The 250000-nt window shown below is 42.1% G+C and overlaps 1 protein-coding gene and 1 long non-coding RNA gene across 3 annotated transcripts; one reads left to right on the plus strand and one right to left on the minus strand.

The window, feature by feature from the left end:
• Positions 1-14660: 14660 nt before the first annotated feature.
• FIGN (fidgetin, microtubule severing factor) lies at positions 14661-178842 on the minus strand. Of its 2 annotated transcripts, XM_084829681.1 has the most exons (4): positions 178198-178842; positions 177158-177346; positions 116639-116692; positions 14661-17591 (listed from the first exon to the last, which is right to left on the minus strand). In XM_084829681.1, the coding sequence occupies exons 2-4, from the start codon at positions 177180-177182 to the stop codon at positions 15343-15345; spliced, it is 2328 nt and encodes a 775-aa protein (XP_084685807.1). In that variant the 5' UTR covers positions 177183-177346; positions 178198-178842; the 3' UTR covers positions 14661-15342. The 2 variants fall into 2 exon arrangements, with proteins under 2 accessions (XP_084685807.1, XP_084685812.1); XM_084829686.1 differs by lacking the exon at positions 116639-116692 and having other exon boundaries at positions 178198-178797.
• On the plus strand, positions 178488-197623 carry LOC146358466 (uncharacterized). Its single transcript, XR_014787099.1, has 3 exons — positions 178488-178606; positions 190762-190948; positions 194193-197623. It is a non-coding gene; the product is annotated as an uncharacterized LOC146358466 (long non-coding RNA).
• The last annotated feature ends 52377 nt before the right edge of the window (positions 197624-250000 follow it).

The following is a 250000-nucleotide window of genomic DNA, read 5'->3' on the forward strand; positions in this document are numbered from 1 at the left end:
TATCTATTAGTCTGATGGCACACAGAAATGGATGTTTCAGTCACTAAGGGAAGGATATAATACTGCAATTTGCTACTTTGTGTTTTTGGAAAAAGTGTGTGTGGGGGGTGGGCAGTGAGAATCTTATGGTACAGAACATTACAAAGCAAAAAAGCTGTAAATAGTCAGATGATAGTACACATTTGGTTAATTATGAAGCTAATTAAAAAGCTAGTCTAATGAAAAATTTGATCAAAAGTTGCACAGATTATCATTACATTTAATTAAGTGGTTGGGAAAAAATGTTCCCCATGGTACCTTTTTTTACCATATGATATTTTTCACATCTTACCAAATCTGGTAAAGTTGACAGAAAATGAAAGCCACACTTTTGTTTCTGGCAGCCTAGTGTCTTGAAGCATGTCAACAGGAGAATTTTATTAGATCGGCATCATTTGTGCTAAATTACAAACCATTATGTCCTGCCTTTGGGTGTTGTACCTTCAAGGGCAGCTTCAAAACACTGAAATGTGTCAGCATCTTAGTTTGCATATGATGCCACAAATGTAGCGCAGCAGCCATGTCTTTACTATGAAAATGCATAATCCATCAGTTCACATAAAAAGGAATTCTAAGACCTGTTAGCCATCAAGGTAGGTGGAGCTCTACTCTGTCCTCCACATATGATATTTAAATCTATTTGTCATGGTATGCTTTTAACATACACTGCTTACATTCGTAGTATGTGCCCAGTCAGCCTTCTGTATCTCTTTCTCTTTCCCTCCACAATTTGTATCCCAATGTCTTTGTTGGTTATCTCATTCTGGTTATCTTTGTTGGTTATACCTGGGCCTGAGAGATCTTGCATACATACACAGTGCCCGAGGCCCTGACTTTATGTTTTCAGGAAGGAAGTCTGAGGAACTGAGGCAAATAGTGGTGACAAAAGATGAAGTTCTCAAACTTATTGACAAGTTGAAAGGAAATAAGTCACTGGGCCCAGATGGTATCCAGTCTATCTTAGAGTTCTTAAAGAACTCAAATATGAAATTGCTGATCTTCTAACCAAAATATGCAACCTGTCCCTAATCAGCCTCTGTACCAGGGGACTGGAAGATGGCCAGCATAATACCAATTTTCAAAAAGGGATCCAGGGGGGATCTGGGAAATTACAGGCCAGTTAGCTTAACATTTGTTTCAGGCAAATTAGTTGAAAGCATTGTTAAAGATAAAATTAGTAAGCATACAGAAGAATAAGCCCTGCAGAAAAAGAATCAACATGGCTTTCGCAAAGGTAGGTCCTGTCTCACTAACCTTTTAGAGTTCTCGTGGAGACAGGGGTGATCCAGTAGACATTGTTTACTTGGATTTCCAAAAGGCTTTTAACAAAGTCCCTCACCAAAGACTCCTGAGCAAACTTGGCAGTCATGGAATAAGAGGACAGGCCCTCTTATGGATAAGTAACTGGTTAAATAACAGAAAGCAGAGAGTAGGAATGAATGGTAAATTTTCCCAATGGAGGGAAGTAAACAGTGGGTCCCACAGGGATCTGTATTAGGACCAATGCTTTTCAACCTGTTCATAAATGATCTGGAATTAGGAGTGAGCAGTGACCCCAAATTATTTTGGGTGGTTAAAGCAAGAAGGGGTCGTGCGGAGCTCCAAAAGTATTTCTCCAAACTGGGAGGATGAGCATCCAAATGGTAAATGAGGTTCAATGTAAGCAGGTGTAAAGTGATGCACGTTGGGGCAAAAAATCCCAACTTCAAGTATAAACTGATGGGATTTGAGCTAGCGGTGACTGACCAAGAAAGAGATATTGGGGTTGTGGTGGACAGCTTGATAAAAATGTCAACGCAGTGTGCAGTTGTTGTAAGAAAAAAAAAAAAAGGCAAATTCCACGTGAGGCATAATTAGAAAAGGAATTGAGAATAAAACTTCCTTTATATAAATCTATGGTGTGACCACACTTGGAATATTGTGTAGAGTTCTGGTCACCACACCTAAAAAAAGATATTGTAGAGCTGGAAAAAGAGCCAAAAAGGGCAACTAAAATGATCAAGGGGCTGGGGCATCTCCCCTATGAGGGAAGGTTACAACAGCTGGGATTGTTTAGCTTGAGAAAAAGGAGAGTAAGGTGAGACATGATAGAGGTGTACAAAATTATGCATGACATGGAGATTGTGGATAGGGATACTTTTCTCTCCCTCTCATAATACTAGAATTTGGGGTTATCCCATGAAGCCGATTGCTGGGAGATTCAGGGCAGATAAAAGGAAGTACTTCTTCACACAGCACATAGTTAAACTATAGAATTTGCTACCTCAAGATGTAGTGATGGCAACCAATCTGGATGGCTTTAAAAGGGGGCTAGACATATTCATAGAAGTCTATCAGTGGCTACTAGTCCTGATGGCTATGTGCTACCCCCGGTACCAGAGGCAGCATACCTAGGTACACCAGTTGCTGGGGAACATGGGCGGGAAGGGGTTGTTGTACTTGTGTCCTGCTTGTGGGTTCCCGGTTGACAGCTGGTTGGCCACTGTGTGAACAGAATGCTAGACTAGATGGACCCTTGGTCTGCACCAGCAGGGCTTTTCTTATGTTCTTATGTTTATAATGGAAAAGGGAGCACAAATCACTCATGTTTCTTCTTTCTCACTCACACAGCAATGTGGGAAATGCCACTTGCAGATATAATTCACACTAACATTTAAGAGCTCCCACTTCTCACTTTACAGCAGGAACTCAGAAATAAGCACAAGTTATTTGAACTTCTTTGTCCACTTCTAGGTAACATCTGATTTATGTTCCACTTGTACGTTACATATGAATCAGCTCGTAGAGGGGCACCACATTCTTCCTATTTTCTATGGAGCTTGCCCTCTACAATAGTTTGTCTTTTTTCATAATTTACCATTGCATATATCTAGGACATTGCAGTACATCCTTTGCAGCACTGAACGTAACAATGTACTACAAATAAGAGACTGGGGTAGAGGCGGGAAGACGAGACAGCTTCAGTCCTGACTAAATCTCCTAAATAAATCCCTGTGAAATTGCCTCCTGTGAATTGCTGTCCTACTGAGGCAGGAAGGGTAGTAAGTTCTAAGGCAGTCAAGTTCATCCTATAATTTTTCATCTATTTGGTGAGGCGAGGCCAAGGACATGAGATTTCCCAGACATCTTCAGTCTGGATTTTTGTCACTGTGCTGACAGCACTTCTTAGGCTGTGGATGAACAATTTGGCCTGGCACATTCAGATCCAGACAGTTACCACAATTGCACTTACCAACCAGAATATTTTATCTGTTGGAAATCTAATTAGAGCTCCTGCATTGGACTTTCCTTCCCCTTTTACATTCTCGTTCCTCGCAATCTCATTCAGTCTTCATTTATGGTAAATGCAAATGGATTAGTTATTTAAGTGTAGAAACAATAGTAGGGTATCCAGTGAAAACTCTAATTAGCCTGCTCTATAGGAGGGAGAAAAAAGCAGGAATAATGATGCAATGGCAGCTTCAGTTAAAGACAATAGAAGTGAACTCATGTGTTCAAGTGAAGTCATATATTAACTTTGGTTGCACCATTCATTCTTCCCCAATCTAACTAGGCTTCAGTATATGAGACAATATATAACTACTATGCTTGTGACAGCTCCTTTCTCCCTCTCTGCCCCTGGTAGTACCCCATTTGTGTCAACCAGGGTATCTAACTTGTTTGCTAAACAAAGTTGCCATTTTGTTCCCTTCCACAAGATTTCTAAATGATGGTTGAGTGGAGGCAAGCAAAACTGAAACTTGTGGTCAGCTTTAGCTTGTACAGTGAAACAACAAAGGTCTGTTCCAATGTTACCTTTAGTGGCACCGGAGCTGCTGCAGTATGTAGGATTCCATAATCTATGTCCTTCCCATGCCAATCTTGCTCCAGTGCTCAGGAATGGTGATGCTGACATGAGCCCCATCCATGTGGATCAGCCTTTAGTCATTATTGAGCAGCATGGGAAGAAGCCATGCTGCTGCATCTAAAATGTAATTTGGAAGGGGCCTTGCATCAGACAGTCCATTCACAACAAGCAGGGAGTTGCTATGGGCATAGCAATGGAAAGTAACTTTTACTTAACCCATAACTATGTAAACCTTTTTAATATAATCGGCCAATATGAACACCATGGTATTTGTCATTATAAATAGTCCATTGCTCAAATTATGAATGAATGTTGGCTTATTACTACTAATACAGTTTCATTTGAATTCGAACCAGGGAAAGCATATGATTAAACACACCAGCAAATCCAGTTCTCTACCACAATAAGACAAACTGTTATTTTTAGAAGTGTATCTCAAAAATATTGCTAGCAAAACCACAAAATCTATTTCAGAAACATCAGTGATGCGCAAAGACAAAGATTACTTGGAAGTGAGCAGGGGTGATCCATAACAATACTGTACAGTTGGTCCTTAACAACTGACTCAGTAGGTAACCAGTATTAACACCCATGGTTTATAATGGAAAATACAGACAAAAAGGGTGAAGGACTTGTGTAAGGACAGAGATGGTCACTTATAGAGGCAGTAACTTAAATCAGCTGTTCTTGGCTCTCATCCTGGCTCATCCAATGGCTAGTGTAAAACCTCTCCAAAAAGAAAAAGCCATCATTTAGGGACACACCTCCCACCATAATGGACTTGGCCTTCAGAGAGAGAATTGGTAAGGTCCTGAAGACAACTGATCCAAATTAAGAAAGGTTATTGGGCAGAGGCTTTCAAGGAACCCTGTGTATTAAAAAGAAAGGTCCTTCCTGATTTCAACTGCAAACTTGACATTGACCATTCCCACATTATTTTAATCAGTTACATACTCAGCAGGACAATAAGGGTGCCATTTCTAAATATTTATCATGGATAAAATCATTTTAGGCCATTTTGGAAGTATTCTTTGTTTGTATTCAGGGCTTTTAGCTTGATTTGAATTTAATTCCTGAGGTATGTGAAGTAATATGATCTACTTTGCAAGCTACTGTACAAAATGTACTTGAGTTAAAATGGTAAAAGTATACATTTAGCATTATAAAATCTGAATCCCAGATGTGTGTTTATACGGCCACATTTTTCCACAATAAATTTGGAAGTGTCCTGCACTTCTGGGATTTGAGTATGCTCTCCAGGCAGATTTTTGTACCTTCACCTCTTTTCAGAAATTAATCCACTGGTTTTATTTTATCTTCTACAGTGACAGGGCAGGGGCCTCTATGTTTGTGAGAAAGGAACTATTTGAGTTTGCCTTACATTTGGCCTCCTATTGATTAACTTCACAAGAAATACCACAACAGCTTATTTCTTGACACAATGCAAGCCAGATTCCAGGTTCTCAGCAAGCAAGCCTCTCAGCAATAGCAGTTATTAATAGAATTTAACAATCTGTTTCAGCAGACAGTATGCGACAGGAGGGGTGGTAGCTTTTTACTTTGTGCTATATGGTATCAGTCTCACTATAGTTTTTAAAAGCTTTTCTATAAAATCAAATCTAAGACAACATATAAGGAAACAGTTAAACCCCAGCTCCTTTCCTTGTAAATATTTGAAAGCAATATTGCTGTGCAACTAATTTTATATGTTATGAATATCTGCTCTTATATGCAAAATATACAGAGAACAAAACCACCTTAACTTCCGCACTTTATGTGAATTCCTCAGGCATGAACAGACAGACTACATGGCCTCTGGGCACTAGGAATTCCAATATAAGGCAACTTCTGAGATCTAACTTTCCAAACACAATAGAAGGAATAAGGGGCATTAATAATCAAATGGGCTTTTTTAAAAAAACAACCACCCGGTCTCTATTGTGTTTCATTTTTATTGGGATTGTAAAAATAAGATTCAGCCTTCCACTTGAACTGCAAATTAAGGTTATGTTACTGGTGGTTTCTGTTTGCATTAACATATATGCTGCCCTGTATATCTAAAATAAAAAAGTTACTCCCTCACTTCCCTGCAATAGACAGCAGGCATCTCTTGCCACAGACATAGATCTGGACTGCAGATTTGAAAGGGGGTGGGGAGAATCCCTCATTGATAGGTGCTAGTCTGTAAATAGTTTTCATGTCGGCAGGGCAACTGTGACTCATGCTGTCAGACAAGTGAAAAGAAAACCACAGTCAGCAGCTATTCAGCAGCAAATCATTAATTAATTACATTTTAATGAACCTTAAGCAGCTACTGCGGGAGCCTTCAGAAGTTTATCAAAAATGAAGAATTGCCTTGTGTAAATCTTAAGTTGACTGTAAAAAAATTGAGAAGACCTGAGGGTAAGAGCATGTCTTGTGTAATTTCCATACATTCACTAAAACTTTATAGCTTTAGCTATGTTATTATATTAGTTCCATTCCATAACCTATTAAGGTTCCAACTTTTAACACCTGTTATTCTCAGAAAGAATGGCTTTTTCAGGAATCCTTTTTTTAAAAAAAAAATTCTAATGAGAAGCATTAGTAGTTAAGTAATGGAGAAAAATTACAGAGATATTCCTTCATTAAATCTTAATAAAGAGATCAGACAGGAATATTTCAACACAATGACTACTAAAGGAATGCTTGGCACAGATGGACTGTGAAAAGCTAATAAGCTTATTTTGCTAATCTGTTAAACATTTATATTGCTGTTTTGGGGTGAATCCTTGGGGGAGGTAGGGGGAAAAACCCCAGTTATTCCATTGAATCTAAGCTGTGCAGTTATTCACACAGTAAAAATAATGGCAGCCATAAAAGCCGTATTATTATCCTTAGTACATCAGGTTTTAGCTTTAAAAAATCACTAGCAAATTTTTCAGAATATACTTTGCCCCGTGAGATACCAAGAAAAGTGAGCTCCAGACTAGACCCTATCTGCAACTTCTTTGAACACAATGGGCATGATCTGGCTATGTATGGAGGGACTACTGTTTCTTCTTCCCCCCTGTATGTCACATAAGCAAGCAGGGTACAAACACAGCCAGGGGAATGGGAGGCTTCTGTGTGCTTCCCTTATCCACTCCCCCCACCCCACACACATAGAAGTAGGAAAGAGGAGAAGATGGGATTTATTGAACCTTGTGAGGACTCCTTTGTGCATGGGTGCTGCACCTTTGCGCGGAGAAGGATCATGACCCTAAATAATTGGTACCAGAGTGCTTATTAAAATACGTTTACTGTGTAGTTCAAAATATTTAATTTAGTATATATTTAGCATTATTGATAATGACTTTAACTGTAGAATGTTTTTAATTTGTAAGCAAAAATGTGAGGAAAATGAATAAAGATTCAAGCATGAGAACGCAAGACTAAAAATCAATCATTTTTAACTCAGAATTCTTTTATTTGAGGTATGCTTGTTCTTTTCATATTCCATGATAGTAGCATAGCCATATACAACAAATTTTACAATAGAGAAAACTTTTCATAAAAATATCTGCCTTGAACCACAACTTTTATTTTTAATTCTTCAATGATTACTACTGAAACTAGTTATTCTATATGAAAACTTAATTTCCCTGTGGTAGCAAGTATTTATGAAAAGGAATATTCAGTAGGGACAGTTAGTTACAATACTGAGCACTGGTTTTTTTTTAATATTACAGTGCTAACACCCAAGAAAATGAGATGCATGGATTACAATTGAAACTGTAACAATGAGGACAAAAAAGCATTTTCAGATCTCCAGGTTAATTGTACAGCAGCTTCCTACACACATATGATCAACCATATAATGATCCCATCAAAATAAAAAAAAATTCTAAGCAGAAATGTCTCATTTACATTAATAATGTTCACAAATTATATGAATTCATTTTGCAAGTGATGGATAATTTAAGCTTTCATCATCTAAAGCTTGTCATTTTTTTCCAAGAGAAATGGATTATTTCATTTTTAAAAAATGAGTGCAATAATATCACATTTAGTTTTAGCAGATGCAAAATAATGCACAACAAAAATGATTTTGAATTTACTGAATAAATAAGAAAAATAGTACCAGAGGAATCCAAAGAAACATGTACTATAGAAGCTTTTCCCTCCTTGTGAGAGGTCAAAATCTGGTCAAACCCAACACATTGTTTCAATTTAAGCAAATAAAATCAATATGGCCAGGAAAGCAAAGTGCACTGAAATTTTAATTTAGTTGGGCTTTAACAAAAAAAATAATTTCTGTCCCCAGACAATTACTATTAGTTGACGAGAACTATGGCATCCCTCACCTAATACAGTAAAAAAAATTAATAATAATCCCCCCCCCACCTCTTAGTCATTACATTAGACATCCTCAAGACAATGGTACTCCTTCAAGAAACTGCAGTAGAAAGGATCTGATGCTACTTTGTTAATGGAACTTAAAGAACAGATTGTCAGGCATACCGAGAATTTTCAGATGCATTTCTGCATTCACATCTGTGAGAGTTGTGGATTGTCACAGTTCATTTGCTTTTGTTAAAGGATCCACAGTTTGCTGACAAGCAACTACAAAAGTCCATGCATTGATTGGGGTGGTTTACCCATTTCAGTATTTAATTTTTTAAAAGAGAGGGAGACGGGGGGGGGGGGAGTGCGCAAGTTGTATCCTTCTCCTATAGTAATGCAAAGGTGGTGGAGACAAAAAGGAAGGGGAAAATGATGCAAAAATAAATAATAAAATATAAAATACTTCATATAAAGTACGTCAAATGTGCCATCCGTGTACAATTACTTCCAAAAACAAACATGTGTATAAAGCAGAATCAGCAATAAAACTATTTGATTACAGAACACATGAGCACCTTGACTCCATGACTGCAATCCTGTGAACATTTACGCATGTGTAAGTAAATTTTAATGGAATTTAGACATGTGTAATAGCATGCAGGATTGAAGCCAATTTCTAAAAGTCCTTTGGGAAGTGCCTCTTTTTTTGGTTTATGTTAAAACCTTACAAATGCAGTTTGTTTCTTTTTAGTACACAGGAAGTGAGAAACTTGCAGTCTTACAGTGTGTGACACATTTTTACATCACTGAAGATAAAAATAATCCTTAAGTACTATCATTTGTTTTTAGTTTTAAGAGCCAAGTTGTACTGTATGTCAGTTAACAGGATACAGTAATAGAATGTAGCCAGATTGCCAATGCAAAGAATGCTTGAGAAAATTGACAATTATTTTCCCCCAAAATCAGGGTTCATCATAATAAACCTGCATTTTCCTATAGCATGCCAAAAAGTGGGACCTTGATAAAGATCTGCACAGTGCATAATTTCCTTTAAGTTCCTTTAAGCAATCTTGTGTTAAAAGAGAACAATTAAAAGTCCATCAGTATCCCAAGTCCTCATGCATTATCTACCCTGCCACACTTTGCTAATGCGTCTTATCATTTCGGTTGTTAATACTGTTCAGTGTAGAGACAGTCTTTCTGAGGTAGACTGTTCAAGTTCAAGGACAAGTCTTTCTTACGAAATGCATGACATTCAAAAAAAGACAACAAATAAATACTACATGTACAATATGTAGCAATGAGGTAGAAATGGTTTTAAAGAACAATGTCTGAATACACACCCAATGTGGCGGTGGGGAAAATCTATCTATCTATATATGGATATATATAGATGGATATAATATATATAGATATAATAAAAAAGCAAAAAAAATTGCTAGCAACTGCATATAAAACCACAAGAACAACAGGCGGGAAAGGGATAGAAACATACACATGCAAAGTTTAGGTGTGAAAATAAACTTTTGCCTCTTTGTATATTGTAAGACAACAAGAAGGAATGACTGTATTCCCAACCTTGGTGTAGAACAGAGCCATTTTATAAATATTTAACATTCTATAGGACTGATTCATATATTCTCACACAACTCTGTAGCAAGGCTGACCCACACTGCCGACATTCTACATATCACTGAGACAGGGAGGTGAAATTTTCCTGCTTTCAGTCTAATTGTCTTTGACAATTGCAGTGCCTAGTGCTACACTTCTTGTGTTGTATTTAAAATCAGGGGAAAGAGTAGAGACTTGTTCATTAAAGATGCAGTATCCCTGGATCACAAAAATGTATCTGGCAGGTTCAAAATCGAATGTCAACCAAAGGTCTTTGCAGTGTGGGAGATTCAGTTCATGTATTGACTAGTCCCCAGTACAGCTGTTTCTTTGAGTATAGGAATATTATTAGCTCCGTGTTTACTAATGTGCTTCATATATTAATCTGCAAATGATTAAGGTACAGAAAGCTTTCATCTTTCCTTAGAAGAAGAAAGCAAAAAATACTTCAGGATATGTATGTAATGTATGTATGGATAAACACATACACACATACAAAGTGAAAGGGAGTTAGTGCTGCAAAGGGAACACACGTTGATCTTAATGTCTGTCATGTGCACACACTACCAGGGGTTTTGTCCACATCAGTGCCATTGACATGAATGGGAGATGCACAAGAGCACTTTTGGTAACTCACATATATGTCAATGGAACTCGTGCAGGAGACGATCCCAGTAGGCCATGGCTTGTCTAATGAAGAAAGCCAATATATACAACACATACGTTAAAGAGCAGGGATGGGCAACTTGCGGCCCTCCAGATTTTTAGCCTACAATTCCCATCAGCCTTAGCCAGCCAATGGTGAAGTATGATGGGAGCTGTAGGCCAAAACATTTGGAGGACCACAAGTTGCCCACCGCTGCCTTAGAGTTTAGGATAATATAGCCATTTCTTAAATGGGTATGTCAGGAATAATTCCATTGAAATTGATGGGCATGCACTACTATGAAGTTGGTATAAGCAAAATTTAAAGTAAACTGTAATGTGTTATTTTTGAGATCTCACTTTTTAAAGGAAAATCTCTCATTTTCATAGAACGAGTTCTGCATTGATACTTATAACTGTTTATCTCCTCAAAGTTATACACATTTTCTGGCAGTAGAAACCTTTGTTTGCAGCTTTTGACATGTAAACACATTACCATCCACCAACATCTGTTGGAATTAATTGGGGTTTTTACACTAGATTATCACTTTTTGAAAATTGCCTAGCAAAGTATTGCTGGCCCATATAAAATGACCTTGTACTATTTTACAGAGCATAGCCCCTGGACAGATGAGCTAGCTTTCCCAGATGGTGCTTTGCCTATGTGTTTTACTGGGAGGTTTTATTTTCTCCTTGATGGGTTTGAAATGCACAAGAAAAACCATTTTACCCATCTATCTGCATTTGAATAGAATACAAATTGACTAATAGAGAAATATTTTGTGGAAAAGTAAATAGCCTCAAACTGCCTTCACATTCCATTGATCAGCTCAGTCAGCAAACTTTTCACTACTATCCCTAATGGTCTAAATATTTTGGGGAGAGAAGAATGCCAGAAATGTAGAGTATTTCTGTATAAACTCATATGAAGGTCATCATGCTGCATTTTGATTTGGCATTGATAATTTGGCTGGCAGAGAATAGTTCCCTGGTTTTACTGTTGTTAGAATTGTTCCTGTAGTTGGAAAAAAGGAGCCTCACCTAAGGCAAAATTGTCACAGCCCATGCAAGTATAAGCGCTATTTTGTAGGTCACTGCAACGTGTGTGTGTGTGTGTGTGTGTGTGTATATATATATATAATACCTAGCTATCTCAAACTATTCAAAGATTTTTTTTTCAATTAGCCATGAAGCAGGCCTTTGATGCCTTTAATTAGTTGCTAGTTGCACAGAAGGGAGAGTTTGGCAGGTGGACCTTCAACCATCATAGAGATATGATGGGAGACACTGCAACTATTAATATTCTCCCTTCTATTAAAGGCACAGGAGATCTGCTAAATATGAATCTGGCAATCCTAGCTGATACTTTTATTTATGCATTGTGTAGATACAGAACCCACAGTTCTAACGAACTGAAAAAGATAGTGGAACCTTCTTACAGGAGCCATTTTAAATACTCAGAACATTGTTATATGTTGGCCATATCGACTCCCTCACAAAAGGCAGTCTTCTCATTCATGGCACACCCAAGTATCTTGGAAGCTTACGTCCTAGGATCGGTTTCTTTTGTAATAAGACATATAGGGGAGCAATTCCACATGGAAGAGAAAGTAGCAGTGTATGAAAAGAATGGTCTTATTCACATAAGAAGTGTGAAAGCAGTTGCTTCCCACCTAGCATAGGGATAGTTCGTTTAAGATGAGCAAATGGGGTCTGAGCACACTGGACAAAGGCTGAATGATTCCATTAACCAGGGAACTTCCATCTGCAGATTGCTGATAGAATGCTATAGCTTGCTTCCTGTTGTAGAAAGACGATAGGGTAAACAGAACTATTCTTCCCATGTTAGTTAAAGCATTAAGCCCTGACTAGCTGCAGCTAGCTACTACTTGGTATGAAAACATAATCTCCTGGTGCTTTCTGCAATGGATCAGCAACATTCAAGGGTTTATTTGTTTTTTAGATATCAGCACTTTGAATTCTTTCAGCCTCGTCATTTTGCTTTTTATATTTAAAGTCCATTGGAACAATAATTTTCTTTCCCAACACACATGAAGTAAATTGGGAGCCCAAATGAGCAACTCTTGGTTTTAATTAAATGGGGCTAGAAAATATATTGTATACAACTGTATATTTGGTCTTATGTTAAGTTAAAATTACCTAACAATGTTGATTTAGAGAGATTTATAGATTTTGTGATGTAAGTAGGAAGTTTATTTTTCAAAACATGTTTGAATCTTTTAAATGAACACAGCATGATAGCATACTCGAAATGCTTAGTCTAAAATATAGAAGCTTGGTCAGAAATCTGCATCAGTAAACCCGTCTGCAAGATCAATACAAATTTACAGCAAAGGGGATATTTGGGCTTCCCAAACAGAAAGGAAGATAGAATGGAAGAGATATAAGTGAATAGAAGGAAGAAAGGAAGATATTCACTAATTGGAAAAGCAATGATTCTATTAAGACATACTTGATTATATCCTCAGTGAAAGGCACTGTTGTTGTTTTTAATGGACCTTCTGCCTTTTAAAAGAATTAAGTTTAGAGTGAAGAAAAAGGAATCACTAGAATGTACATTTTGGTGTATTTGCTTGGGTCTTAGCAATGGAGGTTTTTTAAAAGTTTTAAGAAATTAAAAGGAAAGGAATAATCAGAAATAAAATGCCAATTATATACTCATTGTTACCTTTCTTATCCCTAATGTTTTAGCTGGCTAAATGTCAAGTGTGACAACTGGACAGTAGCTTTAAAGACACAAAATAACGAGGTAACTGATTGGTCTTTTTCTCCTTAGGGCTTTTCAGTGCATTTATTCATATATTTGAAGATAAATTACTTAAAAGTAACATTAAATGCCAGTGCTTTGCAAGTGTTCTGCTACTGTCCCTTTAAAGTAAATTAAAAAAATAAAATAAAAAGGCTGTTCTGCTTATGTGGCTGCGAAGGCTCAGTTTGCTACAGTGTTCAGAGACATTACCAGCATCAGACAGCTGTCATTAAAAGAATTGCTCATAAAAGCATTAAAGAATAAAAAGAAAGACAGACAATGTGGAGCAGGGGAACAAATGGAACAAAATGCCACACATGCTAGCCAGCCTGCCTTCCCAGAAGGAAGACTCAACAACATTTGCCCTGGCTGGGCAAGGAGGGAAGAAGCCAAAGGTTTCACTCAAGGAAGGAACCTTCCCTCCTTTCCCCTTCTAGTTCTCTTGGACTGCAATCATAAACACATTTACTTGGGAGTAAGCCTCCATGAACACATTGGAACTTAGGTCTGAATAAACATGCATAGGATTGCACTGTTAAACTCATTAAACAGATTGGCATCCTCGATGTAATCTGATTTGCCCTATTCTTTGCTTTCTGAGAAAAATGTAACAAAAACTGAGGTAGAAATAAAATGGTGGGCACATTCCACCCTGGAAAATTTCTAATGAACATTAAATGATTACATTTAAAAAACAGAAGAGGCAATGCACACATAAGACAAACAACCTTTCATTTGTGTGTCAAAAATGGGAGGTGAGGAAGAGAAATACAATTTGTGGGTTCAATTTTGTCTTGCTTTTTGTTTGGTCACTATCTACTGCATTGCTGTAAACAGCTCTGCAACCCATAAGCTTTCTCAAGTGACCTAGAATGATTCTGTTCTATTGCCTCAATGAAATAATCAAGACACTGCAACTCTAACCAAGATATAAAAACAGTTGTAGTCTAAGGTAATTTTCCTCTCAAGAGTCCTAACTAGATGTTACCTTTGACTGTCCCAGATGATTACATAATTCGACAGGGTGGCTTTCTTATTGTCTGTGCGCTGTCTACCAACTTGTCACAAAATTGTCAAGGACTAAGGGCATTCACACTATACTGCCATGAAAATTTTCTTGCTCTGATTTGATCCCCAATATTGTTGTTGTTGCTGTTGTTGTTTTTAAGAACCATTTTTTAAACACTGGGATACCCCTCTGTTTCTATTTTTAAAGGTTTAAAGATTAATTTATAGCATACTTCAGCTTGCTCCTGGATACATTCAAAGTATTTCTCCTTGTCATTTTTCCAACTGTTGAGGTAAACATACATATTTAATATAAAGTAACATTGAAGCCTAGCCTATTAACTCTCAGCATTACATAGTGCTTTCAACACATTCCTTTGAGGTACTGTACAAATCACAATCACTTTCCTGAGTTTTTTTTCTTTTCTTTTTTTTGCAGACAGAACATTAAAAGAAATGAACTGCAGAAATTAAGGTCCAGATTACCATTACCCTGTTTTACCTGTTCTTAGTTTAATACTGCAGAACAGACAGGATTGAGGAATACTGTTGCTCTTAGACCAGCCAAATCCCTCCCCCCCACAGCACAATTTTTTTTAAAAAAAACTGGTTCTCTGTCGCAACACAACCATTCATTTCTTTAGTCCCATAACATTTTGAAGTTAAAGCTCTTTATATTAGCACATGCCACCAATGTAATTGTGAGGCAAACCAAAAATAAAGAAAAAATAAAGCACCACTTCAGGCACTTGACAGCAACTAAATCTCAAGAACAGCAGAATGGAATCAACACACAGGGTTCATGTCCTTCTAAAAATCAACCCACTTGGCTCCTTGCTCCACGGTGAGAGAGTGTTGTCTAGCCTGAACGGAACGGAGCATCAACAGATGCTTTCTGTCATCTGTGGCTTTTCAGATCAACAGCTCTTGTCTGATGCACTATTCCTTCAAGCCTACACCTGGCTCTTGAGATGCAAGGTAATCATTGTTTCCCCCCCAGTGCCCTTTCACAATTTTAACACTACTGAAAAGGGGTTCCATGCCCTATGTAACAGGTTTGTGTGTATGTATGTGTGTGTGCGCACCAACATTCATTACATTAAAAAAAAAAGACTTGTCACTGACTGCAACCAAACATTTTGTTCCATTCAACATACGTATCAAGCTCCTTTTGAGATATGCTAGGCTGTATCTTGCAGAAAGCATTTTCAAAGTCTTGATATGTAACGGGCCTCAACTGGCTGGGCATAATGGCTGAAAGGTCTGTGGCTGGCATGGCATGAAGTGGGCCTACTACTGCTTCCTGACACAAATGAGCAACATCTAGTCCAGAAAAGCCTTCCGTACGCTGGACAAGCAGTGCAACCTCCTTGTCATTGAGACAGTAATTGTGCTGTGAGAGCAGTTGTACTATTATCTGGTGCCTTGCTGTGCTGTCAGGAAGTGGGATTAAAAGTCGTTTCATGAAGTATCTTCGAAGAGATTCATCTATTTCTTCCGGTTTACTGGTGGCACAAATTACTACTATTTGGTCCTCAGCAGAAGTTAGCACAGTGTCCAGCTGCATAAGGAACTCGGTTCTCATCCGACATACTGGACTGTGTTCTTCATTCACTTGGGATGAAAGTAGCACGTCAATGTCACTAACAAAAATCACTGAAGGCTGGCGACACCTTGCCACAAGGAAGGAGGCATGGACAATTTTTTCGCCCTCCCCTAACCACTTTGTGACAAGACCAGAGCCAGTGATTTTGAAAAATGTGGCTCCCAGCTGGCTAGCTATACATCTGCCCATTAATGTTTTGCCTGTTCCTCGAGGTCCAAACAAAAGGATGCTCCGAGGTAGAGCAGTCAGCCCACTGAATGCATCTGACCTCAATACTGGCCATAAAACCTCCTCTTTAATGACAGCCTTTACCAAATCTAGGCCAGCAATGTCATTCCAGTCCACAGGAGGTCCTTGGTTGATAATCTCATTGGTTACAAGGTCAATGAGGTGTGCGTCAGTATTCTTCAGTTGCTCGTCCATAGAGTGGTTGGATGAGGTAGCTGCACGAAGTCCCGGGCCTTGCATTGGGTGAGGAAGAAGCTGCCTATGTTCATCACTGTGATCATTCATTACTGGAGAGCTATACTTCCCAAATGGTTCACTTGCTCTCGACCCAAGTGAATTCTTAGTAGTACTGTAGGAAGGGGGTGTCAGCGCCCTACTGGACTGACTGAATTTCCTTTGTTGTTCAGAAGCCATAATTTGTTTTGTTGGCTTAAATGCTAAGGACGATGGTTCAGCACTTCTGTCAAAGCCATTCCCTCTGTTGGCATTTGAAATGCTGTTGTCGGGCATCCGGTACATGGGACTTTGTGTAGATCTCTGTTGGCCATAGCTGTAATTTCCATAACTGGAGTCCATTTCTCCTTGTCCTGCCATATAGAAAGCTTTTCTTTTGAGAGAACTTGCCGAACTGTTTGTCAGGGCAGAGGGTGCAATGGGTGTTAAACCATGGCTCTGGTATGTGTAACCAGGTACCGTGGTAGGGGGGAGAGGAGTTGGAGCAGGGATTCCTGAAGGCAGATATGCTGAAGGAGGAGGTGCACCACCAGGGCTATAGCCAGGCCCAACAGCACTTTGAGGGGCATAACTTGCAGATGGATAACTATAACTGGAAAGGTTAGATGTCCCATTGTAGCCTGGTACTAGGGCTGGTGGAGGTGGCGGAGGTGGGGGTGGTTGTAAAAGCCCAGAGCTATGCAAAGGGGATGGATGAGGTGAAGGAAGTGCAGGTGCTGGCTGGCCACTGTAACTTGTATGCAAGTAAGATCCATTGTATCCAGTGGCATATTCCTGAGATGGGAGCCCTGAATGCAGACTAGGTACTGTATGACTTCCACATGTACTACTAGAATAACTAGGTTCTGTCAGGTTACTGGCCACCCCAGGTGAACTCCCTATACTGGCAGAAACATCTGCTGGAGGGAGGGCAGTACTTACTCCAGCTTTGCTGGCAGTAATAACATCTGGGACACAGTTCATAGGATAAACACTCTCAGAGTTCAAAGAAGGCTGCCAGGGTTCACTCTCACTCTTGCGACCATTCACCAGCCCCGACGGAGGCTCTGAATAGTTACTCAGGATGGGCCGTTCGGCTGGCCCTTCCAAAATACCAGAATACTTTTCTGCATATTTTTTTAGCAGATTCGAGGCAGTTAGAGCAGAGATGTCATCATTAGCCCAAGCGTACTGATAGGTGCGCTGCAGGTGTCCGCGGTAAGCTTCTACCTTGTGGGCAGGAGACCGGGTGGTTGAAGTGATGTCAAAGTGCTGCTCTGGCCACTGGGCATGCTCTGGCGTCCACTGCATCTTCAAGCCTGAGGATTTGGAGGGGAAAAAACAAAATGAGCAATTATACTGGATACTGCATTTGCAAAGTACATCTACTTGATTTCCTCATTTATAGGTAAAACTGCTGTGCGTGAGACAACAGATTATTTAAAGCCCTATTCATTCAAACTGTCTGTAAAAGAGGATCACTAGTGACACATTTGCTTTAAGTAAGTGTAGACACACACACGCTCATCTACATGCCTGCCTGACATATTTTGTTAATCTAGAGGGAGGAGAGTGGAAAAAATTATTTAACCCAGCTGGATTTTTTTTTTTTTTTAAGGATGGCCATGTACATTTTTAATATCCCGAGCATGGATTCACTGTTCAGTAACATGTTGTTATATATCCTGACCATTCTGTCTTTCCTCATCACAGTTTCAGTTTTAAATTTTAACAGATTAAAAAAAAGAAAGAAAACACAAGACACAGCTGACAGATCACATCTAGGATACCTTTCTTATTTGGTACTGAATACCTAGTTAGCACAGTATAATGCACCCTGTGCAGAACAATATGACACAGACATAGCAGGTCATTCCATAATCCAACTCTCATCTAAAGTGGTCGACGACAGTTTCAAATCTGCTTCGTGGAGTGCAGCAAAGCAATCTCCCAGGCAGCGCTCCGTTGCTTTCATCACACAAAGCCTACAACTCGGTATGAATTACAACTGGCTGCTCTCTGCCTCACAGTTCTGTTGTTGAGGCTCTGGGAGGAAGGGGGGTGTATGAGAAGCAAAGCCCAAGCATCACTTGTCTATCGGCCTTCTCGCTTGCTCTCCTTTCCACTCCCTCCCTGTTCCAATTCCCCCCCCCCCCACGCCTCAAGGATACAAACGGTGGGGGCACTAGAAACTAAAGAATTAAATCCTGCCTAGTCACTACAAGTTCAATGGAAAGAAACTCTGACTGTCAGAGCAGACTAAGTAGCCCAGTGTGACCACGGCTTTAGTACAATTAATCATGCCGAAGAAAGAGGTGATATTTATTTAGTTGTATTTTGGTCACCTACTACACAAGGCAAGTGGAGTTCACCAGCATTAAACCTCCTTCAACTCTTACTTGAGCATGGTAGGCAGGCCTCAATAATCTCTTGCTTATTTTACAAAAAGTTAGACTTCTTTTTTTTTGGCAACCTGTTTTCTGCCCTCTGGCACAAGATTCTCAGATAAGAAGGCTTAGTCTAAATGAAACATTTGTGGTATGGGTTCTCTTATGAATTACTGCAGTCTATTTTTGACAGCCTGTACCCTCCACATCTTGCTTTTCTTCCCAAACCTCTTCAACTCTCCTTTGCCTGACTCAAGCAACTTGACATGACCAGCTTAGCCTTGCTGAGCTAGACCTAACACAGCATACAGTTTGGTAACAGAATGGCATGTTTATTCCCTTCTGATTCCCTCTTCCTTGTTTGCACATCCGCTGTACCAGACACAGGAAGTTAATTAGCAGCATGATGCTGTGCTAATTGTGTTAATTTACAAGGTTTTAGTCAAAGAGAATCATGCCAGGGCTGGCACTGCTGTCAGGCTTCCAGCTTAATGATTAAGAAATACTGAAAACAAGGTGGGAAGAATTGCAGTAATTACACAATAAATTAATAGAGCAACAGGATTAATTTGTAAATATATTTTATTGCAGTTGTGCTCATTTGAATTGGGATTATTTAGTGTGGGGTTTGTTGACAAGATTCACATAGGTATTCTTTTGCTAATCCATGCTGTCATTTAGCCTAAGAATTTAAAAAATGTCACTTGAGGTTTGTCTGTTAGTATCAATAGTAAAAGTTTTACTTTGCATGAAACTGTGCAGCATATATCCTAATGCAAAATCTTGGCAAAGATGTGGCTAACTGCTATACCTAGCATTGCATAACTCAAATATCATTTCAAAAATCCAGTTTGATATTTTTCCATTTTAATAAAAATAAGTTAAAATATAGAAGGATTTAGCTTTACTAAGAAATTGCCAGCAGACTCACATTTCTCAAATTAAGCTACTTGATTCACAGCTTAGTCTCTAGCCATTATGCTTGACCAGATGCAGCATGAGTAGAAAAAGCAGTGTGTGTGCGTGTGTGTGTGTGTGTGTAGGTAGGGGGGCAGGGCAGAATCCACATCCCCAGCTGATTTGTGTGGACAATGTTCTTGCACCAGTGAAGAGACATTGTCTGCATGCCCCTCCTAACACAACATAGATGGTATCACACTGGCTTCATCTTGAAGCCTCTGATAACTCTGTTTACCTGTTAGGCAGCACAGGAGAGGTAGTCCAAACCACCCCCACCCCCACTGCTTAGGCTCTGAGAACCTGGCAAATTTACCGCCCTCTTGCTGATGCATTCACTAGACTGGGGCAATTCATTTCAGTAGGACTTCATAGAATAGTGGGGTTGGAAGGTGCCTACAAGACCATCGAGTCCAACCCCTGCTCAATGCAGGAATCCAAGGCTGACAGATGGCTGTCCAGCCTCATCCTGAATGCCTCCAGTGTGGGAGAGCCCACCACCTCCCTAGGTCATTGGTTCCATTGTTGTATTGCTCTAACATCAGGAAGTTTTTCCTGATGTTCAGCCGGAATCTGGCTTCCTGTAACTTGAGCCCATTATTCTGTGTCCTGCACTCTAGGATGATCGAGAAGCGATCCTGGCTTTCCTCTCTGTGACAACCTTTCAAGTACTTGAACAGCGCTATCATATCTCCCCTCAGTCTTCTCTTCTCAAGGCTAAACATGCCCAGTTCTTTCAGTCTCTCTTCATAGGGCTTTGTTTCCAGTCCCCTGATCATCTTCGTTGCCCTCCTCTGAACCCTCTCCAGCTTGTCTGCATCCTTCTTAAAGTGCGGTGCCCAGAACTGGACACAGTACTCCAGATGAGGCCTAACCAGTGCTGAGTAGTGCATAGAATTACAGGCAATGACTGGGCATAATCCACACTCAATAGTAGTCAATGGTAAAAAAAAAACAAAACCATTGATTTTAATAGAGCTAGACTGTGCCCAATATTCTTTATCACATAGGGATATACACAGTAAAAGGAAAGGGAAAGATAGGAGGATGTAAATGGGCGAAGAAACAAACAGTAGCATGGAAATATTAATTTCAAGACCAAAGTTATGTTTAATATGAAAACATTCTAACAAAGTGAGCACACACACCATTTATTAAGTTAAAACATTTAGTATAAAATATAAACTTTTCTTAAAACTGATTCTGAAAAGGAATTAAGGTTTTTCAGTGTATTCATCCCTCTAGTATAAATGATCACATGCAACAAAACTATTTATTTGGCATAATTATTAGTTAGCCCATTGGTTTCAGATTGCTATCCTAGCTGTGGATCTGCTCACTGCACAATAATTGAAAGTTTATTTATTGATACATATTAAGTACCAGTGCATTTAGCAAAGGCTGTAAAAGGCAGCGTTTCAGAATTATGATATGAACTTAAAGGAACGGAGCCATCCTCATAACCTAAAATGTAAGCATTTATTCTACCCCATTGCAGTAATCAGTGTTATTTGGAAGTTATGTAAAGCTATCCTCCTTATTAATACACAGTGCACTAGGGCTAGCAGATCAAAGATTCAAAAATACAGAACATTACAAGGTATGATGTGTGTTTTATGGGGCTCTATGGGGCTGTAATGGTCTGAAATATTTTTGCAAGCTGCAATATTCCTTTAAAATAAGAGATGTCTAGCAATCCTGTTATGCACTCAAGTAACGTGTCCTGAAACTGAGATCAATGTCACTAAAATCCTTAATGCCAGTCCTACTGCCATTTTATATAGCACGACTTAAGTTTTATGTAGATCCGTTTTATTAGTATGATAGTTCTGTTTGGGATAGAAAAGAAAAAGTAAATGCATCATATTAAGAAAAATATTAAGGAAATGTTCTTTCTTATCAACAACAAAATTGTGCAATAGTCCAGTTTTGAACACAGAAAACAGTAAACAGCTTTTCAAATGCTGTCATTAGCATATGTAAAAGGTCCTACGGAATGCTTTCCTGTACAGACAAGACTGCTGCACTTTTGACGACATTGTTGTTTTATAATTTGGAGCATTCAGAATTGTTGTATAAATCACATTTAGAACAATCGTTGTTGTTGGTTGCTTACATTCCATTATGTTCTTCTGTTTAACTGGGAAAAAGGTAATGTTTCAAAATACTTCATGGATTTCGCATACTGAATGCATGTGCAGAAGTATTCAAGGAACTGAAATTTGCATCCCCACCCTTCCTATGACAAAATTAACTGAAAGTAAAGAGAAAATTACAGTTAAGGCTTAACAAGATTTGTTTCAGAATCACATTACATGTGGGGCCTAATCCTCCAAACTGTCATTTCATAGCTCCAGAATGACCAATCTATCCAGAACTTAATGGAAGTCTAGGGAGAAAAACTTATTGGAGATTGATCCCTTTAACATGAGGTAGCACAAGGTAATCCTTTTTGGTTTTCAGTTTGTTAAAAACTTGTATAATACTATGCCAACAACCTGTGTTATTTCTTCGTGTTTCTCTCCAGCTTACATGATTGAAGTCATTAATTAGATTTGATATAACTGTTAACATCACTTAAAATATAGTATGATTGGCCAGTTTGGCAGCAAAAGAAAACGCAGCTAGTCAGTCATGTTTCAGTGTAGATTGAAAGACAGAAAGAAAATGGGGGACTGAGAAAAATTACCACAGAGAAGGATGGAAAAATCTTGAAAATTTCACATGGAGGGTGTGCAAACTTGTTTAAACCATGCCAAGTATCATTGCTGCGTTTTGTTTTTAACAGATCTTCAGTGCAAATCAAAGCAAAATGAATATTGCCATCTCTCTGTTAATTCTATGTCCTCATCATTGTATTGTCCAAGGATTCAACTCAGTGGTACATAAAATTCCGTTCATTTTAAGCATGTAAATAAATGCTGGTTTGAGTAGGGCTGGTCTATGGAATTAAAGGACAAGGTGGTAAAGAAGTAAATGAGATATAAATCCTGTTATCCATTAGAAGCAGATTGGTGGCAGGTTTGCATGTGCACATACCTCACCAAAGACAGTGGCCCTTGGTACGGTCCTTGCTCCCCACCATGCATGTAAGTGCTCATTTCCAGTAATGTTCTTAAACAAAAAGCACTAGTTCTTCACATGTGCTCTCTTATGCTCGGTGTGGAACACCAAACATACCAAAATCTACAGACTGCAGTTATGGATATGCACTGCAGGAAATCTGTCTTGTTTCTTTTCCTTTTTGTTTTTTAAATTTCAAATTATTTTCATAATGTCTTTCTTTTCCAAACTTTTATTTCATATTTTGTTAATTTAGATATATTTGAGTTGCTTTTGGGATTTAAGTAATGAAAATGGCTGGTGGGGGGGAAGCCCCCGCAGTAAGGCGCTTGTTATCCCAAGGATCTTTGCTGGGGATGGGCTCCCTGCAGCCATTTCTGAGGATGTAGCCTTTCTTCCTCCCCATCAAGTCAATAGAGACAGAAATGCCAGAATGCAAATAATTAGATTCAAACAAAAAAATTCCAAATGAAAAGAAAGAGAAAGCCACTGAAATACATTTTAAATTTAGATTTAGTGAATTCAGATTAATTTTAATTTGTACGTATTAAATCCAAACTAAATATGTATGGATCTCTTTCATATTTATTTTTCTTTCAGATTAAATGAATGCACAACTCTGATTTCAGTATGGTAAGACAATGTGCAAAGATAGTGCAAAATGCAGATATATATCTAATTGTAACATAAACTTCTGTATCCGGATTTAAAGCCTTTCAGAAACGTACAACCTCAGTTCTGTATTTACCAAAATATCACATTGCATTGATTATTCCAGTAGCATATGTTCTATTAGGTGGTTATATTCTCTCGGTTCTTCAAGTGTTAGGAACTATCCAAACAACAGAACATTTAGAATATGGACTACAATAATTACCCTGAAGTGATTGAATACGGACACCTGATTCTGTATTAAAGGCAAAACATCTATCAACTCAGATGAGGTTCCAGTGCTCAAAGATGTCAAGGGCTCTCAAGTGTTTGGCTTCAATGAGTTGAAGATGCTCAATACCTTTAAGAATCAGGTCCTTAACAGAGAGAATTTTGATTCATAATTCTGTGCTTTTAGAAAGTTGAGACCAGGTCTTAGACATGACATTTCTGCATACAAAGTAAATACATTGAAGAGAAAATAGGAAGACACACATTCCCATATATTTGGGAATTTAATTATTACAAATAAGAATGCATTCAAGTTTAGCCTTTCAAACAGCAGTAATTTACATCCACACTAACTACAAGTGTAGCATAGTGTAAGGAAACAGCAGTGAAGTAGAAAGTCTGCTGGTCTAAATCACAGGTCAGCCATGAACTCACTTGATGGTTTTAGGCCGATCTGTAACAAGGGGAATAATCATACTGGCCTACTTTACGGGGTTGTTGAAAACTAATATGAAGCATTTGAACACTTAGGAAAAATAGGTATAAATAAGTAATGTTTCAGCAGCAGCAGCAGTAATGCAGTTATGAATACTGTGATGTGCAATGTTCATGCAGCCACTGCTGTTGTACTCTTTCCTTTGCCTAAAGAAAATGAAATGAAAACAGCCCTCTACCAAGCCGTTTTTTCTGTCAAAGGCAGACCCATTGCTGCTGGATCTTCCAGCACCGGTTTAATGCTAGAATACTGCATGATATGTGCAAAACATACAGAGCTGTTGGAGGGGAGGCATCGAACAGTAATTTTAGTGGTAAACTGCTAGTCTGAATGTTAAATTCTGATGGACTGGCATTAGTGAAAGTGAAGTTGTTAAGTATTACATCTCAACCCTAAATATAGTATCTGATTTCAACGGTGCTTACTTTCATGAAAGTGTGTGTAGGATTGCAGCCTTCACATGTTGTTCTTCTCTCCACTTCTATATATTTCTTTTTTTTCTCTTTCTTTTAATGTTAAGTTCACAGCATAGTAAAACTAACTGTAGTTCTGTCATTTATTTCAGTGATGTGTGTAATCCTAAAGGAATGGTGTAACTTCAGTGAAATGCACAGGACTACTTTTGTGTAAATTGCATCCCCCCTTCCATCTCACTTTTACTTTACAAGCTTTTTCCTATTAAAACTGCCCCAGTCTCTTTAAAAGTTCATAATTGCAGAACAGAACTTTTAGATTGTAGTTAACACTGAAATAGTTAAAAAAAATTGGCTAAGTACCAAACATTATAACCCAATAGTCACTACAGGGAACCCGCATAGTATAACATAGTGAGCCAATTGGGAGTTTGTTACTAGTTACAGAACAATTTTCAAAGCTGTAGACTCAACTACATCCCAATTATCTAATTTAAATACTGTCAAATGATTATTCCTTTAAAATCACACTTTCACACCTCACGACTGCCAATTACAATACAATTGCAGCAAATTACTCTCACCCCATCCCCCAGTCCCTTTCTCTTCATTTACATGGCTGAACTTCTAACAATCATGAAGGCATTTCTGCCTTGAATGTGCTTAGCAAGTATTGTTGGAGTCTTATACACCTAAAAAATCTCTAACAAACAAAGGGAGAGATTGACATATGAACAAAGTAACTAATGAAACAAACCAACTAATAAAAAAATATGTACCAGAGGCATTATTGTTTTGTCTTATTATAGGACAAAACTATCTAACAGCTGGGATATATAATTACTAAAATTACACCTTTTCTGTTCAAAGTAACTATAGAAGGACAACTCAGAAATGTTCTCAGTAGTGATATCTCAAGTATTAAATACTCAGTCCTCACCCAAATGATTTCCATTCTAAATTATATAATGGTTCATTACCAATGTTTTCTGCATATAAAATTTTGCATGCATTAGAACTTTTTCCTGTGTTTTTCAAAATGTTTTATTCTCTTGGTCGTGCAATCTTCATTGTCTCATGCTTTGTCCTTTCCCTTCCCATCCATTTATCTGGTATCATAGATATACTGCTGTGACACAGAAACAAAAAGCACAGCCCATAGTTGACCACTTTTGTCCCAGAGGCTTTAGTTGTAAGATTAAGCATGTATTTAACAATCTTCCACTGAAATCAATGGGATTTATAAGGGCTTAACTTTGGCTGATCGTGCTCCAAACACAAATATAGGGTATGGGGAAATAATTAGAATGAAGAACAGGATTGTGGTGATAAGGATAGAACAAAGACAATTAAAACTTTTAACAGATTAAAACCTTTTATATAATATGGGGGAAGTGTTACTTCCAAAGTGAGATTCAGCACAGAGGATGTGGGGTCTTGATCCACTATTGCATCTATTCATCATCTAGCTAGCCTTTACATCCAGGTTAGTAATATCTATAGAACTGTGGAACAGTTACATCATGCTGATCATTCACAGTATTCTTTCACTGTCTTTTTTCAAATTTTGCATGTTTGGAGGTTTCTAGAAAATACTATATACAACGATATGTATGAAGTCTCTAAAACACTGCTTTACTGTAGGTATTTTATCAGTAATCTGAAGTGCATATTAAACGAAAGCATTTGTCTGCAAACATCTGACATAAATCAATCAAATTAATAACCAGATACTAAGTATGCTTACTTGGAATTAAGTCCAGTGAGCTCAACTGGACTTATTTCCAAGTAAAAGAGTGCAAAGAATTGCAACCCAATATTTAATCTGTGCAGTGATGGGAAAATCTTAATTTCTATGTACAGCTAAAATTACGGGCATATGTAGGATTTGACTGTTCTCTCTTGGATGGAGTTATTGCTCTTGCAACCAAGCATTCACAAGTAAAGCATATCTAAATCACACACCTTTAGCTGAAACACAAAAAATTGAGACTGTGACTTAACAGCTAATCAGGGAGATGAGTGGAGGGATGTAATACATTTTTCTCCAAAAAATATAGTAGATGTGCAAATTTCAGCTTCAGACCCACAACAGCAGGTCTGGAACAGGATTCTGTGACCCATAAAGGCCATAGATCACATATTACAAAGGCGCTTGTTTGTCACCATCAACATCCTCATATGTATGCAAATAATTGGGACATTTCAACAGGGAAATAAATGGGGTTAAATACAGCTAGGAATGGCCATGGTTGATTCAGATCAACAGCGTGCTCAGCTTTAAGTGATTGTGAACCTTAATACTTTCTAATAGAAGGAGGTGCATGTGTGGATGCCCTCCATAAATGCAAGAAGCTGCTATGAGCAGAGCAGATTGTTACCATTCAGCCTCCTCCCTGATCCTATGCCTGATCCAGCATTCTGTTTAGCGGGAAGCTATTCTGTTCCAATAGCCCTGGTGCCTTCCTTCTAATGGGGGAGAGAGAGGCAAACCAGAAGCACCCCTTCTTCTGATCATCGGAAAGGAGCAAGGAGATCTGCTTGTTCAAAGATCTCTGGATAAGGCTACATTTTCTCTCTCATGTGTATATATGAAGACAGTAATCATTAACACTAGTTTAAGGTTAATCAGTAACATTTTCATCTATCAGATTGTGTTGCTGCAAAAAACAGCTTCCCTTCTTTAAAATATCACAACAAAATTATGAATGCCAACTGCCTGCTTTTAATCCCTAACATTCATCCTTTATACACTCAAAAAGTATGTGTTACTAGATTCAGCGGGGTTAATTCTAGAGACCTGTCTGCATGGGCCTGTTCTCTTTAAGCATATGAATGCAAAGATAAATTTCGGAAACTCTGAAATAAATGGTGATCAATCTTAAACTAATACAGGTCATCATGCAGATTTAGAGAGGCCAATATACCACCCTCATCTAAAATAAGTACTATATTCCTTTGAATCTTCCATTCCTAATGCTACTGAATATCCCAGACCTGCTTATCCAATGAAGTATTCAGTTACTTTATTGAGATTAGAGCACCTCTTCCTAATAAGCTAAAGGAGCGTAAATACTGATTCCATGTATGTATGTATGTATGTATGTATGTAATCTAATACTCTGAAGTGGTGGTGGGAATCCTTCTTGAGCTGACTGCAGAACACAGAAAACCTTTGCAAAAAAATGGTTAGTTTATTTATGCTTTTTAAAATTTATTTTGGTAATCCACACATTAATTTTTAATGCGATTGTACAAAGCTGTTGCATTTCATTCTTGGAGAAAAATATTCTATAGCCATGACTGGGTGACATGGTGCATTAATTCAGTGTCCTTCACTCCCAGGACCTGCGTATAATTTAGTTCAGCCTGAAGAAAATAACTTTGATCTGAAAGCTGTGGGGGGAAAGAAAGCTACATATGAAATGAGTTTTGCTGGGTTTAGTGTTGTTTCTTATATACAACACGACATATGAAGATAAACTGCTTTAGCATGCTACTGACGTGGCCCAGGATTAAGAGCAGAGTGCTCTTAGCAGCAGCAACAGTCATTCATATATATTTATATATATATATATATATATATATACACATACACACACACACACACACGCGCGCGCGCGCACACACACACACACACACACACACCTTATTCCCTGGCCACTGTCTCTTTCCCATTACCACACACAAATTGTAGATAGCACAACACTTAAAAATACAGCCAAAAAAAGAGGCTGCTTCTGATATATGACTCTCCCAAGAATGATTTTTTTCTCATGAATTTTATTTATTGTTCTGTACGGAAATTAAACACAATTTCCTTGATCATGAAATAGGTTTGTCAGAGTAAGAAATAAGTAAAGCTTATCACAGAGAAACTAGATTTCCTTCAAAAGGCAGTGACTCATCAGAAAATGTGATGATATAACACAAACCTCATTTTGTTAGAGCAAAAAAAAAAGGCGAAAAATGAACTGATTTCCTGGATTTGGCTGTTTGCAGAGCCAGCCTTCTTTTCTTCTTGCGAAGTATCCCTCTCTACTGCAGAGAAACAAGATTAGTGGCAAAAGGATGACTAAACAAATTGACACACTGGAATATCAGGGTAAGATTAACATTCCCTCTGCTTACACCTCTCAATTATGTAGTCCATCAACATGCTTCCTTGCTTGTTCATCCAATTAAAGGACTTGAAACAAAATATTTCAAAATGAAGAACAGCTCATTATCTGAATGTTTATCCATCAAGGCAAGTATTGCAGCATTTTCCTTATATTTGTTGGAATTTAGTTATTTTGAAAAAAGTGTTTTGAAATCTACATAATGGGTGCATTTGGGCATCATGATAAACCATGATTTATTGTGACAGTAATGAACTGCAGCAAGCCTTGGGCTTGTGCATCTCTCCCCTCCAAAGGAGGCATTTGGAAGCTTTTGCTTCTGTTTTTGATTAACTGCTTTGTACCAATCTGACAATCTATGGTTAATCTTAACTATGATTTGTTTGAAATAAGCCAACTTCAGTCTGTGGGTTATGAAGCTGACTTATTTAAAATAAACCATAATTGAGATTAACCACAGTTTAGGGTTCAGGCATAACATTAAACTGCGGTTAATCAAAAACAGAAGGGAAAGCTTCCAATCTTGTTATGGTCATGCAGGAATGCATGAGTATGGGCTCACTGAGGCTTGTTCCCATCATGATAAACCATGGTTTACTGTAACATCCAAGCACAGCCATTATGGTGGTGCATTGAAAATATGTGAAAATGACAATTTAGCTGAAAGATCTAACTCCAGTCAACTGCTCCTCCCACCATTCTATTCTAAAAGAGGAACCAAAAGGCACTTACAAAGTAACTCATGTGTGTTCCCAGTGCCCTGAAGTTCATTTTACAAAAGAGAAATTGGAGCTTTTTCTGGAGGAAGGCACAGAGAAGGTGACTGACTGAAAGCATGCATGTGCATTTTGACGGAGTGGAGAACTGAGATACTGGACAGTTACCATGGGCAACCCAGCGTTGCTTTAGAGAGAACTATAATTGTTTTCCAAACTTTTTTTTCATTTTATCTTCCTCCCATTATGCTTGTCCAAAAGCTTCCCATATTTTCCAACCAACCAACCAGCCAACCAACCAACCAGCCAACCAACCAAGAAACCTAATCAATGAATAATCATATGAAGAACAATTGTGGATAAACTATGTACCATACAGATTGCTTGAAATAAAAGTTACTAATGTACTTTTGCTGATACAAATGATAAATAATGATGAAGCTGTTTAAATTTTTCCCAGATTATAGAATTCAGGGCCAGCCAATTAATCTTTTGGAACTAGCAAATTTTTAAAAATTGTTATAATTGATCTATATTTCTGTCTATGAATGCCTTTAAAACAAGGTGAGCAAACACCCCTAACACTGCACTATCTTAACATGCAGATGTCCTGATCAAGACATATACATATGACTGCAAGTCATCTGCAAGATCTAACTAACTGATCTAACCTATTGTTGCATTAACGATGTTCTTTTAAATGTTATGAATGTTGATTTTCAATATCATTAATACACCAAGGGTTGCTTTGCTTGGTACCAACGTAGTGCTATGGGCATTATTTCCCCATTATTCTCCTCTTACTATAGGTAAGCGTTATTTAAGCAAGGTTAGCTAACCAACGTTGCTTTAAGCATGTGTCAAAAATGACATTGTGATGTTTGTTGCATTGTACTATATGGCCTTTCAAGCCTTGAGTTGTAACATTCAATGCACTAGTAGTTGGTCTTTCATGCACTTGCTATCTATATTGGAGCAAATTCAATGCATTAAACTCTCATTACTGTTTGCAGTAGCCCTCTAATCTTTTATCATGCCTTTCTCCATAGTCAAGGTTTCCATATTTCATCAGTTTTACACAAAACAGCAGTATAAAAAGCATCCACAGACCTCAGACAGTATAAAAACAAGGACTTCTATTCACTTCACATAGATTCATTAAAATCTTGCCAGAGCAACCAAACAGCAGTAGTGACAGCTAATCACTTAAGGACTTATACATTAACCACATTTCTCTTGCCCCCCCTTTTTTCAGTAATAATGTTCAAGTCATGATTTAATAGAGAGACAGTCATTAAATACAGTTAACACATTTTACACCCAAGTTAAGCTTAGAAGTGAATGAATGTTCACTTAAACATCCTAACATTATAATCAGCTTGGGCATTTTAAAATAATTTGCAAGAATGATGGTTTTAAAAGTTGAATGCCTCCAATTGCCTTGATAATCAGATAACCTCAATTGCTGGATAAAAGATTTACAGACACAACAACTGAGATGAGAAGTATGTTAATTAGTGGAATGCCACATTTTAAAAGTCATTTTAAGAGTAAATAACCTTCTTTCATTTACATTAGAGCTTTATTTTGAACAAAAGACACAGAGGAATGCTTATAATGAAATTACATAGTATAAAACCATGCATGTGCACGTGCACATATTATATATATGTGTACACACACACACACACACACACACACCCCTTTGCAGGTTTAAAACACCCAGAATTATGTACATGCTTCTGTTCCTCTTGTTTCTAGTGTCAGTTGGGCAGCTTCTTAGACAATTTTCTATTCATTACTGAACTGTGGAAAGGAAACACAGAGGTAGCATTTTCCTTTTAAACCATGTAATGTCTTCTAGCCAGATTCCAAAGCCTCAAGGAAAAGAGGGGTTGTTGTTTTTTTCGCCTGCTAGACAAGCTGTCGTAATTGAAATGAAGTCTAATCAGACTCATTACTGTTTTCAGCAATTTGCACCACCAAAGATGCTTATTAGGTAACAGTGTTTAATAAACCGCTCTTTAGAAAACTACCAGTAATGAGCTCTTAACAGCCAATCTTTAGCGGGAATGTAATGTGAAAAGTGTTCCTAGCACTGAATAGATTTTCACATTTAGTAGTGTCATAATTAAGCTCGAGGAAGTGGTGGCTGCTGTTAGATTTACTGCAATATAATCTACAGTCCTTCCGCCCCCCACAGTATATTTGAGAACACAATCTTTATATTTAAGCAAAATTAGTTAATATTTGTACAGTAATTTTTAGAAGTATGTCAAGCTTTCATAGAGCATGATAGTATTAACTCAAAGATTATTTAGTGTGTGGCAGGGTAGGAATTAGAGGAGACATTAAGAAGGCAGGTTTCAGACGTCAGGCACACGTTTATTTCTTTATTTCATTTACAGTTAACCAGGTCTGCTTAGCCTTGTTTGCCTGTGTGCTATGTGCTCAAAGAAAACCCAGTAATGTAGATAATTAATAAATAGACTTGTCATTGGTTGAAGGAGCAAAACTTTAAATTTACTTAAAATTTTAATTAACTGTATTTTTCCTGAACAATACCTCAAGTGCCATCAACCCCTAGTAGTTATTAAGCACCTAATAGCCACACTTGTAATACTTCAAAAGTAACATGCCAGCATATATTATTCATAAAAATATAGCTATTAGTGAGACAGAGGGTTTTTTAATCACCAGAAACACCATGAAGACTCAACACTAAGCACACAGAAAAAAATCAGCTTTAAAAAGAGAGCGAGAGAATGCATCTGACTAATTAAAAAAAAGTGAGCGCAATTCTCAAGGAATAGCCCATGCTTTCACTCTCATTACACTGATTTATTCTTGGCATAATAGGTGTTCCTAGATTATAAACTGGAAGCACAGAGTGGACAGGTGATTATATTTTTGAGTTCTCAGTTTGGAAAGATACTCTGCATTTTAGGATACAGGTTTGTTTTGCTTCTTAAAATTACATCAAATAGATAGGATATGCTTAAAAAGCATTGAAGCTGGATTCGGTTGTGAAATCAGCACAATTTACAAATAGTGGAACCACAGACAAAAAAAGGAAGCATACAGCAGACTATAAATGTAGTTGAAACAAAACTTCATGATAAGTTGTTAAGGAGAATTCCATTACTACGCGATTCCCCTCAGAACACCTTTGTAAATTAATTTTAGCCCCCAAACTTCAGTAATCCTAACTGGAGCTAATTAGCTTCCCTATCTGTTTGCAGGTTTCCAAATCAATAAGGCTATGAGAACTGAGAATGCCAAATTAATACCAGTTCCAACTGATTTTTGTGGTGTGTACTTTTCACACCTAAAAAGCAGCAAAAATCAGAGAATTTACTCCTGTGTGTGTTCTTATAACTATCAGATCAAACTATCCACCAGTTTCTTAGATCTGAACTGAATTTGTACACAGATCCAAAAAAGCTTCCTCATCCAACTGTTGCATAATCCCAAATTCTGCAAGAGTCATTTGTTAAAGACTGCTTATACACAGCAGGAGTTCACAGAGGCTCTGCAGTGGCTTTGGAGTGCTTTGCCTTACACTTTTTAATATATTGAACTTTTGTACAAGTGACAACCTAAATTTCTAAGTTGCAGAACGTATGTTTTATATTGTGGACTTGCCTAAAATACAATAGATGCTCTCTAGTGTCAATTGCTTATCAATAACTATGTCACTTTATTTGAAGCTCATTTGGTCTATAACAGGTCTTTAACATTGGCTTGGATCTTAACTAGAGCCTCGTGTGACGCAGTGGTAGGCAGCAGTAATGCAACTGAAACTCTCCCCATAACCTGAGTTCGGTCCCAGCGGAAGCTGGTTTTCAGGTAGGTGGCTCAGGTCGACTCAGCCCTCCATCCTTCCGAGGTCGGTAAAATGAGTACCCAGCTTGCTGGGGGAAAGGTAGTTAGGACTGGGGAAGGCAATGGCAAACCAACCCACTATACAGTCTGCCAGGAAAACGCCGAGGAAAAACGACATCCCTCTAGGGGTCAGTAATGACTCGGTGCTTGCACAAGAGGAACCTTTCCTTTCCTGGATCTTAACTAGGCTACCATGTAGGGATGGCGGAGAATTTCTCCACGAATCTCCGGGAGGCCGAATGCCAACGCATTCGGCCCCCCGAAATTGGTGGTGAAATTCTCCGCCGGCCCCCCGCCCCCCCCGGGATGGGACTTACCTCGTGCGAATGTCCCTCTCGGCGGCGGGTCCTGGCGGCGTTTCGGCGGGGGTGGGGACGGCGGCCGGTCTTCTGACCAGCTGCCGCCGCCGCCATTGCAAAATAAAAAAGGAAAGTAAAAAAAAACACACCCATGATAGGCTACGTAACAATTTACGTAGCCTATCATGACTAGATTTCCAAAGTCAGCCGTGATAGGCTACGTAAATCGTCACGTAGCCTATCATGGGTGACTTTGAAAAAAAAAAAGTGCGTACGCAAATGCGTTGCCCTTATTTTCGCCGTAGTCTACATAAATCTTTACGTAGACTAGACGTGCCAAACTAAGGAACGCAAATGGCGGCGCCCCATGGGCGCCGCCATTTGCATACGCGCTTTTTTTTCCAAAGTCACCCGTGATAGGCTACGTGACGATTTACATAGCCTATCACGGCTGACTTTGGAAATCTAGCCGTGATAGGCTATGTAAATCGTTACGTAGCCTATCACGGGTTTTTTTTTTTTTTTTTTTTACTTTACTTTTTTTTCCCGCGGCCGGGTAGACGGGGCGCTCCTCCCCGGCCTGAATTTCGGCGGTGAGGGATGGGTCGCCTCCCCCCCGGCCTGAATTTCAGCCGGGCGAGGTGGGGTGCCTCCCCCCCCTCGCCTGAACTTCGGGGGGAGAACCGAAGCACCTCCCCCCCACCGCGAAGCAAGCTGCGGGACCAGGTAAGTCCCTTTCGTCCATCCCTACTACTATGAGGGCTCCTTCTGTTCATAGATGGGAGAATCCTGCTGGTGGAAGGGGGAGGGAGAAGCAATTTTCATTGACTGCCCTCTCCCCCAGCAGCTCTCCCACATTGTCCCCCAAATCTTTGGAGCATTTTCAGGTAGCTAAAGGGTTTGCAGGGGAAAGGGGTAACTGGTGAAGATCACCTCTCATATTTTGTACTTTAACTGATACAAAATATGGCAGCCAGGTTGGTCTCTGGGACATCCCGTGGATACCATATTACACCGGTTTTAAAATCTTTACACCAGCTGCCACTTTGTTTCCGAGCAAAATATAAAGTGCTGGTTCTTACCTTTAGAGCCTTACATGGTCTAGGTCCAAAGTACCTTAGGGAGTGCCTTCTCCTCTGTGTCCCAGTCCGCCACCTAAGGTCCTCTGAGGACTATCTGCTGCCTAATGTAAGATTGGCAGCCACACGCAAGAGGACCTTTTCCTTTGCTGCCCTTCAGTTGTGGAATGACCTCCCAGTTGAAATGCACATGCTGACCTCTTTGAAGGTTTTTAAGCAGGCATTAAAGACTCCATTATTCTGGCAGGCTTTCCCTTTTGAGAACTCTTGTTCCTTTTGCTGACCTTTGTATACTGTTTTTAAGCTGTTGTTTTAAGCTGTGTTGTTTTATCATTGGATTTTTATTATTTATTTTTAGTGTTTGTAAATTATTTTAAGTTCAAAGTTGTTTTTAGTTATATGTTGTTTGTATATATTGTCCGTATGCTTTTACGTAAATGGCTTTTAAACTTTGTATATTGTATTTTAATGTTTTAACTTTTGTAAACCTCTCAGAGAGCTTTGGCTATGGGGAGGTATAGAAATGTTAATGATGATGATGATGATGGAGGATTTGCATCAAGTGTGGGAATAGGGAGGGAATGCATGAATCCATAGTGTGGTCCCAATCACTTAACATGGTTTTAGAGATCCGAAATATCTGCACTGAGCCCCTTTCTAGATGACTGACATTATACAAGTTTATATGATTATATAAGTTTATATGATTATACAAGTTCCAGGACAACGTTTCCCACCTGGTGGAGTTATAGTTTTCCTTACACATATTCCATATTTTTGTGATGTCTGTGTTAACTTCTCCAGTATCTCAGTACGCCTTTCCAGCATGCATACAGGTTCACCAAGAAGAATATTGATTCATATGAGGCATGAAGTCATGTTCCACAAAGAACAGCCTTCCCCAACCTGCCCCCCCTAGATGTTTTGAACAAAACCTCCCACCATTCCTTACCATTGGCCATGCTGGCTGGGGCTGATGGGAGTCAAAATCCAAAACATCTGGAGGGCACTAGGTCGGGGAAGGGTGGCATAGATCCTTAGAATTACAGCATCAATAATAGGGAGGAGAAAAGCAAGTCATTTAGGGTGCAATCCTATCAAGATAGACATCAGCCTCTGAACTTGGAAGCTGATGCCTATCCAATACAGGGCAGACAGCGCACGGAGGAGATCCTCTCCTTTATGCTCCAGCCACCCTGCATTTGAGGCTAAGCGCACATTTTCAGAGAGGGGAAGGGACCAAGAGACCCAATAAGAAGCTGTCTGCAGCAGCTTCCGTGGTCTCCTCCCCACCCCACCCCCGGGGCTGCCTCCTTTTGGTCCTCTCCATGCTCTGTTTATGAGCACGGAGATGGTGGTGGTGCAGAAAGTACTGTGCCAGCTACGAGGGGGCAGGGGAGGGGGTGGGGAGCGTGGTTCCTGGAAACAGGTCTGACGACTTCAGTTTCCAGAAACCAAGGAATCCTATGGCAGTCTAGACAGTGTCTAGTAGCCATAGGATTGCTCTATTAAGTGCTCTCCATGAAGCTATCTTATTTTTTTGTGAAATCTGCATAGATTCAGCAGTAACACAGGCTGGCCTGATACAGACATAAGATTTTCCAGTCTCTTAACAATGGCTGGGAGATCAGAAACACCCTCCAGGTTTGCATGCTCCTTCTCTCATCTCATATTTGACTTCGTCATTCCTTTTCCTCTGCTAAATATTGTTAGTCTTACATCTGGACCGATAGGAATGCTAACTATAGTTTAGAACCATAATATGAAAACTATTTCTAACCTTAGTTTCAAACCAGTCTAAAGCAATCTATAGTTGGTGATATGTAAGACCTTTACTCAGATGCTCAAATTAATGTGCACAGGTCAGGTGCTGGTGTGCATGCGTATGTGTATAGATGATGGATGAATAGTGGGTGTGGGAGAGAGAGAGAGAGAGAGAAAGCAAGCAACCAGGGGAGTGTCAGGATCTGCTCAGGCTGGGAAGCTCTGCAGCTCCACCTGGGGGCCAGACATTGAAGACAGCCTGGCTCACAGTATTTGCAGGATTAGGCCCTAGCCCTGTAGGTGCTCCTAGGTGTTGCAATGCAGACCAGCTGGGAGCCTCAGGGAGCCCTATACAGAGTTTCCTCTCCTTTCAAACTTTGCTACAACAACATGAGTGACATAGTGGCATTCCAGTTGCTCATTCCTGATCTTTGCTACACCTTGCTAGTTCTTGACCCCTGCCTGTTTTGGCTCTGCTGCAAACCTGCTGGTAACTGACTCCTGCCTGTTTGGACTCTGCTTTTGCCTCTGGTCCTGCCGTGCCTTGTTTGGGTCTGACCCTTGCCCAGGGAACCTCTGCTCTCCACCCACCTCCATTTCTTCTGGTCCTGGTGTTCTCGCCAAAGGTGCCTGCTGCCCTTGCCCCAGACCTGACAGGGAGAAAGAATGAAAGCAAGGAAAGCGGTATGGTTGCTTTGGTGGGAAAGTATGTATAAACCCATAGGATATTCTGCAATTTATTGCAAATATTTATGTATTGCTCTGTCTCAGTTTTTCTGGTGGGGTGTGTGTGTGTATCTTTAGGCCATGGTGGCTTGTTTTGCTTGTGCAAATAGGGTCATTCTGTTTTTCCTGGAAGCTAATGAGAACACGCTGATCATAGCAAACACTCTTTTCCAACAGCACAAGAGGCGATTCTACACATGGACATCACCAGATGGTCAATATCGAAATCAGATTGATTATGCTCTTTGCAGTCAAAGATGGAGAAGCTCTATACAGTCAGTAAAAACAAGACCTGGAGCTGACTGTGGCTCAGATCATGAGCTTCTTGTTGCAAAATTTCAGCTTAAATTGAAGAACGTAGGGAAAACCACTAAACCATTCAGGTATGACCTCAATCATATCCCTGATGAATATACAGTGGAGGTGAGGAATAGATTTCAGGGATTAGACCTGATAGACAGAGTGCCTGAGGAACTATGGACGGAGGTCCGTAACATTGTTCAGGAGGCAGCAACTCAATCCATCCCAAAGAAAAAGAAATGCAAGAAAGCCAAGTGGCTGTCTGATGAGGCTTTACAAGTAGCTGAAGAAAGAAGGGAAGCAAAAAGCAAGGGAGAAAGGAGAAGATATATCCAACTGAATGCAGAGTTCCAGAGAATAGCAAGGACAGACAAGAAGGCCTTCTTAAATGAACAATGCAAAGAAATTGAGGAAAACAACAGAATGGGAAAGACTAGAGATCTCTTCAAGAAAATTGGAGATCTCAAGGGCACGTTTGGTGCAAAGACGGGCATGATAAAGGACAAAGAAGGCAGGGACCTCACAGAAGCAGATGAGATTAAGAAGAGGTGGCAAGAATACACAGAAGAACTATACAGGAAAGATCTTAATGTCCCTGATAGCCATGATAGTGCGGCCACTGAACTTGAGCCAGACATCCTAGAGAGTGAAGTCAAGTGGGCCTTAGGAAGCATTAGTAACAACAAAACTAGTGGAGATGACAGTATTCCAGCTGAGCTATTTAAAATCCTAAAAGATGATGCTGTTAAAGTGCTGCATTCAATATGCCAACAAATTTGGAACACTCAACAATGGCCGCAAGACTGGAAAAGGTCAGTTTACATTCCAGTTCCAAAGAAGGGCAACGCCAAAGAGTGTTCAAACTACCACACAATTGCGCTCATTTCACATGCCAGCAAGGTGATGCTCAAAATCCTACAAGCTAGGCTTCAGCAGTATGCGAACTGAGAACTACCGGAAGTACAAGCTGGGTTTCGAAGAGGCAGAGGAACTAGAGATCAAATCGCCAACGTTCGCTGGATCATGGAGAAAGCAAGAGAATTCCAGAAAAATGTCTATTTCTGCTTCATTGACTACGCTAAAGCCTTTGATTGTGTGGATCACAACAAACTGTGGCAAATTCTTAAAGTGATGGGAGTACCAGACCACCTTACCTGTCTCCTGAGAAACCTGTACGAGGGTCAAGAAGCAACAGTCAGAACCAGACATGGAACAACCGAGTGGTTCAAAATTGGGAAAGGAGTACGACAAGGCTGCATATTGTCACCCCGCTTATTTAACTTATGTGCAGAGTACATCATGAGAAACGCCGGGTTGGATGAATCACAGGTCGGAATTAAGATTGCCGGGAGAATTATCAACAACCTCCGATATGCAGACGATACCACCCTAATGGCAGAAAGCGAAGAGGATCTAAAGAGACTCTTGTTGAGGGTGAAAGAGGAGAGTGCAAAAGCTGGTTTGAAACTCAACATTAAAAAAATGAAGATCATGGCATCTGACCCCATCACTTCCTGGCATATGGAAGGGGAAGAAATGGAAGCAGTGACAGATTTTACTTTCTTGGGCTCCAAGATCACCGCAGACGGTGACTGTAGCCATGAAATTAAAAGACACTTGCTCCTTGGGAGGAAAGCTATGGCAAACCTAGACAGCATAGTAAGAAGCAGAGACATCACCTTGCCTACAAAGGGCCATCTAATCAAAGCTATGGTTTTCCCAGTAGTAATGTATGGCTGTGAGAGCTGGACTATAAGGAAGGCTGAGTGCCGAAGAATTGATGCTTTCAAACTGTGGTGCTGGAGAAGACTCTTACGAGTCCCCTGGACTGCAAGGAGGTCAAATCAGTCAATCCTAAAGGAAATCAACCCTGAGTGCTCATTGGAAGGACAGATACTGAAGCTGAAGCTGAAATATTTTGGCCACCTAATGCGAAGAGAAAACTCTCTGGAAAAGACCCTGATGCTGGGAAAGACTAAAGGCAAAAGGAGAAGGGGACGACAGAGGATTGGATGGCTAGATAGCATCACCGATGTAATGAATATGAACTTGAGCACACTCCGGGAGAGAGCGCAGGACAGGAAGGCCTGGCGTGCTATGGTCCATGGGGTCACGAAGAGTCGGACACGGCTGAACGACTGAACAACAACAACAACAACAATGAGCATGCCTGGTCCTCGGGCTGATTTGCGTGGGGTGGGTGGGGAGGAATCTTTTTTCCCCTTAAAAATTAAATTTTTCCCCCTAGCATACCTAGAGTAATTCCCTGAGTATGTAAAAACCTCATCTGTGGGCCCCATTTTTCTCCCTCATTCATAGACACCTGAGTTTGGTATTAGAAGTAACAAGTAGAGCCTTGGGAAAAGATGTTGCTAGCTCTCCTCTTAAGGGATGGTAATATACTGCAACAATAACCTTATAGTGATGCTTGAGACTTCCACACAAAGAAGTGTGTTATTGTCCTTTCATCCCTTCTGAAACCTGTCCTTGCTGTGCTAAAGGGCTCATGTATCACGCTGGATTCCAGCACAAACTGATAAATTTATTGCTGTATAGTGGACGGAGGAGGTTTCTGGGGATTGGGAAAGGGTACCTGTTCATACCTTTGAAGCCTTCACATGTAGGAGACTTCTAATGCTCCCTGCCCTACAGCCTTAATTGTTCCTCCAGCTTACTATACTATAAACAAGGAGTGGAATCTGCCACATGTACCTGGTGCTGCCACCACCCCCTATCCCCCCCCCTTGGGAATAACTGGAAAAGAGGGTGTGTGAAGAAAATCATCCCTGCCCATCCCTTTTCCCAGCATGAACAGGCTTTCCAGCCACAGAGTTGAAAGACATTATAGGAAGAGTACACAGGGATGCCTTTCCCAGCAGGATTGGGCTCCCAACATCCTGACTGTGCTGGGAGGAGGGCGAAGTGAAAGTCTCTCCTTCTTCCCAGCAATCTGGATCAGGGTGTGGGGGCAGGGAGGAAAGAGAGTCTGTCTGTCTGTATGTATATATATATGTACATGCACACACAGGCATACGTGCATGTGTGGCCCCTGTCTATACTGCCAAAACACATGTGGCCCTTTTGGTTGAAGAGGGGGCCGTCTCTACTATAAATTATTTGGGGCTCAAGCAGCCAAATTAATCCCTCCATTTTTCTTTTCTCTTCTTTCAGTTAAGATCCTGGACTGAAAGAGGTTTCATAGTCATCCGCTGTATATCATTGAAATTATTTCAATAAAAAGATAAAGGTATATGCTTGATACTAAATACTTAGTATACTTAGCATACTTTTATAATATATAAATATAACACTAATAATTAATATGGACAAATGCAATTTATTCAATTTCTTGCATTAACTTAAGCGAATTAAAATTCACTATAACCATAAATAGGCCTTCTCCAGAGAAGCTGTAAATGTATACATTACTACAGTAGATACAGGTTGAAAGAACTTTATTTTGAATACATTTCTTTGCTAAGAGAAGATGAAACCACAGAAAGGTACAGGGCTGGGCTCTCCATGATATGTGATCCCTTACCATCCAATTCGCTGAAGGAATTGGACTAGGCTATGGGATTCCCTCAAACAGCATCACATAATCTACCAGATGCAGCTGTGCTCTATATCTGTATTATAGGATCTTTTTTCCTTTCTTTCTATTTGTATCACCTTGATTGCCCTCTATCTCAAAGTTGCACCAAAGCAGAGAAAGCGAGATTGGAGAGAAAAGAAAAAAAGGAACTACTACAAAATTGAATGGGAAAGAAGCTGAAAGAGAAAGAGAGCACACAAGCAAGAATAAATTTCTATTTTATATATAATATAGAAAATACACAGGGATTACAGTATCTGACTCGTAATACACATTCATACACACAGACTTACACACACACACACACACACACACACATATATATATATATATATATATATATATATATATATATTCAGAGTCAGACTATGCTGTATTTACCTTGGAGTTCTGTCCTACAAGCAAAAGTTGTATAAATGGACTTGGAAAGGGTATGTGTGTGTGTTTAGAGTGATGGCTGCAGGACTTGTGAAACTGAAAACCAAGAAAGGCTTATATTTAATATATTGTATTCAATTCCATTGCTTTTGCAGATTTACCTCAAGATGGGAATACCAGATTTCTTGATCTGACACCAGATTTCAGTCACTGCTACAAATACCTCTTGACATCAAATATGTTAAAATTTTATTGTTAAGTAGGTTGCTTTGCATACCTTGCTGGTTATCCTGCTATGAAACGATCCATACATAGAACATAATCAAAGAGCAATATGTTTCACCCGAGAAGTACTGTAGGTGTATCAGAAGTCACTAGGCCCCAAACCTGATAATCTCTTGCCCATGGAATTTTATGGGGAGTAAAGGGTAGTAAAGCTGAACCTGTGTGGATCAAACACCGTCTTTGGCAAATTTAGATGTTTCATAGTTAATTGTAACTCTGCTGATCATCCTAGCTTTGGAATTGAAAGGGTAGTAGGGTTTTTTTTAAGCAACAGAATTTCTCCACCTCATTTTATCTGAGTATATATGAGTTTTCCTTAGAATATTTTATGTCAACAAGAGTGACTGCTGTCAAGTTAACTATCTGCCATTGTTATATTTTGGAAAAGCTGCTTCTTTGACTTAGAAAGGCTAATTATAGTCGCATTGGGAAATAGCTTCCATAGGTGATCGAAACTGTTGTGACAACGTGGGAATGATGTTAAAAAAACGTATGTTTGGGGGAAGAATTCTCTAATTCAAAATTTGCATTATGCTAATTGTAGGAGTTAATCTTTATTTGTTCATTGATTTATTTATTGAATTTACTGTATTTTTATCCAAATTTTCAGACAATTATTGTCTCCCAAAGCAACTCATATCAATAAAAAGAGAAATGGGCTCTGCCATGAGGCTTACAAACTAAAATGACAAGGCACACAAGGGAAGGGGAGTAGAGGAAAAAGGAAGAGGGGGGAGATACATTTTTCAAGGCCAGAGCAAAGTGGTGAGCTATAAGAAGGCATTTAAATCCACTTCGGGCCAGGCTTAACTTCCCTTGCTGGTGTTCTAGCTTGAACTGAGGCTCTTGTTTTATTGGCTGATGGATGGGCAGAGTGTTCTTTTCCCTTCCTTCTGCAGTCCCAGGGCTACAGGAAGTTGGAGCTGAGTGTTCTTTCCGGCAGGGAGGGGGAAGCGAGCCCCCCCCCACTGCTCCTTTTCTGGCCAATGGGCAGGCTGGGCTGATTTCTCTATTGGTGATGTCATTCCTGGGAAACAGGGGCTGCGGCTTCCCAGTGGACCCCAATTCCCTTGGGTGATGGCAGAAGCCAGAGTGTTCCTCCCTCCTTCTGACAGCTTCTAATTATCCCAGTTTTTTTAAAAAAAATATTATTTACACAAAAACAAAAAAAGATGCTAAGGAGCAGCCATTTGCAGATGGATTAAAAGAGAATGCTTGCCTTGACTGAACAGAAAGGTATGTCATAACAAATAGCTGGAGGGCATGGGTTGATATTTAAAGAGGTAAGGTTGCACCAAGGTAGCTTTGATGGGCTACTTTATGTTGAGGATAACCAGCTATGTCATTTCTTTAAAAAGGTCTGGATTACTAAAGAGAGGGAGTACCGTAAATGCATGGATGAGAACTGCTGCTGAGCATGACTACGTTTTTAATATTTTGACTATTTCTGAGGGAAAGATGGTTACGCTAGAAATGTTTTTCCAATAAATCTCTAGGAAGCACTAACCATTTCTAAGATCAGTTACAAAGCATACTTTAAAAATGATTTAACTCTCACCATGCTATACTGTCCAGCAAGGTTATAGTGTCCCACAAACTAAGAATTCAAAACTGCAGCGAATAGAACAGAATCAGCTCTGGATTGTTGCAAACTCTAACTGCGCCTTCATTACAAGGCTGGCTTTTATTGGGAACCATCTTCCAACGGTTATGCATTCCCTCTGAAAGTCATTTCCAAAACACTATTAAGTTGAGTGCAGAGTAAACTATACAACAGTTTCCTATCATTTTATTTTACAAAGACAGACACAGTTGGGCTCATATTTTATCAGAGTGTTCAAATTAAGAAAGCTCTCTCTTCCAAGCTGTGTGGGGCGGGGTGGGGCGGGGGGGTGGGAAAAGAGCTGGCCATTGTTTGTTTGCATATATGCTCATTCTTTTACGTACACACACATTTAATATAAGCCATAGAATGGGAATGAGGCTTCCTAGTGTTCCGGAATGGAATGAGGGTGGAACTGCTACTATCCTGATTCCACCACACAATATTACAGCTTTCACCCTGTCCTGTGTTTGCAGGAGCAAGGATGAAGTCAGCCTGGAGCCACGTGTCAGCCAGAGGACTAGGACCCTGCTGACTCTCACAGCTACTATCCATCACAACATTACAGCTGCCACCTGGGCAGGGTTCAGTATTTGTGGAATGCTTCTTGACTTCTTTTAGAATTACAAGTTGTAAATATGGGTATAAACCAGCCCTCCTCCACCTTGCTGCCCTTCAGATGTTTTGGACTCCCATCCTTGCTGCCTATTGGCCATGCTAGATAGGGCTGATGGAATTTGTAGTCCAAAACTGGAGGATGCCAGGGTGGAGGAAGGCTGGTGTAAGCAGAATAGGATTGCCCACACACGATCCAATATGCAACTACTGGATCAAAGCTCCGATGAAATCGAAAGGGCCCTTTTTCAATGGAGTCCTAGTTATTCTTCTACCTAAATAGACTTGCACCTCAATCCTAAATATTTATTTGGATGCAAAGTTTTAGGTGTCAGGCAGGCTGCGCTCCAAAGCCTCATTCTGCAATAAATTCAATCAAAATTAATGTAATTAACATCCCAGGTGAATGTGTTGTTAGGGTCAGGTGGTATCTTTATTTTAGGCAAACATAATTCAGTGCTATCGTAAAGGTTTGGGCTGAAGGTATTTGGACTGAACTTTGGAATAAGAGTACCACCTTTGTGCCTACAAAATAATGTTTTCTTGTACAGATTTGTAAAGTCTCTCTTACAAAAGGCTCTACTAACAATTTTCAAACTTCCCAAAACAGATTTGCTTAGATCGTCTCCTGTAACAAAGGAAATCAAAATGAAATAAAGAATAATTCTCAGTGTTGACTGCAGACATTTAGGATTTAATGGCAGCCCACGTCTTCTCAGTGCCTCTCATAGAGAAGAGATAATGCATGTGAAGAGAGACAAAATTGTAGGTTTAGTCATGTCAAAACTTGATATATGCCAAAATAGAGATCTGAGGTGTCAGCAATAGCAAAATAAGTGACAAGTGTTAAACTACCCAACAGAAGTAAATTCTGTAATTATTTACCTCTCTAGCTATATCAGTGTGTGCTAATCTGCTGCACACACCCATAGTTAAAAGCATGCAAGCCACCAAAATAAAATGTCTTCATTCTGTATATACTCAGGCATATGCTAATAGTGACTTGTCATTTATTGAGATACGACTTTTGGCTGGGGGAAAAATGAATAATAAAACTGAAGTGCTACATACTACAATGCAAGTAAACAAAGCACCAGCCGTGAGGGCATTGGCTCAATATGCTGGGAGCTCCAATATACCATCATCTGCAAATGGACAACTTTAATTTGATTCCTGGCACTGTTGGCCATGCTGAGAATTCTCTCTCTTCCCAATAGGGGTTTGTTCTTTTAAGCATTGCTCCCTGAGGGGAAGGAAAAACCAGAGAAAGGATTTCCAATGACCCAGCACAGATGAATGGATGTGTCAATGGTGAATATTGGTTAAGCTTTGAAATAGGGAATCCTGCAGTGGTCTCTCAGATTCATCCCCCCAATAGTGACTGCCACTGTGGACTTCAAATGTTGTAGGAGCCTTTAGGGGACAGGCTATAAATGAAAAACATCAATAAAATGGTTTCATTAAAAAAAGAGAAAGAAATAATAATAAGGGCATTATTCTGACTCCATACTTTTGAACATTTCCCTGGATAATTTTATAAGAGATGTTCATTTTAAGAGTAGTCTAGGTATTCTTATAATTTACATGAGACTCAATGGCTCTTACCTAGTCTGTCTACACTAATTGCTAATGAAGCAATTTAATGCATCTCCCCCACCCCCCTTTTTTGTAGCCTTGCTGTAATTCATGCAGTTGCTTGGCCACATTCTCTCCAAGTGTCTTACTCATTTCTGTTCTTATTAGCTTAAAGAAATACAAAAAATAAAGCAAGCGGTGGCAATTTTCATTTATTCCAGACTAGATCATCTTGCAATTGAGTTAAACACACAAAATATGCTTCCTTTTCAGCATGCTTCATGGTTAGCTTTCCTCCAGTTATCAATCAATCACTCGCTGGCATGATATAATTTCCTAATCATACTAATATTCATGCTTTTATCACTATTAAACCCAGAGCACACACAATTCAATAAGACAGAAGTCTAATTATTTAAATATGGTGTAGTACAGCACTTCTCTAAGGCCATTTATTTTATGAGTTTTTCTCCCTTTTAAAAAAATTATTCTGCAAAGCTAAAAAAAATAATAAACATTATCGTAACCCTCCAAGTAAATAGTGCTTGCTCTTTCCATTTTCAGTAATGATAGCATTTTGCCTGTTTTCATACCAAATTAGAGTTCTCCCAATTTCCAGTCAGAATAGTTCCATTACATGGGCAGTCAGAACCTAAACAGGCATTTTAGCTGCAGCTAAACTAAAACAAAATCCTTTGCTTGCTGAAGCTCTTATGTGATTGATAACTAAGAAGTGGTTCATTTGTTACAAAGAAGGAAGATTTTTTGTATTTCTTCTTGCCACACTTCTACTGTCTGTAAAGTGTATAGTGGGAACCGTGGATGATGAGATCAATGCATTAGAGGTCATCTCATACTTTTTCTCTCTGCAGCTATGCAATATGTGCCCCAGTACTAAAGTGTAGGAATTCCATCTCTGGTGGAAGGGCAGAGTTGCTCATGTGAGATTCTGAGGCTCTGTAAATCCTTTCTGATATATAATTATACAATCAGGGACAAAGGATGGTGAGGTATACTATGTCTGCTCTGAGCCTGGGGTTCAGTCCCCAAACGGGCAAAATGGTGTTACAGAGGAGCCACAGATGTGCCAGCTCTCTGTTCAGGTGCATTATATTCTATGGATTTATTGGACATTCGCCTGATACTTTGGAGTCCACTTTGTTCCAGAAGGCACTGCTTGCAAGGTTGTCAGGTATGTAAAGACTCTGGAATGCTGCAAGAATTGTAGGAGCCATTCAGTGTATGCAACTCTTGTTGTTGTTGTTGTTCCGTTGTTCAGTCGTGTCCGACTCTTCGTGACCCCATGGACCATAGCACGCCAGGCCTTCCTGTCCTGCGCTCTCTCCCGGAGCGTGCTCAAGTTCATATTCATTGCATCCGTGATGCTATCTAGCCATCTCATCCTCTGCCGTCCCCTTCTCCTTTTGCCTTCAGTCTTTCCCAGCATCAGGGTCTTTTCCAGGGAGTTTTCTCTTCGCATTAGGTGGCCAAAATATTGGAGCTTCAGCTTCATTATCTGTCCTTCCAATGAGCACTCAGGGTTGATTTCCTTTAGGATGGACTGATTTGACCTCCTTGCAGTCCAGGGGACTCGTAAGAGTCTTCTCCAGCACCACAGTTCGAAAGCATCAATTCTTCAGCGCTCAGCCGTCCTTATAGTCCAGCTCTCACAGCCATACATTACTACTGGGAAAACCATAGCTTTGATTAGACGGACCTTTGTCGGCAAGGTGATGTCTCTGCTTCTTACTATGCTGTCTAGGTTGGCCATAGCTTTCCTCCCAAGGAGCAAGCGTCTTTTAATTTCATGGCTACAGTCATCGTCTGCGGTGATCTTGGAGCCCAAGAAAGTAAAATCTGTCACTGCTTCCATTTCTTCCCCTTCTATATGCCAGGACATGATGGGGCCAGATGCCATGATCTTCGTTTTTTTAATGTTGAGTTTCAAACCAGCTTTTGCACTCTCCTCTTTCACCCTCAACAACAGGCTCTTGAGATCCTCTTCGCTTTCTGCCATTAGGGTGGTATCGTCTGCATATCGGAGGTTGTTGATAATTCTCCCAGCAATCTTAATTCCGACCTGTGATTCATCCAACCCGGCATTTCTCATGATGTACTTAGCATATAAGTTAAATAAGCAGGGTGACAATATGCAGCCTTGTCGTACTCCTTTCCCAATTTTGAACCAATCGGTTGTTCCATGTCTGGTTCTGACTGTTGCTTCTTGACCCTCATACAGGTTTCTCAGGAGACAGGTAAGGTGGTCTGGTACTCCCATCACTTTAAGAATTTGCCACAGTTTGTTGTGATCCACACAATCAAAGGCTTTAGCGTAGTCAATGAAGCAGAAATAGACATTTTTCTGGAATTCTCTTGCTTTCTCCATGATCCAGCGAACGTTGGCGATTTGATCTCTAGTTCCTCTGCCTCTTCGAAACCCAGCTTGTACTTCCGGTAGTTCTCGGTTCACATACTGCTGAAGCCTAGCTTGTAGGATTTTGAGCATCACCTTGCTGGCATGTGAAATGAGCGCAATTGTGCGGTAGTTTGAACACTCTTTGGCATTGCCCTTCTTTGGAATTGGAATGTAAACTGACCTTTTCCAGTCTTGTGGCCACTGTTGAGTGTTCCAGATTTGTTGGCATATTGAATGCAGCACTTTAACAGCATCATCTTTTAGGATTTTAAATAGCTCGGCTGGAATACTGTCATCTCCGCTAGCTTTGTTGTTACTAATGCTTCCTAAGGCCCACTTGACTTCACCCTCTAGGATGTCCGGCTCAAGTTCAGTGACCGCACTATCATGGCTATCAGGGACATTCAGATCTTTCCTGTATAGTTCTTCTGTGTATTCTTGCCACCTCTTCTTAATCTCATCTGCTTCTGTTAGGTCCCTGCCTTCTTTGTCCTTTATCATGCCCGTCTTTGCACAAAACGTTCCCTTGAGATCTCCAATTTTCTTGAAGAGATCTCTAGTCTTTCCCATTCTGTTGTTTTCCTCGATTACTTTGCATTGTTCATTTAAGAAGGCCTTCTTGTCTGTCCTTGCTATTCTCTGGAACTCTGCATTCAGTTGGGTATATCTTCCCCTTTCTCCCTTGCTTTTCGCTTCCCTTCTTTCGTGAGCTACTTGTAAAGCCTCATCAGACAGCCACTTGGCTTTCTTGCATTTCTTTTTCTTTGGAATGGATTTCGTTGCTGCCTCCTGAACAATGTTACGGACCTCCGTCCATTGTTCCTCAGGCACTCTGTCTATCAGGTCTAATCCCTGAAATCTATTCCTCACCTCCACTGTATATTCATCAGGGATATGATTTAGGTCATACCTGAACGGTTTAGTGGTTTTCCCGACGTTCTTCAATTTAAGCCGAAATTTTGCAAGAAGCAGCTCATGATCTGAGCCACAGTCAGCTCCAGGTCTTGTTTTTACTGACTGTATGGAGCTTCTCCATCTTTGGCTGCAAAGGACATAATCAATCTGATTTCGATATTGACCATCTGGTGACGTCCATGTGTAGAGTCGCCTCTTGTGCTGTTGGAAAAGAGTGTTTGCTATGATCAGCGTGTTCTCTTGGCAAAACTCTATTAGCTTTTGTCCTGCTTCATTTTGTACACCAAGGCCATGCCTGCCTGTTATCCCGGTGATTTCTTGACTTCCTACTTTAGCATTCCAATCCCCTATGATGAAGAGGACATCTTTTTTTGGTGTGAGTTCTAGAAGGTGTTGTAGGTCTTCATAGAACCGATCAACCTCAGCTTCTTCGGCATCAGTGGTTGGGGCATAGACTTGAATTACTGTGATGTTGAATGGTTTGCCTTGGATTCGTACTGAGATCATTCTATCATTTTTAAGATTGTACCCCAATACTGCTTTTCCCACCCTTTTGTTGACTATGAGTGCTACTCCATTTCTTCTAAGGGATTCTTGCCCACAATAGTAGATATGATGGTCACCTGAATTAAATTCGCCCAGGCCTGTCCATTTTAGTTCGCTGATTCCCAAGATGTCGATGTTCAATCTTGCCATCTCATGTTTGACCACCTCCAGCTTACCTTGATTCATTGATCTGACATTCCAGGTTCCTAAACAATATTGTTCTTTACAGCATCGGATTTTCTTTTCACCACCAGACACATCCACAGCTGAGTGTCCTTTCGGGTTTGGCCCAGCCGCTTCACTCTTTCTGGCGCTACTTGGAAATCCCCTCTGCTCTTCCCCAGTAGTATATTGGACACCTTCCGACCTGAGGGGCTCATCTTCCGGCATCATATCTTTTAGCCTTGTGATACGTTCCATGGGGTTTTCTTGGCAAGAATACTGGAGTGGGTTGCCATTTCCTTCTCCAGTGGACCACATTTTGTCAGAACTCTCTGCCATGACCTGTCCGTCTTGGGTGGCCCTGCACGGCATAGCTTATGGCTTCACTGAGTTACGCAAGCCCCTTCGCCACAACAAGGCAGTGATCCATGAAGGGGGTATGCAACTCTGCCTTGATTTAACTAAAGGGAGTGTTTCCCTGCAATCTGGGGATACATGCAAATGCCTACTTGATTGACTAGATGTCACCACCTAGTTGTCTAACCCATGAAGGTACCTTTGAATTGGCCAATCAAACACCCTGGTGTGAAAAACAATCCAATCTTGAAGTGTCCTCATCTCCATAACAATTCAGCAATGTCAAAACACTAAACCCAAGTAATCTAAGCATCCTTATGGTCACCCTTTGTTCTGAATACTGGGCTATGCCACCATGAATAGCTAGCTGGATATAAAACTAAACAAGAGGTAAAAACTTCCTGCATCTTTAATTCAGGAGTTGAAACCAAACTTCTGTTCCCTTTGCTTTGAATGAACTTGGGTCCAGCCTTGGAGCAATCAAACCCTTTGTCATCTTTGTGTGAGACTCTATAACTGCTTGGGAATTCAAGCAGTCAATATTCATTCTTTCTGCCTGAGCATCTTTCACACTAGTGTGTCTCAGCTCTTAAAAAAAATCTGGTTCAACTGGTTTCCATCATCACTCCTCATGACTCTTTACTAGCACTACTTTTTATTCTACTCTGGCATCAAACCTATGTTTCCTGGGTCAGAGTTGCCCCCAAGGTGGGGCCAACGACAAAGAAAGGAAATGGGCAGGGCCAGATGTAATTATTACCAATTTGGACATTTTTGTACCAAGCATACAAAACACAGTTCAACTTTAAGCGAGTCTACTCAGGAGTAAGTCCCAGTACAACATCTCACATGCCTGCAAAATGGAAAGCTCAATTCTTTGCAGGGTATCAGAGAAAATAGCAAAATAAGCTTGCTGTCTGATGGGGGAACCCACAGTGCCAGAGGTTCCCCATCCCTATGACAGGAAGTGAGCATACTAGCCAGGGCATTTTTCTCCTCTATAATGAATGCACATGCCTGCATTTTTTTAGTACAAACATCTCTAAAGAAAATAAAGTGAGTGTGTTTGAACTAATTTCCCCAGCTTAGAAGTAGCTATTTACCATTTGAGTAAGAACATAGTAGATAAGTCTGTGTGCATGCCACAACTCTGGTTAAAGACCCCCATAGACCGGTACTGCTTGTTACATGTGTACACACTGCACGTGTGTGTGTGTGTGTGTGTGTGTGTGTGAGAGAGAGAGAGAGAGAGAGAGAGAATGAATGAGAACATGCGGGAGCAATGGAACAAGTTGTGGCACTGCTAGGATGCTACCACCTAATCCTATATGAACTGCTGTGGCATATATACATTTCTCAGTGTGAATTATTAGTATACTGGTAATTTTCCAGGAAAAACAAAAAATTACTATGGTTTTTGAAAAAGAATAGTTATGCATCTGTGAATTTTTAACTATTTTAACAGAAGACTAAAAGTTGGTTCACTTCACTACTTAAGATTTGTCACAGCTGTACTATCTTGGCAAATATAGTTCTAATTTGTGCCTTATGCGTATGCACAATTATTTGAATGCTGTGTTATAGTATAAACACAGATTTCTAAATGAGTGAGAAGATTAAGGAGACGTACATCTGAAGCATCATGTTAGCACAGTTCACATAATTTTGAAGTTAGGCTGAAAAGTTACGTTGATTTTCAGCACAGAAAGCAAGTTGGAAGGTAGGTACCAGGATTAGGTATTCCAACCCTATCAAAGGTAGCTGTGTAGGCCTCTTGGTACCTTAAATACTATTTTGTTATCAAGTTGTTTTTTATTATTACATTATTTAGTCTTTAAAATCCCACTGGTACGCTGTTTTTTTACTTTTACCAAAATATCCTTGACATATACCTAGAAAGTATTGGTGGAGATTCTACAATTTCCCTGAAATTTGTTCAGTGTATGCCACATGAGGACTCTGGTCAAACTTCTGATTTTAATGCCTAGGCTCCATTCTGGAACATAAAGAACAAACAGATAAACATGCCCGTGAGGAAGTGCACAGTTTGTTTCCTTTACCAAGTAATTACAGAAAGTCTGTACACATCAGGGATTAGGAGTTCCAAATCAAAAGGAGGTGCTTCTAGACAGACTCAAGCCCTAGCTTCTCTTTACCAAAGTTTTTCAACTGCCAAACTGCTCAACACTCTTTTCCCCCTTAGCCTAAGCTTGCACCACTTTATTGCTCAGGCTGTACTAAATTCTGGCGCAGCAAAACTTTAGAGTGCTCTCTAGATCTTCTTTTGATGATATTACACAGATTCCTTCATTCTTGGGAGGACAGGTATTGCAAGAATTACAGCACTAAATAGAAGCCACTGCCCCAGCAGATCTTCCCTGCTGACTCAAGGCTCCCTAAGGACAAGAAAAGGAACAAAGAGGCACACGGAAGGGGTAGGGGTATGTGCCAATATGCACAGTCAATCTCCTTAGAGAAGAGGTCAGACACAGAGGTTGATCAACCTTCCTAAAAACACACATGGCTCAGGTGCGCTAGGGCGGGGACACCTTGGGTGCTTCCAGATGGATGGGTCCTAGCACTACCCATCAAATGGCACTGTGAAGCTACTCTGTCTTTTTCTCCTTAACAGAGCGTTTGTAGAAAGAAAGAGAATACAGAACAAGCGGTGGGAAAACAGCAGGATTACAAGTGGAAGACGTCTTCTTCTGGACCCCAATTAACATTCAGTGAATGAGGCAGGATAATTGCATGATAAAAGCCTCATCTGGAAGCAGCCCTTATCTAAGAAATAGTAGACAATCAGGCCAAGATCTATACAGGTACTCTAGGCGTGTCCAAATGATTTGGCGTGCCCTGTGGGATTTAAAAAACAACATTGAACAGCAGACTCCTTTTCCAGATCACAACCTACTTTGGAAATTCACATTTCAAAAAGTGACTTTGCATGTGGTAGGGTTCTAGCCAGCTTTTGACCGGGTTCGCAAGCGTGCCAGGGGGATTTGCCTGATTCATGCAAACCCAGCAAGGGTGGCTTGTTGTCGTGGTTAACAAGCCACCCAGAACCCATGGGCTGTTGTAGAGTTCTGGGGTGGCTTGCTAACCACAACAGTAAGCCGTTCTCACCAGGTTTGCACGACACAGCAAGCTGCACTAGTGAGGGTAATTATGTAAATCACCCTGGCACATGTGGCTTATTTCCTCCTCCATAATCGAGCGAACAGGCCCTCTACTGGCCCTCACCAACAACTCTCTCCCATCTTCCCAAGTGTCTCCCTAAGCTACATGCAGAGAACTGGGGTGACTGAATATGTTAAGAAAATAGCAAGTCTCTCCTGCTGTTTTTCTTCTGAGATCTCAGCACAAGCGAGGCCTCTCTCCCAAGCCCTCTGCAATCACAGAGTGCTTGAGAGAGAAAGGTAGAGTCTCACATGTGCTGGTATTTGGAGAAGGTAAGAAACACCTGCTGTTTCTTTCTGTCTTTTCCCCAAATTACAGGGCAACGGTGAAGCTGCTGGGCATCTTTTTTGTCAGAATGTCAGGGTACTTGTCCCTGGTAAGTGGATATATGGCTGCCAAAATTCCCAGGGAAAGATTCTAGTTGTGCAGTTCTTCTCATTCAAGCCTACATGATTTTGTTTTCCTTCCCCTTTGAACATCATGCAACAGACATAGAGTAGAGCCAATAAAATCAATGGGACTCAAGTTAGCCATGGATTTCCCATTGATTTCAATGGCTCTACTCCAAGTATGACTAAGTCTGGATCCAACCCACTATATTTAGTTTAACTAGTAACTTAAAATTTATAACTTGCTAAAAGCATTAACTTTTAACTGATTCCTACTGAAACAGGAACTTTCACTTCTGTTTTAGATTCGCCTCAATTTAGTGTATCCTACAAACCCTAAACTGTGGTTAATTTTAATTATGTTTTGCTGATAAGCTACAATTGAGATTAAACACACTTAGTTGGGTTCAGACGGCATGTCACACAACAGTTAATAAAAAACATTAAAGTTTCCGAACTCCTTGCAGACTCACCAGAAGTAGAGAGGGAAGGGTGGAGCATGCAAACCTACGGGAAAGACTAGGCTAGTTCCCATCACTATAAGACATGGTTTATTGTAATGTCTGAATGGAGACCAAAAATGTCATAGCAAGTTAGCCATATGAAACCTGTACCATGTCATTTAAAAATAAATAATACAAGTGGAACCTGCAACTAAACTTTGGAGTATGGAGTGAGCCTGTTTGGGGTTCCAACCAGTCAATCATTTTTCTTTGTCTGCAAACTTTGGGTTCTCCAAAGCCTGCTGATACCCCCATTTTGTGCTTGGGTAGTGCAGTTTTGGCTACATAAGGATTCCCACTCAGAAAATGAGTCTGCAGTTAGTATGTGGGATATCCTAGAAAAACATTGCCATCTCAAGCATCTTTCTGGAATCAGAATCAGTTTATGAAAGATTTGTAGCTCCTCTGGGTTACAGAGAACTGAAGGTTTACACAGATTGAAATAGGTTTCTCTAGTCTTTCATATGCTATTATTCAGTTTGGCATTAGCGTAATACTTTGTTGTTTATTTTTTCATGCATACATCAGGTTCTTTCACATGCTGTGAAAGACAGGGGAATCTGAAGTAGGCAAAATGATTGGCGAGTTGTACGTGTCTACAGTATACCTAAATGAACAGTAATTACCTAATACGGCAGAGTGCCTTAGGTAGTTGCTAGAAATTATGTTTTCATTTATTATTTTGGCATTTATATCCCATCTTTCTATTAAACATCCAAGGTAGCTTATAACAAAACAATATACAGTAATAAAAATATCAATAAAACCAACAAATAGCCAATCTAAAGACTAAAAGGCAGTAGCAGCATAAAAAACTCACAAAATTTTAGTGAAAAAGAACAGTCCACTGCTCATCTAAAAGTGAGCAGTAAAGGGGTGAGGCAGACCTTGTTTAGTAAGCTGTTCCAAATCTTGGTCATCACAACTGAAAATGCCCTGTCTTGGGTATCCAAACACCATGTCTTTGATGGCGGGAGTGACCCAGAGCAGAATCTCAGAAAATGAACAATGTTGTTGGGCAGACTCATAAGGAGGAAGGCAATCCTTGATATATTCTGACCTCAGGCTCAGAATAGGCAAAAACAGGCAAAACCAGCACCTTGAATTAATCCCCAAAACAAATTTTGCAGCTAGTGAAGCCAGAGCAAGATCGGTGTAATACATTCTAATTAACTGGCTTCAATTAAGACTGACAGCCACATTTTGAATCAACTGAAGCTTTTGTGCTATCTTAAAAGGCAGCCCCTCATAAAATATTTTACTATTGTCTATTCTAGAGGTGACAAGAGCATAAACGACCAAAAAGGGGAGAAGCTGGCATGTAAAATGAAGCTGGTAAAGTGCACTCCTGGCAACCCCTACCACTTGTCCACAACAAAGAGAGAATGTAACTCAAGATGCTGGAAAAATGTGTGCTTTATTCAAAGATAGGTCCAATGTGTTTCGGCCCTGTTTTAGTTGGGCCTTCTTCAGGGGTAGTATTAAAACAGCCTGCAGATAATCTAATAAATTCAGTAACAGGGAATAAAGCACTCATTTTTCCAGCATCTTTGAGTTTGTAGTGGATGCTCTCCAATTTTTTACATTTATCATTCCTTCAACTCCTACCACCTGGCCATCTAGAAGCAGAGCCTGCAGATGAGCAGCAGCTGTCCGTCTTACTGGATTGGGCTGTTGCTGTCTGCTGTCCTCAGACCTGCAGAGAATGCAGCAAGCCCTGGCAGATCCTCATAAAAGGCTTCAGAACAAAACAGGAGCAGGAAAAATCTCCACCCTCTCCGGGCCTTCACATCGCTACTCAGCCATCAAGCTCGGTGGATAACCTTAGGCCATTCACACTCTCTTCACGTAACTGGGGAAAATCAAGCACCTCATAAAAATATAGGATATAAATGTGATAAATGAATTAAATAAAAATATCCTACTTTGAAGTAAGTTCCATAAAAATCAAATCAATGGGATTACTTTTAAATAGATTTTGAACTCTTAATCAGCGGACAGCAATAGTTACTGCATTGGTTCCTCATGCTGAATATGGTTCATCGTACATCAGGAACTGTCTCACACAGACTCTACATGTGGAGTTTGATTAAAAATAAAGAAAAAATAAGCCTCACACTCGCATACCTCCTCCCCTCCCCTTCATTGCAACACCCCAACATACCATTGCCAAATCAGGAACTCCTGCATTTACTTGAATGCAACGGGATCTTCCTGACAGGGACATATGACATTCAAATAAAATTTGAAATTCCCAGGTTGGGTGTTATGTTGTATGTATTGTGAGGGAGTGGAGAACACACACACAAACTCAGGACTTGTTCTCAATCTCAAAGTGTGTACAGGTTCCATGCGGGAACAGGTCCTTTGTGTCATTCCTTTGCTATGTAATGCTTTTTAAAAGGCATGCAGTCACATGGCAGGAAAAATATGTCCCCACACTTTGGACAAAAATGGGGACTGAGAGGTTCTTCTCCCATAGTCTTCCTCTGTCTGCATGGTGAATTATTCAGAGAATTCAAATGAGATGGCTTCCATTTGTCTCTTACTTCCTCTTCAGACTGCTTGACAGCCACTGCTTAAGTGTCACAAACCCTCAGTCATTAGCTGTAACAGTGCACAGATGGAACAATATTTGCTCTGTCATTGGCATTCAATTAGGGTGATGCCAGCTCTAAACATGAAGCCAGTTAAACTACACTTTAGGCAAAGCATAGCCCATAATTTGAGCTTGTAAATTATTACTTGGAATCCTGATTTATCTGGGGTATAATGTAAGGTACGTATTATATTTGTATATGTAATTATATATAGAAAAGGGACAGCAGGCAGGACTTCACTTTTTCCAGTGACAAAAGTGGTGGAAGAAGCTCCAAAATGGGCATGCAGAATGAAACTGGGCTGTCTTCATCAGGATGTCTATGTAGCTTGAATTCAAACGCTGAGGAAAATGACGAGGTAGAAACTCCATTATCAACAAGTTCTATTTACAAAAGTGAACAAAGCAGACTGGGCTGGGGGAGGCGCTCCTTAAGTGGCAATGCATGCCTTTATTTGCATGGTTATAATTCTCTACCACGAACAGTGTCCACATGCAAAGCCTGAATTCCCTTTTCCCCCAAAGCCCCCTGCTTCCTCTCAGTGTTTCCCTGAAGCTTGCAGAGAGTACACTGCAGTTTTGCCACAGGCATTCTACCACCATTTGGGGAAGTGGGCTGAATTTTCTATATCCACAGGCGCAGATGTTTCTATCTAAAGCTAATTTCTGGGTTATAACCAAGCCTGCCGATTCCACTTCATTTGTTTAAAGCATTGATGTTTGAACATGTATTAATACTAAAACATGGTGGTGGTATCAAGAAATTATATGTTATAAGCATTTAGGACTTGAGTCACAGATGAGCACTAATATACTCCTGAAACTTGCTTAGTGGACCAAAACTGGAGCAAGTCACAGAAGCTTTATCACTTTATAGGACTAACCCACAGTCAGAAAGCTGCTGCTGTCCAATACACTTCTCCAAATTCCCAAAATCTACTCTGCCTGCACATACGAGCATGACACTTAAGATAAGGTTGTGGCTTGGGGAATTTCCTTTCACCTCTCATTTGATTCCAGGTGACCACTGCTGCCAGAGAAGCAGCAAATGCTGATTTTTTAATAATCGGCAGCACTTCTATTAAAACACACTGTTACTAATGTCCAATCATGCATGTAACTAATTCATATGGCAATTATGATCTACCTTCAGTAAGTTGTAGGCTTGAGCAAGCCCTCAGTATAGGGCTGCTGCCCGACCACCCAACCCAGCGGTGGGCTTCCTATGGGAACAAAGTGGCTGCTTGGCTCTGGTGCCAGGCGATTGCCATTAAAACATTTCCTACAATGCAGTCCAGAGTATCTGGTGTACCATTCGTTCTCAGGTAGCACTGGTTTGCAAGACTCAAATGACAGAGAGAGAGAGAGAGCGCAAACATGTTCTTCCTTCAGTTACTTCTCTACACAATCACCACACTTGTGCTTAGCCAGGGCTGGTGCCAGGCTCGAAAGGGCTCTTAGCAAAATGCCACCACCGCTGCCTGCACACCCTGCAACAGCATCACCACCGATCACCTAGTGCCAATTAGAACCCCTCCCCCGATGGGCTTACCTGGTGGTGGCAACCACCATTTTAAATGTCCCACAATGCTATGTCATGTAGCATCACCACATTCAACGTGGTGATGCTACATGATCTGCACACATCACTTCTTTCCACTTTGAAATGCCCACAGCCAGGTCCAAACCATTTCTGGTTACCCAGTTTGCCACACAGTCAGCTCCCTTGTGGAAACCCCAGTTCACACAAATGGTACCTCCGTGTTAGTATGAGTCAAGCTATGACCCCATGAGCTCTCAAAGCATGTATGTAGTTGCTGGCAAGTGCTCATAACCCCACATGTTATTTACTACCCCATCACATAGGGTATGGGACTGTTGTAGAGGTGTCTGGGAATGACTGCTCAATATTTGAATAGTAAAAGATTTCTCTGGAAATTTACTATTAGAATATTTAAGTGTATTTTATATTAAACATTGCCTATTTAAGTAATTTTAATATATAGTGAAGGCAGATGGGTATGCGTCTCTCCTTAAAGGATTTATTCATTCATTCATTCATTCATTCATTCATTTCATTTCTATACCGTCCAATAGCCGAAGCTCTCTGGGCGGTTCACAAAAATTAAAACCAAACAACACACAATAAAACAATTTAAAATATATAGAACATTAAAACCACAATATAACAATACAACCACAATAAAACCTAGCAGCAGTGCAGGAGTTTAAAATAAAGATTTTTAAAACAGCAAAGCTAAAAGTTTAGAAAGCTAAAATGCTAAAATGCCTGGGAAAATAAAAAGGTCTTCACCTGGCGCCGAAAGGAATACAATGTAGGTGCCAGGCGAACCTCACTAGGGAGCTCATTCCCGAGCCGGGGTGCCACAGCAGAAAACGCCCTCCTCCTAGCAGCCACCCGCCTCACTTCCTTTGGCAGGGGCTCACGGAGAAGGGCCGCTGATGATGATCTTAAGGTCCGGGCAGGCACATATGGGAAGAGCTTCAATCGGGCTTCAGGCCTGGTTTTGGAACGGAAACTGCCTTGGTCGCCCTGTGGGATGACCTTTGCCGGGAGAGGGACAGGGGGAGTGTGACCCCGTTGATTCTCCTGGACCTCTCGGCGGCTTTCGATACCATCGACCATGGTATCCTTCTGGATAGGTTGTCTGGGTTGGGAGTAGGAGGCACTGCACTACAGTGGTTCCGCTCCTACTTGGATGGCCGATTCCAGAAGGTGGTGCTGGGGGATTATTGCTCTGTGCCATGGCAATTGTGCCATGGGGTTCTACAGGGCTCTATTTTATCCCCCATGCTGTTTAACATCTACATGAAACCGCTGGGGGAGGTTATCCGGAGGTGTGGGCTGAGGTGCCATCAATATGCAGATGACACCCAGCTCTACCTCTCTTTTACATCAAAACCAGGTGAGGCAGTGGCTGTTCTGAATCAGTGCCTGGGCACGGTAATGGACTGGATGAGGGCTAATAAACTGAAACTCAATCCAGACAAGACGGAGGTACTGTTAGTGGGTGGTTCGTCTGCCCGGCTAGGTGATATTCAACCTGTTCTGGAGGAGGTTGCACTCCCCCTAAAGGATCAGGTTCGTAGTTTGGGGGTGCTCTTGGATCCAGAACTGTCACTTGAGGCACAGGTGAACTCAGTGGCACAGAGCACTTTTTATCAGCTTAGGCTGGTATACCAACTATGCCCTTATCTGGACAGAGATAGCCTTGCTACAGTTATCCATGCTCTGATAACTTCTCGTCTGGATTACTGCAATGCGTTATACGTGGGGCTGCCTTTGAAAACGGTCCGGAAACTTCAGCTGGTCCAAAATAGGGCAGCAAGATTGTTAACAGGGACTGGCCTGCGAGCTCATATTATGCCAGTACTTTTCCAGCTGCACTGGCTGCCAGTCCACTTCCGGGCCCGATTCAAAGTGCTGGTGTTAACATTCAAAGCCCTTAACGGCTTGGGGCCAGGTTACCTGAAGGATCGCCTCCTCCCATTTGTGCCTGCCCGTACCTTAAGATCATCATCAGCGGCCCTTCTCCGTGAGCCCCTGCCAAAGGAAGTGAGGTGGGTGGCTACTAGGAGGAGGGCTTTTTCTGCTGTGACACCCCGGCTCTGGAATGAGCTCCCTAGTGAGGTTCGCCTGGCGCCTACATTGTATTCCTTTCGGCGCCAGGTGAAGACCTTTTTATTTTCCCAGGTGTTTTAGCATTTTAGCTTTCTAAATTTTTCTTTGCTGTTTTAAATCTGTATTTTAAACTCCTGCACTGCTGCTAGGTTTTATTGTGGTTGTATTGTTATATTGTGGTTTTAATGTTCTGTATATTTTAAATTGTTTTATTGTGTGTTGCTTGGATTTAATTTTTGTGAACCGCCCAGAGAGCTTCGGCTATTGGGCGGTATAGAAATAAATAAATAAATAAATAAATAAATAAATAAATGGCGATCCTTCAGATAATCTGGCCCCAAGCCGTTAAGGGCTTTGAATGTTAACACCAGCACTTTGAATCGGGCCCGGAAATGGACTGGCAGCCAGTGCAGCTGAAAAAGAACTGGCGTAATATGAGCTCGCAGGCCAGTCCCTGTTAACAATCTTGCTGCCCTATTTTGGACCAGCTGAAGTTTCCGGACCATTTTCAAAGGCAGCCCCACGTATAATGCATTGCAGTAATCCAGACGAGAAGTTATCAGAGCATGGATAACTGTAGCTAGGCTATCTCTGTCCAGATAAGGGCACAGTTGGTACACCAGCCTAAGCTGATAAAAAGTGCTCCGTACCACTGAGTTCACCTGTGCCTCAAGTGACAGTTCTGGGTCCAAGAACACCCCAAACTACGAATGTGATCCTTTAGGGGGAGTGCAACTCCCTCCAGAACAGGTTGAGTATCACCTAGCCGGGCAGACAAACCACCCACTAACAGTACCTCCGTCTTGTCTGGATTGAGTTTCAGTTTATTGGCCCTCATCCAGTCCATTTAAGACCTCATGTGGCGCAGAATGGTAGGTGGCAGTATTGCAACTGAAACTCTCCCCACGACCTGAGTTCGATCCCAGCAGAAGCTGGGTCCCAGGTAGCCGGCTCAGGTTGACTCAGCCTTCCATCCTTCCGAGGTCAGTAAAATGAGTACCCAGCTTGCTGGGGGAAAGGTAGTCACGACTGGGGAAGGCAATGGCAAACCACCCCGCTACAGTCTGGCATGAAAACACCAGCGAAAGTGGCGTCCCTCTAAGAGTCAGCAATGACTTAGTGCTTGCACAGAAGGAACCTTTCCTTTCCTTCCAGTCCATTACCATGCCCAGGCACTGATTCAGAACAGCTACTGCCTCACCTGGGTTTGATGAGAAAGAGAGGTATAGCTGGTGTCATCTGCATATTGATGGCACCTCAGCCCACACCTCCGGATAACCTCCCCCAGCGGTTTCATGTAGATGTTAAACAGCATGGGGGATAAAATAGAGCCCTGTGGAACCCCATGGCACAATTGCCATGGCACAGAGCAATAATCCCCCAGCACCACCTTCTGGAATCGGCCATCCAAGTAGGAGCGGAACCACTGTAGTGCAGTGCCTCCAACTCCCAACCCAGACAACCTATCCAGAAGGATACCATGGTCGATGGTATCGAAAGCCATTGAGAGGTCCAGGAGAATCAACAGGGTCGCACTCCCCCTGTCCGTCTCCTGGCAGAGGTCATCCCACAGGGTGACCAAGGCAGTTTCTGTTCCAAAACCAGGCCTGAAGCACGATTGAAATGGATCTAGATAATTCGTTTCATTCAACAGTGCCTGGAGCTGTCCTACAACCACCCGCTCAAGCACCTTGCCCAGGAAGGGGATGTTGGCCACTGGCCTATAATTATTAACATCCTCTGGATCCAGGTTAGGCTTTTTCAGGAGTGGTCTAATTACCGCCTCTTTTAAAGCGGCAGGCACCACTCCCTCTCTCAAGGAGGAATTTACAACCTCCTGGACCCAGCCAGACATTCCCTCCTTGTTTGATTTAATAAGCCATGAAGGGCAAGGGTCAAGCACACAAGTGGTCAATCGGACTTGGCCAAGCAGCTTGTCCACATCCTCAGGCCTCAGTAACTGAAACTCATCCAATAAAACTGGACCAGACGGTGCTCTGAACGCCTTTACCAATGGAACTGCATTAATCGTGGTGTCCAATTCATGACGAATCTGAGCGACTTTATCTTCAACGTGCTGCGCAAACTCGTCACAGCGTGCCACCGAGGGTTCCACCGTCTCTCTCCCTGGCCCAGAATGTAACAGGCCGCGAACCACTTGGAAAATCTCTGCTGGATGACACTGAGAAGATGCAGTGCTGGTGGAAAAGAACTGTCTCTTTTCCACCCTCACCGCCACAGAGTAGGCTTGATAGCGGGCTCTTACCTGTGTTCGGTCAGAATCAGCATGAGTTTTCCTTCACCTGCGTTCTAGCCATCTCCCCTCTTGCTTCATTGCCCTCAGTTCAGGTGTATACCAAGGAGCTGGCCGGGCTCTGCTCAGAGGAAGAGGGCGCTTGGGCGCGATCATGTCAACCGCCCGAGTCATCTCTGCATTCCACAGAACGACCTCGGCTTCGACAGGAGCACCAGCCATACCAGCAGGAAAATCCCCCAGAGCCCTCTGGAATCCATCAGAATCCATTAATCTCTGGGGCAGACCATTTTAATAGGTCCCCCACCCTTGCAGAGGGGAAGGCTGCCAGGAGTCTTAACCTCAGCAGGAAGTGATCTGACCATGACAAAGGGACAGATGTTAATTCCTCCACTTTCAGATCACCATCCTCCTGCCCAGTCGAGAAAACCAGATCAAGCGTGTGTCCTTTTATATTCGTTGGGCCGATGACATGTTGGGACAGCCCCATGGTTGTCATGGCGGCCATGAAGTCCTGAGCCGCCCCAGATACAGCGGCCTCAGCATGGAAGTTGAGATCCCCCAGGACCATCATCCTAGTGGTCCTCAACACCAAGTCCGAGACCACCTCCGTCAGCTCAGGCAGGGAGTCTGATGGGCAGCAGGGTGGGCGGTACACCAACAGAATCCCTAATCTGTCCCGGGTAACCAACACAAGGTACAAACACTCAAGATCTGCATTCGAATGAGCAGGAAGCCTGGAGAGGGAGATTCAATTCCTATAGACCACAGCAACCCGCCCTCCCCGACCCTCAAGTCGGTGTTGGTGCTGCACTGAGTACCCAGGAGGGCACAGCTGGGAGAAAGTGACCCCTCCCAGTTCCCCTCCTGGGAACTATTAAAGGTTAAACTTCCTTATATCTCTATAATTCAATCAACATATACAAACTGTAATGCATAACCGTACTACTAACCAGTGTCAGTGTGGTAATGGACTGGATGAAGGTGAACAAACTGAGACTTGATCCAGGCAAGATGGAGGTATTGTTGATTGTTGATTCATCCTCCACCTGCATGAATGTTTAGCCTGTTCTAGATGGGGTCACACTCCCCCTAAAGCAGGGGTGGGGAGCTTCAGGCAAGGGATCCAAATCCAGCCCTCCAGGTTTACCCAAATGGCCATGTTCACTTCCCCTGACACCTCTCCCCCAGCCACCAATCGTCTGATCTTTCCTTGGCTTTTGTGCAGTTTTTTTCATCCATTCTGAAAGATTGAAACACCTCTTCTAAGGCTTAGTTACAGGTAGTCAGAGCTTTAAGCTCAAATATGCTAGTATTCTTTGTAGTTTGGCCCCACCTTCTTTGCCTTCAGCCCTGCCCACCACTGGAATACAGCCCCTGAGAGCTTCTTTGAAATTTTATTCAGCCCTCGGGAAGAAGCAGGTTCCCCATCCCTGACCTAAACGATTAAGTTTGTAGTTTGGAGTTGCTTATTGATCCAGCACTTTCATTAGAGGTTCAGGTGACCAAAATGAAGTGAGGTGGGTAACTATCAGGAAGGTCTTTTCAGTAGTGACACCCCAGTTATGGAATAGCTTTCCCTGAGAGGTCCACCTGGCACCATCCCTGTAGTCTTCTTGGTGCCGGGTGATCTTTCCGTTCACCCAAGGCTCATGTAGTTTGGACCTTGACATGTGTCCAGCTCCTGACTTCCTTTGTAATCAAGCAGCCCAGTCATATTTCCAGTCAAACACCTTTATTATGCAAACTAGAGATGAGCATTGCCTCAGGCTACAGACATAATCCACACGCAGCAATTAGGAGCAGACTTCACTAACTGGCATTGAATAATGCAGTACTACACAAGCTATGCCAGGATGCAGCACTCTGAGAGTTGCAACAAAACTGCCACAAGCTGTTCTGAGCATCCCTTCGTGACCCAAGTGGGCTATCAAGTCTCACCCTCAAGGTGGGTCTTTAGATGGGGTCGCTTCCCTGGCTGCAAGCCTTTTAGAGAGCCTCATGACTTGGCGTTGCTCCTCCCTTCTCATCTGGTTTCCAACCCTTGAGTCCCTTACTCCCAGCCCCTCCTGCTCATTAGGATCCTGCATTCCCACAAGTTCAAAGGGCCCTGGCTGGCCATCCTCCAGATGATTAGGCTGCAGCTAGGCATCCTCCTCTCTGCCACTGTTATTCTCACAGATCTCCTGCTCCAGCAACCTGGGTGCCTCAAGAAGCCTTCCCACTCAGAATCGGTTCCCATGTATTCTCGGAGTGTGCCTGCAGAGGTGCCGGGCCCAATCCCTACAGACCCTCAGTTTTAAAATATGCGTGTTTCATTTTGGGATGCTGTGTGTTCTGGTTTGTTGTCATATTTTATGTTGCTTTTGATTGTGTGGTTTTATGTTGTATTTTTTTGTATTTAAGTTGCTTGTACGTTTGTTATGGGGCAGTATATAAATGTTGGAAAGAAATTAAAAAATAAAATAAAGTGTAGCTTAGTTTTTACCTACATCCTAGCATGCTTTTAATGTACATAAAAGCCTGCATTCTAGTAAAATTGCGCTATACTTGAGAATAACGCAGCAAGTCACTCAGATTGCTGAGTGACAGACTTAGAAACAGTCACAACACATTCTTTATGGCATTCAGCCAATCTCTCTAGGAACACAATGACCCCAACTTTATTCAGAAAACTCAGTTTGAAAAAGACTCTATTCCCTAAAGCAATCTGCAGCACTCCTTAAAAAGCTGTGGGGGGGATCAGTTAACCAGGTTATGTAGATGTTATGAGAGTTTAACTTCTAAAAATAACTTCATAGATCAATTCAAGTAAACTTCAAATAAAAATCTCACTTTTTGTACAGCACGGCACTTCTGTGTTATATAATTCTGCTCTCAAATTATCAGATTGATATAGTAACCGTGTAAAAAAGCCTTAGACACAAAAAGACTCTTATGCTTTGAATGGACTTCTGTCTTGAAAATTTTATCCTATCACATTATGTACAGTATCTGATATAGCTATTACACTTATGCTGCATTTTAGAATGCCTCGGGGTGGATAAGGAAATAATAAATCATTTTAATACATACGGTCACCAAATACATTAATAAGCACTACAATGGGAAGGCAGGTTTTGGCATTATCTCCCAACTTCTATAGCAACCTTCTACAGGAAAAAAGTGAAGTACCTATTTAGGTGTATTTGAAAATGAAAGAACATACAAAAGAAAAAATCAATACCAGGCACATTATTTTTTACTATGAATAATTTCCAGAGCACACATTCTCTCTTTGGCTTGCTTTTTTAAAAACAACAACAAAAAGAAACTACAGTCCTGATGTATTCTCATAACAGCACTTAGTTAGGTTTGGGTAATAGGCAGTGATTTGCCTGAAGCCACCCAGCAAGCATGTTCATGGATGCACAAGGATTTGAACCTATATCCAACACTCCTTCCACTGCCATCAAACTGGCCCTCATTGACATAAAACTACCTGAAAGCCAGACATAATCACAGAAATAGCACCAAGGTAATGCCTAAGAGAAAGCTCTATAAACTTAACAATTGTGACATATAATCAATGGCACTCCTGGTAAAATAATATTCAGAATAACCTTGCTTATTTAAAATAACATCCAATTTACACACATACACACAATGTTCTAGGCAAGCAATTTTAAAAAATGATCACAGGCTTCCGAAGAGGAGGGAGGTGGAAATCTTTACATGTTTCAAAAAGAGAGGGAGTTTCATGCTGTTACTTCAAACGATTTAGTCTTGAAAGCAAGGTAACTGCAATATATATTAATCCACTAGAGTACACATTGAACACATTGCTTCCAAGCACCACTGACTAAATGTCTCTGTAGAATTGCTTCCATAGTATATAGCAGTTTACTGCTCTGTATATTTAAAGAGAATGCAAGTTACTGCTTTTGCTGAAATATCATTTGCAGGAGGAAACAGTTACATAGGATAAATTGATTCCCAAGCTGGTTTGTCACTACAGTAACAGAGGTGAATTCTTCTAAAACCTTCTTATATTAAGGCACTTTAAGATGCTCCTCCCAGTATCATCTTCTTGTATGTGAGAGGATTAATGAAACGTGAGACTTAGGGGAAAACATGGGGAAGGTGGCCCACCTAGGCAAGGTCCATAGGAGAAGGGGCGGCGGGGGGGGGGATGTCTGCAGCAAGTTGCCTTGCAGCAGCATCTATTTAATTTTATTTGTACCCTGCCTTTCTACCAAAAAATGGCACTCAAGGTGGCTTGCAGAACCAATTAAAATTGATTAAAACTACACTGAAATGCAATAAAAACATAACAATATAGAAAAATATTATTAAAAACAACACCCCACCCACCAGACCCAATTACAGGTTAAAGGCCTTCTTAAATAAAGCAGTCTTTGCCTGCCAGGAAAAGGACATGAAAGAGGGAGCAAACCTAGCCTTCCTTGGTAGGTAGTTCCATAGCCTGAGAGCGGCCACCAAAAAGGCCCTTTCTCGGCTTTCCAGCAAAGGCCTTCTCACGTCACCAGCAGACTCTGAAGGTGGCGGTCTCGAAAAAAGAGCCTCTCCAGGAGATTTTAGGAACCAGGAAGATTCACAGGGGAGAAGGCAGTCTTTCAGGTAGCCTTCTATGCTATTTGTCTGCTACAGTAGACAAAAACGTAGGTGATACAGGAGAAGCTTTTGCAAGATGCCAAGAGGATTTGGGTACACATTATAGCGCAGTGTTTTACCGTTACCAGGTCAGATAATCTTGTTTGGCAGATCCACTGCTTCCCAACACATCTCTTTTGTCACTGGGTTTGAAGTTTTGTGGACCCATTACAATTGATCCTCATGCAAAACATGGCCCCTCCAGGAAATTCCTGACTTGTGCGGCGGATAACTTCCGCCTACAGAAAGTAGAAGAAGGAACTAGAGGATCGGCTATCCGTGACTTCATCCTAACCAACAGAGATGACTTAGTGGATAAAGTAGCAGTTACAGGAACTCTGGGGGAAAGCAACCATGTCGCACTTGAGTTCTTGGTTCTGAGGGAAACAAAAGCCGAGTATAGTCAAACGCGTTCCCTGGATTTTAGGAAAGCTGATTTTAATAAACTCAGAACAATGATCAGTAAGTTCCCATGGCAAGTGACGCTAACAAGAAAAGGAGTCCAAGATGGGTGGGAGCTTTTAAAAAAGGAAATTCTCAAGGCACAATCACAAACAATTCCAACAAGAAGAAAAGGTGGAAGACAACAGAAGAAGCCAATGTGGCTTCACAAGAAGTTTAGAGATGACCTGAAAACAAAAAAGGACACATATAGGAAGTGGAAAGAAGGCCAAGTAACAAAGGAAGAGTACAGGCAGGTAGCACAGAATTGCAGGGATGGCGTCAGGAAGGCTAAAGCTGAGAACGAGCTGAGGTTAGCAAGGGATGCTAAAAACAACAAAAAGGCTTTCTTCAGCTACGTGCATAGTAAAAGGCAGAGGAAAGAAATGGTTGTTCAGCTATTAAATAAGGATGGCAAAACAATAACAGATGACAAAGAAAAGGCAGAGGTGCTCAATTCCTACTTTGGCTCAGTCTTCTCCCAAAAGAGGATCTATGACCCCCCTGGCAAAGGCGAAGTACAGGCTGAAGTGGCAGGATTGCAGCTTGAGATCGATAGGCATATGGTCAAGGAACACCTAATTACTTTGAATGAGTTCAAATCTCCAGGGCCAGATGAACTGCATCCTAGAGTAATAAAGGAACTGGCAGAAGAACTCTCAGAACCGCTGTCTATTCTCTTTGAGAAATCATGGAGGACGGATGAAGTGCCAGATGACTGGAGGAGGGCTAATGTTGTCCCTATCTTCAAAAAGGGTAAAAAGGAGGAACCTGGGAACTACAGACCAGTCAGTCTGACATCAATGCCTGGGAAAATTCTGGAGCAGATGATAAAGGAATCCATCTGTAAGCACCTTGACAACAACGCCGTGATTACTCGAAGCCAACATGGAATTGTCAAGAACAAGTCCTGCCAGACAAATCTGATCTCATTTTTTGATAAGTAACCTCCCTTGTGGACCGTGAGAAAGCTGTAGACATCATATACCTCGACTTCAGCAAAGCTTTCGACAAAGTGCCCCATGATATCCTGATGAGCAAACTAGCTCAAAGTGGGCTAGATGAAACAACAATCCGGTGGATCCACAGTTGGCTACAGAACTGGACTCAAAGAGTGCTTATCAATGGGACCTTCTCAAACTAGGGAGAGGTAACGAGTGGGGTACCGCAGGGCTCAGTCCTGGGCCTAGTGCTCTTCAACATTTTTATTAATGACTTGGAAGAGGAGGTGCAGGGAATGCTGATCAAATTTGGGCGGGATAGCTAATATTTGGAAGACAGAAACAAAATTCAAAGTGATCTGGATAGACTGGAGCGCTAGGCAGAAAACAACAGAATGACATTTAAAAGGGATAAATGCCAAGTTCTGCACCTAGGAAAAAGCAACCAAATGCACAGTTACAAGATGGGGGATACGTGTCTCAGCAACACTACAAGTGAGAAAGATCTTGGAATTGTTGTCGATCACAAGCTGAATATGAGCCAACAATGTGATGTGGCTGCAAACAAGGCAAATGCTCTTTTGGGCTGCATTAATAGAAGCATCGCTTCCAAATCCCGGGAAGTACTAGTTCCCCTCTACTCAGCACTGGTTAGGCCTCATCTGGAGTACTGTGTCCAGTTCTGGGCACCACACTTTAAGAAGGATGCAGACAAACTGGAGAGGGTTCAGAGGAGGGCAACAGAGATGATCAGAGGACTGGAAGCAAAGCCCTATGAAGAGAGACTGAAAGAACTGGGCATGTTTAGCCTTGAGAAGAGAAGACTGAGGGGAGATATGATAGCACTCTTCAAGTACTTGAAAGGTTGTCACAGAGAAGAAGGCCAGGATCTCTTCTTGATCATCCCAGAGTGCAGGACATGGAATAATGGGCTCAAGTTACAGGACGCCAGATTCCGGCTGAACATCAGGAGAAACTTCCTGACTGTTAGAGCAATATGACAATGGACCAAATTACCTAGGGAGGTGGTGGGCTCTCCCACACTGGAGGCATTCAAGACGAGGCTGGACAGCCATCTGTCAGGGATGCCCTGACTTGGATTCCTGCATTGAGCAGGGGGTTGGACTCGATGGCCTTGTAGGCCCCTTCCAACCCTACTATTCTATGATTCTATGTGCAAACAGGTTTACACAATCTCTTGTGTTTGCACTGTCTTGTTGGAGAAGGCTGATGCCTAGCTTAGGATGTTATTCCTCATCGGCCACTGATACGGTACACATTTTTATTCAGTAGTTTATGGGAAAGCAGTTTTCCCAGTGTAAGTCAGGACAGTTCCACACTGCAGCCAGTATGTTGCATGTACACCCATATTTTCTGCAGCACCCATGTGAAGTGTGGATGATATACATTGGTTAAGCATCCTGGCTCAATCGTGTTTCCCAAAAATGTACACAAAGGTGTTTGAAGGTGTATACTCACACATTATTCATGCATCATGTTGCTGCATGTTCTTATTGAGGCTGGCATGAACATGCACGTGTAAACCTGGAAATATATTATATTTATTTATTTCTCAGACTGATAAATCCCATTCCAAAATAGTTTTTCCCCCAAAGTGGCTTATAAAACAGAGCAAACAGGCAACACAAAATTAAAAACCACCACCAACAAACATCAGCATTTAAAGCATTAAAATACATATTCAAGCCAGCCAGATAAACAATAAAAAGTTAAACCTCAGCATGAAAGACCAAAAACCCTCCTAGCCAAAGGTGATCCAAAATAAAAAAAAGTCTTAAGGGCTCATCTGAAAATTAACAGGGAAGGAGCTGACCGTAAACCCTGGGAGCAGGCAGGGGGGGCGGGGGGGGGGAGAGTTCCATAAGTGAAGGCCACCGTGGAGAAGATCCTATCTTTCATGGTCACCAATCTAATAATTGCTAATGACGGGTAAACTGATGGGGCCACTCCTGCAGATCTTAAAGCTGGGGAGGTTCATATGGGTTCAGGCTCTTCTTCAAGTAAGTTGTCCCAAAATGTTTAGGGCTTTAAAAGCCAAAAACAGCACTTTGTATTTGTCCAAGAAGCAAAGAGACAGCCAGTGTAGAAGAGGTGTAATTTGCTCTGAACACCATGCTCCTACCACCATCTTGGACGCTGCATTCTGAATTAGTTGAGCTCTCTTCAGCTAGTAACCTAGCCTGGATGTAACCAGAGCATGAATAACTGAGGTGAGATCTTCCACATCCAGGGCAGGTAGTAGGCCTCAGTTCTCCCAGCAGCTTATCCACACCCCCAGGTTGCACAAGTGGAAAAGTATCCAGCACAACATGACAACGCAGAGTTCTGGCTACATCCATATCTGACTGACAAAACGATAGCATCCAAGTTGGAATGAATGCAAGCAATTGTCTGTGCAATGCAATGGAAATTGGTCACAACAGACCTTTATGACAAATGATTCTAGGTGCTAATAGGTTCTCCACCACACAAAAATGGTCTGGTGGCTAGCATTCCAGACACAATGGTGGAGAAGATTTCTTTACCACCATCACTGCCACAGAGTATGCCTTACAGTGGTTTTTTACCTGTACTCATCATGAGTCTTCTGCCATCTGCCCTCTAGCATTGAATCACCTGTTTCATTGCCTGCAGCTCTTGGAAAATCAGGGAGGTGACATGGCTCTACAATTAGGTCGAGGACATTTGGGCATGGTCTTATTGATGGCCCTTAGTCGTTTCCTTGACCCAGGAAGGTATAAGAGCCTTGGCAGGACCAATGGCTATGTCTGCAGGAAACTCTCCCGGAGTCGGAGACTTCAGGAGTGAAGCTCTGTCTGGGTATACAAGACAACAGGTCTAGCTGAGTATGCCAGACAGTGAGGCTGTTCACACAAAAAGGGAGAAAGGAACTCTGGCCCAGGAAACATGGGTTAGGCATCAAAATAGAAGAGGGAGAGTGCTAGGTATTATCATGAGGGCTAAGAGCCAAGTGAAGCCATGAGAAGGAAGTCTGTCCACACCGAGTCCCACAAACAAAGCACATGTTGGGTGTCTGAACTCAAGGGAAGTTACAAACCCAGTTCACATGTCACAGCAACAAATCATGGGTTATTTAACCTACAATCCATGGGAATACATGCCACCTGAAAGCCTCTTCTGCATACTGTAAATAACCTCCAATCAGTGCGATTGGAGGTTGTCAGCATGACATGTGAGCCCAGACTGATGGGTTGTTTAGAGGCTAAACAATGCAGCAGTTAACCCATGGTTTGTTGTTGGGTTAACCGCTAGGCTGTTTATCCCCTAAATAACCTATTGGTCTGGGTTTACATGTCGTGCTGACAACCTCTGATTCAGGCGATCAGAGGTTGTTTACAGTACGTGAAAGCAGGCTGTACACTGCATGTCCTAGCAAATTGTGGGTTAATTAACTCATGATTGTAGCTGTGATACGGATGCAAGTGAATTAGCTCACAGACTTCAAAAAGGCAATGATCCTGGGCAGACTCTGGCTGGTGTAGAACAAAGGGATCAATAGCTTTACACTGAGGAATTAAAAGGAAACTCTAGGAGGTTACTCCTAGACTACTTGACTAAATTGAAGGTAGCTGACTGAGCGGTAAAACAGCCATGCTCCCAAGAGGCAATTAGATAGAGCTAAACAGCACAAACGGGGTACTGCAAGGGATGCCCAGGCGATGCCTTAACCTACTCATCTATCTTAGTGAGGATTGGACCATATTTCACATCAAGGGTCTATACTGGCCAATTGTCTGGCTGGGTGGTGACAGTAGTTAGAAGACATTGGGATTTATCTGAAACTTCCAAAATTTGCATCCTGCACCAGGGCACCTCTGTTGATTAAGGTACAGTAGAGACACATAGTTCAATTAACTACAAATTACACAAAAGTCACCCACTAACATCAGGTTCTTCTTGCTCCTAGCTGCCAAGACCCTCTTGCCCATGCAACCTCTGACAGAGCAACAATACATATCAGAGAAGGTGTTAGGGTGATACTATCCAGAATAGAATCAAAGAATCATAGAATAGTAGGATTGGAAGGGGCCTACAAGACGGTTGAGTCAAACCCCCTGCTCAATGCAGGAATCCAAGTCAGAGCATCCCTGACAGATGGCTGTCCAGCCTCGTCTTGAATGCCTCCAGTGTGGGAGAGCCCACCACCTCCCTATGTAATTGGTTCCATTGTCGTACTGCTCTAACAGTCAGGAGGTTTTTCCTGATGTTCAGCCGGAATCTGGCTTCCTGTAACTTGAGCCCATGATTCCGTGTCCTGCACTCTGGGATGATCGAGAAAAGATCCCAGCCTTCCTCTCTGTGACAACCTTTCAAGTACTTGAAGAGCGCTATCCTATCACCCCTCAGTCTTCTCTTCTCAAGGCTTAACATGCCCAGTTCTTTCAGTCTCTCTTCATAGGGCTTTGTTTCCAGTCCCCTGATAATCTTTGTTGCCCTCCTATGAACCCTCTCCAACTTGTCGGCATCCTTCTTAAAGTGCGGTGCCCAGAACTGGACACCATACTCCAGATGAGGCCTAACCAGTGCTGAGTAGAGGGGAACTAGTTGTTTATTCAGTCAGTCACTTCCGACTCTTCGTGACTTCATGGACCAGCCCACGCCAGAGCTTCCTGTCGACCGTTGCCACCCCCAGCTCCCCCAAGGTCAAGTCCGTCACCTCCAGAATATCATCCATCCATCTTGCCCTTGGTCGGCCCCTCTTCCTTTTGCCTTCCACTTTCCCTAGCATCAGCATCTTCTCCAGGGTATCCTGTCTTCTCATTATGTGGCCAAAGTACTTAAGTTTTGCCTTTCATATCATTCCCTCAAGTGAGCAGTCTCGCTTTATTTCCTGGAGTATGGATTGGTTTGATCTTCTTGCAGTCCAAGACACTCTCAGAATTTTCCTCCAGTACCACAGTTCAAAAGCATCCATCTTCCTTCACTCAGCCTTCCTTATGGTCCAGCTCTTGCAGCCATAGGTTACTATGGGAAACACCATTGCTTTAACTATGCGGACCTTTGTTGTCAGTGTGATGTCTCTGCTCTTCACTATTTTATCAAGATTTGTCATTGCTGTCCTCCCAAGAAGTAAACGTCTTCTGATTTCCTGGCTGCAGTCAGCATCTGCAGGGATCTATGCACCTAGAAAGACAAAGTCTGTCACTGCCTCCACGTTTTCTCCCTCTATTTGCCAGTTATCAATCAAGCTGGTTGCCATAATCTTGGTTTTTTTTAGGTTTAATTGCAACCCAGCTTTTGCACTTTCTTCTTTCACCTTCGTCATGAGGTTCCTCAGCTCCTCCTCGCTTTCAGCCATCAAAGTGGTATCATCTGCATATCGGAGATTGTTAATGTTTCTTCCAGCGATTTTAACTCCAGTCTTGGCTTCATCAAGCCCAGCACGTCGCATGATGTGTTCTGCGTATAGGTTGAATAGGTAGGGTGAGAGTATACAACCTTGCCGTACTCCTTTCCCAATCTTAAACCAGTCCGTTTTTCTGTGGTCTGTTCTTACCATTGCTACTTGGTCGTTATACAGATTCCTCAGAAGGTAGACAAGATGACTTGGTATCCCCATCCCACCAAGAACTTGCCACAATTTGTGATGATCCACACAGTCAAAGGCTTTAGAATAGTCAATAAAACAGAAATAGATGTTTTTCTGAAACTCCCTGGCTTTCTCCATTATCCAGCGGATACTGGCAATTTGGTCTCTAGTTCCTCTGCCTTTTCTAAACCCAGCTTGTACATCTGGCAATTCTCGTTCCATCAATTGCTGGAGTCTATCTTGGAAGATCTTGAGCATTACCTTACTGGCATGTGAAATCAGTGCCACTGTTCGATAGTTTGAACATTCTTTGGTGCTTCCCTTTTTTGGTATGGGGATATAAGTTGATTTTTTCCAATCTGTTGGTCATTCTTGTGTTTTCCAAATTTGCTGGCATATGGCATGCATCACCTTGACAGCATCATCTTGCAAGATTTTAAAGAGTTCAGCTGGGATACTGTCATCTCCTGCTGCCTCGTTATTACTTCCGGGGATTTGGAAGCTATGCTTCTATTAATGCAGCCCAAAATAGCATTTGCCTTTTTTGCAGCCACATCACATTGTTGGCTCATATTCAGCTTGTGATCGACAACAATTCCAAGATCCTTCTCACTTGTAGTGTTGTTGAGCCACATATCCCCCATCTTGTAACGGTGCATTTGGTTTCTTTTTCCTAGGTGCAGAACTTGGCATTTACCCCTGTTAAATGTCATTCTGTTGTTTTCTGTCCAGCGCTCCAGTCTATCAAGATCACTTTGAATTTTGTTTGTCTTCCAAAGTATTAGCTATCCCGCCCAATTCTGTGTCATCTACAAATTTGATCAGCATTCCCTGCACCTCCTCCTCCAAGTTATTAATAAACATGTTGAAGAGCACTGGGCTATAAAAGTATAAAGCCATCATGGATGAGTTTCCCAGTAACAGTCAGGTAACACTGGTGTATACTTAGCAGTCAGGTTTGCTGCATAAAGTATGGAACTAGTCCCACTGAGCAACAATGCATATTAGAAGAGTAAACATCTGTAATATTTGAAATGCCTCCCCACGGATCACCAAATTATTCAAAATTCCAGTGGATGGGCTTTTCCCCCAATTGCTTGAACCAAGAACAGTTTACTTCCACCTTATGGTTGTTATATTTACGCTCTCACATTCTGAAACTGTACAGTGTTGTCATAAAATCAATGAGAGCCATTCCAAAATTTTGATGGCCATTTAAAAAACACATAATCCTTTATCATTCTGCTTCTGTATAGAGAAAGGAGATTCTCTGTGTATGAACTTTAAGGCTGTGATTATGATCAAAATGGTTGCCTCTGTCCTTTAAGGACACTGGCAATTATTGTCATCATACCTCGTGTTCAGCAGTTCAAGTTGCTTAAAACTTTGATAATGATTACTTGACTGCATTTAAATGAAGGTCATTTATCCTTCCATTCCCAACTTACATAGTGCCTTTCCAAGCAATGTGACTCAAGGCCCTTTTCAAAGAACGCTAATCAGTACACAAAATTATATTGAAGCAAATAACCTTGTCACAAATGCCATTACACAGTAAAAGCTAAATAAAAAAATAATAGCTTTCCTCTCTATATTTAAAAAATATATCTTTACTTAGTGTCAAGCATTTCAAGTATGGACAAACACAGGGAATGAGCGGAGATTTCATTAGGGTGTATTCGGAGAAAAATGTTAGAAGAGCAGAACATTCACTTGGCCAGTAAAAGAAAATTGGAGATGTTTGAAGAAGCACAACATTTGATGGTCAAGCAACGCCAAAAATGTCATAATTGCATATTGTTCTTAGTGTTTAGTTCTTAGTTGTATCAAGCCAAACAGCCAACTTGGAAGTATAGCCTTATGATAACACCAAAAATAATAATCTGTGACTATTTTAAGGTTGGATCGTGGCAGCGATGCCATCAACATGACAGCATTACTTAATGAAAACTGTAACCACTTCATTCAGCTTGCTAGCCCAAAAGGTAAGACCCGTTTCTTACCATGAATAAGGGTAATGCTTATCAGTACACATATACAACCACCAGACTAGTTCAGACAAATGAATTTACTTCCGCTACCAGTCTGTGAAGACTTCACAAAAGATGTCTGATAATGTCACTCCTATTGTGTGAGGGTTTGCTGGCTACTTACCAGTAGCCATGCTATTGGCTGCACATGAAATAAATGTCCCTGCTCCTACAAAAGAGAGAGAGAGAGAGAGAGGGAGGGAGAGGGAGAGGCAATCAGGTGCTATTTCCTGGCAGTTTAGAGGAACATAGATAGTACATGATAAATAGGGCTGAAAACAGCTTTCTTCCAGAAATCAGACTCTTACAGCAGTGGTAAAAGTGCATTTTTACAATATTTTTGATTACAAATTCCTTGATCTGGTAGAGGCAACAGTTCCACCTGTCTTAATGATTATTAGGACTTCCAGGAAAACAAAACACCACCCAGCACTGATGGCATCAAAAGTGAAGATTACTTGGGCACAGAAGATCTTCATTTACATCAGAGGGTTGAATCCCAAGAGCTTTTGGGCCCTTTGCAGTCCACTGATGAATAATTAATTCTTGCATCATCATCATCATGCTAATGTAGTTTAGTTGTTAAGAGAATGAGCCCTAAGCACAGAAATGCTTGGTTTGAACCATGAACTCATGGGGAGGCCTTAAGATATCAGCCTTAGTTGCCACCTGTAATATGAGCTACCTTACAGTGCTGTACGTATTACAGAGATCATGTATGTTCACAATTGGAACAGTTGAGAATTTGAGTTTTCAAATATAAGATAATTCATATGACCTGTGAGAAACTCCAGGATTCTAGGAAGTAACTTGGCATGCAGGGTAATTAACACCCCATAAGTTTGCATTTAACATGCCCAAATACTAGGTAGAGGTACAAATATGTTAAGAGGTTGTGATAAGGAGGCATGAAGGCAAGCTGAACGGTCTAGTCATCATTTTGACTACTTTGCTGTTGTTGTTGTTTATTCGCTCAGTCGCTTCCGACTCTTCGTGACTTCACGGACCAGCCCACACCAGCCCACTCCTGTCGGCCGTCACCACCCCCAGCTCCTCCAAGGTCGAGTCCGTCACCTCCAGAATATCATCCATCCATCTTGCCCTTGGTCGGCCCCTCTTCCTTTTGCCTTCCACTTTCCCTAGCATCAGCATCTTCTCCAGGATATCCTGTCTTCTCATGTGGCCAAAGTACTTCAGTTTTGCCTTTCATATCATTCCCTCAAGTGAGCAGTCTGGCTTTATTTCCTGGAGCATGGACTGGTTTGATCTTCTTGCAGTCCAAGGCACTCTCAGAATTTTCCTCCAACACCACAGTTCAAAAGCATCTATCTTCCTTCGCTCAGCCTTCCTTATGGTCCAGCTCTCGCAGCCATAGGTTACTACGGGGAATACCATTGTTTTAACTATGCGGACCTTTGTTGTCAGTGTGATGTCTCTGCTCTTCACTGTTTTATCAAGATTTGTCATTGCTCTCCTCCCAAGAAGTAAACGTCTTCTGATTTCCTGGCTGCAGTCAGCGTCTGCAGTAATCTTTGCGCCTAGAAAGACAAAGTCTGTCACTGCCTCCACGTTTTCTCCCTCTATTTGTTGTTGTTGTTGTTCAGTCGTTCAGTCGTGTCCGACTCTTCGTGACCCCATGGACCATAGCACGCCAGGCCTTCCTGTCTTGCGCTCTCTCCCGGAGCGTGCTCAAGTTCTCCCTCTATTTGCCAGTTATCAATCAAGCTGGTTGCCATAATCTTGGTTTTTTTGAGGTTTAACTGCAACCCAGCTTTTGCACTTTCTTCTTTCACCTTCGTCATGAGGTTCCTCAGCTCCTCCTCACTTTCAGCCATCAAAGTGGTATCATCTGCATATCTGAGATTGTTAATGTTTCTTTGATTTTAACTCCAGCCTTGGCTTCATCAAGCCCAGCACGTCTCATGATGTGTTCTGCGTACAGGTTGAATAGGTAGGGTGAGAGTATACAACCCTGCCTTACTCCTTTCCCAATCTTAAACCAGTCCGTTGTTCTGTGGTCTGTTTTTACCGGTGCTACTTGGTCGTTATACAGATTCCTTAGGAGGCAGACAAGGTGCCATATTTAACGTTGACTGCCGGTGCATTTCTACAGTGAATTACCCTTCACCTACATAATTTGTGAACTACCACTGGTATGTCAGCATGCTTAAGATGTAAATCAAAGATTTAAATTAGAGTAGATATTTTATTTATTTATTGTTTATTTGAAGTATTTTTATGTTGCTTCTCATCCAAAATGGCTCCTGAAGTGGCTTACGTGTAATCAACCCTGCCCACAGGCTTACAACAGAAAACGACACATCACACAAGGAAATGGGAAAGAAGAGGGGAGAAAGTAATTCTTTTGGCAGGGCTGGTGGAATGGCCCTGCTCTCCCTCAACTCATCCTGCTGGAATGGCTGGTGGTGGTGATATCTGGAACAGGAGGAGCATTCATGAGGGAGGCCTTTCAGCAGTGCTTGTGAAATGGCCCCGCTTTCCCTCCCAACTCCCTCAGCTCAGCCTGCTGGAATTGCTTATGGAATGTGGGGACAAGGCTAAAATATGGTCTGAACCAGACTTCTAACGTAACAGTTAACCGGAGATATCCTAGAATAATCTACAAATGACTGATAATTTCACAAATAATTGCTACTTTTGAACACTAAAATCAGGCACATTATGGCCTGGTTCGCACCTAATGACAATCAAGAGTATGGGTTGAGTATGGGGTGTTGTTAAATTGTGGACTGTCATTACATGCATACCCTGCACATAACAACAGTCCACTATGGGTTGAATGATGGGTTGTTAAGGAAGAGAACCCATGATTTGTTACTGGGTTATGAACTCTGAGTTGTTCATGGTTAACTATATTCTCCCAGCTGAAAGAGAGCACATACAGTTATTTTATTTGGTTACATGTTTTAATAAGTAATATTTTTGGTATTGTTGCACCAGTTGTTCCTAGATGACCATTAATTTTGTGGTTGCTGCCATATTTTTCTTGTAACACTGGAAGAAAATCATGTGGACAGGATTGCCAACATGATTATTTCTAGTACTGCAATTACATTCCCTCATAGTGAAACAATGCTAGCGTGGGAAGTAAACTATCCGTAAAATCCTGGCTGCCTTGAGATCTTCTCCCTTCAAACATTACTATTGCAGACAGCCTACATCGGTTTCCACATTACAACTGGAAATGTGTGAACTGGGTCTTAGCCTTAGTCTCTAGGCTGTGACCCAGGTCATACATTTCCAGTAATGTAGACAACCTTGGTATATTCCACAGATTTTCTTTACCTTAGCACATAGTATTCTTGTTGGATTTCTTGAAACAGATTAGAAATGTTGGGGTGATATTCCAAATCCATGTCCAAAATGTATTTGGAACTTCACAGACTAGATCTTTCTTCATTTAGAGCTATTACTAACATATCACCCTAGCTCAACTTCTGTTAACAGCGTTTTTCCCTATTGGGCCTTTCTTACACCTACTTAAAATCAGTTTTTCAAAACTTCATTCAGCCATGTTTCCTGGAATAATTACATAATTAGGAGACAGAAATGTAAACATCTGCATATGTATAGTGCAGGTGTGATAAAATCCAAGGGGGGCATGTGAGAAATTCGAAAGCAATTTAAATATCTTTGTAGAAAGCGCCCTTGGGCTCTGCATCCAGTGTTTTCACAAAGCTCTTCTTAAAATGAAGGGATTTAAAACAACACAGTGAGCAGGAAGAAAACATTTAGCGTTCTCCAACCTGGTGCCCTCCAGATATTTTTGACTACAACTTATCATCCCTGGCCATTGGCCAAGCTGGCTGGGGCTCATGGGAGTTGAAATCCAAAACATCTGGAGGGGACCAGGTTGGGGAAGGTTGAAGGGATCCAAGATCACAATGCATTCAAAGGTACCTTGCCTGATGGAAAAGAATTTTTGCTTGCGTAAGAGTTGGGACAACATTTGCCAGCTCTCCCCTTCCCCGGCAGCCTGACACATCATATCCCAAAATATTTCTGAGGGTCCTCCAACTCTCCAAATTGGCTTTTGAGGATGGAGTGGGGGCTGCAAAATAGAAGAAGAGGTGGGGAAGTCCTATTCCATTCATATTTCTCTGGTATCAAAATAGTTCCAAATATTTGCAAGTTGGAGACATGTCTCTTATGAGTCTGGTTTGTTGTGAATTAAGCAAGGACGTTGCTATAGAATAAAAACCCTAGTCAGGCTCCTCCTTGCTGAAAAGGCCTTTAGAACTAACAACACTCTTTATTTAGATTCACTTGATGATAATTTCTGGGGAGTCTGCTTTGTTGTCAAGGTCCTCTACTACTTGTTAAGTGTCAGTCTGTAGACAAATCTTGAGAAACTATGGCTGATCTTAATCTTAAGTATAGATAGTTAAAAAAACCCAACTTCAACCCATGATTTATGAAGGTGGCTTGTTCAACTAATCATAGTTAAGATTAACAACAGTTCAAATGACATTGTAAACATTGGTTAATCTAAAAGAAAAGTGGAAGCTTCTGATCTTCTTGTGGATGCACCGGAGGAGAGAAGAGGGGAAGCACACAAGCCCAATGTTTTCTGAGGCTTGCTCCTGTAACCTCTTTCCTCTACTAGAGCTACTTTAAAGTCATCAGCTACTCAAGAACAAATTCTATTACATGCAGGTCAGATATATTAGGTCTCTATATTGAATCATAGAATCATAGAATAGTAGGGTTGGAAGGGGCCTACAAGGCCATCGAGTCCAACCCCCTGCTCAATGCAGGAATCCAAGGAATCCAATTCATTTACATCCAATAATGTAAATGAATTACATTATTGGATGTAATTCAGATCAGATTTTGGAGTTAAGATATATAAATGTTTTTGATTTTGAATCATTGCTACTGATGAGTCTATGCTGGTACTTCTGTTCTGTTGTTTTTTTCTATGGCCAGGATCCAAAGAACTATCTTAGGCATGACTAGTGAAATTGGTCTTTCCCCCCTCTGAATAGTAAACATTTGGATATCCCCTCCCTTTCAAAGTGGGTTGCAGTGCTGCATGGGTGGAGGGGTGTCTTTAATAAAAGTGAATCTTATGGGGACAAGTGAATCATTGCCACATTTCACAAATATTTTGGGTAGTGACAAATAGTGTTCCTCCATTGGGCTTTTTTTGTGTGGGAAGAAGCCAAAAGTGTTTGCCCATTCTGAGAAAGGTCATGGACAGGTCACATACAAGATCAAATTGGGCTCACCAATATTCCAAGCCCAGGAAGCTTTGCCCTCACTTTGAATCTGCTACCTGTGCCATCAGATGCTCTGCAATGTTATCACAGAGACAAATCCAATAAGCTACATAGCACCATGACATCATCACATTTATTGCATGGTCCTCAGGTAGGCACATTCCTGGAAAGAGAAAAACACTTAATCAGTGAGGTAGGGTGGGGCAGGGAGCACTGATTCAGGGGACCAACCAGTCAAGGGCACTTTGTGAAATATTTCAAAACTCTGCCCCTCAAAAGACAGTTTCAGCTTGAATAACTAAATGGGGCAAATACCTGTTGCAGCCCCCTTTGACAAACATAAGCCCCAAACTTTGTTAGGTGTGCAGAATTAGTGTGGTTCTTTGAATCCCAGCCTGTGCATTTATCTATTTTACAGGAAAGTCTCCTATGATATATTAATTTATTTTTAAGGACTGGGGGGTTGTAGTTTGAATCTATCAGTTTAGTCCACAATTTGATTCAGCCTAAAATTGATAAGATTAAACCAACACGCGATCATTACAGACAGTGGTGAAAAACAAACAAAGAAACAAACAAACCAGCTTAAGTCCATGTATTTTGATTCAACAACCTTGTTGATAGGCAACCACAGGACTCTTTTAGCAGTAGTATTTCTCTAACTTGTCAAAAACAATTAAGCCATAAATAAAATAAAACTGCTCCTTCCAATATGAACACATGGGCCGTGTCCTCATATAACACTAAAACATGATTTAGTGTTCTGAAGAGGAGGTGCAGCAATCCTCAGGCTTGAAAACTACCCCCCGCTTCCCGACTCACATGGCTGCAAGGAGGTCAGAAGTGTCCATTTTAGGTTAACCATGGGTTAGCTTTATGTCCAGTCCCTCAACTGTGGCTTTTCTAACTATGGTTAGTGAAAACAAGCTGGCTTCATAAGCCATGGTTTGGAGTTGGCATGTTTCCACTAATCATATTTAAGCCTAACCACAGTTTGTGCAGCTTTTGATGTAATAACAAGCTGTGGTTTTATTTCATTTTATTTATTTATTACATTTATATCCCACCTTTCCTCCATCATGGAACTCAAGGTGGCTACATGTGGTTCCAAGTGGTCTCCCCTCCAGGCACTGACCAGACCCAGGCCTGCATAGCTCCAGCAAGGTGGCTGCCTCATGTGCCTTCAGACTATGCCCTGGAAACTATGCCCTGGTTAGTTTAAAACAGAAGCAGAAGCTTCTGAACATCTCCAGAGGAGGATGGGGGAGGTGGGGAGTGCACTAGCCTGAGGCTCATCCTCAGAATGGTTTAGTGTTTAGTGAATGCAGCCACTGTATAGCTAATTTTTAATCAAGGGAACAGAAAGCATATCAAGAAACCTACTCTGGCCAAATTTACAAGGCTGTGTGGCTCCAAGCAGCTATTGTAGGCAATACTGCGTGCCTACTCCTGGATACAGTGTTCTATGTCAGCGAGCCGTTTTCCTTAAATCAAGGCTCTTCTAATGTAGGCAAGCTTTTTATAGCAACAGTGAAAGAGTTCCTTATTATTTAGTTCTATAGGTTGTGCTGTCTTCCCACTAGATGGAGAAACACTCTTGTATTTGGTGAGTAAAAGTGTAGAATTAAGGGTACAATCTCAATCACCGAACAGGAAATGAGTTATCCCCCGCCCCCAAGATCTTTTAACCACCCCATCATCGCAATCAGCATGGAGAAAGCATACATATGAGCAGAACTGAGCTATTTCTAATCCACTTTTATTATTGTGAGAAACAAACGGGTGTGGTAATTCATTTGAATATCAGTTAAGACATGGGACAAGAGTGTCGTATTTTGTTCCAAGCAACAATTATTTTGATATTTTATGCTACCTTCAACAGTAGTTCTCAAAGTATGTTAGAAGCAAGATTTTTCTATTTATTTCATGTTGGGGAATGGGCTTGCAAGAAAGTCTTTACAATGGCAGCAGTGATCTCCCCCCCCCCCACTCCATCATCAAGCCCTCTTCATGGTTTTCCCACAAGTACTTGTGGAGTGGAACATTTTCTTAACTAAAGTGTTTGCTTTTACAGCGCGCATGCTACCCCCATATGTTCTGCTGTCCATAATGGATAGGCGGAGAAAAAAGTTAGCATGCTTGGTAATCAAGATAGTTATTTGACCTGGGATTATAACCACTGGGGCCCAAAAGCAACTCAGAATATGGAAGAAGGGAGGTGGCATTTGCACTTGAGAAAACGGGTGATTATTTGCAAAGTTGTACATAAACGTCTTAGAATGGTTGGGAAGTTCTGTTCTAAAAACAAAAACAAAAACAATAAAAAATAAACATAAAGATCAAATACAAGGTGTTTGTATGCTGCCCCACAGAAGAACAGAATAAGAAGACTGAGATACTATTAATGGCAACACACTATAACCACTGGGGAAAATAAGCAATACATCAGTTAAGCACAAAACCTGAAAGAACAAAGAGGTGCTCAAGGCTATCAAACACCTCATAGAAAGGCCGCTTTCTGCAGATATCAAGCAAAATCAAGTACCAAAACACTGAGTTGGCAAAAAGAAGCATAATTCATTATAGGGCCTTCTGGTTTTGTTAGCCTGAGATTTTGTGGAGTGTGTGCGTGCAACTGAGGGGACAGCCATAGAACAACCATCCTACAGGATTTTATCTTCAGTTTACAAGATACTCATTGGGAAAGCCATCACTGAACGACTGAACAACAACAACAATCTGTAACGTTTGTATCAGTAATTCCCTTACCTGAGCAAGACTTACTTTCGAGTAAACATGCATAGGAAAATACTGATCAATTTATTCATTCACACTGTAGGGTGGCCATGTGCCCTCTTTTATAGAGGACAGTCCTCTGAAGGGCTGCCAGAGGACTGTCCTTTATTTTGAAAGTGTCCTCTGTTCGAAGGGCTGTCCAGTCCAAGTCTGGTTTAAAGACAAAGAACCATCTCATGGAAGAGCTGGGCCCTGAAGCTGCCCATCAACAGCACCCAATGTGCCGAACGAGCAAGACACACAGGCCACCTGGTCACAGTCTTCTACACTACGACTGGATGTACTGTATTTCTGTTTAAATTATAATAATTATTTATGAATTACAATTAGCACATGCAAATTTTATGCAAACTGGTATCTTCTTTTGTTCTCTTTTTTGGTGATTCACAAATGGCCACCCTATGTCACAGGTTTACTGTCTACTTTTATGCAACATATATCAACAACAAAAAACAGGAGAGATAAATCATGACTATGAGGAAAGGGCTGGATGTGCCTGATCTCATCTGATCTCGTAAGCTGAGCAGGATCAGCCCTGCTTAGCACTTGGATGGGGGACCGCTTGGGTATCAGGCTTCCTGCACTGAGCAGGGGGTTGGACTCGATGGTCTTGTAGGCCCCTTCCAACCCTATGATTCTATGGTTCTACCACTGATTCAAAAAAACAAAAATAAAAAATAGACACAGTATACCTTAAATGTAGCGGTTTTCTAAGTTTATATATATCTGGGTACTAAGAATGCAAAAAGAAACTGTAGGTCCTGAAATTCTTCATATGTATCCAAAATAGAATTAAAACACTGTGCAGAGTAGAATGCAAAATAAACAAATAATCAAATCCCAAAAGTATAGGCCAACATTCAAAATATTCAATTCAATCCTTCAGGAAACTATTTATACTTGAAATTGGTTCCTATCCAGGTACTTTTAATGCAATGCTCTTAAGGCAAGCGTATCCACTGGCTTCAACTTATTCTAAGAGGGGGTGGCTGATAGAAATTTAATTTTCTGAGCCAAAGATGAGTCGTTCCCTTAGAATAATTCAGAAATAAAATGTAAGCCTCCTAGAGGAGCATATGCCACTTGTATTCATTTCTCAAAAGCAACTGTTTCCTTCTGAAACTGCTTTCACCAGTTAGGGTGGTGTCAAAAGCAGCTTCAGTACAGAGAACAATCAAACAGGGAAAAATGTTATCTACATCTACTATATCTCACATACACACTAAAATAAAATAAAACAAAACCTTTTCTCTGTGTTAACAAACCTAAACAGATATATGAAGGTGTTCACTTACAATTTTTTAATCTTCTTTGTATACTAAAATAATAATTTTTCTAAATCCAAGCAAATTACAATTCTATAATATAGTGTCTACATTACCAAAGATTTTCCACAATGGAAAACAAAATTACATCACGATTTCAATGGGCAAAACAACAACATCATTTAGAAAAGAGCCACTTAAAGCTTTATCATTTCCACAGGAATGCTCAGATTAAAACACCTGTTGCAACGTAAAATAAACTGATTCCAAATTATATAAATATTATCTCTTTCCCATCCTTCTCTAAATCCAATGAAATTGGTCTGTTTTCAAATTTCTTGCTACCTTATTATTTCACAGCTATCAAAGTGTTACATACCATTGAATTGCATTTAAAATTTTAAAACATTTTTTAAAAATCCTCTACTAAATAAGATTAAAAGAGCGGAACACAAGATGGTAAAGTTGGCCTTGAGTGCTATTGCTTGATAGAAAGGCAAGGTACAAATAAAATCAAAATCAATCAGTCAATAAATATGTGGTCTTACAGAAATGTCATTCATATTAAATTTAATGAGATATTTACATAAACACAATATACATTAGCACAAGATTGCAACTAAAATGATCAAAGGAGCCAAATCTTTTATTTTTCTAGCTTATGAAATTCCCTTCTAATATTCCAAAAACAAGGATACACCTATATGTTTGAATATAACAAGAATTTGGGGTAAAACGGATTATTGGAGCTCCATGCTTTATTAACTTTTAAGATAATTCAATGATCCAGTACACGTGCAATGGCAACCTAGGTTGTTGTTTAAAACAAAAACAAAACCTTGCCAGCTCTCTCCCAACAAGTCAGAATTCTGGGTTTGGACATCACGCTAAACGACCCAGGGATGAATCATCCCTGGGTTATATAGCTGCTCCCGTTGGCAGTGGAAGCAATCAAGCCACATGAACTAGCACACTGGCTTGTTCACAACAACAATCCTGGGCAGTATCCAGTGCTGTCTCTCTGCATGCAGGGCCCACTGCCACTTTCATTCCGCACACAGCTAGCCCCGCCGTTTCCGTTGTGCATCCACTGCTTGCTCAAGGGAGATTTAGCACTTCCGGGGGCAAGCCCCCAAATAAGCAGAAACACTAGTTCCTGGAATGGGGCAGGTTTGCGGAGCTCCCTTGTATGAGCTCACCAGCTTGCTCCATTCCAGAAACTAGCATTTCCACTCGTTTCGGGCTGCCCCCAGAAGCACTAAATCTCCATTCCGCAAGTGGTGGGTGCTGCTTGCAGTAAAGAATAGGCAGGTCTGGCTGTGCGCAGGCAATCGCTATTGGATTCTGGGTTGTTGTTGTCTCCAAACTGGGCCAATAATTCAGAGTTCGTTCTTTTAGAATGATTAAAAACACTGTTTAAAAGGCCTCTGCTCTACTTTTAAATCAACAAAATATTGAACTGTTTAATTCTTTATCACCAAAATGTTTATAAGTCGATTTGAAACTAACTATAATTGCAATTGGAAATATACATACTAGGAAGTAGGAACACAAGAACCTGCCCTATATCAAGTCAGATCATCAGTCCATCTAGCTCAATAATATCTGCACTGGCAGTGATTCTCCAGGGTTTCAGGCAGGCGTCCTTCCCAACCCTATTTGGAGATGCCAGTGATGAAACTGGGACTGTCTGAATGCACAGCATGGACTCCACCAGCGAGGTACAGCTGGTGCCACTGAAGTAGTCTTTACTGAAATTAATGGGACTTAACTTACTTCTGAACAAACACAATCACGATCAGGCTACATTTTTAGCGTTTCTGTGCATTCAATAATCTCTGTGTATCTACAGATTCTAGAAATGTTTAACATGATTCCCTATAGCCTAATATAAAATGCACCATGGTACTGCCGTATTTATTTGAACTGCTTGGAGGCACTCCCAGTTGCATTTTTCCATACTTAGGCTGCAATACAATACAGAATGCTTAGTTTCATGTATAAAAGAGAACATTGTGCCCCAATTCAAGTAAATTACCCTGTGCTGACCCAAGCTACTTCTGGGTTAACCAAAGGCAACAGTGCTCCAGCCATGACTTTACCAGCTGGCCTGGCAGTCACCTGAGTCAATAAGATCATGTTAGTTTGAATAAGGATAAGATGCAGGGGAAATGCCACATTTATACTGTAGTCTTCTCAACCTCTCCTGTGCTTGGTACTGTATTTCACCCTGAACCATTCTGGACCAAGGCCACAGAGGATACATTTGAAAGCAACCTCCAAACGTTCAGTGATAAGGTTTCAAAACAGACAGGGCCACTGCTCCTTAGAGAGCTCAGAGCAACACCAATGTTCCACAAGTGCAGCTTCTTCCATCACAGAGTGGTGAGGATAGGAAAAGCTGTACTTAAAACCACAAAAATTGCTATGTCTGTATTATATAAAGGCCCCACAGTGGACAATCAGTCCTTGGGAAGATCCAAAGCAGAGTAAGATGGTGAACGCTATCCAAAGTTGCTTATCCCCAGCACCCTGCCCTATTCAGAGGAATCCTATCCCTTTGGAATACAGTCATCCTCACTTTAAATATTGCCTCAGTTGTTGCAATTCGGCATCTGGAGAATTTTAAACATGCATTTATAAAACCATTTGCCTTTCAGGGCAAAACTGTAAAAGGAATCACCCACTTTCGGGGTAATAGTGTGGCTGCTCAAATGTCAAAACATGAGTACTGCACAGCCGGTTTGATTCTACGTGACAAAACGCAACATAAAGTATTTATTTTACAGTTCAAAACAGATGCAAGGAATTTGGAAGGAAAAAAATTGACAAGAACTCAGCCCCTCTCATTGGAGGAAAAAGTGCTATGAAGTCATTTGGAACACGAGATACAAAAAGTAACATTTCCAGGAAGAGGGTGACCACCAGCATTAACTGGTTCAGAGTGTTTCAGTAATATGTCAAATGTCTGGCCTGCTCCCCTGTCAGGATTTAGTCACCATTAACTCAGAATTAATTAGTTCCACTTTAACATGGAAGTGGGGGTTTTAGCTGGCAAAGAGCCAAGTAGAGACCAAGCCAAACAGGCTACCAGGAACCCAAAGATTAGAGATATTATCCTTGTGTGAAAAATTGTCTAGGCAGCAATAGGCCAGAGGAAGACAGCGTGATGCATCTCCTGCTACTTTTTGTCCTTGGTTAATAAGGCTACAGCTTGCCAAGAAAGGTTTGGGACTGGGAGAGGGAAAGAAGCTGAAGAAGAGAACAAGAAATATATTAAGATTGGTGTTCTATTAAACTGAAGGTCTCTCAATAAAGTACATCTCTTTCATACTCTCCACACTCCCAATGCTACAGGGAGAAAACTACTCCAGTTGACTTCAGTGTCTTTGCACGTACTGAAAGGCAGCACTTTATGCATAAGCAAACTACTGCTGCTTGGGAGAGCATGTGCGAACAGCCTCTGGTCCTATGTAGACATAACCACTGTGAAGCATTGCATCTTAATAGCTAAACCATCATTAAAGATAGGTTGCAATTTGCAGCATCTAAAGATGTCTTTTCATTTCTTTTCTCTTTTTTTTGGAATATATTTTTATTTATTTTATCTTTATAAACACTACCAAAATTACCAACAACCTACTCAGTACTTCAATTCTCATCCATACAATATTTTAGTTAGGACACCATAATAACAGAAAGAGAAGAAAGAAAGCAAAAAAGAAAAAAGAAAAGTAAACTCCAACATCTCCCAACCTCCAATTGTATTCTATTTTAAAAAAACTATATCTATTATACAATCCTACAATTTAGTAAAAAAATCTTTTATATCAATGCAACAGTTCTACACTTCATTCCCAAAAGTCTGAATATTAGTAATCACCATCACCATCATCATCAAAAAGAGAGTATAGTATTGTATAATAATAAAACTTAAGGTGAATCTTCAACAGTCAATAATATTTTTATACTAGATATTTTGTCTATTTTAAAATATAAAACAGAAGAAGAAACAAAGAGAAAGAGAGAAATAATAATAATAAAAAGAATACATAAAGGTAAACAAATATATATAAAGTAATTTCTTCTGAGTTAGCCTAGATCATGAAAGCTACACACAAGCAGTTAACAGTACTTGTTTAGAAATTCCATTTCATGGAATTGTAACAGAGTTCTCATGCATTTTAATATTCAACCAAGCCTCCGCCATTTCATGTTTCATAAACTTCTTCATCTGGTCTTGAGACACCAGGATATTTTAAGTAATATTGTAAGTTCATTTGTTTTGCCAGATTCTTTGCTTTGATAAATTGCCTTCTTTTATTCACCACTTCTTTGATGTAATCTGGGAACAGCATAATTTTATCCTGTTTCCAGGGAAGGCTTCCAGCTTGTTTTGCCAAATTCAGGATATAACACTTTGTGGAGACTTTTGCAAATTGAACTACAATTGCAGGATTTGGCACACGAAATGCCTGCTCAATATCAAGAGAATAATCAGAGGATATAGAAAGTATCTCATGCAAAAGTTTATCCACAAAAGTAGACAATTTCACATCATTAGACAAGCTTTTAGTCCCCACTATACGTACGTTGGCTCTCTTCGTATAGGCCTCCAATTGAGAGATTCTGTCAGATATATTATTACAAATAACTTGTGTCATAGTTTCATTTCTTGCCACTCGGTCTTCAAGCTCATTAATTTTGGACTCCATTTTTTTTCTGTGATGCATTAATTAAATCCACGGCTCTCTGCATATCAGTGATGGAATTTTGAATTAAGTCTAGCCTTTGAACTAGTCCCGAAAATGGCAAAGATAGGGTTTTCATCATCGTAAATAATTCTGTTAAATCTTCTGTTTTCGGCACCTTTGACACAGGAGTTGTAGGGGGTGTTGAAGCAAGCCCTTTTCGCCTCCTCGGTTCAGCCATAGTTTTCTCCAATAAATCTTACAGGTCCTCAGATGATCTCAAATACTGTTCAAAGTTCTTAGATTGTCTCTCATAGGTTGCTGATTTTTCTTGCAGGATATATTGTTATGGAACATGCCAGCCCTGTTTTCTCCTATAAAATAGGAGTCTCGTTACAGCTTTTCACGTTGGTACAGCCCTGGAGGAAACCCTGGCATCTAGCTCCTCCACTATCACATGGGGGTTACCTTACTCCAGGTAAAAATCCAGAGCTATTTGCCTTGCCCCCCCTTTCATTTCTAGGAGGGAGATGAAAAGGTTTTTAAACCTTTTAAAAAGCTGTTTGAGAAAGCTCCCACGGAGAGTCCATGGAAGCTGCCAGGACTACATCGGTCCCAAACCGGAAGTGTCTTTTCATTTCTAAAAAGCTGAGGAAAGTTACATGCCATTGTGTGTACTGGCTAGTTTGACCACACTGGACAGAAGTTGGGGAGCAGGGGAGCAGAGGACCAGCCTCCATTCCCATGTAGCCTGCCAGCAGTTCACTCTCCATCTTCATCTCCCATCTTCGTACCTCTAACTCCTTTCTTTTGATGAAGTTTGGAGAGGGACAAGGAGGAGACTGGCGTTCACCAGCAGACGCAGAGAGCCTTGTTCACGTTAGACACAGGGCCAGTTCGCACAACACAACGGTGATCTCTCATGCCATTTCAAGAGGAAGAGCATACAGAAAAGAAAATAGCAGCTGGTAGTCCAAACACCTTTCCTCAGAACAGGATTCAGCCTGTGGACTTCCAGTTTGCTTCCCCCTACTTTAGAATTACAGTACCCTAAGAACATGGCTATATGACCTCTTCTTCCAGGATAGTATCTATTTTGCATCTATCTACAGGCAACTGTCCAAGAAGATCTTCATGGTACACACATAGGATCTCTAGTGTGATCCTGTCTCCCATATATGGATGTCTGAAGGAGCAGTGCAAACACAGATCTCCTTGCTGTACACCGTTCCTGCTTTGCAATGTTAAAAGTTCTGTGGTTCTTCATAACCCTCCTCCCACATCTGAGGATGAGAAAGGGCTCTTGCAGACATTGCCTGAGACCCATTATCAGCCAAGGCTGCTGTTAGTCCTGTGTGCTCTTCCAAAACATTTCTGAAGTCAAGCACTTTAAAAAAAAAGTTTTTTTTTAAAGCCCTACTACGGAGCTCTAAAGGAGTCCAAGATATAAAATATAACACAGGATGAAAGACTAGCACCTCATTACTCATAGATACCTACAGAGGCGGCTATATATTAAAATATATCAGATTCTTGGAGGAAAATGTATTTTATCTGATTTATTATTAAATAAGTCTAGAAAAACACACAAACACAAATGCTACCTCATTACGAACTGGCATGTCTGAACTGAGGTGAAAAACCCTGTAAGATGTCTGGCAACTCGTTTCTTGTCCCTCTAAACATTTTTTTTTTTTTTTGCAAGGCTCGCCAGTGGCATACAGGAACCAATGTAGGATGTTCATTTAAGCCATAATTAGTATTCATTCACACATCATGCTACGCCTTTATGGTTAGGAGTTTTGCACTAACCATGTTGGCTTTGCATGATGTCTGAACAGTCTTCATAGTTAATTGACAACTGCCATAGAGTTCTGTAGCAAGAGCAGCCAAAGGAGTAGCTGCTGAGCACCAAAATGGCCGACAGCACCAAGCACCAAAATGGACAACAGTGCTAAGACTGCTGGAATGCATGGCTGCCCATCAGGAGGACTGCAGGTTCTTGCGGGAGGGCGGGAGGGAGGGTGGTTAGAAAATGGTTAGTCTAACCACGTTATGGAGCATGGTTACCTGCACATGTGGCAGTAGCACTGCTCAGTGGTTAGCGGTAACCAGCATGCACCATGGTTAGCCTAGCCACCCTTTCCCAATGTGCATCTGAGCAGGGCCAATCTGAAACAGACCCTGGATCCCACACCTCCCTAGTAGATTGGATTACTACAGCTCCTTCTTCTAGAACTGTGCTTTGAAATTCCTCTAGATGTGCTAACATGGGAGGCTTTCATGCTGGGTAGGGATACTCTCTACCTCTTAAAACAGATTTCTAGTTTCCCAGCCAGCACACTTGAAATGCAAACCAATCATTCTCTTTACAAAATATTGCTAAAAAGAAAGTACATCCTAGGCAAGATAATATTCTCAGACCCTTGCCACGTAAACAAAGAGAGATCAATGTTCCACTAGATCAATTTCTCTTATTCACCTTTCATAAAACAAAAAATTGTTAATTCATTGCCCTTTCAATCCAATAAGCTTTAGAGGGCTCCTAGGTAAGCACAGGATGGGTTCTGTCAGAACAGCAGGTAGTTGCTTGAAGTACAAAACCCTTGTTTCACACAAATATAAGTGTGTGTGGGGGGAGAGAATTCATTGATGGTCAAGATTGCTGCAGAGTGGTATTCTGCATTATAGTGTGTCCAAATGAATGACACAAACATTGGGGATGATGTATGTGCCCCTAATTGGATAGTGAATGGCTGTTAACCCTGATAGGTAACTGGAACCTCAGAGACAATTATTTTGCTGAAGCAAAATGTGTCCATGCTATGATAAAGTAATTCAGAGCGCAATCCTAAGCATGTTTAGGCAGAAAAAAAGTCATACAACTCCCAGCATTCTCCAGCTAGCATGTCTGGCTGGGGATCACTGGGAGTTTTTCTGTCTAAACATGCATAGGATTGTGCCTTTAAAGGGTTGAATTTGATGGAATGTGGAAGATTTGCAACTGGATCTCTCAGCACTTCATTTTCTTTTTTTAAAGCAGCCACGGAGGAGAAAGGGTTAATCTCCCCCACACACAGACACACACCAAATCCATTTTCCTGATTTAAATCACACACACACACACATATACACACACACACACACCCAGCTGCTTGTGCCACACGCTGGGGAAAACACACAGGTAGGGTATCAATATGTTGTTTTCACCAGAGGAAAAAACAGCAGCTAGGAGGGCAATTTAGATCAGGAAAATGCCATAGTAGAATGATCAAATCTTCCTACCCCAGCACCACATCCTTGATGCAATTTGGGGGCATCCATAGGTACATGATCAGATATCATGATGTTGCCTTTTCTCCTTCAAAAGAGCAACATCTTAAATAAGTGGTTCCAAGAGGAAGAGAAAAACCTAAGTAAAAAAATAAACATGCGTCTTTTAGAAATAACTTCTATAGCTGCCATGTTGGTGAACTTTTAAAAAAAGCAGAGTGACTCTACAAGCAGGTAACCCTACAAAAAGTCTGTCCTGTTGGAGACATATTAAAGGGAAACATTGGTAAGGGATCATGATGAAGAAAGATAAAATTTGTTTATTGCTCAGTTAGCCTGGGTTGGCATCAGGTTTAGGGAACTCTTTTGAGAGCTGGAATGACTTCTACACAATCAAATCTAAACAGACCTGCAGATTTGACAAATAGTCGTTTCACAGATTTGAACATATCTAATCGCGTTATCAAGTTATCAGCAAAAAAACCCCCCACACCTTTGGCTGCTTCAACGAGAATGTCCATCAACTTTGTGAAAACACAATACATGGAAGAGATAATGAAGGGGATTGGCCATAATTGGTCGCAGTCTTTCTCCAACAGTAAAGCATTGTTAAGCTTTTACAAGATAGATCTAGCAGAAAAATGAAGGCAGGTTTGAAAGTTGCAAGAGCAAAAGCAATCCTCTGGAGTTATTATTTTAAATTGCAAGGCCAAAGGCTTCAGGTGTAAAGGTCCTTGTGATCTGAACTCCTAATTTCAAATTGGGAAGGTGCAGCAACAGGTAAAATGAAGAAGAAGATGTATTTTGTGCGATGAGGAGTCCTGAATAGAAGCCATAAGAACCTTTCTTTGACAATGGTCCCCTGAAGTGAAAACACTGTTCAAGCTCATCCTGTAGAAAAAGGCAATCTGAAAAGGATAAGCAAGATGACTTTATAAACTATGTACAAGAATTTTCATCACACAGGCACTTGAGGAAAAATCCACCTGTGGAGATGGCATTCAGACTAAAGATATGGAAGACAGACTCTCAGAAGTACTATCTTGCATCCCCTCCTTTGAAAAGCAGAGAAGACTCTTGTGGTAGTAGCATTGAATTTAGACACGCTTAGCTCAGCAAAAGGTTTCTAGTATGCGCTTCTGGATGCAGCTCACTATTCTTTATGTGATTAAATGTGTGGAGGGGGGAGAACAGAGTGGCTTCTGCTCAACTTTTCATTTGAATTTTATTTACTTTACATTCTAATCTCAGATTCATAGCTAGGTGCTAAGATACATAAAAACCAATGATAACTGAGTAATATCATTAGTCATCATTATATTATGATTTTTAAAAGTCCATTCAGAAGTTCAGTGCTAATACACAAGTCTTATTCTATTCAAGCCTTTGTGAATACAGACACTCACTCCATGATGGAGCACATAAAGAAGCTGAAGGTCTCAAGACAGAGACCTGGTTCACACATCACAACAACCCACAATTTAAATTGTTATCATGAAAGAGCACAATAGTTCCCACTGCAAGCAGAAACAGCCAAACAACCCACATACCTTCTGTCCATAGTTTGGTTACCCTTGCATGTGAACCAGGAACTCTGCCTTGTCTCTCCCTGTGACAAGCCAGAGAAAGAAGTAGCGCTGTGCCAAAGTGCTCTTCCATTTTCAGCATTTTGGGGTGTGTGTGTGGGGGGGGACACACACGATGAAAACTCTGGTGAAAAAGGCTGGGAGAGGTGAGAATTTCAGAGAATTTTCTCCTTGGGGAGGGGGACAGGGTTTCCACACAGCTTTTTAAGTGTAGGCAATTCTCGAGGGGTCTTCTATTTTTTTTTTTTTAAACACCCCCTGCACTTGCAGGAGCCCAGGAATCTTCTCTAGCCTGGCAGTTTTTTTCTGAACTCCCAGGAGATCATGTGACCTCTCCAATAGCCATTCAGGAAGAACTCCTGGCTGAAGAGTCATGGGCTCCTGCAAGTGCAGGGGGTGTTGTTGTTGTTGTTTTAAATAAAAACATCAAAAGAAAACCCCCTCAAGAATTGTCTACACTAAAAAAAAAAAAAGTATGTGGAAACCCTATCCCATCCCCAAGGAGAAAATTCTCTGAAATTCTCCCCGCCGCCCCGCAAAAGAGGCAGAAAAAACAATGCCTCTTTCACAGGGAGAGAAAAAGTCCCCCCAAATAAGGGGCAGGATTCGGCACAGCACTAGGAAGAACCTACGGTTTGTTGCTGGGTTGTTTCTCTGGCTTGCAAAGTTGTCACTTAGTTCCCTTCATTCTTCTTAGACACTTTCCTGAACCATCTATAGTTAACACAAAATTAGACAAATTCATGGCAAATACTTGCCATGGCAGCTATATGCTATCTTGGGTCAGGTGGGCTGCTATTGTGGTCATTCCTGTTTGTGGGCTTGTCAGAGGCATCTAACTGGCTGTTGGAAGCAGGTTATTGGATTAGATAGGGCTTTGGACTAATCCAGCATGGTTCTTCTGATGTTCTTATATACAGCCTGGCCTGATTGCTTCCAGGATTATCCTAGCAGCTCAAGGCTACCATGAAAGCCCACAACAAGCTGAAAGAAGTGAACATTGGGTGTGACAGCAGAATAGGGATGCACCCTGACACCCACACTCATTTGGGAGGACAGGTTGCTCATGGTTATTTGTATCCCATTTTTTCCCACAAGGATATACAAAGTAGGCTACAACATTAAAAATATACATTAACTATTATAAAATATCATAATTTTATAAGTAAATATCATTAAAACAATAAAACCAGACAGTATTAACTGAAGTGGCTAAAATCAATTGGAAGGCTAATTCCAATCCTTAAAAGCAGACTCAAATAAAAAGGTTTTCAGCAAAAGCCTGAAGACTAAAATGGAAGGTGTCCAGTGGATCTCCATGGGGAGGGGATGCCACCTCCATGGAACCACCACTGCAAAGGCTCTGTCTGAGATACCTGCCTGTCCAATCTCACTTATGGTAGAAACTGAAGTCAGATCCTCAGATGCTGATCTTAGCTGATATATAGGCTCATGTGGGAGCAGACAATCTTGAGGTAACCAGGCCCAAAGCCATCGAAAGAGTGAAAGGCTAAAAGCAGCACTTTAAGTTGAGCCTGGAAACCAATGGGTAACAAGTGCAGGTCTTGCAAGATTAGGGTGATCTGATCCCTGGGCCCCAATCTAGTAGCTGCACTTGGAACTATCTGAAGTGTCCAGACCATCTTGAAAGGCAGCCTCACATAGACATGGTTGGTTACACTGGGGGTCGGAATCAGCTGCTTTCAAACAGAACAACAGTGCTGATGAGCTAGCAGTCTGTAGGCAGAGCTTGCTGATTGCTGCTGTCTTCAGCGGCGAGGGAAACTGATCAGCAGATGGACCTGGCAAGAAATGCAAGTGAGCGTGGAAAGGGAAGCTCCCCCACTGGAAGTGATCACACATCATTAGTTGTAATTATCTATCCCCACTCCTCGGGCATTTTGGATCTGTATACCTCACCATGCCTGACCCTTCACCTGCATCCCTACCGGATATATTCATTCCTTGCTCCTACAATAAAACTTTCCATGCACCGTCATCCTAAATTCAATCAGACTTACTCCCAAGTGATTGTGCATATGACTGAATTCTTAGCCAACTGCTATTCAGATTCCCTTTCTAGCCCCCATGACCTGTAGGGAAGACACCACAGCACAGTGGTACAACTCATGCTTTGCAAGCAGAAGGTCCCAGATTCAGTCCTTGGCATCTCCTGTAAAAAGCATCAGGTAGGGGGCTATGGAGAGCCACTGCCAGCTAGAGTAAACAGTACTGGACAAACAGTCTGACCTGGTATAAAGTGGCTTCCCGTGTTCCTAGAGATCAAGGTGTTTGCAAGTGTCCATATTTATTTTTTAAAAAATAAACTGTGCCTTCATCCAGAAATGGATTCCAGGGCAGTATACATAAAAACTCAGACTTCCAATACAATGTTAAAACCTTAGTATACAACCAAGGAGAATAAGTATTCAGCCAGCTAAAATACAAAATACATTTAGGGCAGTATCCAATGGGACACTAATGCTAAGATAAACATGTTGTGCGAGCGTATGGGAACTCTAGCGCAATGCCAACAGCATTACCCAGAAAACCCATTGTGCCCGCTAATGGTATGGGCGTGGCACTAGAGGTCCCTTATGCTCATGCAACGTAATTTAATGTTACATTAAATCACATGAACGTTAATATTCAGTTGGATACAGCCCTTAAAATACTTGGGTGAACAGACAGGTTTTAACCTGGTGTCAAAAGGAATACAGTGTTGTCACCAGGCACACCTTCCTTGAGAGGGCATTCTGGTGTTGGTGCCACCTTTCTTTTGTATATGTATAATGTACTTCTCCTATAGATTGAATATGGAGAAGGGTCCTCTGACTATCTTAATGCATGGGCAAGTTGGTATTTGAGGGGAAGCTTCTTCAGATATTAACTGTTTAGGTGGAGCTGACCCAATACATAGGGGCAGAGCAAAAGCTTAATGCTAGATAGAGCATGTGCTTTGCATGCAAAAGATCCCAGGTCCTGGTCTGAAATCCTGGCATGTTGCTGTTAGTCAGTGTAGACAATACTGAGCTAGATGGACCAATGATTTGACTTGGTATACGGCATCTTCTTATGCTCCTATTGCATTCCAACTATTGACCCACTTATTTCTTTAAGCTCCCTCCCTATAACTACTATAACTCACATAAATGCTGCTTCCCAGCAGATCGGGACCATTCTTAGGCCTGGTTCTCACCTGGCTGCATTAAAATAAAATAAAACTTCTTAATCCATATATTTTTTTCAATATTTTCATCTCAGCTATAAGGCCTAGGAACTTACAATAATTTAAATGTACAAAAACCATTTATGTTCATTATTTCTAGGGTTCAGAGGTCTGATTCACACATGTAACCTGTGCTTAAAATGGAGACATGCAGAAGCTCTTCCATTAGGTACATCAGTGCAGCCTGACATTTTTCAGTACAGCAGCACAATGGCAAAAGGTGTTTGAACCCCATAGCAAGCTACTTGACACAAACAATGTATCACTTATTTACATTTCAAGCATCCACCACCCCACAGGTAGCATGTGTGAACCAGGCCTAAGAACTGCAGTGGTCTCCAAGGCAATACTTCTAGCTATCAAGTGAAGCCACACAGCTGGGATTTCACAAGCCTTCTCTAAAGTATGAAATTAAAGTAGATGAGCAAACAAAGCAGCATGTAATGACTTTTTTTTAACAGTGTGCGAATTAAATGCAAATGCTGAATTTAGATGTGAAACTATAAATCAGTATATGAACTAAAAATACTAGCTTGTAAATATAAAGTCCCAGACATGTTAATTTCATTTTGGCAAAAATAGTACCCACTTGTTTTCAACAGACATGCTGTACTAACAGGAGTCTGTGCACCATAAAGAAATAGCAACTATAGTATTAGACTTTTCCTCTAGGCATGCTGCAGCTCTCTCTTTCCCCCAGAGGTCCTAGAAATATGAACTGTAGCTCTTGTATAGCAGTCCAGGAAATAATTGATCATTTGCCAGTGTCCTGTTGGCGAGTTACCACTCCTGGGACGCACTTTCAATTTCACACCATTTTGACTTTCTGGACACTGTGGGTTAATCTCTAGGAGAAAAGATGATTATATACTTGAGCTGTCGTAACAATAGTGGTTTTATGTACATTGTGCATGTGGCATTTGTCTGTGTCATGTAAAATGCAAGAATGAAAACCATACAAGAGCGTTTTTGTTTTGCTATAAGAGCAGAAAACTAAAACTCTAGATTACATCAGTTTTTTGAAGTGTGGAACAACAAAGCCCAGCCATCCCTACACTGGATGGGAGATGAAAGTTGTTCCAAACTGATGGCTGTTGTTTAAAAAAAGAAAGAAAAATGGGAGATACAAAACTCTACAACTATTCTTATCTGGAATCTTCTAGCTGTTTGGAAGCAGCTTGAAATGCAAAGATGACAGGTGTATTTCTGTTAACATTTCATGGACAAAAAGTAATCCAGTGCCACACAGAATTTCAGCCCAACAGTACAATATGACTGCTACTGAAGGGAGACCAAAATTGGTGCCTTCAAAAAGAAGTTTTGCATCTCTATATCAATGTGCCCTCAAGCAGTAAGACACAAATCTTTGTTCTAAGCTGGCAAAATTCTCGACTTCCTGCTGCAGATGTCTCACAGTTCAATGGATGGCAGCAGTTACTATTTACTGTAAATGCTGAAAAGGAGATGAGAGAGACAATGCCCCCTTGTAGTTTGGGAAAAACCCACATCCACTGTCACAGTAAGAAGGAAGTGCAGGTGAGAATAAAAGAAGTGTTCAAACGATCTATACTCACAATATGGGGTTTTCATTAACAGGGATATAGATTCAATAGACAACAAGCTGAATAATCACAAAACGGGAGAAAAAACCTGATCCAAGCATTAATTATTCAATTAGTATTCATTGAAATAACATTGATTGTAATGAATTTATTTCACAGCATTGTTGCTGTCGCCAAGAAGGTATGAGTCTTAAATATTTTCCTTTAGAAAAGGGTAGGGATGGATCATTATAGGAAAAGAATAAAACATTTTTTGTGGGGGTGACTGTTTAATAAAATCAAAAACAGATGGAGACTATCCAATAAGAGAAAAGCACAAACATTAAAAAAATTGCTTACAAATAATAATAATAATAATAATAATAATAATAATAATAATGTGTATGCAGTTTCTTCCATTTCCCCCTAGCACAATGTATTATAATGCAATTTCTGTTACAATTGAAGTTTATAAGTTTTTATCTATGGGTAAGCTCCATTCACAAATAGGATATGGTAGGCAACTGTGCTATAAATAAGATTAGAATCTTTTATGCAGCATACTGTCAGCAATCTATATAAACAAATGAGACACTGCTGTTCCCAGCATGTCTCAGATGTGTTCATATATTCCTTTTCAATGTGTAAGGGATCTGTGAATGCTTTTTCCTTAAAACTGGCATAACTTCACTTGAGAATAGCACAGAATTCATTCCAGCATTCCACATGCTGGAAAAATCTCAAGTGTGTCCTGGTGCCTGTTATTTGGTAACAATTGGATATGGGCACACATTTATTTTATATCATATGGTCCCTAAAGGAAGGGGACAAAGGAAGACACAGGGATATGATTAAAAAACCCTGCAATTAAGAAGAAGAAAAAATTCAGTATATGAACAAATCCAAAATATCTGGATGCCTGGAATTCCCTCTTTTCGTTCTGCAGAACTAAAAATGAAGTATTTAAGTATAGACATACAGCACACTGAAACACCTTAGAAGGGCAACCACCATAGTGTGATAAATTTCTGACAGGATATCCATCTGCACTTCCAGTTTCCAGCAGTCATACAGGTGGTAGAAGCAGTACTTGAAAAACACAAACTACCTTAATTTACGCAAGTTAAAAATGACTTTGGATGACTGTTCTCTTTCAATCGCCCATGACATATGGCCTGGCATTAAACATGGCTCCATTCTCTTAGAAATAAAGCTTTTGGCTGGGAGCTGGCATAGCGTACTGCCAACAAGATCTTGCGTAAATAGGATTTTCCGGTACTCTGTAAACCTGTTGTGAGGGATTGATGTCACTTCATAAAAACTACTTCAGTTGTAAGACTAAAACACTCACTAAGTACATGAACAAAAAAATTCAATAGCTCTTCTCCAGTACACGCTCAAGAACACTTAGCCTCTCGGAACTCTGGGGAGCCTCTCTGGCAAGCCATGCATGGAGCGCCTACAGCAGCTGCTCTCCTCTGAACTTGGACATGGTCTTTACTTCTGTCTCCTTCTAGATATTCAAGCATTGGCCCCTTGTGCTTTGTCCTCTTCTATAAGAGGGAGCACCCACAATGGGGCATCTTGTAAATAGGGTCCTTTAGGATACAGTAGAGATGTACACAGCAAGGTAATTTTGATGGACAGCAAGACTGGCATCAGCAAGCCCACTGGATATGCTTGGGTGCGCTGCAATAATTTTATAATGATCTAAATATAAATGTGATCCCCTTTGCATTTTAGCTGTCATCTTGCATTATGTCAGATACTAAAGTGAGGCAAAACTACACTGCTGTTTACATTATTGTTTTTAAAAACCCAACAATAGAAATGGTTACAGCTTAACAATAGAACTTGTTAAGCATTGTGAGTAGCATTTGAAGCCAATTCCTGCAATTCAATTTCACCTTGTGAAAATTTATCAGAGGGTTTGTATCTTGCTTTAAGAACTACATTTTTCTGCTTTAGTGTTTTCATTAAATTATTAGCATCCTTAGATTCAGATTTATGTTCAAAGATAGTCAAATTATTTTTTTAAAAATACTTTCTTCACCTTTTTCCAGCTTTGTTCAGATCTAAGAAACTATTGTATGCTGAATAGTACTTTGTTCAACAAACCAGAAACCAGACCTGTTTGGCATTACATTCAGATGAACAAAAACTAAAAAAAAGTGCTTCTATGCAGAGTAAGGAAGCATTCAAATATAATGCTAAATGATAGTTTAGCATGGTCTTTCCTCCCCTTCCATCATGCAGAGGGGAGGAAGTTTGCCCACAAACCAGAATCACACAATGGCCCCGTTCGCGTGTAGTGCTGGCAAATTGTGGGTTATTTAACCTACAGTTTGTAATGATGCATGCCACTGCCATTGGACTCGGGGTTGGACTCGATGGTCTTATAGGCCCCTTCCAACCCTACTATTCTATGATTTTGCATGTGCAACCACCAATCTACCTGAGTTGAGGTTGCTGTGATGTCTGAACCTGGACACACTTTGCATATGCAAAATAGCAGTGGCATACGCTGACACGTGCTGAGGCAAATCATGGGTTGATTAATGATTTGTGCAAATCATAGTTTGCTGGGTTTAGACAAAATCACTAAATATGGTTTGCTGTGAAGCAGGGTTGGAAGCTTCTAGCTTCCTCCTTTCACATTCAAGGGGAGGGGAGGAGGAAGCTTGTGAGCCTGTGGCTCATACAAACAATATTAAGTTATGGTTTAGCAGTACGTCTGACTCATCCCCAAGTTTGTGTAACTAGTGTTGCTCATAACAAATCTCTTGTCTTTTGCCTATTTCCTGATTTGTATGTTTACAAGTATATGAAAATCTCAGAAACATCATCAGTATGCATCATCCCTCCAGATATTCTGACCCTTAACTGGAACTCAGCCTGAGATATAAATGTACATTGTACCATTAAAGGAGGTGGGGGGTAGTCCTATTCTTCCCCAGTATCTTGGACCACATGTGATCACGTATCAAGAACGCCTGTTTTTCTGGCCAGCTCACAAGTTCAACAACTATGCAAGGCTCTTGTTATGATTTCAGTGGGTCTATTTACTAGGTGTGCGTACTAAAGACACACATCAGTTTGCTTAAAAACAAATTTAAAAGGGCACCTGTCTGACCTGTGTTTACTGCATTCCTATAGGTATGAGATATATACAGTTATGCTCTTAATATATGCTGGGTTATTTTCATATTTTTTATTTTTTTTACAATTCAACCTTCAATGTATCTAGGCCTTTGGACAATGCTGAATGTCTCTCTCTGCCTCCCTAGAATGTTCTACTGAATAGCACTGTTGTGCCAACTAACATACATGGTCAAATAATATACTAAGCCATCCCATCTATTCTTATGGACACCCCATGCCAACATTCACCTAAGATAATGTGTAATACCAAGTCTTTGTTCATATGGCTGAATGCACAAAGGGCTGATTTATGTACTCTTTCTCCCCCCACCTTTTTTAAAAAGAAGAATCATGATGCAATTCAGATGAATACATAACTGGCCATACATGTGAAGCACTCGAGTCATGAGTTACTTTATTTATGAATATTTTATACTGCTTTTCATTAAAAAAAAAAATCCCGAAGCAGTCCACAAAATAAAATAATAATAAAATATAATAAAGCCCATCAATAAAACAATAAAGTATCTCATTAAAATAACCAAGTGTAGCGGTCAGAACACTGCCCAGGCGAACAGATGTGACTTAAGTTGTCAGTAGAAACACTCCACATTAGGAGTCTGCCTGATCTCAGTGGGGAGATCATTCCACGTGGCCCTTCTCCAAGTGAACATCAGTAGGCTGTAGTATGGTAAGCAAGGCCTCTCCCCCACAAAACATAAAGCCTAGGGTAGCCTATAAGGGAGAAGGCGCTCTCTTAGATAACCAGGCCCTGAGCTATTTAGAGGCTTATAAACCAGCAATATCACCTTGAACATGGTCTTTTAATCAGATGACATTGTATTTTGTGATGACCAGTGGCTTTTAGCAAATAAATCTGACTGACTTTGAACATGACTTGGTAACTCATTGGCAGCCAACACAAAGTTTTCAGCGCAGGAGCCTAGTGTGCGCAGTAGGACGCTCCACTGAGCAATCTAGCTGCTCCACTGAGCAATCTAGTTGCCAATCTAGCTGAGCAATCTAGCTGCATTAGCTGTATCTTTCAAAGCAATCTCAAGGGCAGCCCCACATAAAGCGCACTGCAGTCATCCAACCTTGAGGTTACCAGTACATGGATCACTGTGGCCAGGTTAGCCCTGTCCAGGAATGGCTGTAGTTGTCACACCAGCTGAAGCTGGTAATAGGTGTTCTTTGCCACTGAGTACAGTTGCGCCTTCAGGGACAAAGATGAATCCAAACTCAGACGACGTACCTGTCATTGTAGGAGGAGTGCAACCCAATCCAGGACAGGTAAATACCCAACTCTCTGACCCAGGAATGGCCCACCCACACAGCCTCTGTCTTACCAGAATTCAATTTCAGTTGGTTGTCCCTCATCCAGCCCACCACTGCATCCAGGCACTGGTCGAGATCATGCACGGCACATGCAATTTGAATCTATTTCTGACCTCTTTTCACCAAAACACCTATACAGAGTATACACGTCATTTTAGGTCATTACCATGGTTATGTAAAACTGAATGAGAGGTCAAATTAAAGCACAATTGTTTATTTAATACATTTATATCTCACCTTTCCAGAATCATTCAAGGCAACTTATAGAAAATAAAAATGTTAAGCAAAACAAAACAAAAATAAAATAAAACTATGCCACAACTACAAAAACCCCAGTCATACAGCGGCAAGTAAAAACAAATTAGGTAAAATTCAAAAATTTAAAATTCAAAGTTCAAAACCATTCAGAGCCGTACATTTTTTTACTTGACACCACAAATCATAAGTGTAGGTGCCAGATGCATGGACCTAGGAAGGACATTCTACAAATAGGGTTCCGCTACAGAAAAAGCCCTTCCCCAGTCATCACTTGTCTAATCTCAGCTGGCAGTAGAAACCCGGAAAAGGGCCTTATCATATGATCTCAGACCATAGGCAGATTTGCACAAAAACAGACAACACTGATTTGTTAGAAGAAGACTGTTACTAGTTTGCCCCCAAAGTCACACACACAATGGACAACACCTAAGGGTAAATGCAGGCTAAAGCTGTTTAGCCTTAGGTTGATCTGCTATGATGTCATAGAAGCATGCATGTCAGAGAAATTGGCTCAGCCAATAGCTATGTTACCATCAAATGCTCATGAATACTTGGTCCCAGAAGGCTAAGGTAGGCCCTGTAAGACCAACAATTTCCAGTTACATTACAGCCATTGGGAGGAAGGTGTTGTCATCAGGCTAGTTCTTAGAGGCCTGCTGAGGCCTGTTTTTGAACTGTAAACAGCCTTTTTCCATCACAGCTGCTCATTATAAGAACTGTATCAACATTAAGAATTGGTCCCTTTCTTGTTTTCCCTTTCCCTCCCCATGCCTTTGTTCCTTTTGTGTCATGTCTTTTTAGGTTTTAAGCCTGAAGGCAGGGACTGCCTTGTACTCTGTTCATTTGTAAGCTGCTCTGGGAGAGTTTCCGGCTGAAAAGTGGGGTACACATACCCCTAAATTGTAAGCAAATAAATTGGCAACATAAAGGGCATTAGGACAGATGGGGCTGTGAGCTGCTGTGGCAAAGTGGTATGGAGAAGGAGGAAGGTAGAACTGAGTGCATGGGCAAAGTGTATGTGAAAACAGGGATAAATACTGCAAACAAAAAATGTCCCTAGTTTTTGTGGGTCTCCACTTGTAATCTATATAATTATGATTTCTAGCCTTGCAATTTGGCAACTAATATTTCTACAGGGTCTCAGCAGTGGCTGCTGGTTTTTAAATCAAGAGGATGTGTCATGCTAGCTGTACTTGAGTACTTATTAGGAGACACTAAGGAGGGACAACTTCCCAAGGGTTGAATATATTAGCTCAATATAATACATACAATAGTAGAGTTTACAGTCTTACCTTTAAAATGCTGTAATTGGCTTATCAAAGATACTGGAAAAGTCATAATAGAAAAGGTCAGCGGCAATATATATTTGTACAATACTGAGATGCATTATCTTCCCAGCTGGCATGGCATGGCATGTAATTTTACACACCATGCCACACCAGCATGCGGTAACTAAGAGAGACAGTGCTCACTGCTTTCTAAAATCGCAAGAACTATTGATTCCCATCATTGTAAATGCACATCACTTCACATCCACACAGACTTGCTAATCTTTCCAGGGATAAACGCTAAATAAATAAATAAACAAATAAATACTAAAGACACTACAGAGTTTGAGGATAAACATGTGCATTCCCATTTATAGAAAAATTTCATTTTCATACTGTTTTCATACTGTTCCCACACATGGTTCTGGCATGTAAGCAAACGCCCATATATATATATATATCTACTTGAATTCACAATGTCAAGCTCCATTCCCAGCTTATTAGTTTGGATGACTTGTGGTCAGGGGGTGGGTGGGTATCTACCAGTCTCTCCTTTCCAACTGAATTGACTTCCAGAACCAAACACACACAGCAGGAAAACAAAACATGTTAGCCACACTATATACTTTATAAAAATAGTCTCTCTCACTCTCTTTCATATATAGAAAGTTCTGGGATTCTTCCAAAAATGAGAGATGTTGGAATTTTTAACTATGAATTTTTGTTGGAATGTTTAACTATGTTGTATTTTGTAACTATGATGTTGGAATTTTTTTTAACTATGATGAAGTCCTAAAACGAGCCTCCTGTGAAGTCCAGTGCAAGATCTACTAGGATAGGAAAGGCTCTGGTTGAAGAGTATGTAGGCCAAATGCTGCTCAGTGTAGTATCGTGCAAATGGCTTGTGAAAAACCACAATTGGGACAAAGAACAGAAAGACCCAAGAGAGCATACAGTTAAGTACCGTAGCTCAGTGGTAGAGCACATGCTTTGCATGCAGAAGGTCCCAGGTTCAATCCACGGCATTACCTGTGAAAGGCTCAAGTCGTAGGTGATGCGAAAGACCTGATAGCCCTGAGATCTTGGAGAGCCGCTGCCAGTCAGAGTTGGTAGTACTGGGTTAGATGCACAAATAGTATGACCTAGTATAAGACAGCTTTCCTATGTTCCTAACAGCAAGCTGGATGCCAAGAAAATAAGAGATGATGGTGTCAAATTTCAGATCATCAGAACCAGATCAGGGCACAAAATATTCTAGACTGAGGCCTCTCACAAAATAGATCCAGATCAGGCCTGTTGAACCTCCATGCTCAAAGACATCACTTAGCAGCACAAGTTCCTTCTATAGACCAAAATATCTGGAGGCTACCAGATTGGAGAAAGCTGCTATAGACCATCAGTTTTGATGTTGCCACACATGCACAGTGCATCCAGGAATATTGAGAAGTATGGGATTTCACGTTAACATACTGTATAGGGAATGAACAGTAATTCTTGGCCAGTGCTGAGCAAAGGCCCAATTTCATGTGCAATGTTTACATGGTAAATGTTTGTCGGTTCACATGTTTACGTGGTAACAGGATGAGCTTTTTATCATAATTTTCTGGGATTAGCATTTCTACTAAGATACATCATATCTCACAGATCTAGCAAAAGCTGAAATAACCTCGGATATGATAAATTTCACCACACTGACTAGCCCACTGAAGACCTTCTGGTGCATATTTTTTTTAAAAAAATCATTCCAGATCCCTTGTAAATTGTAATACTACTGACAGCTTTCTACCAGATTTCCCCTTCCCCATTAAAGAAGTATACAAACAACAACAACAACGTTTTTTCCATTTAATCTTAGCGAAACGGTATCAGATTAATGGAGTACTACAGTGAAGATGGTCAGAGCCAGCTAATCAGAGCATTTCAATCTAGTGGCACTTTTTACCAACAGAACAGGAGTTCATGGTTTGCCTCATCCGTTTGGCCTTGTAGAGCTCATCTGTGGTATTTCAGCTTCTCAGGTTCCTACACACGTAGGTTAGAGGAAATGTTGCTGATGATCAGCAAAATAGTGAAACTGCCTATACATAAAATGTTAAGGTAGAGTAATTTCTCATAGCCATAGTAAGTGCAAACATTTTCTAACTGACAGTGTCCTTTTAAAAAACAGGCTGTACAAGGATTTTGCTGGAGAGACTGCGAAAAAATTGAATTTCCAGCCATGTTAGTTCTTTTTAATGCTTTTTGTGTGTGGACTGATAAAAGCTACATAATGTGTCTCTGAACAGTATTTGTATGTAAAATCATATTAAACAGTCAGTAACCATGTAAAAGTGACACAGTAAAAATCAACAAATCTTTCTGAAACACAACAGTCCTTTGTTAACTTGGCACCCACCATCACTGTAATATTCCATAAACACAATCCAATATCTTCATTGGTGAATGAGTAGCATCAGATATGAAATTTGGTTCACTGTCCAAACATACCTGGACTGTTTTTAAAGAAATGTTTTGCATAGCTGTGTTAAAATGGCTTGCCCCAGGAGACTGATTGATCCAGATGGTTTTCTGATGGATCTTGGGGATCTTCCTGTCACCTCAGCAGGTGATTCTTTTGAAGCCTTAATTGATCTTTTGAATGGAGAAATGGCACAGGTGGTTGACACAATCACTCCTATGTGCCTCTCCCACAGAGTTGAGCCCAACAAGCCCCCTGGTTTTCCAGGGTGTTGCAGGTGATGAAACAAGTGGGATGTTGTTGGCAGAAACATTGGCAGAAAACTCAGAACATATTTGATTGCACATGGGCTAGAGCTCATTGCAAAGCCTGCTCTATGGCAATGAGGGTGGTGAAGAAATTGCACTGAAATTGAATCATATCCGTTCTGCCTTGGATGCCATAGCTGATACAGTCTGGTGGATACAGTTTGGCTCCTGCTTGTCCAGCTATAAACAATACTTTTTAATTTGTACAGCCTGAGGATGTGCACAGGTTCCTTGGAGATGTGAGGCCTACCACTTGTGTGCTGGACCCTTGCCCTTCCTGGCTTATAAAAGCAGCTGGGGTGGGGGGGGCGGGATGACTGAGTGGGTAAGGGCAGTGTTGAATGCCTCTTTATAGCAAGGTGTAATTCCATCTTGCCTAATAGAGGTGGTGGTAAGACCCTTTTTAAAGAAGGCCCTCCCTGAGCCCTACTATACTGGATAATTTCTGGCCAATCTCCAATATTCTATTCTTGGGCAAGGTGCTGGAGCGCGTGGTGGCTTCCCAGCTCCAGTATTTCTGGGTGAGATGGATTATGTAGACCCATTTCAATCTGGCTTCAGACCTAGTTGCAGGACAGAGACTGTTTTGGTCGCTTTGGTGGAGGATCTATGCCAGGAACAGGAAAGGTTGTGTGTGTATCTCTGTTAGTTCTGTGTATCCCTGTGTATCTCTGTTAGTTCTGCTGAACCTTTCGGCAGCTTTCAGTGCCAACAAGCATGGCATCCTTCTGAGGCATCTGTCTGAGATGGGACTGGGAGGCCCTGTTATACGGTAGCTGTGGTCCTTCTTGGAGCAGCGATCTCAGAAGGTGGTGCTTCTGAGATACCTCAGAAGGGATTCCTGTTTGATGCTGTGGTTAATGGCCTGTGGTGTCCCTAAGGGTTCTGTCTCCCCCCCCCCATGCTATTTAACACATATGTGAGAGATTGTCCAGAGTTTTGGGCTTTGGTGTCACAAGTACGTTGATGACACCCAACTCTATCTCTCCTTTCCATCTAAATCCAAGGAAGCTGTTCTGGCTCTAAATCAGTGCCTGATGTTGGTAATAGACTAGATGAGGGCAAACAAATTGAAGTTTAATCCAGACAAGACAGAACTGTTTTTGGTCAGTTGAAAGGCAGATCGGGGAATAGGGATTCAACCTGTGCTGGATGGGGTTACACTCCCCCCTAAAACTCAGGCTTGCAGTTTGGAGCTGTCAAGGGCTCCTTGGTGGCCTCTTTCAGTCTAATCCAGTAGCCAAGTCCAGACACAGACAAAGGGATTCTTTTCAAAGCTTTATTCCTCCTTGACAACTTAACACCTCTACTGTTAGCAACTAGCTATGAGCAGCAGAGTACCTATGCCCTAGGTGGGAACAGTTGGTCCCCGTTTGAAGGAGAATGACTGGCAGACCCTGAACTTATGGGCTAGGGAGAGTCCCTCCCCTTTTCCCTTGGATCCTCTGGGCGCAACTGTTGTTTGCGCGCCAACCGGGCACTACGCCTCCTTTCCGCGCCCTCCATTTGGCGCCACTCCCTGTGTCGGTCGCGTGTCCAGCAAGTCTTCTTCCCGCGCTCTCTCACTCCCGGGACTGCTATCTATGCCAGGAATGCCGGTGGGAGGAATCTCTGCCAGCTGTTGGCCCTGGGAAGGATGAGCGCGCTCCTCTCCCAGGAGCGACTGCTCTTCCTCAGAATCAGAACTACTCTTGGATTCTATGGGCTCAGTGTCCACCCTGACAGGATGTGCTCCTGGGCTCAGCCCTGAATCTTGATATCCAGTCCTCAGCAGTGCCCAGGAGTGCGTTTGCAATGCTGAGGATAGTGTGCCAACTGTGCCCATTCCTAGAGACATCTGATATGACCATGGTCAGACATGCCTTAGTTACATCCCTTTTGGACTACTGTAATGTGCTCTATGTGGGACTTCCTTCAAAAACTGTTCAGAAACTTTGGCTTGTCCAGAATGCTGGGCCAGATTATTGACCAGGGCTGGATACAGGGAGCATGTGACTCCCTTGTTACAACAGTTTCACTGGCTACCAGTCTGTTTCCAGGCAGAATTCAAAGTGCTGGTTACAAAGCCCTGTATGGCTTGGGACCAGGCTACCTGAAAGACTACCTTCTCTCATAAAAACCTGCCCAGTTCCTAAGATCACCTGGAGGTCTTCTTTTGAGACCACCACCTGAAGAGGTGCATTTAGTGGTGACCTAAGAGAGGGTCTTTTCAGTGGCCACGCCCAGGCTATGGAACTCCTTCCCATGGGAGGCTAAGCTTACTCCCTCTCTGCTGTCCTTCTGCTGGCAGGCAAATACCTCTTTATTTAAGAAGGCCTTTGGCCTGTAAGTGGGTCTGTTGGGTTGGGTACTATTTTTAATAATATTTTTCCATAATTATGTTTTTATTGCATTTTAATGTATTGTTTTAATCCATTGTAATTGGTTCTGTAAGCCACCTTGAGGGGCTTTTTTTGGTAGAAAGGCAGCATACAAATTAAATAAATAAATAGTTGTGATGCCTTTTTTTTTTTTTTTTTTTTGCAGATTAATGTGGGAGTTCCCATTTCCCCTCCCTTTTTAAAAATATCTGCTCCTGCTACCACCTTTGCCCACCATCAGACGCATGTATGAGGGCAGCATGCAGTTATTATATTTTAATTTGGGTGCCCAAAGAAACCAAGTAGAATCAAAGAGAATTGCAGAAACCATAAATAACATTTATATTTATTTAAGATTTGTGTGTCTGATCAACTGGAGGGCATCACATCCCTCCCTGACCCATGCTTGGTGTCAGTAACAGGTGTTGATTTGAAAGCTAAAAATCCAGATGTCTCTATTTAATCTCTAGGAAGCATTTGTGCATAGAAATGTTCAAAATGCAGCTAAACTCACAATGTTATACCAGGTAAGAATTTAGCAGTGACTATGCATGCATAACACTGAGAAAGATGCAAAGTTTTACATTTGACTGTACAGAATGGTACATGAACATGAGAATATCCTAGTGGATAACTTTACATTAGAACCAGCCCTCTATAGCAGTTATCATCCACCACATGTAGTAGCAACAGTAAAGGGATGAAAGGCATCTTCCTTGCAAGTGTGCTTGGTTATGGAAGAACTCTTCCTAATAATTGCTCTTATAATTGGCAATACAAATACAAGCATTGTGCAAGTTATACTAGCTATTATTAAACATGTCCAGGCATATATCATCAAAGTGAGCAATCAGCTTCATTCCCTTACCCCCACCCCTTCTAATGGCCTTCTACAATATTTAACAACTAAGCATTCAGAACTAAACTATTCCATTCAAGGGCTCTTTGATGTTGGATACAGAATTCAGCAGCCTAAAAATCACAAAATTAGAAAACCAATTGCTGGAGAAGAAAGAAAAATGTGGTTCAAATGAGCGCTTGTCGTGATGTCGTGGGCATCAGACCCTTCTTCTCCCTTGCAATCAGGATCTTTGCCAAGTGACTAGCCTGTGTGCCTCAGTTTGCCTTTGCATGAAAATGGGTTTCTGCCGGAGCCTTTTCTCCCATTTTAATCTTGAACAAGTGAGCCCTGGCATTGGCTTCTCCTGCAGTTGGCTGCTTAGCTCTCCACTTCAGAAACCCCAAGGGGCACTAGCAAGACTAGCTTTTCCATTGGGTAGGGACACTGGTTCTTTCCCTTTCCTTTGACTAACAAGATCTGAATAAACTATGCAAAATAATGAAAAGTAGTACCATTGCAAACTTGGTTTGCATTATTTCTACAGATTGCAAGATTCTGCCTTTTTTGGTGCAAGGTTTGCATTTCCTGGTGCCACATTTTGATTTTTGATTTTCTTTTTTTAGCCCAGTTAGAGCATGTACCTAGTGATTCAAATGGCCAATGAAATCATGTTTTGAGCAGTGAAAATGTTTTCTCCCCTTCTTGATGAAAGATTGGAGTGCGATCCTCCTAATATAATCAAATAAACATTACGTAACTGTTCAGAAGGGACTTCACAGTGATTCTTTTCTAGCTCAGTGAGGAAGAGGGGTATTGTATTAACTAGTGTCTTTTTTTATTGCTTACAAAAATGTTCAAATTATATCTTACAATATTACATTTTAAACTATTTCATTTCTTTTTTGTCATCACATTAGCACATTAAACCTCCCCTCACTATCCCATATTTTGATAGTTTGGGAATTTTCTCTCATTGTTCACATTCATTTCTGACAAAGTACAACCAACTATTCAGTAATGGTCCCAGCAGAATTTTGCATTGTATTTTTATTTTTTCCCCTCCCCCTGGAAAATAACTTTCACGGAATGGCTACAGCCATTCTAAAGGAAAGGTTATTAAAATCTCTTTTGATATCTGAAAGCAACAGGTTTTATATTTCACTAAAATCCCCTTGTATAATGCTTTAATTGCTACAATTCCGGAATTCGCAGGCATCATGTACTGAATCCTTTAACATTTACTTAACAGGATGTCGAGCCCCCTGACCTCAACTGGAGCTCTCAGATCTAAAATGTGTTAGTCAGAACATATTAAAATTGCAGTGTAGACAGGACATTTAGTATTTAACATAATGCTAGTCAGGATGGACTTTAGCATTCACAATATCACACACTGAGTGCAATTAATCTGGGGTGGGGAGAACCACCACCACCCTTCGGTATGTCATTACAATCATGATCACAGAATATGTATAGACTGGTTTTTCTAAAGCATGGATCAACAGAGTGGGAAAATCCATTTCCTCTGCATTTTTAACCACACAAGGCTGATCAACAATGGTTAATTTGTAAATATTCAAAGTTAAGCGACCTTGCTCATGTTTGCATCTACAATTTTATATCTGAGTACCACCATCAGAATCAACTTCCAAATTAAATGTTCTGTTCATCACTTAAATTCTATCCCAGTCTTGAAATTTGCATGTTGCCTGTTATCTGGACTGGGAGCGGGGGCGGGGGGAGCAAAAAGAAAGAGAGTAAGCTTACTCTTCAGGTGAACACATCAGTCCACCAACCACTTGCATCACTTTTGGAACATGTTACAGCACCTTGCTGCATTTTTTCTGCTTTGGAAACGCAACATGGGAAGGCCATACTCAGTGGTAGAGCACATGCAGAAGGCCCCAGGTTCAATCCTTGGGAGAGCTATTGACATTCAGGATAAACAACGTGGGTTAGATGGACCAGTGGACTGAACCAGTATAAGACTTCTACCTAGGTTCCTAACAGTGGAGGCTGGTGGTTCCGACAGCAGTGGGGCTGTAAATCCACTCTGGGTTTCAGACAGAACTCTAAAGGAGCTATCCAAGCTGCTGAACCCATTCTGGTGCTAGAGTTCAGCAACTTGGATAGCTCCTTTAGAGTTCTGAGTGAAACCCAGAGTGGAGTTACAGCCCCACTGACATCAGAGCCACCAGCCTCCACCGGTTCCTACTGTGGCTCTAGTCCTCTTCATCCATTCTTCTTTGCATGTTAAAAGAATGTGTGAGGAGAGGAGTGTTTCAGCTCCACTCCTCTCCATCATTGCATCTGTCCCCTGTACCTGAGGAGGGTGATGGTCTGAACAGGAGAACAGGTACAGGATTTTCCAGGGTTCTTAATTGTATGGCGAGCCTCCATGGGTACAGGAGGTTCTCTTGTTCAGACCATCACCCTCCATGCATACAGGGTGACGGATGGGACAACAGAGGGGGGAAGGGTGGATTGCCCCTCTCCTCATGCATTCTCTTAACTTGTGAAGAAGAAGATATGAAGAGAGCTTCTCTGGCTCTGTTCTCTCTCTCTCTCTCTCTCTCTCTCTTTCACTGGTTGGATACAAATCATTACTTCTGTGTAGCAATGGGAGTGTTTTCCCCCCTTCTGCTATGGTGCCATCACTCCAATCCTGTATTAGTAATCTGAGGCTTCTCATCACATCATACTGGCGGGAAAAGCCTGTTGGATCTGTTTTCCTAAGACAAACTGCAGCCCTTTCCTCTACTTCTGTATAAGGTGATGGACTGGTGAAATTGACTGAACCATTTCACAAGCAGCCTCTGAGTCTGGCCAATTTCAGCCAACCCCCCACCCCCAGTCCCCAACACATACTTTTAAAAAACTGTTATATGGCAGGGTCTTGTTGGGGGCGATAGGAATGAAAACCTTATTTATATTTGATAACATGTAGGTTTTCAGCCAGAGAATCAGTTGCGGCAGTTAGAGCTATTCAATACCACAGACACACCTACCTCATCATCTTCCCCAATGGTAAGAGGCACCATTCAGGCATATTCCACATCTGAAGTAAAACCACTAAGCTTTACAGAAGATGAAAGAGCATAGAGAAAAACACTATCATAGTCACCTATTTTGTCAAGGAGAATTCACTGCCAAATATTGTGCTGACTGGGTAGCAATGGCTGAATCTGTCAATTTCAGTTTCTCATTTTTCCAACCTTCACTAAGTCCCATCCCCTTTCGACATCAATTCTTAAAGTCTGTGTGAAAATTCATATGCATTTCCATGCATATTTCTCCAAATACATGTATTTGCATACATTTTTACTTAATATACATATTTTTGCAAGCAATTTCCCCTAATATAATGCATTTTCATACATTATTTTCACTTATACATATATTTTTGTGCATACTTTCACCTAATATCTGGATTTTGACTACATGTTTTTGATCAGAGAACCGCCTCACCACATCTAGAGAAGTGTGAGTACCAAACAATAACTGTATTTTGGTTCACATAGTGGTGTTGGAAGCATGAATTAGCTAGGGTCACATTTAAATGTAAACTGAACAAATTTCTAGGGATGGGTGACCATGTAATGCTCAAGCTTGTCAAAGTTTTCCGAATTCCACCTTGAAGCTCAGTTTGCCTCGTTCACATTCCTGAACACAAGCCGGGGATGGGTGGGAGGGATCTTCGATTTGGGGAAAATGCACGATTTTTCCCCAAATGCACCCAAAATGCACACTCTTCCCCATTCAATAAAGTGTGAAATATACATTTTTTTTCTCAAAAATGCGTATTTTTTTAATGGGCTCGCAAGTTTGGAAACGTGCGGACATGTCCATGTTTGGGGTTGTAAACAGGGCTTATTTGAATGTTTTCTGAGCAGAAACAAAATTCTCATGCAACCATACAAATTTCCTCCCCTCCCTACAGCTGGGGCAAGCATTATTACCAACTTAACAGAGGGAATATTCATTTATTCATGCAATTGAGAATGTGTATCCTGCTTTTCTGTTGTGATAATCAAGACAGCAAAGAGCAACCAAAAAAGAAAGTAAAGCTAATACAATTTGATACAACATTACTAAGGACAGGCTCATATGTGCATTTCAGTTGTTTGGTGTTGCAAATGACAACTTGCATGTGAGAATCAGAGATCACAGCTTAATAACCATATATTGAGCTTTCCTGTGACCCAGTATCAGCTGAAACACAACATTTCTCAACAGAGAAAGTTCATGCAATAGGCTCAGAATCATCAGATGAGAAGACGCTATAAATTGATGAACCTATGTAAACTAGTCCTATTTTTTCCAATTAACTTTAGCCAGTGCAAACTCTACTGTGGCAAGGATGCTTAGAAGAGTGAATACCACTGTATAAAATCACTATTAACATACATCCTTGGGGAACTTTCCAATTAATTTGTAGAGATACACCCTAAGTGTTGTTCAAGGTTTAGGATACTTAACATCCAGCCTGCAGATCAGTTCTGGAGAACTCAAAAGCTTGCTCACTAGTGAGATTTTAGTTGGTTCATTCCCAGGAAATGTATTACCTTCCTGTGGCTTTGGCATTTTATCTAATAGACCAACATGGCTACTTGCAATTTTTCAATGATAAAATAGATGTTGCTATACTGGAAACTTGATGTACTTTCCCCACCCCACCCCCATACACATTTCATGAAACTTCTCTACTTCATTATATTATACCAATCTTTTCATCCCACACACTCTCAGGTCATCATCATTCCTTTACAACACTTCTGCCACTTAGTCCTGCCAGACCCCTGAGCCTCACTCTCTCCCCATGCCTTTCCCTCTTCAGTAACACCCATTTTGTGTCGTTCACATCCCACAACTTCACACTGAAGATCTTTCTATATTAAATTCAAAGGAGGAAATATATAAAATGTAGAATGTATTTCTAGAAGTCTGTAAAATGCATAGAAGCTCTACATAATGAGCACAATCCTGCCAAAGTTAACATTGATTGCAATGGGAGAGATATAAGCATGTACCTCTTTCGCTGCCCCATAACCCGCTCTGTAAGAGATAGATTTCTTCCAGAGTTGCTGAAAGGACAAGAGCACTGGTCAAATTTACAGAAAATTAACTTCCTGTTTACAAATAACAATGACAAGATCATTCACAAAGTGGCAATGTTCACACTGGCTTTGGCCAAAGCTAAACAAATATATATGGATTCACATGTCTTTTTGCTATAATAAGGACACTTTTTAGTATTTGTGCCAGTCTATGTACTTGTGAAAGAATTTCGTTGTGTCTCTTTCAATCTTATATCATTTTATTGTTTCCAGTTATAATACATGTATTTAATCCATGGAGTTGGCTATGTTTTTATAAAGATTTATCAGGGGGAAATTTGCAGTGTATGTTTAACACCCTCCCCCAAACACCCATAACTCAATAACGTGTTTAATATTTTCAATGGCTCATGGACAGAACCAGTACATTTTTATTTACTTGTTCTTAACTTTTCCATTGGAATCAATGAAACAAAGTGCTTAACTTTTGCTGGATATGCCCAATACGTATACATATTTATCTAGAATACTAGCATGACAGAGATAGAGAAGCAGACCGCATATAAAAGTTAGCAATGCGAAAGTGCAAAAAAACTTAGTACAGGGTGCTTTCAACTAGAGAAGGCAAGCAGGAAACAATATAATTGCTGTGTACTAAGAGGAGTAAAATGTTTGCACAAAGTGGCCTTGTGAAAATGCAGTATTAAAAAGGAAACTGACCGACTTCATAAGTTTTATTCTGACTACCGCATATTAACTTTTAAGCTAATCATTCTCATTCATTTAAAGCCCAAACCCAACTTTCTGCAGAAGACCTCCTCTGCAAGCAAGTTATTAATATAGCACATGTGAAAAAGCAATTCAGTGAAGCAGTGTTGTGACATTTAGAAGACGGTGGAAACCCACTATCAAATGGTCTTTGAAGTTTACTGTACACTTGCAGCTCTATTGCAGCACTTAGCAAGCATCTGTCAAGATGTACAACCGCAAAGAAGGGGAGAGAAGGAACCTGCCTTTGCCTCAAGGTAAGAAAAAAATAATAATGCAGATACGGACATTCTTTTACCAAAATCTAAAGGCAAGTTATTGGCAAGGTCAAACAAGGAGAGATTTATAAGCATTGTGATAACTGAGACAGAATGCTAACTGAAATTAAAATTCATATTGATCCACAGGAAAAGGAAGTGTAAATGGTTTCCCGACATACCCAAAAGCAAATGGAAGCATTACAATAAAAGAAATACTAAAACCAAGTTGTTTGGCAAAAAATGGTTTAGACAAATGAGAAACCCTGCTTCCAGAAACCCGATTTTCATCACATTTGATGTCATGTAGTATGTAACACAACCACAACATAAAGAGTAACTAAAAGATTTACAATCCAAAGTTGAATAGTTTACTTTGCCATGGTGAATTCACTGTTCATAAAACAGAAAGAGAGTACTTCAGTGGAAAATGTTGGCAGACCTCTGGGGAGTAAGAGGGCACATTAATTTATATGACATGCTGCCCTGTTTCTCTTGTAGCAGCCCACAGGAGGGGTTTGCTACCCTGAGCTTTTAGTTAGGTCCCTAATGAAAATAAAATGTTTAAGCCCATTTATTGTGCACTGAACTAAATTGGGTACCTTAAAAAAATCACATGCTTTTCTTTGGATGTTCACAAAAGAACTGGTCTCCACCCCTACAGAGGTTTTAAAAAATCTGTTCATGAATAACATGCTCTGAAATATATAAAATATGGTTGAAACAGCAAAAAAACCAAATCATTAATCTATGAAATATATGGCCAGATAATGCAGCATATATTTTTATTGCATTTATTTTTGTTACATTTATAGCCTGCCTTTTATGGAGACAAGCTGGCATATATGATCCTTCTCCTCTCCATTTTATCTTCACAACAGCCCTGTGAGATAGGTTAAGCTGAGAGTCTGTGACCGGCCCAAAGTCACCCAGTGGGCTTCATGACTGAAGGGGGACTTGAACCTGGTTCTCCCCAGTCCCAGTCCATCCCTCAAACCATTACACCACACTGGCTGTGGTCTATATTTTCAGTGTTTTCTTACTGCTAAATGGCTGTGCGGATCCTAGAGCAGCCTTCACCAGCCGGATGCTCTCCAGATGTGTTGGGCTGTAAGCCCCATAATTCCCAGCCAGCATGGCCAATGGGCTTTCTGGCTGGGAATTATAGGACTTGCAATCCAACACATCAGGAGGGCGTCATGTTGGCGAAGGCTGTCCTAGAACCCACAATTTAGGTTCTATCTAATCCAGCGTCACATTAGTACTCGGCTACTAATGCAAACTTTTGTACAAGCCATTGCATTTGGAGGTGTTCTCACAAATCGTATTTTGACTGGTGCTGAACCAGACTTTTAATGCATAAAATGAGAGGTTGATGGGTACAAAAAAAAAAAAAGCCCCTCAAGGAATTACAGGCAAATGAAAGCCTGTAATTCCTGTCCTCACTCTGAAGAGGAAGACTATTGTTTGGATCCTGTAAACAGAATTCTGCAGGCAAGCAAATTCCACCAATCCTCGCTGCGGCCCACATGCATCCCCCCACAAGCAAATCTTTATTTATATTTATTTATTATCAAATTTATTAATCGCCCATCTGGCTGGTCACCCAGCCACTCTGGGCGATGTACAGCGTACAATAAAACAGTTTAAAACAATAAAATTCTACAATAAAAACATTTTCTAAAATACCCTAACCCACCCCAAATGCCTGCCTGAACAACCACATTTTTAATGCACGACTGAAGCTCATTAAAGAGGGGGCATGGCGGAGTTCCCTAGGGAGGGAGTTCCACAGAGTGGGGGCCACCACAGAAAAGGCCCTCTCCCTCGTCCCCACCAATCTAGCTGTCCTGGCTGATGGGACAGAGAGAAGGGCATCTGAGGCTGATCTTGTTAAGCGGCCTGTCTGGTGTTGCTGGAGGCGCTCCTTAAGATAGGCTGGGCCAGAACCATATAGGGTTTTAAAGGTCAAAACCAACACCTTGAATTTGGCCTGGAAAACAACTGGTAACCAGTGCAACTCCTTCAGCACTGGAGTGATGTGATCTCGCCGGTGGCTGCCTTTAATCAGGCAAGCTGCCGCGTTCTGTACCAGCTGCAGCTTCCAAACCGTCTTCAAAGTAACCCCACGTAAAGCGCATTACAGTAGTCTAAACGAGAGGAGACCAGGGCATGTACTACCGATGGGAGCAGATGGGCGGGAAGGAAGGGGCACAGCCACCATATCAGATGGAGTTGATACAGCGCTGTCCGGCTCACAGCTGACACCTGAGCCTGCATGGACAGCTGGGAGTCCAAAATGACCCCAGGCTGCGGACCTGGTCTTTCAAGGGTAGCCGTACCCCATTCAACACCAGGTCAACATCCCCCAGCCTCCTCTTGTCTCCCACCAAAAGTACCTCGGTCTTGTCAGGGTTCAGCTTCAGCTTATTCCTCCCCATCCAGCCACTCACTGTCTCCAGACATTTGGACAGGGATTCTACGGCCAACCTTGGTGAAGATTTGAACGAGAGGTAGAGCTGCGTGTCATCCGCATATTGATGACACCACACCCCAAACCTCCTGATGATAGCCCCCAGCGGCTTCACATAGATATTAAATAGCATCGGGGAGAGGATGGAACCCTGTGGCACCTCACAAGTGAGTGGCCACGGGTCCGAAACCTCCTCTCCCAGTGCTACCCTCTGGTACCTGCCGGAGAGGAAGGACCGGAACCACCGCAATACGGTATCTCCAATGCCCAACCCCTCCAGGCGGTCCAGGAGGATACCATGGTCAACGGTATCAAAAGCCGCTGAGAGGTCGAGGAGAACAAGGAAGGAGCATTCACACCTATCCAGAGCCCTCCTCATATCATCTACCAAGGCAACCAAGGCCGTTTCTGTCCCATGCCCAAGCCTGAAGCCCGACTGAAATGGGTCTAGATAAATCTTCTCAGGGCTGGAGGTTTCCACTTGGTTCTGCACATGTGGGGGCACTCCCATGCACGTGGCAGGCTTGGATCTGGGAGACAAAGGTGCGTGGGCTTGCTTGGCCTCTGCATCCAACTGGTGGCCTGAGCTTGAAGCATCCATCAGGGGCAGAGGGGAGCCCACACGCCTCCCCAAGTTTCGTTGCCCTGACTGGTGGCCCAGACTTGATGCTGGCTGTGGAGGCAGAGGCTAGTTATGTGTCTAGGCTTGCCCCTGGCAAGCACAGAGCTGAAGTAAACTGCAGTCATCCAAATTCTGGGGATGGGGAATGGATGGGATTCACTCCCATCCTCTGCGGCTCCAGGGTTAGAAGGAAGCCTCAACATCATCTTGCTCACCTCCTTATGGGCTCAGCAATAGTACCGAAGAATCAAGTAATATGGAAAGAACAGGATTACGGTTATTAACAGGAATAGGCATGCAGTTTGGGAGTTCTCCTGGACTCGGCACTAAATGGGGAAGCTCAGGTGGCAGTGCTGTCCAGGATTGCTTTTTACCAGGTTAGAGTGGTTACTCCATCTAGTGAGGATGGACCTTGCTTCACTTATCTATGCTCTAGTGACATCCAGAATAGATTACTGTAATGCATTCTACATGGGGCTGCCTTTGAAGACTATTTGGTACAACTGGTACAAAACCGGCCGCTTGAGTACTGGTAGGTGCTAGGCAGTCGGACCATATGATGCCTACATTGTACCATCCACACTGATTGCCAGTGCATTTCTGGGCCCAATTTAAAGTGCTGGCATTGGCCTTTAAAGCCCTACATGGTTTGGGTCCAGGTTACTTGAAGGACCACTTTCACCCATACCAACCTGTCTACACTCTGAGCTCAGCATGATTTGATCATTGTTTTATTGTGTTTCATGGCTTAACATGTTTTTGGTATGCTGACTTCGAAGGAAGGGTTTACCCTCAAAGGCAGCTTATAAATCTTTTAAATAAATAAATAAATAAATAAAATTCCTCTTAAAGGCCAAAAACTGCATTCATGCAATTTTAAAATATATATTTGATATTACTATTTAGGTCACCTTTAAGGATAGAACCCTTAATGCAATGAATTGTTACATATGAGATTATGTAATCCAGTATAAATTGATCCAATGTCTTTCAGGCATTGCTACCTTCTCCATGTATGGCCCCCGGAGTGATCAGATTTGCATCTGGCTATTTGAATCAGTTGAAAGAAATGGCTTATTAAAATGTAAACACCACAGAATCAGAACAAGGAAAAAGCCATGTCATTTTGGTAATACAGTAAAGAAGGCAGAACAGCATGAATTATGCCAGAAAGGCCAACTGTCCAAAAATTGGCTAAATGTCCTTCTGTTTCAGATAATAGCTTATAAAGAAATTAAGGAGTCAGTTAAACTAATTCACTTTAGAGGAGCTTGCCATCATAAAGGCTGACAGAATTCCAGTAGCTCAATAGTCAGACACAGAGATCGTCAATGGTTCCTCAAGCAATTAATTTTCCCTCAACTCCTCACAACTACATTATACAGAAGTGCAGGCAGGATCTTACCCACACTTATCAGGAAAGTGCCAAAAGACAACTGTGCTGCCATGTCATAAGCCTTATCAGATAGTTGAAAATAGCAATTCAAGGGGGAAAATATCCAAACAATATATTAATTTTGTGCTTTGTAATAACAAGAACTTCTAATAGAAAAAAAAAATTAAGCTCAAATTAATTGCACTTATTACCTAACTCTGATTTAGACTTCTACAGATGCAGAATGAACTAACACTTTCTACATACAATACATATTAGGAATAACTGAGGGCCATAACTAAGGCCCAATTCATACATGCAAATAATGAAATTGAAGCTGCTCAAAACATACAAGTTTAGGTAAACTGCCAGATGTGTCGAACAAAAATATGAGTAGCTCTATCTCCCACGGCCCCCGAAATTCTAGTAATTCTTAAAAAAAAAAAAAATTACTATGAAGTCATACATGATGAAGTGCTCAGGGCTACCAAGAATGGCTTGAAAGCCAGCACTAACTAGGAGATGCCGGTAGCTGCTGCTGCCGGTTCAGCAGTGGGCTGCCAATACCAACTCCCCAAGCAGGTATGTGACGTTCCACCAAGTCCCCAACCTGAGTCAAGCTCTCCCCAGCGCTTTCTCTCTGCAGGGAGGGCAGGGCACATGCTACCTTCCTGCTAAAGGTTGGTGCATGCTTGCAACTTGTAACAGGGCACCATGGAATCCATGCAGAGCAGCAGGGGCAGGTGGGGAGAGAACTGGTCTTGACCTGGGCGAGAAACCCAGGTAAAAAAAAAATGACCTGGGCTTCTCGCTCTGAAACAGAGAGCAAGGCGGTCACCCTGTCTCTGCCTGAAAGAACATAGGCGGAGGAGCTCTCTGAGAGCTTTGCAAGCAGGGAGGGGTTTCGATGTACAGTTGCACAGTTGCTTTTGTGATGTAAAGCTACAGCCATGAGCTAGACTTCCCAGGACTCTGAAACAAAGAGCTGGAAGGACCTGACCCCCCACCCCCATCCCCGCATGAAAGAGTAGAGTGCTGGTGGCACGCTGGGCTTTACAAGCAAGTAGAGTTTACATTTGTACCAAGCACTACTTTAACAGTGTGTGTACACATATATACCTACAGTTGGAAGGAAATCCCTTTTTTTTAAAAAAGAACCTGATCTTAAAGGCTCCTGTTCCTTATATCATATAGTGTGTGCAAACACTACATAGCATACAGTTCCATATATTTTCTCAAGTGTCATCCACCTACCTCATCAAAGATCTGAGCAGAAACCAAAAACACAATACAACAAAAACACAACACACACACACACACCCCTCAAACAAAGGAGCCTAACACAGAACCTTTGTACCTAATGGTCTGAAATTTGGGATGCTCTTCTCCAATAACTCCCTAACACCTGCACCTATTGGTCTGAAATGTTGTAGGTTATTTTTTCTAGGAGCACCTCTACATTATATGCCATTTTCATGAATCCTTTCTCCCTCAGCTTTAAAGACTCCCCTTGCACAAAAACTCCTGCACCTGTCTGAAATTTTGAAGGCTTCATACCTTCAGAAGGGGTAACTATGTCTCCAAATTTCATTAACTTCTTCCAAGATTTTGTCTTTTAAGTTATAGGTCTCTCCTTAAAACAAACAAATTTTTTTAAAAAAACACTTCAAGTAAATGTGCCTAGCACAGAATCCCCTCTACCTAATCGTATGAAATTTGGCAGCCTTTCATTCAATTTTGTCAACTTATAAAAAGTTATAACCATTTGTTCATTTTGCCATGAGAGCCAATGGGAAAGCATTTGAAGCTTTGGATTTTGGACGCAAGGCTCCGCTTCAGACTCAAAGCAGAATAGGTTGAGTCTGAAGGCCACTGAGTCAAAGGTACCGCTATCCAAAGTACCTAAGCAAGATCTCAGTCAAATCTGGGCTTCTGTGCACACCCATTTTACCTGGTGCCTTTGCTTTCTGGAAGTACACAGCTATCTATGGATTTTTTAAAAAATATTTACAGAACTAACTGATCTGAATATAAAAAGATTAGCCTTCTAAAATTGATGGGGAAGGCAACTATTACATTTGAATGTAGCATCTTATACATATAGGGTAACTAAAACAAACTTCTCAAAAAATATATTGTAAAGCTGGAAACGGTGCAAAAAGCGCTGGAGCTTTCCTCTCCTATGAGGAAAGGTTACAACTTTGGGCTCTTTTAAAACATTTTTGTTTAAGAAAGAAGGCTACTATGGGAGGACATTATAGAGATTTAAAACATAATGTTGTGGAGAAAGTGGAGAGGGAGTAATCCCCCCTCATAATACTAGGACCCAGGGCCACCCCATGAAGCTGACTGGTGGGGGATTCAGGACAGATAAAAGGAACGACTTCTTCACACAGCACATAGTTAAACTATGGAATTCGCTACCACAGGATGTGGTGGCCATCAATTTAGATGGCTTTAAAAGAGGGATATTAGACAAATTCATGGAGGATAAGGCTATCAATGGCTACTAGTTATGATGACAATATGCTGCCTCCAGAATCGAAGGCAACATGTGTCTGAATACCAGTTGCTGGGGAATAGGGCAAGCGCAAGGCATGTAGCTGCCTGAGGCGAAGGACAAGATGGTGCCTCACCCATTCCACGTACAAAGGCTGACCACGCTGGTAGCTTAACTTCAATGCTGGCAACGGAACAGCATCCTCTGCTGCACCTGAGGGCAGCTGGCTAGATTAGGGAGTGCAGGGCAGACTGTGTGACACACACAGTTCTGCTTCCTTCTCAACCCTCAGCGCCTGCTGCTGGAGGCTGCTCCCTCCCTTGGCCTAATGGTAGGGCTGGCCGTGCTGGGGAATGACAGCGGCAGTTTTCTATTGCATTTATGTCCTTCTTTTGGGTTTCTCATAGGCACCTGGTTGACCACTGTAGGTAACAGGAAGATGGTCTGATCCAGTAGGGCTCTTCTTATGTTCTTATGATCACTGAAATATATAGTAAAAATTAAGAAGTGGGTCCCCAAATGTGGTTTGGGGCTAAAGTTGTGTCCCAGGTCCAAAACAGCTGAAGACTACTGATACAGAATGACCAGGCGGGCTAATGAGGGGAAAACACAAAAACATTTTAACAACCATATTCCTGGTAGTGTAGAGGCTATCTTTAACAAAGAGGCATTTGCATAGTAAAAGTGGAGATACGATTCATACCTACAATCCAAGCTCAAGTGGGTGCAATCCAGAGAAAAGTAAGTGTGCTTTGTTTCAGCGGAACTCATTTCAGTGGAGGGACTTGTATTAGTCCACACAAACACTGCGGGCAGGAAAAGTCCAAGCGTAAATAGGAACTCCCATATCCATAAGTGGTGGATCAGAACATAGCTGTGTTTAGCATTAGGGTAGTAATCCTTTGATACAGCCACATGTGTTCCTCTGTTCTTAGTTATCCCAGCTGTCAGGGGAGGGAGGACAGGAAGAATGCCTAGTCCAGATCAAATTTGCATTGCATAAAGTATATGCTGTTTACACAGAATGAGAATTATCTGACCAGATCGACCACTCTCCTGCAGATTTTATGTTCTTTGGGGGATTGTAGGTGGGTTTTTCAAAAGGCCATTCATGAAACTATATTAGAGGTGCCTGGCTTCTATTAATGCTACGTCCTTTGACATCCAGTCAGTGAAAGATAAAAGATGGCATTAACTTTTCACAGTGGAGTGAAATGAACATGTTAAAAGAAATGAGCAAATACTAAATAGATGTGCAGTGCAAGGTGACCCAGTCGACTTTAACAGAGTACCAAAATATAATCAAATAAAACCTATGATCTTTAGGCTGGAAAAATGGTGAGCCAGGAAGGCAAACACAATTTTTTAAATCTGCGAAGACCAACTGAAATAAATCACGCATAAATTGTAACGTGCAGCTGAGTCTGCTACAACTACTTGATCCTTGCAAGGGCATCAATATGGAAAGGGTGAGCTTGAGTCAGGGTGAGCTCAGCTTTCCTTGGAACTTCATCCTCCTGCTACCCACTCCCTCCAGACAATACAAAACACCAAAGCATCAGTGCCAACAACCTATTACATACAAAGTGAAACTGCGCTCAATTGTTTTCATCACTGTCTGCTTGTAAGCCTAACAGCTAACTGGTTTGCTGAATATAGCCAGGTGAATTACTGCCATCAAGCCCCAGTCTTAAGTCCCCCTGCTTTGAAGTTTAGTTTGTTTTATATCCATACTTATATGTTCAATATTTATACTCTCATTATTATCTTAACAGAAAAGCAAAGTGGACTACAGCTCAATGTAACAAAAATACAGCAATAAAACATCACATTCAGTGTAAAGCAAAGTGCTACAAGATCCAGCAGTACTAAAACTTCAGCAGAAACATCGTAAAACAGCAGAGCTGTCCAACCATTAGGCAGAGTGGCTGCCTCATGCAGCAGGTGGCCAGAGGAGGACAGAACTGTCCATGACATGCAGGCTGCCCTGCACCCCCTAAGTTAGCCTGTTGCCCTCGGGTGAAGTCAAGGATGCTATCCTGTCATCAGTGTTGAAGTAAGATTTAACTGCCAGTCTGGTCAGCTTCTACACATAGGAGGTAGGGCATCATCTTGTCCATTAGCTCAGGCAGAAAAATGGTTTGGACCAGCCTTGCAGGTCACTGATTAGAATCATAGAGTTAGAAGGGGACCCAAGGCCATCTAGTCCAACACCCTGCCCATGCAAGAAACCCGCTACTACAGCATCTCCAATAGGTGGCCATCCAACTTCTGCTTAAAAACCTCTAACGAAGAAGAGTCCTTCACCTTCTGGGGCAGGCTGTTCCATTGTCGAACAGCTCATACTGTCAGAACATTCTTCCTAATGTCCCCTTTCTTGTCATTTAAACCTGTCGGTTTGGGTCCTGCTCTCTAGCTTTTCAAATATTTGAAGATGGCTATCATGTTAAAAGCTAGCTTGAGTTGAAAAGTCTTCACTATCCACCAGTAAGCAAGAAATGAGGAAGTCAGAAGAAGGGAAGACAGGGAGCCTGGTGGGTCTCCACAGGGAGAGAGTTCCCAGTTGTGGCACCACCAAGAATACCCTGACTCTTGCTCCCATCCACCTATTATTAGCCATGCAAGGGCCAGTAAACAGGGCCTCCAAAGACAATCTTAAAGGCTAGTCATGTTCCTATGGGAGCAGGCAGTTTCTGAGGTAACCTGGTTCTAAGCCATTTAGGACTTTGAAGATCAATACCAGCACTTTATATCAAACCCATAAACAAATAGGCAGCCAGTGAAGACGAAATAATATCAGAATTATATGTTTCAATTTATGAATGCCAGGCAAGAGTCTGGGTACAGCGCTGTGTTCCTGGACTGTTTTTAAAGGCAGCTCCACATAGACAGCATTGCCATAACTAGGAACTAACTAGGAACTAGGGCATGGAAAACTGACACCACATTCATTTTCTCCAGGAAGCTGGTGAACAAGCTGAAGCTGGAAAAAGCACTTCTGTCTGCCTGTCCATCCAGGTAAAGTGATAGGCCAAGGAATCCTGCAAACTGCAAGGCTGTTGCCTCAGGGGGAATATTGTCCTGAATAGGTTGGGCATCCATTTCCAGATCTCCAGAACATCTTTCCAATAGTGTCTTTGCCTTATCTGGATTATCCTTCAGTTTGTTCAGCCCCACCATTCCTAATCTGATTTCCAGGTGCTGGTAGTTCATCGCTGCCAGCACTTCCCTGGGATCAGAATAATGGAAATGAGAGACAGAGCTGTCTACCATCAGCATACTAATGACAGCTCTGCTCAAACCTTTGTATGACCTCTCCCAATGGTTTCATGAAGATGTTAAGAACACAGGTGACATGGACCCAAGAAAAGCAGTCTCCCAGCACCACCATCTGGGACCGAGCCACGAGGAATTAGCGGAACCACTGCAAAACAGGGCCCCTTAATCGCATCCCCACAAACTGACCCAGAAAGATACCACAGTCAATGGCACTGAACATGGCTGAGTGGTCTAGGGGAATTTGCAGTGCCATGCTCCTGTTTGTCTACCTCCTGGTGTAGGTCATCCACCAGGGTGACCATGGAAGTTTCTGAACCGAAATCGGGCCTAAGATCAGACTGAAAAATAATTAATAATTTAATAATTATTAAAAATAATCAAAAGATCAGTTTCATCCAAGAATACCTGAGGTTGGAGATTCCATCTGTAAGAGAGCTGTGGAGACATGGAGAGGAAAAACCCCACCACCATCAGCACTGCTACTCTTTATTCAGGAAGTTCAAGGAGGAAACTCCCAACCCCCTGCCCCCCTTGTTTTCAGACCACACATTCATTCTTCAGGAGCAGTAAAAAAGAGCGCCAGGTGTGATCATAATAATTGTGCGAAAAGGTCCTCATGCTATTGTTAAGGTTTCCTGGCAATGGCTTGTAGACTTTGCAGGCCAAAGCAGAGATTCATGTAGTACTAACCTGCTCTACATGTTACAGCCACAGCAGGGCAAATGTAAGGAATGCATGAGCCCTGTGTGGCTGCCCCACCCACCTCTGAAATAGTGTCCCTGCTACAACAGGGGCTAATACCTCCCCACCCCCCACTCCACCCCTAAATCCACTACAGCCATGTTAAAGAGCAGCTGGCTTCTACATGGGAATTAGTTTAGCATCCATTTGCAGATTTCTGCTTTTAAAAAATAATTTACTGTTTGTATTACTGAAAGAACCTCAAGGACAGGGGTCTATATTGATGTAGAATACCTACTAATAAAACCTATAGAATATAAAAAAATAAAAACAAAGAAGGCTGTTTATGCTCGCACTGGTTGTGCACCTTATCCCGCGAAGCTAATGTTTTGTAGTCATCCTGCTTGGCAGTAATTTGAACATAATCATTTCATTCATCTTTCAGTTAAAGTCACACTGTGGAAAAGATAGAGAATTTCAACCTACTGCACACCGATTTGAGTAGATACACTTTCATGACTCTACTGTGGTGCTACTGAAATGAATTTTGAATCAAATTCTCTCCCCAGTGATGGGTCCCTTCCTCTGTGGTGCCTAACTAGATTGGAAGATTCTCAATTTGTCCATACCACTTGCTTGTAAGTATGTATACTGGTATCACTCCAGATAATTAAATTAGAGGTCAATTCACATTTCTCCCACAGGGTGATCTTACCACAACTTCATTTTTCCAGAAGATACTGGCACAGTTCATTAGCCTTGTGACAATTTCAACATGTGTCAGTTTATTTTATTTAACTCTGTTTTACTTTATTACCTAGTTTCTAAATGGCCTTTCAGGACTTAAAACCCTCACAAGGTGACATACAAACAATAAACAGAAAATAATAATAAAATTATAGTCCAATACTACGGCTTCTCAGACAGCATCTGAGGAACCATAGGGTGGTGCATATTTCCTCCCCACCACCACCAGTCGAGGCTTTAGACACAGCTACAAGCTCCCCCCCCCCACATGCACACACCTTACAGCAGCTGTGGAAAGCACCACAACAGATTCTCTTCCAAGGACACAACAGTGTCTCTGGAAGAAGTAGGAGAGGTTGAAAAGGGGGCATTCCAGTCAGTAGCGAAGGGAGGGAGAAGAGGCCTGGATCCACTCAGTCCAAGAGCCTCTCCATCACTATCCCTGCCCACTGCCTAATAAGTTAGCTAGATGGCCCAAGAAGCCCATCTTGCAGAAAATTCTTAAAACAGAGGAAGGCTGTAAAATCCTCCATCCTTCTGCCCTGTCCGGGTCTTGCCAGCAGGGCTTTGGATATACAGAGGGCTCTGAGATCAGAGCCCTCTGTGTATCGAGCATCAATCCCTTCAGATTGCACTCTAATCCAACTATAAAATCACCATTCTTAAAATACAACACCTTTAAAATGGGCAGTACTATGAATCCTCAGGACACCAAATAAGATACAGATTGAAGACTTTTCCATTTCAGTTTTAAAAAATCTGACAATGATGGAGCCACATGAACCTTGGGGGTGGGGTGAATTCCACAAATGTGGGGCCACTACTGAGAATGCGACAAGTTCACCACATTCTGTCGCTTTCAAGCTTTTGAAGAATATGTTAATGTGATCTTGACACAGGTAGAAAGTCAGGCTACATGGAAGGCTACAATGGAAAATATATTCTGCACCTAGATGGTATCCTGCAAGGGGATGCTCCATGTGAAAACTGTAATAGCAATATAATTCACATTTACAGAAGAAACACAAATCAACTGGGGGCCGGTTTTTGAGCCAGCTAAAGGATTCTAGAATCCTTGCATGATTGCCCCTGCCATTAAATTCCCTAAAATCATTGCTTATTGTTTGTGAGCAGCATGCTTCTGCACGCTCCCCAATAGCTCCTACTGCAAGCAGGAGTGGATAAACAAACCATTTACCTTCAGTCCATGCTTTCTTTAGCATGATGTACGAACTATGGGTAAGACCCAATGGAGCCCTACTACTGGCAGCCAGCACCGCAGGGGCGCACGTGGCCCCTACAGCTGGTGGCAGCAAGGTAGCATTTCCAGGGGCAAGCCCCCAATGAGCAGAAATGCAAGTTTCTGGAAAGGGCAGGTTCTTTCCCTGGCTTGTTGCAGGAGAGACAAGCCAGAGGTCTTGGTTCACATATCACACTAAACAAACCATGGATGGAAGATCCATGAGTGGTTTAGCTGATCCTGCATGCAGCGGGAGCAACTGGGCAGTGTTTATGAGTACGGTGCGGTGCTCAGAAACAATAAGGCAGAGATCCTCTGGAACCCTGGCTTATGTGACATGCAAGCCCTCCCACTATGTAGAAATTGCATGCTAAAAGATATCTAAAGATTGTGTTAAGGCTTCAAGTACTTCTTCACCTCTCCACCCAGACTCATGCCACCAAGAATATAACTTAATAGACTGAGAAGTTACATTTGAAAGGAAAAACTGCATCTGTATATAATAGAATGGCAATAAAATCCCATACCAATTATCCCATGGTTATGCTCAAAGTAGGTACACCCTTTCATGCCTTAATTTTATGTTTTTCTTTGCCTGTGCTAAAAGCACCAACATAATTATGCCCTCCAAGGTTGAATAAGGTTCCTGCAAAAACTGCACAGAGTTATTATTTGACTCTCTTTTTATTTGTAGAATTTAGCTAATATTGTTTCAGGCTTCCTTTATAAAAATAAATGCATGACTGGCTTTAACAATTTTTTTTATAATTGTTTAAAAATGAGTTTGCTAATAGATGGAACAAGGAAGAGAAGGAGGTTAAATGCTTTAATTTCCAACTTGCACACGCATGCAATGTAAAGAGTTTCTCATCTTGTGTAGTTTAAGCATACACCCTTCCCCAAAAGTATCACAACAGTATATATTTCCTTGTGGATATGGCAGCTGATTAATAATGAGGTTTCAAATATTTTATGCCCCCTTAGAAGATACAAGCTACTTTTGGACTTTTACAAATGCTTGGGAAATGTAGGCTTTCCAATTTGAAGTTTATCCTAAATGATCCTCCAACTATTACAAAGTCATTCAAAGAGATGAGGGACATTTTAAATAGTAATTATGGTCATACTATTTTAGTATGCAAAATGCTTTGCAATCTATGTGTATTTCTTATTCTCACTTACAAAACTATGTCCAGGAAGTCTCTATAATTCACATTTTACATATTTGGAAATCTGACCAAAGAAAGTAACATTTCTCAAATAAACCCAGTGAATCCAAATAAGGAGTTGAACCCATCCTACTAGCCTCTTTCTGTACTAACTTATGTATCCTTCCTTGAGGTCTGGTACCACATAGCTTTAGTCATGCAAGCATATGTCTCACTCAAGGCAGACATATTGGTGTGAGCCAGTGCAATCCCTTCCATGCGTTTCAAACTCATCTCGCCGTTTCTCTGGCTAAATGGACTCCGGCAACCAGAAGCAGCAGCAATGGGCAGAGGAATGGATGTGATGCTAAGCATCCAATTCCTCCCCAATGACCTGCAACTCAGCAAGCTTCACCCCCCCACACACACACTGGCCATGACTAGACTAGCCCTGTACATGATTATAGGTACCTTAGTCCATGTATTTCAAATGAACGTATTTCAAAACGCACCACCTCTATAGATACAAAATGACAGAATGTAAATGCCTTACATAAAAATCAGAATAGAAATCTGTTATAATTGTAAATCTAGAACGTATGTCCCCAGTTCCATTTGCCAGGCTACAGCTGCCTTGTAAAGTGCTTGCGACAGATGTCAGCTGGCATTGCCAGATGTCTATTTTCTTTACATCTTCAAGCAATCTAATATACATTCTCTGATTAGTCAATGATAGGATAGTGGTCTCTCTCTCTTTAGTCAGTGCATTTAGTAACATTTACATGTGTTTGTACTGGCTATAGCAGAACAGAGAGACCTGTAATGCAGAGCTGCAGAACCCAAAAGAGCTGGAGGGCCAAATTCTACCCCCTGCAGTTACCCAGGGACTGCATATATAATTTTCACTTAAAATGTTATAATTTTCCCCTGAAATGTCAATTCCACCTCAGTTTTTCTCCCTTTGTTACTGAAATTTGTACTTAACTGCACTATGAATCAAATGTCATTTCCAAAACAACTAATTTTCTGTCTCAGAATCATAACTGAGTTTCTGAGCATGTGCACGTTGGTAGGGCCCCCTGGGGTATGTAGTTTTCCAAGAAGTCCTCAAGTAGAAACATCAGCTACCCTGGGAACTACATCTCCCATGGCTCTACATGCTTGGGATGCTGGTGGTGACAAGTGCAACAGCATCACAGGTGAAAGGAGCCCTTGGACAAGTTACCTGGGCATCTGAAATCTTTGAGTGCTCAGATGCCTGGAAAACTACATTTCCCTGCTGGAATACATTCAATATGGAAGTGTAGCTTTCTGACAGCCAGACACATTCAAAGTGAACGTATTTTCAAATATAAATCAGGGTGGATATAAGTACAAGCTGATAGCCAAACAGAATAACCAAGCTCTTGACCAGTACCCAAGTCTGCAGTATATACTTATATGGTTGGATCCAGACTTGGTCATTTTTAGACTAGACCCTCAGCTATTCTAAGCCTGCCCATCTCCTCTGGCTCTTGAGATTAGGGCAGGCCTGAATAACATATGGTCCACCAAGCCCAACACAGTCCAGCTGAGGTTCAGTAAAGCTGTTTCTGCCGCCTGCCTTACTCAGTCTCTCTCAGCAGACAGTTATTAAGGCATACCAGTTTCTTCAGCCTATGAGCAGACCAACAAGATAACATCTGGTACAAGGGAGTGATGATGTCCCTTCCTCTTTTGCAACCACATGGATCAGAAGGTCCCCACTGTAGAATTAGGTGAACTGGTTGTATCCACGCAGTACGACTAAGTGAGATTTTGCCTTGCAGTCCATTGGGGAATGTAACTATGTGAACAAACCAACTTGATACAAATATCACCAAAACTAGCCTCTTCTTCCAAATACGTACAGATGAAAGAATGAGAGCAAAAGCACTTCATATGAAATGCTTTTATTACACATCATTCCAATCTCCACTGAAGGTTAGAGAGATTTTTCTTGAATTCAGTAGTCCCACTTAAGGACTACTGAAATCATATTGTTAAGGACCCTCAGAAATTATAGCGCTACATGATAAACCGCACTCTCTCTGTTTTATATTAATACTCCATACATCGAAGCTGCACTAAATTTAACACTGCAGTAAAGGAAGGTTAAATACTACAAAACTTTCATACAGCAAAAGCCTGTAACTCTTAATGCATCAGATTTTCTACTTGGTGATTGTTCAGATGGTATTACATCTTAATGGATTCCTTTTTAAAGAACTAGATTGTGATTAATTGCAGTACATGATTATGTACATGAAAAGGATTGGTTTGAACCTTTGCCCTAACCATACACCAGGGTAAAAGGAAGTTATAAAAAGGTGATGATTTAATAGTTTTACTGAAATAAAACTGTGACATCTTAGTAGACACAAACAATCCTATTTGTGTGTTAAATGAACACCACTTTAATGCGTAACATAAATGCAAGTCATGTACAACAAATCAAACAAGTGTCTGAAGGGGAAAACTTTCCTTTAAATATTAACCCTTGGCAATATTTGTGTCTCCTAAATTCTGCTGGAAAAGCCAGTACAGCATGATATCTAGAATGCTGTTTGAACATGGGAAACCTCGGTACAAATCCCCACTCAGCCATCAGTCTCTCTAGGTGGCTCTAAGCAAGTCACCATCTCTCTGCCAACTTGCTTCACAGGGTTATTTCAAGGAAAGCCCAAGGATGGGGAGCAGGAGGGTACAGATTACCAGAACCCCAAGATCAAGGTGGGTCTGGACCACGCTGCAACCCCATTACCATGAAGGGGGGGATGAGCAGGGGGAGATCATGCTTGAGCATATTTTTGGAAACTATTTCCTATATCTGTGTGTCTCTTGTGAGACTTGCTGGAACCAAACCAGAAGCAGTCTTATCAGCATCCTGAACAGCATTCTGAACAGTGACTTGCTAGCACAGGTCCTTTTCTAGAGCAGAGAGAGAGAGTGCTTGTGCAGTTAACTAGGAATTATAATTTGGAAGACAGAGATATTAGTACTTCCCTATGTAACATGGTCTTCCATGAACAACCAATCTCAGATTTCCTTGTGCATAGGCAGAAGGGATGGAGGGGCACCTGGTCAGAAGGATAAACACCATAATAATCAGGGACATTGATCCCAGGGATTATGAAAACCAATGTTACTGGTGGGCTTTACAGGCCAAAAATATATGTGAGTAAATGTCTACACACACGCGCACACACACCATACTGCCATGTCTGGCTATAAATATAAATCATGAGATTGTATGTATGGATTGGGATCACAATAAGTGTGTGGGAGGGTGGCCATGTTGCAAGTTTGTACTAGTCCAAAAACATGACGCTGTGATCCCAACCCATACATACAATCTCATGATTTGAATTTATAGCCATGCTGGCTTATTTTGATCATGTATTTAGGACTCAACGTGTCCAAATTAATGTTTGTGCTAAAAAAAAAAAAATACTTGGATGATCTTTGCTCAAGATGGATTTTGCTTCCTTGGGTTTTTAGACCTTTTTGTGCCCTTATGTAGGGATCCAAACCACAAGGTTTGCGTGCACTTGATGAAGAGGGAGCAGAATGTGGGTAATATTTATATGTTACCCCAGCTCTGGATGTAGCCATTTGCTCTGAGCACAGAAGCTCTCTGCAGGTCAACCACAGCTGATTTATGCACAGCTACCCATTTCAGCATGTGGATTGCTGTTCCTGGACTGGGACATTCAAGAATTAAGTACTTAGTTAGGCATATCCAGAAGTAGAACACCAATTCTGGTATCTTGCAGTTCCCTCTGAAAAATCAGCTTAGATGTTTTCCATGCACACAACAACAATAGAAAACAAAAGCACTTACTCAAGTTCAATCCTGTTCTGAAGAGGGAAAACACTGTGGGTTCCACAACATTAGACCTAGTCAAAATTGCTTTGTTCCCCCATGGGGCCAATCTGAAGCCATCAGAAATGTATATAGATTCAGCAATCTGGCACCATTCTTACTCATTTTAAAATTTCATGACCTATATAATTTGCAATGTGCAGTGTTAACAATTAATGTTTCCCACATTTAAGAGGTATGCAATGGGGGAAAAATGAGGCATAATTTTTAAAAAAGTATACACATGCAAAGTATGCCCTTATTCCTTGAAATTGTGTGTAGGATATCCAGACCCAAAGAAGTTTTGATTAAACTGGGAAGTTGTTTGTTTGATTACCTTATAAGTCAATGTATTACACAACAAATTTGTGATTATCCATTTTCAGAATTATTTAGGTTCCAATGGCAGGAATCATCCTAGCATTAAGGTAAAAAGCAAAGGGGAGCAGGGAAGAGAGCTGCATTTTGAACAACTGCCTTTGAAAAGGAACAAGGGAGCCAACCAAAGCCTCAGCATTTTGCTAGCAGTAACAGGAAAACCAAACAATCTGTCTGACGTCATCAAAATAATTCATCTGACATCATGGATGGCAAAGCCAGCCATGAACACCTCGCAAATTATTATTTTGATCCAGTTGTTAAGAGAGAATTACAGCAAAACCTGCACTTTCCACAGCTATTAAAGCACTGACCCTAGAAGAGCACTCTTTTTTGTGCTGAACTTTTTCATATCACCAAGACTATTAATCAGGTGCCAGTTCAACTGATGTGCTTTATATAGTTGACCCCAACCAGTGCCTTAATTACCAGGTATTAAATGCTAATTAGGATTCTCTGCATTAAAGTTTAATTTCTAAAAAAGAAAAGAAAAGTGTAAAATTTAAAAAGTATTCCATTCCTTTGTTGTGCTCCAGCGTACATGCAGGAGGATGCAGCAATTTGCTACTGACAAGCACTAAAGGAGCAGGTCATTTCACAAGTATAGTGTGGACAAAGGTGAACTGGGCAACTGATGAAAATCTGTGGCCAAGGCGAAATAGCAATCTCTGAGCCAAACAGTAATAAAGTTACTGAAATGAAGCAATGCAGCATTTAAAGTGAACTGTCATATGTAGGAAATGGGTTCAGAGTAATTAAAATCAGGGCTGAACCAACCATTAGTCTAAATATGCTACAGAATGAGGGTTTTGCTAAAGCTATGGGTAGCTTTAAAACAGTGGTCCATTACCCAGTAAATGCTCTTTCTAATGTTACAAAAATAAGGGTCGAGTTATCAAAGAGAGATTATACACACACACACACGTGCGCACGTAAGTTCTTCATAGCTGATTGTTTGCACTCTTACACCGCGCTCCAGTTAAGAGACATTAAGCCCTATGTTCCCGCTGTGTAGATTTACCAGAGGAAAACACAAAGTAGCAACCAAGGCAGGGTGTGGTCTGTTACTCAATGGCCACTTCACATCTCCCTCTGATAAAAACCTCGAGTTCTCCCCTTCAGCTGCCACTCAGGACCAAAACAAACATTCTTTCATTTTTTACTCTAGAGTAGGTATAGGAGGCCCGATCGGGGGGGGGGGGGAGAAGCATTTTTAACCCTTTCCTCCCTGCTATGGATTCAATCAGGATCAGGGGCCCTGAACCTGCAATAAAGCCCCCCTACCTCCCGCCGCCCTCAGTGTTTGAGTCCTGATCCAGATAAGGGGCCTTGCACCTACTTTGGAGCAAAAATTAAAGTTATGTCTGTTTTGGCCTTCAGCAGTGACTGCACTGCCTCTGTGCCATGTTTAGCTGACCACAGCAGTGGCTTTAAAGGGAAAAAGACACTCGAGGTTGCCAGACTGAGTATAGTTGCAAAGGCTATAAATTACTATACCTGAAGGAAAAGAAATCTGGTCTTTTAATTCATATTAAGCAACCCTTAATCAAGAATCAAACATCCCTAATATTTATTAAACTTCCTGTCTTATCCGGGGGGGGGGGGGGAATCAAGCGCTCCTATTTAGTTTACAGCTAACTATTTCAAAATGAGATGTGTAGAAACTGAAAGGACTGAAAAATCCCAGTGAAGTAAGCAGGCCTATTAAAGGCAGTGAAAATAAGCTGAACACATCAGCCACCATTACCCAACCCCACCACACTCACACATTTTGCACAAATTATGTTAATTATGTTAACTAAAATATGCAAATTAGCTGTGGCCCTCTACATTTCCCAAGGTGACCCTCCGTGCAGAATACATTGCCTATCTGATGTACTAAGAGATGCTGGTTAGATAGACAACTACTTTACCCGCTGAAACACTGAGAATAAAGTGTTTTAAAAGATAATGTTCTCCTCACAAACAACAACAACATCTTTTGAATATATTGTCAAGCAGAAAAAGTGAATAAGCTCTCATTAGTAAATTTGTATTTAAAACTAAAGGAACTTTCACAAACACAAGCATGTATATCTTAGCGTTTCTTATTCTGGGCAAAAATCTCAATAGACATCTAAATATAGAGGAAAAAAAACACCTTACTACATGCAGAGAGAGAGAGAAATTAATTTGTTTAAATACCATTTTGATCCTGTTTTAAAATACCTGAGCTGGTATTTCACATCATCTAAATTAAACCAAGGAAAGCAGATATTGATAGAAGAAATTGTCAATTATATTTATAGCCAGTGGAAAACAGTAACCCAAAAAGCATGCTGCTGCTTAATTAAGATTGCAGACCTGTACAGAGCTAAAAGTACAGAAGTCTCAATGAAAGACATAGGGAAGATTTAATTATAGACAGAATTACAGCAAACATATACCGTATTCTACTCTGAAATAGATAAATAATTGGGGTTTGAAAACAAAACTCAATATGTGAATAGATTGTATGGCTTTCTGTGCTAGGCTAGCAAGATATATTTCAGCAGTTAAATATACCAGATATATATTTGGAAATGGTAAAAATTGTAGGTGTCCAAATTTGCTCACTTATGTATTCATGAATGTACTAGATACACATTCAACCAGAAAAAGAATCTAGAGGGCAGCCAATACTACTACAACGAAATAAAACGACCTACAGTCTGACACACTCCCATGAATGGGGGAGCAACAACAGAAATCCACCAACAGTATGGACAATTTCCAGAATGTTTCTGCTGTGAAACAAGGAGTGGGAGGGGAGGCATGGAGTCCCCACAACATGCGGTCAGAATACCCAGTACTAAGTGCCTAATATCCTTTCAGATGTAATAAAACAAATGTCTCTATACCTCCCAAGGTCTCAAGGTTCAATACTTCTACAAAATGAAGATTTAAAGTAGGTGTAGCTTTTTTCATAAATTCAACAAGCTTATGGATGTTGAACTTGCCCAAATTATTCCTTCTGCACGATCAATACAGTTTCAAGTGCTCTGTCCTGTGCTTTATCAAGGAACTCGTTACATCTTCCTCACCATACGCAGTCGTAAGTCCCCTATCCCAACAAATGATCTTGTGCAGTGTGCTTCAGCCCCACGTGTTAGCATCACTAACATGCGATGCCAGGCGCTTTCATGAATAGTTTAATTGTGCAAACACCCACATAGATGATTCTCAGAAGCGATGCTAGTGCAGGGGGGAAAACAAGTGTGTGTGGGGGATGGTAACGCAGTATTCAAGAATCTTTTCCCGGTTCCTCTTATGTCAGAAAATAATGAAAGCAAATCAGATTATATGAATGACATTCCTACTCCAATTAAATGCCAATAGGCAGAAACACACAGCCCAGAATCAGTGGGTTCGAGCTGTATTTCAGAGCATATGCTACAACAAGTGATGGCAGGGCAATATTCATGTGGTCAACCCTTGTCCCTTTGATCAAATCTGAAAGCTTAAGACAAGGCAAGAGTAAAACAGTTCCCATATGTTTTTTAACAGGCTGATGTCAAGGTTGATGTGCAATGTCAATTTTATTTTTCTCAGATGAAATGTTGTAGTTGACAATACTGGCTGTGCAAAAGCTATATCTGCAGCAGCATGGAGAATAAGCATAGTGACTTCTTGTGGCTCTGAATGACCTACTACTAACAGAGTTTTAGCTTCCATGAACCTGGTTGCCTATTATGGAAATCTAGTATGTTCATTCATATACAGTTCATCATTAAAACAAGTTCAAAACAGACACACACCTCATACACACACTTGTTAATACAATTCTTCTTATCCTGGGAAGTGAAGATTTAGTTCTTAACTCTCTCCAGGGTGGAGGGGTGGGGATGGGGGCTTCTTTCTTTTAAGAAAAGGGGTCAGTTACCATAACTAATGCACATTACCAGTTTTAGAATTCTAATTGAGTTTAATACTGTTTCATGTTGCATCAAAGTACAAAATCAATACCATTTGTCCAGCATACAGGGAAAATGGAATCTATAAACTGCTCTTATTGAGTAATTAAACACCTATTATTGTCATGAGTAGTGGGGGAAAATGAATTTGGTAACATAAATTTTCACAAGAAAACACTGCAGTGATTAATACCTCCCCATGTATTAAATAAAAATGACTGCCTTTTGTGCAGGAGTCCTGGCGGAAGAACAGCAATGAGAGAAGTAGTTGCCAGTACCACAATAACAGGCTAACCTTGAACTGAACTCCTTTCCTCAAGAAATTAAATGCTATAGCAGGACGTTAAATCCCTCCACTTAGAGCTCATTTGTGTTCCGTGTAACCTGCAGTTCCTGAAGGAAAAAAAAAACCCTCATTATCTTCAAAAGGAGAATCCTTTTATAATTTCTTTACAAATGTGCATATTGTTTCTCCAAAAAAGTATTTCACATTAGAAGGATAAGAGTATTAACAGCCTAAGCAAGCAGGGGAAATGAGAGAGCGAGAGCGAGAGCGAGAGAGAGAGAGAGAGAGAGAGACTTGCATCTTTTTCTGCTTCCTGGACATTCAAATACAGACTACACCATATTATAGGGGGAAATGGGATGTGAATGGGGGTTAAAGAAAATGTACGTTTACAGCAAAATTTTAATCTGTCAGATTGATGTTAAAATGCCTAGGTCTTTTCATTAGTACATGCCTGCATTCTGCACACATACAGCCCCACCCCCAACATTTATCCTGATGCCTGCTTTTACGTCCCTATTTTTCTTTTCACTTTCACCGATGCACTAGGAACAACTATCAAATACAAAAGACGAATCTAGAGATGCGACACTTGCAAAGGGTAACCCTATTTCACAAGTGCAACGGGACAAAAAAAAAAAAAAAGAGGGAAGGGAGGGGGGAAAAGGCCACTGAAGCAATAACTGCTCACTGAATTACCATTAAATGGTAAGATTTATAATCCAATGTACAGTAAGTGCATATCTAATGGAGTTTGTCCTCTAAAGGAATATAAAGTAGATCTTCAAGCATACAGATGTATACAGGCTAGCAATCATTCCTTACCTCTTTTTATTTTTAAAAATGGGAAACAAAGAGTCCAGCAGTATAACACCATCATAGGGTGACTGTGTGTGTGTGTGTGTGTGTGTGTGTGTGTGAGTGAGAGAGAGAGAGAGAGAGAGTGTGTATACCCAAAGTTTACAACCCATGGTATGATTAAATGTGCTTATGCCCCACTGAAATCAACGGAACTTCCACGTGGGACTGTGCCCAACGCTCCAAGCATAAATTAAGGGTATGATAAATGTATGTTCCATACTAGAACTTGTGTTTTCCCATTTCACAATCCAAACAGATTCATTCTTCATAAAGGCTAAAAAGGCAGCTTCATAACGACAACTTAAAATTTCTCATCACAGAAATCATTAATAAAATGAGATGCAATAAATTCAGTACCACACGTGTTGAAGTGTAGCTTGAAGACTGACACTCTTTCTCCACCCAGCGTCTCCTCCCCCCCACACCCCAATATTGCAACAAGGTATGCTATTTAGGCAGACTATCAAAGAGGTAGTTTTCCCAACAAAAATGCTTACATTCAGGAAACAATAGCAACGTGAAGTGGTGCTCGCATTCAGACCTTAGTACAGTTTGTTGATAGCACAGGAGCAGAATATTATTTTCTGTTGTTCATATCAGCGCTCAAATGACTTCACTTTGCATACAGGCGCTATTGCTGTGCAATCCCTGTTCATTTCAGCCGGGTTTGTGTGAAGGTTCTGCACAAGCCCCACTGGAAATGAACTAAAGTTGCATGGCAGTAGTGTCTTGGTTTACTTTGGAAATAACATGGGGCTTTGCGCAATCCCTTCTTTCAGGAACTCTGAGTTATTCAAGGATAAACAATCAGACAAGGTTAGACATAAATGTGCTCCTAATACTAAACACACAACAAATTTGGATTTTTAAAAGTGGACTTTGAGGAACAATCCAAACAAAAACAATGTCATTCTATCTCCCCTTCCCTCTGGATTCAAAAGTGGCCAGGTTTTGTTTGTGTTTTTTGGTTCCCTAAACTCCAGTATCATTCAAGGAGCAACACTTGCAATGCAGTCCTCTGCATATCTACTCAGAAGTAAGTCCCATTGGGTTCAATGGAGTTTACTCCCAGGCAAGTGGGTATATAGAACTATTCTGTTAAACAGAAAAATCTTCAGATTTTTTTTAAATTTATTTTTTTAAAGAAAGACATTGGAGAAAGCAACTAGGAAAACTTGACCATGATTGGAATTATATTTTAGAAGATTAACAAACAGTCCCTGCCTTGTTCTTTGCTGAACGAAGTTCAGCAAAAGGTGAAGTAGTGGAATTAGAAGGATAAGTGGCTGTGTCATCGGAGCCTTCCGGAATGGCAGCATATAGAAATGCCTAAACAAACAGGAGCATCTGTGCATTCTGTACAAGGAAAGGGTATCCCTCCCTCAGTAATATATTCTTCTTCTTCTTACTATTACTATTATTATTATCATAATCAGATCAGTTCTTATTACAAATGTATTATTAGGCTCTGTGCAGCTCACAAAAGCTTATTTGAAGAGTTAAAGGAGGGGTTAAAGGGAAAAAAGGCCCTTTCTGTGCTACAATGAGCCACAGAATCTCCAGCCATTGAGGAAGGCCAGTTGACCACCTGATTATTTTGTTTCAGACTAGTGATAAAATTAATGGCTTGGTTTGATTCCTAGAATACTTCCTATGCCTTACTGTGGTAAGCACACAACTAGAATAAAAGGGGTGGGGGGGGAGCAATCATCAAGAAGGAAGTAGGTTCGGTATAACAGGAGCTAACTGCAACGTGACGGGGTTCGGCAAAGCAAGAGGTGTTTTCTGGCATTACATACCGCCACAAGGGCCAGGCTTTTCCACCCTGCTGCTGATGCCTCAAGACGAGCTGATTTGCTAACAAAGTGGTCAGCTCGGCACTCGCTCAGCATCTCAGTGGGTCGACGGCCGGCTGCTTTCCCAAGCAGAGAATCTCAAGCACCATTTTCCAATCTGATTACACGGCTCCTTATTCCAGCAGCCTTAAACCTCCATGGCAGTTTACCAACGTTTTCATCACTTTTCTCTCTCTCTCTCTCTCTCTCTCTTTTCTTTCTTCTTTTTTATTTTTTACAAAGCGAAGGAACTGATAAGCTCACAGGTAGCCAGGATTTCAGAGTCGATGGCTGGCAAACAGCCAGGCAGCTTCATTCACCACAACAAAACTCTTTCAATGCAACATTGCAATAGGAAAAAGAAAGGGGAGGGGAGGGGACACCTTAGAGTCCCCAACAACAGCATGTTTATTCAGAAGTCCCTCTTACCAATATGCTTGTGATCGAAGCCCCACATTCTCCACACCCAGAAGGAAAGAGGGAGATGGAAGGACTGATGTGTTTGGGTGAGGTGTGTGTGTGGGGGGGAATACAACATTATGTAATTCTAATGTATAGAAATCAGCACAAGCTTCTGTTTTTGAATATGTGCACTGCTCCTTTTCGTATGTCACAACTATGTTATACCAAGACTGGAAAAATGCCACAGCCTGAAAAAGAAGTCTTTAAATTACAGAAGACATTTAAATTATCCCCTTTAAAGCAGCAACAAAGCCTCAAGGGTTGGTCCTTGATGCACTGTAAATCAAACTAAATGGTTCACAACTTAGCAAACTTTCGTAAATGAATTCAAATCTTAAACTATTTGGGTGAATAATTAACTTAGAATGAGTGAGCTTTCAAAACGCAATTAAAAGGGACATTTCAACAGTATATTGGGTGAATAAAAATGAATGTCTAGTTGATCAAAAGGACAAGGAGAGTCAATATCGGATGCATGCAATTTGGTTTTTATTCTGATTTATGCCCACAAATATTTTAAATCCCTACAAGTATTAAAATGTAGAAAGATAGAAAACGAGAGGGATTTTCCCCCTGTGCTCAAAGGAAAGACAAGGTTGGCAAGAGATTTTGTTCTTACAAAGAATACTGATCATGAAAGTTAAAATAAACCACAAAACTACAAGACTAGTGGTGGCAGATCTGTTCTTCACTGCAATTGATCTCCCACTCTTTACATGCAGAAGCAACGTACAAAAACTAAGTTGTGAAAGTACAGCACAAGAGTTATTTTCTAAGCAAATCGTCAAATATCTTCAACATTTCCTACCACAAATCAGAGTAGGATCAGCCCCAGTGAAAATCAGAGGGAGGAGGGAGGGGACAGGAGGGGAGTGGGTGCTTCCATTTAGCTTCCCATAACACACAGCTTATTATAAAGGGGCAGAAACAGTGAGTTGGTGGGGTCAGAGAGAAAATAAGGAAATGTACAACTAAGCTGGTGCAATGGCTCAGTAGTCCAGATCACCAGTGCATTGACCCTCTGTATCTCCGAGTCATTAGCTGGAATCCCAGCTCTGCCTTCAGGAGTTGGGATTTGAACTCGCACACTACTGTGGGGAGATTCAGGATCTTGAGTATGCCAGACAGAAGGGTCATTCTCCGTGATGAGGAGGATGGTTGCCCCCCTAGGGAGGGGAAAACCGGATGAGTGATTGTCGCATGTTTCAAGCAATGGACGTGATGCTGACTCAGGAAGGGACACTGACAGGCACCGATGCACCAGGCCAGCTTGCTCCTAGTGGGAGTTGTTTTAGGCCACTAGTGCTGACAGGTACATGCAAAAGTCAAGGGGAAATTACATACATATACATGGTGTGTGTTTTACCTCTCTACATATACCAACAGAGAAGCTACACATACAGATGTGAATGAAGGTGGAAATGGAACACTGGCTTCTTCTGGCGCACACAGAGCTTGCGTTAAATCTACATTTGTAGCATGTGCTTGTGTTGTTTCGCGTTAAGACATTTAAGTCTGACACCCTGGTATACGCGCATATATTATGCACACATGTAATTTGCATATGTGTGGTATCATGCATAAATGATGGCCAATTTAAAATGCCATTCCCTAATTTATATGTAAATTCTACCACTAGTAAAATAAAAACATATTTTAAAAGCAGCTTATAATGCTAACACATTATTCCCATGAATGATTCTCAGTAAACTACATATGCTGACTGCAGGGCTCTTTTTTATTATTAAATGATTTATTGGATAGAGAACAAGCCCTCTTAAACTACAGTGGTCTGCATGAATCAGTAAATTTTCATGTTTCTAATTAAAATGTAAACAGTGTAATGAAGACATCAAGTTTTTAGGCAAATGTCTCTGCTGTTGCCACTTGGGGTATGGTAATTACTGGAGCAGATCTATGGATGCTCCTGAATCCTCTACAAGTCCAGATTAAAAGCATTACTGCTAAACCTCCCTTTTCCACCTGGGAATTGTGTACTCCAACCTATTCCCAGTTTGCTTACAGATGCAAATATGCACTCTTCACTTTTAACTACTCGAGTGTGGAGATGGAAGTTTACCATACAAACGGCATCTGTCACGTTAAACCAATGCCATGATTTAAAATCAAAAATTGATTTCAAAGGTAAACTGATTTATTCAGTTGAACTGATGTGATCACCAAATATGGAACACATTTTTTAAAAATCCTGTTGGGAAACGAATCCAGTAAGATGAGTATATCCTAAATATGTTCCCCGTTACACACGTTAAAATCAATAGGGCTCATGCACTTATAGGCAGGTTCAGGATAGCCGCCTTTCTATTGAAAGAGGGTTGACCTTCCCACCATTGTTGTTTTTTTAAGATCCATTTCCAAAAGGCTAAATGTGAACTGCATAGGCACTCAGGCCATCCAAACAGAATGCCTGCTTAGGAAGCAACTAAAATCTTGTCTTATTTTTCCTGCAGCCTGCATGTCTGCATCTAAAATTTGTCAGAATTTATCCTAAAGCAAGTGCCCTCTCCTGTGTATATCCAAGGAATACAAGTCTTGTCTGCTCACAATCAACAGATCCTATCTACTGCAGCATCTCTCTCCCCAGACCCCCACCCACGGAATGAGCAAGAGTTTAAAAAAAAATACACGTATATTTGCTTCTAAGCACTTAAATAGTTGTTTTGTCCATTTTATTAAAACACTGTTCTAATCAGGAAGCAATGGGTTGTGCCCCCCCACACACACACTTAGTGTTCCAAGTTAAAACCTGCAACCCACTAAAAATGCATTCAATATGAAGGCTTGAAACACACACACACGCACGCATGCAGAGAGAGAAGTTCAGACCCTGACTGGTACAGCCAGTTTTCATGATATTCTTACATAAATACTAAACAAGCATGTCTGCATCGCTAAACTGGGTTGTGGAGATGTGTGTATAATGAATGGGCGGGGGTGAGGAGAGGGGTACAACTGATAGTGGTATCCCTTGTTAAGGCAATGTATACTAACAAGTGCACATTCCCTGTCAATATAAACTGAATTCAGAAATTTATCAAGCCACAAAGTGTTTAATCCCTAAAATTATAAACACCATAATAGATCAAAACATGTTTTATACAGGGGGAGGGGGAGCATGAAACATATTTTTTCTAGCAGCAGAAGATTAAATTAGACAAAAGGCATCCTGAAGGGCAACATTTCATATTATGGAGGAGGTCTGAGACATGGAGTGTTTAAATACACGATTTGTATTTAGCTCAATGCTAAAACATTTTTTAAAACCCTGGCATTTTATTCAAGTGTGTAGCTGAAGACAATGAGAAAACCCTACACTTTCCATCCACCTCCAAGGCCCACATTAATCAGGTGTTAATTTTTTTTTCCTTTTAATATATGCACTAGCTGTTTGGAGTTCATTCAAGGTATTTCATTAGGAGCTTATTCATTTAAAATAAACGTTCCAGCCATATCAAGCTTTAACCTTTCTTGAAATGTGAATGAATGGTTTAAACGAGAAGATTAATAAAGAAAGGGATGTTCCAATTCCAAGCATGGCATGCTATGTATTTTTAAATTTGTCTATGCCAGATGCTGTCAGTCAGAACAAAAAACTGTCCAAGCAGACAATCTGTGTGTCTGAATGTTGATCATGTTGGAAAGTAAAAAAAAAAAAAAAAAGGGGGGGGGAGGGGGACTGTTTGTGTCAAGGATTCATGGTCCTTCATCTTTGCAGTAGAGCAAACACGTCTCTCAGTATAGCGACAGACAGCTGCTTCCACTTTCTAATGTGCCCTAACTTAGATCACTGAAAGAATTGTCAGCACTCAGAGAAACACACAAAGATAACACAGCCAGCTGCCATGAAGGAGGGGAAAAAACAGCACAGCTCAGAAGAAATGGGATTTGTTCCATTTGCATGATGCTGGCTCCCTTGGGCCCCTTTCTTTCAAATCCACAGCACAAAAGACAACACTTAACATATTTGCTTAAAGATGACAACCTCATGTTGATTTCATTTGGATGTAACAGTGTCAGGATTACAGATATGAGAATATATTATATCCGTAACGGAGACTGACAAATGTATCCATCAGTGGAACTGTCTGATTCATCTGCTTATACAGCCATTTTGCCATCCCAAGGGTTCCATCTGAGTAGTAACTTTGGAAGACTGAAGGTCTAATTTTATTACACCACATTTCAACCTACTAAACAATATTATTTCTAAAATAGATCATTTTTATTGGAAGTCTCCCTGATGAAAAATCCAGTAGACACCAGAGAATTTATGGACTAGATGGATTCTCTGAACTCAATATATCGCCGGTTTTAAGCAACTTTCTTTATATACTATCAAAATCTAAGATCAAAAACAATCAGCCACACATTTTCTGAAAAGTAATAATAATAATAATAATAATAATAATAATAATAATAATAGATCCATTTTACCATTAAATGCTATAGTCCATTCAAAATATAACATTTGGCCATTCAAAATGTAAATTCTCATCTGGTATCCTACAACAGCTTTCCTGGCTGCTTAAATGCATACGTTCCATAGTATTCTGGAATTTATCTCTCTAGTGCATAAACATTTCAGTGGTTTGTGGCAATGGTGGTGGTGTGTAAGAGGATAACTAATTATGGTTGTCCCGTATATTTTGGGCTGCCAATAGCTGATTGCCTTGCATGATATGGAATTCCTCGGCCCTTGTCTTAGCCTTGTGAACAGATTTAAATCTAAAACAGTAGCCACTAGCCATTAAAGATACACTACAGCTATGGAAACGTTGATGTCAACAGACAAGCACATGTCTGCAGTTTTCCACTGTGTAAGGTATTATAGATCAACCCCACCCCCTTCTGATCAAATTAAACAAATAGGCAATGGTTTCACTCCATTTCCAAATGCATTACGTTGAACTGTGTAGAGTGACTCGTTCTCCCCCCGCATCTTCTCCCTCTCCACCCCCTCCCACCACACAAAGTGACTAGGCATAATGAAATGCTGGCTGCACGTCTTTGTCCAGAGGAACTCTAAACTGCTTGTTGCTATTTGCTGGCACAGAAGAACAGCACCATAATTCACTAGATTGGAGCTGTTTTGTAAAATGGAGTTAACTGCTGTACGTGGAATTTCAGCCCTGCAGATGGTTACCAATCATTATTTTCAATTTGTTTAGTTTCACGTAAGAAAGGGCGGGTGAGGATGGGAGGGAGAGCAAAACGTATGACAAGGTGGTGGCAGCAGGGGAAAGGGTTAGTGTGCTGGTTTGCAATAAAGCAACGTTACAAATCAACCTAGTATAAAAGCACATCTCTCTTAAAAAATAATGCTAGTACACATATGTTCCCCACACTTCCTCTTGGATTGTTAAAGAACTTGCTTATTGATCAGAATCTGCAGTCCTAAAAACCTGGACCACAAGCTAATTGTTTTGTTTCTGTTTTGGAAACGAGATTGCAAGGGTTCCAAAAGTAAAGTCTTCCTTCTTCATGTCTGCCATCATTCAAGGCAAAGCCATTCTCTTCCATAAGTGGCTCACTTGTCTGAGTGGAAATGGAAAATAAAGCATTTATGGACAAGTGCATATGGACAGAAATTGAGCTGTAAATATATGAGCAGGGCAAAGATTGGTGCCTAGAAACATCTGGGGCTGAAATGCAAGGTGAGACTTACTCCAAAAGTGGCCACTTAATTACACAGTTGATTTATACACTTGCTGTTTTGATTAAACATAATATTTTTTTTTAAATCTTGAAAAGAAATTCAGAAAGCGAATGCTTCGGTAAGGATGATTGTGTTTCACTCTCATTGCAGAATAGGTGAGAACAGCGCCCTCTCTAACACTTCTTTAGAAAACAATTGAAGCATTTCTACTTCAAGGACAAACACTTAGAAAAGCTTTTAAATTCAAACCAAATGCACTAAGCTACAAAAGGTGTGGCCATCAAGCAACAATGTTTGAGAGCATCCTTAAAGCATCCTTTGAACAGATAAGTGATTAAATAGCTTCACTTTTTAAAAAAACCCACATTTAATTATGCTGTTCAAAAGATATCAACAGAATTAATGCATTTATCAGCATACTTATTAGTATTTCATTCTGGAGAGCCGATTCATTTGATTCTGGAGCCACATTATCACAGCTGCCATCAGAGGCATTCAGACATGCCTAAGCAGTATTAAGGGGGCCAAGAAGACCCTCTTGGTTTTAAATGCCTCTGCCCTCCTTCACTGCAAAAGAGCCTAAAAGGAAAAGCTGTAAAAGCCATCCATTCAATAGGGTGGCTTAGAAAGATTAAGGGTTTGGGCTTTTAGGCAAGGGTGGTATATGCTGTCAATCATCCACTGCATAGAAGCTTAATTTTCTTTCATTGGATTAGATTTCTGGATTTATTTAGCAATTAAAATATTGCCAAGGTAATATATGATCACATGGACTGCTTGCTGACCCAGAAGAAAAGTCCTTTTATCATGCTCTTCTACAACTGTGACCAGCAGATGCTTCTGAAGGCACGGTAGAAATAGTCATTCATTGACAGGGTTTTCCCAGCATTCACTACCTCCTGAGTATGCATTTATTGATTAAGGGCATAATCCTATGCATGTTTAGACAGAAAAAAGTCCTATAACTCCCAGCATTCCACAGCCAGTATGGTTGGCTGGGGAATGCTAGGAGTTCTTGGACTTTTCTCTCTCTAAACATGCATAGGATTGTGTCCTTATTTGATTTGTTCTCTGCCTTTCCACCAAGAAAAATGTTACTCAAGGCAGTATGAAGGTTTCAGTTTCAGCTGATAAATTGTATCTTCCCTGGACTGGCCTTCTTCTTCTAAAGATGGCTTCTAAAGCCATCTGGGCTAGCAGCAAGGCTCACCCTTGTAGCAATGAGTCCCATAAGTTAAATGGAAGCCATTCATTTTGTTTCTCCTGAAACCTACAGCTGGTATTTTACTCAGATTACCTCAAGGCTAGCAGATCACAAGAAAGAGTCCAAAACCATGAGCCCCAATGATGATATTTCAAAGCAAATGCACACACTGAAGTAATCTTTATTTCTGGAACTCTCTCGGCAAGTTTTTCAAGTAGCATCCTTTAAGCCGAATAATCCTGAGGTAAAAACAGAGCCTATTTAATAAGCTTCTGTTTACTTGAAATCTCAGTGTTATGCCACCTGACAGAGACACCAAAGCTTGTCATCTGGATGAGTTCTCACCAGAAAACAACAGCAACAGGATAATGATCTGTGATGTATGTGGAGCTTCAAATACTGGGGAGGACCAAAACCTTCCTATTTAAGACAAAGTATATGTGGAGGGAAAACATCTTTGCTCCCAATGCCAGGCCAAGAGGCACATGGGCCATAATTTTGTGTTAACTTTGCCCCTTCTCTGAGCAGCAAGCACCATTATCCATTTGTGACACATCAATGGAACACACATAATTTCTGTTCAGAGTTATGCTTCCACGTTTTCCAAGCCCAGCATTGAGCTTAACAGCTCACCTTTAGGAATGACACAGAAGACGGTAAAAGAGGAGCTAGGGTAGGGAGCATATGTTGTTATAAATGCTCAGCTACACATATATTTAGCCCTGGTGGGGAAAAGAAGGTCTTCATCCCTTAGGACATCATTTCTCAAGCTTGTTGAATTCACTCTCAGCGCCCCCCCCCCCCAAGTTCTAAACATATGCTACCTTCTGGGCACACCAATCATCTACAGTATGTCCTTGCATGCACACAGCTTACTACTGTGCACAAGGATCTGTGGACTGAGGTAGCAAATCCACTCTACTGGAAGAATAGAGCATGGTATCTGTCTCCTCCCTCCTAAAGCCAAGCACAGGGTAAAACATAAGAGGAAAGCAGTCATTTTTTTCTGAACTCCTTCCCACCCCCCACCCCCACCCACCCAAATTGCATTAGGCCAATGGGCTTTAAGTTCAACAGTGAAAAATTCTGACATATTCCCACTGGTCCAACGAAATCCATAGTTATTTCGCTTGTAAGCTCAAGTCAACTTTTTCACCAGATGCAAAATATACACCTTTCAATAATGCTTTGCTCTCTGGTGCTTGCATGTTACCCATTCTAACCAAAGTCCAGACCAACTAGAAAAATTTGGGACTTATGAACAAAACATCTACCTAGTATAGCACCTATTTTGATAGGCTCCAGCTAACACAGGTTATTTGTCACATAATCAGAATACAGTTGCCTCTGGCCAACTTGGAAATAACTTTCCAGTGAATTGAAATGATGTTTCCTTCCTCTTCCTCCCCTCTCCCCCATTGTCTTTTTATACACCTGTATCCAGGAGTATTATCATCCCTTTGTTCTATGCATCCTTTTCAATAAATTCACTTAGTAAATCCATACCTTCCACCAGGGGCGTTGCTAGGTTCTTAAAAGATCCAGGGCACAGGCCCATAACACAAATTTGCGCATATATATATATATATATATATGCATATACACACACACACACACACACACACACACGAGTCTAATCGCACATCTAATATATATATGCGTGTGTGTGGTATGTGCATACGGTGTGCTTGCGAGTGTGTATAGCTTACAAACATACATACATACATACATACATAAGAAGCGTGCACTGACCCCCCACCCCACTTCAACTCAGACCCTGATTCAGCATTTTGGAAAACATCCCACTTTTGCTCTGGCCAATTTGTAGTCGGACCACTTCAACTCAGCACCAAACCTGAGTCAATGTTTGGAAAAATGAATCTTTATGCTTCCTGTTGACTACTATGGGAAATTAGAAAAAACTGTAACTCTTTTCTCTTGGTCAGAACTGGATGATAATTTCAGGCATAGTAGCCCCCTAGAAGGGGATTACACCTGCCCAATGTCAGAAAAATAGGTGCAAGGTTTATATTTTGATTTTCTTTTAAAGGGAACTGCCAATAATGTTTTAATTCCTTGGAAGAATTGGATAAAAATTTCAGGATTCATTGCTCTATTTATTTATTTATTTCATTTCTATACCACCCAATAGCCGAAGCTCTCTATCAGAGAAGATCATGTCTGTCAAATTTCAGAATGATGGCTACAAGGGTTTTTGTGCAAGGGTGGCCTTTACATTTTGAGGCCTCCAAAAGAGGACATACTTATCTCCCTTTGTTCCTTGTGGACCATTGTTCTGAAAATTACAGACAGCCTAGAGGTGTCCCTACCTAAGAAACCAGCAAAGTTTCAGAAAGATAGGTGCTGCAGTTCATGTGGAAGGGGAGTTCTCCAATTTGGGGGAGGGATTGATTTGCTTTCCCTTCCAGTCACTTCTTCACGAATCGTTTTTGGGTAAATTTGTACGAAAATGCACAGGTCATTAGAGGTGTTCCTCAAGCAAGAAGCCTGCAAAGTTTCTGAAGGATATACATGCATGCAAATTTAGAATGACTAGAATTTATTTACATTTCACCAAGGTTAGCAACAGGGGAACATGGGTGGGAAGGTGATACAGCACTCATGTCCTGCTTGTGGGTTTTCCCATGGCATCTGGTTGGCGACTGTGTGAACAGAATGCTGGATTAGATGGACCTTGGTCTGATGCAGCATGGCTCTTCTTATGTTCTTAAATATAGAGCCTCTGAGCATGTGCAGAATTTTTTTTCCTTTCACCACTGGGGACTTAGATTCTCCCCCTACCAATTCTATTCCCCTCCATGAAACCATCCCTTCTCATCCTACCATCCACCAGCAACTCCTCATAAAAAACAGATGTATTGTTTCATGCAACTCCTCTCTACCTCCTCCTTCTTATGCACAAGCTCTTGTTGTATCGTTGTATCTTCCTCCCCATAACTTCATTTGTGCCAAGACTTCACCAGGATTCAGCCAATGAGTCTGTTTTCAAAACCAGGGCTAAGTTATAGAGAAACTCTGAGCATGTACTAAGTGCCTTTCCCTCACCAATGAAGCTAGAGTTCATGCAAAAGAAATCCCAAACCCACCAGTGACAAAACATGCATAGGACTGAGCTGAAAGGGTAGTCAATTCATTAGACAGCATTGGGTAGGCACTGTATTAAGCCTGCAGTACCATGCTCAGGGCTTATTTCTGAGTAAACATGCAGAACATCAAGGTGCAAACTTCCCTGCAAATGTAACTTGTGCTGGAATCCTATGCACACTTTCCTGAGGGTAAGCCTCATTAAACATAATGGGAAGTCTCAGTAGGCATACATAGGATCGCATAAATTAGCAATATTTATCTCCCCTCCACTTAAAAAACAAACCAAAAACTCCTATTTTTTAATTAAAGCTTTCTGTTCATAGGAACATAGGAAGCTGCCTTGTACTGAGTCAGACCCTGGGCCCATCTAGCACAGAACAGTTGACACTGACTGGCAGCAGCGGCTCTCCAGGGGCTCTCCAGGGGCTCTCCAGGGCTAGCACAAAAGCCACTGGACCTGTCTGAACTTTGGCAGGCTCAGCCATCTCTATCCGGGCTGCCAGGTCCCCAAATTCCATGCACGTATGTGGAAGCACAAATATATATATAGCTCTTTGCTTTGACACATTTTCTTGAAAACAGCAAATTTTACCTGTGACTAGCACAAAAGCCACTGGACGTAACTGCCTGAAAGTTGGCATATTCAATCAGCTCCATGGGGGCTACTAAGTCTCCAAATTTTATTTATTTATCATACACACTAAAAAAGATATGGCTGTTTTGTTTTCCAACGGAAGTCTATGGGAAAATGGAAAAAAATGTAATTAGGGCAGCTCAAAAGATCCGGGGCACAGCTCAAAAAACATCTGGGGCCCATGCCCAGGTGAGCCCTTTCTAACGACACCCCTGCCTTCCACCAATTCACAGAGGAGAAGTAGCTAGCACTTGAAAAGACAAAGATGCAGTCTCTGTAGACATAGCCATGTCTTAAGATGCAAGGAAGTGTCCAAAGGAATGTCTATTGTTGGAAAGAATACAGTTCTGGAAGCTATGCTAAAAAAAATGTGTGTCCATGTGCTACCAGATCAAGCCACAGTGTCATTAAAAAAAAACTGTACCAGGAACAATGAGCAGAAGTTTGTAAAGAACTATATGTTACATACCTCAACACTGAACAGTTTTAAATGCTGTTAGACTGTCAATAGTGGCACAACATAGCAAATACATGCTAGTGCAAATATAGTGTTAGTGATCATAAACTAGTTGTAATTCAGAACCTCTCAACTGTGATCACACACCAGTTGTAGGAAGGCATTCCCCACTCCCATTCCCCACTGCCAAATTGATACCCAATAGATCCATCTTACTATGGCAATATTTCCCACATAATGGCATTATCCTTGAACAAGAGCACAAATACTTCTCATTCATATATGATCTGTATTGTTTTCCAGTAATGTTTGAAGAATGCAGTTATGTGGACAGGGATGGCAACAAGATTACTTCTGCACCAATGGCATTTAGTTAAACAAAGTGACCATATCACCACCTCCATGATCCTTCCAACATTACAGGAATCGCAATGGAACAGCCACTTTGCTGCTGTTAATGTATTAATCTCCCTACCTTAAGCACAAGAAAGGCACACGATAATCAATTCAAAAGATTTAAGACTCTAGAAGTCAAATAAATATTTCACATATTGAGAACTGAGGATGATAAGCTACTAGACGAAGACTGAACAATTGCTTTCAAGGAACCAGAATAATAGATCTACTTATATTCTCAGGAGGAGTACAGTGGCAAATACATATTGTCCCTCTGGGCTTAATCCAGTGGCTTAAAGAGAATTTAATAATGCATCCCTGCATGCTATAGAGCATAACAACATTAACAGAATCATTGTATTGGAAGGGATCCAAGAGATCACTTTGGACTTTTCTAGATAATCAAGCAATGTATGTCCCAATTTCATCTTTTTCCCATGGTGCATGCAACACCGGTGCTAGTCCAAGAAATATCTGGTCTACATCTTGTGTACTAGCCCTGTGTAGAATGGCCAGTGGCCATTTCCCAGTGACCCCCACACAAGGACCTCAGGATAAAGGGTTGCTGCTGGCAGAACAACTGTGAGATGTTTGTGTAGGGGATACCTTCTTTTCTAGCACACACCCTATCAAACTGTAGCAGCAACTTCAGAGAATTGGTTTAAAAAACACCATCAACGTCTCTTTGGACGAGGAGCAGTATAAACATCTTCTAAATGATTAAAATAAAGATAGAAAAACTTATAAAATGACATAACCAAGAATAAAGTTTCATCTCTCATTATCACCCACAACTAAGGTGGTGTTCAGTGCATGCTGGCTGTACAGTGGGAGAATCAAATTGTCCCACTAACAAAATACTGCAGCTTGAGCACTGAGTTGGGTGGCCATATGTCCTCTTTTACAGAGGACAGTCCTCTATTTGAAGGACTGCCAGAAGACTGTCCTCTATTTTGAAGCCCTCCTCTATTTGAAGGGCTGTCTAGTCGAAGTGTGATGTAAAGAACCATCAGAAGGAAGAGTTGGGCTTTGAAGTTGCCCATCAACACGACCTGAACTGCTGAATGAACAAAGCACACAGGTCGCTTGGTCATCATTTTCCACACTATGATGAGATGTACTGTATTTCTATTTTAATAATAATAATAATAATAATAATAATTTCTAAATGTGCACCTATACATATAAATTAGCACATGTAAATAGGTATCCTCTGTTGGGTGAAGAAGGTCTTTGTTTCTGGTGATTCTCAAGTGGCCACCCTAGCACTGAGAAATGCTACTGTGGACAAAGAGGTCTGGAAGATTCTCAACAGAAATGGCAAAGAAGAGCAGCTAAGAGTTTGAGCTGTGGGTAGTCACCCCGATAGCAGATTCCACAACCTCTTATGCAGTTTTTACCTACAGGGGCCATTCTAAAGCTGTAGAGCCCCACAATTTCTGCACCATTGGAGTCTCTGGTCAAACCAAGGTGGAAGCAGTTTTAAAATGCAAGAGCTATTACATGGAAGCCATTTCAATGGCCTCTACACAGGGAAGCCATAAACTCTGATGAGGAACCTAAATAAACCTGCCTGTCACTTGGACCCATTTGCTACATTTATATAGCCACCCCATAACAGAAGTTATCTGTGTGGCTCACAAACAGATGCAATGTTAAAATACAGTAAAACAAACAAGGCTATTATAACTACAAACACAAAATTTTAAAGTGGGGGGCCCAGGCTATAAAACCTGTTATGTAAATGGCCTGGGCAAATATAAACATCCTCACCTGGCACCAAAAATACATTAAAAGATGGTGCCTGGAGAACCTCTCTGGGGAGGCTGTTCCATAACTGGGGTGCCACCACTGAAAATGCCCTCTCTTTAGTGTCCACCTGCATTACCTCATTTGGCAGGGGCCCTCAAAGCAGAACTTCCAAAGAAGATTTGAGGGTTTGGGAAGGTATATATGGGAGAAGTAAGTCTTTCAGGTGACCTTGTCCCAAGCTGTTTAGAGTTCTAAAGGTTAAAACCAGAACTTTAAATACAGCCCAGAAACAGAACCTCAGCTGACAAAACATAGCCATGACATGATCAAAACATTCAGTTCCAGTTCATAAACTTGCAGCCCTGTTCTGCACTAAGTGCAGTTTCTGAACTGTTTGTTAAAGGCCCATATATAACACACTGCAATAATCTAGATGAGAGGTTATCAGACCATGGGTAACTCTGACCAAGCTATCTCCATCCAGGTGTTTGCTTCCTACTCATACAAACTGAACAGAGAAAACAGTTGCCTCTCCTCTTTCTGAGATTCTTCCAAAGATGTAATAACCTCTAACATATCCATCTTAAACTTACTTTTAGTTCCTTCCCATGTATTGTCTTCCAGGCCCTTTATCACTCTCAACTTTCTTTACACTCCATTCCACATTTCATTCTTGAAGGCTATGCCAACAACTGGGAACAGTTCTCCAGAGAAGTCCTAATTGCCAAGGACGTTCCAGCTCCTTGCCTCTACCCAAGGCTAGAAGCCTTCATGCACATTTATAACCTTTCCATAAGCCCGGAAATTATGATGTGGGAACTCTTTCAAAGAAAAGATACCTCACAGGTATTAAGAGACTTGAGACTAGGGATGCTGGAGAGATTCAAGACAGACTAAAATGAGCTTGGATTTCTAAGAATCTGACCTGCAAAATCCGCTGTGGAGCCACCCCCTCAGGCCACGCAGAGTCCATGGACTTTCAGATTTTTTTTTTTTTAACTTTCCCAAAATGTACGCATATTTATTCATAGGAAAATATGCAAGTTTCTGCAGAAGAAAAGTTGAATGGAATGGGGGACAATACCCTACATGTTACATGCTAAGATAAATTATGTAAATTATTACGAAACTTCTTACGTAATTATTTGCATAGTTTTCCACATGACAAAAAAACAATAATTCGCATCCTTCTGTGAGCTGATGGAACAAAAGGCAACTGACAATCTGCGAAACACAGATGGAGCTGATTTTACACAGTCCGTACATCCCTAGCTATGACTGTACTGTACCATGTGCCAGCACATTTGAATAAGGCAGGCACATGTGGTCCAATGTCTATATGCACATCAATATTTCCTTTTTCTCCACTGCACTGATTATTAATAGAGTGGTTTACCTAACACTGAGCTGGTTGATGGGAACCTATTCAGCAATAGAGTAGGAGTCGGACAGCTTTGCGTCACTCCTTCAGCTTCCTTCTACATTTATTTTAGTCTGTTTGAGCAAGCTCCTACCTTCCTTCTTAGTCTTGAAACGCTAGAGTCCCTTTCTTGTGCCGCTCGTCACCTGCTCCTGAAGGCACATTACACTGGCTTCATTTTCTCCGTCGGCAGCCTTACTGCACTTGTCACCCCTAGCTTTCCTCCCTACCATGCACAGAAGTTCACTCACTTTCCTATTTGGTGCATGGCCATTCAAAGCTAACTTGCAGGAAGGAAGAGAAAGCTCCCAATGAAGGCAAAATAGGATGGGGAAATAGAGGACTGATGTCTTCTCCCCAACTCTACCCATCAGCTAAGGCAGGGGTATTGTCAGGAATGAATCTGAGCTTGTGGAGATGTCTGGCAGATTCAGATTAGGAACAGCCAGAAGCAAGACTTTCTTCCCAGGACCCTGACACACAGATGGCCCAGCCGGAATGGCTCCCCTTTCCTTCACAGGAACCCAGATTCCGGAGGAGGAGGAGATCGAGGGCCATGACTTGAGGGAGGCTAAGGTCTGTCACAGAGCGAAGCAGGAAAAGTTAGAGGCAGGGCTCAGACTCTCCACCTGGTTGGCCACTCGTGAAAGCCAACATAAGAGGGAGCCGCCCTAAGGGAGGGGCATCCCTGAGAAGCAAGTCTGGTGGAGTTCTAGCCCAGACTGCTGGCAACTCCTCTAACTTCCACTTCATCTCCTCAGGTGATATTCGTAGATGTGTGGATTAGCTGGTTCATTGCAATCTGAGAGCTTCCTAGAATCTGTAAAGAAGTCGGTCATTAACTAATAAAGTAGTGTAGCCCAAAGCCTTGTTTCCTGGAGTGTATTGTTTGTGAAGGGGGAGGATGAAGGAACATGACAGGTATTTATCCCCCTTCAGCCTGAGGGCGAAATCCCATTTTGGAGAAGCTCCTGGGGGCCATATCCATGTCTGGGCAGGGCCAAAGGCAAAAGGGGATGGGGACAAAACACCACCACATTGTAGAACTCTTCCTGCCAAGAACCAAGCCTCTCCCTTTTGGAATGGGGGAAAAACTGCACAAGGGCCAGGAAACCACCAAACAATCAGTGGTTGGGGGAAAGGGGTAGGGCCATCTGGGAAACCCTGGAGGGCCAAACTGGTACTCTGGCAAGCCAGATTTAGCTGAGGTCTGAGGTTCTGCACCCTTGGGCCAAGGGGCAGGGTACAAAACTGACTGTTGAGTCTCTGTTTGAAAGCAGTTGTATTTTTGGCTGGGGGAGACTCCAGTGATTCAAGTTGTTCTAATGCCCATCAATTGGGAAGCAGGGAAGGGGAACACGTTGGTGGCGTGAGCTGGCTGCTTGTCTAGGGCTGCAATTTGGCACACAGACAAATATCTTTTTCTTCCTTCCTTTTAAGGCACCTGGAATTTAGTGCTGTACCAGGAAATCTGTACGGTTGGGAGGTATGGTGAATCTTCTTTTGTTATCGATTGTGGACCATCACAACTGTGCATCAAACTATCTTGGTTAGGCTCCCCTTAAAGACTCAGTTTTCTTCACTACCTTGCAGAAAAACAAAGGACTAGCTGACAAAATGAACAAAATGTGTGTCTCCTAACTACATTATAAGTGGCCTACAAATTGAACCAAAGTGTTCCCCAAAGCCTCCGTTTGTTAGATTCCCCAGGATTTTCCAATCAGGTAGGTGGAACTGTGTCATCCTCCTTGGCTGCCAAAATTCCTTTACAGCGAAGCCAAACGGTGTACACAGTACTTCACGCACACACTCCAATCCTAAATACATTTACTTTGGGTGATGGGGGATGCATTTAATCTCCAAAACAGCAGCCAAGTCTTATGCATACTTACTCCTAAATACAATCCACAATGCTCAGTGGGATTTTCTTAAAGGTTAAGGTGTACAGGATTAACAGGCTTTAGATTTATGTTTCTGCAGTCCCAAGACTGTGTCACAATGGTGATGACCATTAGCTTAGATGTCATTAGAAGGCGATTAAACATATTCATGGAGAATAAGTGCATTGGTCATAACGGCTATATGGAACCTCCATGTTCAGAGCCAGTATTCCACTTAATATGACTTCCTGGGGCACTAACAGCAGGGGAGGGCTACGGCTTTCAAGCCCTGCTTATGGGCACCCCAGAAGCATCTAGTTGGCTAGTGCGGGAGACAAGATACAGGACTGGATGTACCTCTATTCATATCCTTATGTAACATCCACTTAAATATCAGGATGGATATCTGGCCAAGATATCCTCACTGGGTCCCTCCCTCAGTGAGTCTGCCTTCTCGCAGCCATTGTCACCGGATGCTATTGTTCCTTCTCTTTTGCATCATTGCTACCACTTGCTTGCTGGTCAGGCAGAGAGCCAGTGAGCAAGGAGGAAGCGGCATCTGCTGCTCCTCTTTCCTTGACACTACCACCATTGTCTGAGCCAGAGCAAGAGTCAAGAGAGCAAGCAGGTTGCAATGGTGAAGAAGAGGAGAAAGTCCAGGGGGATCTTGTCAGTGGGCTCCTGCTGTGGGGTGGGACCTTGGCAGGTGCCCAACCATGCCTACCCTTGATGCCAGCCCTGAATGTGTGTGATAATGGATCAAGTGGCAGATCTCCCATATAGGATTATTGTGAGAATAAAATGGGGGAAAAAACTCAAGCATCGTGGAGAAATAAACAAACAGATGGTTTGAAAGCTAGTATAGCTTTAAAGTAAATCAATTACTGTAACAGGCAAAGTGGCCAAGTTACATTTTAGTGACAATAAAGCCAGCAACTTTCATATTTCAAACTGAGATTTTTAAAAAATTCCATAGCTTACCACAAAGCTCCATTTCAGTCCAGAGTCCGTTTGGACCCTTAGAATGCCTGCCTAATTAAGTTTCTGGTACTTCATGCTAAATTAATAGAGTCCTTCTGTGTAGATATCTCTCTTGCAGTTACACACACACACACACACACACACACACATTGTACACAAGCTGTAGCTGTGTGCATATCTTTAATACTTTGCTCTATTCAAGGAGGATCAACATTTTTTGTCAAAAGGAGCCACATTTGGGGAAGGTGAATTCTGCAACATACATATAAACATTATGGAAACTGCAGAAATCAATTTTTCTTAGTGGAAAACTTGGGTAACTCTGGCACAGGAATTTGTCTACTGAACACAATAGCATCTCTTTTCTTATTTTTCATTATTCAAAGTGCAACCCTAAGCATGTTTACTCAGAAGTAAATTCCACCAAATGCAACGGAACATCCTAGGGAGTTTAGGATTGCTATGAGGAGTACTGATACCCAGACTCTGGAAACCCTATTGTGGCTTCTGAGGTTTCATATGTATTTCTTTTATCCAATGCCACTCCCTACAATGGCTTACAATAAAACTTTGACCATACTTCTTCAAGCCTGCTTTGAAAGTCTTAATGACAAAACCCTTTTAGAGTATAGGATGGGAGTGTGTTCTGCAAGAGAAGCATTCTCAGTGGCTGCCCTACTACAACTGCTAAGCCTTGAAGTTTGCTTGAGTATTGTAGGATGTTATTGTCAGGGATCATTTTAATCTGTTTTTGTACAACTGGATTATATCATTCAACTGGTTTCACAATGCAATACACCCCCCAAGCACAAGGAATATGGCAAAATAAAAATTGGAATATGTTAAAATATTTTTAAGAACGTATGGTACTTGCTGAGGAATTCTGAGAGCTCACTTCTCACCTTTCTTTGTATTGTATCCACCCAGAGACCACAGTTCAAGAGAAACATTTCGAGAGAGTGATTAACTGCAACACTGTATTACACCTCACCGTGAAAGTTTTAAGTGGCCAGACTCATGTAAGTACAGCTACAGCATCATGTCTATGTACATATTTTAACCTAATGAACATAGAACTTTAAAGATCCTGGCAAAATTTACATCACCCGTTAATCCCATAAACATTTGGGTAAAATCACCTGCATAATATGGAAAGATGAAGGCAACGTTGGGTATATTTCCCAGTTGTTATCTAAAGACAACAATGGTATCTTTTCAGGGTATTCCCAAAAAGACATGCTGAAAACCTACATGTAACACTTTGCACTACCTTAAACAATAGTGCTAGGGATGACAGTCTTGTTTATTCACAGAGGCCTTCATTAACGATTTGTACATAAAACAACAAAAAGTATGATTTCTTTCAGCCACTTTCAAAACACATTATAAGCTCTGCTACATTACACCATGGTAGGGAGCACTCTAGAGCACTGGTGTAGCCTAGAATGGTCCAGTAGAATGCTCAGAATCTCCATTTTCAATGTGCTTTTTAAAATAGGTAAGTTTCTAGTCCTCCTGGTCATAGATATGTGTTATTCCCCCCCCCCCCGCACCAAACAATTCAATAAATAAAGCCTGCAATTTAAGTTAGGTTTTTGGTTGGTCATGATTTCCAAGTCCTTGTTTCAAATGGATTACATTTGAATTTGCAACAATCTATTTGATTATTCAGAAGAGCGGATCGAAAATGACCATTGGTTATGTGGCAATTGCTTAGAAACTGTATGAAAAGCCTATATACTGAAAGACATGACCATGTGCAGTCAACACATATAGGACACAGTTTTTGGCACACAGCAAATATGTGCCTAGAGCTGAATTGTGTTTGTGCTGGTGGTGACTACACATGACTGCACATGGTGGTGACTGCACATAGTACTGACTGCACCGTTGGCAGTGGGGAGCCCATATGCTTGGGGGAGGTGTTAACCCAGTCAACTCATTCCTTAAAAATTACATGAATCAGCCTTAAGACAAACATCCACCACAAATAGCCACTGTCATCTACAACAATGAAAATTCTATCAAAATACATTAGCTATGCAAATTATGGTAATGACACCACAAAAATTACTAAACCACATGAACTATCTGGTGTGTTCTGCTGCTCTTGCGCCAACACTATAGTCCCTAGGGAATATATTTAGATCCAGGTAAAGACGAGGAGGGTCACTAAGCTTGAAGATATCCTTCTTTAAAACTTTTATCAAAGAAAAGATAGGGACTTATGCCTCGAATAGCGTTGCTAAACAAATTAAGAAATAACAGAAGCCTCATAATTTATTTATTTATTTATAATATTTATATACCGCTCCATATCTGGAACAGATTTCGGAGTGGTGAACACAATAAAATAAAAGAATAAAAAGATTAAAGCACCACATTAAAATTATACTTGTTTAAAAACACAATACCAATAAAAAACGCAACTGGTCAATTAAAGAATGCCTCCTGGAACAGTGCTGTTTTCAGGAGGCACTGGAAACAACACAGTGTTGGTGCCTGCCTGACCTCCATAGGCAGGGAATTCCAAGGAAAGGGGCCACCATGCTGAAGGCTCTTCTCCTGGTGGACTCCAGTCGGGCCATAGGTCCATGTGGAACCACCAGGAGCAAGCCCTCTGATGATCTCAGTGACCGGGCAGGTTGATAAGGGAGAAGGCACTCTCTCAGATATCCTAGTCCCAAGTTGTTTAGGGCTATGTACACTAGTACTAAACCCTTAAACCTGGCCCGGTAGTGAATAGGCAGCCAGTGCACTTCCCTCAGCAAAGGAGTTACATGCTGGAAAAGGGCAGCTCCCGACAACAGCTGAGCTGCTACATTCTGCACTAGTTCCAGCTTCCGGACTAGCCTTAAGGGCAGCCCCACACAGAGCGCATTGCAGTAATCCAGTCTTGAGCGTACTAATGCCTGTACCACAGTGGTCAAGCTAACCCTATCCAGGAGAGGACATAGCTGGTGAACCAGGCAAAGCTGGTAAAAGGCACTCTGAACTGCTATGGGCACTTGGGCTTCCAGCGACAATGATGGATCTAGGAGTACCCCCAAACTATGGACCTGATCTTTCGAAGGGAGTGCAACCCCATCCAGAACAGGCAATGAGCCTATCTCCCGTACTTGAGAACCGCTCACCCACAGGGCTTCTGTCTTGCCAGTATAATGATAGTACCAAGCGATATTCAGCTGTATATCTCTGCAAAAATCCCCATTAGAAACAGGGCATAGGTTTTTCCAGTTAACATTGGAAACATAGTGAAAAAAAAAATTCCCACTTGGGCATGTCAAAGTGGATGTGCAGCCAGTAGCTGATGTGGGTAATGTTTGCTTGGGGGTGGGGGTGGTGGGAAGGCACTCTTGGTTTCCTATTTATTTATTTATTTATTTATTTATTTCTATCCCATCTTTTCAGCTGGCAGGGAAGAGACACTATTGCTTTCAGTTCTTTTCTTCTTTTTTTGTCTTTATTTCAAAATCAAGTTAACAAAATAAAACAAACAAAAAAAACATACCTAATAATAAATCAAGATCACTAAAGGAACAAGGAATTCACTCATTATAATTCTTAGTCTATAACCAATCTGCTTTATTTTTTATTTTTTTATATCTATCTATCTATCTATCATCTATCTATCTATCTCGCCTTTTCTCCAAGGAGCTCCAGGCAGTTTACCACCACTTCCCCCATTTTATCCTCACAACAATCCTGTGTGGTAGGTTAGGCCAAGAGATAGTCACCCAGTGAACTTCATGCCTGACTGAGAATTTGAATCTGGGTTTCCCTAGTCCTAGTCTGAAACACTAACCCAGGGGGGCAGAACCTGTCAGCCCCAGGGCCAGGTTCCACTTCAGAGAAGCTCTTGGGGCTGCATTCCAGTGGTGGGCAAGCCAAAGGCAAAAGGCCAAAATACCAACAACAACAAAATACCAGCGTATTTTTGCTTAAAGCCCTTGCTACCAGTGAATAAGTCTTAGGAGAGGCATTTGATCCTTTGAAAATGGGGAAACAACTGCACCAAAGTCAGGAAAACACTGAACAATCCATGGTTGGGGGAAAGGGCCTGCTCTTCTGGGGAACCCCAGAAAACTGGACTGGGAACCCAGGTGGGCTAGATTTGGCCCCCAGGGCTGAGGTGCTGGACCCCTGCACTAATCACTACACCACACTGGCTCTAGAATGAGAAGAGGGCAAGAAGAATACTTCTTTTGCCAAGACAGAATGACCGAAACAAAGGGTTTAGTACAGTCTGTTAGTTATTATTTTCCCCTGAACTTGATCAAGGGGAGTTCCCCTTAAGTTCCATCGATCAGGGGAGGGAGGGAGGAGAAATGGCTCAAGAGCCACCCCATACCCACTTTAACCCTCCAGACATTACAAAATGACGGTTATATTAGCAACAATCAATAAATATTTGTACAACTACAACAGAGTCCTATGTTCAAATATTTGCAGGGATAATTAATTGGAGGAAAAAAAAACAATAATTAGGCTCAGCTCCCAGATGTCTACCCTTTGTATAGCTTGCCCTCTACAAATCTGACCACTTAACATTACTTCACATAGCATTTATTTGGGTGGGTGGGTGTTATCCCAGATAAAAATATGGGTTCATTTTTCCTCATAGTGGGCTGAAAATTCAAAAGGTTTATATGTGACCCTCTTTACTTTGAGTTTCTCCTGAAAAAACAAGGGAGAGTTTACCAGATGCATCTCGCATGACGATAAACGTATTTGATTTTGGCTAATAGTCATATCAATGTTCCTAGTTATAACCAGCAATTTTCCCCAGCCTGGATTTGTTTTCCTGCACACTTAGCAGGATTTGTTTCAAAGTCCATTTGAAGAGAAAGAAAGTTTCAGAGGGCAGAACAACATTGCAAGAGACTACCAGCTTTCACTTGACTTCTTGAGATTCAGCAGGAAAAACATCGTCTGTGTCTTTAATACGTCCAGTGTTCCAGATAAGGCAGCTTTTCACATCATGGTACTAGAGTAGTAAAGAAGAAAAATGCACCTGCTGAATATATCCTTTCACACAACTATTAAAAGCGAAAGGTGCCCCACCCGAGACGGAATTTGGCAACTCTGCTAGGCACTGGACTGTGTTTGCTGTCATTTCTGCTGCACACCAGCACACAGATTTGTAAGTGAGTCAGCAAAGAAGAAGTCCATCACTCGTCTCAAATTGAGGCTGCAATCTTATGAACAATTCCTTGAAAATAAGCCCTATTGACCTCCAGCAGGACATACTTCCAAGTAAACATGCATAAGACTGGGAAAGATTTGAAGGAGGAAAAAGCCATGAAGTTCCTTGAAATGGACACCTTCTTTTGAATTATTGTACAGCCGGTTAGCTATAGTGCAACTATAGCGGGGGGGGGGGGGTGTTAATATGTCATCAGTAAGGTTTATTTGTAAGTATAACAAACTAATTACGGAATCTCATCCTGAAGTGTTTAGAACTGGGAGAAAGTAAAGTATAATCACTTGCATTTGTGCAAAATTAACAGTAAAACGTTTGCAAGCAACAAGGCACTTCCTAAAACAAGACAATGAATCTACCTTATCTGCAGAAATGTCTATATAGACACCAGTGTGGTATATTGTAACTCGCTAGATTTTTTTGTTCATATTATTGTTGTTACAGTTCTAGGCCTCCCAACTCTAAAATAATTGGAAATCAACAAAGAAGCATCATGCTTGTAATTATCTGAACAGAAGAAAGTAGCAAAAAAAAAAGAGACAGAATTCAAATTGCTCCAATTTAGGAAGTGTCATTGTTTTAATAGAATGGTTGGCTGGGATGTTTTTAGTTCACAGATTAAAGCCACAGTTTGGCCCCTGAAAGAAAAGAACACAGATAAAAAAAACACTAACAGTGACACTGTGTGCACCAGCCTGCCATTCAACGTATTTCACCTTGACCAAATTTCAGCACACACCCTTTACTGTATCCCACAAAAGCGAGAGTCAAATCTCTTGCTTATAGTGCTGAAATCCTATTCGGCCTACAGACAACCTCATTAAAATGAACAGAGAATGGGCAACAGCAGCACACGCTGGTCTGGGGTCAGCATGGGCTTGCATGGCCAAGAATGGGGAAAGCATGCAAGGAAATAGAAGCCTGACCAAGGTTTACCCTGGGAATTAAGATACAAAACAGTTCAAACACCAATGGATCAATCATTTCCTCAGACCTACGGACATGGAATGGATATCAGTTTGCACAAAAAGGGCAGTATCCAATTTGACACTACTGCTAAGGTAAACGCCACTGTGCACGTGCAAACATCCTCTAGCACAACAGCAATAGCATTTGCTGGCATAGATAATAGATTCATAGGGTTGGAAAGGGGCCTACAAGGCCATTGGGTCCAACCCCCTGCTCAGTGCAGGAAGCCCGATTCCCAGGCGGTCTCCCATCCAAGTACTAACCAGGGCTGACCCTGCTTAGCTTCCGAGATCAGGCGCATCCAGGCCTTTAGAGCATGGCAGACTTTCCGGGGAAACCCGTCACACCAGCAAACACCATTGCACTAGAGGTGGCTTACGCTAGCGTAACATATGTTAGTGGTAGTATCAAATTGGATACTGCCTAAACAGTCCTCAGTTCTTTAGATACTTGTGTGCCACCACCTCCATAAAGCCATACCATGCACTTCTTTCTGTCACAATGAAGGCACACAGAAAGGGTCTAAGTAAGAAACTAATGACCCAATCCAGCCCTTCCCTATGCATGTCATCAGGGGTATGCAGCTCTCTGTGCACAGAACAGCTTCTGACTAGGGAGGGGAACTCCCACACTTGAAGCACCAAATATACAACTGGGAAGAAAATATTGTCTTGAGAGACTAGACTAGATCATCCCCCATTATATTCTAAGGCATATTAACATGGGAGACAGTGATGGAACAGGACTGGGGAGATGCCGGTTCAAATCTTCAGTCAGCCACAAAGCTTGGTGTGTGACCTTGGACCAGTAACACTCTCTCAATCTAATTTGGGAAAAGATTGCATGGCGCATCCACCAAGGAAGGTAGGATTAAAAAAAATACCAATAATGAAATGAATGAATGAAACACTTTAATAATCCGTGTTCCACCTTCAAGCTGAAAGGCCATTTGAAAAAGTATTACTTCAACATCGATGCATGTCACAGAAAGCGTTCCCCTTGTCATACCCCACACAAAGCATTCTACTAATTGTCATTACTGTACTATGACCCATTCAAGAAAAGTAGCTGAAACTACATAAAGCAACATTAAGTTGGGAAAGCCTAGCAAGCATGTGCCCAAAGCGGGATCATCTGCACTGATACATTCTAGGGCAGGTCCCCAAGAACTACTTCATCTCAGAGGTCCTTTTGAATTCTGCTGGTGGGATGGCCCTGTCTACTCAGGAAAACCCAAAACCAGCCAGATCTTTTAGAAGTTCCCTCCAAACGTGGTCAATACAAATAGCAAACACAAATACCACCCCACATCAGAATGCCTCCATCTGAAAGCAACGTAAATGACAAGTGCACCACACTCTATGGCTTTATACATAGAGATAATGAGCCAGTTAAATCCAAGCATTACGGCAGTAGAGGAATTTAACAGGACTGATGAAAGAGTAACAAAGGAAAAAGCAGGAGAAAGTTTACACAGTACATACTTTGCACATACCACCGCATGGCATATAATTAGCAACAGATCAAAGTAATGGGGTTAATGAAGCAAAGATCACAAGATGTTTCTTGTTCTTTCGTTTCTTCATTAGCTGTTTCAAATATAGATTTGCTTCAATAAGCTTCTATGTTCAGATCACTTACTCTGGAGTAGTCCCAGCGATGTTGATGGATTGATATCTATGCCAGAACCAATAGGCTTTTTAATGATGATGATGAAGGTTTAAATCTTCACAACTTTGCAGGCAATTATACACAAATAGTACTGTTTGTGAGAAAAAATATTTACTTGCTGATCGCTTTTTAAATACATTTTGTGGAATGTAATGTCAGTAATATTCCCAATATAATTCTCCTATTAAAGTGCTGCCTTCTTATTTTAAGCCCTCCCTCACCACCTTATGACTAAATAGTCCAATACAGAGGACTACACTTCCTTGCATTTGAACTACAGCATCATGCATTATGTTCTTTTCATAACAAGAATGCCTTTGAGGTCTATAAGGTTGGCATGTTTTCCCCTAGCCTCGCTCCTATGCCTTGAACAGCAGCCTGGCAGAGAAAGCAGGCAGGTTTCTTGGCATGGAAATAAAGCTTTCAGAAAAGCTTTACCTGCTAAATTTCTGTAGTGTTGGGCTGCATTTAAAGGTACAGAGCAGATAATTAGGTGAAAACCTTAACAGCCCAAACCTATTCATGCTTACTCAGAAGTCGCTCACACAGAGTTCAGTGGGATTACCTGGGAGTAAGCATTCACAGGACTGCAGTCTTTGCAAGTTAATGCTACAGTCCTATGCACACTTATTCACAAGCCTAATTGAATGCAATGGGCAAGTAAACACTGTACATCCCCAATCAAAATCTATAGCATCTATATAAAAACCTGTTTTTCTTGGCAGAGACTTACATGGAAGATGTACCTATATATAGTCAAATGTTTGTTTTTTATTTTTATTTATTGAATTTACTTGCCTTTCTCTTCTTTTTTTTTTAAAAGGACTAAAGTGCTAAAATACACCCCCCCCCTGCCTAGCTATTACGGGGTGTTGCTGTTGCTGTTTTCAGCCCACTCCGCACTTAAGCTACCTACCATAGGTGATATGCCAGAAGTAAATTTGTATTGACATTATGAGCCCAATGGATAACAAATCTAATTTTTATAACTCTCTATACGGAATGTGGTTTGCAAATGCCAAACAACAAGGAATTCAAAATAGGATCAATTCCTTTCCCTTCTTGGAAACAATCTTGTAAGTGTCTGAGTACTCGAGAACATGAAAGAATATCGTTGCTTTTCTGAGCTCTTTTGATATCTCTCTCTCTCTATGGTGGAGCCATTCATGAGTGATGGCAGAAATTTCTTTTGAAAATAAATGGCACCCCTTCAAGTGTGTTCAGATACATCCTGCCTGGACCTTCCTGGGTGCCTCAGTTATGACTTGAAAAGGATGCCTGATTTTTAAATTTGTTTTAGGTATCAAAATGTGGTGCCTTATATCAGCCTTCAAACCTTATTCTCGCAGCACTGACTTTATGAGTTTCTCCATGTCAACACGGGAAACAAAGTAATCAGACTGGGGAGAAGAGCTAATGGGAGTAAAGAGGAGAGGACTGGTTTGGCAATTGCTGCTGCACATCCCAAGGAACTAAGTTCACACTTTGCAACGGGCATATCGAAAAGGTTAATGTTACTGCACTTAACAGTTTCTTCATATCCATAAGCATAGCTGTCACCACATACTTGCACAGCAGCACTAATAACTTCACAAAAGTCAAAGCACTAGCATGAATTCCAGTGCATAAGAGTGCGTTACCTGTGCAGCCTACTCCTATGCATGTTTACTTAGAAAGAAGGCCCACTTCAGACAAGAATTGCAACCCAGCACTTCCTTCCTGCCTTTCAAGAGACCTAAGTATGCACGAACAGGCTGCCAACTTACACAGAAGAGAAATGTAATATAGTATATACAGTATATATATGGAACTGGATGCCACAATGCAATGCAAGCCAAAGAAAGAAACGTACAGGAATTAAAATACTGATTTTAAATCACAATGGAAACGTTTATCTTAGTTTCCTCAAAACAAAATACTCAGGTTCAAGTGTTAATGTGTAGCTGTCATGAGATTCGTTGGGTTGCAATCCTGGACAGAGTTAGGAAATTTCAATCCAGTTGACTGCAGTTATATTTAAGTAGACTGAACTGTGTAGAGAACTGCAACGTTCATCTTCTCCCACTGCCAATACGAACATCGCGTTTTACCACCAAAAAAAAAAAGACTTAAGATAGATCATCATACAAAGAAACACAACAGGAAAATTTAGGCATATTGTGGAGTGCCTAAAGAAAAATAATCCTGGCCTTGCAACATACACACCACTACAACCACATACACACCACTACAACCAACTAACGAAGTGGGGGAGAAACTAAATTGAGTTGTATAGATAAGCTGTTTCCAACACATATCGAAGACAAATCACAAGAAGAAGGGTCTAGTTAAATCTCTTATTTTGAAGGTAATATTCTTTTAAAACCAGAAGGAGGCAATGTCTTGTGCACACATACACACACATGTGAGTACATTTAAGTAACTCATACTCACAAGAATCCACACAAATGATTTTGCATGGCCAGCAATTAATTATTCTGCTGGGGGCGGGGGGAGTATTGATGTTGTTTTGTAATAATATTTCATGATATTGGATTCACATTGTACAATTACCTTTTGCACTGCATCTGAAAGCATGCAGTTAATTCACAGTTAACAGGGTGTATTAAGGTAATACGCCTCACATAATGTGCTCATATGACTTCCAAATGTTTAACAAAAAGAATAATTGATAAATGATAGTAACAAAGAGATTCTTTTTAAAGCACCGGTGGGGGTGGGGAACCTTACCTTCTCTAAAGAAAAATCACTACATTTTACTTCTGTTCTTCAAAAAAAAACAAAAACATTTCACTTTAACTAAAATTTAGCCTTGAGAAAAACATGCTGCCATGCAGCGTCTGACAGGAACCATGATTGACACCGCCAGAACAAAAAGGTGACTAGCATTGTTCCCGCAATACCTTGTTGTCAGGTGCCCGCATGGAGTTATGTTGATGCAGAGAAATCCGGTTTGCATTACAGCAGGATAGAGAGTTACTACAATTCTTCCTTTGGGCTGCACCATTCTGTTTTCATCCAGGATTTCTATTGATATTTCACTGGAAAGGCCAAATTCATTCTCTTTTAAGAGACTTCCACTGGTTAATCAACAGGTCTTTTACCTCTTTCCTACCATCTAGGAAACAGAGCGTACTCTCTGAGTCCCTGCTCCTACAAAAAGACCGACATGCCTCATTTTAAATTTGACCTTCCTGGAAGTTTAGGCTTCACAGTCATGGAAGAGCAGGATATTACATTCACAGAATAAAACACTTACTGTTCAGCAGACTGGCTATACTGAATTCAATTTTTACCCTTTTCCTGCATCACCGTTCTTTGAAGGGCAAAAGTTTAAAGAGTGAAAAACAAACTAGGCTGTTTGTGTATATCCAGAAGTACAATTAATGCTTGCAGTTAAAATGTATACACACACACACACGTGTGTGTATTTGTGCATGTGTTTCCCATGTATGCACTCTAAAACATATATTTAAAACACACATTTTATACCAAGCAAATTAGTCAAATGCTATATAGAAAAATGAACTGTTTTACGCCTGAAAAATACACTAGTGCTTACACCTACTTACTGAGATTATTTATAGGCTACAATCCTATACCCACCTACCCAAGGTAAGATCCATTGAATGTAAGTGGACTTACTTCTGAGTAAACATGTATAGCAATTCACTGCTAATCCGAATATTCCGGACTCTCCTCCCCCTCCCCCGCAACACTTAAAGTTCCCAGAAATGATCTTTCTCACAAGATACATCAATTTTCACTTTAAAAGACACCACTTTTAGCACCAAGGGTGGAATGCCCCCATAACACACAATCATGAGTTTAAACTTCAGAGCTTGGAAAAAAGAAAAAGATCTGCTACAAAATAAAAACTTTAGTCTGCTGTCCTAAAACACACTTACAAGCAAGTATACTCCACTGAAAACAGAGGGATTTACTTCTGTGTAAATATGCATAAGTTGCACTGTAAACTTATAGTTATTTGGTACCAAAAATAATTGGAAGCGGGGATAGGGGGGAAAACCTTTAATAAATCCACTCTGCTCTTTTTTTAAAAAGTGGGCCTACTACCTAGATGCAGCTTATTTCTATGCTCCTCCCAAGTCAAAAGAACTATGGTGATTTAATAGCAGCTGTAGATAAATCAATAGGTTCAAAGTTACTCTATTATTACTAACTTGCATCATTTTGCTTGGCTTGTGTTGTAAAAAAGAAAGGACATAAAACCGTAGGTAGTTCTGAAACGTTTATGATTTTTATGTCTTTGCCCATCAATGGTATTGGGGGAGCAGGGGCGAAGAAGAGGTAAACACACCAATGAAATAGTTTATCATGTTCATCGACAGCAAAAATGCTCTATTGCCTGACAAAATGCCCATATAACAATTCACTTCCATCAATAAATCATAATGAAATTCCAGTTAATTAAATAAACATTATGTCAATAAATCTATCACTTTATAAAAAGTTATATATAATGCAAAGTTTTGTTTTTATAAATGTATATATTAATTGAGGGCAAAGAGACAGATATTTCCCTTTAGTGGATCTAATAACACTAGATTAGACCAGCGGATTAAAAACACCACACAAGAGTTTCCTACATACAGCTATCATGCTGATTTTGTATCATTAAAATGGCTCCTAAACAAGAAGATTAGCTGATTAATTGATGATTAAGACTAGAGGAAGATCAGTCATTACATCCAAATACTTCTTGTATGCACACAAAGAGCTAATTGACAACCACACGCGCATCGGAATGATCATTTTCCGAAAGCAATATTTTAAAAGCACGTCTATAAATCACATGCCCCCACACCAGTCTTTCAGCATTTTCATGCACAATAAACAGTTGCATTTCTAAGTTCAAGTTCTGCTGTCTAAAAGTCTAGAAGGTGGCAGTGGGGAAACACCTTTAATCCATCATTATAAATAAATAGATAAGCTTACAAAACTGCAAGAGTGATCATGAAAAACAGCATCAGAGCACAAAGACAACCTCACTATTACTGTAAAATGCCTACAGAATATATTCTGGGGCAACATGCACTGGAAAATATTGGCAATCTAGTTTTCATGTTGAATGCATGCCATCAGGAAGGAGTTGGAAAAAAGTTCCTTGATGTATCCGATGTACTGATGGGGAGGGGGGTGGGATGAGTAAGGGTGCCATACTTTCTGTGCTTACTAGGTTCTCATGCAAAGTGGCTGAAGCCACTGCTTCCTGCCCAATAGTAAGTACCAACATGTATGCTAGGTAAGTGACACACATCCCACGCTTTCCCCAATACAGCTGGTTATTGTAGTATAATCTTTTTTGTTGAGGGTGGGGGGAAGAATGACAATCGGACACACAAGGTTTGCAATTACCGCTTGTTATAAAACATCACACAACAACACTTTACCACCATAATGCAATTCCTGTGTATCGCGCGAGATTCATCAGCAAATATAAGCACTCACTAGCACTCCTTCTACACTTTTGATTATAATCTGATCATAAGTAGCCACAAATGGCACTCATTTCTCAGTTACAACCGAGGCGGGAAACCCCTCAAAAAACTCTATTTCAAGGAACACTTCATTCTCATGTTAATAAAAACCTATCTAGCAAAGAAAACTGAGAACTCATCTGGAGAGTTCAGTAAAACTTTACCTACACTGTCATTTTGTAAAGGATGTTCTGCACAATGCTTAGTTATAAAAGGTATTTCTGACCTGAATTATCTGTTCCTCTGTATCTGGGCTATGATACTACTGCTTATAGTAAGAATTCACATGTAGTGCATTGCCAAAGAGATGCTATAAAGGGCGAAGATGTTCTTAATGGCTCTTCTGATGTGGCGCGAAGCAATGCCAATTCCTTGCCATAAATATTAACACTGAAAAAGGGTTTCCATGATAAGAGAGGTAATGACAAATACAACAGAATGCAGAAGATTGATCAGAGATTAAAAATATAGGATTCGCTCTTATAGTTGCAAGATATAGGATCTTGCAACCACCACTTGGAAAACAACTTTAAAATATGTGTTTTATTCCATCGAGTCTTCCAAATGGAATACATGCCTGAAGATGCAACATACGAAAGCACAGAAAAGGAAGTCTGAACTATGAACATTAAGCAACACACTCAATGTTTGAAGTTTTACCCTGAAAAAGCAAACTATAGGAGAGAATATCAGATTCATCCTTATGTTAAGCAACTCAAAATCACAACCATAAAGAGAATTTGCTCGTCTTGTCACTCCCAGAATGAGATTTAAAACACAGACAGAGCTATATTAGTCTAATTTACCACTGTTCCCCCTTCCAGATAGACAGATATACTCAAAGGGAAAGGAGCTAGTTTCAAAGCAGATTCCCCAACTCAGCCCTAACTTTTTCAGAGCATAACTGTGACAAGTGGCTGCTTGATAGATGTTCCCCTTGGTAAACGACTCATTCAAAAGAGACACAGTAGCTTTCATTTCCTGACCACAACACACTTTTAATTTGCACCAGCAGAACTGCTGGAGTGTGACTTGCTCCAACTCTCCAGCTTTTCAAGGGGGTTCTGCCTCTGACAGACCACATCACTGGGCAAAACAAAAACAATTACTCAGCTGCCGACAACAATCACTGCATTAGGCTTTGCTTTAATTCAGATGCAGAACTGATTATCTTTGTTATCTCTCTCATTTTCTCTTCTCCCCCCCCCCCGCCCCCAAAGACTGGGCTGGTTTCAAAATCATTCCACTAGCCAAGATATTCTACTAGGAAACTGAGAAGTAGGGATGGGGGTGGGAAGAAGAAGGCGGCGGCACACACTGGGCTGTGGGGGATAACGTATACACGTGCCATGCAATATACAAAGCAGTGTAGCCCAGCCATGATTACTGTATATTACTACTATTAGAAGGAGCATCACCATTATCATCACCATCATCCAGGGACTGCATTTAAACAGTGGCCACCATCCATCCCATCCAATTTCAGCCCTCAGCACACTATCCAATTCCCGATTTAAAATTTATAAATGTAATATCCTCATCACAAGCAGCAGGTCCAATCTGCTGTGAATATATATTACAGCTTTAACATCACAGAGGGAAATCTCCCATCTGGCAATCACATTCGCTCCAACAGCTTTGGGAAAGAAAAGGGGGGGGGGGAGAAAGCGGTGTCTTCCTGCTCTCCCCTCTCTTGGCCCTCCCCCTTAAAACATGTCTCAAGGCAAATTATGTGCATCTAAAAAAAACAGTTGCCGTATTAATCGCCTCAAAGTCAACACGTTCCAAATGCAAAAAAATAAATTAAAAAATGCAATCAGATAATCCTTCCTACTATAAAAGCAGCGCAGGGTTACTTTTGAGATATATGGGCACCTACAGCATGTACACATTGGGCAACTATTCTCAAGCTTTGCTTTGGATTCGGGTTTGCATTGTCGAAAGATCAGTGGCCACATACTTGAGCCATGGGCCCCTCATGCAGCACCACCACTGACAATGAGTTTTTGCTCTGCTCCTATTTGTTTCTACTACAGGCTATTAAAAGCGGGTCTATTCCCAATCCTGTCCCCTCTGCACAACTCCTAATTTTTGCATACATGTCTCTGTGCAGAAAACAAGTCTGTTGTTTCGTTCTCTAGGCTTCTGTACCTGGATTTGTGTACATGGCATTGGAAAGATATGTTGAAATTCTTCCTGCTCCATTTCATCAGACTTCCCCCTCCCCTCCCCCATTTTTAAAGGTAGAATGTGTCCTCTTACAGTAATTTTAAAAGTCTGTTTCAGCACCGGATCATTGTATTGTGCAATACAGCAATGACAAGCAGCCATATGGAAAAAAACGACAGAAAATATACAGGCCATTATTAAAAATGTAGGCTGCCAGGAGCAGGGGAGGGAGTGAAAATTGGTTATTGTATCCATATGAAGCATTTTATTCTCCTATCCTAAGCTAAAATCCCCACAAAAAGTAAAAGGGGAAAATATCAGCTGTAGCATAGAGGAACAAACAACTATTACTTTAAGATTAAAAAATGAAGCATTAGCCGTGTGTTTAGGCATAGATGTGTGCATGGTTTTTCCCCCTCCCCCTTTTACAGTCAGCGAGTTTACTAATTTACATACTATTTGAGTGTACACAGCACGCTGCTAGTAACATGCAACTTTAGGTTTACAACCGAGAACAAAACTACAATCAACGCAGAAATTAAAAACAAGATGATAATAGTGTACGCGCGCACACATAACATTGCTTATTTATAGAGCTGAAGCTTTACCATTAACATCAGGCATTAACATCTCTAACCATATCCACATGCAAAGTCCTCAGAGGTTTTCAGCATACTTCTTTAAAAATTATCATTTAGATGCAAAAAGAAGGAAGGAGGAAGTAGATCCCAAAACAAACATACCATAAACACTGGTGCTACTGATCATTTCTTGCGGGCAGCACAAAAAAAGCTGAATTGGATTTTTCTTCTTCTTCTCCTCCTCACAAGCAGGAATTCCAAAGGTTGCTTTTCATTAAAGCCACTTTTCCTCTCAGCTATCAAATGTCACTGCCTTGAAATGTGGTCCCTTTCGTCAGGTATTCATTTAACCTACATGCATATAATTAAGTGGGAAAGCAACATCAACAAAAAGGGGATCTCAGATCACAAGAGAAGAAAGAAAAGGGGGGGGGAGAGAGAGAGAGAGCACATGACCACGAATACAAGTCCATGTCAATTTCACTCACTCCCATTGAAACTAACAAGAGCTCCAGGGAGGATAGTAATAGGATCAGTGGATTGTATATACCATTAAATTATACATCTTTCTCTCCATTTCAAGGCAACAATACGCCCACCGTGTCTCCCCCCCCACACACGATGATGTGCTTACATTTTACTGCATCAGCTTCTCTGACATATTCATGCCCCCCACCCTTACCTAAAATGCTGCAATTTAATCCTAACTTTCCCCCTCCCTTCTATCCTTATTTGCACTAATTTGCTTAAAAGTTAGTTCCCCCGAATTTACTTAAGTCACATCTTACCCACCCGTTATTGCACTGACTAGAACTTGAAAAATAAAGAGGAGACCCACTTAAGTGAAAGTGCATTAAGGTCGGGACGGGGGGGGGGAGTTATTAATCTCGCAATCGCGAACTCTTCCTCCTACTATTGTTATTGCTATCAAGGAAGGCAAAGCCATCCACTGCGATTCTATCTCTTTACTTTCCACACTGCGCTTAAAAGAGAATGAAGAAAAAAAAAAAAGGCGGTGGGGAGGAGAATAATAATAATAAAAAACCGGGATGGAGTATTTCCTATAAATAAATTAATATGCATGCTTAGATTTAATGTTTAAAAGGCGCATACGACGGGAAATGTAAAGCCATTTAAAACGATTTTAAAAAATGTTAAAACAGAGCGAGCGCGGGGGGGGGGGTAGCAATGGAAGATCTTACCTGGGGGTTTGGTAGAGAAGCCCGGTAGGTTAAAGCAGAATCGATCCTATCTGTTCGTTGATGAATGGGGGCTCGGGTTAAGTGAAGGTGCCTATGATTTGAAATCATTCCAAGTTTTTGAAGGGAAGACCGACTGCAGCCTCTGCCATGTTGGAATTTCAAACCCAAAACAGCTGCTTTGCACAGAGCCAGCATGCCAGCAGCTGAACGCCTGCGCAGAGCGCCGCCGAGCCAAATTCAAATCACTTTCACACGAAGAGCCAAAGATCAGTTTTCAACACCCCGCACCCACCCCCCAAACAGGAGGAGCGGGTGGCGGCGAGGGATAGAGAGACGCGCACCAGACGCACGGGCAAGAGCGGAGCTCAATGGCCGCCGCCGCCGCACAAGGCAGGCCCTGGCTGCACAGGTCAGGTTACAGAGTCGGGGCTGTCGCTTGCAAGGAGACATGCAAACAGTGCCTGGAGGTGGCCGGGAGGTCACGGCAGAGCAGCCAGGAAGCGCGCCCGCCCCTCGTGCGGCCGCGGGAGAGAAATCGGGAACTTGGCGACGCGGGGTCCCCGCTCCCAGCCTCGCCTCCCCCTCCCGCAGCACCGGGAGGGCTTCTGGCAGCGCGGGCGCCTTCCCTGCAGCCGGGGAGGCTCCATCGCGCGAGTCCCCGTCCCCCCCGCGGCAGCACAGGCGGCGGCCGCCGCCTCGGGCTTCCCCTCCCCTTTGCAATAAGCCAGGGCGGCGGCGGCGGCTCCTCAAGCCCCTACCGCAGCCCCGCGGCGCTGAGGACGCCTCGGCACATCGCGCCCGCCCGCGGTCAACTCGCTCCGGCGTACTTTGGGTGGCCACGACGAGCCGCAGCCCGATCCTCCCCCACCACCCACCCCGGGGCGCGTTTCGCTCGCAAGCCGAGTCGGGCGCGCACGCGGTTGGGAAGCTTTCCGCGGGGCTTCCGAGCCAGGTAAGGAAGTGTGCCGTAAAGGGATCGCGCGAAGGATGGCGGCGGCGCGGATAAGGCGAAGTGTGGATAAACGGCTTGGACTTGCTTTCCTTCCCGGCTGCATTTGATGCCCTGCCCGCCCCATTCGTGATTCTTCACGCTCCCCTCGAGTCCCCGCGCTCGCTTTCTCAAAACCAGTTGGTTTTTCCCAGGTGACGATCCTGAGCAGGTTTCCGCCAAAAAAGTACCTCCCCCCCCCCAAGAGTTTAATAGGGTGTTGGCAAAGAAAGCGGCGCCCTTCCTTGGGAGTAGGGTCCCACTGACGTCCGGATGGATAGGACACCCACCTCGTTAAATTCAGAGGGACTTTATTTTTTGTGGCCCTATTTAGAATTGTGCTTGTAAGGCTGTGCAATTCTAGGCAAGTCTCCTTGGAAGTTCCACGGAAGCCTCCTCTGTCTGTATTTCCAGAGGGGAGGCTGTGGCAGCAAATAAACAAACAACCACCTTAAAGATGCACACATTTTAATGGCATAAACTTTGGTGAACTACAGCCCACTTCATTGGATGGATGAAGAGTTATCCTGAGTCGCACATTGGGCGGGGGGGGGGGGGTTGAAAATGGTTGCCACTATCTGAACTTTCTGCATTTTCATTTCCCTCTGACCTCACTATTTACAATCCCCACTCCCCCGCAACCTATGTGTGAACATACCTGTAATTCAGGGTAACACTTCATGCATCTGATGAAGTGAACTGTAGTCCACACATTTATGCCATAATAAATTTGTATTTAAAGCGCCACAACACGTTGTTTCGGTCCATAATGACTGACTTCCCTGTAACAAGTGACATCATGTGGGTGAACTACAGACTAACCAGAGGCCTTCCCCAGGAGGAAGGAACCTACTGGGGAAAATCAAAATGCACTGAAACAAGTAGCAAGTCTGATGTTATATACTTAAATGACGTCTGAGTGTACTTACAGGGATTCGGCTTACTTGGGAGTTAGCCCAATTTAACATAGTAAGACATGTGTCTGAGTAAACATGCAAAGGACTAAGAGCTGTGCACAATTGGCCTCTTGAAATTCTCCACCTTACTTGTGGGCAGAGAAATGTGACAATTTCTCCAAATTTCTCGGGGCGGGGCCTAGGGACTTCTCAACAGTTTCTCCCAGCTAGGGCTCCCCATTGGCAGAGCCTGTAGCACAGCTTATTTGTTTTTTCTAAGGGTGTTGGGGGTGTTCATGAAGCAGCAGCAGCTGTCTTGGCAGGCTGGCCCCCAGTTTGCATCCACCGCAGTGCAGGTGGGGGCAGTGTTGTGTCCAGCTCCAGGGGTGGGGTGGAGTTAGTGCTCTGCCAAAATCTGCCCTCCAATTTCCTGAACGTTTTCTCCCCGCATGTAAGAGGCTTCCATTGTTCTGCCTCATTCAGGATGTTTTATCATTTCTTTCTGTGGTGTTTTTGGGCTTACCCAAGCACAGCTAGCCTCCCAGGCTGCCTGCGCGTCCTGATCTGAAAGAGCCCTATGGGAGGAATTACCTCATGGTACCTTAAACGGGGCTTTAATTGAAGTGCAGGAAGCTGAGGAGGCTACAGGCAGCCAGGGAGATGATTGTACAATGAAAACAGGACACGGGTGCTCACTCCTCGGCCACCTCCTAAGTAAGGTAAGCCCAAGAAACCCAAACCCAGCCCATGAGAATTTCTCTGAAATTTCTTCACTATTTAATTTCTTCACTATTTAATTTCTTCGGCCACCTCCTAAGTAAGGTAAGCCCAAGAAACCCAAACCCAGCCCATGAGAATTTCTCTGAAATTTCTTCACTATTTAATTTCTTTTCAAAAGCAATTTCTCTTCTCTCAAGTTGAATGAGAATGGTCAAAAAAAATGTGGGAGAAATTTTTAGCACAGCACTACGCTGTACCTGTTCTGACCCACTGGAAAGTGTCAGTTTTTCTATCGGTAAAATGGGAATGCTCAGTGCTAAATGTTAGTACCATCTCCAGTGGTTAATTTGAGTGTTAAACTCAAAAGAGATCATCCCTGGAACCAGTCTTTAAGTAGCAGGCCTCATGTCTCCTTTATTCTGCAGTAGTGAATCCTTACCCCTAATTTGAGCTGTGAACATTTATTAACAAGGATTCAGCTACTAGAGTTCCTCCCTTATAGCACTGGGCACATTCCCAGCAGCTTCAGGGGTGACATGCTTGGAAACAACTGACCACTACGCCTTCTTTTAGAATGACAGCTGGGTCATCCATGCACATGAATGTTTTGATATCTCATTACAACTCAGTGATTAAGGGAGCAATCCTACCAGGATAGGCGGCTGCCTCCGAACTCAGAGGCAACCGCCTATGCAGGGCAGGAGAAGCACAGAGGGGATCGTCCCCTCCACACTTCAGCTGCCCTGCATTTGTGGCTAGACTGCCGATTTCGGCTGTCTAGCCACAGGAAGTTGAAGCGAGGGAAGCGGCAGCCGGACAACACATTGGATGTGTCGTACTGGATTTCTGACTTCCCCACCCCAGCATGCCCCCAGGAACACCCCGTTTTTGCTGCTCTGCACGCCACTTCTGAGCGCAGAGTGTGGGGCCGTTCCACGTTGCCTGTGAGGCGGCACAGGAGGGGGTGAAGGAACCTCAAGAGTGCGGTTCCTGGGAACCGACCTATCTTATGGCTGTCTAGCTGCTGACTAGCGGCCATAGGATTGCGCCCTAAGAGCGTGAACAGCCTCCATTGAGTTTGGCTGTGTTTGAGGTGATATGAAGCAACATGAAAGACCTATTTGTGGTGTTCAATCTGTCTTAGTAGTTTCACAAGACTGGCTAAGTGTAGCTGTCGTCGGGGGGGGGGGAACCTCTGTGACGGAGGAAAGCACTTTATTGTTTTGGTCATTGAGTGAAGGACATGCACATGTGAATTTACATCTTAAGAGTTAGAATCTCTTGCTTTGGGCTGGAATAAGTTTTGAAAAATTTTGCTGCAGGGATCCACCAATGGTCTTTTGTCTTGGAGCTGAACCTACCTCTCAATCTATGAGACACTATGCCTGCCCCCCCCCACACACACACACTTTAATGGCAGCCTGGTTGGTATTCATCTCAGGGGCTTCCTTCCACTTTGATTTTGGGTTCAATGGATGCCGCCTTGTTGCAGTCAACATTTGGGAGGTGTTAGGTATTATGCCACATCATGAATCCAAGAGAAAAGCCCAGACAGGGCTCTGTCCATAAGGAGTTGCATTTTACCCCATGTTTTTCTTTCTTTGTTTATAACAGGAATGCAGAATTGGCCAATGGAGCACTCTGATTTGGCCCACAGAGCCCCTTGGGATTACTCTAGAGGGAGGGCCTAGCAAATGACATCAGTGGGTGTGGACATGCCCATATGATGTCAGTGGTGTGGCCCCTCCCACCTGACATCATACGTCTCACAGAGAGCTGGGTGGGTGCGGGTCATCCAGCCCCCACCCAAAAGTAGGTCTGTAGGCCGGGTTTATAATATGTACAGTGAGATTCACCTCTGTTCCACAACTCCTCTGAATAAAGAAAGGGAATTGCTAATAGACCTGCAGCCCACTGTTACGTCTGTTTACTCAAAGATAAGTCCCAGTGATTTCAATGGAGCTTCCTCCCTCGTCATAAGTGTGCATATAGGATTGTAACCTTAGGGCAGGGGTGGGAAATCTTTCAGCCCAATTCAATTTTGGAGAAGCTCTCAGGGGCCACATTCCAGTGGTGGGTGGGGCTGAGGGCAAAAGGGGGCTGGCCAGAGTCAGAAGGGGTGGGGGCAAATTACAAAAAAAACACCAAATACCTGCATATTGTAGCTTAGAGTTCTCACTGCCAGCAACTCAGCCTTAGGGGGGCATTTCAACGTTTTAGAATGGTGGAAAACTGCACAAAATCCAGGAAATGGATGAATGGGGTAGGGCCAGGGGAAGGGGTGTGGCCCTCTGGGGAACCCCAGGGGGCCAGATTTGCCCCCCCCCCAGCGTGAGGTTCCTCACCCCTGCCTTTTTATTCAGGGCCATGCCAGGGTACTCCCAAAGCTGCTGGAATCGACATGTGGCGCAAGTCCCAGGTGTCTCCATGGGACATGTGGCCAACCAGAACAGCCCATACCCGGCTCCTGCAAAGGACTGGCCTAAAAAGCAGTGGTGGTGGTTATGCCTCTGTCCAGAAGAAAAGAAATCCCTCATGGACGGAGCTTGTCGCTCAGCTTTTTACGGCTTCTTCACGCAGCTAGAGGTGGCCTCATGTGGGACTTGTCAAGCTGTCACGCTCTCACACACACACACGTTGTTTTTTCATATTGCTCCCATTGCTACGTGTGTGATTTCTTCTGACGCGCATTTGCCAAACTCTTTATCTGCAGTTAAACCATTGTGGAGCCCAAGCCTGTGCATGTTTGCTCAGAAACACACCCCACTGAGTTCAATGGAACGGACTCCTGATAAACATGCAGAGGTTTGCAGTCTAGCAGCACAATACTGTGCCCCTTACTTGCTAAGACTTCCTCATAATAGTATAGCATCAAGCTATTACCCTGCATTTGTGTCAAGCCACGACAGATTGGAGTTTATGTGCAATTTATGCTCTTTCGCTCCTTTCCACAAGTCTCCCTTTTATGCCTACATGCAGCCACATAATACGCAGCCCATGCTGGCCCTTAGCACAGCAGTCTCAAGCTCTGTATACAAGCCTGTGCCTCCCCAAAGTTAAATCGTATTTGTAGTTTCAAAAAAGGAGGAGGAGGAAGAGAAGGAAAAAGGATTAGTACAATCGTGATTTTTATTATTCTATAAAGCTCTTTTTAATAACGTTGTAGGTGCATTTAAGTTGTACGCATCAACATTATTACTCAGTTCTATCTGTGTGGTCATCTCTACGGCTTTAGGTTTCTGTAAATGAAACTTTTTTTTAATCTACACTGGCTGAAAATTACATTCCTGGAAAATGCCTTTTATCAGCTCTAATCAGTTCTCCAAAACACAAAGGCTTTGCAACTTCCTATTCATAGATTATTTTATTTTCGATACTTCCAGCTTTCTTCCCTTGTTTTAGAGAAGTCCATCTTACTTCTATGGAAATAATGGTATCAGTTGAGGGATATTCATGTCCTCCTCTTACTGAAAGCTGAGCACATGCTGGTTTTCTTGTAAGCTCTGAAGCGCTAATCACCTGTTTAGGGAAGAGCCTCAATTCAGCTTCTGGTATTCATGTTTAAAGCTCTTCTTGGCCTGGGACCTCCATACTTCAGAGACCAGCTCCCTGGGGCACAAAATTAGAGGTGCACAAAATTATGCATGGTGTGGAGAATGTAGATAGGGAGACTTTTTTTCTCCCTCTCTCAAAATACTAGAATCTGGGATCATTCCATGAAGCTGATTAGTGGAAGATTCAGGACAGATAAAAGGAGGTAGTGTGTCATACAGCGCATAGTTAAACTATGGAATTTGCTCCCACAGGATATAGTGATGGCCACCAATTTGGATGGCTTTAAAAGGGGTTTGGACAAATTAATGGTGGATAAGGCTATCATCCATGGCTACTAGTCCTGATGGCGATGTGCTACCTCCGGTACCAGATAGGGATGCTGGAGAAATTCAAGATGGACTAAAATAAGCTTGGATTTCTAAGAATCTGACCTGCGGAATCTGCTGCGGACCGACCTCCTCAGGCCATGCGAAGTCTGTGGACTTTCGGATATTTTTTTTTACTTTTCCAAAATGTATGCATATTTATTCGTAGGAAAATATGCAAATTTCTGCTGAGACTGGTAAATATACATGGGGAACAGTTGAATAGAATGAAGAACAATATGCTCAACGTTACATACTAACATAAATTACATAAATTGTTGCGAACCTTCTTATGGAATTATTTGTGTATTTTTCCACATAACAACAAAAAAAATTGAATCCATCTGTGAATGGACGATGGAGCAAAGGGCACCTGACAATCTGTGAAACACAGACAGAGTGGATTTAACGCAATCCGTAAATTCCTAGTACCAGAGGCAGAGAGCCTATGTACACCAGTTGCTGGGGAACATGGGCAGCAGACTGCTGTTTGCACTCATGTCCTGCTTGTGGGTTTCCTGTGGGCATCTGGGTGGCCACTGTGTAAACAGAATGCTGGACTAGATGGACTTGGTCTGATCCAGCAGGGCTCTTCTTACGTTCCCTCTCCATAGGGGTTTGTCACCGAAGCAAGGTCTTGCTCCTACAACCGTTATTGCATGGTAAAGTGATCATCAGGCCCATTACTCCTGCAGCTGTGGGGTTATGGAATGATGACTTGCAAGGCTTGGTCAAATTCATCCCTCCTGGCCTTTGGGAAAAGCGGGTGGTGACTGGGAAGAGGTTTGTCTGGTACCAAGTTTGATGTCATTTGGCACCAGGCAAAGAATTTTTTGTCAGCCCAGGTGTGTATATTTCAGGATGTAACCCTGATTGTGGTTTTATCCATTCTGCTGAATTATATGGCTTTGTTTTAATTGCTGCTTCGGCTGCTTTTTCCTTCTAGAGTTTTATATATTTTTGAAATTATTCTTATTGCACGACAGACTGAATGGAAGATTTTATGGAAGGGCTTTCTAGAAATTACCAAAATAAATGAATAAGAACACATTTGGGAGGACTTTTGCAGCACAATCCTTAATGTGGCTGGAGGGGTGGAAAATGGTGGGTCATCGGCTACTGGCTTATTTAGTTATTTATTACATTTATATCCCACCTTTCGTCTATCATGGAACTCAAGGTGGCTACATGTGGTTCCCAGGTAGTCTCGCCTCCAAGCACTGGCCAGACCACAAGGTGTGTGTAGGGGCTGCATTTTCCACAGCCGGGGCGCCATAAATTGAATTGGATTATCTAGATCCATTTCATCGGGCTTCAGGCCTGGTTTTGGAATGGAAACTGCCTTGGTCGCCCTGTGGGATGACCTCTGCCGGGAGAGGGACAGGGGGAGTGCAACCCTGTTGATTCCCCTGGACGTCTCAGCGACTTTTGATACCATTGACCATGGTACCCTTCTGGATAGGTTGTTTGGGTTGGGAGTTGGAGGCACTGCACTGCAGTGGTTCTGCTCCTACTGGGATGGCCGACTCCAGAAGGTGGTGCTGGGGGATTATTGCTCTGTGCCTTGGCAGTTGTGCCATGGGGTTCCACGGGGCACTGTTTTATCCCCCATGCTGTTTAACATCTACATGAAACCGCTGGGGGAAGTTATCCGGAGGTGTGGGCTGAGGTGCCATCAATATGCGGATGACACCCAGCTCTACCTCTCTTTTCTCATCAAACCCAGGTGAGGCAGTGGCTGTTCTGAATCAGTGCCTGGGCACGGTATTGGAGTGGATGAGGGCCAATTAACTGAAACTCAATCCAGACAAGACGGAGGTACTGTTAGTGGGTGGTTCGTCTGCCCGGCTAGGTGATATTCAACCTGTTCTGGAGGGGGTTGCACTCCCCCTAAAGGTTCACGTTCATAGTTTGGGGGTGCTCTTGGATCCAGAACTGTCACTTGAGGCACAGGTGAACTCAGTGGCACAGAGCACTTTTTATCAGCTTAGGCTGGTATACCAACTATGCCCTTATCTGGACAGAGATAGCCTAGCTACAGTTACCCATGCTCTGATAACTTCTCGTCTGGATTACTGCAATGCGTTATACGTGGGGCTGCCTTTGAAAACGGTCCGGAAACTTCAGCTGGTCCAAAATAGGGCAGCAAGGCTGTTAACAGGGACTGGCCAACGAGCTCATGTTACGCCAGTACTTTTCCAGCTGCACTGGCTGCCAGTCCATTTCCAGCCCCTATTCAAAGTGCTGGTGTTAACATTCAAAGCCCTTAACGGCTTGAGGCCAGGTTATCTGAAGGATCGCCTCCCCCATATGTGCCTGCCCAGACCTTGAGATCATCCTCAGCAGCTCTCCTCCATGAGCCCCTGCCAAAGGAAGTGAGGTGGGCGGCTACTAGGAGGAAGGCTTTTTCTGCTGCGGCACCCCGGCTGTGGAATGAGCTCCCTGGTGAGGTTCACCTGGCACCTACATTGTATTCTTTCTGGTGCCAAGTGAAGACCTATTTTCCCAGGCATTTTAGCATTTTAGCTCTTTAGACTTTTAGCTTTGCTATTTTAAATTTATATTTTAAATCCCTGCACTGCTGCTAGGTTTTATTCTGGTTGTATTGCTTACTGTGGTTTTAATGTTTTATATATTTTGTGTTCTTTTATTGTGTACTCTTTGGTTTTAATTTTTGTGAACCGCCCAGAGAGTTTCGGCTATTGGGCAGTATAGAAATGAAATGAATAAATAATTTTCAAATCCCCCCCACTTGTTCTGGGGGGATTATGTATCCTAGTTCTCAGGGATGGTATAGAGGGTGGGGGACCCTTGGGCTTCTCCAACGAACAAAGAAATTTTGCATGGAGCAGTTCTTAGGTTAGCTCTGTCCTGCCACAAGAACACTCCAGTTTTGGACCTGCAGTAACTGGGTCTTTGGCATCACTCCTCCCTACCATGGCATCCTAAGGAAAATAATATTGATCTACCTTAAAGGTTTGTTGTAAGGCTCACTCTCTGCATATTTACTTGGAAGTCAGTCCCAGTAAATTCAATGGGACATAGTGCCGAGTAAGTGTGCATGGGACTATGGTCTATTGCTTTTCTGTATTGGGGTCCAGAATGCGTAACCATTCAGTTTTCTACTAAGGAAACTCAAGAAAGTTTATATTCGTATATAAGATATAAAAGCCCCCACCTTCCCTACAAATCTACAGCAAAATGTAACAGATGGTAGCAAAGTGAAACCTACATCAATAAAAAGAAGTTGCTCAACCCCTTTCTATTATTACTCCCCAAATGGACGGCATCACTTAACAATATTGCACATTACCAGTACAATAAGTTCTTCAATAAGTTTCCATAAAATCACAATTTATTTTAAAGCTCATCACTTGTAATTCTATTCTCATAAGATCGTTAGAGACAGGGGTCTTTTCAATTTTAAAAGACCTGCTAATAGTCTTCACAAAAGAATTTATTCAGGCCCTTGACCTTAAATTGATACAACTGCACCACATAATCAGAATTAAGAGATGAGTCAAAGTAATATTCAGAGGTATCAAGGGGGTCAAACCGGTCCTTCAGCAACCCGTGTGCCACAAATGTGATGGCGATTTCAGCATCACTGCAACAACCTCCTGTGGCATTCAGATCCTTTGTAGACACTTTTAGGAACAGTTGATTAATGACATATTCAGCATACTATTCAGTGCATTTTACCTTTGTTAAAAGAAAAACAATGGGAAATCAGGGAATGTTTAAGTCTACAAAATGGGAATATTACAGGCAGGGCTCAGGGACATTTTTATCTTTTAAATGGATGTTATACAAATCTGCACTTCAGTTCTTATGCTGTCAGCAGCTGAAAATAACTATAAGGTTTTGATATAAACCAGTTTGATATATTCCCACTACATGTGGTTGTGGGAATGAGCCATGACGAGCACAAATATTTTCTACAGAGCTTATGGTGTGAGCTAGCCACCATTCTGCCTGGGGGCAATGGATTCATTCACACAATGGCCACGTTTCAGACATAACGCTAAATAATGGTTTAGCATTACAGGAATAAACCTCAGGCTTTGGGTCTCCTCCCTACCCTCTCATCCACTTGCATGACCATGAGGAGGAAATTGGAAGCTCTTGCTTCCTTTTTTAACCTAACTGTTACAACAAGGCAGTGATCCATGAAGGGGTTAGGGAAACAAGCCAACTTCAAATCATGGTTTAGAATCCTGGCTTGTTTATCTAAACTGTAGTTAAGATTAACCGCAGTTAGAGGATCAGGCATAATGCTTATGATGCAGAGCTGCCCTTCAGTGTCTGTTTCTCTAAAGCTACAAGCATCTTTGACTGGATGCTGACACCCACAGCCCACTTGGAATATCACATGTCTTTCTCAGAACTTCCAGATCTACAACACTGAAAGCCTTTTCATGTATCAAGTCTGCCAGAGATAGTTAAAGCTATCTCCCTTTTAATTAACACTTCGGTAGTCCATGTCCAAGACCCAAAAAGTAAAAAGAGGATCTTACTCTTTATGTGCCACTCCTCTGTTGGTGAAACCAGTGGGTGATCACCCCAGCACTCCCCGCGCCCCAAAAAATAATAAAATGCAATATGGTTCCTTATTCCTTGGTCACACTAGTCTCTGGTCCCCCTGATCGCCCCCTCCTTTGATCACCTGAAGATGCTGTGTTTGTTGCAACTCTCCAGGTGACCCCTGCATTGTGAGCTTTTTACCTCAAAGAGTTTTGTGTAGGTCAGCAAATTTCATACTTTATTTTCAAATATGCATTCTGCTTTTCCTTTTCATCTCTTATTGTATTCCTTTAATACATATATTCTTTCAGTTTGGACCTGAGGTTTGAACGTGAGTTTCTGGCAAATTCAGGAGAGGCTTCTCTCCTCACCTGCCTAGCCACTTGGCTCACCTGCCTGTGTTTACTTATTTACATGACGGGGAAGTAAGAGGAAAGCAGGTGCTTGCCTGTGGACATGAGGCCTTGCACGGTTGCTGCCTCAGGCAGATAACCAGCTTGTCATTCTGGGATTCCCATACCCAGGGTTAGAGGAGGAAAGGGGTGATGGCAGCATCCTGTCAGACCTGTGCACAACTGGCCTGCCTCGCATGATGAAGCATTATAGTGCTACTGAAGTTAATTGAAAATGGAAGCAAATGCTTCTGACCTCCTCATGGTGGCCAGGCCAGAGGAGGAGGGAGGAGGGCATGAGCTCATGCACGCAATTGGATTTTCACATTATGTCCAAAACAGATCAGTGAGTTTGTCTGTGGTGCATTCTGGACACTTAGTGGAGGAAAATAGCTTGATGATTGCAGGGCTGGTGGGGAAGCTCTTAAAGAAGCTGTGCCAATTGGCCCTGGGGACAAACAGAAGTCCCATTGCTATTGCCATTTTACAGAGCCCACCGAGACGAGACAGTTAGGAAATCCAGGGAAAAGTTGCAGCCCTTTCCAACTGCATCTCACATAGACTTTTTCCCCATGAGCGATAGCAACCAGGCTAGAAAGCCGCTAAAAAGAAAGTAACTTCTACCTTCCTAATTTTCTCAGGCTCTGCTCAAATCGATGGTAAGTCACTGTTAATGACATTTCATTAATTATTTGATTGAAACACCTTTATAATTTTAACCGTGGTTTCACCAGAGCTCAAACCTGGGGCGGGGGGGATGTTGGTGTCTTCTCTAATTCTGGGTCCCTATCTATCATTCACATAATTTGTTAAAAATGCTTTATTCTGTCATACAAAATACACTACAAATATATGCTATGCTTTGTATTAGACCTATGCCGAATGTAATCCTGTTTCAATTTTGGGATCAAAAGGAGTGTTTTCAAGGCCAAAAATATTTCCCATAAAGCCCCTGAACTGGAGGATATTCACATCCTTTTGCTTCCATTGCTTTCCCATTTCTGCTGCTGCTGCTTCAGGCCAATTGTCTAAATAATGAATTTCATGGTGAACAGGATGATGTCTGAGGAACATGGGTGGGAGGGTGCTGTTGCACTCATGTCCTGTTTGTGGGTTTCCTGCAGGCAGCTGGTTGGCCACTGTATGAACAGGAAGTTGGACTAGATGGACCTTGGTCTGATCCAGCATGGCTCTTCTGATGTCACAGCACTGCATAACCAATTGGATTTAACTAAGTGATGACATCAATGAAGGGAAACAAAGCCAGTGAAGAGTAAGAGCACGGCACCATCTACTAATTTACAAGGAGCAGTAAGACTCTCCCTTTTATATATTTAACTGTGTGAGAGATATGCCAACCTTAGAATCTATCCAGGCCAGAACACAGGGACCTTAAATGCTTCTGCTCCTTAGCACTGGGACACACACACACTGCAACAGAATGAGATATGGACAAAGGTCTGTAGTAGGTGCTTTCTGTTAAGGCCAAGCCTCCATTGGATATAACCCATTAATTTCACTGGGCTTCAGCATGTCTAACTCTGTGCTGGATCATGGCCAAATAGTATTTTAAACAAAAGGGGGGTGTCATTTCATCAGCAAATATAGATCTCCATGCCTCCACATAAAACCTTGTAGTGAAAATACTGTACATCAGCTGAAGTTCAGGCCCAAAGTATATAAAGGTTTTTCAGAGCAGATACCTTAATTCCCTTAAACCTGCATTATGTTATGTAGTCTGTTGATGCTTGGAATTAATGTGCAAGTTGTTAATCTCTCTAGACCTGGATTTAAAATTAGACAAAGCAATAATTAGTTTGGCACCATCATTTTGCTACCCAGAGAGGAATAATATAGGTCATAAAATACAAGAGCCCATTACAAGTTTTTTTTTTTTTTTTTACTATACAAAACAAAGAAGTGTTACTAGGGAGAGATACATAGGTGCAGACGTTTGAAAATGGATGTGGTTAGGAGGAATAAATGATGTTGGGCATCGTATATAAAAGTAGGGTTCACTCAGGCAGCCCAGTTTTTGTGAATCCAGCTCTGAGGTGATTCTTTTGTTATTATTAGCATGCTATTGAGTGTTCAGTTATACAGTGAACCCCAAACAACCTAACCCCACATCCCCATTGATATAGTATGAATGTTGAGTATGGTTATACAGAGAGTTAAGAGAGAAAAGTCAATATAGTTTCTAGAACAATTCAATGGGTGATTCTTATAAGTGCAAATAATACACAGTATAATAACTTGGAATATAGGAAGTGGAAAGCACTCATGGCAAGATCGTATCTGAGGGGCACATTATACTCTTCTTCCATTAGTTCCATGAGAACACAGAAACTGAGGTAAGTTGAACACTGCTTTTATTTAGAGGTGCCTTCCAGTTACTTCACTGGACACAGGTAAGTTGGCAACCTTGCTTCTCTTACTTGAGGACAGAGCTCCACCGTTGTCCCCTTCCTATAAGTCCCGTTCCTGTGCCTGCCACTCCACACCAGGCGCTTCTCTGTAGTTCTTCTGGAGCCTCTACTTCTTGCTTCTCCAGCGGATACTCAGGAGGGCCACCAGAGGGGCCTCCGGTTGCGCCATTGCCCTTCTACTGAACTCCGACTGACAGCCAACTCTAGGTGTGGGCCTGTAACTTTCTGTGAAGTTGTTAACTGAAAGCTCTGAGGGGGCTCCTATGATAAAAAGGCTAAGGCCAGGTTTAGTGAAAGCAGAGCGGTCGTTTGCCTGCAATATCCAGTTGGCTGGGAGATGTGCAGGGAAGCAGGGTGACACCATTCCTGGCTCTCCACAGAGAGATCTCTTCCCCCTTCTCTTTCCTTTTCTCCAATGGAGCTGTCGTTCTCCCCCTTTTCTCCCTCCTGTGTTCTACCCTATACGGAACTGGCTGACTGAAGACCTCTCAGCACCAAGCTGCTTACCCATAGAGCATGTTATAATTTCTTTGCTTCTATTTATTTATTGTACCTCACTTCATTCTGGTGGCTAGAAGTCCTAGCAAGGAAGCTGGGCAGTGCCTGTTACTGCAGGAAACAACACAAAGTGGAAGCGTACAAAGATGACAGTTTATTGGCTAGGCAATGATGCAGCAACCTAAGGGCCAAAGTAGATGTGATGTTAAATGCATCTGAGCTTGGAGTTTGTTCTTTAATTAGCAGTCAGGATCAGGACTGTGGTGCATGGGAAGGGGGCTTTAAGCATCTCCCCAATGAAAATCACCCCCACCTTCCCCCCCTGAATCTGCTATTAGGCCTGAAGTTTCCATTCATGCCAATATTTAGTGTTTCTCATGTTGCAATTACCACAATGATTAAAACCCTTTAGCCTGAACATGCTTAGGTTATATTTTGATGAAATACAACCTTGGAGCAGGGTAGTCAGGAAGTTTAGAAGCACCTGGAAAGCCTCACACTTTAGTATGTGCATGTCAATTTGTTTCCAGGACAAATGACTGCTGGCAACGCGAATGATTCAAGCAGAGGAACAATGCAAAATAATTGCATTGGCTACTTTGTGCTAGCCTGTCCTGTCAATCAGTCTTGCCTTATTTCTAGTTTATCATGAGATATTAGGAAGTCATCAAATATCAAAATTGATCTTGATTTGTCAGGATATTTTGTGCTGCACATTGTCTCCAACCAGTATATGTTGGACCAAACATATGTATATGTCACACCAAACTCATTACATTCAAACACGTCGGTATTCACTTGTATAACTTTTATGAGAGGTCTTTAGTCATGTGCAAAGAACATGGCATATTGATATGTATGTATACACATACACAGGGGAATGTATGTGTACACATACATTTCCCTGCACAAATGCATACATACGAGTTGTGGGGGTGGGGGAGAATATAGATTCATTGCTATAGATGCATATATATTCATAACTCATTTAACACTGAGCTTTTTGTGTAATGCAAGCCACTGATACAAAGTTGCTAATGATAATTATAGAAGTGATGCTGATTTAGTCATTTCAAGAAAGCCATAGAGGCATAATTAGTGTCTGAATGGCCTCAATATTGCATTATTAGGAGGCTAGGGTGAAACTTGAAATGAGAACATCAAGGCTGATAGGAGAAGAGAAAACATGAAATACATACATAATTCATTCTGAGATATTATGATAAAGGTTTATAACCAGAAACAATAATTTGCAGAAAGCATCTAATACATCGCAGCTGACTGCTGCAATCATTTGGTCAACCTGTTTAAGATCAAACAGTATTCTTCACTATTCTCAGTGGTATCTTTGTAATAAAGTTGCAGCAAACAGACAGTGTTTGCTTCTGGTCACTTTTAAAGAATGTTCAGTTTATCAGTGGAGACTTTAATCTCAAGCTTCATAGAGTACAAAGAGAACATTGATCCTACTGTGTTGTCCTTTAGGCCACAAGGCATGAGCATTTTTACATTCATTTGTCACAAAGGGAAAAAAGGGGGGGGGAGAATTCAATACTTTGAAAATACGAAATGCCATCTTTTAAAACAGAATAATTTCCTATTTCTTTTTTCTCTCTTTTATCCCCTAGCTCTTTTTTGCTGTCTGATTACACTTCTGTTCCACCATACTTCACAGTCATAACTAGTGGAGAAGAGCTTCAATGCAGAATTTCATGATTCTGGATCTCCGCCAAGTCACCCATTATCGAGTGACCTGGTGTTCTTGTTGAATAGAGCAATATCATTCATGGAGGTCCCCTTTTTGGGTTCTCTCTCCTGTTGAGAGGCAGCCTATATGAAGAATGGCACTTTACCTTGGGTAGGTAAAGACATATGCTACTACAACCCAAGTCATTACTGCTGGTGAGTCAAGATCTGCAGGAAAAAAAAAAGAGAATTGGATCAAATCCACACTTTGCATCTCACGTGGTCGCAATTTATTTTGGCATCTTCATTTACACAAACAAATGTATCTACTTCTGCATGTTGACCACAATGGATGGAGTGAATCTTTTTTTCAGAAACTTACCAGAAAAAAGCCCACCATGACTTAAAAAAAGAAGAAGAAAATATTGACCACAGGCTGTTCCCATTAGGCAGGTGGAAAATCCAATTTGTTCTCTGTCCAGTTTCTCATTGCCATCATTACCGCTGCAAAACCAGAGAATGAACTGTCCTCATATGTTTTTTGCAATTAGGATTGTGGCACAAGTTGTGGGAGCCCTGAATTTGTTCAATAGCATCTAGAGGTTGGTGAACCACCAATGATTCACATCAGATTGGCTCAGAAACAAGATGAGTTATTTCCCTCCCTCACACACACAAAAATATATGGGGAAATAGGTCAGCTAATTTCTAATCCAGTCCAAATTTGATATGGGCTAATCCAAATTTGATATGGCCTAAATCTTTATACACCATAAGCCCCCAACCCCCTTCCATCCCACCTATTCCTGATCCCCCAATCCACTTCTCAGTTCTCTTTAAATCCTACTTACTTGGCGATATCAAACAGCTGCAAGGAAAAGGAAGGGAGGCAGGTCTCCAGTGCCTCCTTTACTGCATCCTCCTCTCCAGTGCCTCTTTTACTGCATAGCATTGACACTGCAGTGCCCTTTGTGAGAAGTACATTTCCTAAGGGCTACCAGGGCCTTATGTCCTGGTGTGCTTCTACCCATTGTGCCAGATGCTGGAGAGGAAAGGGAGGTCTCTTCTTCCCTTCTCCTTTACTTTCCCTTCTCCCTTCCTACCCTGGTAAGTATGGCTGCAGGGGCAGGAAACCTTTTGCCCTCCAAATGTTTGAAACTACAGCTCCCATAATCCCTGACCCTGGCTGGGTTGTAGCCTAAAACATCTGAAGGGTGTCAGACTGCCTACCCTTGCTTTAAAGGGAGGGCAGGATGGGCTTTTTGGGATCGGGTGGGTGTGAAGGAAGGGGGTTTGGTGGCTGAATGGGTGGAAAGGGGCTTGAATACAAATTCTTTTCCAGCTCAGATTTTAATTTGAACTGGAGAAGAAGTCAGGACCCCATCTACACCGGTCTTTTACTCCGGGGTGGGTGCGAGTCGAGGTCCCTCATGATAGACGATGCGGTCGCGACTTCACAGCCATCTGTGGTTTTCGCCCAGAAAAACCGGAGTCCCAAGGAGTCGTTTTACTGCAATTTTGGGGGTTTGCTGCGGGTTCCCCCGCGGTTGTGGGCCATCTGTTCCTTCCCGAACTGACTTCGCATCTTACAGTGGGCATGTTGTAGGCGTGCATAGTGCCTGTGTCACGCTGTGACATCCCTTTGCTCCCCCATCCCTTCGCAGCTGCGCATTTACAGAGGCACAGAGGGGCGTTTTCATCTATTTCATCACACTTTCGCACATTTTTGCAGCTTCGTATCTTCACAGTGGTTGCTTTTGGACTCATTGCCCAAGGGCGGGGGGAGGGTGTCTTGAGGGAGGAACAGCATCGTTCTGGCCACCATTGTAGAGCAATGGCTAGGCATACAGCGCTCATGCTTGTGAGTGCGAGCCATCGCGAGAGTCTCAGGCTGGGGAACTGACAAGCTGATGGTGCGGAAATGAAGGAGCACTAAACACCCAATTTTTACCCAGAACAGGGTCAGAAAGACACAGCAGAGCCCCTCAGATATAAAACAGCCACTGAAGTGTTGCACCCCCACACTCATGGGACTGCACAGCTGCGCATTTCAGTATAATGGCCAAAAAAAGGACACAGCGAGTCTCTTAGGGGAGCGCGCAGTACACTGCGAGTGTATCGCAGGGCGTGGTGATTCGAAGCCACATTGCTGCATAGTTGCAATGGGGTGGGGTGGGTCAACGTGGTGCCATATAGATGGGGCCCAGGGCTTCTAATGGTTGCCTTTGAGTTGAGCATTACCCGCCACCCAAATTCATATATGAATATGAAGAAATATGATTTTAGCTGGTATTACCCCTAATAGCACCTATGAAAGAAGGATGCTTTTGGTTGGGTAACACCATGGATCATAATGACTGTATTACACGGGGAGTGGGGAGTGCTCTGGAACCCAGTAATGTGACCTGAAGATATGTGCTCACAGGAGCTTAAGTATTTGGATTGTCTCCATATGTAGCCCTAAAAACAGTCAATCTGGAAGTGAGAGGTGTAGCTAAATTCTTCCCCATCCTGCAAATGCAAAATGTAAAAGAAATCTGTTTTCAGCTCGTGCTGGCTCATCATGTGATCTTAAAAGTGGATTTGCTTCAGAGCAAGAAAACTCCATGAGATCGAATCTACATACATGGGCATCATGAAAATAATGGGCCTTCAGGATCAACATTACAACATGGTCATGGAAGCCAAAAGGGCTAGATCTACACTACCGCCTTATAGCAGTATTGAAGTGCACTGATAACTCTTGGGACACATTACCCATTCTATATACTGCTATTGGAGTGTTATTTCCTGCTTTTTATTCCACATTATCCAAAATGCCACAACAAATGTCATTGTGTCTCCTACAAAGTGTAAGTGCTCAAGAGAGATATAGCGTTACCATGATGGAATGGTAATGATACAACACAAGGTGGAGATCTGGCCTAAGTACCTGTTCCTAAGAGCATCATTTGATTGCAGATTTTGATGGGGCCGGGATCTGCCATGATGAAGAGGCTCTGGAAAGCTGCAGCTGAAATCGTTGCATCTATGCTATAGATTGGCAGCTGGCTGCTCCTGTGCTCAATTGAGCACTCTGGAGTTTCTCATCTGGCTCCTAGCATGGTGATCTCGAGGGCACGTGCTCTTTACGCCACTCAACCACATTCTAAGAGCTCTTGGCTGGGTCTGCTTCACACTGGGGAGGTAGAGCTGATTCAAAGCATTTGCCTTTGGATTATGTGGAGCGAGTCAATGGGAGGAGCCAATGATGATGATCCCTCAGACCTTACTTAGTGGCAAATATGGTATCTTAAAAATGAGCTGTTGACCAGAGATCTAGGTGCTTCATGAACTTTTTACCTTCAGCTGATACAAAACTGATTTTTTTTTCTAAAAAAAAAAAAAAGTCCAAGGAAATGGTGAACATGGTAGTAACACAATAACACTCCATAGGTGCCTCAGACATGTGCTCTTACTGCTTTCAGCGTCCTTTTTGGGAGGGGAGTGGGTATGTATGCACCATATTTAGCACCATGTATATGAAGTTCCCCTTCATGGATCACTGCCTTGTTGTGGCGAAAGGGCTTGCATAACTCAGTGAAGCCATAAGCTATGCCATGCAGGGCCACCCAAGACGGACAGGTCATGGCAGAGAGTTCTGACAAAATGTGGTCCACTGCAGAAGGAAATGGTAACCCACTCCAGTATTCTTGCCAAGAAAACCCCATGGGACGTATCACAAGGCTAAAAGAGATGGCACCGGAAGATGAGCCCCTCAGGTCAGAAGGTGTCCAATATACTACTGGGGAAGAGCAGAAGGAATTTCCAAGTAGCGCCAGAAAGAGTGAAGCGGCTGGGCCAAATCCGAAAGGACACTCAGGTGTGGATGTGTCTGGTGGTGAAAAGGAAGTCCGATGCTGTAAAGAACAATATTGTTTAGGAACCTGGAATGTCAGATCAATGAATCAAGGTAAGCTGGAGGTGGTCAAACATGAGATGGCAATACTGAACATTGACATCTTGGGAATCAGCGAACTAAAACGGACAAGCACGGGCGAATTTAATTCAGGTGACCATCATATCTACTACTATGGGCAAGAATCCCTTAGAAGAAATGGAGTAGCACTCATAGTCAACAAAAGGGTGGGAAAAGCAGTACTGGGGTACAATCTCAAAAACGACAGAATGATCTCAGTATGAATCCAAGGCAAACTATTCAACATCACAGTAATTCAAGTCTATGCCCCAACCACTGAGGCCGAAGAAGCTGAGGTTGATTGGTTCTATGAAGACCTACAACGCCTTCTGGAACTAACACCAAAAAAAGATGTCCTCTTCATCATAGGGGATTGGAATGCTAAAGCAGGAAGTCAAGAAATCACCGGGATAACAGGCAAGCATGGCCTTGGTGTACAAAATGAAGCAGGACAAAGGCTCATAGAGTTTTGCCAAGAGAACACACTGATCATAGCAGACTTTTCCAACAGCACAAAAGGCGACTCTACACATGGACAACACCAGATGGTCAATATCGAAATCAGATTGATTATGTCCTTTGCAGCCAAAGATGGAGAAGCTCCATACAGTCAGTCAAAACAAGACCTGGAGCTGACTGTGGCTCAGATCATGAGCTGCTTCTTGCAAAATTTCGGCTGAAATTGAAGAACGTAGGGAAAGCCACTAAACCATTCAGGTATGACCTAAATTGTATCCTTTATGAATATACAGTGGAGGTGAGGAATAGATTTAAGGGATTAGACCTGATAGAGTGCCTGAGGAACTATGGACGGAGGTCCGTAACATTGTTCAGGAGACAGCAACTCCATCCATCCCAAAGAAAAAGAAATGCAAGAAAGCCAAGTGGCTGCCTGATGAGGCTTTACAAGTAGCTGAGGAAAGAAGGGAAGCAAAAAGCAAGGGAGAAAGGGGAAGATATATCCAACTGAATGCAGAGTTCCAGAGAATAGCAAGGAGAGACAAGAAGGCCTTCTTAAATGAACAATGCAAAGAAATCGAGGAAAACAACAGAATGGGAAAGACTAGAGATCTTTTCAAGAAAATCGGAGATCTCAAGAGAATGTTTTGTGCAAAGACGGACATGATAAAGGACAAAGAAGGCAGGGACCTCACAGAAGCAGATGAGATTAAGAAGAGGTGGAAAGAATACACAGAAGAACTATACAGGAAAGATCTGAATGTCCCTGATAGCCATGATAGTGCGGTCACTGAACTTGAGCCGGACATCCTAGAGAGTGAAATCAAGTGGGCCTTAGGAAGCATTAGTAACAACAAAGCTAGTGGAGATGACAGTATTCCAGCCGAGATATTTTAAATCCTAAAAGATGATGCTGTTAAAGTGCTGCACTCAATATGCCAACAAATTTGGAACACTCAACAGTGGCCACAAGACTGGAAAAGGTCAGTTTACATTCCAATTCTAAAGAAGGGCAATGCCAAAGAGTGTTCAAACTACTGCACAATTGCGCTCATTTCACATGCCAGCAAGGTTATGCTCAAAATAGCTAGGCTTCAGCAGCATATGAACCGAGAACAAACTGGAAGTACAAGCAGGGTTTCGAAGAGGCAGAGGAACTAGAGATCAAATTGCCAACATTCGCTGAGTCATGGAGAAAGCAAGAGAATTCCAGAAAAACGTCTATTTCTGCTTCATTGACTACACTAAAGCCTTTGATTGTGTTGATCACAACAAACTGTGGCAAATTCTTAAAGAAATGGGAGTACCAGACCACCTTACCTGTCTCCTGAGAAACCTGTACGAGGGTCAAGAAGCAACAATCAGAACCAGACATGGAACAACCGATTGGTTCAAAATTGGGAAAGGAATATGACAAGGCTGCATATTGTCGCCCTGCTTATTTAACTTATATGCAGAGTACATCATGAGAAATGCCGGGTTGGATGAATCAGAGGTCGGAATTAAGATCGCCGGGAGAATTATCAACAACCTCAGATACGCAGACGATACCACCTTAATGGCAGAAAGCGAAGAGGATCTAAAGAGCCTCTTGTTGAGGGTGAAAGTGGAGAGTGAAAAGCTGGTTTGAAACTCAACATTAACAGAACTAAGATCATGGCATCTGGCCCCATCACTTCCTGGCATATCGAAGGGGAAGAAATGGAAGCAGTGACAGATTTCATTTTCTTGGGCTCCAAGATCACCGCAGATGGTGACTGTAGCCATGAAATTAAAAGATGCTTGCTCCTTGGGAGGAAAGCTATGGCAAACCTAGACAGCATAGTAAGAAGCAGAGGCATCACCTTGCCGACAAAGGTCCGTCTAATCAAAGCTGTGGTTTTCCCAGTAGCAACATATGGCTGTGGGAGCTGGACTATAAGGAAGGCTGAGCGCTGAAGAATTGATGCCTTTGAACTGTGGTGCTGGAGAAGACTCTTACGAGTCCCCTGGACTGCACGGAGGTCAAATCAGTCCATCCTAAAGGAAATCAACCCTGAGTGCTCATTGGAAGGACAGATCCTGAAGCTGAAGCTCAAATATTTTGGCCACCTAATGCGAAGAGAAAACTCCCTGGAAAAGACCCTGATGCTGGGCAAGATTGAAGGCAAAAGGAGAAGGGGACGGCAGAGGATGAGATGGCTAGATAGCATCACCGATGCAATGAATATGAACTTGAGCACATTCCGGGAGAGAGCACAGGACAGGAAGGCCTGGAGTGCTATGGTCCATGGGGTCACGAAGAGTCGGACATGATTTAACGACTGAACAACAACAACAATATGAAGCTACTTTGTTCTCTCAGTCACACTGGATTTCTAGTTTAACATGAGAGATTGGAAGTCATCAGATACTAAAACTGATCTTGGTTTGTCAGGATATTTTGTGCTGCACACCACCTCCAGCCAGCATGTTGTCATATTGTCCTCCACACCAACTCATTATGTTCAGACATGTCAGTATCCAGTTGTATGTATTTTACAAGAGGTTTTTAGTCACATGCAAAGAGCATCACATAGTGACATTAAGTACATGTGTAGATGCACTCAGCAATTCTTGACAACACACTGAAAGGTAACATGCTAGTGAACCCATGAGAATTAGCTTAGGTCCACACATACAGCAGAATGAGGTGGCAGAATGCTGAGGTGGTAAAATGAACCGTGATGTTTCAGCTAGGGAACATCACTATTGAATGTTCCCCCATATAAAAGAAAAATAACATCTCCTTCCAAATATAAAACGAGTTCATCGGCCGAAGGGGTTCTAGCTCAGCCCTCTCCCTGCTTTACTAATCTTCTAGCTAAAGGAAACGTTTAGCATGGCAAAGAAAAGTGATTCTTTGCCTGCCTTAGGGTGGCCACTTGTGAATCCCCCCCAACAACAAAAGAGGTCACATATTTGGATAACATTTGCCTGTGCTAATTTATATGTATAGATGCAGATTTAAAAATTATTATAATAATTTAAATGGAAATACAGTACATCTCACCATAGCATGGAAGACTGTGACCAGGTGACCTGTGTGCCTTGCTCAGTCTGCTGTCCAGGTGCTGTTGATGGGCAACTTTAAGGCCCAGCTGTTCCTTCTAGTGGTTCTTTATATTGGGCTTGGATTGGGCAGCCCTTCAAATAGAGGAGGCCTTCAAAATAGAGACCAGTCACCTGGCAGCCCTTGAAATAGAGGATTGTCCTCTGTAAAAGAGGACACATGGCCACCCTACATCAGAAATGGTACAATCCATTTTATCACCTCGACATTCTACTGCCACATTCTGTTGCATGTCTAGATGAGGCCGGGAGCAGGTCAGGTACTGGTTACTTTGAGAATGAGGGGAAATTGTGCCTTTTTGATTGTGATAATTGCTTGATTTCCATGTAAAACACATGGGGTGCTTCCAGATGAAGCTTTTCTCCCACCATCACTCTGCCTCATTCACATAATTTTGTGGAAGGGTCTAGACGATGGCATCTTCCACTTCTAACTCTCTCATGTTTTCTGATTGCTTCACTCTTTTCTCTTACTGCAGAAAATCCGTTAAGGAGAAAAAGATGGACTAGCTGCACAGTGCCTTCTAATTAGTTGTGCTAGGAGTCCTCCATCAGGAAGCACCCTTGATCCCACTATGTTTTGCTGGTGCTTTGGGAAAATATAAGGGATCCCAAGACTGTTAAAAGTGTGGACCATTCCCTTACGGAAAGGATGCTCAGCTCATCATAGCCCAGAGGTTACCTAAGAATATCTGCCCTTGTTATGGGTTAAAGTTTAGGTAGACAGCCCTACTGGTTCTCTAGGTTTTGTGATGGGCTCTAACATGGCTTCTCATTTGCACTCCGCTCACTTCTCTTTTGCTTGAAAGAATGTGTTATAGTTGTTCACAATCCATCACAAATTGCATTGACCCAACCTTTGATGGGGTATGTGCAGGAACAGAACTTGATAGGTTGGACCCAATATTTGGGGAGATCTGAATGTGGGATGACTGTGTTGGAGCACAGACTGCGTTTTTGTGACCACATGTTAAGTGCACTTCTAACTGTAAGCATTATATCACACCAGTAAATTACAAGGCCTAGCTGAATTTTTTAAACTCACATAATCCAAAGTATCAAATTCTTTTCCAGATGAATTAGCCTGTGGATGAGCTTTTTTGTTTTATTAGAACCTGAGATCTACGAACCAGAGCCTGGTGCAGAAAACATACACTTAAAGTTAAAGAATTATCTTAAGTATTAAGTAGCAGAACAGAATGGAGCTCATACAAAAATCCACTCCTCCTTATTCTAAGCATTCTTCATTTCAGCTTATGGCCCGCCTTTGCTCTTTCTTCCCAGCTCTTTCTCAAGTGTCTTTCATTGATGAATGCTGGTCCCTCCGTGATGACATCATCATTTGGCACCACTCAGGTAGTTTCGTATGATATGCTTGTGCGTTTCTAGCACCAATCATACGGCTCAATTTTATTTGGGAGAACTTAGTTTAGTCTAAACCAGTAGTGACAAGATGACTCTCAAGGCCAGACAATTATCATTTATTTTGTGGTGCCAATACAGATTCTTCAAAATAACATGAACTCAGGGGTACTGGCATTATTTTTATTTTGTCATCCCTTCTGAGAAGCTATGTTCTGCTTTATTCTCAGAAGCAGCCTACAAGAAATCTGTCACATTTGAGGATAACAGCTGAATTCCCTCATGCAAATTTTCTATTAGGTATCCAGCAGATGTGATCTCTGGTAATGAAATATGTGTGTATAAGGCTTAATTTGGTTGTTCTTATCTCAGGAGGATCTTGGGATGGGGAAAAAATATATAACTTGTAACATATGCTACATTTTGCAAGCTATCCTTATAAACTTATATGTGCTTGGCAACTGTCTCCTGTTTAAACTGCAATATTGTCTTGTGCCTAGGTGGGCATAATGCCACTGTAACAGATGGGCATCAGAATAAGTGTGCCAGAGTACTGGAACATACTTTTAGGGATCCAGACACCCATTATACCTGCAAAGAATACAGCATCTAGGATTAAAGAGGTATGCTCTTTAATTCCCCCCTAAAACACTGATTTGCACAGATATGTTTGTCCTAGGCTACAAAGACTCCACGAAGACAAAACATAGATGATAAAGAACATCTCATCTTCCTACCACCAGACATTGATCTAATTAAAGATTATGGCCCAAATCCAGCAGAGGTTAGTGTGACTAACTTGACTTCTTGGCATCCATCAATATCTGTAGGGGGAAAGGGAATTGGCAAAAATTCCCTTCCTGCCTTCTCCACTGGCAGGCGTACCCCACAAGTGGAACTCCACTGAAGGGACACTCCCACCAACAAAACCTTAGTTAGCAACCAAGCCTATGTATGCAGTTTTCCCAATCTGGGATTAGGTAAATGATTTGGGCCTTTGTCTGCACTGCAGCCTAATATGGGCCAAAGTTGTACAGGGCTGTTTTGCAAAGCCAGCTCTGCCATTGGAGCTTATCCAATTTATTACATCCTTGGAACAATGCATCTATGCAAACTGGGATGTTCTAGTGCAGAATAGCTTAATTCTATAATCCTTGGGTTAGTATCCAGTGGAGCCACTTTGCTTCCACTGATTCCGTTGTGCAAGTAGGACCCACTGGTTGCACAACAGGGATTTTGCGCTTCCTAAAGCAAGCCCTGAAATGAGCAGAAACACTCATTTCCAGATCATGACAGGTCATGGAGCTCCGTTATGTGAGCTCTACTGGCCTGCTCCATTCTGGAAACGAGCATTTCCGATCATTTCCAGGTCCTTCCTGAAGTGCTAAATCCCTGTTGTGCAAGCGGTGGGTCCTGCTGGCGTTTGGGGAGCACTGGATACTGCCCTTAGACACTTCATCCTTGGAGGTATACATACCATAAGCATGCCTTATAGGAAGAGCCTCGTGTGGCGCAGAGTGGTAGGCGGCAGTATTGCAACCGAAACTCTCCCCACGACCTGAGTTCGATCCCAGTGGAAGCTAGGTCCTGGGTAGCCGGCTCAGGTCGACTCAGCCCTCCATCCTTCCGAGGTCGGTAAAATGAGTACCCAGCTTGCTGGGGGAAAGGTAGTCACGATGGCAATGGCAAGCCACCCCGCTATAGTCTGCCATGAAAATGCCAGCGCAAGCAGCATCCCTCTAGGGGTCAGCAATGACCCGGTGCTTGCACAGGAGGAACCTTTCCAGGCTGCCTCATGGCCCAACAGCTGTTCATGCATCCTTGGCATTGTGACAGTCTTCTTCAAGTGGAGGGTGTTGTGTCTTCATGGAGCATAGTGCGAGTGTACCAATTTAGAACAAGAAGCAGCAGCAGCACCCCTTCCCCCCTGCCCCAGAATGGGTTACTTCGATATACAGTCATGTTTTAGAATGGTCAAAGAAGGCAGCACAAGGAAAGACAACCAAAGGGCAGAATGACAGACCAAGTTAGTAACTGTGATGGGTACGTTCAGTCACAATTTGGGGGTGGGCTGTCTCCACATGTATTTGTATTGTTTGTGTTAGATTTTAGCAAAAGCACATGCTTCTGTTCCATGCAGTGCAAACAGACTGACAGGATTATCGCTTCCGGTGCTGTCCATACCAATTGCTAGTTGTCTTCAATGAAGAAATGAGGCAAACTCATAATACAGACAAGCCTTTCCACAACTCCAGTGTCGTTCCATTACAGGAAGTTGTTACATGTTTCTAAGAATGGCAAGAGCCTCCTCACGCCTCTTCAACGGAAAGAAGTAGTAATAGGTAGAAATTATTTCATTCTTTCTGTCATGGATTGTCTCTCCAGCACCATATACAAATATGGCTACAATAATTGTGGCGAGTGTTTCCTTGCAAAATCCAGCATACTCGTCATGTCTCCTTTGACTGCCTGATTTCCCCAGATTGGATTGTTGCCTCTTCTTTTGAGAGACACTGCCCACCATTTTGGTATAAGGGCTTGGGCAAGGAATCTGTTATCTTTAATGAATTGCTAGTGACATGTCCGCCCAATGGTGAGAATGTGTACGAAGTAGTTGCACTCATTGTTGTTAACCTCTGTGTGCCCTTCATTCCTGACTCTTTTCTGCCATGCCTGTTAAATATGGTAGTCTTTGTCCCTTTCCATAGGGAAAGATGTTAGAAATGGGAAGAGGCCTGAGATGAGGGCGAGTGCTGACGGGGTGGCAGCTGATGTACAAAGCCACTGGTACCTTCCTTATTCCACAGTACAGCTCTTAAATCAGGGGTGTTGAACCACTTTCAGCCCAAGGGCTGAATTCCATGTCAGAGATGCTCTCGGGGGGCACATTCCAGTGATGGGTGAGGCTGAAGGCAAAGGGGGCAGGGCCAAAAATACCAGCATATCTGTCAGGGCTCAGCTTCAGCGCTGCAGTGGGCCTTGTAGGTTAGAGCTAAGATTTGAGTGGAAGTAAACTGGAAGGGCTTGGGCCTACTCAAATCTTAGCTCTAACCTACAAGGCCCACTGCAGTGCTGAAGCTGAGCCCTGACAATATTTTAGCTTAAAGCTTGTACTTCCAGTACCTTAGCCTTGAAAGAGGCATTTCAACTTTTTAGAATGGGGAAAAAAACTACACCAAAGCTGGGATACCACCAAATGATTGGTGGTTGGGGAAAAAGGGGGTGGAACCAGGGGAAGGAGGGCTGGACTGGACTCCAAGCAGGCCAGATTTGGCCCCCGGGCCTGAAGTTCTATAGTCTTACACAGAGGTGACATTTTGAAGGCCAAAGGAGATGTGTCCTTTGTCACGTTGTTCAGTTGTGTGTAACTGGTTTTTGTTTTAACAAAAAGCCATTGCGGGGGGGCTGAGGAGAGAAAGGTCGATCAAGACCATGGCATGGGGAGAGGGGCTTTAACCCTTTACCCCTGTAGTGGTCTGGTTTGGAATCGCCGCCCCCCGCCCCCCCGCTATTCACAGTGGGAGAAAAGCTCCCTTTGGTGCCAATAGGAGCTCTTCTCCCATTGCAAATATCTGATGTGGAAGGCCAGGGGCAAAGGGTTAATATCCCCCCCTCCAATGCCATGGTCTTGATTTGGCTTGCCCCCTCCCACATTGGCTCTTTGTTAAACAAAAATCACCTATGCAAGGCTGAACTACACGACAAACATGTCTAGCTTGGTCCTCGGAAAGTAGCCAATTGTAGTTTTTTAATTGTATAGTTGTATTTGTTTTGAAAATGTACTGTGGATTTTTTATGTTGTTTTATGTTGCTGGAAATCTTGGGAATATCCTGGGAATATCTTGGGAATATTCACTTGAGAGGGTATACATTTTTAAAAATACATAAATTAGTTTAGAAGGAAAAGGTAAATTGTTGGCTACAGAGCTATAGGACATTATATAAAATGCTTAAGTCTGCATGTACCTGTCTCCTGATCACTATTCCTATTGTTTTAAATGTTGATATAGGCCTTTACCACGCCCATACAGTTTTATTGACATATTCCCTTTCTATTTTGTATAAGAGTTTAAATTCAATGATAAGTCATTTAAGCTTGCTCTAGAGAGAATCCGCAGTGCTGCTCCCAGGTACCGCGCAATGATTGGAACCACAAGCCAAACACTCTGTAGATTCTTAAAAATCTCAACATCTATGGCAAAAAAATATATAATGGAGCTTTCAGCTAGTACACTGCAGCTACTCATAAATGCATTTGCCTTGGGGGCATGAAATCAGAGTAGTTATTTGTATTACACTGAAATGGCCATGGCTACAGAGGAATTTACATAATAAATCCACCTGCCTGCTAGTGTGCAACTTTTCAAATGTGTGATGGGGTGGCAGCAGTGGGGAAGTACAAACTTGTAGGAAATAGATGTAGACTTCAAATCTACCTGCACAATTTATTCAAAGAAATGCCTCAAATGCTGCTGTTGTATCCTGTGCTGAAATGATTGACATTGTCTGGTATTTGATGGTTGGTCCCAAATTTATGAATGATATCAGATCAGATACATTTTGTGGTGGAACAAACATTATTCATGTTCCAGTCAATGGTCCTGTCACTGCTTTCAAGGCGACTGAAATTTGGCAACTGCTCAGCCCTTCTGTGCATTTCCTAGAATGTCTGTTTCAGTATTCAAAATTATACAAGAACAAAACGGAAAGACAGATGTAAATGCCCTAGCAGCACTAGATAGTTTTTAAATGAACTTGACATCCCATATCCTTTTACTCTCCACTCTGATATAACCGGGTGCCCTTTTAACAGGAAGAGTCCCCTCAGGATATCATATCATAACATGAAAGCAAATGAAAAAAGGTGTTTTAATGTGCCCAGTTCATCTGGACATGAACAGCGCCATCCCACGCATGCCGACTCAGAAGTCAGCCCCATTGGATTCAATGGGGCTTACTCCCAGGTAAGTGTGTATAGGGTTGCAGCCCAAGAGATTATGTGTTGGTCTCTTTACAAAACGTGAGCAATTATGGTTACTAAAGTCTCCTTTCTGAGGTTAGCAGTGTGAAAGCCACTGCAATGTATGTTCCTCTTGCTCTGTTCCAGTAATGTTAGAAGGTCAAGGCCACATGGGAGGAGCCCACAACATGTTCTGATTCTGTGCCAGCATCACTTCTCCTGAAAACTGGAGCTATATGGTTGTGGGAAGGCATCATGGCCTGGACTTCTCCCACAAGACTGAAGACTTATTGGCACCCACACACAAATTATTGATCTGCCCAAAGGCAAAAAGCTCTCATGCTGCCTGTACTAACCCCGCCCCCCTCACAAAACTAAACCCCATATTTTTTGCAGAATCAAACAAAAGGAAAATCAGACACAGTAAAGTGGATTTAAACAAAAGCTGAGCTGAAAAGCTCCCCCTCCCCCCTCCACACATACACTTCACAATCCACTTAGGTTTTGCGGCTCTGGTGAACCACCCAGGCTGGGGATTACATGCTGATAGCTGGAAGATCTTTAGGGCAACTTAGAGGCCTCTCATGCGGAAGTAGTAGGTGTTTGTCATAATTCTTATCTACCTGAAGCCACTTTCAAAACTATATGCTTAAACAGAGGTCTTAAAACTCTAGGAAGTCATGGCAGGAAAGTATTCCTCAGAATGTACATTGAATCTATGATGACTCTCAGATTGTCTTCTGGAAACTGACGGTGATGTTTAAGTCCATGCTGCAATGTTCTGGAGCAGTTTTCTTAACCAGCATATATGCCAAACTATTCCTCACCATAGAGGTGCTTAAAGGCACAAGAGCCCTTATTGGGTCAGGAGAAGTGACCTTTGATCAGCCTTCTCCAACCCAGTGCCTCCAGATGTGCTGGACTGCAACTCCCATAATTCCCAGCCAGCATGGCCACTGGCCAGCACACCTGCAGGGCACCAGGTTGCCTTTGATTCAGATCAATTTTCTAGAACTGAAATGATAAATATAAAATAGTTAAGGTGAAAATACTTCATAGGATGAACCATTAATGTAAGGGTATGTGAATTTCTGAATAATACAGAATTCTTCATCAAATATTTGGAGAGTTCTGTGCAACACAAAAAAATACATATTCCTACCCCAAACTGACGGACCAATAAAAATGTTACTGTACCTATTTTGCATTGCATATATTCTGCAACCATCAAAGCAACAGCTGTCTATCCCAACCCTAAATAATCGGCACTGAGCATGCTTTGTTTGATTTATGAGAAAGCTCTGAAGATTGATGTGAGATAGTGCAGTCTTTTTATCTGGTTGGTCTTTGTCTTTCTGGTTTGGCTTAATTCCTTACAGCACTTTTGACTAGCACTGCCTGTATTCTCAAGGCAGAGTTTTCTGTTCTGTTCTTTTCTTTTTTCTCCTCCAAGATCATTCACAAGATTCCATGTTTCTAATTTATTGAAAGTCACAAATCCTTGCCACACTCTCACAATAATGTCTGTATTATAAATTATTTGAACTCTTGCAGTCAATCACTTTCAGACACAAAGGTAACATGGCAGCACATCTTCCCAAAGGGATGTAGCCTTCTCTCGTTGACTCCGGATATCTAAAATGAGACAAGAATGACACATCAAGCATTTCAGCATGGTGATTTCCTGGTTATTAGTTACATTCAAGTTCTTAGGGCAGCTTGGGACATACAGTTACAGACTACACAGACGTTTGTATATATTGTGCCCCCACTCCAGGTATACAAATGCATGCCCAAAGAACATGTTTCTGGTCATTTCCAATAACGTGTCTCTGCTAGGCTGTTTTCAGTAGTGTGTTATCTTTAAATTGGTTATGATAAATGACTGGGAAAACACATGCCCTATACATGCACTAGCTTGCATGCTGGGAGAACAGCAGTTGTCACAACAACTTGGTGTGAAGCATGGTAAAAACATAACTAAGGCCACCATCCTATGGAGCCAGCTTTTGTAATATTGAAAAATGTTGGAAAATATTGAGTTCAGCAGAAGGAAATGTATTGTCAGACTCCAAGGAAATAAAAAATGTTTTGCAGTGTGGTTGCATGTTTACTCAGAAGTAACTCCCAATTAGTTCAATGGGGCTTTCTCCCACATAAGTGTGCAACTGTGCAGCACAATCTTAAGCATATTTGCTTGGAAGTAAGTCCCCCTGTGTTCAGTGGGGTTTACTTCCAGGTTTGTGTGCATAGCCTTGCAGCTTTAGGGGCTTTAATTGACAATCCATTGACTCCAAAGGGTTTCAATTAAAATCAGCTTTTGTGATCAAGGTGTATTAGTTATGACTTTTTTCCTCTCTGCACTTTCTCCTGTCCAACCATACAACTGTTAAGTCTTGTATCTGTAGTCAGCAAGTGTTTTGTTGACTGAGAGAGGGTGAATTTAAAAGAAACTGAAATAAGTTTACACAGAAGGGAGACATTAACAAGCAAGAAGACATTTGTCAGTCATCAGTCTGTTTCCCGCCTCCCAGCTGAGCAGAGCAGAGCAGAGCAAGCTGGTCCAGGGACTACAGAAGCAAGCAAGCTCCCAGAGAGCGAGTGACCAGAGCGAGCGGACAGGGGGAGCAAACAGGAGTTGGGCAGGAGAGGTCAAGGGGGAGGCCCCTAACATTTTTTTTTTTTTTAACTAACTTTTTCATTTATTTGTCTTGTAACACACACTTCCACACCAGTGGGACTCTGCTTTTACCTCTACTGAGTAGAGGAACAGGCACAGGCTAGTCTAGAACAATCACAAAGCTAGACACAAAAAGGGAAAAGAGGCTATGGAAGGACAAGACTCTCCAGTGGTGGTGATCTGCAAGGTGTGTGCAATGTTTGTTTTCTTGCCTGAGAACAACATGGCCTACACCTGCAACAAGTGCAAGCTGATCACGCTGCTGGAAGAAAAAGTAAGGCTGAAGGCAAAGGGGGCAGGGCCAAAAATACCAGCATATCTGTCAGGGCTCACCTTCAGCGCTGCAGTGGGCCTTGTAGGTTAGAGCTAAGATTTGAGTGGAAGTAAACTGGAAGGGCTTGGGCCTACTCAAATCTTAGCTCTAACCTACAAGGCCCACTGCAGTGCTGAAGCTGAGCCCTGACAATATTTTAGCTTAAAGCTTGTACTTCCAGTACCTTAGCCTTGAAAGAGGCATTTCAACTTTTTAGAATTTTTAGAGGGCAACTGTCGACCCTCTGGGGAATAAGAGAACACGAAGAGTTCTTGGACAGAATGGGGAAACTACAGCAGCAAAGGGAAGACTAGAAGCTTGAAGAGCAACAGCAAGATGAGGCAGTGGGAAATGCTGAGGTGAAGAAAAATGGAGTAGAGGATACTCCTTGGAAAAGGGTGACAGGAGAAGAAGAACTAGATGCCACTCCGCACCAGTGGAAGCAATGGAGCTGTGGAACCGATTCCGGGTACTTGAGGGTGAGACTGGAGAACAGCTTGCAGAAGAAGAATCACAGGGGAACCTACATGAGAGTGAGCAAGAGGCTGAAGGTCAGTCAAATAGAGGCGATGAAACCCAGGCCTACAACAAGAAGAAGAGTGGTAGTAGTGGGAGACTCCTTGCTGCGTGGGATCGAGACCCAAGTATGTCGCGAAGACCCGTGGACTCGCCAGGTATGTTGTCTCCCAGGAGGACGGATTAGAGATGTGACTGAAAGGTTGCCTGCACTCATAAAGCCCACTGACAGGTATCCCTTTCTTCTCATCCACGTGGGAACAAATGATACCGCCAAGCGGAGCTACGAAGAAATCACGTCAGACTTTGAAGCTTTGGGAAGGAAACTCAAGAACTTTGGGGCCCAGATAGTTTTCTCATCCATACTTCCAGTAGTTAGAAGAGGGAGGGAAAGGGAACGAAAAATACTCCGGGTGAATGACTGGCTACGAAGGTGGTGCCGACGAGAGAGATTTGGATTCTGGGACCACAGGCTATACTTCCTGGAAGATGGGCTGTTGGCAAGGGACGGGTTGCACCTCACAAAGGATGGGAAGAATGTGTTTGGCCACAGCATGAAGAACTTCATCAGGAGGGCTTTAAACTGAATCCTACGGGGAAGGGAGATGTAATGTTGGGAGTAACAATGGACGTAGGTGCATGCACTGCAACGGAGAGAACAGCTCTGATAGCGCCCAATAATAGTCTTCAGACACATGTAGGAAGAAAGCCAGACTATGAAGCACATGGTCTTCGATGTCTATATACTAATGCCCAGAGTATGGGAAACAAACAGAACGAACTTGAACTCTTAACACAGGAGGGAAATTATGACTTGATAGGTATAACTGAGACTTGGTGGGATGACTCTAATGACTGGAATACAGCAATTGAAGGATATAACTTGTTCAAAAATAACAGGAGGAACAGAAAGGGAGGTGGTGTTGAACTGTATGTGAAAAATACATATCTCTGCACAGAAATACAGGAGGATAAGCTTGGTAGCCCCATCGAAAGCATCTGGATCAAAATAAATGGAGCAAAGAATAAAAGGAACCTGGTGGTCAGAGTCTACTACTGGCCACCCAATCAAGGAGAAGACGTGGATGAAACTTTTGAAAAGCAAATAGCCAATGTTTTAAGGAAGCATGATGTAATAGTAATGGGGGACTTCAATTTCCCCGATATTTGTTGGGAGACAAATTCTGCAAAACATGGCCCCTCCAGGAAATTCCTGACTTGTGTGGCGGATAATTTCGTCCTACAGAAAGTAGAGGAAGGAACTAGAGGATTGGCTATCCTTGACTTCATCCTAACCAACAGAGATGACTTAGTGGATAAAATAGCAGTTACAGGAACTCAGGGGGAAAGCAACCATGTTGTACTTGAGTTCTTGGTTCTAAGGGAAGCAAAAGCCGAGTGTAGTCAAACGTGTAGCTTGGATTTTAGGAAAGCTGATTTTAATAAACTCAGAACAATGATCAGTAAGGTCTCATGGCAAGCGACCATGGGGAGAAACGAGAAACGGAGTCCAAGATGGGTGGGAGCTTTTAAAAAAGGAAATTCTCAAGGCACAATTACAAACAATTCCAACAAGAAGAAAATATGGAAGATAACAGAAGAAGCCAATGTGGCTTCACAAAAAGCTTAGGGATGATCTGAAAACAAAAAAGAACACATATAGGAAGTGGAAAGAAGGCCAAGTAACAAAGGAAGAGTACAGGCAGGTAGCACAGAATTGCAGGGATGGCATCAGGAAGGCTAAAGCTGAGAACGAGCTGAGGCTAGCGAGGGATGCTAAAAGCAACAAAGGGGCTTTTTTCAGCTATGTGCATAGTAAAAGGCAGAGGAAATAAATAGTTGTTCAGCTATTAAATAAGGATGGCAAAACAATAACAGATGACAAAGAAAAGGCAGAGGAGCTCAATTCCTACTTTGGCTCAGTCTTCTCCCAAAAGGGAGTCTATGACCCCCCTGGCAAAGGCAAAGTACAGGCTGAAGGGGCAGGATTGCAGCTTGAGATCGATAGGCATATGGTCAAGGAACACCTAATTACTTTGAATGAGTTCAAAGGGCCAGATGAACTGCATCCTAGAGTAATAAAGGAACTGGCAGAAGAACTCTCAGAACCGCTGTCTATTCTCTTTGAGAAATCATGGAGGACGGGGAAAGTGCCAGATGACTGGAGGAGGGCTAATGTTGTCCCTATCTTCAAAAAGGGTAAAAAGGAGGAACCTGGGAACTATAGACCAGTCAGTCTGACATCAATGCCTGGGAAAATTCTGGAGCAGATGATAAAGCAATCCATCTGTAAGCACCTTGAAAACAATGCAGTGATTACTCGAAGTCATCATGGATTTGTCAAGAACAAGTCCTGCCAGACGAATCTGATCTCATTTTTTGATCAAGTAACCTCCCTTGTGGACCGTGGGAAAGCTGTAGACATCATATACCTCAACTTCAGCAAAGCTTTCGACAAAGTGCCTCACGATATCCTGATGAGCAAACTAGCTCAAAGTGGGCTAGATGAAACAATGATCCAGTGGATCCACAGTTGGCTACAGAATCGGACTCAGAGTGCTTATCAATGGGACCTTCTCAAACTGGGGAGTGGTAATGAGTGGCGTACCGCAGGGCTCAGTCCTGGGCCCAGTGCTCTTCAGCATTTTTATTAATGACTTAGAGGTGCAGGGAATGCTGATCAGATTTGCAGATGACACAAAATTGGGCGGGATAGATAATACTTTGGAAGACAGAAACAAAATTCAAAATGATCTGGATAGACTGGAGTGCTGGGCAGAAAACAACAGAATGACATTTAATAGGGATGAATTCCAAATTCTGCACTAGGAAAAAGAAACCAAATGCACAGTTACAATATGGGGGATACGTGGCTCAACAACACAACAAGCGAGAAGGATCTTGGAATTGTTGTCGATCACGAACTGAATATGAGCCAATGTGATGTGGCTGCAAACAAGGCAAATGCTCTTTTGGGCTGCATTCATAGAAGCATAGCTTCCAAATCCCGGGAAGTACTAGTTCCTCTCTACTCAGCACTGGTTAGGCCTCATCTGGAGTACTGTGTCCAGTTCTGGGCACCACACTTTAAGAAGGATGCAGACAAACTGGAGAGGGTTCAGAGGAGGGCAACAAAGATGATTAGGGGACTGGAAACAAAGCCCTATGAAGAGAGACTGAAAGAACTGGGCATGTTTAGCCTTGAGAAGAGAAGACTGAGGGGAGATATGATAGCGCTCTTCAAGTACTTGAAAGGTTGTCACAGAGAGGAAGGCCAGGATCTCTTCTTGAGCATCCCAGAGTGTGGGACACGGAATTATGGGCTCAAGTTACAGGAAGCCAGATTCTGGCCAAACATCAGGAAAAACTTCCTGACTGTTAGAGCAATATGACATTGGAACCAATTACCTAGGGAGGTGGTGGGCTCTCCCATACTGGAGGCGTTCAAGACGAGGCTGGACAGCCATCTGTCAGGGATGCTCTGACTTGGATTCCTGCATTGAGCAGGGGGTTGGACTCGATGGCCTTGTAGGCCCCTTCCAACCCTACTATTCTATGATTCTATGATCCAGGCCTGTACCAGACAGGACCCCTGATTCCATGTAAACCAGACTCAAATCTACATCCTTCCTTCTCCTTCCTGTCTCTCCCCCACCCCTCTTATGTCCACGTATACCAAGGAAACAATTCTGGGAAGAGTGTTTACCTGACATACAAGGTATTATGAGAGCCTGGTTACCACTAGCTCCTTGGTAAACCACATGGATGGTGAGATCAGCCTCTGTTCCCAAGCATAGGTTGGCTTTAAAATGCCATAGTGAATAAAACCATAGTCACCTGAATCTAGATCAAACCCTGACTGCATGAAATTTTTGTGCCTACTGAAATGTGGAAATGCAACTAAGAAAATGGCATGTGAAAGCCGTAGCAACCAGCAGTTGGCCAGAGCATGTTTCATCCTTTCTGTTTATTCTAACTGTCCTATATATATGGTGTACTGTCAACTAATATAATACATAAGGGGCTGTATCCAGGACCTGTCTTCTGCAAGAGGAAGGGATCCTCTGTGCCTATGGAAGGCCCCTCCATGTAATCTTTGGGGATCCCCCTCTCAGTACACCATAGCTCCATTCAGCAGGGTCCCCTGACACTCTGTGTAGTGAGAGTAAGGGGAAGAAGAGGTTGAGGGAGTCCGCTTCCCCCAACACAGTTGATCCAGTGTAAATCTGGATCCAACTGTGTGTGTGTTGTGGTGCGTGCGTGCGTGCATGTGTGTGTGTGATGCATCCGTTCAGTCTGCCTTTAGGGATTTAAAGTGTTCTGCCTTAGGGATTGCTTTACCATTCTACCCTGTTTTAGTGCAGTGATAAAGGACAAAAGCCTTACCCTTAACCAGTATGAGAGAGTGACCTGCCTCTCCCCATGGCTCTATCCCAATGGCTGATATTATAGGCCTCTTACCATTTTGCTATCAAGTGATGGGGAAAGTGGTGTTGCAGCTAAAACCCTGACATTGACACAGTCACCCGGTTCTAGAGCTAATTGGTCAGTCCTGCTTCTTTTCTCTTTTAATTTTTGGTACCCAGAGTATGCCCAAAACAAAATGCCTGCTTTTCTGAGGTCCTCTGTTCTGCACACAAGACGAGCAATAATGATGCAGGCTGGCAGGGCAGGGTCCTGCTGTCTCAGGGCTGGAGCTGACGGCGCCAGTGCAGAACACTGCAGTGGCTTGGATTTTTTAACACTGTGCTGAATGTTTCAACCTATTTATTTCTGACCATGCGGGGGGGGGGGAGGAAGTGCACCCAAAAACTGTGGGAAGGGGTGAGAATTTTGGAGACATCTCTCAGGGGTGCAGGGCTTGAGTGCTCACTTTACTGTAAGGAGGTGGCCAAGGCGAGTGCATGCTCTTTCCGTGCCCTTTCTGTCCCGCAGCCTCTCCGGCTGCTTGAGTTTCTCGAAAAGCCCCCTGGAGCACTTCGCCAGGACTCCCTCCTGTGGGTCTTTCCAATGCTCCCACCTGCGGAGGGCCTGAAAGCTGAGAGAGGATTCGTTGTTGTTCTTATTCTTGTTGCTGCCATTAAAAGGACTTTTAATAACAATAAAGCAAAATGAAAGGCCCTCAGGACGCAGCAGCCTTGGAAAGCCCCATGGGAGGGAGTCCTGGCTAAGTGCTCCAGGGGGCTTTCTGGGAAGCCAGAGAGGCTGCAAGGACAGAAGGGGGGGATGGTAAGAGGAAGCGCACACCGGAGCCCCTCTGCCACCTCCTTCCACTAAGGTAAGCACTCAAGCCCTGCACCCGGAGAAATTTCGGAGAAATTCCCAACATCCCAATAAAAGAGGGAGAAAAACGACAGCCTCTTTCACAAGGAAACAAAGGGATTGTGAAAAGGCAGGTGGGGTTTCGGCACAGCACTAGGATTTTTTTAATTATTATTTCCATTGCTAAACTATCCCATCCCATGGTCTCCAGAGTGATAATGCCAAAAGCTGATGAAACCCACTGGACAAAATATCCACTGAAATACAAAATACTGCATTCTGCAGATGAACTCAGATTAGACTATACTTTAGCATCTAAGAATGTCTTACAATGTTTTCAGTAAATGCTCAGACTCGTACATTGGCAAAGGGGAAAGATAGATCAGTGTCGTGCAAGAGCATGTCAGGAAATGATCCCCCCCCCCCTGCCGACTATTTCTTTCATACTTTCTTAAGGAGAGGGAGAGAAGAAAAACACAACATCAAGAAAGTATGAAAGAAATAGGGGGAAACTTTGTTTCCTATATATTGGGTAGATATATGTCACCTTTGAAACCCCAGTGCTGCCTTGGGAATTAAGTAGAAGGTTTCTTTTTGTTCAAACAATAATTACAGCCTGAAAAGGGATCCACTTCACAAAATGTGAGAACTAACATACGTAGACCTTCTCTCCCCTGCATGATGAATAATATGACTGTGATGTGGTGACACTCAGGGCAGTATCCAATGTGACGTGAGTGCTAATGTTGCGTTAGCATAAGGGCCCTTTAGTGCAATGCCAAGAGTGTTAGCTGGTGCAATGGTTTTTTTCTGGGGAATCCTGTTGTGCTACTTAACACTGTTGGCATTGTGCTAGACGTCCCTGACGCTAGCAAAATGTAATTTATGGTAGCGCTCGCGTTGCAGTGGATACTGCCCTCTACATTTTTCAAAGGTTGCATCAATTTTCCAAAAACAAAGAAAAACATACATACAAACAAACAAAGAGAACATTCCACCAAGTGTAAATCTAGTTGTTGACAGAGGAGAGTACACTTAACATGTTCTTTCCCCTTCACTTAACAAGCAAATTATGGGTGGAATCCATTGGCTGCTTGGTGATTTTCTTTATGGTTCTTCAAGCAAATTATATTTAGGGCACAATCCTATGCAGGCTTAGAGAGAGAAAAAGCATAGCTTCCCCAGCATAGCTGGCTGGGGAATGCTGGGAGTTGTTGGACTTTTTTCTGTCTGAACCTGCATAGGATTGCGCCCTTAGTCTTTTTTTCCATAATCTGAGGGAAAGCTTTGACAGCTGTTGCTGCATATGTCCCTCCTTTGTATATGAAATAAAATAATGCCATATTGTATAAAAATCATATATTTTAACTTTGCCTTAGCTAATTTAAGTTGATACATCACTTTTTCTGCCATGGCATGGCACTCAGTACTTTAGATACTTCCATTTGATTCCAAGACAAGTTAGGAATTATAATTGTCTTGTACTAAAGCAGTGGATTTTCCAATCAATAGGAGGTCTTGAGAAGCAAGAAAGCACAACAGAAGGGCAGGGATCATAACCCCATGGTGGATCACATGCTTTCTATGCAGAAAGTCCCAGGTTCAGTCCCCAGCATTTTCCGTTAGGAGGTAATGAGAATTTTTTCTCTGCCTGAGACCCAGAAAGGTGCTGCCAATCAGGGTAGACAATACTGGCCTAGATGGACAAACAGCTGAGCAGGTGTTCTGCAGCTACCTATGTCTAAGGCAGGGCTGGGCAGACTTCAGGCTTGTTGGGCCTACTTTGACTGTTTGTACTAGAATCCCAAGATCTACCAACCAAAGCCCGGGGGCAAAAGAATAGAATAAAAGACTAAGAACAAAACAAGACAGGGTGCCTCTGAGCGCATTCTGTACCAGAATGTGAACTGATTTTTCACTACCAGAACTAAACTGAGCTCACAGCTATTTCACACAAAGGCCTACTCCTGGTTAAGCCAAGCCCTCTCTATTTCAGCAGCCTAATATGGGTAGGAAAAGTCATTTTGTTGTTGCCATTGTTAAAAAAAAAAAAAAAAAGTGAGTAAGGACCCTTGGCAGGCTTACTCACTTGGCAGGCTACTGTCAAGTTGGCAGGCTACTGCAAATCATTCAGTGATCTAATAGAAAAAAGTGATCTCCCCTCAAAATTTCTATTAAATCTCTCTCCACCCCCCCTCTCTCTCTCTCTCACACACACACACACACACCAGGTGTGGGATTCCTTGATGAATTCCATGTTAGAGATACAAGGAATCTGAGAAACATCACCCTTCCCCATAAAGCGTAATTGATCAAATTATTATGGTTATATTTTAATTGTTTTGCTGAGCAAATATGATTTGATTGTTTCATTGGTGCACGATTTATTAATAGTGTAAGCGTGTAATCCTATGCATGTTTAGACAGAAAAAAGTCCTACAACTCACAGCATTTGCCAGCCAGCCAGCCAGCCATGGCAGGCTGGAGAATGCTGGGAATTGTAGGACTTTTTTCTGTCTAAGCATACATAGGATTGTGCTCTAAGCCACTCTGTGCTCCTTTTTGAGGAAGGGTGGAGTATAAAAATGGAAAGAAAGAAAGAAAGAAAGAAAGAAAGAAAGAAAGAAAGAAAGAAAATTGGATCCCTGACTGACTAGCTAGAGGAGAGGTGGGCACTCATAGAAGCTGATACTAACTGGGCAAGGGGGATGCTTGGCCATTGTTATAGGAGCGGTTTGAAAAAAATATCTGTGTGTACCTTTCTGAGAGTAAGAGCAAGCTTTACCTCCAATTTTAATCTAGAGGAAACCTCCCCTGACCCCCTTGCCCTACATATCAAAAGTTTGGGGAACAGTGTCTTAGAGAATTGGGCTGTTGGACTATGACTGGCTCCGTTTATGTTCGGTCTTGAATAAAGAACCAAATGATGCATTAAGACATTGGATGATGAGTGAGGCAGAAAACTTCCTTGCTGTGAGGGGTGTTTGTTAGCATCTGTCAAGACAGGAAAGGAATTTCCTGCAGTTTTGCATTGTCAGTACCTTGGAGAATAACAGGACTGGCCTCTCCTGACATGAATGAGAGGCTAGCTACAATGGGTCATTTGAAATATTGGAATTCCGTGTCATTTGTTCAACTCCAAGCCATGTTTTCCTGCTTATTACATTGGAATGTGGTAATGACACATGCACATTGTTTCTGAAGACTTGCTCCACGTTCACAATTTTCGGGGGGGGGGGGGGACACACGACACACATACACTTTGGAAAAACGAATTCTGAAACACGTGCCTTGCCGTGCACACTAGATGTTAGCTATTATATTTTTAAAAACCCAATAATATTGTTTAATATTTTTTTATTATGATTATTATTTACTAAAATACATTTATAAAATTTATACTTGTTTTTATAATTTTATAACATAAATATAATTTTGAAATATGCAGTGTATAATATAGTATATAATTTTGTAATGGCTGTGAAACTATTATATGTGTTTTTAATGTACTTATACTGTTTTTAACTAAGTTTTTTAAAATCACGTTTTTATGATTGTTAGCCACCTTGAGTGCCATTTTCTTGGTGGAAAGGTAGGGTATAAATCAAATAAATAAATAAATAAAACAAATAAATTCTATTGTTGTGCTCACCTCTGTTCTCTGAGGAGTGAGGTTTTAGGGATGTGGTGCTTATTCAGGTTTATTTATTATTTTATTTGTTTTATTTTATTTACAACGTTTGTGTACTGCTCCACATCTAAACAGATTCCAGAGCAATGAACAATGAGAGATAAAATCAACAAAAGATAAAAAGAATCAAATATGATATTAAAATTATTCTTTAGAAAACAGAGTGCAAATAAAATCGAGGCTGATCAACCAAGGAAAGCTTCCTGGAGAAGAGCTGTTTTCAGGAGGTGCTGAAAACAACCCAGTGTTGGCACCTGCCTGACCTCCAGAGGCAGGGGGTTCCATAGGAAGGGAGCCACCACACTGAAGGCTCTTCTCCGGATGGACTCCAGTCGAGCCTTAGGTCCATGCTGAACCACCAGGAGCATGCCCTCTGACGACCTCAGTGACTGGGGAGAAGACACTCTGTCAGGTATCCTGGTCCCAAATTGTTTAGGGCTTTGTACACTAGTACCAAAACCTTAAACCTGGCCTGGTAGCAAAGAGGCAGCCAGTGCAGTTTCTCAGCAAAGGAGTTGCATGCTGAAAAGGGGCAGCTCCCAATAACAGCTGAGCTGTTGTGTTCTGCACTAATTCCAGCTTCCGGAACAGCCTTAAGGGAATAGAGTGCATTGCAGTGATCCAGTCTTGAGGTTACTAGTGCCTGTACCACTGTACATTGTACAGCGACAATGATGGATCTAGCAGTACCCCCAGACTACGAACCTGATCTTTCAGAGAGAGTGCAACCCCATCCAGAATAGAACCTACCTCCTGGACCTGGGAACCACTGCCACTTTGTAACATTTGTCTTTATTTACAAATATACAAACTGAGCAGAGGTGGAGATTTGCAGGTTGATGCTCCAGCAAATGCCCCAGAGTGCACTGCCCCACCCCCATATCATATTTCTAGGGGAGCAACAGCATCCTAAGATTCTTGCACAACCACTCAACTCTCTGACTCCCAGTGTGATCTTGTCTGCTTCAGACTACCGGCAGGGTGTGTGTGTGTGTATATCTGGAATTACAATCCCCTGCAGAGAGGAAAGTGGGGGAAGAAAGATATGACCCCTTCCAGAACTGTCTCTGGCCCTTCCCCTTAGTCATGCAAAAGCAAACAATTCAGGGCCATCACAGCCAATCTCCCAAACAAATGGGGCTCTGCCAGGCTAGTGTGCAACCAGTAGGGATGTCAGAGAATTCCGCCACGGATCTCAGTGAGGCCAAATGCCAGTGCATTCGGCCCCCCAAAATCTGTGGCAGAACGAAGCCCCCGCCCCCTCAATCCACGAAAGGCATGCGAAACGGAGCACTTACCCGCTGCCGTTGGACACCTTTTGCGTCCCTGCAGAAGCCGTGATAGGCTACGTAAGTATTTACGTAGCCTATCACAGCAAGCCAAAAAAACCACAACAGTGTACGCAAATGGCGATGGCTACAGCGGCCGCCATTTGCATTCCCTATCTTTAGCCATTTTAGCCTATGTAAATATTTACGTAGGCTATTATGGCGAAAACAAGGGGAATGCAAATAGTGTAGTGTCCGCTATTTGCGTTCCATTTGTTTCGCCGTAATAGCCTACATAAATATTTACATAGGCTAAAATGGGGGGGGGGGAGGAACACAAATGGTGCCCACTATGCTATTTGCGTTCCCCGTGTTTTTCGCCGTAATAGCCTACGTAAATATTTACGTAGGCTAAAACGGCTAAAAGGGGATGCAAATGGCCACCGCCATTTGCGTACGCTGTTGTTTTTTTTGGTTTGCCGTGATAGGCTACGTAAATACTTACGTAGCCTATCACGGCAGCTTTGCAGGATGCAAATGGCTGCTGCTACGGCGGCCGCCATTTGCATCCGCAGCAGCCCATCCGCGGCCGGAACTCCGGCTGCAGACGGCCCTGGCTGGCAGCTCCACGGAGCCACTGTGGAGTGGAGCTGGCCCAGGGAGGATTCCAGGGGGAGGGACGGAGCGCCTCCCCCCCCACACAAATCCAAGCTCCGCAAAGGTAAGTGGCTTTCGTACATCCCTAGCAACCAGTTTGATCCATTTCAGCAGTTCTGCTTTTTTACAATCACAGACTTGGAAGAGACCCTCAGAGGTCATTCAACAACAACCCCCCATCCCATAACAATATTGTTTTATGATAGACTTAAACCATCCATGTTTGTCAGAGATGCTGCAAATTCCTTCCTTTCCTAGCAACTATATTCATCGCCACAACACACTGCACTCAGTCAAACCAAATAAACCATCAGAAACTCCAGAGTTGGCAGATCTCCTTATCAAGCTCTCTCAGATGATCGGCAAGGGTGATATTTCCACCAATGGTGGATTTGCAACTGGTGCTAGAATTAGATTTCAGAGGAGACAACAACCTTACCATTGGTGATGGTGATAGATTGATGGATGGATGGATGGATGGATGGATAGATAGATAGATAGATAGATAGATCACATTTCTATCCCTCCCAATAGCTGAAGCTCTCTTTAGTGTATTGTTTTTATAAGCATTACAAAGGTTCACAGTTTTGTTTACTTACCACAGCTCCCAGGACAGCCAGTCTGTCAGATAGACAGGATATTTCCCCTTACATATGAACATACTTTATAACAAGCACCTTGACAACAATGCCGTGATTACTCGAAGCCAACATGGATTTGTCAAGAACAAGTCCTGCCAGACGAATCTGATCTCATTTTTTGATCAAGTAACCTCCCTTGTAGACCGTGGGAATGCTGTAGACATCATATACCTCGACTTCAGCAAAGCTTTCGACAAAGTGCCCCATGATATCCTGATGAGCAAACTAGCTCAAAGTGGGCTAGATGAAACAACGATCCGGTGGGTCCACAGTTGGCTACAGAATCGGACTCAAAGAGTGCTTATCAATGGGACCTTCTCAAACTGGGGAGAGGTAACAAGTGGGGTACCGCAGGGCTCAGTTCTGGGTCCAGTGCTCTTCAACATTTTTATTAATGACTTGGAGGAGGTGGTGCAGGGAATGCTGATCAAATTTGCAAATGACACAAAATTGGGCGGGATAGCTAATACTTTGGAAGACAGAAACAAAATTCAAAGTGATCTGGATAGACTGAAGCGCTGGGCAGAAAACAACAGAATTATATTTAATAGGGATAAATGCCAAGTTCTGCACCTAGGAAAAAGAAACCAAATGCACAGTTACAAGATGGGGGATACGTGGCTCAACCACACTACAAGCGAGAAGGATCTTGGAATTTTTGTCGATCACAAGCTGAATATGAGCCAACAATGTGATGTGGCTGCAAAAAAGGCAAATGCTATTTTGGGCTGCATTCATAGAAGCATAGCTTCCAAATCCCGGGAAGTACTAGTTCCCCTCTACTCAGCACTGGTTAGGCCTCATCTGGAGTACTGTGTCCACTTCTGGGCACCACATTTTAAGAAGGATGCAGACAAACTGGAGAGGGTTCAGAGGAGGGCAACAAAGATGATCAGGGGACTGGAAACAAAGCCCTATGAAGAGAGACTGAAAGAACTGGGCATGTTTAGCCTTGAGAAGAGAAGACTGAGGGGAGATATGATAGCACTCTTCAAGTACTTGAAAGGTTGTCACAGAGAAGAAGGACAGGATCTCTTCTTGATCATCCCAGAGTACAGGACACGGAATAATGGGCTCAAGTTACAGGAAGCCAGATTCTGGCCAAACATCAGGAAAAACTTCCTGACTGTAAGAACAATACGACAATGGAACCAGTTACCTAGGGAGGTAGTGGGCTCTCCCACACTGGAGGCCTTCAAGACGAGGCTGGACAGCCATCTGTCAGGGATGCTCTGACTTGGATTCCTGCACTGAGCAGGGGGTTGGACTCGATGGCCTTGTAGGCCCCTTCCAGCCCTACTATTCTATGATTCTATGAACAGGTCAGACTATTGGTCCAGCTAACCTGTACTGTCTCCTCTGACTGGCAGCAGCACTCCAGTCCAGGGTCTCAAGCAGAGGCCTTTCCGATCACCTGTTTACTACCTGATCACCATCTCTTGCTACCTGGAGACCCCAGGGATTGAACCTGGGTTGTTCCACTAAGTTTTAATAAGAGGCAAAAAAAAAAAAAAAGCTTTAGGCTTCTTGAGGCCTGATGGACATACATGGATATAACTGCGGGCAAGTGGGGTTTCCCCCACAAGTTACATTTGGTTTTCCATTTTAGCCCCAAATATGTGTAATTTCTGAATGTTGTCATCATGTCAAAATCACATTTCTATATCCAATGTACTTTCTATTCAGTGGAGATTTGCATTCTAATTACAGGCATTTTTAAAGGGTTGTGTCACTCATGCAAGCAGCCTAAGGCTGCAAGATTGTACACCAGGGCACCCTCCAACCTTTTCAGGTTGGTGGGAGCATTTGGAATTTTAAATGTTATGGGTGTGCTCACAAAATGGCTGCCATGGGATGGGCTTGCTCATTCATAAAATAGCTGCCATGGTGGGCATGCCCAGTCACATAACATTCATGTTTTTCAGAAGGCAAACTAGTGAGATTGGGGGAGGGGGGGAAGTAGCTTGCTCAAGAACTTAAGTGCAAGGCAGACATGGAGGCTGAGCTCCAAAACACAAACCACTCTTTGGAACCCAAATAAAGATGGCCCTGGAGGGCAGCCCTTCCCTTTGCAGTATGCCAGTCTCCCAATTGTTTTAAAAAATATCTTAAGAAATAAAATTGGGAGGGGCAGTGAGCCTGGTGGGTGCAAAAAGAGGTGTCTATGGGCACCACAGTGGAGTCCAGAGGTTTGGGACTACAAACTTCACAAACCCTGACCATTGGCCATGCTGTTTGAAGCTGATGGGAGTGGTCGTACAAACAATCTAGAGAGCACCAGGTTGCTTATTCCTATTATACATCCTCACTTGGGAATAGGTGCCACTGAACTCAATGGGGCTTACTTCTGAGTACACATGCATAGGATTGCACTCTAAGTCTGTAATCTTGAACATTATCAGCTGGAGCTCTGTTTCTTAGAAAATGGACAGAGCTTACTTCCAGGTAGATGTGATTTTGACTGGGCTGCTAATAAACCTGTGAAAGGGGACCCTTTATTTTAAACTCCTAGCAAGTATCTTTAACAGTGCAATCCTGTATGTGTCTACTCAGAAGTAAGCCCCATTTGAACTCAATGGAGCTTACTACCAGGTTAGTGGGCATAGGATTGTACCCTAAGAATCTCCCAGTGCATTTTCCTTTGGAAATAAATTGCACAGTGTTCAGTGGGGCTTATTCCCAGGCAAGGGTACACAGGATTGCAGCCTTAGAATTCACTTTGTTATTCCATTCTACAATCAGGAGGAAAGGCACTTTGTCCTCATGTTCAACTCCACTTTCTCAGCGACTTGAAAAGAAATCTTTCACAGCTGGCTTGAGGTATGCATTCCTCATGCTAGCAATGTCTTCATAAGCATGTGAGCAGAGTAACAATACACGCACAATGCATGGTGTCACTTAGCAATATATCATGGCGTAAAACAAGATTAATGACATCACCCATGGATAGGGGACAAGATTTGCACTAATATGAGAAATATAATCATTTAAAGGTTATAGGCACAGAAATGGGAAAGGTAGAGTGGAATCGAGGGCCATAAGCCATTGGAAGGAAAAGAGACCAGTTCAAATGTGTGTGTGTGTGTGTGTGTGTGTGCACACGTGTACGCACGGTACTCACCAGGGATGTACAAGAATTTTGTTTCAGTTCGCAAATCATTTGAATGTACCCTGCTTGCAGTCCCAGAACATGAATGCAAACAGGACTGTATTTGGGGGGGGGGGAGTCCACAAATTCGCAAACTTGCAATTGTGTTAGAAAAAAGGCGTATTTTGAAAAATGTGCACTTTAAAATGCACTTTGAAAAAATACACATTTCTCACTTTAGTCAATGGGGGAGGGAATGTGCACACAAAAATTACACGCTTTTCTTTTTTAAATGCGCACTTTTCCTATTCAGCTAAAAACGAAAAAAGGCTGCAAACAAGAATGGGAATGAGACAAACCCAGCTACGAAGTGGAGCATCCCTGGTTCTCCCATCCCTAGTTCTCTCTGCTTTTACTGGGCATCCAGTAGAGGGCGGTGTCTCAGGATCATGGGATTCCTGGCTGACAGGGTCTGGGTTCAGCACCTCTGGGATTCCTGATCCAGCTGGTTCCTTTCTCTCTGTGTCAGAGTCCTGCTGCTGCATAGGACTGGCACCATGACACTACAACTACAACCGACAAGCCACTTTCAACATCAGTGTAGCTATATGAGACTTTTTAAAAAAGGATTTCAGCCGTGTGGCCTAATTCCTACACACACACACACACACACACTGCATATTTATCATCATCCTCATCATCAGAATGTATGGTACATCCATGCTGCAATCATTCATAAGGCATAAAATACAAGACATTGGGGAAAATCTAAAAGCTTTCAAGGTTTATGATTCTAATCCACAAATTAATTGTCTTGTATTAAATTAAAACAGTGTTGCATGCTTGGAAATACAGCACTCTAAGTACAAAATTGTATTATGTTTCCATGTTTATAAACATATCTAATTTCGGATGTCTTCTTCGGGTTCTTACATAAATTGCCAATTTTACCATTACTGCATAGTCCCATATTTTTATAATCCATTCTCTTATTTTGGGTATTTGGGGTTTGTTTCCAACATTTGGCCAGCTATACCCATCACTGCAAGAATCAATAGATATCATTTGGATGACCATATTGAGCATGCATTCCTTATCCAGTTCGTTGTGCAGATGCAAACACGATAGGGCTACAATCTTGCACAAAGTTAAGGTGCTTTGAGCTCCATTAATTTCAGTGGAAATCAAGTACACATAACTGTGACCTGGGTTGTTGCCTAGACTGTAAGGGTGCAATTAATGTCTCATCCCCATGTGGGAAAATCTCCATGCATGGACAGAGGATCATCATAGAGTTTTTTATTTGTTTGTTTGTTTGTTTATTTATTACATTTCTATCCCACCTTTCTTCCATTGTGGAACTCAAGGTGGCTACATGTGGTTCCCAGGTGGTCTCCCCTCCAAGCACCGACCAGACCCAGACCTGCTTAGATTCAGCACGGTGGCTGCATCATGTGCCTTCAGACCATGTCTTGGGACTCCTTAGTGCACCCTTTTGAGGATCTGGGGCAGATAAAGATAGGCAAGTCAGTATATAGGAAGCAGACCCTTGTTCAAAATAATAGGCTTGATTCTATGACATTAATTTACCCAGGGACTAGCCAAGAAGGTGGAGAACAGAAGAGGGATTCATTGAGTCATATAGTAATCTTTTCCCATGGGAGGAGCTGTGCCTGTGAGGGCAAAGAGTTTGCCCTTAATATTCTATATTTAAAAGCCTACATTTATTTCTGTATTATTTAAAGCATTTCTAGCTCTATGGTGCAACCGCACGTATGGTAGTCTGTACAGTTCTGGTCGCCACACCTAAAAAACAATACTGTAGAGAGTTGGGACAAGTGCAGAAAAGGGCAACTGAAATGATCAAGGGGCTGAAGAAACTCCCCTATGAAGAAAGGATATGACATCTGGGATTGTTTAGCTTATAAAAAGGGTGAATATGGGGAGACATGACAGGGGGGTACAAAATTGTGCATGGTGGAGAAAGTAGGTAGGGAGACATTTTTCTCCCTCTCTCATAATACTAGAACCCAGGGTCATCCATGAAGCTGATTGGTGGGAGTTTCAGGACACATAAAAGGAAATACTTCTTCACACAGCACATAGTTAACCTATGGGATTCACTTCCACAAGATGTAGTGATGGCCACCAATATGGATAGCTTTAAAAAGGGACAGGACAAATTCATAGAGGATAAGGCTATCAATGGCTACTATTCCTGATGGCTATATACCACCTCCAGTATCAGAGGCACAATGCCTATGTACACCAGTTCCTGGGAAACTTGGGTGGGAGGTGCTGTTGCACTCATGTCCTGCTTGTGGGTTTTCCATTGGGGCTGTTGGTTGGCCACTGTGTGAACAGAATGCTGGACGAGATGGACCTTTGGTCTGATTCAGCATCGCTCTTCTTATGTTTTTAGGTTAAGATTGTCATCTCAGGCCTTCTCCAGGTGCCCCTGCCATCAGAGATCCAGTGCTAGTGACCTGGGAAAGGGCTATCTGGTTGCATTGTCCTATCTCTAAAATGCTTTCCCCATGGAGGCTAAACCTTGTGCTGAACGTTATGTCTTTTTTGGCTCCAAGTGAAGACTTTATTTGCCCAGGCCTCTTAGTTTTGATCATGTTGCTGCCTGTGCAAAGTTTTGCTGTGGTTTCAGCATCGTGTGTGTCTGTGTGTTTAATGTTTGCTTGATTGTTTTCTTCTGCCCTGGAAGTTCATTGAACTGAAACGCAGGATATCAGTTTTTATATTAAATGAATGACATTAATAAAATATTGAAATACCAGGAAAGTAGCCCCCTGGACTGCATGTTGTGCTAGCATCAGTTTCATCTTTTAATTCTGTGGCACGTGATATTTTAGGAATATTCCCTGTATGGCATTAATTTAAGAAGGGTGGTATTTCAAACCGTTATAAACTAAGGTAAGCAACCAAAGTTAGAAGAAGATAGAAAGGATCAAATTATTTGCTGATTTATACTAGGTAGGATATTGGGGATTATCAGAAGTTAGCTAGAAGGAAATATTTGATGAGGTTACAATGAATTATTTGATACAAGCCACATACAACCTCACTTTCAGCTGTTTGAGACTGCTGAATTCAAGAGACAGAAAAAAGGATGTGTCTCTGTGTGTGTAGACACACACAGAGAGATATAGATACATAGATTCTCTCTCTCGCGCGCGTGCGCGCTCTCTCTTAACTGTAAGCTGCGTATAAGGATTTAAAATTGCAGCCTTGGTTAAGGGCACCTTCTCTTATGTGTCCATTCAGGGACTATATATGCTCTAAGGCTCAGAGATCGGTGGTGGTGCCAACTGTCTCAGACACAAAGCAGGGAGCTTGGTATAACACATGCATGGTAGCAGCAATTTAAATATTTTTACATTTATATTCAGGGATATCTGTATGAAGAAAGATTCAACTCCCTCCGTCCCCTGGCAAGGGAGATGGAAAAGAAGAAGAAGCACATTCACCTAGAGGGCAACATTTAATTGTAATGGAACTGGGAATAATGTCATTGAGTTAAATGGGTAGGTACTTTCAACAGTGCTGGATTTTAGTAATACTGTAAGTTGCAAGTTTAGCAATACTGTATACAATTTGCCATGAAATGAACAAAAGACACAGGTTGCAAATTAGGTAACGACTGTGTTAAGAATACAATGATGATCGAAGCAACCATTCTTTCTCTGTTGGAGGTAGTTCCTCTCACAGAGGAAGCTTCTCTGGATCCTACCCAATGTGTGTGAAAACCCTGGCATTCCTCACTTCCACCGAATAAGGTATGGCCCAAATCCAAAGAAAGTCAGTCACTTTCAAGTCCTATCAAAATTAATGGGACTTACATTGGTCGTAACTGATTTGTCCTATTGATTTCAGTGGGACTTAAGTATTAAGAAGGATCCCAGGAGAGTGCGGGAAGCAGGCCAAGACCACCTCAGAGCCTGCTCCAGGTAGAGTTTCTTACATAAGCTGGACAGCGCAATCCAAGAGGGGTGGAGGAGGGAGAATCCATGATGGATGAACTCCAAATCCAACGCCCTGTTGGGCTCACAGGGCAGAGGGGAGGATGGTGTTTTCCCCTTCTACCACTTTGCTGACCTTTTTCCTGCATTTTATTTATTTTTAGATTTTCCCTGCTATTCGCTCCAAACGAAGGATCCATTCTTCCACTTTCAGCAGGTCGTGCTGCTCATTATGTCCTGCTTGTGAGCTTTTCTAGGAGCTTCTGCTTTGCCACTGTGGCAAACATGATTGTTTGATTTATTACATTTATATCTCACCTTTCCTCCATCATGGAACTCAAGGTGGCTACGTGTGGTTCCCAGATGGTCTCCCCTCCAAGCACTGACCAGTCCCAGACCTGCTTAACTTCAGCAAGGTGGCTGTGTCATATGCCTTCAAATGATGCAAGACTAGAGAAGCCTTGGGCCTGATCCAGCACAGCTCTTCTTATGCTCTTATTCACAAGGAGCCTAGTTAAATGTCCTAATGAAACAACAAAACTTGCCACAGAAATGGAAACCCTAGGAATTCCGCACTATCCCATTTCATCCTCCATATTTAAAAATGGCAACTGGAATTTTCAATACAAATGAACTTTGGGTGGGTAGAACCAGCGATTATGAACAGTCTGACCAAAGTCAAAATTATGCTCTGTAGTGTTTGTTTAAGATAGCCTTCCCTAAGCTACCCTCCAAATGTTTTGGACTTCCACTCCCATTAGCTCCAGCCTGTATGACGAATGGTCAGGAATTCTGGGACTTGTAGCCCAAAACAACTGGAGGGCACCAGGTTGGGGAAGGCTGGTCTAAGAGAATTCAAGCTCACATTCTATAATATTAGATTAGCTTAACAAAAACAATCCTGAATCTCTCTCTCTCTCTCACACACACACACACACACACACACACACACACTTGTTTCAACTGCAAGTACCCATTTTCCAATTTGATTCCTGACTTGGCTGGGCCATACCAAGCAAGAGTATTCGTTTTCTTGAAAAGTGTGTTTTCAGGGTTTTGAAGAAGGTGGTTTTGCCCAAGAGGTGGTCACACAGCTTCAGGGGGAGTAAATATCCTTGATGCTTTGTGAAGGCAAGAATATCCTCTCCTTGACCCTCGATTAACTTTAGGAGAGCAGTTGTTGGTCTCTTATGGAGCCCTTCTCACAGTAATGCGATAAGCACTCAGTCTATGGCAAGCCGTTTTCTGTAGCAAAGTGTCGGATCTATGCTAGCTCCTTACCTTCCTTTGCCACTGGGATCCCCCTGATTTGTAAATTGTGTGTTCACCTTATCTGTTTTTCTAAGAATCCCACCTAGAATTGATGCATTTATTATCCTACTCAATCCTAGTGGAAATAGATACGTAGCTGAGTTTAAAGTCCTCTTCTCCCCCTCTCCCCCTGCTTCTCTCCTTCCCTTTTATTGTCAGGGCAGATTGATTTGCTTGTTGCTCCAGGCTGTCTGTTAATTTGTTCATTCTTTCAGTCTCAGCGTGCCACTGCCTCTACTTACCCATGGGCATAAGGCATGAAGTGTTCCAGGCTACTGAGAACTTCTTAAATTAATCAGCTGAGATTTGGAAGCAGAGCAAGTAACATCACTGCAGTTTTACAAAACAGAAATGCAAAGGGAAGGGGGAAATTCCCAGGAGTGATGCGGAGCGGTGCCAACATGATCACCGATTGCCTGACACAGTACGGTCAACCTGTTGGACAAGGGCGCCACAGGTAAAGTCCAAAGTAGTGAACAGTGGCAATCTGACGCACCCGGCAATTCCTGCAGGTGCTGTGTGCCTGGTGTAGTTGGCCTTATGTTCTACTAGCTGGGAGCAGCTCAACGCAGGAGAGCAAGGCAGGCGTGCAGGCCTGATTCTATGCTGTAGCCAGGCTCCCCGTCGCTTATCCAGCATCTGGCCACCTGGGATAATATGTTGCTACTCTGCCATGCTGTTTAATAACAGGCACTTCCAGACAGAGGGCTCCGAGTACTACCAGTGCAGGGCTGGATCCAGGACCTGCCTTCTGGGAGAGGAAGTAGTGGAGGCTGGTGGCTCCGTTTTCGGCAGGGCTGTGAATCCATTCTGGGTTTCAGTGAGAACCAGTCAGACCTCTAAAGGAGCAGCCCAAAGTGCTGAACCCTATCCCCCAAACAGGTTCAGCACCTTGGATAGCTGCTTTAGTTTTGGCTGGTTCTGACTGAAACACAGAGCAGATTCGTCGCCCCACTGGAATTGGAGCCACCAGCCGCCACTGAGAGGACGGGCTCCACTCATGGAAGACCCCTCAGCCCAATTTGGGGGGATGCCCTACTCCATCCCCCCCAAGCACACCCCACAGCTCACCCCATTCAGCAGGGTCTCCTGACTCTCTGTAGCATTTTCAGGGTGTTCGAGGGGCTGCTGTGGGAAGAAGGGGGTGGGGCGGTCCACTTCTGTCAGCACAGTAGATTCAGCATAAATCTGGGTCCAAACATAAAGCTGCAGGTCTTTTCCTCCCTATAGGATTTTTTGTGGAAAGAAAGAAAAAAAGACAGGAGAAGCTGTGAGCAAATGCAGGAGGGTTACAAATGGAAGATGTCATCATCTGGACCCTTTCCCCAATTAAATTCAGTGAATGAGGCAGGCTGATACAAGCCTTATCTGGAAGTGCTCAAAAAGTACTCTGCTTACCTCCAAATCCCTGTTTATTTATTCATTTCATTTCTATACTGCCCAATGGCCGAAGCTCTCTGGGCGGTTCACAAAAACTAAAACCAAAAATCCCTACATGGTTTGGAATCCACATACCTGAAGGAGCACCTGCTCTCATACCAACCTGTCTGTGCATTGAGGTCTCCCACAGGTGCTCTCACCATCTGAGGTGGGGCGGATAGCAACCAGAGAGAGGGCCTTCTTGGTAATTATGTCCCAGTTGTGGAATTTCCTCCCCACGATGGCTCACATGGTGCGTACACTGTTATTTTAGAGCACTTTCTAAAACCTCCCAGTCCTTTTAAGTCAACCATTTTTAGCTGTAAGGTGGGTGGTTCAGGGACCCCAATCCAGATCTTAAAAGCCCCCTCAGATCTTAAAAGCCCCCAGATCTTAAAAGCCCCCCTACCCTCCACGCTAGAGTTCTAATCTGGATTGGGGCCCTGCACCTACTTAGAGTAGAAACGTAGAATAGTAGGGTTGGAAGGGGCCTATAAGACCATCGAGTCCAACCTCCTGCTCATTGCAGGAATCCAAGTCAGAGCATCCCTGACAGGTGGCTGTCCAGCTTTGTCTTGAATGCCTCCAGTGTGGGAGAGCCCACCTCCTCCCTAGGTAATTTGTTCCATTGTCATATTGCTCTGACAGTCAGGAAGTTTTTCCTGATGTTCAGCCGGAATCTGGCTTCCTGTAACTTGAGCCCACTATTCCTTGACCTGCACTCTGGGTTGATCAAGAAGAGATCTTGGCCTTCCTCTCTGTGACAACCTTTCAAGGACTTGAAGAGTGCTATCCTATCTCCCTTCAGTGTTCTCAAGGCTAAACATGCCCAGTTCTTTCAGTCTCTCCTCATAGGGCTTTGTTTCCAGTCCCCTGATCATCTTTTAGAGTTCTGGCTGGAGTAAAAATGAAAAAAGAAGAAGACATAATAACTAGACACAAATATAAACAAATGTCTGCTTAGACATTAAGCTGACCTAACGTTAGATGCCACCACAAAACACATGGGGTGGGATGCTGCGCTGTGGATGTTTCATGCTCTCTTCAGGATAGGATTTGGAGACAGCTGGATGGGACTACTTCTAATAGCAGCCAGAAACAGATTGATGCCTGTTGCATGGAAGTTTCATTTACCAAAATGATACAGAACTTGCCATGAACATCGTCGAGTTGAGGCAGCCACCAAAACAGAAGAAACTATTCATGAGTTCCTTTAGCTAAGCCAGTTTCATGGCCGCTACACCTTCTGCTTATCCTGTCTCACTTAACAGACCTCTCACTGGAGACTCAGCTTGAATGCCTTGAATCACTTACTTTGAAGCAATCTGGCTGACCTAAAAGGGGCTACTCCAGAGAAAGCAGCATGAGGACTTCAGCCTTTGTGGCGGTGTAAGCCCTGTAATCAGACTTGCCACTGCTAAGGGAGTCAGCCTACACTGATGGGAGCTTGTGCAGGCTCTGGCCTTCTTCTGGTCCTTTGTTGATATCTTAATAGTATCCTTGCCAAGACATTTCCCAGTTTGCTTGCCAATTTACATAACAGTGGGCAGCGTGAATGGTGCGCATATAAGAGCAGGGAATACGTTACCCTAGAGTAAAATGTGGCAGAGCAATATTTAAGGATTGCTTGACTTTTTAGTCCTGTAGTGTAATAATTGATTATAATTTTGACATCAAACTCCATGTTTTAGGTTCAAAACAAAAACAAAAACAGAGGAGGGGGAAAGGAGATGCAATGCTGTATTTTACGAGTAGTCAGTGATTCAAAGGAACGGATTTTTCTCCCATTTCTGAACTCAGGGTTTGTACACAGATACCACTTTAGGGCACTTACTGCGGGTGTAGAAATATGACTGAGGTGTCGAACTGAAACTCAGGTCATGTACATTTACAAATTTGCCCATTTGGGGGGGTCAATTTGCACAAAAAAATCACCAAAACCTACATACATCCCAACAATGATGAGCTTCTGCCATGCATTGAAAACTTGGTTGTTCAGGCAAGCATTTGGGGTGGGTTAGGGTATTTTTAGAAATATGATTTTTTATTGTGTAATTTTACTGTTTTAAACTGTTTGTACTGTTCTACATCGCCCAGAGTGGCCGGGTGACCAGCCAGATGGGCAATTAAGAAATTTAATAAACAAACAAAATCTGAAATCTGGGGGAAATGATGTTAAAATGAGGGCCTCAGGTAGCCTTTCCCAATCTTGGGTCCCCAGATATTGGAAACGTTGTTGTTGCCATGTAATATCTATTTATATCTGTCTATTTTTCTTTTTAAAAAATCTTTAAAATACACTGGGTTGTCTTAGTCCTATTTTGAATGGACTTACACTTTCATGGCAGACCTTCTCTTGTCAACACGGGGAGGTCGGGAGTGGAGGGGGTGGGCTTTGAGCTTGTGTCCCTGGATCCCTCTACCGAATTTGAACTGAATGCCTGAATAGGGCATATGTGTTTATTTTTGTGTGTGTTTTCTTCTTGATTTTGTGGTTTTTGTAAACTGCCTTGATTGGGTTTTCCAGAAATGTATACATGTTTTAAATAAATGTTTTAAATAATCATAATTAGATGACACACAGAGAGATAAAATAATTTGCGGTCTTGGGTAGTATCCAATGTTAGTCCTTCATAAAGTAGACCCCTTGAAATAAATGGGATTTAAGTTAATTGCAACTAACGTAAGGCTCGCTCATTTCACTGGGTCTACTTTACATAGGACTAAATGTAAAGTACATTGGATACTACCCCTTGAAAAAGAAGGACAGAAACAGAGCAGTTGCTTCCTTCTCTTGCATAATTTTCAGTGAACACCTTTTATACACCCACTGCTCTCATTCCATCCACCACAAAGGTGCCAAGAGGCCATCAAGAGACTGGGAATGTACGCCAAGCACACGAGGTGGGTTTTTAAAGACATCTCCAGCAGTCTGCTTGCATATTTGACTCCCGTTCATTAATTTTTCATTCTTTTCATTATTGGCAATGGTTTTACAGTTCAGTGCTTGAATTGTAATAGGCAAGCCTAAATCATGCACTTAGGGTTTATTCCCTTGTGCTCCTATCTTGCATGCCCCCTAGACAGTAAATCCATTCCATAAGGAATTCATACAGGACAAGCCCTGTGTCACACATGTATATGGAATGGAATACTATTACTCCTACTGCTACTAGGACACTATTATAGCATGACTGCAGCCATTATATACTTGTGCAGTTAAAACTGCTGCTGCCTTTCCAGAAGTTTCTTTTCTTTTTCTTAACATCATGGTTTTTTATTGCAATAAATCAGCCATTTTGGAGAACATGAACTCTTGGCCAGTTAGTCACATGGTGGCCTTAGATGAGGATGTGCATCCCCAGTCACATCGAAACATACATCCATTTTGTTCAATGGAGCCCAGAGGAGGATCACAAGGCGGATGAGGATATGCATCCAGAAGAGCACTGATATCTGGGGTTCGCCACCTTTTTAGCTCTGACATTTATCTAGGCTCTCATTTAAGTTGCCATTTTGTGTGTTTATATTGTGTGTTTCAAACTGTGCGTGTGTTATTGCTTTCTTATTTAGGCTATAATCTTCCACTATCAAAATCATTTGACGCTTTTCCAGTTATTTAAACTGGTGCCCACTGGGGGGGGGCACACATATTGCTGGGGGGCTGCCAGACTTGGGGGTGGCTGTAGTCTGACTGCAGGCAGCCCATTTTCCATCCCTGACCTATATCCACATTGGCCATGCATGCGGAATCCGTTGCTGGACTGGAGCAAAGTTGTTTCGTACACAGAAGAACTCAGGATAAAGTACTTACTACATAAACAAAAAGAGATCAATTAGATCTTTTCCTACCATTTTGTATGTTTATATTATGTGTTTCAAACTGTGCAGGGAGCAGGGAGGGGCAGTCCCAATTTTTTAAATCTTGCAGTAAATACACTAAAGTCAATAAATACCTGCCTTGTTAATAATAAGTTATACAGGTTGCCCCCACTTCTAAGGGTGCACTTCCTATCTAGGAGTGTATGAAACCCTGCTTATCTGGCTCCGCTGGGTTCCGCAGGTGGAGGTAGGCGATCTGTTCCACCCCCTGGAATCCTCGATGGGGGGGGAGGCGATCTGTTCCTCCCCCCCGGAATCCTGCCCGGCTGGCTCCACTCCGCGGCCAGGCTGTGGAGCTGCTGGCTGGGCCAACCTGCAGCAGGGCCTCCAGCCGCTGCTGGGCTGCTGCGGCCGCAAATGGTGTCCTGCGTAGGGGATGCCATTTGCGTCTCTACGCAAGCCTGTGATAGGCTACGTAAATATTTACATAGCCTATCATGGCTAAAGCGGGAACGCAAATGGCATAGGGGACACCATTTGCGTCCCTGCTTTAGCTGTGATAGGCTATGTAAATATATACGTAGCCTATCACGGGCCGGTGTAGGGACGCAAATGGCGGCCGCTACGACGGCTGCCATTTGCAGCCGCAGCTGCCTGGCAGTGGCCGGAGCTGCCGCTGCCACCGGAGCTGGAGCCGCAGCCAGGTAGGCTCCATTTCGCGGGGCTTTCGTGGGGCAGGGGACTCCATTCCACCATGGATTCCGGGGGGCCATATTCACTGGAATTCGGCCCCCCTGGGATCCATGGCGGAATTCTCTAACATCCCTATTCCTATCAGTGGAAATTAGTTATGAAAATGTGATGTAGATTTGCAGCCTTAACTATCTCTGATTAATATGTCAAAGAAGAACCAAAAGGGACACATACACAAGCACATGGCACAAAAGAACTGGAGTATTTTGTAGGGATGTCAGAGAATTCCGCCACGGATCTCGGTGAGGCCGAATGCCAGTGCATCTGCGGCCGCCATTCGCTTCTTCACTGTAGCCATGATAGGCTACATAAATACTTACGTAGCCTATCACGGCTAACGCAGGGACGCCATTTGAGTTCCTGCGGAAGCCATGATAGGCTGCGTATGTATTTACGTAGCCTATCATGGCAAAAAAACCCTAACGTAGTGGCCACCATTTGCGCCCATCTCTTTTGCCGTAATAGGCTATGTAAATATTTACGTAGCCTATCACGGACAAAAAAAAGGGAATGCAAATGGCGGCCACTGTAGCCGCTGCCATTTGCGTTCGCTGTTTTTTTGTGTTTTTTTCTGTGACAGGCTACGTAAATATTCACGGCAAAATCACGGCAAAATACAGGGATGCAAATGGCAGCAGCTACAGCTGCCACCATTTGTGTCCCTGCAGGCTGCCCAGCAGCAGGATGTCTGGCTGTGGGTGGCCCCAGCCGGCGGCTCCGCGGAATTGCCACAGAGTGGAGCCAGACGGAGGGAATTTCAGGGGGAGGGACTGAGTGCCTCCCCCCCACCATGAATCCCCTTTCGTACATCCCTAGTATTTTGCATAAAAAGCACACCAGTGTACAATGCACTTTGTAAAGTGTACTTCTTGACATCAATCAAGATTAGAAGGACAAGAATCAGCACAGCAATTCTTCTGTAGTGTGAATGCAAAGGTGTTCACAATTTTCTGTCGGTCTATACATGAGGGAGATTTTTCATGTGAGCATTATTTTACACAAACTAATTAAATCTAAGCATATGTACAATGGGTTGGATCCAGACAAATATTCTTGGAGTAGACCAATTGAAATCAATGGCACAAGTTAGTCCTGAGTAATATACAAACCAGTGATTTCAATGAGTCTACTCTAAAAATTCCTAGGTTTGGATCCAACCCATTCTGCATATGCTTAGTTTGTGTAAAATCCAGAAATAACTGTTCTAATTATTATTTACACTCATAACAACTTCTGTCAACAGGATGTATTCTGCATTCTTATTTATTTGGTGTTAAGGAACAACTATTTCCTATGCAAGCATATGATCCAGCAAAAATTAAGCACTTCTGAAACCTACTGAAATTGAAATCCCATTCTAATAGGCTACTGCCATGTATCAGATGTGTAGATATTCTCCATTCTAATCCAGTGTAGTACTTTATGCAATGCTGATAGTCAACTTCTGATAACAGTGGCTGTTTGTGGTTTAGGAGTATCTTTTGAGCCTATTGCAGAGGCTTGATTACTGCAGTTGGCACTGCACTAATTACACCAACCTTCCCCCAATTGGTCCCAGCCAGCATGGACAATGGTCGGGTATGCTGGGAACTGTAGTCCAAAACATGGGTAAGGGTAGTGGTGAACGCCTCTTTATGGCAAGGTATGATTCTGCCTTTCCTGAAAGACGCAGCGGTAAGATCTTTGTTTGTTTGTTTGTTTGTTTGTTTAATTCCCTGAATCCTAGTGTGTTGGATCATTTCTGACGGGCTCCAATGTTCCATTCTTGGCAAGGTGCTGGAGCGTGTGATGACTTCACAGCTCCAGGGATTTCTGGATGATGTGGATTATCTACATCATTTCAGGCCTGGTTATGGGATGGAGACTGTTTTAGTTGCCTTAATGGATGATCTACGCCGAGAGCTGGACAGAGGAAGCATGTCCTGTTGTTTCTGCTGGAACTCTCGCCGGCTTTTGATACCATCGACCATGGTATCCTTCTGAGGCGTCTGTCTGAGATGGGAGTGGGAGACACTGTTATACAGTGTCTCCGGTCCTTCTTGGAGGGCCAACTCAGAAGGTGGTGCTGCGGGATTCCTGTTTGACACCGTGGCCACTGGCCTGTGGTGTTGCTCAGGGTTCCATCTTATCCCCCATGCTATTTAACATATACATGAGGCTTCTGGGAGAGATTTCCAGAATTTTGGGGTTCGGTGACACTAGTATGCTGATGACACCCAACTCTATCTGTCCTGTCCATCCAAATCCAAAGAAGTTGTTCTAGTTCTAAACCACTGTCTGATGTTAGTAATGGACTGGATGAGGGCAAACAAATTGAAGCTTAACTCAGACAAGACAGAGGTGCTCCTGGTTAGTCAAAAGGCAGATCAGGGAATAGGGATTCAACCTGTGCTGGAGGGGGAGGAGTTTTTCACTCCTGAAAAAACCTCCCTGGGTCTATACCAACTACTGCCCAGTGGCAAATCCCCTTTTGGGGCAAGGCGCTTGAGAGGTGGTCGCAACTCAGCTGCAGGCATTCTTTGAGGATACTTGTTGTCTAGACCCATTTCAGTCTGGGTTCTGGCCTGGTTATAGGTATTGGCCCTGGTTGCCCTGATGGATGACCTTTATCCAGAGAGGGACAGAGGGAGTGCAACTCTTACTATTATTCGATTTCACAGCAGCTTTTGATACCATTGATCATGGTATATGCTACTCCTGGAATTTCTTACAGTTCTGGAGATGTTGGGTGCACTTAACAGTGTTGCTCAGGGCTAAAAAGCAAACCATTACAGTAAAATGGAACAATACATGAATGTTTTACGTGGGGATGAAGGAGAAATGTATTTAGTTCACAGTTTAAAGCAAACTTCCCTAATTTCACATTGCTGAACCAGTATGCAAACCAAAACTCAGTTACCCTTCAAAATTTACACTTCCACAAATTTTGAGTGGAGAGTCCAGATATCTTTGTAACATTGGTTTTATTCCCCACTATGCATGCAGGGCTTATTGGAAGCAAGTCCTAAAAACAGGTATCAGATCGCTTAATCCTGCTGGGGATGCAGGGACTAACTATAATGGAAATCAAGATAAAACCAAATTAGCAGAGCAGCTTGTATGACATTCACCAGCTCAAAATATGTAGCAATGTGTATCCACTGGGGGTAGAGAGAGCTTGCCTAAGGGGGCAAATATATGATTGATGATCCAGTTGCCATTTGTTGCTGTTCATTGCTCTTTGTACCAATTCAGGGCTTCTTCAGACAGAGCTTTTATCCTGCTATTGAGATTGCTCACTCACAGAAGTTTGTGGGCCCTTTAGATGATGTCATGAACCTCCAGGGCATCTCCTGCACTAACTGACCTTTATTCCATTGTTTAAAAAGACTGGAGATAATAAGCTATTAAATCACCGCACCTGTGTTCCACTTGAGTTCCCTCCGTGAAAAAGGAGGAACCACAAGAAGAGGAGCTAGACCAATGAAACATATGGAACATTCAGATAAGGGGGAGAAGGAGGGGAAAGTGGGGGGAAGGAAATGTGTGTAAAGGGAGTCGATGGTTATCCTGCATGTAAAATGGAAGCAGAAAGCCCCCTTTTAAATGCAGGATTTTAGGCTGGTGTAGAGATGTTCCCAGACAACCCATTTCCACTCCTTGGCAACAACAAAAGTTAATACCCATTGTGGAAGAAAAGGAAACACATTGTTTGAATCCCCACCCTCAGTCAGATTCTTAGCTGCGGTAAACAAGGCTGATAGGTTCACATGGGTATGTACCTGTCTGACTCCTGCATCTAAACAAAGGAACCACCTGCAGGAGACAGCCAGTGACAAAAGGTCTACTATGTCCATAGGCCCTTGGAATAAACTCTGGATACAATTGCTTAAATATTCCACCACTTTTCGTTGCATCATGGGTGAGGAAGCCACTGCGGTGTATGCAGTAATTACCACCCCCACCCTGCAATGTTCTGCTGTGTTTCCCTCACACTACATTTCATCACAATGTTGCTCTTGTGGCAACATCCACTCCACTGGCAATGAGCCACATAAAGCTCTGCACCACTTAAGCCCCACTTGAGTACTGAATATGGCTTAAGTGGACGTGAAGCATTACAGGAGCACTCAGAGTGGCTTGGGATTTCATTCTCACTAACAAGTAAATAATAAAAGCAATCATTAATTTAATAGTAATGAGAAACGTATCATTTGCACCCTCCCTTTTATAAAGCTCATTGTTATTCAATAATATTGGCTAAATAGGACCAATTGATCCACGCCAGCCTTCCTTAACCTGGCTCTGTCCAGATGTGTTGGACTGCAACAGTCCAACACATTGGCCATGCTGGCTGGGAATTATGGGAGGTGCAGTCTGACACATCTGGAGGGAGCCAGCTTGGGAGGGAAGGATGCTGTAACAAAACGGTGTCAGGGAGGGGCATTTTCTAGCAATTCTGGACATCAAGCTGGAGTAGGAAGGTCTTGAAAAAACAAACATTGTGATATTTTGCATGTAAACCCAGGCATAACCCTGATTAAGCCCAATTAAGTAATATTAAGTAAGCCCAGGTAAGTATGTATAGGTTCGCAGCCTTAACAATACTGATTGCCAGCTCTCCCGTTTAAATTTCATTAGTGATCCTTTCCCCTGTTTAAGCATACCACAGATGTCCTCCCTTTGATGCCTCTTCTTAAAGCAGAGTTGACCCAACAGAGTGTTGGGGAAATAATAGAGAACAAAGTGAGAGGAAGAATGACCGCTCTTCCTCTCCCCTCCCCTCCATATCCCATGATCCATAATAGCTACACCAGCAGATAGGAGAAAACTGTGGTTCAGTCCTGAGAACCACCAAGCTACTTATGATCTATCTAGGATTGAGGATTTCCTGGAGAGAAGTGATTCCAGGGTTTTGGAGAGGATTTCCTGGGCAGAGGTTATTCCGAGCCCTAGCAGGGCTTCTCCTAAAACCATAGCATGTCCTCAAAGTCCCTTGCAATGGCACCATGGACACCGGATGTGTTCTTACTGTGGGAGAACCTAAAGCAGGAGTACACAACCCACGGGCCGCAGGCACCACCCCAAGCCCCGTTGTGCAGTGACCCCCAGCTGCTGCCATGAAAAGAGCAGCTTTCAAAACCGTGGCACCGCAGTGTAACAGGACTGGAGTCACGGATGCAGGGAGGGAGCTACATCCTCCCTCCCCTTTGATCCTGAAGCAGCTTAACAGCCAGTGGGAAGGCCACAACTCGGTTGGGGTCCCTGTGGTAGGGAGTAGGCCGCAGCCTCCTCCCTCCCGCAACACCCCCATGCAGACAACAATAACAGCGATGCTAATGGCAATGATAAAGCAGCAATCTGGTTTGGGTCAGTGGGCCAGGGAGTGGGCTTCAGCTTCCTTCCACATCCATGGACCCTGAAGCAGCAACCCCTGGTGTGTGTGTGTGTGCATGTGCGCGCATGTGCATGCATGTGCGTGTGCTCATGCCCAAACATGTATAGTGCCAGCCCCCCTGCCAACACCTGATGCAGTCCTCAGGGCTGAAAAGGTTGTGCACCCCTGCTCTAAAGTGACTGGGCCTCAGTAGTTGTTCAAACACAACAGCCATCAGAACTGCCTATGGTGCTGCCAGCAGAAGTGGATAGACAACTGCTGCTGTACTGGGTGCCTGGCAAGTACCTTACCATGGGTCACACCCTTTTTCACCAACTAGGAAAGACCACCGTAACTCACATGAGAGTTAACTCAGATAAGCATTCTTACAAGAACAGCAGAGCTAGAATGGTCGGACATCAGGTCTGATGGGAAAATCTATCCCAGTCTCTGAATTTTCATAATGCCAAGCCAAAAGTCCTATTTTTATATTTTTTTATTTATTTCATTTGTAGCCCACCTTTTTCCTCCTGAAGGAACCCAAGGTGGCATACATAATACTCCTCCTCTCCATTTTAGCCTCACAACAACCCCGTGAGGTGGATCGGGCTGAGAGTCTGCAACTGGCCCAAAGTCACCCAATGAGCTTCCGTGGCTGAGTGGGGACTAGAACCTGGATCTCCCAACTCCCAGTCCAACACTCTAGCCACTACACAACACTGGCTTTTTAAAATGTTGGCTTGATATTTGAAGTGGGGTGCTATTTGTAGTGGTCTCTATTCCCCTCCCTTCACCAGAATGCCATAAAAAATGGGGGCTGGTGGTGGCGACTGCCATTCCCACCCCCCAGGATACCCTGGAACAACATCATATCTGGCTCTTCTAGAAGAAAAATGGCACCCACTGGCTGGCACCCACCAAGAAAAACTCTACCACCACCACACTGGTGAGTTTTGCCCCGTCCATGAAATCCTCACCCCGTGAAAATTGCTGTAATGCCTACCCACTTCCACAGCCTGTGAATGGGAGCCACAAAATGGGGAGGGGGAGATTTTGGCTCAGCACTAACAGACAACTATTGTCCGATTTTCTGGTTAGGTATTGGTAGTTCTTGTCATTGTGTTTTTTCTCATTACAGATGTGATCTGTGGCTGGAGTTTCAGGCACTCACAAAAATACAAATGTAAGAAGTGTTCCTAAGGCCCAGAATAGAATAAAAAAGTTCCATAAAATTAAGCCAGAGCTGAGATTAAAACTCGCATCAAGCCACTTTCCATTCAGCACTAGACAACCCTATGAACTTCACAAGATAATGCAAATGCAGTCCTTACAAAGCTGTCCCCCAAGTTACCATCACGGTAACACAGAGGGGCACCTTTCTGACTGGTTGACTCCCTTTGACATTAATAGAAGTTTCACAGCTAAATCCCTGCACTCTAATCTGACAAATTTATCCAAATGGAAAATTACACTCCACACGCCTTCATTCAGGAGGGGACATGTATTGCTATGTAGCAGCACATGGGCTGATAATCAGTATTTAACATGGAGATCCTATTTCATGCTTTAAATCTCTAAAGTAGAGCAGAAAAAGTCTGCTGTGTCTGAAGTGTGGAGCTGGTCGAGTTCGTCATTATGCGGAAATTAGCCCTTTTCTATTCACAAGCCATTCAGAAAATGATCTTTGATTTCTGCGAACGTAATTGTTATTCATAAGATCCATCAAATAGCCTGAAAATGATTTTTTTAGGTTATGGGTTGTTTGAGGGCTTCTCTTGCACAATTTTTTAAAGTGTTGCATATTATGAATCACAACACATTATTTCAATTACCCATTCTTCCTTTAAAAAGTTGGGGACTGTCAAAATGTAATATGTAAAACAGTAAATAATTACTTGTTTAGAGATCCCTATTTTACACACAACCGAGAGCCAATTCACACTACCACTCTACGTATGGTTAGGTAGTTAGGTACTATTTTCCACTCTTGTCTGGAATCTTGTAAATTGCTCATACAGGCAAGAATCAGAATCACATTTTAAAGGCCATCACAAACCTGTATTCATGTGAGTTGAATAGATGTGTGCAAAATTATGCATCTCTGTACACCCTTAGCTATGAGCAAATCCCGTCAATCACAGTGAGGCTTACTTCTGAGTTAACGTGCATAGGATTATACTGTCTGTCAATCTGTTTACCACATGTAGGACACACTAGGCTGGAGACGGCGAGAACTATGACAAAATCGTGTTCTACAGTGTTGTGTGAACTGGCCCTGAGAGCGTGCCACATCTGTTTTTTTAAAAATATGAATATCCTAGGAGATATCCGTAACATTCAGATAATCTATTTTGGATAAATTGAACTGCTATTTATGTCAACTCGGGGCAGGGCTGGCACAAGCCATTTTGCTATCTGAGGTGAAGGACAAGATGGCACCCTCTCTCATTCCATATACAAAAGCTGACTGGACTGGCGCTGGAATCTTTCTCTGACACTGGTAATGGGAAATGGGGTGGCATGCTAGCTTAGGGGGTGCAGGGCAGGCCGTGAGGCCCACTGCTGTCTTGGCAACACCATGTGGCAACACCTTGCTGCCACCTCCCAGCTTCTGCCACCTGAGACAGCATCCCCACTCTGCTTAATGATAGGGCTGGTCCTGACTTGGGCTTACGTAGGTATGTATTAGGTGTCAGGAAGCAATCTTCATATAAAAATATGCATAAGGCACCAATGTTGCCCTGCCCAACAGCTTCATTCATCCTTGAGCTATGGTAGGGGGCAATATTGGTGGCTTGGGACAGTATCGCTGATGCCTTCTGATCCTTTTTTTTTAATCTTTCTTTCTCATCTTGACTACTCTGCTCCCTTTAACAGCTTCTTCACAGGATACCCTGGGATTTTAGTTCTGTGTAGGTGGGCTAGGGACGTCTAGACAGAATTCTCTCAACTACAAATCCCAAGATTCCTTGGGAGAAGCCATAACAGTTCAACCAGTTTCCTTCTGTGGTTAGACACTCTACAACGCCTTGCCCTAGCTTCTCAGAGTGGCCACTGTGCTCCATGGCTGCAGCGCCAGCTTCTTGGCTAGGCTCATGGTAGTGGGAGAATTAAGGGGAAGGGTGTGTGTCTATGTGTGCATGACAGAGAGAGAGAGAGAAGCCTTTCCAGGGACCCAGAGCAATTTGAAAAAAAAACCAAAAAAACCTTAAGTGGAAAGGGAGAAGAATATAGGGATCATGATTCCACATTACTTAAAACAGTCGGAAAACGCTTCTTTGAAAAAGAATACTCTTGCTTATCCATTTACTGCTATATCTGATGTTTTGCATGGAAATTGGGCAAGTAAGTTTTTTTAGAGAGTAAACCTGTGATGAATGCATCTGCTTAGAGGTTTTCAAACCGGATGGCTATGTTGCCAGTGCTTAGCCAGCCCCTTCCATAGTCTGTACATGCTAACTATGAGCATCTCTACACCAGCCTCAAATCCTGCATTTAAAATGGGGCTTTCTGCTTCTGTTTTAAATGCAGGATCACAACGGACTCCTTTTACATGTGCTTCCTTTTCCCTCTCTCCCCCTTATCTGAGTGTTCCATATGTTTCATTGGTCTAGCTCCTCTTCTTGTGGTTCTTCCTTTTTCACTGGAGGGAACTCAAGCGGAACACAGGTGCGGTAATTTAATAGCTCATTATCTCCTATCTTTTTAAACAATGGAATAAAGGTCAGTTAGTGCGGGAGATGCCCTGGAGGTTCACAACATCATCTAAAGGGCCGGCAAACTTTCATGAGTGAACAATCTCAATAGCAGGATAAAAGCTCCATGTGAAGAAGGCCTATGTCACTATGGGCTGGAGCTCCACATTTATCTGCCTGCCCAGAACAGTGACGAAGGAAACTGCAGCAGGTCATGAGGACATCTGAGGTGCACTCCCAGGAATGCCCTGATTATCCAGCATAAGTAAGGATGTAGGAGAAGTTTGTTTCAGCTGGTTTTTTAATCAAGATTTACACAGTTTGCACTTCCTGGACAGAACTGAGACTCAAATGTAGTTTATTTCATATCAGTGTATTTTTATATTCTATGTTTCCAAGCTTGTATTGTGATTCACGGACCAAAAAAAAGACTGTTCAATAGCATGCGTACATTTGAAAAACATACAAGAAAAATGCACACTTTTGTTTGAAACATGCACATAAGCATGCTTTAATCAATGGGAGAAGAATGCATGAATTTCAAAGATGCACACAATTGATGCGTGCATTTGGGAAAATGTGAATGAAAAGACGCACACATTTTTGTGGAAAAAGAAAATAACGCTCATAATTAGATGAGGATATGAGAAGGAATGAGATTTGATTAGTGATGTATAAAATATCTGCAGAGCTTCGATGAGCTTGAGTTTTGCTGTTTCACACATCCCTAAGCATGAGGGTTTTTTCTGTTTTTTGATATAATTTTTTAAAAAACAAAACAAAAAAAACCCAGCAACAACGTAAGCACACAATACACATACACTAAAATATCTCTTAAGATTGTAAGATATCTACCTTTGGCTCCCTTTACAAAACAAATGCTTATTATTATTCTCTGCTTCTTATCTTAGTTGTATATCATACATTGCGTACACAGACATTATCTCATTTATCTCCTAATTTTTAACAACAACAACAAAAAGAACTAACCATCTCAAAGTTCAAAATCCACATACATAGATATCATTTTTCTGTTTCTTGTACAAATCCTATAAAAGGTTTCCAATCTAACATAAATTTAGTTGTTTATCCTTCTTTAATTATAACAGTAAGTTTTGCCACCTCTGCCAGCTCCATCATTTTCATGATCCACTTGCTCAAAGTTGGTATTGTTTCATTCTTCCATTTTTGTGCATAGCCGTACTTGTAGCCGTAGTCCTGTAGAGTAGGGATGTTAGAGAATTCTGCCACGGATCCCAGGGAGGCCGAATTCCAGTGAATTCAGCCCCCTGGAATCTGTGGTGGAACGGAGAAGCCTGCCCCACCACCCCGCAAAAGCCCCGTGAAATGGGGCCTACCTGGCTGCGGCGGCGGCTCTGGTGGCTCCAGCCACTGCCGGGCTGTGGCTGCAAATGGCAGCCGCTACGCCAGCCGCCATTTGCATCCCTGGCAAGCTGTGATAGGCTACGTAAGTATATAGCCAATCATGGCTCAGGGCAGAGACGCAAATGGCATAGCCGCCGCCATTTGCATCCGTGTCCTTAGCCGTGATAGGCTACGTATATATTTACGTAGCCTATCACAGCAAAAGACAGGGGCACAAATGGCATAGCGGCCACCATTTGCACCCCTGCCTTTTGCTGTGATAGGCTACATAAATATATACGTAGCCTATCATGGCAATAGGAAGGAACGCAAATGGCGGCTGCTGTAGCTGCCGCCATTTGCGTCTGTGTCTTTAGCCATGATAGGTTACGTATATATTTACGTAGCCTATCATGGTGTCAGGGTGGACACTGAGCCCATAGAATCCCAGAGTAGTTCTGATGCTGAGGAAGAGCAGTCGCTCCTTCGGGAGAGGAGCGCGCTCCTTTTTTCCCAGGACCAACAACTGACGGAGATTCCTCCCACCCACATTCCTAGTTTAGAAAGCAGTCCAGGAAGTGACTCAGCACAGATAGCAGACTGGGGGGGGATGCGCAGCGCAGACGCAGAGAGCAGCGCCAAATGGTTCACGCTCAGAGAATGGTTGCGCCCAGAGGATCCAAGGGAAAAGGGGAGGGATTCTCCCTAGTCCTTATATTCAGGGGTCTGCCAGTAATTGCCTTTCAAACGGGGACCAACTGTTCCAACTTAGGGCATAGGGATGCTGCTGCTCAGATCTAGTTGCTACCTGTAGAGTTATTAAGTTGTAAAAGAAGAATAAAGCTTTGAAAAGAATCCCTTTGTCTGTGTCTGGACTTGGCTACTGGATTAGACTGAGAGAGCCCTCCAAGGAGCCCTTGACACATGGCTAAAGACACAGACGCAAATGGCGGCGGCTACAGCGGCCACCATTTGCATCCCTGTGCAGCCCAGCGGCTGGATATCCGGCTGCAGGAGACTCCGACCGGCAGCTCCGCAGAGTTGCTGCGGAGTGGAGCCAGCCGGGGAGGATTCTGGGGGGAGGGATGGAGCGCCTCTCCCCCACCGCAGATTGCCCGGCACAGAGCCAGGTAAGAGTTTTGTACATCCCTACTGTAGAGAAAGAGGGTTCTCCCCTTCTCTTTTATGTGTTTATCTGTTAGACCCAATACAAAAGTTTCTGGCTTTAATTCTACAGCAGTCTTTAATATTCTTTGCGCTAAAGACTGTATTCGTTTCCAAAATATTTTAGCTTTTTTACAAGCCCACCATAAATGATAAAACATTCCACACTGATCTTCGCATTTTCAACATTTTCCAGAAAACCCTTAGACATTTTAGACAGTTTAAATGGTGACATATACCACCTATACATCATCTTATAAAAATTCTCTTTAAGATTTGTACATAACGTAAATTTTAGATCTTTTCTGCCCTAAGCATGAGTTTTCATGCAACACAAAGCTCTCCCACTCAGGAGAGCTTCCGAGTCAATGGAGGGAGATGATCCACGAGCACCACCAGGTGTATGTGATGACTGGTGCTCTCAGTTGAAGGGACAGGGAACCTGGTGCCTGCAAGAGATCTCTAGATTGGGGACGTTCCCATATCCAAGAGGACCAAGCCACTGGACACTTGGCCACTCACGGCTTGAAGAGTAATCGGCATGGCAGAAGCCATACCATCTAGTTGTCTTCTTCTGGAGAACCACCTTGCTGAGAAACATAAAGTGGCATGTGACAGTCTGAAGGAACCTAATGGGGCAGGGAGTCTTTCATGCTGTGAGAATTGGAACATCTCTAGGGGGCTTATTTTACACATCACTAAATCCGCTACAGTCACTGTGCTAGGCTAGCCTGTGGCAGATTTTGAGAAACATGAAACACGCACAGGAGCATGCATGTGCCCCATGTCTGTTAAGGTGAAAAGAATGTGTTGGCCTTCAAATGAGCCGTTTAGGGTTAGAAACAAACATATAAAATACCATGAGCAAGTGGATGAGTCAGAGCCCCAGCTGAAGTTCACATTCCACAAAGCACTGAGGTGTTTTGGCTTTGAAAGCGATTTCAGCAAT

This window comes from Heloderma suspectum, chromosome 1, assembly GCF_057233095.1.
Source record: "Heloderma suspectum isolate Gila_16-S chromosome 1, 16-S_ref, whole genome shotgun sequence".
Taxonomy (NCBI): Eukaryota; Metazoa; Chordata; class Lepidosauria; order Squamata; family Helodermatidae; genus Heloderma; species Heloderma suspectum.

Bases quoted from the DNA above. Each gene is read 5' to 3' on its own strand.
- FIGN (XM_084829681.1), bottom strand. From the start codon at position 177,182: ATGATCAGTAGCACCAGTGTTTATG. The intron at 116,693-177,157 runs GTATGTTTGTTT...TTGTCCTTTCAG, and splicing joins CAGTAGCACCAGTGTTTATG to CAACTCTGGAAGAAATCTAT. The intron at 17,592-116,638 runs GTACATGCTTAT...CCAAATCCTCAG, and splicing joins GTTATGGGGCAGCGAAAGAG to GCTTGAAGATGCAGTGGACG.